Source organism: Erpetoichthys calabaricus, chromosome 10 (genome assembly GCF_900747795.2).
Source record: "Erpetoichthys calabaricus chromosome 10, fErpCal1.3, whole genome shotgun sequence".
NCBI lineage: Eukaryota > Metazoa > Chordata > Cladistia > Polypteriformes > Polypteridae > Erpetoichthys > Erpetoichthys calabaricus.
The window spans coordinates 92,147,391-92,435,748 of record NC_041403.2 but is presented as its reverse complement, the minus strand read 5'-3'; the positions used below and the strand labels follow the sequence as shown (position 1 = coordinate 92,435,748).

General features: G+C 39.6%; 4 protein-coding genes across 8 annotated transcripts; 3 read left to right on the top strand and 1 right to left on the bottom strand.

Annotated features, from left to right (window-relative positions):
- The first annotated feature begins 10,512 nt into the window (after nucleotides 1-10,512).
- On the top strand, nucleotides 10,513-50,113 carry gss (glutathione synthetase). Of its 2 annotated transcripts, XR_007936032.1 has the most exons (14): nucleotides 10,513-10,679; nucleotides 13,265-13,409; nucleotides 16,854-16,999; nucleotides 20,375-20,450; nucleotides 22,927-23,066; nucleotides 25,039-25,149; nucleotides 25,462-25,542; nucleotides 29,293-29,370; nucleotides 29,798-29,864; nucleotides 31,835-32,029; nucleotides 32,220-32,301; nucleotides 44,536-44,725; nucleotides 46,699-47,954; nucleotides 48,009-49,432. XR_007936032.1 is itself a non-coding variant. In XM_028811603.2 (13 exons), the coding sequence occupies exons 2-13, from the start codon at nucleotides 13,275-13,277 to the stop codon at nucleotides 46,820-46,822; spliced, it is 1,425 nt and encodes a 474-aa protein (XP_028667436.2). In that variant the 5' UTR covers nucleotides 10,513-10,679; nucleotides 13,265-13,274; the 3' UTR covers nucleotides 46,823-50,113. The 2 variants fall into 2 exon arrangements, 1 of the variants encoding a protein (XP_028667436.2); XM_028811603.2 differs by having other exon boundaries at nucleotides 46,699-50,113.
- Nucleotides 50,114-61,722: 11,609 nt separating this feature from the next.
- On the top strand, nucleotides 61,723-129,259 carry LOC114659238 (glutathione synthetase-like). Of its 4 annotated transcripts, none has more exons than XM_051932616.1 (13): nucleotides 61,723-61,823; nucleotides 72,864-73,006; nucleotides 95,411-95,556; nucleotides 97,227-97,302; nucleotides 97,461-97,600; nucleotides 97,795-97,905; nucleotides 102,272-102,352; nucleotides 113,873-113,950; nucleotides 114,162-114,228; nucleotides 116,183-116,377; nucleotides 116,739-116,820; nucleotides 120,210-120,399; nucleotides 127,081-129,258. In XM_051932616.1, the coding sequence occupies exons 2-13, from the start codon at nucleotides 72,872-72,874 to the stop codon at nucleotides 127,202-127,204; spliced, it is 1,425 nt and encodes a 474-aa protein (XP_051788576.1). In that variant the 5' UTR covers nucleotides 61,723-61,823; nucleotides 72,864-72,871; the 3' UTR covers nucleotides 127,205-129,258. The 4 variants fall into 4 exon arrangements, with proteins under 4 accessions (XP_051788576.1, XP_028667432.2, XP_028667433.2 ...); XM_028811599.2 differs by lacking the exon at nucleotides 61,723-61,823 and adding an exon at nucleotides 71,443-71,522 and having other exon boundaries at nucleotides 72,862-73,006; XM_028811600.2 differs by lacking the exons at nucleotides 61,723-61,823; nucleotides 102,272-102,352 and adding an exon at nucleotides 71,443-71,522 and having other exon boundaries at nucleotides 72,862-73,006; nucleotides 127,081-129,259.
- An 18,058-nt stretch (nucleotides 129,260-147,317) lies between these two features.
- Nucleotides 147,318-192,150, top strand: samhd1 (SAM domain and HD domain 1). The gene is given in 17 exon segments (XM_028811597.2): nucleotides 147,318-147,609; nucleotides 149,404-149,470; nucleotides 152,149-152,224; nucleotides 154,048-154,208; nucleotides 154,379-154,494; nucleotides 162,227-162,297; nucleotides 164,431-164,595; nucleotides 164,693-164,793; nucleotides 165,297-165,405; nucleotides 171,311-171,402; nucleotides 174,776-174,842; nucleotides 174,844-174,892; nucleotides 175,345-175,484; nucleotides 179,014-179,106; nucleotides 181,211-181,315; nucleotides 181,751-181,888; nucleotides 188,529-192,150. Coding segments are annotated over 17 exon segments (1,908 nt in total). The 5' UTR covers nucleotides 147,318-147,407; the 3' UTR covers nucleotides 188,685-192,150.
- Nucleotides 192,151-252,015: 59,865 nt separating this feature from the next.
- snai1b (snail family zinc finger 1b) lies at nucleotides 252,016-258,212 on the bottom strand. Its single transcript, XM_028811596.2, has 3 exons — nucleotides 257,758-258,212; nucleotides 253,513-253,992; nucleotides 252,016-253,262 (listed from the first exon to the last, which is right to left on the bottom strand). Exons 1-3 carry the CDS (start codon nucleotides 257,831-257,833, stop codon nucleotides 253,081-253,083), a joined length of 738 nt encoding a protein of 245 aa, XP_028667429.1. The 5' UTR covers nucleotides 257,834-258,212; the 3' UTR covers nucleotides 252,016-253,080.
- Between the last annotated feature and the right edge of the window lie 30,146 nt (nucleotides 258,213-288,358).

The following is a 288,358-nucleotide window of genomic DNA, read 5'->3' as shown; positions in this document are numbered from 1 at the left end:
TTCACATACTCCAGCAGCAGCATACTGATAAAAACAATATTAATTTAAGAGTGATAAAAATGCAGTGCAAGTTAAAAAGTGCAAGGTGGAGAGTGCGAGGCAGGTATAACAGTCAGTAACATTGTATAATGTTACTGTTTACCTAGACAGTGACAGCAGTCTGTTGCTGAAGCTGCTCCTCTGTCTGGAGATGACACTGTTTAGTGGATGCAGTGGATTCTCCATGATTGACAGGAGCCTGCTCAGCTCCCGTTGCTCTGCCACAGATGTCAAACTGTCCAGCTCCTTGCCTACAATAGAGCCTGCCTTCCTCACCAGTTTGTCCAGGCGTGAGGCATCTCTCTTCTTTATGCTGCCTCCCCAGCACACCACTTGTAGAAGAGGGGGCTCGCTACAACCATCTGATAGAACATCTGCAGCATCTTATTGCAGATTTTGAAGGACACCAGCCTTCTAAGAAAGTATAGTTGGCTCTGTCCTCTCTTGCACAGAGCATCAGTATTGGCAGTCCAGTCCAGTTTATCATCCAGCTGCACTCCCAGGTATTTATAGGTCTGTACCCTCTGCACACTGTCACCTCTGATAATCACGGGGTTCGTGAGGGGCCTGGGCCTCCTAAAATCCACCACCACCTCTTTGGTTTTGCTGGTGTTCAGTTGTAGGTGGTTTGAGACACACCATTTATCAAAGTCCTTGATTAGGTTCCTATACTCCTTCTCCTGCCCACTCCTGATGCAGCCCACGATAGCAGTGTTGTCAGCGAAACTTTGCACGTGGCAGGACTCCGAGTTGTATTGGAAGTCCAATGTATATAGGCTGAACAGGACCGGAGAAAGCACAGTTCTCTGTGGCGCTCCTGTGCCGCTGACCACAATGTCAGACCTACAGTTCCTGAGACACACATACTGAGGTCTGTCTGTAAGATAGTCAACGATCCATGCCACCAAGTATGAATCTACTCCCATCTCTGTCAGCTTGACCCTAAGGAGTAGAAGTTGGATGGTGTTGAAGGCTCTAGAGAAGTCCAGAAACATAATTCTTACTGCACCACTGCTTCTGTCCAAGTGGGAGAGGGATCGGTGTAGCATGTAGATGATGGAATCCTTCGCTCCCACCTTCTCCTGGTATGCGAACTGCAGAGGGTCGAAGGCGTGGCTGACCTGTGGCCTCAGGTGGTGAAGCAGCAGTCGCTCCATGGTCTTAATCACATGTGACGTCAGGGCGACAGGCCTGAAGTCATTCAGCTCACCAGGACGTGATACCTCTATTACGTGATTACATCCTATGCAGAAGAGTTGATCTGAAGGAGATTGAAGACTGCAAAGTGGTGGCAGGGGAAAGTGTAATTAAGCAGCATAGGATAGTGGTCTGTAAGATGACGTTGGAGATCAAGAAGAGGAAGAGAGTGAGGGCAGAGCCAAGGATCAAATGGTGGAAGTTGAAAAAGGAAGACTGCAAAGTTGAGTTTAGGGAGGAGGTGAGACAGGCACTGGGTGGCATTGAAGAGTTACCAGACAGCTGGGAAACTACAGCAGATGTAGTAAGTAAGGGTGACAGCAAGAAGGGTGCTTGGCATGACATCTGGAAAGAAGAAGGAGGAAAAGAAAACCTGGTGGTGGAATGAGGAAATACAGAAGAGTACACAGAGGAAGAGGATGGCAAAGAAGAAGTGGGATAGTCAGAGAGATGCAGAAAGTAGACAAGGGCACAAGGAGATAAGGCGCAAGGTGAAGAGAGTGGTGGCGAAGGCTAAAGAAAAAGCATATGATGAGTTGTATGAGAGGTTGAACACTAAGGAGGGAGAAAAGGACATGTACCGATAGGCTAGACAGAGGGACCAAGCTGGGAAAGATATGCAGCAGATTAGAGTGATAAAGGATAAAGATGAAAATGTACTCACAAACGAGAAGAGTGTGTTGAGCAGATGGAAAGAGTACTTTGAGGGGCTGATGAATGAAATGAACGAGAGAGAGAAGAGGTTGGCTGATGTGGACATAGTGAATCAGGAAGTGCAACGGATTAGCAACGAGGAAGTAAGGACAGCTATGAAGAGGATGAAAAATGGAAAGGCAGTTGGTCCAGATGACATACCTATGGAAGCATGGAGGTGTTTAGGAGAGATGGCAGTGGAGTTTTTAACCAGATTGTTTAATGGAATCTTGGAAAGTGAGAGGATACCTGAGGAGTGGAGAAGAAGTGTACTGGTGCAGATATTTAAGAATAAGGGGGATGTGCAGGACTGCAGTAACTACAGGGGAATAAAATTGATGAGCCACAGCATGAAGTTATGGGAAAGAGTAGTGGAAGCTAGATTAAGAAGTGAGGTCATGATTAGTGAGCAGCAGTATGGCTTCATGCCAAGAAAGAGCACCACAGATGCAATGTTTGCTCTGAGGATGTTGATGGAGAAGTTTAGAGAAGGCCAGAAGGAGTTGCATTGCGTCTTTGTGGACCTGGAGAAAGCATATGACAGGGTGCCTCGAGAGGAGCTGTGGTATTGTATGAGGAAGTCGGGAATGGCAGAGAAGTGCGTAAGAGTTGTACAGGATATGTACGAGGGAAGTGTGACAGTGGTGAGGTCTGCGGTAGGAGTGACGGATCCATTCAAGTTGGAGGAGGGATTACATCAGGGATCGGCTCTGAGCCCTTTCTTATTTCCAATGGTGATGGACAGGTTGACAGACGAGATTAGACAGGAGTCCCCATGAACTATGATGTTTGCTGATGACATTTTGATCTGTAGTGATAGTAGGGAGCAGGTTGAGGAGACCCTGGAGAGGTGGAGATATGCTCTAGAGAGGAAGGTCAGTAGAAACAAGACAGAATACATGTGTGTAAATGAGAGGGAGGTCAGTGGAATGGTGAGGATGCAAGGAGTAGAGTTGGCGAAGGTGGATGAGTTTAAATACTTGGGATTAACAGTACAGAGTAATGGGGATTGTGGAAGAGAGGTGAAAAAGAGGGTGCAGGCAGGGTGGAATGGGTGGAGAAGAGTGTCAGGAGTGATTTGTGACAGATGGGTATCAGCAAGAGTGATAGGGAAGGTCTACAGGACGGTAGTGAGACCAGCTATGTTATATGGGTTGGAGACAGTGGCACTGACCAGAAAGCAGGAGACAGAACTGGAGGTAGCAGAGTTAAAGATGCTAAGATTTGCACTGGGTGTGACGAGGATGGACAGGATTAGAAATGAGTACGTTAGAGGGTCAGCTCAAGTTGGACGGTTGGGAGACAAAGTCAGAGAGGCGAGATTGCGTTGGTTTCAATATGTGCAGAGGAGGGATGCTGGGTATATTGGGAGAAGGATGCTAAGGATAGAGCAGCCAGTGAAGAGGAAAAGAGGAAGGCCTAAGCGAAGGTTTATGGATGTGGTGAGAAAGGACATGCAGGTGATGGGCGTAACAGAATAAGATGCAGACGACAGAAAGATATGGAAGAAGATGATCCACTGTGGCAACCCCTAACGGGAGCAGCCAAAAGAAGAAGAAGTGAGGGGGAAGGTTTCATGGGAGACCAGGTTCTTTATGGGCAACTGAATGCTCAGGGTTACATAGGCACCATTATCTACTTTAGGGATTTTTCACATAGAATTTGAGTACCAAAAGTAAGGCCGTCCCTGGCCTAGGATTTCATTCTATCTATGGCTTAGACATAAGTGATTGTGGAGGACTTTTAAAGCTGCATCAAGGGACAGTGCAAATTAACTCAAGAGGTGAGATGAGAGCCTTTATGAAGACTCATATTAGGGAGGTTGACCATGGATGTATGAGAAAGGTTATGCTTTGTGGTACTGTGAAGGTTAGAGAGTTGGCCAATCCCGCGTGATAGATTGGGGTTTATAGCCCATACAGGTTGACTCACAGTGGAAACAAGATTTCTGCTTTACTTCTCTTTATTTTCTGTTTATGTTATACTTCTTTTTTGCCAACTTGGCATTTCACCTACTGTAGGTGCAAAGTGTTGCCCAGACAGTGTTGGCCCCTGTTACAATATCCATCCATCTGTTTAATTACCCTGCTTTATACATTTAAAGGTTTGAGAAGCTGATGCATCTTGTTCTAGGAAGAACTTAAAGCTGATTGATCACCAATCCATCGCTGGGCACAGTTGCATACACAGCTACACTCTTTTAAGCCAGTCAAACCTAGAATCTTGGAGCTGTGAGGCAGCAATGCTAACCACTACACCACCAAGCTGTTTTTCTATAACTAGTAAGTCAGAAAATAAAGAACTTAGAAAAGATACAACAAACAGAAAAGCCTCAGTTAAATAGGCTGATATAGTATAGTTTATATCAGGTCCATGCCACATGTGCGCACACGACATAATTTCCAAGTCATTTCAAGCTATTTACGGCCTTTGTAAACAACATACACAAATACTTAAACATTTTTTGTTTAAAGCCTCAGAATATCTTAAAGATGAGGATGCTAGTATTGGTAGATTTACAAATACACAATGAATATATCATTCCAGTGAAGAGTGCCGGGATAGGTTTAGGAAAATTCATTCTTGGTTAACTAAAGCATTCATGACAATGATCTTGTTTTTTTCGTCTTTATGAAAGAGTGCCCAGTTGATCAATCCCTTTTATTTTTATTTATCAATTTTCCTTTATTTGTAATACTGAAAAAAGAGAATGTATATGAAAGACATAAAATCTTTAAACACACAGACCCAAAGAATATTAGTTTTTTCCCTTCCAGGATTGCTATGGCTGCCTGCCACCCATTTACAGTTGTAATGTATGTGTCATTAATCTAAATGAGTTTTTCTGAATCTTTCATTGTCTCATGTAGGTCTCTTTGGGTCCCCTTGGTGAATCGAGTATGATTGTCTCACCTTTTTAGTTGAGCGCGATTGTCAGAATGGATGAGGAAATAAACACCATCGTCAGAGTAGCAAACCACTGGAGACTCGCATAAACAGCAGCAACTTGCGAAAGTGAATGGATCATGACCCAGTGGTTGAGAAACACTGATAAATTATAAAACTGGGCATAACACTGGCTAAGATTTATCTGGTCCACAGTATTACATTGTGAGGCAACTAGGAGTTTTGCAGCAAAATCACCTAGCAAGAGTAGTCTTCTGTGGAAGGGACTGAGAGATAAGGTAGAGGCAAGTTCAAAAACTTGTGTATAAACATCCCAAATGCCCAAGATAGCACAAATGACAAATAAATCTGAAGAATGTTTCATAATGAATTGTTTCTGATGTGTATGGTACAGCTTAAGGCATTGTGTGCATTGATAATTTGCATTTCTCGACAGAACTAAACATTCTTAAATGTAGGACCCCAGCAATGAGATGGTTATTGCTTTCAGAATCAATTTCACTGACCAAAGTTTGAAGATGCTCAATTTTTTATAGTGGCATTTACAAAATAACTGTACTATTGTATTGTACAAAATACAGTACAATAAGGAGACTCTCCCACCACTTCCACCCAGGGGATGAGGAGAGTTAAAAACACAAAACAAGTAATGGACAGATAACGAAGAGTTAAGAGGAGAACAACATGTTCTTAAGACAGACCACAACTAAAGAAAAAAGAAAAAGGGTGGAGGAAGAGATACTATTCAGGTGTTATTATTTTTTTTTTCCAAATGTGCAAAATTGTTAAAGTCTCCAAGAGACTGACTGAGGGCTAAGTCAAAGAGATGAATCAGGAAATAAAACCACCAAAAACAACACGCATATTTACCTTAAGCTGTGGGCTCCAAATGTGCACATCAAGATGGTGCATGTAGAATTGCTTCAGTAAGCAAATGGTATGAACATCTTTTAGAGGTAACCTGACAGGTGTAATCTGTTTACTGTAGATATATATGGCATATGCCATTAAAAAAATTGAAAACAAACAGTGCATACTATAGGCAAAAGGTATGCAAGGAGATTCATACAATAAGTGCACATATATGAATACAGTAAACCCTATCTGCTTGTTAAATGTTGACTTTTATCACCAAAACAATCTGATGCTGTAAACATAGGTTTAGTTTTAGAATGCAAAGAGCAGTACAAAAAATAATAGCAATTTATATGATATACTTCCTTTCATGAAAAGGAAGCTAAAAATTGAGGGTCATACAAATAATATTGCATGTTCAATGCACAAAATATATAGTATATAAAAAAACAGTACACAATATGACATTTAATAACTGGCCAAATGATTAAAACTGAGCAATCATAGTTTAAAGTTTCTCTTTCAGTCTTGTGCTCTTGTGCCACCTTTGGTCTGGTTTCAGTGTTGCAAGTCCAATCTAAATAGTTACCTGTTAACATATGAAGTTAATGTTGTAAATGTAGCTCCAGCACATCTCTTTTTACATACATATGTATATCTTTGCTGATTTTTGATGGCTATGGTTCTCATCGGCCTTAACATCCAGTCCTCAGAACCAGCAATATCTTTCACAAGAAAACATATGCAATTTCAAATTCAACAGTTTGGCAGAAGATACACATCATTTAAACATTTAGCAAAGGATACTATTATACAAGGATAATAACAGGAAAACACAGCAGTAGATTCTGCGGTGGACTGGCGCCCTGCCCAGGATTTGTTCCTGCCTTGTGCCCTGTGCTGGCTGGGATTGGTTCCAGCAGACCCCCGTGATCCTGTGTTGGGATATAGCGGGTTGGAAAATGACTGACTGACTGACCAAGAAGTAGTCAATCTAAGAAACTGAAATGGCTAGAAGGTTTATAGTAATTAAGTATCATCAATTGTTGCTTAAAAGAACGCAAACAGCTACGAGTGGTGCAGAGTGAGAATGCAAGCTCAGTTTAGTAACAGTTATTATATTAAGACTGGCCATTAAGTGATGGCATTTCGTATGGTCTATCATAGGATGACACTTTGTGGTGACCCCAATACTGCCCAAAAGGTGCATAAAGACATCTTTAAACACAGGGCACAGCCAGGTCATGTAGCCAAGGAATAAAGGTGATTAAAGAAATCTCTCAGAGGTAGACATTTGACAGTCCATTTTGACAGTAAAGTGTGCAATATACAATTCTGAAATTGATGTATGTATATTGTTTTGAGCTGACTTCCAATTGTGGGGTAAGGATCTATTTTTAACATGTTTCTATATAACATATTACTAAGAAAGTGGAAATATATAGTTAGGACATTTCCTTCATCATCAATGTTACTTTGTAGTAAACACTCTGCAGTCAGTAAGGGGAGGTTTAGGAAAGTGAGCTACTATATATTCCTTTTGGTAAAATCCTTGACAAGAAAAATCTATATATGTAATTCACTAAGCCAGAAGACAAGTAGCCGACCATGGAAAGCACGCCGGAAGGGGCGTGGATTCACTAAACCGCCGACAAGTAAGACGCCAATGGTGCACGCAGGAAGGAGCCACACCCACCAACTCTTAGACCATTGGATACGACGAAAAAAATCACAGTCACGCCCACCAACTCGGACGCGATGCCTCGAAAAACATGCCGTCATTTCTGTTTGTCTGTGCCACAGTCCACTTGCAGCTCTGAGCCACGTTGACTTTTCATTAGTCAACCTCAGTGGAATCTTGGTTCACACAGAGGCAGCGCCAGAGAGAGACAGAGGCACACACAGGCAGCGGCGAGAGAGAGCCGCGCGCACACACAGGCAGCGCCAGAGAGACAGAGGCATACACACACACACACACAGAGGCAACGCCAGAGAGAGACAGAGGCATACACAGGCAGCGTGAGAGAGAGACACGCACACACACAGAGGCAACGCCAGAGAGAGAGAGAGAGAGAGAGAGACAAGTGCACACACAGGCAGCGCGCGAGAGAGAGCCACACACACACACAGAGGCAGCACAAGAGAGAGCCGCGCAATCCTTTAAAACTGAGGTTAAAACACAATGAAGGAAGCAGTCTTTAAAAACCAATAAGCCCTGTGCCTCTTTTTCATTAGCGTCTCACCTGCTTCACCGCCCTTCAACAGTCGAGACGCTTTCTCAGCAGCTGACCTTCTCTATGCCTGACTCCACTACTGTCAGTCGCCTGATTAAAAATGGTGAACTCCTGCAATGTTACTATCTTGGTTGGCATTTACATAAAGTTCGGATTTGTTCAAATGTTCCTTTTTCTCCCCCTGTGCTTAAAACTCATTTAAAAAAAAGTGTTTATACAACTGCTGCAATGTTAGAGAGAGAGGGGGAGGGGGCTCCCGTGCTGCTGAGAGAGAGGGTGGGGGGGGGAGGCTCGCGTGCTGCTGAGGGAAAGCCTGCGCGTGCATCTGAGCAAAGACAATTTCCTGTTAGATTTGCCTTTGCAATGACAATTAATAAGGCACAGGGCCAAACTTTCAAAAAGATGTGAATGTATCTGCCAAAACCAGTTTTCAGTCATGGACAGTTGTATGTTGCTCTCTCCAGAGTTCCATCTTTTCATTCACTTACTGTTGTATCCTGAAACCCACCCCTTTTAGACAACTGTGTCTTCCCGAAGTGTTCAGCCATCAATAAATAATTATGCGGCGTATGCCTGCAGGAACACGTGCAGCGAGCGAGAGACACACACACAGGCGTGCGCGCGAGAGAGAGTGCGCTGGACGCATAAGAATAATAATACTTCATTACATTGATATACCGGTGTTTTCAGTATTCAAAGTGCTATCCACACAGGGAGAAACCGGGAAGCGAACCCAAAATCTACCACAGTCTCCTTACTGCAAAACAGCAGCACTACCATTGCGCTACAAGGCAGTTAAAGAATACACTGGCCTCGATTTTGTTTTCAGTTCTGTTTACAGCGATCGGATCGTAGCGTGTATTGTTGCAATGTTACTTTTCTTGGTGGTTTATTACATTACAGATGTTTCACATGTTAATTTTTTTCCCTGTGCTTTAAAGACATTAAAAAAGTGTTTCTCAACTGTGACTCCGGAACAACTCAGTACGCAAGCTACATTAAGCGTCAACAACGAAGACTCACTACGCCTTAATGAATAAGTGCTGAAACTTATCCCTACCGACGAAGTAACTTTCACCAGCGTGGCCTCCATCGTCACAGACGATCCCGCTTTCAGTCGCGGACAATTGTATGTTGCTCTCTCCAGAGGTCCATTTTTTCATTCACTCACAGTGGTATCCACAAACCCACCCCATTTGGACAACTGTGTCGTTCAGCAAGTGTTCACCCATCAATACATAATTATGCGGCGTATGTTATGCCGCGGGTTGGCTAGTAGAGTATATTTAAAATTATAGTATTAAAATATACAAGTGTATTACTGATACGTAAGAGTCTAAAGGTTGTAAATTACATTAGCAATAATAATAATTCATTCCATTTATATAGCGCATTTCTCAGTACTCAAAGCGCTATCCACACAGGGAGGAACCGTGAAGTGAACCCACAATCTTCCAGTCTCCTTACTGCAAAGCAAAAGGGGTTCATTTCAGATATTGAATGGCTAAGACAACATAAATGTACTAGAATGAAGTCTGTTCATCCACAGTACTCAAGTACACGAATGTCGTATCTTTTGGGCTATATGTGAGCAAAGTTCTTCATGTCCTTGAAAAATGAGTATTTTAACATGAGAAGTTCAGTGCCTACATGAAAACACAGTATATAAAAGTTTCAACAGCAATAACAATTTTTAGTGTCTGTGCAGAAAAGGAATTGTTACAAAAATATTCAAACGGTGTGCTGAAGGACGGTGCACAGGCCTTATGAAATTTCTGTAAGGGAACGATTATGGATTCAGAACATCACAAACTAACCATCCTGTTATCTCCGGTCACTATATACAATAAGAACTGGCCAAATAACAAACTAACCATCCTATCTCCGGTCACTATATACAATAAGAACTGGCCAAATAACACGGTCAAAAGGTGTATCAGATACTATCGTAAAAATATTTTTTTCGTTTAACTTGTCACTGTGTGAAAACTATTTTCTGAACTATATTACCTGTCAATTTCTTTCAAAGATCTGCTTCCTCTATAAGCACGCTCGCTCGTTTCTGAGTTAAGAGGAATAATTTGCTAATCAGTCCATGCAATGTTGTATTCGGATAATGGACGTATAACATTAAATATTGTTTCTGAGGTACATTTTTCGTTAAGAGGAATAATTTGCTAATCAGTCCATGCAATGTTGTATTCGGATAATGGACGTATAACATTAAATATTGTTTCTGAGGTACATTTTTCGACCTTTATGACGTCGTATTTGCAGGACTCAAGTATAAAGATGCCCATATGAACAATCCAAGTTCCGTAAAACCAACTAGTCACGATGACCTTACACTTTAAAACAAAAAGACAACCATTCCGATGACTCTGCACAATTCTCGTATGTTTCTGCCCCTATTACAATTTCCAATTGGAAAATTATTGACAGTGTGTACCGTTTAATAACCAATCGAATTTCTCTCTGCCCTTTGATTGGGTGGGACTTATGCTTCCTTTATGCAAAAGCCATTCTTTAGTGACTTAGGTTAGCATGTGACTGAAGACATCCAATTATATGTCTGCGTATGTTGGAGGTGTGGCCATATTAGTTTTAACTAGTCGACTCGGATGTCGGGGGAAGGAACTATTAAAAGGGCATTAGCTGGAATTTTCTTAATAAAGCGGACTCACATTTATTAAAGGTAACGAGGAGAACGTCTTCGTTTAAGTAAATTGTTAGGCGTCGCACAAAAACCGTAAGGTAAGTGCTATTAGTCGATCCCAGATCCGGAAGTGATTGCTTATTAAATTGAATGGATGAGACGGCTGTCTTGCCGAGTAAGAGACAGCATGGTAGCGCAGTGGTTAGCGCTTCTGATTCACAGCTAATGATCAATCGTTGCTCGAGAGGTGTTTCCACAGTACATCCACAATGACATTCAAATTAGGTTAACTGCGGCAAACGTAAATTTGTCACAATGTAAATAAATGCGTATATGGGCGCAGTGATTGGCTAGAGTGCTGTACTAAGACCAATTGCCACCTTACGGCTAGAACTCCAGGAATATAATTTTTGCGGACTTCACAACGCGTACTCCTTAACACATGTTCAGATAACTCCTACATTATAGTTTGCTTTTGCAAAAGAACATCCAGGAATGATTTCCAACGGATTAGCTGCTTTAGAAGTCAAATGAGTTTTTTGCTTTGAAAAGTTGAACAAAGAATCCAGATTTGAACAGCGCTTTTCGCAGTTTTGCAAAACGAAACTTAATCATCTCGAACCGGTTTATTGTTCAAAATATTTTTATACTCCATTTCAGTTGAAGGAAGGCTAGAAGTTTGGAGCCTCGGGCATGTTAAGAGTTTTTTCTACTTGTCTCAAAGTGTTGTTTCAGTGTTGGAAATTTCTTTTGAGTTTCTTTAGTTGGTGATCAATAGCAGGCTCCCCTATATTGGTTATGCTCAGCTCCCCATTTGTCCTTTATTTCTGATAAGAGTGTTACAGTTTATCACCACAATGAAGTAATGCACTTCATGAGTTGTAGTTTCTAATTGTTAGGGTGTACCCATTTGTTTATTAATAGAAAGAAGAACGAGTTTGAAGTTTGGCAAACCAAAATACGGATGTGTTATGGAGAGTTACACACCTTTAATGCTCAGGTGTTTTTTTTATTTATTTATTACTTTTTGAGCTGCAGCCTGCATTACAACAAATTAGGGTGCCAAAAACCTGCACCCATATCACATTTGTCATACAGTGCAAAGACCGTGTTAATAGTCTGGTTTTGGAGGAGAGACACACTGGCACTGTTTTCAGTCCTTCAATTAGAAATTGCAAAGTATTTATTTGAGGCAGCTTTATGTGATTGAATCAGAAGGCTGAAGTCCTTTAAGTGCTTTAAGTTTAATGAAGTATCGCATGGTCAAACCGCTTCATCTTTGATAGATTTTCCCCTGCTTACAAAAAAAAAACCATTAAGATCTAGAATTTATCTTCTGAGTTATATTTATGGAGCGCAAGATTATTGTAACCATGTGGTTCAACTTTAGACCTCCGGTGGCATGTCCTTACTGTTGAGACATTAAATGACCTAACTGATGAACTGTAGGAGAATTTATTTAGTCCTGGTAACTGGGTAAGGTAGCGCTATCACTGCTGTGCTCAATATTTTGTGGCAAGATTGCTGGTGGAAATGGGGTGGTGTGAACTCAAAGGCATATGATGCAGACCATTACCATTTGATCAAAGAAATGACGATCTTCAAGAAACATGCCATTTGGCCACCTGGATTATATAAGAGAATATTTAAAATTGACTTTGCCTCTACCTGTTTGGAAAAGCACATTCATTACTCTGGAAATTCAGATATCCTTATTTTGCTCTCTATTATGAGGACCATGCAATAGTTTCTTCCACTGATGTTTAGTGGTTTTCTGTTTGATTGTTTAAGCAGTACATAATGCAAAATACAGCAGCATGTGTTCTTTAGGGATCTCCTGTTCATTGAAGTTTGTGGAAAATGTTTACATGTGAAATGTTGTTTGTTATTATTAACTGGTGGCCCTATTGGACTTCAAAATTATTTTTGTACCAACATCTTCCAAATGAAGCAACTGTCTGTATCACATTAGGCTTAGAATGAGATTGTTTGTTTTATTCATTCTCTTTCTGAATCTGAATATCCCATTTTCATAAGCAGGAACAGTGACTATCTTAGTACTTTCAGGTACAAAGAAGAGACTAAATATGAAGAAGTGTCGTAGTTCAGTGTGTGCACTCACTTATACTACTACACCAGTTCTTGCTGGGATAGTTTAGTTTTGGCATTGAACCTAATATGCATGTTTATAATATGTGAAAAGAAGTCACCGTACCCAGAAAAAAATGTACAGTGCCACAGAGAACCTGCTTACTTCATTCAGGAGGTTCATGGGTCAGAATTTTAATCTAGGAGTCTAGAGCTTTGAATTAGCAACATTAGTAAGTTTGTCATTATAGTGAGAGTAGTGCCTCAAAATTGACCTGAAATGTGTGTGTGTGTGTGTGTGTGTGTGTGTGTGTGTGTGTGTGTGTGTGTGTGTGTGTGTGTGTGTGTGTGTTAAAGACTGGTGACCTGGCTAAGGTTGATTTCTTGTACCTTATGCCGTTTGAGGTAGGCTTCATTTTCCTGCATCCTGAATTTATTCAAGCCAGCTCAAGAAATGAATGAATGTATGGATGAATGGTTGAATTAACTACTTCAGGACTTGGCAAAAAAATAAGTGAAGCATCATAACATTCTCAAACCTTTTTCAAGGTCATGTGGTAGTAAGATCTGATTAAAATCTAAATTTTATTTATAGAGAACGTTTCATGGCTTGCTCATTAGGCCTGGGTGAAAAATTTACAGACGGCGCTCTTTTGGAGCAATTAGCGCTGGTGGCAAAGGATGCAGCTGCTTTACATGGTGTCATCATGAGGACGAAAGAAGATCCTAATTCATCAGAGGTATTGTGAAGCCAGTTTCTGTTTCTAAGATTCCAGTGTATTATCTTGTCCAAAACTCTGATTTATTTACTAGCAAAAATAATTCCCTATTTGTGTAATTCTATAAGTTGCAATGTTGGTGTATATTAAGGATGTGGTGTTAATGATTATACAAAACTATAGCAAAGAGTTCAATTTTGCTTTTTTTTGTTCACATTTTAAGGATCATTATATATTTTGCAAACGATAAAACCACATATTGGGTCTTTGGCTTGATATTTATTAGCAAATGTTTGACTTTGGGGCTACAATCTTGATGTCACTATACTAACCACCTAGAACCTTTGAATATAAAGCTGATGAGTGTTTTGCATATGTCATGGGACAGCTGCAAGTCCAAAATTGCACAAATATTGGATCAGGTAATGAAGATGTAGCTCATTTTAACCATTGGGCCTCTACAGGTCAGCCTGATATTCTGTAGTTACACTTTCAGAATAATTAATCAGGCATTTATATATTTAGAAAAGCTATTAATGATAAATGAGACATATTATTCGGACAGATTTATGATCACCATGTACAGGTGTTGATTTCGCTTTGTTTACAACAAAGACGCCCATAAAATGTTCAAAATAAATTAATTGCTTTTTAACTGTAGCATTTGTTTGCTTTTTATGCATATCTAGGAAGTAAAAGTTCAAAAGTCGTACTACATACTTTCGTTTAGCCATAAAATGTTAAGCATATTTACAACTTCCAAGAAAAATAATATAATATGAAAGCTTTCAGAGAAATATATTAGTTGTAATAAATGAAGGTTGAGGACTGAGTTAATATCGTGCCTATACATTAGAAATTCAGTATTTTTGAAGCCTACCTTAAGACCATGTCACACTACACAATTTCTCTAGCAATTTTTTTCTCATTTGCAGATTTATTTTACTTAATTTTAGTGTGTTGGGCGCAGTTCCAACATACTCCCATGATTCTCAGTTGTGTAATTTGGCATTCCCAGCTGCTCAGTCTAACCGGTCTGTAACTTGATTCTTTCTTAGGTTTTAGGGTTGCATGTGAGAGTTGACAACCAAAGAGCACACACCCAGCAGTAAACTTCATACAAAGCAGCCACATGGAAACAGGACATATGTCTTTTGGACCTCACAAACAGAAGAGTGGCTCTTCTATCTTATGTCTCATGTTTTACATACCACTATAGTAAGAAAGAAAAAAAAAGAAGGAAATTGGGGCTAAACTCGCTGTTGCTGCAAATGATTCGTATAGCAGTCAAGTAGCATGTTGTTGGTTGACCAAAAAAATAGTGACAAGCTTCTGATACTTTGCAAATATGAAAATGTGCTGGAAAGCTGCCACAGAGTGATTTGTTGGTAATCCTGGAATTTCTTGTCCTGCAATCAGGCATCATCCGCACAAGAAGTCATCAAGTTTAACATCCCCTCTGACTAGAAGTCCTGTAATATGAGGCTGGCTTAAGTTTGTGGTTTTTAATTTTAAAACTGTCAATGGAGTTAGCAGTTAAAGGGGGAAGACAAAGCATAAAATTACCATAAGGCACCATGCATATAACTGCATAAACTCAAAATAAAAAGCCCAATGCTGAACCTCTGAGTTCTATTTATTTTTGTTTTTCTATTTTAACATGCTTTTAAGTTGTAAATTGTCGAGTTCTCAATACATTTGAGAAAACTGTTTAGACATTTTTTTTGTTTTTCATAGGCTAAGGGTATATGAAAAGTTTGTGTTACATTTGCATGGATATTGCATCCATCCATCCATTATCCAACCCGCTATATCCTAACCACAGGGTCACGGGGGTCTCCTGGAGCCAATCCCAGCCAACACAGGGCACAAGGCAGGAAACAAACCCCGGGCAGGGCGCCAGCCCACCGCAGGATATTTCATCTAACAAAAAATTAAAAATATAATCAATGAATTTTTGTTTATAAAACGTCTTTCATAGAAGGTACTATAAACTGAAATATATATGATTGAAGTAATGGCTCTTCATTCAGCACTAGCCCACCTTTCACCAGTAACGTGTGTTAACAAATGCAGACAGATTTTCAACTCCATTACTCCAAAGAGGTTGATATTTTATCATTAAAGCTTAATATATGGTATGATTTGCAAATATCATGGCTAGAATGGATTTTATTTTTCATTCATTTTCAACTTAAGCTTTGACCACCTACAAGTGCATGCCTGTTGTATACCAATGTCTTCTTACACTTCGCATTTCCCTAAATGCAGTTGTATTTTTTTTAACCAAACCTGCATGAATGATCTGATGCTATGATTGGAATCTGAATTATTTTCCTTTGTCTTTTGTACTTAATGTGAGGGCTGATTTTTGTCTGTGTTCTTTATCACATTTTTTACAGCATGACTAATTCTGTGTTGTGGTTTATTTGCCTGAATTAAATGCATAATACACTTCCATCCATCCATTTTCCAACCCACTGAATCCAAACACAGGGTCACGGGGGTCTGCTGGAGCCAATCCCAGCCAACACAGGGCACAAGGCAGGAATCAATCCCGGGCAGGGTGCCAACCCACCGCAGGACACACACAAACACACCCACACACCAAGCACACACTAACTAGGGCCAATTTAGAATCACCAATCCACCTAACCTGCATGTCTTTGGACTGTGGGAGGAAACCGGAGTGCCCGGAGGAAACCCACACAGACACGGGGAGAACATGCAAACTCCTCGCAGGGAGGACCTGGGAAGCGAACCCAGGTCTCCTTACTGCGAGGCAGCAGCGCTACCCACTGAGCCACCGTGCCGCCCATAATACACTTTTTATTTTAAAAAACACAAGTGAATTTCACACATAGACTAAGACAATACAAAAAAAAAAAACAAGTAAACAAATGCTCTGAGATGTACAAAAATACATAAAGGGGATTTTTTGTTTACAATGGAAGCAGCTGCCATTTTTCCTTAAATGAATACATAGATTATTTTTCCTCCTATACTTTCTTCTTGCTTTTTATTAGCATATCCTATACTTGATAATAGGTGGAGCTACAGTGTCACACTTTATCACACTACTGTATATGATAATAGTAATGGTATTCCTTCTTTAGAGTCTGTGGACTGATCATTTGGGCTATATACTCAGTGCAGCATAAAGCTCCATTTTCACAAGCAATGTTTAGATTAATTTGGGGAGGGTGACTGCAGAGATCTTCTGCAGAATGATGCTGCACAGTGGAAACTAAATAGAATACTGTGATTAACCTGGTAATTTGTAGATATTGCTTACATACAGTTAATCTAAGAAATAATTGTTTTTTAGATCATCCAAAGAAAAGAGTAACTAAAATAGAATGAAGTAAAAGGCAAAAAATTGTTCTGATTCAGCTCAGAAATATCCCAGTGATTTATTGGTCTTTACATATTTTGCTACTATAAACTCTTTATTATTTTTTTCAGGTTGTAAACTATGCTCCATTTACACTTTTCCCGACCCCCATTCCTAAACCCGTATTTGAACAGGCCAGACTTGTACAGAAGGACTTTAATCTGTTGGTGGACATGGTTAGTCGGGACAGCACATTTCTGGAGCAAGCTCTTGCCAGGTATGTGCAGAAGAGTAGCATGTCATTTTGATACCTAACTTGAGTTAAAATACTGTTTTTATGGTCTTGTTAACCTTGTTGCTTCAAGCAATGTCTGGTATAGGTCATTTGAATGAAACTTGTGGTGTAGTGAAAAAGAGAAGTGACACTTCAAACCCTATTTATAGGATCTTTTAACTTAAGTACATAAGCAAAAATTTTGTAGGTCTAAAATCCTAAAGTAAGATAATATTCCTTTAACATGCCCATTATTTCATCCATTATTTAGTTCAGTCTTAAATGTCACCACTCAATCAGATAGTAAAAGAAGAACAATACCTTCTCTGCATTTGGTTTATTCATGTTTTGTTTCCTATGTGGAAAAGTCAAGTACAAGCAGTTGAGTGCTTGATGGACATGTCACAAGCAAATCACTACAAATGTTGCATGAAAATCTTTTGTACATTGTCACACATGTGCACATGGGAGGTAGCTGAAGGGCTCAAAGGAAGGTAATTCCACACCAGACCAGGGAGTGGTTGCCCCAACTCTTTTTTTTTTTTTTTTGTCACTTGTCTCATTTTTGACAACTTATATTAGTTTCAAGGAGAGAACCATACTTTGTTCAAGAAAGCCAACATGTATCAAAATCACATCTTAGACTACCACAAAAGCATGTTTAATAAACTTCATTATATCAGTATTTGAATGTGAAAGAAGTGTAGGATAGAGATATAGAATCTGTTACAGTTCAGACTTAAGTAAAATATTCAGTATGGCTTAATTTTAATGTTCTAACAATGTTTAAAAATGATATGTTTTAATATTGAGCAGTCTTAATTATGCTGCATACTTGTGAAAATATAATCTTTAACTAAAATGAAGTGAAGTGAATAAGGATGAATGTCTAAACAGACAGGAATAATGGTGTTGCTTTTCCAGTATTTTTTTATTTCTCATTTGCTAAAGAAAACATAATAGAAGTGCTGGTACTTTTGCCCTATGTGATGAAGCAGAAATGTAAGATTTGGTGTCTTGATCTAATGGATAATACTATGAAGAAAACAACTAACATTCCATTTGTATTCCAATACATCTTCCAGAAAATATTTTCAGTGATCAGTTACAGTGGTATGAAAAACTATTTGCCCCCTTCCTGATTTCTTATTCTTTTGCATGTTTGTCACACAAAATGTTTCTGATCATCAAACACATTTAACCATTAGTCAAATATAACACAAGTAAACACAAAATGCAGTTTTTAAATGATGGTTTTTATTATTTAGGGAGAAAAAAAATCCAAACCTACATGGCCCTGTGTGAAAAAGTAATTGCCCCCTTGTTAAAAAATAACCTAACTGTGGTGTATCACACCTGAGTTCAATTTCCGTAGCCACCCCCAGGCCTGATTACTGCCACACCTGTTTCAATCAAGAAATCACTTAAATAGGAGCTGCCTGACACAGAGAAGTAGACCAAAAGCACCTCAAAAGCTAGACATCATGCCAAGATCCAAAGAAATTCAGGAACAAATGAGAACAGAAGTAATTGAGATCTATCAGTCTGGTAAAGGTTATAAAGCCATTTCTAAAGCTTTGGGACTCCAGCGAACCACAGTGAGAGCCATTATCCACAAATGGCAAAAACATGGAACAGTGGTGAACCTTCCCAGGAGTGGCCGGCCGACCAAAATGACCCCAAGAGCGCAGAGACGACTCATCCGAGAGGTCACAAAAGACCCCAGGACAACGTCTAAAGAACTGCAGGCTTCACTTGCCTCAATTAAGGTCAGTGTTCACGACTCCACCATAAGAAAGAGACTGGGCAAAAACGGCCTGCATGGCAGATTTCCAAGACGCAAACCACTGTTAAGCAAAAAGAACATTAGGGTTCGTCTCAATTTTGCTAAGAAACATCTCAATGATTGCCAAGACTTTTGGGAAAATACCTTGTGGACTGATGAGTCAAAAGTTGAACTTTTTGGAAGGCAAATGTCCCGTTACATCTGGCGTAAAAGGAACACAGCATTTCAGAAAAAGAACATCATACCAACAGTAAAATATGGTGGTGGTAGTGTGATGGTCTGGGGTTGTTTTGCTGCTTCAGGACCTGGAAGGCTTGCTGTGATAGATGGAACCATGAATTCTACTGTCTACCAAAAAATCCTGAAGGAGAATGTCCGGCCATCTGTTCGTCAACTCAAGCTGAAGCGATCTTGGGTGCTGCAACAGGACAATGACCCAAAACACACCAGCAAATCCACCTCTGAATGGCTGAAGAAAAACAAAAAGAAGACTTTGGAGTGGCCTAGTCAAAGTCCTGACCTGAATCCAATTGAGATGCTATGGCATGACCTTAAAAAGGCGGTTCATGCTAGAAAACCCTCAAATAAAGCTGAATTACAACAATTTTGCAAAGATGAGTGGGCCAAAATTCCTCCAGAGCGCTGTAAAAGACTCATTGCAAGTTATCGCAAACGCTTGATTGCAGTTATTGCTGCTAAGGGTGGCCCAACCAGTTATTAGGTTCAGGGGGCAATTACTTTTTCACACAGGGCCATGTAGGTTTGGATTTTTTTTTCTCCCTAAATAATAAAAATCACCATTTACAAACTGCATTTTGTGTTTACTTGTGTTATATTTGACTAATGGTTAAATGTGTTTGATGATCAGAAACATTTTGTGTGACAAACATGCAAAAGAATAAGAAATCAGGAAGGGGGCAAATAGTTTTTCACACCACTGTATGTTATGAAAAAGACCTTAGTGCTTGTTTGAAGGTTTTAATTTTAGATTACATGGTAAAGCTATGCACCAGTCTGTATTTTTTAATTTATAACTTAATTTAATTTTATTTAATTTTTATCTCTCTGTTTATTTTTGCTCATGTCAGGGGTGCCCCTAATGATCAATTACAGCCAACAGTGTAGGTCACAAATATCATAACACAACAGAACTAGCTTTGGACTAGTTAAACAGGTTCTGGTGGGGCTGTAAGCAAAGCAATTCATTCACATTTTACATTTTAAGGGAACATTCCCCACCAACTATTCTGCAAGTAATCAATTATGAAAAGCATTGAAACCATGTCAAAATGCTGGCAAAACACCCCATAGCTGCCTTCATCTAATGATGGGAGATTTTAGGGGGGGTCAGCTTTTCTGGGGGATCTCTTGAAGCTCAGCTTCCTTACATTAATTTCAAATTGAACTGAATTAATGCAATTTAAATTGAGATTAAGATTTAAATTCTAATTAAATTTATACATGTTATCTATACATTTTTATTTTTTATTCTAGTAATATTCCAGTTGTGAGACTTCTTTGCAGAATTTAGCACATTTAATTGTGGATGTATTTATGTGTTGTTTCTCCCTTGACTTTTTAATTTGTTGCAGCACAATTATAGTGGATAATTTTACAGCAAGACTTTTTAAGATCTACAGACATGTTCTCCAGGAAGGCGCTTCTTCGGTAACATACTTTATTTATTATTACTCTTAGAGAATAAATTAGTTAAAAAAGAGTAGTCAGTTTAAGTTCATATTTTGGAGAGAAACATATATTAAATGAGTTGTATTTGACTTTTTATAGTCCTGTAAGAAATGTTATATTAAGTGTGGAATACTGTTATTTGTTAAGCTGTAAATGTCTGTTTAAACTGTTTTTTTTTTTTTTTCTGCTTTCACCAGGTTAGTAAATTGTAGATATTTTTGAAGAAACAGACAGTTATATTTGTTTTGGAATAGTGTGGAGTAATTACCTATACCATTTAATATATTCAGGCATATATGTGTATATAAAGGAACACTTTTTACGAAGAGTATAGCATCACATCAGTGAAACTTCTGGGTTATTGAGCTGGTCAGTTAAGTAGCAGAGGGTGTTTGTTAATCAGTTTCAGCTGCTTTGGTGTTAATGAAATTAACAACAGGTGCACTAGAGGGGCAACAATGAGACGACCCCTAAAACACTAGTTTTGCATTTGGCTACAGTCAGTGTCACTACTGGTAGCATGAGACGATACCTGGACCCTACAGAGGTTGCACAGGTAGTCCCACTTCTCCAAGATGGCACATCAATACGTACAATTGCCAGAAGGCTTACTGTGTCTCCTAGCACAGTCTCAAGGGCATGGAGGAGATTCCAGGAGACAGGTTGTTACTCTAGGAGAGCTGGACAGGGCTGTAGAAGGTCCTTGACCCATCAGCAGGACCGGTATCTGCTCCTTTCGGCAAGGAGGAACAGGATGAGCACTGCCAGAGCCCTATAAAATGACCTCCAGCAGGCCACTGGTGTGAATGTCTCTGACCAAACAATCAGAAACAGATTTCATGAGGGTGGCCTATGGGTCTTACGTCCTCTAGTGGGCCCTGTGCTTACTGGCTGGCACCGTGGAGCTCTATTGGCATTTTCCATAGAATACCAGAATTGACATATCCACCTCTGGCGCCCTGTGCTTATCACAAATGAGAGGAGGTTCACCCTGAGCACATGTGACAGACATGAAAGGGTCTGGAGAAGCTGTGGAGAACGATATGCTGCCTGTAACATCATTCAGCATGACCAGTTTGGTGGTGGGTCAGTGATGGTCATGGGGGGCATATCCGTGGAGGGTCGCACAGACCTCTACAGGCTAGACAACGGCACCTTGACTGCCGTTAGGTATCCCTTAGACCCATTGTCAGACACTATGCTGGTGCAATGGGTCCTGGGTTCCTAGTGGTAAATGATAATGCTCGGCCTCATGTGGCAAGAGTATGTACGCAGTTCCTGGAGGATAAAGGAATTGATACCATTGACTGGCCCCCACGCTCGCCTGACCTAAATCCAATAGGACACCTCTGGGACATTATGTTTTGGTCCATCTGACACTGCCAGGTTGCACCTCAGTCTGTCCAGGAGCTCAGTAATGCCCTGGTCCAGATCTGGGAGGAGATCCCCCAGGACACCATCCATCGTCTCATTAGGAGCATACCCCGACGTTTTTGGGGATGCATACAAGTACATGGGGGCCATACAAACTACTGAGTACGATTTTGAGTTGCTGTAATGAAATTTCACCCCTCTATAGGTTGGTAATTTTCATTTCCATCAAGCGATGTGGCATCCTTTTGTTCCTAACCATTACCCAGTCCATATCAGTATAGATATCCAGCATGATTTTTTCCCATTGAGATCTGATGTGTTTTCATAGTGTTCCTTTAATTTTTCCTGTGTTCCTTTAAAATAAAATATATATGGAAAAGTTGATGAGGTAATTTGAACTGTCTTTTCTTTGTTTGCAGAATATTGTTATGTTTAACAATATGATAATCCTGAACCCAGTTATTTAAGTTTAAGATTCACAGACAGTCCAAATCCATCCTGGCAAAAAGGAGTTGCAAGACAGCTCCCAACCCTGAGCTTGTGGCAGTGCATCTCTGTGTATAGTCAAGCGCATACCTACACTTATATGTTAATATGTGCATCTTTGGGATGTTAAGAGTGACAGAAATATTGCAAGTGCATACATATTACTTTTTTCCTACAGTACAAGCCTTGATGTCAACCAAATGAAATTAGTTTCAAAAAGAACTAACTCCTGATGACTGCAGCACTTCTTGAAACTGTGTTGTAAAGGGTTGTGATGTGGGTATTAGGTTGGTAGAATATTGAAAATGTTTATAGTGCAATCACTCTTTTAAATGTGTATTTTTGAAGTTTCTCTTACATAAAAGAAGAACTAGTTTAAAGAAAAATAACTGTTAAATAATATTCAACGAAATCATTATTCATGGCAAGCAGTTCTGTTAAACCTTTGGCTTTATTAGATTTTCTAGAGGCAGAAAGTCTTTAGTTTTAGCATATGTTTTAGCATATGGAAGTTTTGTATGATGCCAAAGAACTGCCAATGTCCAGCTAGACTTTTTATAAGCCCTTTTGTAATTTACCATGTCTTTGTTTTCAGCCCATTAATTTAGGTTTGAATCGATCAGACTACATGTTGCACTGTGGAGAAAATGGGATTACATCACTGAAGCAGATCGAAATTAACACAATTGCTGCCAGTTTTGGGGGGTTAGCATCACAATTACCTGCAGTGCACAGGTAAAATGTGAAAGAAACAATCCTCATGTGCAGTAAGATGAAATAAAGATTCTGTGCATTATTTTGTGCATTTGTAGATAGCACCCTACTTTTGGATAGGGATACAGTGGAACCTCGGTTCACGACCATAATTCGTTCCAAAACTCTGGTCGCAAACCGATTTGGTCGTGAACCGAAGCAATTTCCCCCATAGGATTGTATGGTAAATACAATTAATCCGTTCTAGACCATACGAACTGTATGTAAATATATATATTTAAGTTTTTAAGCACAAATATACTTAATTAAACCATAGAATGCACAGTGTAATAGTAAACTAAATGTAAAAACATTAAATAACACTGAGAAAACCTTGAACAACAGAGAACACTAACATTGCAAGAGTTTGCGCTATACTGTAGCCTTATGACCCGATCGCTATAAACATTTTTTTTTTTTTGAGTTTTAAGCACAGGGAAAAAAATGAACATTTGAACAAATCGGAACTTTATTTAAAACCCAACCATAAGCAACCAAGAACGTAACATTGCAGGAGTTCACGCTAATAGCCTTACAACCCGATCGCTGTAAACACTCTTTTTAAATGAGTTTTAAGCACAGGAGGGAAAAAAGGAACATTTGAACAAATCCAAACTTTATTTAAAAGCCAACCATAAGCAACCAAGAAAGTAACATTGCAGGAGTTCACACTAATAGCATTACAACCCGATCACTATGTAAACTTTTTTTAATGAGTTTTAAGCACAGGGAAAAAAATGAACATTTGAAAAAAGAGAAAAGTAACATTGCAACAATTCACGCTACGAACCGAAAAATGAACATTTGAAAAATCCGTAATACAAAACCTAACCATAAACCACCAAGAAAACTAACCCTGCATGAGTCGAGTTCTGGCATGAAGTGAGGAGGAACTGGGTGGAGAACAATCCGGTCTTGTCGCAGTTGAAGACTTGTTGCGGGATGTAGCCTTCGTCCTCCACTAATTTTGTGAAATTTTTCACAAATTCTTTCGCAGCTTCAGCGCCGGAACTAGTAGCCTCTCCATGCCTTACCACACTATGAATGCCACTTCTCTTGCGAAACTTTTCAAACCATCCTCTACTGGATTTAAATTCCTCACTTTCGCCACTCGTAGAAGGATAGTTTTGCAGCAAATCGCCATGAATCTTCCTGGCTTTCTCACATAATATCACCTCGCTTACGCTATCCCCTGCAAGCTGCTTCTCGTTCAGCCACACTAGCAACAGTTTTTCCACCTCTTCCAGCACTTGAGGCCTCTGCCTGATTAATGCTGTAACTCCTTTTGCAACATCAGCTGCTTTAATAGATTCTTTCTGCTTTAGAATGCTTGTACTCGGCGGCAAGATCAATAACACGAACGCCACGCTCCTACTTTTCAATAATTTCCTTCTTTACTTCGATTTCAATTTTCTGCAAAACTTTCTTCTCACCACTCTTCACTTGCTTAGAAGCCATGGTTAACTGCAAAAGCACACGAAATACTGTAGAGCACAAAGAGTTCACAGGTAAAGTACGCACGTCTGACTGAGAACAACGAACAGGGAGAGGTTGAACATGTGCTTAAATACAGTAATCGGCACGTACGAACCGGAAGGTAAATGAAACAGAGCACAAAGAGTTCACAGCGAAAACACACACGCACATGCAAGCACGCACGTCTGACCGAGAACAATGCAACACGTGCAGAAATCATCGGCACGCACAAACCGAAAGGGAAACTGGCTTGTTCGTATACTGAGTGTGTGGTCGTGAACCGAGGCAAAAGTTTGGCAAACTTTTTTGGTTTTAAACCGATTTGTACGTGTACCAAGACGTTTGTGAACCGATGTTCCACTGTATATTTAATCCATTCTTTTCAATTTTTTTTAATATTTTGGTAACATTGCTATACCTGGGATTTAGTGGAAATTAATAAATCTTACACTGTCATCTGGAAATTCTTTTTGATAAGGCACATTCTAAAGGTTGCTGGCATACATGATGTACATGTTATGGAGAATACAACTGTTGCAGTCTTGGCTCATGGAATTGAAAAAGCTTGGAGCATTTATGGTTCAGATAGGTAAGTTAACTGTCAGTTATATATATTTAACATACCTACAGAAATGTAGTGATCCAGAAGGCAAAATATTTGCATATATAATATGCAGAGGGAATCAGGATAATAGATTCAAGAGAGACGAATGTTGTCTTTGTGTAAATGTCTCGATTTTATTCATACATTTTAAAAAACAAGAGAAAACTGTCTAGCTTGGTGTACTTCATTTTGGATTCTGAGCTAATCTTTTTGAGTTACAGATAATTTTTAATAATGACCTTGTTATTCGTCTTCTGTCTGCAGTATAAAAATTTCTTTTCTCCTTTTTGACGTTAGGGCAGTTGTCATGTTTTTAGTTGAAGAGACCCAGATGAATATTTTTGACCAACGGCTACTGGAACATGAGCTCTGGAACCAGTAAGTCTGTCTTTTATATAAAGACTAGTCATTTAGCCCGTTACAATAACGGGCGCTAGAACACTAGTGCATAAACATTAGTAGGAACAGTCTATATTAAATGGCAAGGGACTTTGACCTCATTCTTTTTGTTGGTCGTATTTTTCTTTCTTTCAGCCTTTCTTTTGTTGATGTTTACTTGCTGAGCTGACCGTTCTTCGTGGGCTGCCGCCGTGTATTGTGTGTCTTTAATTTTCTGTGACAGTAATACTGTCTTGTACGGCTCTATTCAATAAGGGCGCGTAGATAATTTAGTTCAAATGGCTCTGGAATATGTGAGGAGCAACAGGTGCAGATCTTTATTTACGTGCGCCTTTATTCTCTGCGCCCAACTGAGGTCGTCCTTTTGAGGCTCGCCTTTTTGTGCGCGCCCTTATTGAAGGATACCGTCTTGTACGTCCGCTGGCTTGTATGTCCGTAATATACGTCCGTACATCCGTAATATACCTTTAATTTTCTCTGGCAGTAATACAGGCGTGCGCGTCGGTAATATGCCTTTAATCTCCTCTGACAGTAATACTGGCTTGTATGTTGCTGTAATATGCATCACTGTATTGTGTACCTTTAATTTCCTCTCGCAGTAATACTGGTTTGTATTTCCGCAAAACGCCTCTAACTTTCTCTGACGGTAATATCGCGCATAGCACCGTGCCCCGCACATGCGCACTTCACCAGAAGACACCCACACACGGACACCTGGACGCACATAGGGATTTTATATATATATAGATATTTGTCCAGATATATTTGTTGCACTCTGAATATGTAAGAAATACAAATAAAATAACTTTTAACATAAAGAAGAGCTAAAACGAGAGAAACAAATTCACAAAGCAAACAAATATCAAATCTCTAAGCTTCACACCATCCAATATCATACGTGTATTTATCTGCCACTTCTTTTTGCAGTATCCAGTGTATTTGTCTACTGTCAGAACATCCTGTGCCTCTTTTTTTGTTTTGTTCTAGTTATCTGCAGAAGTGTCATATTTTGTTTTTGCTAGTCAGCCTTTTCTCAGCCCTCTCATCTTTACTAAATGTCACTGTTTAACTTCTAGTTTGTAGCTCTTTAATTGCTTCAGCAAAGGCTTAAATTATTTGCTAATTTTTCAATATGTAACTAAGGCTGTTGTAAAAATTGTGTGGTTGCCATTGCAATGCTTTTTTGTTTTGTTTTTTGGTCCCCTGAATTCTAAAGTAATGGTAAAGGTTTATTATTATTAGAACTACTACAAAATGCCTCATTGTGAAATAACACACACTCTGCCTCTTCTTGATACTCCTTCACTAAGCCTGCATTCCAGTCCAGTTTTAATACTTTCAGTTACTTTTCCAGTAAGGGTCCAAATAGGAGACACTGAGCCAGCATTTCAAAGAACATTTACTAAAGTTTTATCTGTTTAAAAATTTCCATTGTGAAGAATGTGCAAACATAATTGCAGGTGTTGAAGTGTACTGTCTGTAAGCATCAACCCAGAGTTAAAGGTTTCTGGTTATTTTGATTACCCTGTTGAACAGGACTGCAACTCTGATATCAAATGGTGGAAAGCGTTTGATAAGGTGCCACATGAGAGGTTGGGCATCAAACTAAAAGAAGTGGGAGCTCAGGGTGTTTGTAGATGGATGCAAAACTGGCCCAGACACGGAAACCAGAAGGTTATGGTGTGCTATTTTTAATATATATAAATAATTTGGATAGGAATATAAGTAACAAGCTGGTTAAGTTTGCAGGTGATTCCAAGCTAGGAGGATTGGCAGATAATCTAGAATCTGTTGAATCATTCTTGAGGGATTTGGACAGCATATGGACTTGGGCAGATTTGTGGCAGATGGAAGTACACTGTTATGTTTGAATACATAATGGGTGGTCTGAAAATTGAAGGTACACTGTATGATTTTAGGATTAGGATTTAGGAATGGTAGTGAACTTGACACTATCAATTGGCAGACAGTGTTCAGAAGCCAGTAAGAGGGCTAACAGAATGTTATGTTGTATAGCGCCCTGATGTGTAGAGTCCAAATCCATGGAGGTTATGCTGAAGCTTTATAACATTTATTTATATAGCACATTATCATACACATTATGTAGCTCAAAGTGCTTTACAAGATGAAGAATCAAAATATGAATATAAGATTAGGCAATACTAAGTAACAACGAATAAAGTAAGGTCCGAAGGTCAGGAGGACAGAAAAAACAAAACAAAAAAAAAGTCCAGAGGGCTGGAGAAAAAAAAAAAACAATCTGCAGAGGCTCTGAGGCCACAAGACCTCCCAGTCCCCACTGGGCATCCTACCTAACATAAATGATCTCAATCAGTCCTCATGGTTTTCATGTTGACCTCTGGCCTTCAATCCATCAATGTAAGGACTTCATGGTGCCTTGATCAGGTGGTAGTGGCGCAGATCGCCACCACGGAAATCTGGAAAAAGAACAGCAGAGAAAGTAGTATGGATCGCGGAGCCTTGATAAAAATGACAATTAAATGCATATACAGAATATCAAGGTTACACTAAAATGAAGCTATAAGAAAGCCCTATTAAAATAATGGGTTTTTCGCTATTTTTTTAAGTGCTCCACTGTATTAGCCTGGCAAATTTCTATCGGTAAGCAATTCCAGATTTTAACTGCATAACAGCAGAAGGCTGCCTCACCACTTCTTGTAAGTTCAAACCTGGAATTCTAGGCAGACACTCATTTGAAGATCTAAGGTTACGATTTGGAGTGTAAGGCGAGAGGATGTACTGGTTAGACTTCACGTAAAGTACAGTGTACAACTTTGCTCTCCAGGCTACAAAAAGGACATAGCAGTGCTGGAAAAACTTCAGAGAAGTGTGACTAGGCTGTCCAGGGCTACGGAGGATGAATTGTGAGGAACGAATTAAAGAGCTGAGCCTTTAGAAAAGAACATCAAGAGGGGACATGATTGAAGTATTTAAAATTATGAAGGGAATTATATGTATATATTCTGGCCCTCATCATGTGTTCTGAATAATAAGTTGTCATGTTGTGTTATCCCAAAAATACTCAAATAAACTAAGCTTTTACCATACGATTACATGCAGTATGTAGGTATTCAGTGAATGTTTTATAGCTGCTTGCTTACCTTTGAAGACTGCAGAAAAAGATAAATTAACAGCACTGTATCAGAATTGAAATGAGCTCACTGGAAAGTCATTAACAAAAGTAATCTGTTTTGATAGATCTGCTGCCAGAAAACCGCTCTCATTCTAACTTCCTTCTTTCAGATTTTTAAACAGCGCTCTTAATTCTGATTTGTGCCCATTTCTGGAATCACACCCTCCACCAACAAAATCCATCACTGATAAAACCACCATGCACAAGCGTATTCTTTAAAAATGAACATGTAAGACAAACTTTGCAATAATCTTAGTTAACTGCAACAAGCAAAACCTGTTTATTTGTCCTGTTTATTAGTAACTGTATTCAGATAGATGTGAGGACTTTGCTGGATATGCAGCTAAGGTTGGCATCCTTCATGGTGAATTGGAATCTCACTTTCAGAATTCAGGTGCAGCGAGACTGATGTTGCAATTTTTTCATCTCATTTTGCTGTTAATGTGGACAATGCTCTACAGGCCTTGCAGCTCAAAGTAACTGAACTCCAGTGCAACTGTGAACTTAAAATACATTTTAACATTGTTAAAAGAAGACATTGTGAAAAGCCTTTTTTCTGTTTTTCATGGCTGCAGAAATGTTCCTGTTATTCGGAGAAAATTTGAAGATGTGACTGAAAAAGGATATTTAGATGGGGAAAAGAGACTTTTCTTGTAAGTAGTGGCAATTTGGTAAATCTTTGCTAGAATTTCTCAAATAAAGGTCCTTTGCATGGAGCAAATTAGCTATGAGCAGGTCTGTTTAAGCGCTTGTGTACATGAGTGTGACACAGATGAGCGTGAGGAAAAGCAAAACTACATCATTGCGCAAATGTCTGAACACAGGTCAAATGCTTTGTTTATTTTCTAAAAGAAAAGAAGTTAACAACCTGTGCAGGGAACTTAAAAATTACACATTTCTTCAAATTTAATGCCTAAATATTACTTTTTTGCGAAATTTAACAGACTGAAAAAAAAAAATGATCAGTTATCAAATGTAACAGTTTGGGCTTCCTTGGGCTTCCTATCGGTCAGTCATTACTTGGTAAAAACCCTTTGTAAAATATGTGTAAAATGTTAATGTATTGCATTTTATTTTTAGAGATGGGCACGAAGTTGCAGTTGTTTACTACCGGTATGGCTATATGCCTCAGCAATATACAGAGAAGGTAATATTGTTGTTGTTATTATTTTTACTTTTATGATTATCATTATTAGGTGGTTAGTGTTCAAATAAATTGTTTTCAATGCTTGTGTCACAATTTTCATCTTTCACTGTTGTGTGGGTTGTCTGGCTGACAACAGCTTTTTGAAGGCACCCCCTGAGTGGCATTGGACATGAGACACACCCACAGACTGCCTCTAGCAAAACGTGAGAAAAATTACATACTGAGAGCAGAAAAGGTCTTTGACATGGCGTTGTGGGATAATAGTGCTATGAGAGTGAAGAAGGAAGCAAGGTTTCAGGGCAACCCAGTTATTGGCAGGGCATATGACCTTGACATTGCATAGCAATTTAAAGAGTGTGGCCAAAGAGATAATAATAATAGCTGGTAACACTTAAGTTGCTACGGGGCACATTTTGGAGGCTGTGCTGCCTGTGCTGGAGGCTGTGTTTCAAGAGAAAAGAAGGGTCAACAGTGTGTGTTCTCCTGGAGCCACTAGAAGAAGTTCTAACCTGGTATCACTGAAGACAATGAAAGGTTTCTCTTGACACTGGTAGTGCTTCTGATGCTTGGCAGAAAGTGACCCCAGAATTAAGTTTAAAGCTGCCATACCAGCATAGGCTACTTGAGTACAGAGTCAGATGAACACTCAGTTCATGAAAGCAGAAATGCCAGAGTATATGGCTGGGGTCTCCACCTCCGGTCCTGGAGGGCCGCAGTGGCAGCAGGTTTCCATTCTAACCCTTTTCTTAATTAATGACCTGTTTTTGCTGCTAATTAACTTTTTGAAGTAATTTTAATTGAGTTGGTCTTGAAGACTCAGACCCCCTTTTTTCCCTTAATTAGCAGCCAAATATGAGATTTGCAGTAAGGAGACTGTGGAAGATTGTGGGTTCACTTCCCGGTTCCTCCCTGTGTGGATAGCGCTTTGAGTACTGAGAAAAGCGCTATATAAATGTAATGAATTATTATTATTATTATTATTATAATATGTATGGAGATACAAAATGAGCCAAAACATGACCATCAAACTGTGTCCATCATCATCTGAACATAAAAAAAGATGACGGCCTCAGGAATGTTGGTCTGCTCAGATCCACAAAACATTTTAATACTGCTCTTAGAAAAGAGAAAATCAACAATTTCAGAAATGTGTTTTATTGCACAATGGGAGCAGCAACAAGCCATAGAATTAAAGAACCGCTTTAATTAACAACAAGAATCAGAGCCTAATTACTTTGTTTTCTGTTGGCTCACTTCACATTTCATTTCTGTTTGGGTGCCATTTAGGAAAGAAATGAAGCAATTCAGAGGAACGATGAAGAAATTCAGAGGAACAAAGCCTAAAAAACAAGTCAATTAAAATGAAAGGAAAAGAAGTTAATTAGCAGCAAAAACTGGTCACCAATTAAGAAAAGGGTTAGAATGAAAACATGCAACTTGGAGACCCCTGGTCTAGAGAGAGACTGGAAATGGAAACTGGAAAACTGTGCCATGGTACTGTAGTGGGCCACTTCCAAGTAACTTAAAAGAATAGATAGTGATTCAGAACTCTTTTATGTTAGCCCAAAGAGGCAACAGGTTTTTCTTTCTGTTATATTTATTTTTATTTTGTGATCTAAGTCTTTTTAAAAAAGCATCATATTTTTCTTTCAGTTTATCTTCTTGGTATATTTCCATATGCAGAAGGCTGTGTAAATGTTTGTATAATTTTTTTTCCAAAATTAAGTTCAATAACTTCCCTCAAAAAATGATAGCAACTTAAGTCTTTAAGTGTAGTGTTTAATTGCTTATAAGAGCAAAGCTGTTATTTAAAAAAAAAAAAAAAGAAAAAAATCCTAAATGGACATGATCATCAGAATATAATGACCTGGTGAGCATGTGGAACATAAATGGTTTTAATAATTTCTTTCTGTACTAAAAAATAAATTTTGTATCTACTTTGTATGGCAATGATGTTTTTATTTGTCTAGAACTGGGAAGCCCGGCTGATGATGGAGCGGTCCAGAGCAGTGAAGTGTCCAGACATTGCAGGCCATTTAGCAGGAACAAAGAAGGTGCAGCAGGAGTTGTCACGGCCAGGAATTCTTGAGCGTTTCTTTCCTGATAACCCAGATGCTGTCTCCCGTATTAGGTCAACCTTTGCTGGACTCTACTCTTTGGATCAGGTAAACTGAATTTTCTTAACATAACATCTATTATGATTTATTGCTTTGTGATTAGAAAGGGGTTTTCAACTTATTTGGGTAGTCTCTTGTAAAATGACAAACTAAATTCAGTAATATTTTCAGTAATTGATTGACTGTTCTTTTTAAATGTGCTTTTAACAAGTTCTTAAATGATTCTTCTTATTTGCAGGGCGATGAAGGTGACAGGGCACTAGCCATGGCTCTTCGTGATCCAGATATGTTTGTACTGAAGCCACAGAGAGAAGGAGGAGGTGAGGAAGTGAAAAGGGAGCTTTGCTTTTGCCTATTTGTCTACAGTTTTGTGAATGCTGCCTTCATGATTTTGGTAACTATTAAGGCAACTCTCAAAAAATATATCATAAAACCATCATCCGTCCTTGCTTGACAGAATTATACACAGTATAACTCCTTATTACTGTAACTTCTGTTATTACTTAAAAACCCTCTGTCTGTCTTGAAGCAGAGTTGGAATAGACAGAAGTTGGGACACCTGTGCAAATTGTTCAACTTGCAAGACTTAATTTGCTTCAATTGCTGCAGAACATCTGTACGTTGTAACCCATTAGTTGTTCCCTGAAGAAGGCCCATTTGTAATATTCTAAAATTTCCTTTTTTTCCAAGTTTTGCCACCGTAAACATTCTCTGGTGGTTGACTGCTTACCTTTTCACCATTTTTGGTCATTCATTGAATTTCAACTGATCAAAACTAGAAAAACTGAGCTGTTCTAAAACTTTTGACCAGTAGAAAGAGTGTGTCTGTGTGTGTGTGTGTGTGTGTGTGTGTGTGTGTACTGTATATATGTATATATAGTATATTAGTAGAAGATAGCCCAGCTACAGACAGACACAGAATGTCCAGAACACACACGTTTATTTATTTTCATTGTCCTGCACACAACACCATGCTGTAATATACTCAACTCAGTTCGGTTCAACTCAATCCTTTCTTCTGCAACCTCCACTCCTCACTCGCAACCTTGTCCTCCTCCACCCAACTCTGGCCGTCTTGCTGGAGTGAGGTGGCCTCTTTTATACCGTACCCGGAAGTGCTCCAGGTACTCCTCGATCATGTTGCAGCAACACTTCCGGGTGTGGCAGAAGTGCTACAAGGGAATCCGGCTCCTCTACTGGTAGCACTTCTGGGTGTGGCAGAAGTGCTGTAGACCTTGGCTCCGGAACTGTCCAGGCACCCCCTGGTGGTGGCCAAGAGCCCATGCAAGGTGGAGCATCTATGTTTCCATCGCGTGGTCCAGACATGCCCCAGGGGGCTGCCCCCTCGTGTCCCAGGGGAGGTACTGCTGGTGATATGTCCACTCCCCCTTTCCTCAAAAGGGTGTCCTGGCCGGGCAAAGTTCCTGGCCATCTATCATGAGATATTTAATATATTAGAGCTGGCAATTGATTAAAAAAATAATCGCATAAATATCATGATTTATTGCATCTAACATGTAACTATAACCTGAATCTGAAAAAAATTAATTTGACTGATTTAAATGCTGACATTAAGATCTTCTCCATTTCTCCCCACCTTTCTTCTGTCAGTGAATTAGTCGATTACTACAACAATGGGCTCCACAACATCCTTGAGACCCATGCCCAAGTTAAATCACGAGTGGTCTCTTTTGTAAAATCTGCCCCGTGGTTTACAAGTGAGCTTCAACAGATGAAAACAGCTGGGCGAGCCCTTGAGCGGTTTTTTGTTGCAACCAGTTCAACAGTCCATAAATTAGCTTATCAGGAACACCAAAAACACTACTCCAGGGCACTGACCACTGCCAGATCAATACTATTCAAATTTAATCAACAACAGTCCTGGGAATTCCAAACAACTTTTTTCCGTGATAAACCATTTACTCAATCCTCACACCAACACCTGTAATAATTTCACAGAGGAGCAGTGCAATAATTTTATTGAATATTTCACCTCTAAAGTGGACAGCGTCCGCTCCTCATTGTCTGCATCCAGCCCTCCATCGCTGGATGTTTGTACATCAAAGCCAATGGGCTGCCTTTCCCAGTTCCTCTGTACCACAGTTAAAGAAGTTGAGGACATCACACAGAGGATGCGACCTTCAACGTGTTCATTGGACCCTTTTCCTACTCCTCTGATAAAAGCTAATATATCAGATATAAGCCCTCTTATTGCTGACATCATTAATCACTCTCTCCAGAGCGGCTTAGTCCCGCTGGCCTTGAAAACCGCAAAAATCAGATCTCATTTAAAAAAATCCTCTTTGGATCCTGAAGTGATAACAAACTGTCGTCTGATCTCCAACCTTCCATTTTTGTCTAAGGTTTTGGAAAAGGTTGTTTTGGTTCAGCTTTGGGATCACCTCAAAAAATTCAATCTGTTTGAAAAATTTCAGTCTGGTTTCCGAACTTCTCACAGCACAGAGACCGCCCTGGTCAAAGTCACCAATGACCTCCTGATGGCTGATGACCATGGCTCTCCATCACTCCTTATTCTCCTGGACCTTACAGCTGCATTTGATATGGTAGATCAGAATATTCTCCTTCATCATCTTCACTATACAATTGGACTTTCTGGCATTGCTTTCGAGTGGTTCAAGTCCTATCTTACAGACAGGACTGAGTATTTAGCCTTGGGGGATGCTAAATCTCATACCCACACTGTCACCTGTGGAGTCCTACAAGGATCAGTCCTTGGGCCGACCCTCTTTAATATCTATATACTACCCCTGGGTCACATCATCCGTAAGCATCGAGTTTCTTTCCATTGCTATGCCAATGATACGCAGCTCTATGTGAGACTTGATTCTACTTCTCTTACAACTCCATCAACTTTTTCCTCTTGCTTGGATGAGATTGAGGCCTGGATGTCGAAGAACTTCCTCAAGCTGAACAGCACCAAAACTGAAGCTCTTTTAATTGGCGCCCCCATCAACTTCGTTCCTCTGTAAATCCTGTATTTCCTTTTCTGACCGTACCATTACCCTCTACCCTTCTGTTACAAATCTGGGTGTCAAGTTAGACTCCCATCTGTCATTTGATACACATATCCATCACCTTTGTAAAATTGCATTCCTTCATCTCTGAAATATAGCCAAACTCCGTCCCTACCTCTCCCTCTGTGATGCTGTAAAGCTGGTTCATGCCTTTGTCTCATCCAGACTGGACTATTGTAATGCACTCCTCATTGGGATACCCAACAAGAGCCTTCAAAAGCTCTAACAAATTCAAAATAGTGCTGCAAGAATCCTGATGAGGGTGCGGAAATATGAACATATCTCACCAATCCTTCAGTCACTTCATAGGCCCCCTATCCATCTCCATATCGAATACAAACTCTGTTTCTTTACTCACCAGTGTATCCATGGAAATGCTCCACAATATCTTAAAGAACTCCTTATATTACAATCCACTACAAGAAGCCTCCGTTTTACAAATACCTACTGCCTTCGCCCCCCTGTGACCAAACTTCATACAATGGGTGACCAAGCCTTTACAGCCGCTGCTCCACGGCTCTGGAATGCCCTACCAGAGAGCCTGAAAACACAGCAGATTGTGGGCTGTTTGAAAAAACAGCTAAAGACTTTTCTATTTAGGAAAGCATATTAACAAGAATGCTATAATTATTGTTGTTTTATCTCTGTTTTTATCTTGCTTTGCCTTTGTTTAATCTTTTTATGTTGCACTTTGAGATTTACTGCTAATGTAAAGTGCTCCTATAAATAAAATGCATTATTATTATTATTAACTATAAAATGAGTACATAAATCATGATATAAATAAAATTTATTATTATTATTATTATGTAAATACACACTGTATCTCAAAAGTAATGTAGAATCAGCGGAGAGGAATTTTAAAAGTTAATGGCATAGTTTAAACTTAAATCCATCCATCCATCCATTTTCCAACCCGCTATATTCCTAACTACAGGGTCACGGGGGTCTGCTGGAGCCAATCCCAGCCAACACAGGGCACAAGGCAGGAACCAATCCCGGGCAGGGTGCCAACCCACCACAGTTAAACTTAAATAATGACCTCAAATCTGAACTTTTAACAAAATACTACTTGAGGAAGTAAAGCCTGAAATTCAATACCTTCCTAAAAGGCAAGTTAAAAAGACATTTTAACAATAAGAAAACAAGGCCATTGTATTAATAATAATAATTCATTTCATTTGTATGGCTCTTTTCTTTTTACTCAAAGTGCTACCACACAGGGAGGACCCGGTATTAATTCTCAAATTGGCATAGCATATGAGGCACAGACATGTCAAAGTAAAAAACAATCGAAACGACTGTTGACTTTGAACACACTGCTAAGACTGATTTAATTGAAGTAATATGGATCTCTTAAATGGATATACATTAAAACTTCCACAAATACTATCCTCAATTGTTTATCACCATCAACAACTTGATAATTACTGTATACTCTACGCAAGTGTTTTTAAACTGGTGCGCTATGGAAATAACAGTGTAGTGCCCCTGGGTCTAGATTTGAGAGAGACGTGCCGCTCAGGTGGTTGAGACCTGTCTGAGGAGGACAGGAGTACCTGGAGTAGCAGATATAAAAGCAGCTCCGTGATTGCTGTTTTGAACACACAGCTCTTAGAGAGTACTTTAGCAGCCAGGAGATGTATTGGGGGTCCAATTGCTTAGGTGCATGTTTGTTAGCTACTCTCGCAGAACCAAGGGCCAGTGGGCATACCATTTGCCTCAGACCCCAGGTTAGTGGAATGAGGCAGAGAGAGGACCACATGTATGAATGGGCAAAAGGACGAAGCAGCTGTGAAATGTGTCCAAAGTGCTCACTAAGTTCTGTGTCTGTAAACGGCAATCTCCAAACTGCTTTTTTTCTGCCCCCTATCCCGCCTCTTCGTAGAGTTTATGACGTCTAAGAGATTTAATGCTTTTTTGGTTGGTAGAATCGTACTGTGCCTTGAGTTTTTTTGGGTTACAAAAGTGTGTCACTACAGAAACAGGAGGGAAAACACTGCTCTACCTACATTTTTCCTTCTGGCACGCTAAACAGATCCCGTAGCTGCTATGTCGCTTAAAAACTAACACTGTGAATTACTTGGATGGTTATGTTGTGTTCTTTGCATAAATTATTGAAAATACTGCAAACTGGAATAATGGGTAGGATACCCATTCTATTCTATTTCATAGAATTTTGTCATTATATTAGGGCAGTCAGCACTGTATGCTACCTGACAGACCGACAAGTTAAATACAGAGGTACTAGAGCAGGGGTATTAAATTAAAATTTAAATTTTCTGTCATAGTGGCCCTTCACATTGCTAATTTTTACTAAAGCCAAGGTTTTGGAACACATGAGACAAACTAGTTTTGAACTACCCACAGGAAGAATGAACATATATTGGTTTGTCCATTCATCTTTGAAAGTTCAGTTTTCTGTGTCTACTTGCCTTTTTTCAGAACACTCCATGCTCCTTGTCTCTCTTTTGTTTCTGTTATCTCCTTCTGCAGCGTCTGCACGTTTTACCCATGCACTGTAGCTTTTCTGCCTCACTCCGCGCTGTCCGTGCAACGCAGCCACAGAGAGCTTAAACAACTCGGCACATCCACATAAAAACGACAAGGGGTGAACTTTCTTGAAGGCTTTTACTGGACGTACCCCGTTGTAAACTGAAATATATACAAAAGAAACATACAGGTATATACATGTGTACAACCAAAGACAATAAAGAATGATTTACAAAGCAATACATAGCAGAGAGTATACATTAAACAATGATGCTTTAAAAGACGCTTACAAGGCGAGTGATTTCCACGGTTGGCTCAAGACAAAGAGAAGCGCGTAGACAGAGGTTCAAATTGCTGCGTACCACAACTAACCAGACCCAGGGGTTTATATACCCAAAAGATACGCTTTGGACGTGACTGAAACAAGAGATAAAGGGATGCCTACGTGAGACAATGGGGTGTATTGTATTCAAATGATTATTAGGCGACCTACATGCTTTACGTGAGTTTCATAGACATTTATGATACCACTGTGAGTGTGGGATGTGGCTGACAGGTGTGTTAATAAATAACAAGACGAAGAGGGAGCACAGCTCAACGAATAACAGCTAACAAGATGTGGGGCAGAACAGTAGCAATCGCATTGATTCGCTCTTTGTTGAGTGACACGAATAAGATATACACACCTCAAAAATGAAAAACGATTGCTGCATGAATGTTATCAGTTGTTTTCATTAATTTATGAAAAGGCAGTTTTGTCCAAATTTTTCACTGCAATGTGGCATACTGACTAAAACTAAAACAACTTGATATTATATAAGACTATATAAATTTCAGTACTGGACAGATAATGTTTAGTAGCCTGGTAGTTTAGAAAATTAATTTTAATGTCAAACAGTAACCAGTACATAAAATTTATTTCATGAAATGGCCGGCCCATGACCAGACCAGAGTCCGCGGCCCACCGGGCATTGCCCAAATGCACTAATGGCCAGTCCACCCCTGATGGTACAAGATTACATAACAAAGCATTGCATTCAATTCTGATTCAAGCTGCCTTTCTTACAGTATGTATTATGGGGTGAAATTGTATTTATACCCAAAACTTCAGTTGTTCCAAGTAATTACCTGTTTGAATTCCAAATAATATAGTTTCCAGTAAAATCGTATTTGTCCAATGACCATCAACAAAAGCCAGTATCAGTCACTAGGAAAAGCAATTGATTGATTTGTGGCATTAATGTTTTACTCCTCAACAATTGTATATAGAATGTTCAAGAATAAGGAGTGCCAATGATCTATTAATGTTAATCCCTGATAAAAATAAATATCATATACAGAAAACTACTTGGTTAATTACAAAATACTTCTGATACATCCAATCAACCTACAGCACTATAGCTGAGGCCCATTGTCTTAGTTAATTTCCAAGGTGAAACCAGTTAATACAGCTAGTAGGTACAAAAAATAAAGCACATAGCCATGTAGTCTTTAATGTCAAGACTGATAGTAGAATTGGTTTAAAAGGATGCCACCTTTGCCATAAGTCAGTATGTGAAATCTCTACTCTGACTGATCTGCCACAGTCTGCTGTGCTGTTATTGTGAAGTGCAAGTGTCTACGGGCAACAACAGTTCACTCACAAAGTAGTAGAACACGTGGACTCCTAGAGCAGGGGCAACGAGTGCTGAAATGCACAACGTCTAAAATGACTTTCGCTCGTATAAAGGGTACTGTTAATGCTTCAGCATAGTACTAGGGTGTTGTACCGTGTTAGCCATTATGAATGTAGAGAAAAGCCAAGCAAAATGACACCTTTTATTGGCTAACTAGAAAGATTACAATATGCAAGCTTTCGAGGCAACTCAGGCCCCTTCTTCAGGCAAGATGTAATACAGAAACTGAAGTTTCCTATGTTTATATACACACTCTAGGACAAGAAACAACATTGGTAAATCTTTAAATGAGAGATTTTTGTATGTAAAAAATTAATAGATTCATTCAGGCTAGGGTTAATTTAGCAAGAGAGAAAAGAACAATGTATTGTCAAGATCTCTGGATAAGATAACTGTCCAACAAGGTCTTTTGAAGTTTGTAATGAGTTTTTCAAAACAATGTGGGTCTGTAGACAGGTTGTCTGTCATTCTGAGAGATGTAAACAATCCTCATATCTGGCCATAAAACTCTTGTCTTTATTCAATCCATGTTGTAAAGTATTAAATTTTAGCATGAGTTTAACTTCCCATTCTTTTCTCTCTTGCTGTGTTTTGAAATTGCCCATAAGCACTGTGACCTTAAAGTCCTTCTCACAGTGTCCATGGCTGTTGAAGTGGGCCGCCACAGGAACATCTGTGTTGCCATGTTTAATGTGGAACCTGTGTAAGTTCATTCTCTGGCGGAGTGTTTGTCCAGTTTCTCCCACATAGAGTGCAGTGTCAGGACATTTCATGCAGAAAATTAGGTAGACTACATTAGATGATCTGCAGGAAAATGATCCCTTGATGTGATGTTCGAGTCGGCAGTCTGGTATAACTATACGGTCTGTATCATAGATGTGGGCACATGTTTTGCATCTTTTCTGTAGGCATGGAGATGTGCCATTTTCTGTTGGTTCACTTAGGGAGCCTCGGACAATTAATTGTTGAAGGTTTGGTGGTTGTCTGTATGCCAGGAGGGGAGGTTCAGGAAATACATTTTTCAGTGTTTGGTCATTGTTTAGTATTGGCTGAAGTTCTTTTATAATTTTTCGAAGTGTTTCAAGATGTGGGTTGTAGGTGACAACAAGGGGGATGCGATCCTTGTTGTCTTTGTTTTTATATTCCAGAAGGTTGTCTCTGGGTATGGCAGTAGCTCTTCTTATTTGAGTGTCTGTTGTTTTCGGGGTGTAACCTTGTTTGATGAAATCTTGTCTGAGCTCCTGCAGTTGTTGATCCCGGTCTGTTGGGTCTGAGCAAATACGATTGTACCGTATTGCTTGGCTGAAAATAATGGAGCGCCTTATATGCTTGGGGTGGAAGCTATCATTTTTCAGGTAGGTCCGTCTGTCTGTCGGTTTGTGAAAAATAGAAGTTACAAGGGTGTTGTCTTTCAGTTGAACGGTGGTGTCAAGAAAGCTGACTTCTGTTTTTGAGTAATTCAGCTTCAGCTTTATGTTGGGGTGAAAACAATTATATTCATTATGAAAATGGAGGAGGTCCTTTTCACTGGCAGTCCAGATTATGAAGATGTCATCTATGTAACGGAGATACAACATTGGTTTTACGATGCACATTGACATGAAATCTTCCTCCAATTTTGCCATAAAAAGATTTGCATAGTGAGGTGCAAACCGACATCCCATTGCAGTCCCCATTTGTTGTAAGTAGCAATCCTGTCCAAAAGAGAATAGATTATGTGTCAGAGTGAATTTTATCATTTCTATTACTGACTTTGTGGGTAAATCATGTTGTTTGAGGTACATTTCACATGCCAATATGCCATCATCATGGGGGATGTTAGTGTAAAGTGCCTCAACATCCATTGTGGCCAGTAAGGTTCCCTCAGGTAAGGGGCCTAAAGCAGACAGTTTTTTTAAGAAGTCAGTGGTGTCCTGGATGTAGCTGGTTGTGTTACGGGTGAGGGGTTTAAGGATCTGCTCCACCCAACCTGAAACATTTTCTGTAAGGGAGCCAATTCCTGAGATTATAGGTCTTCCTGGGTTCCCTTCTTTGTGGATTTTAGGAAGCATGTAGAAGTAACCCATTTTGGGGTTCTCAGGAATTAAACTGTTTACATGATCCCTGATGTCAAGAGGAAAGCTACTTACTATTTTTTTTAGTTCCTTTTTGTAGAGATCTGTTAACAAAAAGAAAAAGCTGCATAGACTACGAGAGAAAGCTGGACACTTAATAGCAAAAAACAAAGAGCAACAGACCTGCATTGTTAATCTCTCCTCATACACACCAAATGAAGCAGAGATGTCGGTACTTACAAAGGGACTCTCATATTGTCCTGCAAAGCCCATTGACAACATCAGACTCTGCAGTGATATGGAAGAATTCTTCAGAAAACTCAGACTAAAAGAATTTTTCCACAAGAAAGAAAACAGTAACACACAGGAACCAACAACAAGCAGTTACAACAACCCCACCAATAAATCCACATGGACACCAGAAGCTGGCAGAAACTCTACCCTGGATAATTATATAGACTGCTTCCGACAGAGAGTGAAAACAGGAATCTTAAACAGGCAACAAAATCGGATAGAAAACATTACTAGGGATGAGCGGAGAGCCATACATTCACTAAGGGAAAATACAGAAATCATTATCAAACCAGCAGACAAAGGGGGTGCTTTAGTCATCATGAACACGTCAGATTACATACAGGAGGCACAAAGACAATTGTCCAATACTATGCATTATCACAAACTGCAAGAAGACCCAACAGATCTCTACAAAAAGGAACTAAAAAAAATAGTAAGTAGCTTTCCTCTTGACATCAGGGATCATGTAAACAGTTTAATTCCTGAGAACCCCAAAATGGGTTACTTCTACATGCTTCCTAAAATCCACAAAGAAGGGAACCCAGGAAGACCTATAATCTCAGGAATTGGCTCCCTTACAGAAAATGTTTCAGGTTGGGTGGAGCAGATCCTTAAACCCCTCACCCGTAACACAACCAGCTACATCCAGGACACCACTGACTTCTTAAAAAAACTGTCTGCTTTAGGCCCCTTACCTGAGGGAACCTTACTGGCCACAATGGATGTTGAGGCACTTTACACTAACATCCCCCATGATGATGGCATATTGGCATGTGAAATGTACCTCAAACAACATGATTTACCCACAAAGTCAGTAATAGAAATGATAAAATTCACTCTGACACATAATCTATTCTCTTTTGGACAGGATTGCTACTTACAACAAATGGGGACTGCAATGGGATGTCGGTTTGCACCTCACTATGCAAATCTTTTTATGGCAAAATTGGAGGAAGATTTCATGTCAATGTGCATCGTAAAACCAATGTTGTATCTCCGTTACATAGATGACATCTTCATAATCTGGACTGCCAGTGAAAAGGACCTCCTCCATTTTCATAATGAATATAATTGTTTTCACCCCAACATAAAGCTGAAGCTGAATTACTCAAAAACAGAAGTCAGCTTTCTTGACACCACCGTTCAACTGAAAGACAACACCCTTGTAACTTCTATTTTTCACAAACCGACAGACAGACGGACCTACCTGAAAAATGATAGCTTCCACCCCAAGCATATAAGGCGCTCCATTATTTTCAGCCAAGCAATACGGTACAATCGTATTTGCTCAGACCCAACAGACCGGGATCAACAACTGCAGGAGCTCAGACAAGATTTCATCAAACAAGGTTACACCCCGAAAACAACAGACACTCAAATAAGAAGAGCTACTGCCATACCCAGAGACAACCTTCTGGAATATAAAAACAAAGACAACAAGGATCGCATCCCCCTTGTTGTCACCTACAACCCACATCTTGAAACACTTCGAAAAATTATAAAAGAACTTCAGCCAATACTAAACAATGACCAAACACTGAAAAATGTATTTCCTGAACCTCCCCTCCTGGCATACAGACAACCACCAAACCTTCAACAATTAATTGTCCGAGGCTCCCTAAGTGAACCAACAGAAAATGGCACATCTCCATGCCTACAGAAAAGATGCAAAACATGTGCCCACATCTATGATACAGACCGTATAGTTATACCAGACTGCCGACTCGAACATCACATCAAGGGATCATTTTCCTGCAGATCATCTAATGTAGTCTACCTAATTTTCTGCATGAAATGTCCTGACACTGCACTCTATGTGGGAGAAACTGGACAAACACTCCGCCAGAGAATGAACTTACACAGGTTCCACATTAAACATGGCAACACAGATGTTCCTGTGGCGGCCCACTTCAACAGCCATGGACACTGTGAGAAGGACTTTAAGGTCACAGTGCTTATGGGCAATTTCAAAACACAGCAAGAGAGAAAAGAATGGGAAGTTAAACTCATGCTAAAATTTAATACTTTACAACATGGATTGAATAAAGACAAGAGTTTTATGGCCAGATATGAGGATTGTTTACATCTCTCAGAATGACAGACAACCTGTCTACAGACCCACATTGTTTTGAAAAACTCATTACAAACTTCAAAAGACCTTGTTGGACAGTTATCTTATCCAGAGATCTTGACAATACATTGTTCTTTTCTCTCTTGCTAAATTAACCCTAGCCTGAATGAATCTATTAATTTTTTACATACAAAATCTCTCATTTAAAGATTTACCAATGTTGTTTCTTGTCCTAGAGTGTGTATATAAACATAGGAAACTTCAGTTTCTGTATTACATCTTGCCTGAAGAAGGGGCCTGAGTTGCCTCGAAAGCTTGCTTCAGCATACAAATACATTTTAGAAAATTGTGGGCTTCCAACTTTGTGGCAGCAAGTTGGGGAAGACCCTTTTCTGTTCTAGCATGATTGTGTCTCTGTGCACAAAGCCAGGTTCATTAAGACATGGATTGACGAGTTTGGTATGGAGGAGATGGAGCAGCTTGCACAGAGCTCTGACTTCAACCCGACTGAATACCTTTGGAAGTAATTGTATTATTTTGAATTCAAACCAATAATGACTAGGAATAACTGGAGCAGTTGTGAGACAGATATTCTTGTCCGTCACCAGTACCTGACCTCACAATTGTTCATTTTATATTTTTAACTTTTTGGAGTTAAAGTATAAATGCAAAGTATAACACCAAGATTCCACTTTGACTCATTTCGGTGTGCTAGTAAAGAAAAGGATGGTATTGGTTATTAGTTTTCTAAAATTAATTTATTCTGAAGCAAAGTCACAAATGTGAATAGCTTCTCACTGTTTATAGATTGTGTGCTTACTTATTCAAATCTGGTTCTGTTAACGTCAGATTTATTTTGTTTTTATACACAGGAATGTAGCAGTATATATCTCGCCATTACCGTAATAAATGTGTTTGTTTCTGTATGCAGGCAACAACATTTATGGTGAAAATATTTGCCATGTGCTGAATGAAGTCAAAGACAGTCCAGAGAGAAGTGTCTACATCCTCATGGATAAAATCACACCACTGCCAATCAATAACTGCATTTTAAGGAGGGGAAGTCCTTTGAAACTACAGACCTGCCTTAGTGAACTAGGAATATTCGGAGTTTATGTGAGGTATGGTGCAAGTCGAAGTTTTAGACATGCCCCTTACATATATACTGTCCTTATTATTTTATCTGTACATGCCACTTTAAGGATATAGCATTTTCAAAAATGTAGTTTTTATGAGGTACTTTCAACAGGTCTTTAGATTTATACGAAGATTTATTGAGTCTCTGCCAATGTTACATGACACATGTTGGCTTAGAAGAGGAATTAGATCCTCTAATGAGAAAATACAATAGTTTCAGGAAAGTATGTTTTTAAATTCCAAGCAGCATGTTTATAAACCGGTTTAGAGTGTGCAGCCCTTACCAAAGATTGGAAATGTCAGGAATGCCACAATAACATATTATTCTGATACTTGGATCACCATCTGATAATATTGTCATTTTTATGTTTTGCAATATACCAAGTAAGTTTTTTTTCTCTTTTTTTATTTGACTAAAGTCATATTTTAATTTTATCTCTACAGTCACAATTTCAACCTGTTATACTTTAGCAGAGAAACCCTTGATTCATTAAATCCCACTCAGTTCTTTAAACAGTGGAAACTTATTTCAAATATCACTACATTCCCTATAGTAGAAAAGGGATATTCAGAGACTGTACATATCATGCACATTGACACATAATCTGAACTTTATGCTGGGTCAGTATTTCTGGTGATAGCAGGTTTGTCAACAAATATTGAGATTAGAACAGTTCATATTTAAAATATTGTTTGAATATTTGCAAATGTGCATTGTTGTGAGGTTTATAAACAAGCAAAACATGTTGAACACTGTTTAGTACTGAAATCCTGATGAAAGTTCCATGTTAATTTGTAAATAGGGGGAAAAGTCCTAGGGTGGTCTGCATCCACTTTTCTTAGGTAGAGATGAGCTTTGTCTAGTCAGGACCTGTAAGGGCTTATGTAGGAAGAGTGATTTTAGCTATGTTTTGGTCTGAGTGCCTAATGTGTGCAGAGCTTGCCTATATTTAATTTTTGATGAAGAGACTGCTTTTAGTTTAATCAGAACTGACACCTATAGATTGTACTGCCTCATGCGCCATTATTTTTCAATAGTTTATTACAATTATGTCCTCAGTTGCAACATTTGTCTGCTTGTCAATGTCAAAGACTGGGCAGACTTTGGTGATCTTTTTTGGGATCTCTTACCTTGACAAAATTTTGAAGCTCATCTCTTCACTGTAGCTTATGAAGGGGAACTGTTCATGGTATACATTGTGTAGGCAAGAACGTGTCTCTGAAAGTGTATTGTTGTTTAACTTTATAAAATCAGTTATAGCAAAATACTTTATGTTGCGTTTTTTTTGGCTCTGAAAAAACAACACCCTGTTTAAAGAGTAGAGTCTTGTAATTTGCATATTACAGTACACAGGAGCAGGCCATTTACAAACTTAGAACTGTAGAATACTTTTTTAAGGTGCAGGTTTAAAATAATGTGATCACTTATTAAATATTAGTCTAAATGTGTGATTGTCCTGTTAACCAACTTCTTGGACTGCAACTCTACTGCTCATTCCATTCGGATATTCACCCTAACTTTTTCCAAGTGGTCACCACCCTTATTCCCAAATACCAGCTGAACTCAAAATTATAATGCCATATACATTCTTGTAATAAATAAATAAATGGTTTAATGTGATTATATAAAATTGAGCATGCCTTTGTGGGAATTCTGCTAAAAACAACATATGCTCACACATGTTTATAGGTCCCTTTTTACAAAATTTGCTGTGTGGCAAAAAAAAAAATAGGTAAGTTTTATAAAGACTGTTTAAGTTTGCTATAACTATATTTGGCTAAACAAAATTACACTTTGGGCAAAAATTGTGATAGTCATTAATTCAAATGTGAAAAATTAAAAGAACAAGTTATACTAGTCATTAATATATTACAAAATTCTTTATGATGAGCTGTGACCTTCTTTATATAGTACACACTTGACGTTATGAATTAACTGGGTTTTTGTTTTTGCAAGGCATGGCACAGAGATGGTGCTGAATGAGTGTGCTGGACACCTTCTCCGGACCAAGAGCAGCGAATTTGCTGATGGAGGTGTGGCTGCTGGAGTGGCTGCTTTGGATAACCCCTACTTTACTTAAAAAAATAATCTTTGTAAGATCCTTTTAAGATGCCTAAATCATGTATTTGTTTTGTAACAAATCATAGACCAAAGACTTCCATGCAGTTACTTTCAGTGATGACTCTAAACTGCTCCCACACCAATATTGGTATGACATTCTGGGCATATACTTTCTAAGGATGATTTAATGATTAGTATAGTTAGTGTATGTTGCTGAAAAGATAAGCTTTGTTTTTTCAGTTGGATTAGATTGGAAAACAATCAATGAATTTGCTTTATTTATGAAATGATGATCAGGGCCCATTCTGATTTTACAGTAGCCATGTTCAAACAAATGGAAAAATAGGGAAAAATAGAAGTTCTTCTCATTAGTAGTAAAACATGTTGAATGGGTGCTAGCTGTCTATATTGGACCAAATATAACAGTTCTTACTTTAAATAATGATGAATTCAGTTTTGGAAATATACTCTGTGCTACATTTTACTACTGGGAGATTTTTCAAGTTGATTAACCAATTTATACATTTAATATTAGGACACTTGCTGCATTTAGCCACTAAATTCAAGAGAGTGTTTGAATTAGACTTTAACAACTTGGACTTCAGGGGAAAAAATCATCACATACCATTTCAGTATCCAGAAAGACCAGTAAGGTGATGGATACTGCTAATAATATACTTCTGTTAATTCGTTCTTCACATGCCTACGTTACTTTCCACACCAATGATTCTACATTCTGTGTTCTCCTGCTATGCTTTAAACCTTGATAGTACCCAAAAATACAAGAAAAATGAGATGGTTATAAACATTAATACTGTAATAAGTCTTTATTTTTAATGACAGATAGGGTTTGTAGCAGTTTCTAAAAATATACATTTTAAGTTGAGCTAATAGATTTTTGTGTATGCTTTTTTTGCATAAATTTTGTCCTTAAGAGTGCACCACAGAAAGAAGTTTAATAGTATGAATTGTACAGTTCATGATGTTTGAAATTCTATGTATTGTCCATTGCCTTCTAATCCATGATTCTGAAAATTGTTTTTAAAAATATTCACACATTAAAACTGTCAGGTTTAAGAGGAGACAGGCTTCCTTTAAAAAAGTAAAACTAAAAACTTGGCATAGATAGAGGTGTCAAATGGGAAGCCTAAGTTATGTTTAATTTAGTTTTAATTATTAAGTGCCCGCACACAGTATTAGCCTAGTCTGTTATGCAATAATTATTAGTGTAGTATAAAAAACATAAATGTAAAATATAATATGAATGCAGCATAAAATATATACAGAAAATAGATAGAACTTTATTTCTCCACAGGGGGAAATCTGGCTTGTTACAGAAGCTTGTTAAATAAATAGGTAGATATATAGGTAGAACACACACCAGAATGGCTATAAAGCAAGAAAATTAAAAAGAAAGTAAACTTCTGACTTGGCTGTCGTATTGCTGTTGGTATAAAGGATCACCAGTAGCACCAGTTTCTTGACACACTTCTGCTGAATAATTTGTTGGCTGAAAGTCCTCAGTGTTAGTGTGTCAGAGTGAGGATGTGCAGCATTGCTCATAATGACACTTGGTTTTATTTTCATTGTCTCCTTTCTTTACTACCTCCAGGGGTCCAGAATTTGTCCTATAATTGAGCCTGCCCCTTTTAATTAGCTTGTTGATTCGGTTGGCCTTTCTTGAAACGATGTTACCAGCATAATACACCACAGTGTAGAAAATCATGCTGGTTATCACAGAGTTGTAGAAGATGTGAAGGATTTCACTACTTGCATTAAACAACTAAAGAGCCTGCACTGCTCATTCTGTGTTCTGAGACCACTCCAACCTGTCATCAATGTGGATCCCCAAGTACTTGTAGGAGTGCACCACCTCTATACCCACTCTGTGAACAGTGACCAAGAATAGGGTCTGTTTGGTGCTGTGAAAATCAAAAACCAGTTCCTTGGTTTTGCTGATGTTAAGATGCAGACAGTTTTCATGGCACCAAGGAGCAAAGTTCTCTTCCTGAATCCTATACTCTGGCTCATCCCCTTTATCAATACACCCCATAAGTGCAGAATCATCTGAGAATTTCTGCAAGAGGCATGACGTGGTGTTATATTTATAGTCTGAGATGTACAGAGTGAAGTGAAAAGGAGACAGGACTGTTACTTGTGGTGCTCCACTGTTGCTCATATCCATATCAAAGACACAGTCTTTCAGTCTCACAAACTGTGGTCTGCCCAACAGATAGGCTCATCCACCTGCACACACACACACACACACACACACACACATGTACAGTGTGGTTTTAAATGTAATTGAAACATATGTACCTAAAATCCACATAGTATTTGATTTGTGTTTTTTTTAATCAAATACAGACCATTTTCATATGTGGTACTGAATTCTGATTCATTTGTATTCATGCATATCCCATTTGAGTTTAAACAGTCAGATTAAATTTTTGCTAAAGAATGTAGCTTGATTATGTCATTATTGTGTATTTTGTCATTTTTGTGTATTATGCAACAAGGAGAAGGAGGCTTAGTAAAAGACATTTGCACAGATGTTTGAACATTGTTCATCTAATTCAAACATTCTCCAGTAATTAGGAGACATTAAAGCAACCAACAATGCAGTCCACCACTCTTGGTTCCTGTTGTTTATCCAATTTTACATTGAATGGAGATAAAAAAAATCGCAGTAGAAAATGCTAAGGAATATAAATTCTATAGCTCTCTTCTGCATGTACAGTACAATATTCACCATTCATCCATCCATTCGTTCATCTTCTTAGACTGCTTATCCAGGGCAGGGCTGGGGACAAGTTCTGCTTCTAAACTGTAGAAAATTGAAGAACATTAGCAGAAAAAAAGATGACTCATGATAACACATTACCTGTGTAACACAACATGCAAGGTACGTACATTCCACATAAGCTGAGTGTGTATGTAAACGCTCAGGCCTCATTTAGACTGTGTAATTTAAACACGGCAGATATCAGACTGAACTTCTTCTTCTATCAAGACCTGGAACTGTAAATACGACTTTAGTTCTGGTTACGTTTCTTGAATTTGCATTTTGAATTAGATAGATAGATAGATAGATAGATAGATAGATAGATAGATAGATAGATAGATAGATAGACTTTATTAACTATCTATCTATCTAACAAAAAAACAGCAACCCCCCATAAACACACACACATAAGAACTTTTGGTATGGATACTGGTGAGCTGCTGCTGTCAATAACAGGCATGTACTGTTGGTGGCAGAAAAATGTAATAGTAATACAATTAATTGCACTGTGTAGTAGTGAGCAAAGGATTCAAACACTGTAGACATAAAGCATTAATTTTTGAGGACCTGCTCAGAGGATGCGTCAAATGAATGCTGGGAACACATTTCAGCCATGATGTGTGTGCATACGCGTTCTGAGCGTGAAGTATAAACCGGCCCTTACAATGATCAGTTCTGGTTGAGGGGAAAAAAAAGAATAAAGACACTCGGAAGTTTTTGGAAAGCATAGAAATATGGCAAGTGATTGTTATGTTTGTCTTCAAAGTAGCATTTCATTTTGAATGGATTCAGCTGAACAAAAATTGAAGCCTTTTAAGTTAACCGTTTAATAGCAGCTTAGTGTTCAGAATTAACACCCACTAAAAAAAACTTGTCTAAATTTAAACAGAAGTAATTATCAAGCACACATTGTTTCACTTGAACAAAGTGAGTAGTAATGTATTTGAATGAATACTATTACTCTATACTTTTGCACATATTAAAAATGATTTGATAAATATAAAGCCGATCAACTGAGAACAGTGCCTGATAGACGAACTAAATTCTCAGGTTTGTGTAGCTGAATGCCAAATCAGCACCAAATTCTCTACAAGTCGGTTTAATCATGGTGACATTCTCTGTGTTGGAGGAGATGATCACAAGTTAAAGCAGTGTCTGTGTAAATGTCAGCAAAAATCAGACTGACATTTCTCGTAAAGGTCTTTTTACAGATAAGATGTATGACTTCAGTTTTATTTAAAAACATAGAAAAAAAGATACATTGGAAGTAACAATTTATTAAATATATATTAAACTCTGCTTGAAGCTGTGACCTTGTGAACACTTAATCACTAAATGACCCAACGCATCTGCCAGATGATGCACAAAATATGTAAGGTGACACTTACTGTGTGTCTTTGTGAGTGTGAATTGACTATAGGATGCATTTTAGATGTTTAGTTATTTTAAAAGACAGTGACAGTAAATGTAACAGTAACAGGAGTAAAGAGCTATGCTGAAGATAGCAAATCAGACAACTGTATAGAGCTCCAGATATGTTTGGAATGGATATTGTTCTATGTGTGACAACAGACCGTATGGGAATGATCTATCATTATAACAGAGATGCAAACAAATAAAATAGTTACATTTGCACTGAATTAGATGGATTAGCAGATGCCCTACATCAGCCATGTCAAACTGTTTATGATAGTGGAGCTGGTGACTCTAAACATGTTAGAATCTATATATTTTTTAATGAAAATATTTGCTTGTGCAGCTTTTATCACATATGCCTGCAGCTCCTGCTGGCATACATATTCTGATACATTTAATTTAGCACTATGGAGCATTCTGTATGTGCAACTCACACATCACTAATGATAGTGGTATGGTGGAAATCTTAATATAACTAAAGAATTGCTTGATCTTCTTACCCCTCATGACTTGATGACAGGTGAAGATAATTTCAAGAAAGTTAAAGGTTCTTTTGGGAGAAGTAAATTCTTCCAAAACTGGTATGTGTGGTTACAGATGGAGCACCCACATTGATAGGAAAGACGTAATGGATTTGTGACTAGGCTACTGCCTAAGCAGAGTGAAACTACTACTGTGCTGTATTATATACCAGCAAGTGCTGGTCTCAGAAGTTGTAAAGATGAAGCATGTGCTGACATTTTATTAAAAAAACATAAAACAAAACTGAATTTCATATGTTTACATGGATGGAATCAATGGTCATTTTCTTCATTACTCCTTGAAAGGAGATGTGCTTTTGAAGGTTTTGTTGTACTGTAGAGAGGTTCTTTGGCTTTCTTCTCACAATGTTTTGAAGTGATTTTGGCTACTATGTCAAAAAATGAAAATGTTTTTAGAAGTGAAAGATACCAGATAAGCAGCTGGCTTCCGGATTTGGCATTTACAGTAGATATTATGAGCCATTTAAAGAACTTGAATTTAAAACTTCAGGGGCAAAATCAGATTGTGACAGTAATGTCTTACTGGATTAAGGCTTTCAAAGTAACCTGAAAAGTTGTAGTTTGATTTATTTTCCTACATATTAGAATAATCAACAGTCAAGCGTTTCAGCCACTATTCTTCCAATGTAGGCAAGTTACTTTTTGACTTCAGAACATGTGACGACAATTTCTCCCTATTTAACACTCCATTTTATTCTGATGTTGAAAAGGCAAACCATGACATTGAAATGGAACTTATGGAAACCCAATGTGTCACAGTACTGAAAGAAAAATTTAGTTGGCATTCCTGATTTTCACTCTTACTTGTCAAGCCATTTTACTCAAATGCTTAAGTTTGCCGCAAGAAGCTTAGCAATATTTGTTAATACAGTACATACAGTATTTCGAAACAGTTATTTTTACTTATTAAAGCAAAAGAAATTCACAAAGACCAAGATTAGTAGCTGAGCATTTGTCCTCCGTGCTGAAACTAACATACTCTTGACATTGACAGATTTATTTTATGCAAAATTGTTAAATTTCTGGCAAACAAAGTTGATTTCTATGAGTCTTTGCCAAATATTTCATATTATTGAATCATCTGTTTCTCCTGTTTAATGTACACTTAAATAATAAAGTGCAATAAAATTTATTTTACTTATAATACCTTGTATTTTATTCATATAGATATACTAGTTGTTTCATCCAGTTTCTCCCATGAAATTTCATAAGACTATGGGCCGCCGTTAAATTGCAGTTAATTAGGTGTATCAGAAGTACTAAGCAACTAAGTGGTTTGCTGTATACAATATGTGTATTTTGTTTTCCAATTGACTAATATTTTGGCAGGCAGTGTGATGAAGTGGTTAAGGCTTTGGACCTATGACTTCAAACCTAGAGGTTGTTGGCTCAAATCCTACTACTGACACTGTGTGACCATGTGGAAGTCACTTCACCTGTCTGTGCTCTTATTGGAAATACAAAAGAAATGAAACCAATTGTATCTCAAATGTTGTAAGTTGCCTTGTTTAAAGGCATCAGTCAGATAACATCATTAGGTCACTGGAGCTGCTTGCTCTTGAACGTTCTGTCCATGAGGAAAACATTCCTGGCTTCCTGCTTTTCCTAATGACTTGACTTTTGCTGATGGTCTTTGCAAAACCCACTTTTGCAGGAAACTATTCTTTTCAATTGAAATGGTTAATCATTAGGTATAAATGTGAAATCTGAGTATATATTATTATCATTATTAGATTACAATTTCTATTTTTTTACATTGCTTAATCAAGTACAGTATTTCTTTTTGATCACAGCTAATGATTACACTTTCTTTAATGCACTGTTAATTACAGAAGTACATGATTAGTGCACATTTCTCATGTCATTGCAAGTTACTGATAAGCGGACCATCGGAGTACAAATTCTGCTACACTAGATTATACTGGTTCTCTTATCAATACTTTGCAGAGAAGTAGCAATGGGGCTGGATCACAGATAAAGAGGCTTTGATTAAAATTCTTTCGAAGAGTAATAAAGGAACAAGCTAACTGTTAATAGCTACAGCAAACCAACATATAAGTCATTCAGTATGATCAATGTATCAGTCATAGCTGTCAATGGATTCGCCAATGATGCTATCCATCTATTTGTCCATCTCTGTCACTTTCCCTCCTGTGTGAACATTGGTGGTAGAGCAGCCGAATTTGGGAAAGGCAGGCCCCCCGTGGCACAATTGGCAGGGGAATTTTATACTTATTTTCCCAAAATTCCTTTCTATGTTTTGCATATCCCCCAGAATTTTATCTAATCTCAAATTTTATAGTCTTGGAAACTACCTCATGAATATTAATGATCTAATGAGGTCATTCATACCTGCCTGCAAATTCAGTTACAGAACATTTACCCATGAGCTCTGAGCCCACAAGTTAGGTTCTAGATTTGTCAATTGATCTTTACCAATAACCTCTGACCAATGCCATATCTGTCCCTTAGTTAAAGTAATAGTTTGATTCCCCTCTACCCAATAGATACTAGTTACGCTGTTTTTATAAAATGTACCTGGCCCAGTATTCTGCCTTTGATCTGACCATTCAATAGTACAGTTGGTGGCAACACAGATATCGGTCAAATTTACTTCAAAAACTTAAAATATAATTAATTTATGCTGCCAATGACAGTCTCCCATCCAACATGTGTGCCATCATGACCAGAGAAAAGGAGTCCTCATAAAATCAAAACCACTCTCCCATTCATCACACATGCTTACATCCACAGTGTCACCCTGTTGGTTTATCCAGCCATGGCCTCTGTAGGCTCCCACCATCGGTTCATTAAAAGCAAAGCTGTTACGTTTGCTGAAAAGTAGGTGTCAGTCCTCCCTTAGGAAGATGTCCACACTACTCTCATTAATGTGATACACTTACCACATGTTGGAAAGCATGTAAAATGCAAGGGCTGTACCCAACCTTTCTTGCTGAAACCTTTTCTTGCTGCCAGCTTGGATCTTCTGTGTGCATCTGGGCTTTCAAATTCAAAACTGCACTCTCAGATATTCCCTGCATAAGACACTCCATCTCTGTTGCATTCTACTACTAACTATTTAGGCTGCAAAATGCATACTAATTTTGTTCTTTGTTTTACTACCAGCAGTTGATAGTTTCAACTATTGCTGTTTATATGGCCCAAAATGCCTCCGTTCCTAAACGCACTGTTAAAAACGCTATCCCAAAACCTTTGTTTATTGTTCAGAATTAATCATTTCCCTTATATAATGTTTCACTAATCTTAAAAGGTCTGCACTATACCCTGTAAAACGTTGTATCAAAATTAGCACTTGTTTAATCCTTACACCCAATGTCCTACAATTTAAATCCTAACATTGTATCTAATCCTAATGCAAAACCCACAATATATTAATAGACATTTGTTCCATCTTTCTGCATCAATACTGTTACACAAATAAAATGTACATCCATTGTGAAAAAACAATAGTCCTCAAGCAAATGGTACATGTTGCTTGTGCCAAGAGTCTTTAGTTCAAAGCGTCTTTGGTGTTTTCAACAACAACAATAACATTTATTTATATAGCACATTTTCATACAAAAAATGTAGCTCAATGTGCTTTACATGATGAAGAAAGAGAAAAAAAAGACAAAATAAGAATTAAAATAATAGAACCCTAATTAAACTAGAATAAAAGTAAGGTCCGATGGCCAGGGAGGCAGAAAAAACAAAAAAAACTTTCAGACGGCTGGAGAAAAAATAAAATCTGCAGGGGTTCCAGGCCACGAGACCGCCCAGCCCCCTCTAGGCATTCTACCTAACATAAATGACATCAATCAGTCCTCATTGTATTCAGGGTTCTCATGGAAGGACTTGATGATGACAGTCACGTGGACTTCTGGTCTTTGATCCATCAATGTAGGGACATCATGGTGCTTTGATTAGGTGGTGGTGGCGCAGATCGCCACCACAGAAAACCGGAAAAAGAACAGAAGAGAGAGTAGGGGTTAGTATGTCCATCCATCCATCCATCCATTATCCAACCCGCTGAATCCGAACACAGGGTCACAGGGGTCTGCTGGAGCCAATCCCAGGCAACACAGGGCACAAGGCAGGAACCAATCCTGGGCAGGGTACCAGCCCACCGCAGGGGGTTAGTACAGATTTTGGATTTTCCACCTACTTCTCCTCTTGTACCACTCATTAGCTTTCGTGGTTCAAATTCTTGTTGAAAGACTGTGTTGCTGGGAAACTAAATGAAATACAGCCATATGAAAAAGTTTGGGAACCCCTCTTAATTCTTTGGATTTTTGTTTATCATTGGCTGAGCTTTCAAAGTAGCAACTTCCTTTTAATATATGACATGCCTTATGGAAACAGTAGTATTTCAGTAATGACATTAAGTTTATTGGGTTAACAGAGAATAGGCAATATGCATCATGACAAAATTTGACAGGTGCATAAATTTGGGCACCCCAATAGAGATATTACATCAATACTTAGTTGAGCCTCAATTTGCAAATATAACAGCCTCTAGACGCCTCCTATAGCCTTTGATGAGTGTCTGGATTCTGGATGGAGGTATTTTTGACCGTTCTTCCATACAAAATCTCTCCAGTTCAGTTAAATTTGATGGCTGCCGAGCATGGGCAGCCTGCTTCAAATCATCCCATAGATTTTCAATGATATTCAAGTCAGGGGACTTTGACGGCCATTCCAGAACATTGTACTTCCCCCTCTGCATGAATCCCTTTATAGATTTCAAACTGTGTTTTGGGTCATTGTCTTGTTGGAATATCCAACCTCTGCGTAACTTCAACTTTGCGACTGATGCTTGAACATTATCGTGAAGAATTTGTTGATATTGGGTTCAATTCATCCGACCCTCGACTTTAACAAGGGCCCCAGTCCCTAAACTAGCCACATAGCCCCACAGCATGATGGAACTTCCACCAAATTTGATAGTAGGTAGTAGGTATTTTTCTTGGAATGTGATGGGTTCTTCTGCCATGCAAAGTGCTTTTTGTTATGACCAAATAACTCAATTTCTGTCTCATCAGTCCAAAGCACTTTGTTCCAAAATGAATCTGGCTTGTCTAAATGAGCATTTGCATACAACAAGCGACTCTGTTTGTGGCGTGAGTCCAGAAAGGGCTTCTTTCTCATCACCCTGCCATACAGATGTTCTTTGTGCAAATTGTGCTGAATTGTAGAACGATGTACAGATACACCATCTGCAGCAAGATGTTCCTGCAGGTCTTTGGAGGTGATCTGTGGGTTGTCTGTAACCATTCTCACAATCCTGCGCATATGCCGCTCCTGTATTTTTCTTGGCCTACCAGACCTGCTGGGTTTAACAGCAACTGTGCCTGTGGCCTTCCATTTCTTGATTACATTCCATACAGTTGAAAATGACAGTTTAAACCTCTGAGATAGATTTTTGTAGCCTTCCCCTAAACCATGAGACTGAACAATCTTTGTTTTCAGATCTTTTGAGAGTTGCTTTGAGAATCCCATGCTGTCACTCTTCAGAGGAGAGTCATAGGGAAGCACAAATTGCAATTGACCACCTTAAATACCTTTTCTCATGATTGGACACGCCAGTCTATGAAGTTCAAGGCTTAACGAGCTAATCCAACCAATTTGGTGTTGTAAGTAATCAATATTGAGCAGTTACATGCATTCAAATCAGCAAAATTACAAGGAGACCCAAATTTTAGCACAGCTAGTTTTTAACATTTGATACTAAAAACTAAATACTGCTTCACTAAAAATCTTTGTTCAGAAAACACCCCAGTACTCAGATGTTCCTAGGAAATGAAAGACATACCACTGTTATCTTTTTTGTTGAAAGTAAATTATTATGCAGGCTGAGAGGGGTTCCCAAACTTTTTCATATAACTGTATCAAGTTTGTGGCAAATTCTCCGTGCATGTTCAGGCAAATTCTCTTATCTCTCATATCACTGGCTCTAAGGTTACTCTTTGGTGTAGTCTAAAAGACTTAGAAAGACAAGTGATCAGGTTCTGTCCCACTGGGAGCACTGAGCAAGAGTCTCCCAGGCCTTATGCCACACTTTCATTTTTGCCTGTTTTTTTAGGGGTGTCACAATCCAACATTTACCTCCTGGCTCAATCTGGAACTGGCTTATCTGTACTGTAAGAGCGTGAGGCCTGCCCAACATGTAGTCAAGATTTTGTCTTCCTTGTTTACTGACACGTCAGCAATTGCCCTTATCACTGGTTTCCACTTCTCTCTTTCCTCCAATCTACAGGTTTTGTGTACGTTTCTTCGTCAGTTGAGTCTGTAAAAGCAGACGCCTCCTTAAACATAGTCTCCTTCAGCAGTGGGACCCCTGACATGTCCTTGGGATTTTCAAAACACACTTCCTGTCATCTGTGAATTGCTTCGCTGTTCGCTGCTCAGCTTAGGTCTAGCTTGAAGATACCCCTTCCATTTTAGCAGTGTCTGATTCTGTGCTACACCTGTCCCGTCCTAACCTGTCTCATCTTTGACCCACCCCGGATGGGTAACTCTGTTCACAGCATTACCTGACTGTCTCCTGTAACTCTCTCTGTGATCCTGACTTTTCTGCCACAAACTCCATCTTGTTCCATTAACCTCAAGCTTAAATGGATCTCCTGGAGATACCAGTCCAAGCCCCTAATATTCTCTAATGGTTTCCTTTGCTTTCTCAAGAGCCATATGCTGTTATTGGCTCCACTGAAAGTCAGCTTTCTTTCTTGGCACACCATACACAAGCTTCAAAATTTTCCCCAAATGAGGAATGAAATTCCTCCAGTAGCCCAGCAAGTGCAGACAGGACTGTGCATCATCTTTATTGACTGGAACAGGAACTTTCAAAATGCTCTCCACAATTTTCCCAGGTATGCGCATTTCTTTGCCTACCCAACGTACTCCTAAAAACATTGCCTCTCTTGCTGGCCCTTGGACCTTGTCTTCATTCACAGCCCACCCTCTCTGTCTCATGCCACAGATCAGCTACTGCAGCTTTTCTCCCACTATGTCAGGCCTATCTTCTAATAGTATGAGGACATCAACATAATGAGAAGCTTCCACCCCTTCTAGATCTTACAATTGATGAGGTCTCTTGCTGTAGTAACATAGCATATACCTGGGTTATGTACGTACCCTTGAGGCAACACTGGTAATGTGTGCTGTCTGTCCTCCCATGTTAAACCAAACTGACCTTGGCTTTCCTGTTCGATTGGGAGAGAAAAGAAAGCATTTGTTAGGTCAATTACAGAATACCACTCTGTATTATACCTTTCACTTTAGTTATAATGTCGGGTACTGTACCCCACTCTGCCTGAAGTGTCTGTCCTTTCAAAATGACTATGCCAAGAATGTAGTCATTTATGGCAGAGGCCAGCACTGGTGCTGTGAAAGGGACTCCTGCATTTATAGAAATTTTCACTTCTATTAGATTAGCTGGGGTTTCAATCACACCATACCCTGTGATGTAAACAGTTTTTCTACGAAATGTATCTGGATCACCATATATCAGTGTTACTTTGGCACCTGTGACAAGTGGAGCTAAAGCCTTCTGTTTCCATCCTTTACCCCAAAAAAGTGTCAAAGGTATGTATGGGTGTCGGGTCCTTACCTGTACTATTTTCACCTTTGCTGTGGGCTCCACTGTTTTCCACCTTTCATTATTCTCACTTCAGTTAGGGCACAATCTACCAACTGGTTGCTTGTCCAGTGTTTGCCATACTGACTACATTTTGTCTGAACCCACTTTGTTCTGTCTTAATTTTAAATTTATTCCAGCACTTTATCAGCTCTGATGAGGGTGCACTGTCAATATCCTCACCAGCTACTCCTGCTCTTATCAAACAGTCACATTTGCTTTCTAGAAGGCCAGATCCTAACCACATCTTGCACCTCGAGTTCTTTTTGAAAGTCATATTTCTCCATCTGCTCTAGATGTGCCACTACCTGCCATACTGCCCTACTCGGTCTTCTCAGCATAGATAGCAGGAAATTCTTAGAGGTAGAAGGTACTAGCTTAATCAGTTTAGCCATTTGACTTGACCCTAGATTCTCTTCGTCTGGCCTTCCAAAGGGCCCTGTCCAGTTATTGCTATAGTTAAACACTCCAGCTAACACACCCCATTCTCTCACTGTGTTGCTTCACACAAATTCTTCCCGTGACACACTGGGTAAGGACCGAGTTGTGCAACTCCCAACTTGGGGTGTCAGTAGACGAGACCCAGCAACCAAGGAATGGAGTAACAGAGACTCACACTAAAAAAAATATTCAAAATCAAGAATCTGTTTTATTCCAGCAATGTCCATACTATTTTACAAAGAAATTACTTGCAAAAAAATATTTACAAAGTCCAATGCATGTACATTACTGTGCTTCAGCTGAATATTTTTTATTTATGTCTTCAAACATTTTTCTGTTAATTCTCAGTCCTTCTGACTCTTTCAGTCTGTACTCTGATAGTGGTTTAGCAAACTTCATGTGCTGCTTAATCATAATGTTGTGATGGTGCGGGTCGGCTCCATGCTCCCACTTGAGCCTCCTGAACCCGACACCATCGGTAAAGTAACTGGGCGAGCATAGCAGATGAGGATAAAATGCACACAAAGCAAGGGGATGGTGAAAAGGTGCTCAGTTCTTTTATTAAAATAGATCAAAACAACAGTGTCCAGAAGTCCATAATAAATAAATAATCCATAAAAACAGGTGAGATGTGGAGGTTACAATGATCAAATAAATAAAAGAATCTTAGAAAATGAGGTTAAAACAACTGGTAGGTTATGGTCTTCTGTTAAATGCCTGGTGCCTCTTCTTAAACTGACACCTCCTCTGTTTATCCTGGAAGGGACCTTGCAACAGAGGAGACGTCCTATCGGCAAGTGCAGCTGTCCACTATGAGTCCGTGTCCATACTGGTCCATGGTTCCTGTCTCAGGCTCAGCTCTTCCCTGGACCATGGCTCCAGAGAGGCTCCACATCTGAACCTTTGACTCCTGCTGCCTCGCGGTGAGTCACTACTACCGCTAGCCCTCCTGCTCCAGGAAATCAGTCAGCCAAAGCGACCCACTTCACCAACCCCGAATGCCGGCCATACGCTCAATTCCAGGGGCTCTCATCCAGGCTGCCTGCCTTCTCTATTGAGCTTGCTCACTCGTTCGTTCGTTCAACCCAGCACCAGCACCAGCTCGCTCGCTCACTCATTCATTCATGCATGCATTCATTCATTCATGCATTCATGCATTCATGCATGCCTGCCTCTCTCCGTCCTTTAATCTCCTTTCATTTTCCACTGTTCTCCTTTCCTTTTGATTCTCTCACCCTTCTTGAATGTGTGTTCCCCTTTAATATGTTGGGGACTGGTTGCAGGTGCGATTGCCTGATTGCCGCTCTGGCTGATAATGAGACAATTAGACTGTCTTCATGTGCCAGTAAGACAACTCACAGGCAGCCGACCTCCTCGCACCAACCTGAAAACAAGCCGCCTTAGCAGACAATCGCTTGCACCTGATCCACTCCCCAGCACAAGCGCATCCGATTATTTACTCTTTCTAAGGCGCAGACCCGCTATACCACAAATGTTGTATTTGATAGTGGATTGGAGTGCTAAGCAGAAATGCAGAAATGATCACCTTTGTGTGAATAAATATGGTTGGAATTGTCCAGATCATGGCCCATTGTATAATATTTTAAGTTTGACAGGTATCTCTGATGAAGACAGAATGGGGAAATACAGCACACAGACAGCAACTGCCCCTTGATGTGAACTCATTCTGCTTGTCTACTTGGCCTTTTTTCAGGATATTGCAAGACGTGCCTGTTTGATTAACTGGTGACTCTAAACTGGCCCAGTATGATCAAGTGTGAGAGTGTCCTACAGTGGACTGTGCCTCAGCCACAGATTATTTCTGCCTAGAACAGTGAGCTGATTTCAAAATTAAAAAATGTTTTACATGAAACAAACTTAATAATTATATTTCCTTAGATGTGAGATGCACTTACCATTTAGACTTTTTTCATTTAAAAATAAATGTATATCAGGAGATGTCTATATTAAGAACTTTATTAATAATAAAACTAAACATTTGAAGTTTCTATAAATTTAGAATTCAAATCTTCTGTTTCACCTAATTACGATCATCTTCATTTGTGTATTTTGTATTTTTCACATTTTTTTTTAAATCAGGGAGTTTTAGATAAAGATGTCAAGTGGGTTTGTGATCAAATATTTCTTCAGTTAGTTTTTTGGGGGATTCTTCCAGGAAACATCTTCTTTACATGTTTTGGTGGATTTTACCTTTGTATCCTGCCATAAACATTTTAGAGGAAGAGTTTAGGTATATTTTTTAAAGCAAGTAAGCTTATGATTCTTTCCTTATTTTTAAAGGGTTTATTAATTTAATCAATTTCCCACAATCCAAAGACACATGGGTTAGGTACATTTGTATTGCTCAGCTGTCCCGTGTTTGCCTTGTGATGGACTGGTGCCCTGTCCGGGTGTTGTTCCTGCCTTGCACCCAGGGCCGGATTTTCCTATAGGCTAACTAGGCTTCAGCCTAGGGCCTCAAGATCAAGAGGGGCCTACATTCAAATTGTTAGCAAAATTTTATTATCTCTCATGTAATTTACAAACTTAAAAATGGAAGGTGAAAGGGCCTCATAAGTGGAATAGCCTAGGGCCTCTTTTCATATAAATCTGGCCCTGCTTGCACCCAATGATTGCAGAGATAGGCTCCAGCTTCCCCGTGACTCTGTCCTGGATAACCAGATTAGGAAAACAGATGGATGCGTGGATAGTTATGCTGCAAATATGTTTTAGAATTATTGCGATTTCACACTCTGGTTTGAGTTCTACTAATGGTTTCTTCTCCATAGGTTTTTTTCATTGTTTTCATTGTTCTCTTTTTCTTTATTAAGCCTCTTAAGCTCTGCCTGTTTTACTAATTTAAGATTTTTTGTGATTCATAGGCCTTTAGTGCTTGTATTATCATGGGATGAGTAGAACTTACAAAGTTTGGCATTGGATTGGTCTACTCTTACACCTTACACCTAACATACTCGCACAGAGTCTTTCCACTTACTCCACTTAGGGATTCACTGTCATCACTATGAACAGTATATGGGTGTTCTTGGATAAAACCCAGTCCAAAATGCTACTTTGATCACCAAGAATGTCCTAGACATATGAAGACTGACACACCCTTTGCTTTTATGCCACTTACCAACCAATAATGTTTTACTTCTATTGCACACTTCTTGTATTGCAAACGTCTTTCCTCAGCCTGATAACCCTGTGGGAAAAGAAAAGTGGCAGTCTCCCTATACCAAGTGTCCTGTATTTACTGGATTATTTCAGTCACTCTGGACATAAAGACAAAGTGGAGAAATTTGAAAGCACCATGGTATTTGTTAAAATAAAATCCCATTTGAAGAAAAGATAGTAGAAACTATAGATAGTCTGGATGTATATAGTCTTAGAAAGCTTACTGAAAATTAGCACCAATGTCAAGAGGATGTTGTCCTGGGTGCCTTTCTGATTTAGCAGCCAGACTGATTCATGACCTGAGTTCTCTGATGTCCAGATGGGATGATATCTCATTCCTTGACGTATCTCTGTCTCTGACATCTCTCTCTGGTCTCTTGAACGGGCCACTATTTACTTCAAAAATTCACATGGGATGTTGGCAGGGCCGGATTTTCCTATAGGCTAACTAGGCTTCAGCCTAGGGCCTCAAGATCAAGAGGGGCCAACATTCAAATTGTTAGCAAAATTAAAATTACACTATTCTAAAAACAGTGAACACTAAAACACTGAACCGAAAATAAGGAAAAATTCTACGCATATGACTAATAAACAAACATAAAAATGTATTGGTTAAGATCAACGCGTTAATTTTCCACACAGGTTAGTACCAATCACAACATGTTTCATTTAACAAATTGATATATATCACAGTAATGATGTATTTTGTTATCTCTCATGTAATTTACAAACTTAAAAATGGAAGGTGAAAGGGCCTCATAAGTGGAATAGCCTAGGGCCTCTTTTCATATAAATCCGGCCCTGGATGTTGGACCTCGTGATGTTACACACATACTGGCTTGCTATCCTGGTGATGGATGGCTCTGTCTAATAGCTTTGATACTTGGACTTTATTTGTGCAATCTCTTGCTGTGTTTAGTACTTTTACTATTAGGTTGTAACTTGATTGTTTCAAACTAAGAGTGCCATAAATGACTTAGATATCAATAAAGAAAGAATTTACAAATGTAGAAAGAATGCGCACCTGCATTAGAGTCATAAATTATTGGTCATAAGAAAGAACAATGTAGTTATAATTAGTTAAATTGCCTTCAAGAGTCATTTAAAGTTCATCGTACTGAACAAAAAAGTGTCATTAAGGCAGACTGCAGCTTGTTTTTGATACAGTAGTGTTTTAAAATAGTGCCTGTAGTTCCAAAACTATGATTGTATCTCTCCGGCACAGCCCTGAGCCCTCATTCTTTGTAATGACAGATAAATGATCTGGGAATGTAGGTCTGTTAAATGTGAACAGACCAGTGTCAAAGTGCATTCCACAAGCATTTGACCCTGTTTGACTGATGCCTAAAGTTTCTAGCCTTCTAGCCTTTTTTCACATGACATAAGAATAATAGGGTTCAAAATATGTTGGAAAACTAAGTACTGTACATGGAACAATTTACTTTTGCTATGGATTGTTGTATTATTACCAAAGGTAAGCTGTGGTGGTTATTGTTAAGGTGCCTGGGACATGTCTTTAGTATTTATCAATAAAAAGCACATGATGGAAGGCAAACAGTTAGTCAAATGAATGAATGATGACCTTAAACCCTGCCCCAAATTATGAATTATTAAACATGTGTGACAATATCCATCCATCCATCCATCCATTTTCCAACCCGCTGAATCCGAACACAGGGTCACGGGGGTCTGCTGGAGCCAATCCCAGCCAACACAGGGCATAAGGCAGGAACCAATCCCGGGCAGGGTGCCAACCCACTGCAGGACACACACAAACACACCCACCACACACTAGGGCCAATTTAGAATCACCAATCCACCTCAACCTGCATGTCTTTGGACTGTGGGAGGAAACCGGAGCGCCCGGAGGAAACCCACGCAGACACGGGGAGAACATGCAAACTCCACGCAGGGAGGACCCGGGAAGCGAACCCAGGTCTCCTAACTGTGAGGCAGCAGCGCTACCCACTGCGCCACCGTGCCACCTGTGTGACAATATGATTTATGAAAATATGAAATTATATTTCTTCACATTTACACTCTGTTTTGTCTTGGTAGAGTAATATGCTGCTCTACTTTCCCCTATTGTATTATTAATAAGTAGCCTTTGTCAAAATGCCTAATCTCACAGACTTACCACTGTTTATAAGGTATTATAGTATATAACTTATCCCCACCTTCCCTTCTATATCTATAACCTCAGGCAATTAGGTGTAGTAAAAAGACAAGCAGGAGTTAAGTTACACATAAAATAATGTATTATTGATAATATTCATAAATAATAACAATATGCAAAGTACATTTGAATATTGGCAGCCATACAACCTGATTAAATGGTGATGTGTAGTTTCAGGCAGCACACAGACTTGTAGTTATTTAAAATGTTGCTAGTTAAGGCATCATTGGTGCTCAGCTTTCTTCAGAACAGGCCGCAAGCCTGTTCAAATATGGCTGCCAAGCTTTGGTCTCCATTGTTCATCAGTTTGGTCTTCATGATCAGAGGTTAGTAAGAGAGATACTTCATCATCATATGTTGGTTGGTAAGAGAGAGAGAATGTGGTTGAGCAAGCAGATTTATAGATTCTCTGTCCAACCCTTAGAGCCAATAGGACATCATGGTCCTTAAAAGCTTCTGATCCAAGCCAAACAGCCATACTTCAGACTAATGGGGGAATACAACATCTTAAAACCTGCCACCCCCCAAGACCATATGTTAAAGTAACCTGGCTTCCTTGCAGAGGTTGAAAGACTTCAGCAGAGAAACACTCACCAAACTGGTTTAAAGCAACCCCCCCAACTCTGTCGTAAAATTCAAAGAGACCCATTCCTAAAGGGGGGGGTGGGAAGTAAACACTAAATTACATTGCTTTGCCTAAATTACAAATAAAGACATACAAAATATTTATCAAGTTATATGCAAAATCTCACATCACAACACATTCCTATATTTTTTTGCCATGAACAATGGGCACCGTTCAGATTATTTTAATAAATGCTCAAAGGTGCACACTTTGCTTGGCTATGTATTACAAGCAAGAGAAGTGTAATTTTTAAATGAGACTCCTATTAGTTTTGAATCTGGTGTTTTTACAATGACGTTGTATGTCAGGACGGGGGCATAAGTATCATAATTCATAATTTGAGGGTAATGGTGTAAATTTCATAATGTATAATTTGGGGTGGGAGTAAATTTCATACATTTTTGGGATGGAACACAATTTCATGCATAATATTTCATAATTCATAAATCATGTTTCACACCTCAATTTTCATAAATCATAATTTGGGGTGGGTTTAAGGTAATTAATCATCCATTTGACAGTTACTCTATGGAGGGTAGCACTCATAACAAATAAACAAATGGGAGTCCAGAGCCAAGTTTATTGCAAACCTGATCTTCAATATATATATATATATATATATATATATATATATATATATATATATATATATATATATATATATAGGGCCGGATTAAGGTGGGTGCTATTGATGCTGCAGCATTAGGCCCATTCCTGAAATAGGCCCAGATGAAAATAGACGTGTGAGTGTCGAATGCACATGCACCAATGATGCCGAGAAAAAATACGCCTTTTTTTGCACTGCAGCATCAGGCCCAATTTTGTCTTAATCTGGCCCTGTGTATATATATATATATATATATATATATATATATATATATATATATATATAAGAACAGTCAGTTGCAATCATACATACTCTGTTGGGGCATTAATTCTCTAGTTCTGCCTTGATTTTCAGTATCCTTTCATTTATCTCTCATAACTTTGTAAAATGGTTGGTTCATTACTGGACACAGGGTCTGTACCTGTCTGTTCAGAAATAGCTCCACAGGGGCCTTTCCTGTTGTGGAGTTAGGTGTAGTATGATAAACAAACAAGAAATTAGCTATCTTTTGCTGTAATGATCTCTGATTTTTTTCCCAATTGTAATTTGAATGTTTGCACCATTCTTTGAATGTTCTGCAGCTCCATTGCTTTATGGACAATAGATTGCTGACATCTTGTGCCCTACTGCGTTTAATCTAAGGAACTCAGCAAATGCAGTAGACTTGAATTGTGGACCACTGACTGATACTATCTCTTCTGGAAGATCATCAGCAGCAAATAGCTTTCTCAAAACCTCAACCAACCTAGTGGTAGTAGTGGCATTCATCCTTTCAATCTCAACCCACAGAGAATACAAATCCACTAACAATAAAAACATCTGTCAATTTTTTTCACAACATTCAAGTGAAGCCTCTACCAGGGTCTTTCAGCCCAAGTCCAAGAAGGTGTAGGTGTTTTTCTCTGGCAGATTTCTATTTTCTTGGCAGGATCTTCACATAGCCACCATTCCCTCTATCTGCCTATCTAATCCTGGCCACCAAAAACAACTCTGGGCTATCGCTTTCATTTTTACTGTGTTCCCCATGTAACTTATCCAGTAGGGTACTTTGTAACAAATCTGGGATAACCACTCTCAGACCCCAATGTACACAATTGTTCTCTACTCTGGCCATCCACTCAGTGTATAGAAATTCATCTTCTTCACCACTGAATTGTTAGCTGTCGCTTGAGCAAAATCTGCTACTGAAACAACAACAACAACAACATTTATTTATATAGCACATTTTCATACAAAAAGTAGCTCAAAGTGCTTTACATAATGAAGAAAAGAAAAATAAAAGACAAAATAAGAAATTAGAATAAGACAACATTAGTTAACATAGAAAGGAGTAAGGTCCGATGGCCAGGGTGGACAGAAAAAACAAAAAAAAACTCCAGAAGACTGGAGAAAAAAATAAAATCTGTAGGGGTTCCAGGCCACGAGATCACCCAGTCCCCTTTGGGCATTCTACCTAACATAAATGAAATAGTCCTCTTTGTAGTTCGGGTTTTCACGGAGTCACTTGATGCTGATGGCCATACAGACTTCTGGCTTTTAATCCATCCATCATTGTTGGAACATCATGGTGCTTTGGGTAGATGGTGGTGGCGCACGCCACCACCAACAGGACACCGGAAAAGGAAACAGAAGAGAGAGTAGGGGTTAGTACAGATTTTGAATGAATAGTTATTATAATGAATTGGATATACAGAGTATCAGGATTAAATTACAGTGAAGTTATGAGAAGGCCATGTTAAAATAATGTGTTTTCAGCAGTTTTTTTAAAGTGCTCCACTGTATTAGCCTGGCGAATTCCTACTGGCAGGCTATTCCAGATTTTAGGTGCATAACAGCAGAAGGCCGCCTCACCACTTCTTTTAAGTTTTGCTCTTGGAATTCTAAGGAGACACTCAGTTGAGGATCTGAGGTTACGATTTGGAATATAAGGTGTCAGACATTCCGATATATAAGACGGGGCGAGATTATTTAAAGCTTTATAAACCATAAGCAGAATTTTAAAGTCAATTCTGAATGACACAGGTAACCAGTGTAGTGACATCAAAACTGGAGAAATGTGTTCGGATTTTCTTTTCCTGGTAAGGATTCTAGCAGCTGCATTCTGCACTAATTGCAAACGATTGATGTCTTTTTTGGGTAGTCCTGAGAGGAGTGCATTACAGTAATCTAGCCGACTGAAAACAAACGCATGAACTAATTTCTCTGCATCTTTCGATGATATAAGAGGTCTAACTTTTGCTATGTTTCTTAGGTGAAAAAATGCTGTCCTAGTGATCTGATTAATATGCGATTTAAAATTCAGATTACAATCAACGGTTACCCCTAAGCTTTTTACCTCCGATTTGACTTTTAATCCTAATGCATCCAGTTTATTTCTAATAGCCTCATTGTATCCATTATTGCCAATCACTAAGATTTCGTTTTTTTCTTTATTTAATTTGAGAAAGTTACTATTCATCCATTCTGAGATACAGGTTAGACATTGTGTTAGCGAATCAAGAGATTTGGGGTCATCAGGTGCTATTGATAAATACAGCTGTGTGTCATCAGCATAGCTGTGGTAGCTCACGTTATGTCCCGAGATAATCTGACCTAAGCATCCAAGAAAGACACTTTGTATTCTAAGCTTGAATTTAGACCAGTCTCTTTTAACAGCAATCTTGATAATACGGTTCTATTCAATAAGGGCGCGCACAAAAAGGCAAGCTTCAAAAGGGCGACCTCAATTGGGCGCAGCGAATAAAGGCAAACGCAACAAAATTATTACAGAAAATTTATTAGATAAAGGCAATGATTGAACATATAAAAAGACGAAAGCAAGAATATTAAAACATTCGCTCAATTGAGGTTGCCCTTTTGAAGCTCGCCTTTATTTACGCGCGCCTTTATTCGCCGCGCCCAATTGAGGTCGCCCTTTTGAAGCTCGCCTTTTTGTGCGCGCCCTTATTGAAGGATACCTGATAATACATCACCATTCCTGTGCTTGGCAGATTTTTTAAATCGAATCTCATATTGATAAGATGCCAAGATTAATGGCCATCTTTAAGGTCTTGCAGCAGCTAAGGTAGGCATTTTGCTGGTTTTGGACCTAACATTTTGACTAGGGGCTAGTGAAGAGCGACTAACCCAAATTTTTTGCCATATGCTGTAGATATTCATTAAATGTTAAGAGCCCAAAAACAATAGCAAGTGCCTCCTTTTCGACCTGCGAATAGTTTTGCTTGGCCTTACTGTGTGTCTGAGAAATATAAGCCTCTTTGTGCCATCTATGTACTTGTGTGCAACAAGAGCTCCCACACCATAGGGTGAAGCATCACATGTAAACAACACAAAGCACAATATTCTCTTTCTCTTTTCTCCTCCACACCTCCCAGCTTTGTCTACTACCTCCCGACTCTAGCACACTTGCTGTGTTCCTAACAGTCCTTTAAATTGTCCTTGACCCGGAAGTGCTTCGGTTCTTCCTCCCATGTGACTTCCCAGCACTTCCGGGTCAGATGGAGAACTCAATTCTTTAATCAGCCCGGAAGTACTTTGGGGCTTCCGTCCTCGTTACTTCCTAGTACTTAAGGGAAGCATGACTCCCCGGGTCCTTTCACAGCACCCCCTGGCGGCACCCAGCAGTGCTGAGAAACCGAACTCCAAGTCCCAGGATGCCCTGTGGGAATCTGGGGCACACCCACTCTCCAGGGGAGCTGCCATCTAGCTTTTTGGTGGTGGCATTGTCCAAAAGTAGCTGTCTTCCACCATCCTTTCATCTCAGGGGCATCCCAGCCAGGCTGAGCTGCCGGCCGTCTGTTACAAAGTGGAGAATAAAGTATTTTTTGTTTGTTAGGACTTTTACTATTTCTTTCTGCTATTTTTCTAAAGGACATTATTTTGGTTGCTTTACCTTTTTCTTTTTTTAGTGTCGGGACATTTCATACACAGAATTAGATAGACCACATTAGATGACCTGCAGGACAAAATGATCCTTTTATGCAATGTTTTTGGTATACCACACTGCCGACAAGAACATTGCATGAAAGGTCCTGCAGGTCATCTAATGTGGTCTACCTAATTCTGTGTATGAAATGTCCCAACACTGCACTCTATGTGGGAGAAACTGGACAAACTCTCCATCAAAGAATGAATTCCCACAGGAACATGGCAATAGGGATGTTCCTGTAGGATTTCACTTCAGCAGCCGTGGACACTGTGAGAAGGACTTTAAAGTCACAGTGCTTTTGGGAACGTCAAGACACAACAAGAGAGAAAGGAATGGGAAATTAAACTACGATTTAACACATTACAACATGGTTTGAGCAGAGACAAAAGTTTTATGACCAGATATGAGGACTATTTACTTCTCTCTGACTGACCCAGACAATTTGACTGCAAATCCACATTGTAAAGAAAAATTGTCAAAAATTTCAAAAGACCTTTTTAGAGTTTTTATATCAAAAGATCTTGAAAATACATTTTTCTTCTCTCTTGCTTGCTAAATGAATCTTAAGCTGAAGGGATCTGTTAGTTTTTTACACAGAAGACGACCCACTTAAAGGTTTTCCAATGTTGTTATTTGTCCTTGTGTGTCTATATAAGCACAGGGAACTCCAGCTTCTGTATTACATCTTGCCTGAAGAAGGGGCCTGAGCTGCCTCAAAAGCTTGAATATGATAATCTTTTTAGTTAGCCAATAAAAGGTCTCATTATGCTTGACTTCTCATTGCATCCATAATGGCTAACTCGGTACAACATTCTACTACTGCTTCAACTAACTGGCAGTAGAATTTCAAATTTTGTATTTAGAATCGCTTGCTCAATTGTTTAATAAATTAATTTTTGAGTTTAGAAAAATTCATAACATTATTAATCAATTTTATTTAAGCAGTCTACAGTGTAGACTACTGTTAATCTTTTTATTAAGACTGAAAAATCGAAATGTATTAAATTTGATCAGGCAACATTTTTTCAGCAACCATGTTTTATTTTTGTAAGGGTGAGCATTAGTTTTATATGAGATGTCCGTTAATTAAGATTTGTTTCAGAAGGTGCATGTTGCGGGACATTTTATGAATGCAGCAAAAGTCATAAAATGATGAATAAATGCTGAATACGCCGTCCTCTGATCTCTAATTGTAAACTGTTTAGTGTGTGTTTGTATTGGCATGTGTGAATAGAGCCTGCAGCGGGGTTGGGAGGTGCTGGGGTGGGAGGGTCTAACTTAACTAGTTTTATTGGTTATAAAGAGGCTTTAAACATGTCTTTGTCGTATGAAGATTTATAGGTCAGTTCTTCGAGTTTAAGAAGGCCTGTAAGGTTTCAATCTAAGGTAAAATGCTCTATATCATACTTATATGGTGTGATTACATTTGAAAAGTTAAACAAAACGTGTGTACTTTTATATTTTATTTGTTAACAAGTTTTAACAAAATGCATGTAGGGTCAGTTTTTTTTCTGTTTAACTTAATGATTTCCATGATTTCTTTTTTTATATCCAGTTAATGTACTACATTTATAAAAAGTATGAAAAGCAGACAAATAACCAACTGTAAGACTGTACTTGAATTCAGTTTATAAATACATGAGACAATACAGGTAATACTGCTTTTGCTAAATAAGGTTACAGATATTTCTGGCAGATTAACTGATTTGCTCAGACTCACAAATGACACAGCTGCCTGGGAAGAATGGAATATTATGGTTAACAGTTCAAGGATGTGGAACAGATGCAAAGTTCAACAGTAAATCACTGAAGAAGAGAAACATCTAAATTTTGATGCTGAGAAGTTGCTGCTGCCTCTGCCAAGAGTTGATTCTACAATAAAATAAAATGAAAATGAAAAGAGGAATAACCGTGGAGGTCAATTATCACCCCGAAAGCGGACAGTAGATGCCACGTAGTGCATGTGTACCAAATTTCAGGTCAATAGGTCAAATGGTTTGCGAGCTACAGGTGATTTAAAATCCTGGACAGACAAACGGACAGCCACACTAGCGTATTATATGAGAAGATTGAGTGTACATTGATGGGCAAAAAGAGCAACATTTTCCATTTCAAATTAAATGTGAAGCATAAGGTGTGCACAAAGCAAAAGAGGTCTGAATACTTTCTCAGAGCACAGGAGTATAATGAATGTCATTGTCTTGTTTGAAATATCATTAGATTTTTGTGTTTGTGGTCAAAAATTATATCAACATAATCAGGATCAGAGATGTGATTATGGAGGTGCATTTAGTCATTTGTCCATCATTATACTTTGTTTTTGCAAATCATCTATAGCAGTGGGGGTACACTTGTATGGCTTTTGATTTGTAGTCAGTAGTGGTGTTTTTAAAGGCGTTTGAAAAACTGATGCAAGCAGAAGGAAAATATGAAAACGGCAGATATTTAGTGACGTGGGTGAAAATACGTAGGTCACTGTGTGGCAACAGCATGAACGCCTTGACATCCAAAAGCAGAATATAAGAGATTCATTCGAAAACACATAAAAAAAAACTACAAAAAACTGAAGAGCAAAGTATTAATTTAAAGTACACCATGTTTTAATTAGAGAGCTGATAGCAATTATTCTGATGAATTTGTAAAAGTAAATCGAACTATTGGAATATTTAATATTATCTTCTGATCTTTTAACCTAGCTAATGCAAGTCTACCTTTGATTTCATAGAGCCCCCTTGATGGCATACCATTCAGCCCTTTGTGACATTTTGGTAGATGAAGCTCAGCTGGAGCAATTCGCACTTGTGGCAAAGGATTCGGCCTTCCGGCATGGACTCCTCATGAGAACCAAAGAAGATCCCAACTCACCAGAGGTAAAATGAAGTCAGGGTCCCATTCCAGAACTCCAGTTCTCTCTCTTCTTGATTCTTACTATGGTCAGGATAAACACCTGTGGCTATACATCACATGTGTTACAGTAACATCTTCACAATGGTTAGTACTTGCCTTGAAGTGTTAGTTTCCCAATAAATTCAGAAGCCAAATAATATGGTGATATATAATATTACTCATGCAATATACTATATTTACTGTGGATGTGATAAACAAGATGAACAACAATATCAGTGGGAGGTAATTTGGTGTAAAATTAATATGTCAGCATAACCAAGTAGTCCTTGAGCTCATTTCATGGCTCATAAAATCTTTAAATTGTTAGTTATCCCCACTCATGTCTTCACTGAAAAGGCTTCAGGAGGTCATTTGAGCCAACCTGTTGAGATGACAGACTGAAGGGGATGTGTTTCACTCAAATCATACAATGTATTAAATGTTTATAGCTGTGCAGAATCAGTAAATGTGATTGCCTACAAAATAACCAAAAAACAGTACTAATTGTGGGTTGTAATGTAACTATTATTGAATTTATTTACCCGTTTCAAATTTTTTAAGCAAATGATTTAGATAACGATGAGGGGAGTGGAAAATTCTTATTAATGCATAATAGTTCTAGGGTGTTGTACCGTGTTAGCCATTATGAATGTAATGAGAAGTCAAGTAAAATGACACGTTTTATTGCCTAACTAAAAAGATTACAATATGCAGGCTATTTTGCGTGACTATCACCTTATTAATGCATAACAAAGAGCAAACAGATTTGAATTTCCCTAATAAAATGAGTGCCTTGAGTGATAGTGTTATTGTGATTAAGCATCACACAAATGTCAAAAATGGTGTGAGGCCTCTAAAAGGTAAAATAAGCCAGGGCTCTGCCTCACCTAACCAGAGAAGACCTCACCTAACGCAGCTTAACCCCAAAGTCTACTGGCCTGCTTCAGCCAACACAAGCTTAAAAGGAGTTTTGCCTTCAAAATTGTAAAATATATTTTAATGCCTCATAATATCAAAAATGTGCTTAAAGAGAGAATGAAAATCATTAAAACCTCTGGCTTAAGGACAAGGCAAATGATAATCTTTATAAATGAAAGTCCCAATTGTAATCCAAATTATCAAAGGTCAAAACAGACGTAGTAGATTTAAAATCCAGAAACTACTGGAAACTACTTACAAGAAACTCTGTTTCAAAATCAGAGCAATTAATGAACCCCTAAAGGTTCAGCCTGATGTGGTCCCTTAGCGGTGAGAATAAGGGTGGTCCCATCTTTAGGGGTTCAACCCACAATACAAGGCACATAGATACTAAATAAGAAACAATATTAATAAAAATTGCATAAATGTGAAACATACTTAAAAATAAACAAAGAAGGCTCAAAAAATGTAACTACACATAAGCCAGGAGAAATAAACCTACTGTACCTAAAACATAGCGGCCATCCATTTGTTTCGAACCTAGTTTTGTTAAAATTGACGCATGTAATAAACGTTATCTGATTTTAATAAAATTAATAAAATGTTAATAAAAAACATAGTGGTCATGGGCCTTGACACACCAGTGGAATCTGTAATGTTCAAACAGTACCTGTGTCCTATATTATTTGAGAATGGCCTTTGCAGATGTTCCAAGGGCTCCCAGGGTCCAAAGGCACCTTAATGATTACTTTATTTCATGTGGTGTCCTCCTGCAGGTGTTTTTGCTTCTATTTTGCATTGTCTCTTCTCAACTACAAAGAAATAAATTTTTTAAGGAGCACATGTATTGTAGGAGGCCCAGTGATTGAGCCTGCCGGATCAGTAGGGTCTCGATAGATGGAGCAAGCGCATGGCAGACTGGGATGTATAGTGTGTAACACCCAAAATGGAAAAGGTTTTGATTTCACTTACCTCCTTCTGGCCATAGAGAACATCAGTTTCTTCAGGACCAGAAGCTTTTTGCTGGTTTATCTGGTATGAGTAAGGCTTACACAAATAACACTGTATTTTTCATTTATTTATGTATGTATTTTTTAATGTTATTTCTCTGACCTTATGATTTTTGCCATTTTTTCTGTTTATTTTTAACTGGTATTATCACTGTCATTGAAGTTTGTCTCATTAAATTTCTGCTTGTTGCTGGGTATTCAACACGCACGCTTTGTGACAACTTTATGTTATGACATGATAAAAAATGGCTGCACACATCTGAATTATATTAAAAAATAAGGAAAAAACTTTTTGTTTTGAACAATATTTTACTTAAAATGGCAAGAACAATATCCTGACCTTTTTACCAATTTTGGTTGCGTCTTCCTTTCTTACCATAACGTCCAGCAGTGGATTAACAAGCACGTGCTTAGGATGCCAAGGGAAGGGGGCACCACAGAAGTTTTTTTCCCCTAGCTGTTGTGCCCTTAACTCTTTCACTGACACACTCAAATTTAGTAATTTTTCTTTTGGTAATTGTCTTTGCAGCTGTGTAACAAACTGAGTGTTCGACTTTAATCTGCATGGTTAAAAAAACATTTTCTTTGTTATGGTGAGTGGCTAAAGTTTAGACTTTTGTTGAGATGGTGTCATCAGAAATCACATTTGTTTCCATCTTATGGTGTAAAGTGGGTCTGGCTAGCATTTAACTCATCAGCTCATTTGTGGAACAGAACATGAAGCGATTTATTCTATTATTTCTTTTACTAATTTTTCACATGGACAAGGTAAATTTTAATCTCTTATTTTACCATCTGTCTTAATGTCTTGTCAGTTAAGCAATGGAAGGGCCAAAGGGGCACCATTGTTGGGGGCTGTACTTATGGCATTAGTTCACCTTAATCTGGCTCTGGGGTCAGATTTATAAAGCTGTGTACGCACAAAAAGTGACTTGAAATGTGCATACGCAGCTTCCATGCAAAAGTCAGGGTTTATGAAAGAAGACTAGTTGGGAGAACTTATGTATATTTTAAGGCAACTCTGACCCATCCATATGAAACATTTTATAGAAACAGGGAAAAAGTGACACCCTTGATAAAGTAAGAAAATGCTGGCAAGCCAGCTAAATGACAACTCACGCATATACTAATTCATATTACCGAAACATTATTATAATATGTATTAATGTGACAAACATATTAAACCTCAAAAGTTATGAATGTTATTTGTATTTGCACTGAAGAACTTTTAACTTTTTTCATCAGTTTTTGTAGGCTACCTCTTGTCACTTCTAAGGTTTAGAAATCAAAGAACAGTCAAAGCAGTGACATGATTCACTCCCTGCGTACAGAAAGCTATAAATCTCATGCCCTACATCCTATTCATAGTCTAACTGTTTGACACAAACACGGCTTGTTTGACGCTGCTTGAATATTATACAAATTAATATATATGAAGGGATCTTTCAGGGACTGGTCAGATTTTTTTGACCAGCATGATAATGACTGGCTTATGAGCCAATTTAGACTTTCAAGAGCCACTCTCTTGAAACTCTGTGCTGAGTTGTTCATATGCAGGTTTTAACAATGGTTGGCGTTCTGGCAACAGGCACCTACCAGAGCTAACTGTCCAAAAGGTCAGCAAAATCTCAGCCAAGCTTCATCTTTGTCATGTCCACTGTGCGGGAGGCCATAAATGACTGACAAGGCAAGTGCAAGTTCACACCTCACAAGTTCAGTTCACACAGATTCAAATGAATAAATTCATGTTCATTTCAATTTTGAACTAGTTCATGTTCAGTTCATTTTGTATTTTTTGAGGAGTGAAAATAAATGACCCATGAATTTACTTTTTTCAGTTTTGCATGCCTTATATTAAGCTATTACAGTGTTCCTGAACAAAATGAAATGAAGACTTTTTTATTTAAATACACTTTATTGAGTTATACCCAGCAACAAACACGTATAACCATATATGCCAATATCCTCCCGGTCAAAAAAGAAATTAAATCAATGCAAGTATACATATAATTTCCAACCGTGTGACACAAATGATGACTGTGGAACCAGCGTGTAGGTGAACTAACCTATTACGCTACTGGACAAAATTTGCATCACATATTGCATGTCCAATGGGATAAAATATAAAGTGGCCTTGCGAAGTACAACGTTTTCCTAAAAGCGAAAGCAGAGCTTCACTGCGTGTTCGTGTTAGCGGTGGTGCAGCTTAAGCACAAGCAGGCAGACACAGACAGTGCCTGTTTGATTTTACGTTATTTTTTCCGAATACAAATAAATGGCAAAAAATTTGTCAGAGATGCATATTTATAAAAATCCACTATTTGTGTTTATCCGAATACCGTATTTGGATTCGGCTCCACCCCTACATTTATAGGGTAAGGCAAAATGTTTAATCTGGACCTATACCAGATCCAGAATGTCACTTAAAACTGAACTAGTTCACGTTCAAGTTCTTCACTTGCAAATACGTTACGTTCTTAGAAAAATGAGCTTTTTCAATGTACGTGCTCTTTTGAAACAGTTCATGCACAACACTAGTTTCTGTACAATGTGGTTATACAGGCCAACATAAAAATGCAATTTGCAGCAGTATCTGGTTTTCCTATTGTAATTGGGGTAATTGACCACACTCATATTACAATAAGGACACCTAGCGAGAATGAAGCTGTTTTTGTTAACTGTAAGCAGGGACATTCCATTAATGCACAAGCTATCTCTGGTGCCAAGATGAGACTGTCAGATGTTGTGACTTGGTGGCCTGGGTCATCCCAAGGTTGATTTATTTTGAGGCAAAGTAGGGTTGAGCAGATGACTTGCGAAAGTGCTGTAGGTGATGGCTGGCTTGTTTGCATGGTAAGTGACTGAACACTATGTGTTTCATATGGCCTATACTACTCATTGTAACGGCCATCATGTCATTACATGTGCCAGGTGATAGTGGATACCCGCTCAGACGCTGGTGCCCCATGCCTTTCCCTGACCCACAGAGCAGAGGCATTTAAGTGCCACACAGAGAGCACCATTGGACACCTAGATGTGTCAGGTGGGAGGCTGCTGTACCAGCCAATGAGGTTCTGCAGCATCAGGATGACATATGTACGAGGTTGACTAGCGTAGTCCATACATGATTGTTTCAGGATGAAAACTGGGCAGGGTTTGAGCCATGTTCGCATACACATTTTGTGAAGTATAAAGGGTAAATGCATAGAAATATATACACGACAAGTTGTATAAATTTTTGATTTTTTTTTTTGAAGCATGCATTTTCCTATTTTTTGGCATATGCATACTTTCATGCTCAAATCCATGCAAAGTTTTACAAATAAAACCGCTAGTAACATTCTCTGTCACTTGTTATATAAATTTAATCCTCAGAATTTTTTTTCAGCTCCTGATGGTCACAACATGGTAGCTTTTTCAACCAATGAGAAATACTGATTTTCTTTGTGCGCCTGGATTTTCACTATACTGTAGCTAGCTTTCCTAATCTGGTGTGTTTTGATTCATAATTATTTTGACAAGTGTGTTATTCACAGGTTTCTTTGCTGTATGTCGAGGTCAACATCATATCAATCAAGTGCATCTTTAAGAGCAGTGATTTTAGTCACCTCCAAAAATAAATCAATGCCATCAATGTATTGACATGAGTCGTCCACAAATACAGTGCATCCGGAAAGTATTCACAGCGCATCACTTTTTCCACATTTTGTTATGTTACAGCCTTATTCCAAAATGGATTAAATTAATTTTTTTCCTCAGAATTCTACACACAACACCCCATAATGACAACGTGAAAAAAGTTTACTTGAAGTTTTTGCAAATTTATTAAAATTTAAAAAATTGAGAAAGCACATGTACATAAGTATTCACAGCCTTTGCCATGAAGCTCAAAATTGAGCTCTGGTGCATCCTGTTTCCCCTGATCACCCTTGAGATGTTTCTGCAGCTTAATTGGAGTCCACCTGTGGTAAATTCAGTTGATTGGACATGATTTGGAAAGGCACACACCTGTCTATATAAGGTCCCACAGTTGACAGTTCATGTCAGAGCACAAACCAAGCATGAAGGCAAAGGAATTGTCTGTAGACCTCCGAGACAGGATTGTCTCAAAGCACAAATCTGGGGAAGGTTACAGAAAAATTTCTGCTGCTTTGAAGGTTCCAATGAGCACAGTGGTCTCCATCATCCGTAAGTGGAAGAATTTCAAAACTACCAGGACTCTTCCTAGAGCTGGCCGCCCATCTAAACTGAGCGATCGGGGGAGAACGACCTTAGTCAGGGAGGTGACCAAGAACCCGATGGTCACTCTATCAGAGCTCCAGAGGTCCTCTGTGGAAAGAGGAGAACCTTCCAGAAGGACAACCATCTCTGCAGCAATCCACCAATCAGGCCTGTATGGTAGAGTGGCCAGACGGAAGCCACTCCTTAGTAAAAGGCACATGACAGCCCGCCTAGAGTTTGCCAAAAGGCACCTGAAGGACTCTCAGACCATGAGAAAGAAAATTCTCTGGTCTGATGAGACAAAGATTGAACTCTTTGGTGTGAATGCCAGGCGTCACGTTTGGAGGAAACAGGCACCGCTCATCACCAGGCCAATACCATCCCTACAGTGAAGCATGGTGGTGGCAGCATCATGCTGTGGGGATGTTTTTCAGTGGAAGGGACTGGGAGACTAGTCAGCATAAAATGAAAGATGACTGCAGCAATGTACAGAGACATTCTGGATGAAAACCTGCTCCAGAGCGCTCTTGACCTCAGACTGGGGTGACGGTTCATCTTTCAGCAGGACAACGACCCTAAGCACACAGCCAAGATACCAAAGGAGTGGCTTCAGGACAACTCTGTGAATGTCCTTGAGTGGCCCAGCCAGAGCCCAGACCTGAATCCGATTGAACATCTCTGGAGAGATCTTAAAATGGCTGTGCACCGACGCTTCCCATCCAACCTGATGGAGCTTGAGAGGTGCTGCAACGAGGAATGGGCGAAACTGGCCAAGGATAGGTGTGCCAAGCTTGTGGCATCATACTCAAAAAGACTTGAGGCTGTAATTGCTGCCAAAGGTGCATCAACAAAGTTTTGAGCAAAGGCTGTGAATACTTATGTACATGTGATTTCTCAGTGTTTTTTATTTTTAATAAATTTGCAAAAACCTCAAGTAAACTTTTTTCACGTTGTCATTATGGGGTGTTGTGTGTAGAATTCTGAGGGAAAAAATGAATTTAATCCATTTTGGAATAAGGCTGTAACATAACAAAATGTGGAAAAAGTGACGCGCTGTGAATACTTTCCGGATGCACTGTATGATCCTTTTGTGTTTCAGCTGGGTGACTTTTGCTAATTTTTCATAAGAAGAAGTGCAAAAGCAGGGCCCAGAACATCACTGAAGACTTTTCTCACTCCTGCCACAGGCTTTTTGCTCTTCTTCCATCTGGCAGATGATACTGCAACATTCAGAGCAGCCTGACTAGATAGAACAGAGGCTTCAGGCTACAAGACTGCTTAACATTTACTGGTACTGACTGACTTCTAATGTGACTATCGGTATCCATCGAGCTTATTAATCCTTAAAATGGTTAATGCATCTGTTTTTTTCCCACATTTAATGTCTTGTCTGCAAGACTTCATGTGCACAATTTGTCTGCTATGTTGTAGTATGGCAATGAGCCGATTTATTGTTAAGTTGCATCTTTACCATCATGTAAGCTTGTATTGTTTCTATTGTATACTTGTGTAGTGGGAAATAAAAATAAAGCTAACCCGACTTAACCTGAAACCCGTCTCCTGTTTCATGCATTTTAAATTGGTTCATTTTTTCTTTCATTTTTTGACTGATACTTCTGTGCCTACTGCAGTAATGCCAGCTCTGTTAGTAAATTTTTTAACTTTTTATGGTGTTTATTTTTTTCCTAATTTTTAAAATGATCACACGTTGTGATTGATCAGTACAGTAATCCCTCCTCCATCGCGGGGGTTGCGTTCCAGAGCCACCCGCGAAATAAGAAAATCCGCGAAGTAGAAACCATATGTTTATATGGTTATTTTTATATTGTCATGCTTGGGTCACAGATTTGCGCAGAAACACAGGAGGTTGTAGAGAGACAGGAACGTTATTCAAACACTGCAAACAAACATTTGTCTCTTTTTCAAAAGTTTAAACTGTGCTCCATAACAAGACAGAGATGACAGTTCAGTCTCACAATTAAAAGAATGCAAACATATCTTCCTCTTCAAAGGAGCAAATAAATCAATAGGGCTGTTTGCTTTTAAGTATGCGAAGCACCGCGGCACAAAGCTGTTGAAGGCGGCAGCTCACACCCCCTCCGTCAGGAGCAGAGAGAGAGAGAGAGAGAGTTAGAGAGAGATAGAGAGAGACAGATTAAAAAATCAATACGTGCCCTTTGAGCTTTTAAGTATACGAAGCACCGTGCAGCATACTTAAAAGCTGCACACAGAAGGTAGCAAAGTGAAGATAATCTTTCAGCATTTTTAGACGAGCGTCCGTATCGTCTAGGTGTGCAAACAGCCCCCCTGCTCACACCCCCTACGTCAGGATCACAGATAGTCAGCGCAAGAGACAGAGAAAAGTAAGCTGGGTAGCTTCTCAGCCATCTGCCAATAGCATCCCTTGTATGAAATCAACTGGGCAAACCAACTGAGGAAGCATGTACCAGAAATTAAAAGACCCATTGTCCTCAAAAATCCGCGAAGCAGCGAAAAATCCGCGATATATATTTAAATATGCTTACATATAAAATCCGCGATGGAGTGAAGCCGCGAAGGGTGAAGCGCGATATAGCGAGGGATTACTGTACTCAAAATGTAAAGTTCATACATATAGCCTACAGGAACTCTCCAAGCCCCTTAATAATATAGCAGATCCAACTTATTATGCAGTAGTTTTGACACATAAAACATTTATAATTTGAGAAATAGATAATAGGAAAGATCCCATGGTTGTGTTCTAAAGCAGCAGCAGTGTGTGATGGGACTTTAACTGGTTGAAGGATCAGCATTTTTTTAATCTTTTCATGCTTATCGTAATGGTGTTGGTATTCTTTTGATAACAGTCAAATATGTAGTGTGGATGAGGGCATTTCTTGCCTGACCTGTACCAAACTGGCAAGTCGGGAAAAAACCAGTTCTACCTCATGCTGTCCAACCCTAGGTAACAAAGCACAGGGGTTGTGAGAGCTGATTTTACCCAATTAATAATTACTGATGTTATGATTCACATTTCAGTCAAAAGGACCAAAGTGGCAGTACGTATAGAATGTACCCCGGTGAATACAAACAATCAAAAGTGCATTACAGCAGACCACATCTTACAGCCAGGCATTTGGATTTCTGTGAGCGGGCACTAGTCAGTATGATTGGTATAAAATCGAATTAATTCTGGTCTCAGTTCAACAAGATAATTCAGTAATGCACTGATGTCAAAAGAATCAGTCATTGATGCTGACGGATTAATAAATCGAGCATTAGACTGAAGATATGGTTTGTATCATGCCAAGATATAAACGCCATTATGAATAGACATCCTACACTCCAGCAAATGAACTACCATCAACTTCTTCTTCAGACAAAAACAACAATAACAACATTTATTTATACATTATAGAGAATCTTCATACAAGCAATGTAGCTCAAAGTGCTTTACAAGATGCAAAAGAGGAAGTTACACACAAAAAAAGAAAAACTGATAAGATTAGGCAATAATATTAAGTAAGAAATTAAAAACAGAAATTACAAGTAGAGTATCATCCATATATACAGTGTTATGATGTACAGTAAGTCTCTAAGGATTAGTCCGGTGATATGGTAAGACGGCTGGGAGGACAGAAAAAAAAAATCTGCAGGGGTCCCAAGGCAAAAAGACCTCTCAGCCCCAAGTGGACATTCTAAATAACATACTGTACATGTTCTTAATTCATTCCTCAGATGGCAAACAAGATTTTTTCAAAGAACCGCATTAAACCTAGGCTCCCAAAACCAAAGTGGACCCAGCTCAAAATCTATTAAATGCTTGAGGATGCTGCAGACATAATACAGAGAGATTCACTCAAAAGAGGCCCCAAATATTCTGTAATACCTCTCGCTAGGACGAAGCAATCTGACCGAAACAATGTGCAGTGTACTCCTCAGTAAATGGAGCTTTGAACAAGCTGGGATGTCTGTGTTGGAGCAATGAGGTAGGCGCCGGACAGCCATCATGACATTTAACCTCCGTTTACAACTTCTGGGTGCTACCGCCAGTACCCCTTCACTCAGTCACTCGACTTCTCATCAGGACGGTAGTGTACAGTATTGAGCAGCGCATCTTCATGGTGCAAACCTATTGGGTCACCAATTCATTGCACTGAAGAACTTTTAACTTTTTTCATCAGTTTTTGTAGGCTACCTCTTGTCACTTCTAAGGATTAGAAATCAAAGAACAGTCAAAGCAGTGACATGATTCACTCCCTGCGTACAGAAAGCTATAAATCTCATGCCCTACATCCTATTCATAGTCTAACTGTTTGACACAACACGGCTTGTTTGACACTGCTTGAATATTATATAAATTAATATACAGTGGTGTGAAAAACTATTTGCCCCCTTCCTGATTTCTTATTCTTTTGCATGTTTGTCACACAAAATGTTTCTGATCATCAAACACATTTAACCATTAGTCAAATATAACACAAGTAAACACAAAATGCAGTTTTTAAATGATGGTGTTTATTATTTAGGGAGAAAAAAAATCCAAACCTACATGGCCCTGTGTGAAAAAGTAATTGCCCCCTTGTTAAAAAATAACCTAACTGTGGTGTATCACACCTGAGTTCAATTTCCGTAGCCACCCCCAGGCCTGATTACTGCCACACCTGTTTCAATCAAGAAATCACTTAAATAGGAGCTGCCTGACACAGAGAAGTAGACCAAAAGCACCTCAAAAGCTAGACATCATGCCAAGATCCAAAGAAATTCAGGAACAAATGAGAACAGAAGTAATTGAGATCTATCAGTCTGGTAAAGGTTATAAAGCCATTTCTAAAGCTTTGGGACTCCAGTGAACCACAGTGAGAGCCATTATCCACAAATGGCAAAAACACGGAACAGTGGTGAACCTTCCCAGGAGTGGCCGGCCGACCAAAATTACCCCAAGAGCGCAGAGACGACTCATCCGAGGGGTCACAAAAGACCCCAGGACAACGTCTAAAGAACTGCTGGCCTCACTTGCCTCAATTAAGGTCAGTGTTCACGACTCCACCACAAGAAAGAGACTGGGCAAAAACGGCCTGCATGGCAGATTTCCAAGACGCAAACCACTGTTAAGCAAAAAGAACATTAGGGCTCGTCTCAATTTTGCTAAGAAACATCTCAATGATTGCCAAGACTTTTGGGAAAATACCTTGTGGACTGATGAGTCAAAAGTTGAACTTTTTGGAAGGCAAATGTCCCGTTACATCTGGCGTAAAAGGAACACAGCATTTCAGAAAAAGAACATCATACCAACAGTAAAATATGGTGGTGGTAGTGTGATGGTCTGGGGTTGTTTTGCTGCTTCAGGACCTGGAAGGCTTGCTGTGATAGATGGAACCATAAATTCTACTGTCTACCAAAAAATCCTGAAGGAGAATGTCCGGCCATCTGTTCGTCAACTCAAGCTGAAGCGATCTTGGGTGCTGCAACAGGACAATGACCCAAAACACACCAGCAAATCCACCTCTGAATGGCTGAAGAAAAACAAAATGAAGACTTTGGAGTGGCCTAGTCAAAGTCCTGACCTGAATCCAATTGAGATGCTATGGCATGACCTTAAAAAGGCGGTTCATGCTAGAAAACCCTCAAATAAAGCTGAATTACAACAATTTTGCAAAGATGAGTGGGCCAAAATTCCTCCAGAGCGCTGTAAAAGACTCATTGCAAGTTATCACAAACGCTTGATTGCAGTTATTGCTGCTAAGGGTGGCCCAACCAGTTATTAGGTTCAGGGGGCAATTACTTTTTCACACAGGGCCATGTAGGTTTGGATTTTTTTTTCTCCCTAAATAATAAAAACCACCATTTACAAACTGCATTTTGTGTTTACTTGTGTTATATTTGACTAATGGTTAAATGTGTTTGATGATCAGAAACATTTTGTGTGACAAACATGCAAAAGAATAAGAAATCAGGAAGGGGGCAAATAGTTTTTCACACCACTGTATATGAAGGGATCTTTCAGGGACTGGTCAGATTTTTTTGACCAGCATGGTAATGACTGGCTTATGAGCCAATTTAGACTTTCAAGAGCCACTCTCTTGAAACTCTGTGCTGAGTTGTTCGTATGCAGATTTTAACAATGGTTGGTGTTCTGGCAACAGGCACCTACCAGAGCTAACTGTCCAAAAGGTCAGCAAAATCTCAGCCAAGCTTCAGCTTTGTCATGTCCACTGTGCGGGAGGCCATAAATGACTGACAAGGAAAGTGCAAGTTCACTTCACACAGATTCAAATGAATAAATTCATGTTCATTTCAATTTTGAACTAGTTCATGTTCAGTTCATTTTGTATTTTTTGAGGAGTGAAAATAAATGACCCATGAATTTACTTTTTTCAGTTTTGCATGCCTTATATTAGGCTATTACAGTGTTCCTGAACAAAATGAAATGAAGACTTTTTTATTTAAATACACTTTATTGAGTTATACCCAGCAACAAACACGTATAACCATATATGCCAATATCCTCCCGGTCAAAAAAGAAATTAAATCAATGCAAGTATACATATAAATTTCCAACCGTGTGACACAAATGGTGACTGTAGAACCAGCGTGCAGGTGAACTAACCTATTACGCTGCTGGACAAAATTTGCGTCACATATTGCATGTCCAATGGGGAAAAATATAAAGTGGCCTTGCGAAGTACAACGTTTTCCTAAAAGCGAAAGCAGAGCTTCACTGCGTGTTCGTGTTAGCGGTGGTGCAGCTTAAGCACAAGCAGGCAGACACAGACAGTGCCTGTTTGATTTTACGTTATTTTTTCCGAATACAAATAAATGGCAAAAAATTCGTCAGAAATGCATATTTATAAAAATCCACTATTTGTGCTTATCCGAATACTGTATTTGGATTCGGCTCCACCCCTACATTTATAGGGTAAGGCAAAACGTTTAATCTGGACCTATACCAGATCCAGAATGTCACTTAAAACTGAACTAGTTCACGTTCAAGTTCTTCACTTGCAAATACGTTACGTTCTTAGAAAAATTAGCTTTTTCAATGTACTTGCTCTTTTGAAACAGTTCATGCACAACACTGGTTTCTGTACAACCAGCAAGCCCGCGATTCTCGAAAGAATCGCAAATCCAAGAATGGCAATCACCTCATGGAGGGTGGGTGCGTCCTGGGAAATGTCATTTAATTAAATAAACATATTTGTACTAAAGCGGTTTCTTTTTGGAGCTGTGGCTCATGTGGTTGTGGTGTTTCAGAAGCGCATTGTAGGCGCCTTGTTTCCATCAGGACGTAAATGCATGACAATATCGCGGTGAAACGGAGGCTCACCGTCATCACTTTGAAACACAATTGCCACTTCATTAACGATGGGAACATTGTATCGTCTCGGATCCTGTTCTTTGTCCTTTATCAGCACTAAGGCAATTGTAGTTGGTGTCACACCGTCCGCCTCTGCTTTTGTATTGGCTTCTCTTTCAACCTCATGTAGCATTTTTATAGAGTTTGCTAATGGGTGATTGTTTATTACTTCAGCTACGTTTCCCATTATTAGCTCTGTGGTTGATATACTGCGTCATCTAGATGTAACACGTACATTTGGGCACATTTGCGGTGGTGATTTGGCTCAGGGTGCACTTTTCTAATCCGATGCAATATTTGTCAACACACGCGAAAGCAGTATGAGCCATTCCCAGGGGAGAAGCCGGTGCGTGATGAAATATGGAGGGTTGGGTGCGTCCTGCGACAGTTCATTTCAACGCGCTTCTGTTATTGTTTTTCTTCATGCAGTCTCGTTTTTGTTTTTTTATGGCTGTGTCGTCGTATATGCGGTGGTGTGGCCGGTCGCGTCCGGGCGGCTGTACAACCTGGCGTGCACGCTTTACCTCAGGTTTAGTTGGCAGGTCGTAGGCATGGTAAAGTTTCCATTTAATTCAATAACCCCATTTGAACTAAAGCGGTTTCTTTGTGTGGGCGCCTTCGTTCATTGTTTTTATCCATGTTGTTTGGGCGCCACCTACTGACTCTGGGAAGCCGCTGCGTTTGACTCTGGACTCTGGGGCGGGCGCCAAGGCCTAAGTGCATAAATTAACTGTGGTTTAGTAAGATAGATGTGGTTATACGGGCCAACATAAAAATGCAATTTGCAGCAGTATCTGGTTTTCCTATTGTAATTGGGGTAATTGACCACACTCATATTACAATAAGGACACCTAGCGAGAATGAAGCTGTTTTTGTTAACTGTAAGCAGGGACATTCCATTAATGCACAAGTTATCTCTGGTGCCAAGATGAGACTGTCAGATGTTGTGACTTGGTGGCCTGGGTCATCCCAAGGTTGATTTATTTTGAGGCAAAGTAGGGTTGAGCAGATGACTTGCAAAGGTGCTGTAGGTGATGGCTGGCTTGTTTGCATGGTAAGTGACTGAACCCTATGTGTTTCATATGGCCTATACTATTCATTGTAACGGCCATCATGTCATTACATGTGCCAGGTGATAGTGGATACCCACTCAGACGCTGGTGCCCCATGCCTTTCCCTGACCCACAGAGCAGAGGCATTTAAGTGCCACACAGAGAGCGCCATTGGACACCTAGATGTGTCAGGTGGGAGGCTGCTGTACCCAGGGCCGGCCCTAACAATTGCGGGGCCCTATGCGAAACGGATTGCGCGGGGCCCAGTCGGGTAGGGATAAGGATAATAAGTGAAAATTAAGATTTTGTATTAGAAAATAAATTCGTCTTTGCATTTTATTCATTCTTTACTAAGTACAAAATCACGATCAAATTAACTTTACTTTACGAGCCTTGCGTGTAGCGAAGTCATACAGTATATCATCAAAATTTTGTTTCCTACATAGATCACGCTCAATAGCAAGAATTGCCAAATTGTTCAATCTATCTTCGTGAATTGTTGACCTCAAGTAATTCTTGATTGGTTTGAGGCGCGAGAAGCTTCTTTCACCAGATGCCACAGTTAAAAAAATGAAAAATGAACAAAATAAAGTATTTACTGATTTATTATGTCGTTATTGCATTTGATTACGTGATTTAACGTTTGAACGACAATTTGCATTTGATTATGTCACGTTTGCATTTGATTACGAGTAAATAAAATTTTAAAAAATACCTTAAGTCTACCAATTTAGGGGAACTTGAGGTAAGATGAACCACTTTTTAAAATTCCTTGTCAAATCCACATTTTTTGCTTTTTACCAGTAATTTTCAGTCAAATTATTGTTAATGATCTGCATATGCATGCGCTTGTCGCTTAGGGATGAATCGGTACGTTTTGAGCAAGTGTTTGTGAAAAAAATTTTTTTTTATCTTACCCCTACTACGGGTAAGATGAAACAATCGTTTGGGTAGACGAATCACATTATTTTATTTTGTAAAACTATCTTAAACATTTGAAATGAGAGACTATTCATAAAACAAATTGTATAAAGATACAAGTTGACGTGCCGATGATTCTATGGCTGACTGTTAACATATGGTGGGTTATCAATGTACAGGATCTTCGAATTTTATACAACGCTTGTTTCTGAGGAACAAGCTTTACTCACCGGTGAAAAAATCTTCGTCTGGCAGAAAAGAGAAAATTTAAACCACTGCCGGTAAATTTCAAACTATTCATCCAAAAAATCGATAACATCATCTCCATAAATAGCTCCTCCTATTTGATTGGTTTCACTGAGCTGAGCCATCATAAGGTTAAGAACGGTGTCTGTTTCATCTTACCCCAAGTTCCCCTAAATGACGAGTTTAGAGATAAAGCACCCGAGCAGCTACAATTTTTTTTCAATTTTATTTACTTGTCGTAATCACTTGAAACAACGACGTAATAGATAAAAAACACTGTAAAAACAAAAACAGAATAAACACGCTGACCTATACATGATTATAAGTTATAATGGTTTAATTTAATAATTTACACCTAGAATTAGCGCAGGGCCTATGAAAGTGCGGGGCCCACTGCGGCCGCATAGGTTGCAGTGGCCTAAGACCGGCCCTGGCTGTACCAGCCAATGAGGTTCTGCAGCATCAGGATGACATATGTACGAGGTTGACTAGCGTAGTCCATACATGGTTGTTTCAGAATGAAAACTGGGCAGGGTTTGAGCCATATTTGCATACACATTTTGTGAAGTATAAAGGGTAAATGCATAGAAATGTGTACACGACAAGTTGTATAAATTTTAGATTTTTTTTTTTGAAGCATATATTTTCCTATTTTTTGGCATACGCATACTTTCATGCTGAAATCCATGCAAAGTTTTACAAATAAAACCCCTAGTAACATTCTCTGTCACTTGTTATATAAATTTAATCCTCAGAATTTTTTTCAGCTGCTGATAGTCACAACATGGTAGCTTTTTCAACCAATGAGAAATACTGATTTTCTTTGTGCGCCTGGATTTTCACTATACTGTAGCTAGCGTTCCTAATCTGGTGTGTTTTGATTCATAATTATTTTGACAAGTGTGTTATTCACAGGTGTCTTTGCTGTATGTCAAGGTCAACATCATATCAATCAAGTGCATCTTTATGAGCAGTGATTTTAGTCACCTCCATAAATAAATCAATGCCATCAATGTATTGACATGAGTCGTCCACAAATATGATCCTTTTGTGTTTCAGCTGGGTGACTTTTGCTAATTTTTCATAAGAAGAAGTGCAAAAGCAGGGCCCAGAACATCACTGAAGACTTTTCTCACTCCTGCCACAGGCTTTTTGCTCTTCTTCCATCTGGCAGATGGTACTGCAACATTCAGAGCAGCCTGACTAGATAGAACAGAGGCTTCAGGCTACAAGACTGCTTAACATTTACTGGTACTGACTGACTTCTAATGTGACTATCGGTATCCATCGAGCTTATTAATCCTTAAAATGGTTAATGCATCTGTTTTTTTCCCACATTTAATGTCTTGTCTGCAAGACTTCATGTGCACAATTTGTCTGCTATGTTGTAGTATGGCAATGAGCCGATTTATTGTTAAGTTGCATCTTTACCATCATGTAAGCTTGTATTGTTTCTATTGTATACTTGTGTAGTGGGAAATAAAAATAAAGCTAACTCGACTTAACCTGAAACCCGTCTCCTGTTTCATGCATTTTAAATTGGTTCATTTTTTCCTTCATTTTTTGACTGATACTTCTGTGCCTACCGCAAAAATGTCAGCTCTGTTAGTAAATTTTTTAACTTTTTATGGTGTTTATTTTTTCCCTAATTTTTAAAATGATCACACGTTGTGATTGATCAGTACTCAAAATGTAAAGTTCATACATATACAGGAACTCTCCAAGCCCCTTGATAATATAGCAGATCCAACTTATTATAGTTTTGACACATAAAACATTTATAATTTGAGAAATAGATAATAGGAAAGACCCCATGGTTGTGTTCTAAAGCTGCAGCAGTGTGTGATGGGACTTTAACTGGTTGAAGGATCAGCATTTTTTTAATCTTTTCATGCTTATCGTAATGGTGTTGGTATTCTTTTGATAACAGTCAAATATGTAGTGTGGATGAGGGCATTTCTTGCCTGACCTGTACCAAACTGGCAAGTCGGGAAAAAACCAGTTCTACCTCATGCTGTCCAACCCTAGGTAACAAAGCACAGGGGTTGTGAGAGCTGATTTTACCCAATCAATAATTACTGATGTTATGATTCACATTTCACTCAAAAGGACCAAAGTGGCAGTACGTATAGAATGTACTCCGGTGAATACAAACAATCAAAAGTACATTACAGCAGACCACATCTTACAGGTAGGCATTTGGATTTCTGTGAGCGGGCACTAGTCAGTATGATTGGTATAAAATCGAATTAATTCTGGTCTCAGTTCAACAAGATAATTCAGTAATGCACTGATGTCAAAAGAATCAGTCATTGATGCTGACGGATTAATAAATCGAGCATTAGACTTAAGATATGGTTTGTATCATGCCAAGATATAAACGCCATTATGAATAGACATCCTACACTCCAGCAAATGAACTACCATCAACTTCTTCTTCAGACAAAAACAACAATAACAACATTTATTTATACATTATAGAGAATCTTCATGCAAGCAATGTAGCTCAAAGTGCTTTACAAGATGTCAAAGAGAAAGTTACACACAAAAAAAGAAAAACTGATAAGATTAGGCAATAATATTAAGTAAGAAATTAAAAACAGAAATTATAAGTAGAGTATCATCCATACAGTGGGTACGGAAAGTATTCAGACCCCCTTCAATTTTTCACTCTTTGTTATATTGCAGCCATTTGCTAAAATCATTTAAATTAATTTTTTTCCTCATTAATGTACACACAGCACCCCATATTGACAGACAAAAAAAAGAATTTTTGAAATTGTTGCAGATTTATTAAAAAAGAAAAACTGAAATATCACATGGTCCTAAGTATTCAGACCCTTTGCTGTGACACTCATATATTTAACTCAGGTGCTTTCCATTTCTTCTGATCATCCTTGAGATCACCTTCATTTGATTCCAGCTGTGTTTGATTATACTGATTGGACTTGATTAGGAAAGCCACACACCTGTCTATATAAGACCTTACAGCTCACAATGCATGTTAGAGCAAATGAGAATCATGAGGTCAAAGGAACTGCCTAAAGAGCTCAGAGACAGAATTGTGGCAAGGCACAGATCTGGCCAAGGTTACAAAAAAATTTCTGCTGCACTTAAGGTTCTCAAGAGCACAGTGGCCTCCATAATCCTTAAATGGAAGACGTTTGGGACGACCAGAACCCTTCCTAGAGCTGGCTGTCCGGCCAAGCTGAGATACCGGGGGAGAAGAGCCTTGGTGAGCGAGGTAAAGAAGAACCCAAAGATCACTTTGGCTGAGCTCCAGAGATGCAGTCAGGAGATGGGAGAAAGTTGTAGAAAGTCAACCATCACGGCAGCCCTCCACCAGTCAGGGCTTTATGGCAGAGTGGCCTGTCGGAAGCCTCTCCTCAGTGCAAGACACATGACAGCCCGCATGGAGTTTGCTAAAATACACCTGAAGGACTCTGAGATGGTGAGAAATAAGATTCTCTGGTCTGATGAGACCAAGATAGAACTTTTTAGCCTTAATTCTAAGCGGTATGTGTGGAGACAACCAGGCACTGCTCATCACTTGTCCAATACAGTCCCCACAGTAAAGCATGGTGGTGGCAGCATCATGCTGTGGGGGTGTTTTTCAGCTGCAGGGACAGGACGACTGGTTGCAATTGAGGGAAAGATGAATGCGGCCAAGTACAGGGATATCCTGGACAAAAACCTTCTCCAGAGTGCTAAGGACCTCAGACTGGGCCGAAGGTTTACCTTCCAACAAGACAATGACCCTAAGCACACAGCTAAAATAACGAAAGAGTGGCTTCACAACAACTCTGTGACTGTTCTTGAATGGCCCAGCCAGAGCCCTGACTTAAACCCAATTGAGCATCTCTGGAGAGACCTAAAAATGGCTGTCCACCAACGTTTACCATCCAACCTGACAGAACTGGAGAGGATCTGCAAGGAGGAATGGCAGAGGATCCCCAAATCCAGGTGTGAAAAACTTGTTGCATCTTTCCCAAGAAGACTCATGGCTGTATTAGCTCAAAAGGGTGCTTCTACTAAATACTGAGCAAAGGGTCTGAATACTTAGGACCATGTGATATTTCAGTTTTTCTTTTTTAATAAATCTGCAACAATTTCAAAAATTCTTTTTTTTGTCTGTCAATATGGGGTGCTGTGTGTACATTAATGAGGAAAAAAATTAATTTAAATGATTTTAGCAAATGGCTGCAATATAACAAAGAGTGAAAAATTGAAGGGGGTCTGAATACTTTCCGTACCCACAAGTAGAGTATCATCCATATATACAGTGTTATGATGTACAGTAAGTCTCTAAGGATTAGTCCGGTGATATGGTAAGACGGCTGGGAGGACAGAAAAAAAAAATCTGCAGGGGTCCCAAGGCAAAAAGACCTCCCAGCCCCAAGTGGACATTCTAAGTAACATACTGTACATGTTCTTAATTCATTCCTCAGATGGCAAACAAGATTTAATCAAAGAACAGCATTAAACCTAGGCTCCCAAAACCAAATTGGACCCAGCTCAAAATCTATTAAATGCTTGAGGATGCTGCAGACATAATACAGAGAGATTCACTCAAAAGAGGCCCCGAATATTCTGTAATACCTCTCGCTAGGACGAAGCAATCTGACCGAAACAATGTGCAGTGTACTCCTCAGTAAATGGAGCTTTGAACAAGCTGGGATGTCTCTGTGTTGGAGCAATGAAGTAGGCGCCGGACAGCCATCGTGACATTTAACCTCCGTTTGCAACTTCTGTGTGCTACCGCCAGTACCCCTTCACTCAGTCACTCGACTTCTCATCAGGATGGTAGTGTACAGTATTGAGCAGCGCATCTTCATGGTGCAAACCTATTGGGTCACCAATTCATTGCACTGAAGAACTTTTAACTTTTTTCATCAGTTTTTGTAGGCTACCTCTTGTCACTTCTAAGGATTAGAAATCAAAGAACAGTCAAAGCAGTGACATATTTGATATTTGACGCTGCTTGAATATTATCCAAATTAATATATATGAAGGGATCTTTCAGGGACTGGTCAGATTTTTTTGACCAGCATGATAATGACTGGCTTATGAGCCAATTTAGACTTTCAAGAGCCACTCTCTTGAAACTCTGTGCTGAGTTGTTCGTATGCAGGTTTTAACAATGGTTGGCGTTCTGGCAATAGGATGGTAACAGGATGGCAACTTCTCATCAGGATGGTAGTGTACAGTATTGAGCAGCGCATCTTCATGGTGCAAACCTATTGGGTCACCAATTCATTTAAGTGATGTCAGAATCAACTGGATGATCATGAGTTAATGGAAAGTTACTTCCAGCAAGATGGAACAATGGCACAATGTGTCACACATCAGCAAGGAGCGTGGCAGAAACTGAGTCCTTATTCGGCAACAGAGTAATTTCAAAAGAAGCCATCAGGGTCTTTGGATCTGACACCATCAGACTTCTTCCTTTGTGGTATGCTCAAAGGAAAAGTCTATCGGAACCAGCCTCACACTGTGGAAGATTTGAAAGAAAACACCCAACATGAAATTGCTGCTCTTCCCCCCGAGACGCTTGATGATATGTTCAGGAACATGGAACACTGCGTCAAAACTTGTCTGGCAGAAAACTGAAACCACTTCCAGCATTGCATGTAATGCAATCGATTACACATACATCAAGGTATATAGCGTATTTTTCTGGTTCAGATTGCTTCATCCTAACGGGAGTAACTACAGAATATTCGGGACCTCTTTCGAGTGAATCTGCCCGTATAAGACCATATCCATCAAATGTTATATTAATCAAATACTGCAGACTATATTAATCAGACACTTAAACCCAGAATCCAGCATCACCAAGCCAGACTACACATGACATTGATTTCCACCACATTCTTATATCCATGTGGTCATTATGTGAAAATGATGCTGTTAGCTTTGTATTTATTACCGATTTACATTAATGGCTTTGGATGTACTCTGCAAAATAAATGAGAGGTAGAGTCTGCCCAATGATTTGGGGTACTAGCCCAAAAACCCCATCGATGGGTGGTATTTCAGAAGATGAAAATAAATGGACGGAAGGGTGCAAAATTACGACATCTGTCATGAGCAAAGAAAAGGTCTCAAAAGAGTAAAAAAAAAACACTTCTGAATTGGAGCGCTGTCTTCCAGGGTCCTAGAGTGGTCCTAGAGCAGTCTCCTGGAAGGAGCGTGGTTTTGTGGGTTGGAAAGGAAGTGAAGTCAGTCAACTTCTGGCAGTCGCTCCTCTGAACTGAGAGTATAGAAAAAGATTACATTAGCAACATTACCTCAACTCGGGGTGGAACTGTTCACCTGGAAGGAACCCTCAAGATGTCACCTAAATCCCCTATTTAATCTTCTTGTAAATGAATGGGTTAATTTTATGGATTAATTTGAATGGGTTAATGTTTATGCAAAACAGTATTTTCTTCTCATTAAAAAAGTAATTAATGGACAAACCTAGCAGTTTGATTGGTGGGGGACAGCTCCCTGAGGCCCACACACAATGGTGGGCCTGCAGTACAGGTTTACAACTGTATGAATTTACAATCAGTAATGAAGGGGAGCTCTGCTGAATATCTGATAAAATGGGAAAGAAGTTAGAAGTAGGCCAAAGAAGCAGTTGTTTGACTGATTTTATGCTATTATGTGACTCTAATGTCTAGTCCTCTCTCTTCCCAGGTCTTAAGCTACGCTCCATTCACACTCTTTCCATCCCCAATCCCTAAATCCATCTATGAACAGGCCAAGCTTTTACAAAGAGACTTTAATCTGTTGGTGGACAAGATTACTCAAGACAGCAAGTTTCTGGAACAAGCTCTTGCCAGGTATGCCTGAAGTGATCATTTCTTTGAGTTTTAGAGACTACTTAACAGCTCTAGATCTTCTGTTTGTGGTAACATTAATTTTCCCAGATGGAGACTAAATTTGGATTTGATCTAAGACTTGGAAAGCAAACTAAAGACAGTTTATTAAAAAAGGTGAAGTAATCATCAGATTAAACAATTCTTGTTAATCATTTTTAAATTTGTAATTGTTATCTTTCCATTTTTCTTGATGAGGTGGTAGGGTTATTAGTGCTGCTACTTCAGAGATCCAGTGTCTTTGGTTTGAATCCCATAGCTGGTTGTTGACTGTGTGGTGTTTGTACATTCTCCCTGCATCTGCATGTGTTTTTCTCTGTGTACAGTTTTTCTCCCATATTCCGAAGACTTTGTGACAAGTTGATTGCCAGTTCCATATTGTTCCCAAGTTTGAATAAAGGGATCTTGGATGGGGAGCCAGTCCATCACAAGACTAACTCCTGCTTTACAGATTCCATGGTCTGTGACCCTTTTCCTTGATGTACTACACTGGACATGGCTTTTGTTGCTACAGCTCATAGTGTACATTCAGCTGGCAGATGCATTTCTATATATTAATGTTACTTTGGGATTTGGGTTTACCAGTTTTTTTCCATTCTAAACATTGATCTAGGATGGCAGAGTGGCACAGTGGTAACAATGCTACCTTTCAGTAAGGACATCAGTGTTCATGTCCTGGCTCCTCCCTGTGTAGAGTTTGCATGCTCTCCTGATGTCTGTGTGGGTTTCCACTGGGTGCTCTGGTTTCCTCCCACTGCCCAAAGACTTAGGTTAGGTGAATAGGTGATGCTAAATTAGCCCTAGTGTATATGTGGTGTGGTTGTGTGTTCATCCTATGATGGACTGGAACCCTGTCCAGGGTTTGCTCCTGCCTTGCACCTTATTCTAGCTGGGAGAGGCTTCAGGCCCAATCACGACAAGACATTTATCCACTCATTTTCTTAACCTGTTAGGCACAATTATAGGGTGTGGGATTTCAGAGTACCTTATATTCTTGTAGCGCTGGATGTAAAGAAGAAATAATCTACAGAACAGTTGCCAGCTCAGTGCAGGCCACACTCAAGAACATAACCACATTCACTAAGATCAGTTCATATTACAAATAACAATCAAAATATCTTTGAAATGCAGGTGGAAACCAGAGTACTGGGCAAAACCATACAAACACAGAGATGAGGTGCAAACTCAATAGATACATTTAAGTAGTAAACTAGGAGTTACAACTCAAGGCATCAAGGCATCCACTTTCTGAAACTGCTTTGTTCATTATAGTGTCACAGAGGACTAGAGGATCAAACTATGGGAAGCACACCCCTCTGTCTCAGTATGCATTCTCTCACATACATAAAACCATCCTCACTCTTAACAGTCCCATTCAGAGTGTTAGGGTTGTGGTAGAGAACTGGAGCACTGAGAGAACTCATCCAAACCCAGTGGGGACAGCACCAAGAATCAAACCTCCGCTTTAGGGCAATGGTCCTAATTACTGCATTCTTTTGCCACAATCAATCTAACATTTTACTTTTAAATGCAATTTACACTGAAAGCTTTCTTTTCTGTGAACAATTTGAAATATCGGTAATTGCACCAACAGTTATTTGCTCAATCAAATTTCTCATTGTGCTTTCTTGCAGCATAATTAAAGTGGATCATTTTATAGCACGACTGTTCGAGATTTACAGAAAGACTCTCCAGAAGGGCATCTCTTCGGTAATAGAATTCTGCTTCTTTGTTAATTATCACATATTTCTTTCTATAGTCTTAAGAGTAATGAGGAAAAGAAAAAATGTTAATCACTTTTATATTTTTCATTCTGAGTGCAGCTCTATGAAACATGACTGATGAAATTTAAAAAACTGTTTCTTTAGCCAATCACTATAGGTCTGATTCGGTCAGATTACATGTTCCTATGTGGAGAAGAGGGTGTCACATCATTAAAGCAGATTGAGTTCAACACAATATCCGTTGGTGGTGGAGGGCTGGCATCTCAAGTACCAGCAGTGCACAGGTCATTGTATTTTTTATTTAGTACAAAAGTAAAACAATTTTGATCTTGGTGGTGAAGATGGGGAATTCAGGGAAGGGAAGTTGGCAGTTAATTTTTTTTTTTTTTTTTTTTTTTTTAATAGTATTTCCTAGTGAGTATTTCCTATTTTCCTGTAAATACACTTTTTTAAGATATTTTTTCCTTTTTCAAAAAAGGCACATATTGAAAGTGGCTGGCATACATAATGTAAATATCATGGACAATAACTGCATTGCCATCTTGGCAGGTGCGATTGAAAAAGCATGGAGCTTGTATGGTTCACAAGGGTGAGTGGTTTATATGATGACATATTAAATCAAATCAAATCATTTGTCAAATACAATTATATATACAGTACAGTATGTATGTGCTTAGTTATTAATATAAAATGACAAAAACAATAATGCTTGACTTTATAAATATCAATAAAAATAGTTATCAAACCAAAATGTGTGATAAATAATAAATAGTAATAAAATAAATAACTTAATAGCTTAATGTGAATGAGTGCACCATGTACCTCTAGGCGCTGTCCTTCTTGAAGATGTGGATGAACTGTGGAGAGATGCTCCTCCTCAGTCTCTCTGAACTGGACTTTAGACAGCAGTAGCTTTTACCTGAGAAAAGACACCATTATCGGGATTGCTGGTATTACTGATAATTTTCTGTTCCCTGGTCCGGCATCACTTGGTATAGATGTCCTTGAAGTTAGGGGTGCACACCCAGTGACTGCATCACTCTCTACAGAGCACTTTGGTCCAGCCGTGTGCTGTTCTCAAAGCAGGCAACAATACTTCCTTTTAGAATACTTTCAGTGGTGGATGTGTAGAAGTTCTTTAGTATCCGGTAGGGTAGCCTGAAATTCCTGAAGTGTCTAAGGTGGTAAAGACATTGCCATTCCTTCCTCAGCAAAGTGTTGATGTGCTTGGACCAGGTCAGGTCTTCTGTGATGTGGGCTCTGAGGTACCTGAAGCTGTCCACACTCTTTACCTGAGTGCTGTTAATACTGAGGGGGTGGTAGTGCCTCCATTGTTTTCTGCCAAACTCTACAATCAGCTCGTCTGTTCTGCTGACATTCTGTAGTAGAATGTTGCCCTGACACCATTGTGACAGACTGTCCACCTCATCCATGTCAGCTAACTTATTGTGCTTGGAGATCAGGTCTATCACAGTCGTGTCATCAGCAAACTTGACAATAATGTTAGAGTCATGTGCAACCATGCAGTCATATGTGTAAAAGGAGTACAGCGGAGGACTCAGAACACAGCCCTGTGGAGTACCTGTGTTTAGAGTGAGGGATGATGAAGTGTGACTACCCATATGATCCTCCTGGTGTCTGCCTTTTAGGAAGCTAAACACCCAGCTGCACAGTAATGTGTTCAGACGCAGGTCCTTGAGCTTGTTGGTGAGCTTAGAGGGGATTATTGTGTTAAATGCTAAACTATAGTCAATGAAGATCATTTGCCCATAATCCCTCTCCTGTTGTCCATGTGGGCCAGTGCTGTATGCGGTACCAAGGCGGTGGCATAATCTGTGGATCTACTTACTGGAGTGATATGCAAACTGTAGTGGATCCAGTTCTTTTGGTAGAGAAAACCATATGTAATTTTTGACTAGCCACTCGAAATACTTTATTGTTGTTGGCATTCGTGCAACAGGACAATAGTCAATCAGGCAGGTTGGGCTTGCTTTCTTAGGTACAGGGACAGTGGTGGATCTTGTAAAGCAAGAGAGAGATGCAGAGAGAAGGAGCCATAGAATTCATGGCACATTCTTCTGAAGTCGCTTAACGAGGCTCTGGAATAACAGGAGGCCTTCTTGTCAAACAAAAAGAATACACTGCTAAATGATGCCATCAACTGTCAATAGTCAGTATGTTTTTCCTTCTTGTTTTATTACTTTGAAATATGTGGACTAACTAATTATAACTATGAGCACCAAGCAAGAAAGAAATAAATAATACCCCAACCTGTTTCCATGTTAGCTTCACTTTATGCATAACAACAATACAGTGGATGTTAACTTGTATCAGTAGTCCAGTAATTAAAACACTTATTTCTAAATTTTAATTAGTGAGTTTTTCTTCTTCCTTCTTTAATACTCTATCTGGATTTTGAGGTTAGAATTTATAGCCATGCCAAATTCCTTGGCTACTTTTGGATGCAGCGGTTACCACTAAACATCAGACAATATTATATCCCAGAGGTCCCTAGAAATAGCAAACCCAACCTTTGGCTAGCACATGGACTGTAAAGAACCTGATAATTATGTTGTTATTCTGTGCTAAATTCAGCTGATGTCTAAAGTCTCGTGTTTGAACTTTCTGATTCCCACTTGTAAGAATGGAGACTAAAATAAAGTTTCCTAATTTAACAACAGTGAAGCCCAACTAATTCTAGTAACCATATACCATCCACTGTATTGATAACGCCTTCCAGGTCCCCATTATTTCTAATTATCCATAATTTAAGATGTTTTGACGCTGATTGTTTGTTTGCCTCGTTCAGGGGATGTATTGTTTCTTTTAATGTTCAGTTTGCAGTTCATACTGCAAACTTTGAAGTGAACCAGAGGGTGTGTTGTGGACTTCTTCGATTGAACAGAAGCATTTTTTCCCAGGAAGGTTGACAACAGTTGTGTTTGTTCGTATTTTCCTAAATTATTAACTGGAAGGGTTGGGAGTATGCGCAGATAGTATGTTGCCGCACCCACCACATGACGAACCACCTGGACTGGAACCCGAGTGCAGCGGGTGATATCTCAACACCACACTGCAACTGTGTGAGTTTTTTTTTTTTTTTTTTTAACGGTGGCTTGGGTGGAAGACTACTGGAAAAGTATGTGCTAAAAGACACATTTCAAGTAGTCAAGTGTCCAACAGAAAACAATATCTGTTGAAGGCATACTCTGATGTGCTTCAGGTTTATAACAGTAGACTTATCACATAATTATCTTTTAACTGTATGCTGTTGCATATTAACTTTCCAGTAGTCCCAGAATGAACATAACCATAGTTTAATTTATATTAAATCGTATGTCTACTGTCTTAACTCTTGTACATATCTTTTAATAACAATTATTTTGGAATGCTTCATTAACATTGACTAACATGTCAAAGTTAGTGTGCACGTTGAGAGGCTGTGCGACCTCCAAACGTTACTTTAGAGGTATAAGATTAGGGCGTTTAATTGACGGTCTCACGTGTCGTTTCTTGACACTTTTGCATGTATTTTGATTGGCCAGATTATTTATTTATTTTTTTAAACATGGTCAACTGCTGCCTGCTCATGTGCACAAGAGGCTATGAGAATGAATCAGGTTTTTGCTGTGGTTAGTCAAGTAATAGTGCAAGATATTTTATGCAAATTGTGTTACATTTGTACCTGTGTGCATATTTATTTGTTTTTTTTCCCCCTTAATTGTTTTCAGTACTCCATGTTAATCCTCATGTCATTATGCTATAAATTACATACCCCAATTACAGACAGCAGACTCTCAGTGTAACTGCTACAGAGTGCACAATTTCCTTTTTTCTTAATTTTATTGATTTTATTGTGATCATTCCATAAATAAAGATCAATTTTTACAAAAATAGGACTGAAAACAAATCAACCCCCACCCCTGAGAAAGAGAGCATGGCCAACAGAGTAAAACTTAAAGCTAGTAAAAAATAAGTAAATTGATGAGTTTAATAAGCGGATAAAGATAAATGGAGAAGAAAAAGGAATGGGAAGAGAATCTGCTTCCTCAGTGCTTTAAGAACTTAATCTAAAATGTTATTGATTAGATCCTGCCAGATTTTGAAAATGTTCTGCACAGATCCTCAGAGCGCACAATTTCCAAGTATATATGTATGCAGCCCGGAGCCTCCACACTGGAGTTCAAAGTAAGTGGAGTTGACTCCAATGAGAACCAGTAGAGTCTAGCTGCAGCCCTGCAGATCTCTGCCCAGTTACACTATGGTTAAAATTAGGGCCAAGTACTGTCCTGTAAGTTAACTCCACCTACTTGGAGCTCCAGGGTGGAGGCTTTAGCTGCAGAGATACCAGATTCACAAATTCACACATAATGCCTAGTGCCTCATGTAGTTTAGTTAGATCAGTTCAGTTCCAGATTACATTCATACCTCGCACCTGGGTTTGCTTGGTTCTGCACCAGGACCACTCTTTCCAAAGGGCCTTGATATGGTTGTTTTGGTCTGTACTAGAGTGTGATTGGCATGTTCATATTTACCTAAACAAATTTAGGGAAAGTTTGAAAAAAAATGGTCCAAACCAGTTAGGTATGAAAATGGCTTTATTTAATGGGCCCTAATAGCTCCTTATATCTTGAAATATTACTCTAGAGTCTGCTACCTTTCTTTAGTGTGGGAAGAATACAGTCAATGTCCTCAGTGATCACTGCACAGTGCTCTGGATCCTTCCTCCATAATGTGTCCTGAAATGCCTTTCTCACCTCTCATCCCAAAAACTGGCCAGGCCACCCCATGTCCTTTCTATTTTTATTTAACTAATTTGGTTGACAACATTTAGCTGGTCATGTTTTAAATAAAAGTCCAGCTAATCACATTTTAACTGAATTAAGGAATTGCAAAACTGGGTGTGTAAATGAAGTTCAAAAACTTATTTGTGTGCTCACCTATTGTTCTCTTAGGTCAATCATTATGTTTCTGGTAGAAGACAGCCAGATGAATATATACGACCAGCGGCTCATAGAAAATGAACTCTGGAGCAGGTTAGTCAGACTTTCACTTAAATTTAAGGATGAATGGCAAATCAAGTCTATTGGAAGTGTGTAACTTACCAGCTTGTAGTAAACTTCCTTTTTATTAAGAAGAATGGTGCAAGAATATTAGATTGTGATATAAAAGAGTATCTCTTTGTCCCTTCTGTTGTCTTTCTAGTGTACTAATTCCCTTCATAATTTTAAAACAATTCCATTATTTCTTCTCTTGCTTAAACTAAAAAGGCTCAGCTCTTTTAATCTTTCCTCATAATTCATCCTCTGTAGCCCTGAAATCAGCCTAGTCACTTTTCTCTGGACATTTTCTAGTGCTGCTATGTCCTTTTTGTAGCCTGGAGACCAAAATTGCACACAGTACTCCAGATGAGGCCTCACCAGTGCATTGTAAACCCTGAACGTAACCTCCTTGGCCTTGTACACTACACATCATGCTATATAGATTAACATTCTGTTAGCCTTCTTAATGGCTTCTGAACACTGTCTGGCAGTTGGTAGTGACAAGTCCTCGTCGACTCCTAAATCCTTCTTATATGGTTTAGTCTTGATTTTCACACCTCCCATTGTGTATTCAATATAAACATTTTAGTTCCAATATGTAATTCTTTACATTTAATTACTTTAAATTTCATCGGCCACAAATCTGCCCAAGCCTGTATGATGTCCAAGTCCCTCTGTAATGATTCAATGGATTGTAGATTATCTACCAATTCATCTAGCTTGGTATCTTCTGCAAACTTAACCAGCTTGTTATCCATCCAGCCATTTTCCAACCCGCTGAATCCAAACACAGGGTCACGGGGGTCTGCTGGAGCCAATCCCAGCCAACACAGGGCACAAGGCAGGAACCAATCCTGAGCAGGGTGCCAACCCACCACAGAGCTTGTTATTTATATTCCTATTAAGATCACTTGTGTATATTAAAAATAGCAGCAGCATTAGCATTGACCCCTGAAGGACACCACTCTTAATATCTGTCAATTCTGATAGGGTACCTCCTACCATAACCATCTGCTTGATGTGTCTGAACCAATTCTGCACTTATCTACATAACATACCCTAAACTCCCACTTCTTTTTGTTTGATTCCCAGCCTCTCATGTGGCACCTTATCAAATTCTTTCTGAAAATCCATATAAATAATATATTTTCCACTTTGGTCATATACTTTTGTTGCTTCCTCACAGAATTTCAGCATGTTGGTAAAACATGACCTCCACCTTTTGAACCCATGTTGACTGTTCAATAAAACTCCTGTTCTTGCCTCGTGTTGCTCAGTCTTTTCCTTAATAATTCCTTCCATTAATTTACCTGTGATGCACATTAAGCTTACTGGCCTATAGTTGATTGAATCTGCCCGATCAGCCTTTTTATAAAATGAGATAATATTTGCCATTTTCCAGTCCTTAGGAATTTCCCCAGTGTGCAGTGACTTCCTACAAATATGCGTTGAAGGTTTATGTATGTACTCTCTAAACTCCTTAAGAACTCGAGGATACATATTATCTGCTCCTGGTGATTTGTTTGATTTCAGCCTATTTCGAAGCAGTACTTCTTTCCCTCTACAATTTCCTAATCACTCAGTACCTTCTTAGTAGTCCTTGTTAATCCTGGGTGGTTATCCATTTTCTCACATGTGAAGACTTCAGAAAAAATCAAGTTTAGAGCATCTCCTATTTCAATATCTGTATTTTTATATTCCCCTTTACTTTTCCTGATACACTTCACCTCCTTATTGATCGTTCTTTTACTACTAAACTACTGAAAGAACTCTTTGGGTCATCTTTGGACTGGCATATGGCACAAGCAGAACTTTGGAAAAGACTACCTTGTCAGTTCTGTTGCTCAGTCTGGCACATAACTCTTTAAATGTGAATTGTAGAACTGACATACTACCCTTATCAAAATCAATTGTTCCAACGTGCACAATGACAACAGGATTCCACCCCCGCCTCCTGTGGTCAAGGGTCTATCAACACCTCCAGGGAGGTTTCTCATCTTTGCACCCAGAAAGCAAAACAATGTGCAATACATTCTGACTCTGAAGCAAACCCCTAATGTCTGAGTTCCCTAACTATCACTTCCTCTCTCTTTTGGGGTGTTTTATCTTGGTAGAGTAATATATTGCTCTACTTTCCTCTATTGTATTATTAATATGTAGCCTTTTTTAGAATGCCTCTAATCTCACAGACTTACGACTGTTTATAAGGTATTGTACCATATAACTCCTCCCCACCTTCCCTTCTGTATCTAAAACCTCAGGCAATTAGGTATAGTAAAGACAAGCAGGAGATAAGTTACACATAAAATAATGTATTATTGATAATATTCATAAATAATAACAATATGCAAAGTACATTTGAATATTGGCAACCATACAGCCTGATTAAATGATGATGTGTAGTTTCAGGCGGCACACAGACTTGTTAGTTACTTAAAAATGTCTCTAGTTAAAGCATCATTCAGCTTTCTTCAGAACAGGCTGCACTGCCTGCCTCAATATGGCTGCCGAGTTGTGCTCTCCATTGTGTTGTCTTCTTCAGTTCATGGTGTGATGGTCTTCATCAGTTTGGTAAGAGAGATGCTTCTTCATCATATATTGGTTAGTAAGAGAGAGAGAATTTGGTTGAACAAGCAGATTTATAGATTCTCTGTCCAACCCCTACAGCCAATAGGACATCATGATACTTAAAAGCTTTTGATAGAAGCCAATTCCAAACAGCCATGCTTCAGACCAATGGGGCAAAGACAATCTTAACACCAACCATCCCCCAAAATCATATGTCAAGGTAACCTGGCTCCCTTGTGGGGACTGAAAGACTTTAGCAGAGAAATACTCGGCAAACTGGTTTAAGGCACATCCCCCCCATCTCTGTCGTACAATTCAAAGAGACCCATTCCTAAAGGGGGGGGGGGGGGGGGGGGGGGTAAACACTCACTAATGTAACACTAAATTACATTGCTTTGCCTAAATTACAAACAAAGACATACAAAATATTTATCAAGTTATATGCAAAATCTTACATCACAACATGGGGATTGGTTTTGAGGTGACCAGTTAGGGCTCCCAGTGCCTGCGTAACACTTCAGAATCTTCAGAAACACCGTACAGCTCCGCAAAGACCTGAAAATGGACTGACACCTCCAATTTTGGTCTTGATGCCCATGGACATTGTGCACCCTTTGCCTTGCACCTTGTGTCTGTGACTCATCTATCTCTACCTTATTGATCTGGAATCTCCTCCTGCGCCACCTTAGGTGTGCGCACTATCTCTCTAAACTCCTGGGCCTGGACCTCCCTCTTCAGTTCAGCAGCCCTGAGCTTGAGGTTAATTCAACTAAATATGTTTTGTCAATCTCATATATCTTTTAAAATTGTCTAAAATGCAAGATTCAATCTGTGAGCGTCATTAGCATAAACAACATGGGCAAGGCCATACAAACCTGGAACAAAATAGAAGTATCCACGAAAAAGAAACAACAAGATAGCATCATAATGACGTGACTGTCATAATTATGTAATACATAGACGGGTGCATAAACATTTGATAAATCTACACAAAATGTAAAATAGTAAATGAGGATCCCAAAACTCAGTTTAGAACAGGCGTGGTACCTGTATAGGACCTGGGTAGGCCTGTGTCCCTCGAATTTGCTCATTGGTCCACCCTGTTTTTCAGCTTGCTTTTTGAATATTTTTTTTTGTACTTCTTACAAATGAAAATTAACCTATGCCACATTTTAATATATGCATTTTAATATATATCCCTTGATTAAAATATCAATTAACTTTAAATCTACTGTAAAAGAGGAAATAAACAAAGATAAATTGTTGGTCACCCCATATAATTGAAGTCTTTGAAGTTGGGTCCAGGCAGACGGAAAACAGAAGTGACGTCAGCAATGGAGTGGCTATCAGTCTTCTGTTTTACAGAGTGAAGAGAAGAGAAGGCATTAGAGTACAGCACCAACCCAGTGCTCAGTGGGTAATTACTGTCACCAAAACCCTTAAGCTGTCTCCCATGTTCATGTGTGTGATGCTGCACAGCAAAATTGTCAGTGTTACTTTGTCACTGTAAGAGTTCATTTAACTCTTAAAAAGTATTTGGAAAGCATTTTTATGGATTGAGATTTTGCTCCATAAATAACAAGGATAATAGAAAATAAAATTGACTTTAAATTTTACCAACCACTGCCACTCAAAATGAATCATTAACAGGAGGCTATCAACTAGTAACGTACTGAAATCACTAGTTATGTGGGTAGGTTCTGAATGAAAACATGAACAAAGCAAGATAAATGTGAATGATATCTCAACAAACAACTGTTGGATGTTTTATTTTGAAAAGAAAACAAGCACAACTGCAGAAAATTCCAAAGTCTGATGTCAGCACTGAAAACTTTGGTGACGCCTCAATGGCAAGTAAATCAAAACTAACTTTACTAATGTTTTTTTTTTTTTTTACCAACTTCGCTACTTAGTATGATGGAAAGTCAACAACCACACAGTCGCTAAATGTCAAAGGACTGGCAAGGTCACAGATTTTTTTGATATTTACAAGCCACCAACTTAATTGATATTCAAGTTTCCAACTTCTGTTACAGCTGGAAAGGTGCTCAGTTTTGCAGCTCATTGATATAACAAATACAGTGTAACAAGAACAACCAAGAGACATTGGGAAGGTCTGGGGCAGCCACCCATATAATATTTCCTGGCTGCAATATTGATTAAATAGAACAGACATGTTCACACGACTGAGTCCAAAACATAACTGACTGTTGTCTTAAGATGGCAGCTTTTAAATGCATGTAGAGGATGTGACGTCATCAGGACCGGAACCAGAAGTGACGTTGTTGGTGGCTCCAGAACCGGGCGGGATTTCCCGAGAATGGTCTGCAAGGAACTGAGAGAGAGAATCAGTGCATTTCGCCACCCCCTGGTCTGGTGTGGAATTACATCCATTCAGGCCCTTTACTTGTCCCCTAATCACGCGTGTGTGACAACAATATGTGGCTGGAATGCAGGACACTGAAAGGTGCAATTTTGGTGATAACTTAATTAAGGACACATTCACTCATAGATTCAGAGAATGGAAACACACACATCAGACATGCTCAAGACATGAGTCAAATAAAACTCACAGGGCAGTGCTTTGTAAATACACAAACTCAAAGGAACACCAATAACAGTCATTTGTTTGCTTTTTTTTATATTTTATTAATATCATTCCATACAAATAGATCAATTTTTATAAAAAATAGGATTGAAAACAAATCAAACCCCACCCCTAAGAAGGAGAGCATGGCCAAAGGAGTAATACTTAAAGCTTGTAAACATACCTAAATTGTTGAGTTTAATAGGGCAATAAAGATAAATGGAGAAGAAAAAGAAATGCAGAGATAATTATTTCTTTTTATTCTAAAATATTATTGATTAGATCCTGCCAGGTTTTGAAAACGTTCTGTACAGATCCTCTAACTGAGAATTTGATTTTTTCCAATTTCAAATAATATAAAACATCGGTTTCCCACTGACTTATAAGAGGAGAATTAGGATTCTTCCAATTTAACAAAATAAGTCTGCGTGTCAAAAGTGTAGTGAATGCAATCACCGTTTGCTTGTCCTTCTCCACTTCAAGTCCATCTGGAAGAACACCAAACACAGCTATTAATGGGTTACGAGGGATTGTGACACCAAGGCTGTCTGAAAGGCACTTAAAAATTCTGGTCCAAAATGATGTTAATTTGGTGCAGGCCCAAAACATGTGACCCAGTGAGGCAGGAGCTTGGTTGCAGCGTTCGCAGGTTGGATCCTGCCCTGGAAATATTTTGGACAGTTTTAAGCGAGACAGATGAGCTCAATATATAATTTTGAGTTGAATAATTATATGCTTTGCGCATATGGAGCTCAAGTAAACTCTCTGCATTGCTACCTTCCACTCCTTTTCTGATATATTAATTAAGAGATCTTTTTCCCATTGTCCTCTTGGATCTTTGTAAGGAAGGGACTCTAATAAAATTTTATATATTGCAGAAATGGTGTCTAAGTCCTTGAAAATGAGCAGTATTTTTCCAGCATGGTGGAGGGTACGAGATGAGGATAATCGGGCAGGTTCTGTTTAACAAAGTTTCTAATTTGAAGATAGTGAAAGAAATGTGTAGCTGGAAGGTTAAATTTGGAATGTAATTGTTCAAAGGATAAAAAGAGATTGTCTATATAAAGATCTCTGAGCAATTTAATCCCAAATCTTTTCCAGATATTAAAAACTAGATATGTTTGCGAGGGTTGAAAGAGGTGGTTCTCCTGCAGAAGTGCCACAGATAAAAGATTTTCCATCTTAAAATTCTTTCTAAATTGGTTCCATGTTCTGAGTGAATGAAGCACAATTAGGTTATTAGTATATTTGTGATAACTTGCATTTATTGGGGTGCAGAGCAGGGAATATAAAGAAGTACTGCAGTATTTTACTTCTATTGCGGACCAAGCCTGTGAATGTTCATCTATTTGTGACCAGGTTTTTATAGCTTGTATGTTTGCTGCCCAGTAATAAAACTGAAAATTAGGTAGAGCCATGCCTCCTTCTGCCTTAGGTCTTTGTAGGGTCGCTCTTCAGATATGTGAATGTTTTGAGTTCCAAATAAATGAGGTTATGGTTGAATCTAATTGCTTAAAAATGATTTATTGATGTATATTGGAATGTTTTGAAATAAAAAAAGAAGCTTAGGAAGGATATTCATCTTAACAACGTTAATTCTTCCAGCTAGAGTGAGATGAAGGGTTGACCATCTATGCAAGTCTTGCTTAATTTTTTCCATACAGACGGCAAAATTTTGTTGATAAAGAGCTTTATGTTTACTTGTGATATTTACCCCTAGGTATTTAAACTGATCTACTATGGTAAAAGGTAGGGTGTCCAATCTAATATTATATGCTTGAGAATTCACTGGAAAGAGTATACTTTTATTCAAATTAATTCTGAGACCAGAGTTCTTTTGAAATTCTGTAAGTGCTGTTAAAACTGCAGGCACAGTGTTTTCTGGGTCTGATATATATAAAACCATATCATCTGCATATAGAGAAATTTTCTGTTCCAGTCCTTCTCTGATAATCCCCTTTATCTGATAAGAATTTCAACAGTGTACTGCCAGTGGTTCAATGGCGATTGCAAACAGCAGTGGTGACAAGGGGCATCCTTGTCTGGTGCCATGTTCTAGTTTAAAGTAGTCTGAACAAATGTTGTTAATACAAACTGAAGCTTCTGGATTGGTATACAGTAGTTTGATCCATGCACAAATATTCGGGCCAAACCTAAATTTCTCTAATGTAGTGAAAAGGTAGTTCCATTCAATCATATCAAATGCTTTTTCTGCATCCAATGATAATAATATCTCTGGGGTGTTTGACTTTGCTGGTGAATATATAACATTAAACAGGCGTTGAAGATTGGAAGATAAGTGTCGGCCTTTAATACATCCAGTTTGATCCTGTGATATTATTGAAGGCAGCATTTTCTCCATCCTTCTAGCTATAATTTTTGAGAGTATCTTAACATCATTATTCAGAACTGAAATTGGTCTGTATGATGCACATTGTAACAAGTCCTTATTTTGTTTAGGAACAACGGTGATTAATGCTTGACGAAAGGTTTGAGGTAGAATTTGATTGTCTCTAGCTTCTTTAAATGTTGCCAATAAGAGGTGAGCTAGTTGAGTGGATAATCCATATTACTAAACGAGAATGGTAAACTGGATATGGACGCAGGGACCTGCCCGTGGACGCAGGAGACATAGTGCGCAGGCGCCACAACAAGCCCCCCCCCCCCCCACCCCACAGCAAAACGGGAGAGACTACGGTTGGATGCCGCAAGCAGGATAAAGCGAGGTCAGAAATAAAAGACAGAGTAGGAAACAAAGTAAAACGTCATAAAGAGGTTAAAGAACAGGGCCAAACACATGGAGATCAGGTTACAGATGATGAAAACTAGAATGCAACAGCTTCAAAAAAACCTAGGCACGAAACACATGCACAGCGAGGGACAGAATATAAAGGTGGAAACAACGACAGTTAAACGTCCACACCGCACAGCGGAGGCAGACCCGGAAGGTGCAGGCACCTACACCGCGTGTCGGAAGGCGTGGGAAAGTACGAAAGGCAAAGGTGCCTACACAGCATGGTGAAACCCGACATAATACGGAAGGTGCAGGCGTTGCCGCCATATTGTGAGTGGCACTAATGCGTAGTGAGGGCCCAGGCGTCACCGCCATATTGTGCGTGGCACTACTGCTGAGTGAAGTTAGGAATAATGTGCTGCTTGGTGTGCCACACAAACCCCCCCACAGACTACGGAGTCCATGGAGACTACGAATGACATAACCACACAAACAACAGGAGTCAGCGCCCAACCCCAGAGTAAAATGGGACAGAATACGGAGTCGAGAAAGGTTCACAAATCAAACCCAACATAATACGCCACCCCAGAGTAAAACGGGACAGACTACGGAGTCCAGAAAGGGTCACAAATCAATTGGAGTACGGAAAGCGCAAGATAGTACGCAAACACACTACACAGCTTGATCCACGCACCTCTAATGACCCACAAGCAAAAACACGATATAGTACAGAAACCCAACAAATACGGACTCCACAACATATTTGAATCACATTACAGTGATACAATCACACAAACAACAAGAGTCAGCGCCCCACCCCAGAGTAGAACGGGACAGAATACGGAGTTGAGAAAGGTTCACAAATCAAACCCGACATGATACGCCACCCCAGACTAAAACGGGACAGACTACGGAGTCCAGAAAGGGTCACAAATCAATTGGAGTATGGAAATCGCCAGATAGTACGCAAACACACTACACATGCATTATCCACACACCTCTAATAACCCGCAAGCAAAAACACGATATAGTACAGAAACCCCACAAATACGGACTCCACAACATATTTGAATCACATTACAGTGATTCAATATTAACAGTGCAACCACACAAGACACAGGCACAACACCTGATGAGTAATAAGAATAAACGGACACTCCGTATTAAAGGTTCGTCATCCTCACACGTGAAAACTATACAGCATAAATGAATCATCACATTACAGTCATACATTATTAACAGTTCAACCACAGAAAACGCTACGTATTAACAGTAAGTGCAATCCATTATCCGTATTACTAACGCTAAACAAGGAAGAACTAATGGAGTTGCACTCACGCCTCCAAAACAATAGACCAGATACCACTGATTCTGATAGCGTCAGAGGTTTATCCAGTTCCTCAGCACTAAAAGTATCAATTTGTGGTATTTTTAATGTATCCAGAAATGCATTAGATTGTTTGTTGTCTTCTTTAAACTCAGTAGAATATAAGGTTTTATAGTAGTCTCTAAATGTGTGCATTATATTTTTATGGTCAATAATTTAATCTCCATTCGTGTTGGTGATTACTGGGATTGCATTGCGAACTTCTTGCTTGTGGATTTGTTGAGCTAAAAGCTTATTAGCTTTCTCTCCGTGTTCATAGTAATGATGTCTTGATTTATAAATAAGTTGTTCAGTTTCTTTAGTTGTCAAGATGTTAAGTTCTGTGTGCAGAGCCTGCCTTTTCCTATGAAGAGCCTCACTTGGACGCTTGGCTTGTTCTTCATCTATTCTAGTAATTTTGCTTCTTAGCTCTGACACTTTCTTGGTTTCTAATTTATTTCTGTGGGAAATATATGAAATAATCTGTCCTCTTAAGAAGGCCTTTAGAGTTTCCCAGAGTGTTCCTGCAGAAACCTCTGAGGGTGTGTTTGTCTCTAGGAAGAAACTGATTTGTTTGGATATAAATTCTGTATAGTTCTCGTCTGCTAATAGAAGTGGGTTAAGATGCCATCTGCGAGGTGAGTCTGAGGGGCATAATGATTTTAGCTCCAAGACCAGAGGTGCATGGTCGGAGATAACAATTGTGTTGTATTTGCAAGATTAAATCATAGGCAAGAAATTATTATGTATAAAGAAATAATCAATTCTTGAGTAGCTATGATGCACTGGCAAGTATAACGAATATGTTCTTGAGTTTGGGTTTAGAAACCTCCAGGGGTCTGATAAGTTGTGGTCAGTTACAAACTGTGTAATTGTCTTTGCAGTGTTAGATGTTTTCCCCCCGTGACAGGAGTCCTATCTAAGAGTGGATTTAAAACACAATTAAAGTCCCCAGCCATTATAATTTTATGAGTGTTCACATTGGGAATGGATGCAAATTGATTTTGCATGAATTCCTTATCATCGACATTGGGTGCATAAACATTCATCAAAATCATTTTACAGTTAAATAAGTTGCCCATGACCATCACATATCTCCCTTCAGGATCCGATACTACATCTGATGCTACAAATGAGACTGTTCTATGTATGAGAATTCCCACACCTCTAGTTTTCTTTGTAAAGCTAGAATGAAACATTTGGCCAGTCCAATCAATATTATGATATATTATCTGGGCATTTGTGCTTGTAATTGTTTGGCATCTTGTATGTATAATTAAAAGGAAGTCAATCAGTGTATTTGCATAATTTGTAGGTGAATTTAAATTATTGCTAATAAAAATTAATAAAACTGGACATGCAAAAAAATGATGACTCCATTTGCATTGATATAACTGGAGTCCTAATATTTTTTTAAATGAATGTATATTTAACTATAAAAAAATTTTCGTCTTTATCATTGTGTGTAACACATGTTGCCTTAGAAAGGTTGCTGTAAAGGAAAATTGGCAATGACGTGAAGAGCAATTCTGGATGTCTTTTAAAATGCCAGAATCTCAAAAAATATTTTTTTCCCTAAAAATGACACAATACATTGTTTTATAGTATTTGTGCAATCTCATGACAATGATTAATATTCAAAAACTTTCTTGGCTTAAGAAATAGATTTATTCAGTAAGTTTTAAGGCTTTTGTTTTAAATTTAGACTCGTGTCCTTTGGACCCCATTTTAAAAACTGGTACTGTATTTTTTAAAAATTATATATATAAAAAAATAGATGCTTCACCATGGAGCACAACTTCTTGTAGCCATGTAATTTACACCCTTGACTGTAGACGAAAAACTTCAACTTGAAAAATCCCAAACTTATCCTTTAGGATTCATCAATATAGTTTTAAAATAACCACGATGGGCCCGTGATTACCCGCCTTGTCCTATTGACTGTTAGGTTGGGCTCTCTCCTCGTGTTGCTCTTTTTTGGAGAATGAGCTCTGTATTATTCTTCATTTGTTTTTTTTGGATTGATTTTGAAGCATATTGTTGGTGTCTGTTATGTTATTTTTGGCTGTTTGACAGAGCTGTGTGCTGTTGTAATGTTATTTTTGTGTGTCATATGTTTATTTATTTATTTACAAATTTTAATTTAAGGGCATATTTCGTTGAGATGTTGTAATGTTCTTTGTTAATGTTGCCCATTTTGATATACTGTAGCAATTGCTAAAATTTTTACAACATTTTCCTTTCCATCTGTGGTCACAGGAATATTCCAGTTATTCGGAGGAGGTTTGAGGACATCAGTAAGAGAGGACACTTGGATGAGGAGAAGAGGCTTTTTATGTAAGTCTATTTCTGTGTTCCCAGGAATTGAGTGACCCCTACTGGCTATTTGAAGTAATAGGCCATAGCACACACAGCCTGGTTATGAGTTTACCTGCCTGCACGCACGCTTTGAATGTCTTATACCAACAACAAGAGAAACATTTCTAAAGAATAAATTACCAGCTTTTGGTGCAGATGTAATACATTTTAATTGTTAATTTCATTACAGAGATGGGCAAGAAGTTGGACTGGTTTACTATCGTTACGGGTATTTGCCACAGCAATACATAGAGAAGGTGTGTAAGTAAATGGCCCTAGTTTCTTGCAGATTATTTTTAATATGTTTCTTTGTACTATGCAGTATATATATTTTAAAGTAAGTGAGTGTGATGGCTGCATACTGAAATATCGTGACAATAATCCCAATACTCACCAAAACAAACTTCATTGTGTGGCTCTGTTTAATTGTTAATAATGGCAAAATAATTAGCCTGTAACCAGTAGTTGTGCTACACAGTAGACATCCTAAATTATCAGAACATCAGGTACTTGTGGGTTTATGAGTTACATCCATCTTCATCAGTGGCATTTCTGAATTTTTATAACATGTCATGTTAAGCATATTTTTCAGTTTTGCTTCATATATAATAATAATAATAATAATAATAATAATAATTCATTACATTTATATAATATATTATATAACTTAATAGTTTGGAAAACATTTCTGTTTGTTGCATGCCAGGTTTTGCAAGCCTGTTGTCAGCTAAAGAACCAAATTAATTAGCCATTGCAGTGTGCTCTATACTCTTGGGTGTGTGTGGATGTGCAACCAGAATTTTTCATTTTATTAAAAAGGTTTGAAGACAAGATCCCCTTATTCTCTGCAATAAAAATGAGGACTGTATTTTTTTTCAAAACAATCATGTGTTTGCACTTCTGGCTCAAGCTTTTCCCAATCAAATTTATGGCAATGCAAGCCAGTGAGGAGATATAAAAAGTCTTGGATCATTTGGGCCATAAAGGTAGCCAGAATATTCAATACACAGAGTTCATCAAACACAAGATATTATGCTGATAGGACTGAGTGGCAGCTTTATCTTCACCCACCACCGAGGAGGACAATCTGACTTCACTAAATTTGAAAAAGCCACCATGGAAAAAGGCAGTAGAATGATGCATCATTTTTTTAGTTGCTTGCTGGCCTTGGAACTGTACATAAAACACTTGGCTGCACGGAGGTTAGTGGTGCTACCGGACAGCCAAACAGTCTCGTTCTCAAGTTCTGCAGTATGCATGTGTCTGTCCATGGTACTGTGGATTGTCTTTTTTCACCTAAAAGTCAATTAACTTTAAACCTGAGGTGTTGCTGTTTCAATTTAAGCAGTTCATACTCTATAGATTTTTCTGGGCTGCAAGTAGTTGTGAGGCTCTCCATTTAACTAAACTTTAAATCTATATTGCTTTATTTTATCAGATGATGACAATGTAAAATGGGATCACAGTGATCTGATGCCAACTGAGACAGACCAGGTATCAGCATCCATTTGTCTGATTGGTTATTATACAATGTGAATTGTGCATGAATTTGCATGTCTTACTAGTCATTAGCTAAACAAGGACAGATATTATTAGTTAGGTCAGCTAATGTTAACGTTAGAGAAGTCTGCAGACATAAAGGAAAATTCTGGTATGGCCCCACCAGAATTTTCATGTCAAAAGCACCATTGATCTTAATTATTAAGACTAGATAGAAATAAGTAAAAAGTAGTTTTAAAGCTTTTAATAAACGAAACATTACATAACATTTTCAAACCTGCTTAATCCTTTTCAGAGGCAGAAAAAACTTGTACCCTTTAATTTTAGTCTTTCTTTTTAAATAACTGGCTTTCATTTCTCTAATGTTATTGCCAAGGACATTTACATTTATGTATATTAAATTTTTGTCAGCTCAGTGATTAAGCGATAGCTACATAATCTTATTCTTGCAATGCCAAGGACACACTGAAGTTGTTTTCCGTTCCAAGCGAGTAATATGGTCAAATGGATACAAAAAGAATGACCACTGCTAAAATATCACACCCACAGAAATGTAACCGGAGGTGCATTGTAAGCTCTGAGATTTGTCTTTGCTATACTGAATGTTGATTTTGTTAAACCCTATAATACATATGATTGCCTTGTTTGTTGTGTATATTAAAATAAAGATTAAAATACATGAGTGGTTATGCTTGTGCTTTTCCTGTTTAGGACTGGGAGGCCCTGCTGATGATGGAGCAGTCCCGTGCAGTAAAGTGTCCAAATATTGGCGCTCATCTAGCAGGAATAAAGAAGGTTCAACAGGAGTTAGCACGGCCAGGAGTTCTTGAGCACTTCTTTCCTGGGGACCCAGAAGCTGTTTCTCGCATCAGATCAGTCTTTGCTGGACTCTACTCTTTGGATTTGGTGAATCAATCTGTCCTTTCAAGAAAGCTTCAATAGCATACTGATGTGGGGTACAAAGTGTTATGTGACTAATTTTTTCAGCAGACCACAAAGGGAGAAGTTGAAATTAGTTTTTTTAGTTCACCCCAATAAATGATTGATTATCTTCATTTTGAATGTGCTTTTTCCAAATATTCTATAAATTTATGCTTCCTCTGAGTTAAAATCATATACATCAGCAACTGTTTGGACAAAAAAAATGTTTTTAGTTTGATTACCCCGCCTGCTTGCTAGCTAGCCCACCAGACACAGCACTTCCCTAGTTCAAAACCCACCGGAGGCATTTATGGTAGATTATACTAACAATGTTTCTAACCTACAGGGTAATGAGGGTGACCAAGCACTAGACATGGCTTTTGCTGACCCTGATCAATTTGTGCTGAAGCCACAACGTGAAGGTGGAGGTAAGGAAATGGGAAAGCTGTCCTCACATTTTGCCTGATCTTCATGGTTTCTGCTAAAGGATTGTTAAATATCGTACAGGGCTACTACCTGGAAATGAAGCCCCATAAAATGAAAACTTACAACGTAAAGCCACAGTGGGCTTTGGTGTGTGTCATCAGCCATTATAGTGGCATGCTAAAAAAAAATACTTAAAATGCAGCAGTTGATTATGCAATGTAATTATGTACAGTACTTTCACTGTTGTCTTTGAGTGATAAGATTATTTATAATGTACTTGAAACAGTCAACCACCCACTTCCCAAAGTTATTTATCTGTTACAAGGTCTGGAGGAAAATGAGATATGTATAAAACTCAACTCTCTATTAAACTATACTTACCTATTTGCACATTCCTACAGGCCAAACCTGTGGTTTGGCAATAGCCCAGGGTGTGTCATCGTGGCAGAATCTCAAAAGCAGAGAGATGAACTATGAAGAGGGAAATTCCACTTGTACTTAGGGTATATGGACAAAATAGTAAGCTATGCTCATTTTGATACTCTTTATGAAATACAGGTAATTACTAGTTTATTCAGCAATAAGTTTAAAGTCTAAACCTCATCTGTACTGATGATAACATGCAAAGACCCCTGGAGACATGAAGTGGGTGCTTCTTTGGGGAGATCACTTAGGGTAAGCACTGTGTTGGAACTGGCCCTACATTTATATACATCTGAAACTTCCACGATTACTTTCTAAAGATGAGGTTTGCAGTTCATTCAGCACACTGCTCTGCCTCCTCCATTGGCCATGCTTTCGGACACAGAGTTGACATGGATGGAACAGCTCCTCTCCAGGTTGTAAGCTGAATTTAGTAATTAACATGTCAGATTCGTTCAATCTTCAAAATTACTTTTTCATTTAAATTACTGGTGTACCTGAGCCCTGCCTAGTTTTCACAACCTCATTTCTGCTTTATCCTCTAAAGTTCTGCACCTTATTTTTTGGTTTGGCCTTGCTTATCGTACAGTATTTTCACAGTCACATTTGCTCTGTGAGAGTCTGATAAAGTTTGTTATACCTATTTGGCAAGATATACTGTCGCTCAGTCTGCTATCATACTAATGCCATAGCTGTTATTGGTGCCAAACATTATGCTGACTCCAGAGCTCTTGGATGCTGCCAATGTTTAAACTTAAAAATGGGCAAAATCTCAAACTGCAGTGACCCATACCAAGCCAGAACCAGTGTAGCTAAAATAAATCCCTCAGATTCATCAGAAGAGCAGACACCGAGGAGAATGACACTGCATTGTCTACTTAAATTGGTCACATAGTCATTCAGACTTAACTGTGGATAGATACAGTGCACTCACTGTTTAAGGTGTGTGCCTCCCTCAGTTGGGTCAAGCTGGTGTGGAAGATCAATAAAAGATTGTTTTAAGTATTGTCACACACATGCATTTAGGAGGCAGTCAAAAAGCCAAAAGGTAAGTGAAACATCGCGAGACAAGGTGTTGTCACATGGTACTTACCTAAATCTCTCATTCTTCTCAGCAGGAAAACCGAGGAGAAATAAGAAAGCTACTTCCGGGTTCCAAAATGGCCAATGTACACGGCATGGAGGCAGTCGGAGTAGATGAACTCCTCATTATTAAGCCCAAATTTTTCTCCGGAGCAGTTGTGTTTGTACCGCTATTAATTTTCATCCAGTCTCTCCCAATTATGACTGGAAATGGGGGATCCGGTAATATTGCCATGGTTACTTTTTTCATAATATGATTTATAGTTACCATACAGTTGGCAGTCTTATAATACCAGATGTCCCCATGAATACATCTTAGGCTAGTTTTTATTTTAAGCCATTGTCAACGGTAAAACAAATCGGGAAGCAACAATGGAAATGTTACTCCCGGAATCGAACATTGCCCTTACCTTAACACCATTTATAAGAATTACACCTGTGTAAGGAAGAGACAGAGGGTTAATAACAACGGCACAGTACCTTTTTCCCTCAATCAGTGAACAGTCCATGGGTTCATTGGGGCATGCAGGTGACAGATGTCCAACCTCCCCACACTTGAAACAGTGGGGAAGGCCGAAATGTTTGTCCCTTTGACGGACGGCAGGCTCGGGAGCTCGTCGAGAGGGCTCTGGGGCTGCCCCAGGTTTGGCGAGAGGACCGTTCTGACTGCTCTGATTTACAAGCTGCCCAGTGACATTCAGCGATCTTGATCAGGGTGTGCATATTATCAAAATTTTGCTTCCGGATTTGTTGGGCGATATTCTCGGGGAGGGCATGCACAAAGGTCTCACACGCTAAAAGCTCGGTCATCTTGTGCGAGTTGTTTATATCGGGCTATAGCCAACGACACACCTTACTCCAAGCCTCAAATGCCTGGGTGCGGAGAGGCCGTTCGGGATCGAATTGCCACTCCCTTAATTCTCTCGCCTGCTGTTCCGGAGAAATGCCATAGCATTTGAACACCTGTCTTTAGTACGTCATAATCAGCGGCCTGCTCCTCAGTTAAGTCATAATAGGCCCGCTGCGCTATCCCCTTCAGTTAGGGAGCCAGTAGGTACAGCCATTCCAACTTTGGCCACGTGTTCAGCTTAGCGGTATGCTCAAAAACCAAAAAATATGACTCAATGTCATCCCCCTCAATTAAGTAAGTAAGCTGAGTGGGGAGGGGCCAAGTGACCTCCGTCTGTACCATGGCTGCAGCTCTGGCCTCAGATTCGGCAAGTTGGGTCTGAGTCTCGCCCTTTTGTACCTTCAAGGTACCTAATTCAGCCATGATAGTTGATAACACTGTATTCAGGTCTTGTTCTGCAGTCATCTGCGAACAAAAAAATACTGCCCACTATGCCAATTGTGGAAAACATTCTTCTTTATAAATAAAAAGGAGCGTCACAAAAAGAAGTTTTGGGGACCATCCCCATATATTGTCCAATGAACAAGAAACAAAACACAAAAGAAACGGTTTGGAGATCAAAAGCAAATTGTATAAAACAGTTGATAAGTTACAGTGGTAAAATGGCGTTTTTATACAGTAAAAGAAAATGAAAACAGGGAATGGTTGGCAGGATCTGACGTTGATGCGATGAGATGGAAGCGATGTCAGCTAACAAAAAACCAGAAGTGATGTCATCAGGAGTTTCCGGAAGTGACGTCCCAGCAGCCATTTTGGAACCTGGAAGTAGCTTTCTTATTTCTCCTTGGTTTTCCTGCTGAGAAGAATGTGAGATTTAGGTAAGTACCATGTGACAACCCCTTGTCTCATGATGTTTCACTCACCTTTGGGCTTTTTGACTGCCTCCTAAACGCATGTGTGTTTTAATGTTTAATACACAACTATAATAGAACATTTATCTCTCTACAATAATACATACGCTTGTTTCATACTCAGGTAACAACATCTATGGTGACGACATCTGCCATGTGCTGAGTAAAGTCGAACAGAGTTTGGAAAGAACTGCCTTCATTCTTATGGAGAAAATCCGACCACAACCAGTCAGAAACTGCATTCTGAGGAGGGGGACCCTGCTGAAAATACAGCCCTGCATCAATGAGCTGGGGATGTTTGGGGTCTATGTGAGGTATCAATCAATGTCAATATTTTATTTATAAAGCAGATTTAAACACAGCAAAGGTTAACCTAAGTGGCATACATAAACACAGAATAAAATCTAGAAATACCGTATGTTAAACGTTTAAAAATGTAATAATAAATATTAGTCATATGAAAAAGTTTGGGAACCCCTCTTATTTCTTTGGATTTTTGTTTCATTGGCTGAGCTTCCTTTTAATATATGACACGCCTTATGGAAACAGTATATTAGCAGTGACATTAAGTTTATTGGATTAACAGAAAATATGCAATATGCATCATAACAAAATTAGACAGGTGTATAAATTTGGGCACCGCAACAGTAATATTACATCAATACTTAGTTGAACCTCCTTTTGCAAATATAACAGCCTCTAGATGCCTCCTATAGCCTTTGATGAGTGTCTGGATTCTGGATGGAGGTATTTTTGACCATTCTTCCATACAAAATCTCTCCCGTTCAGTTAAATTTGATGGCTGCTGAGCATGGGCAGCCTGCTTCAAATCATCCCATAGATTTTCAATGACATTCAAGTCTGGGGACTGTGACGGCCATTCCAGAACATTGTACTTCTCCCTCTGCATGAATGCCTTTGTAGATTTCGAACTGTGTTTTGGGTCATTGTCTTGTTGGAATATCCCACCCCTGTGTAACTTCAACTTTGTGACTGATGGTTCAACATTATCCTGAAGAATTTGTTGATATTGGGTTGAATTCATCCGACCCTCAACTTGAACAAGGGCCCCAGTCCCTGAACTAGACACACAGCCCCACAGCATGATGGAACCTCCAACAAATTTGACAATAGGTAGCAGGTGTTTACCTTGGAATGTGGTGTTCTTTTTGCGCCATGCAAAGCTCTTTTTGTTATGACCAAATAACTCAATTTTTGTCTCATCAGTCCAAAGCACTTTGTTCCAAAATGAATCTGGCTTGTCTAAATGAACATTTGCATACAATAAGCGACTCTGTTTGTGGCCTGAGTGCAGAAAGGGCTTCTTTCTCATCACCCTGCCATACTGATGTTCCTTGTGCAAATTGCGCTTAATTGTAGAACGATGTACAGATACACCATCTGCAGCAAGATGTTTTTGCAGGTCTTTGGAGGTGATCTGTGGGTTGTCTGTAACCATTCTCACAATCCTGCGCATATGCCGCTCCTGTATTTTTCTTGGCCTGCCAGACCAGGGTTTAACAGCAACTGTGCCTGTGGCCTTCCATTTCCTGATTACATTCCATACAGTTGAAACTGACAGTTTAAACCTCTGAGATAGCTTTTTGTAGCCTTCCCCTAAACCATGAGACTGAACAATCTTTGTTTTCAGATCTTTTGAGAGTTGCTTTGAGGATCCCATGCTGTCACTCTTCAGAGGAGAGTCAAAGGGAAGCACAACTTGTAATTGACCACCTTAAATACCTTTTCTCATTACTGGACACACCTGTCTATGAAGTTCAAGGCTTAACGAGCTAATCCAACCAATTTGCTGTTGCAAGTAATCAGTATTAAGCAGTTACATGCATTCAAATCAGCAAAATTACAAGGAGACCCAAATTTTTGCACAGCCAGTTTTTCACATTTGATTTAATTTCATACAACTAAATACTGCTTCACTAAAAATCTTTGTTCGGAAAACACCCCAGTACTCCTAGGAAATGAAAGACATACCACTGTTATCTTTTTTGTTGAAAGTAGAGTAAATTATTTTCATATGACTGTAAACACAATCATAAATCATAACAAACCATTTAAAAGTCTATAATAAAAATATGATACTACTACCTTTAAATATCTCTGTATGCCAATGAGAAAAGAAAAGATTTTAATAGAGTTATAAAAATATTGATAGTGTTTAAAGACCGAATGTAAAAGGGTAGACTACATGTATTCTATAGAACAGGAGCAGCCACAGAAAAAGCGTGATTGCAGGATAGACAGAAGCTTTAAATCAGATGAACTCAAGAGCCTAGAAGTAGAGTAGAGGTAAAGGAGGTTTGAGATATAATTTGATCCCAAACCACTAAGTGCTTTAAAGACAAATAATTAAACTTTAAACTATATTCTGTACTAACTGGCAGCCAATGAAGCCAATATGTTCTACCATCTTTGTACTGGTCTGGAGACAAGCTGCTGCATTTTGGACCAGCTGCAAATGGGATAGGGAAAGCATATACAAAGTACAAGTCAGGGCCCAAAATGGAACCCAGAGGAACCCAACAGATGATAGGTTCTGAAGGAGAAGAGAAGCCACCAATCTTCACTAAAAAAGTCCTATCTCTTAGGTAGAAACTAAACAACTGCAGACAGATAAAACTTTATTTGTCCCCAGGATGAAATTTGGCATTTTACAGAAACTCATAAAATAAATTAATATACACACAGTATGAACTGATACACACCAGAATGACTAAAGTAGAAAAAAATTAAATACCAACCACATTCATAAGCCAATCAAAGCGGATTGGCTAATTAATGGTATCAAAGGCAGCCTTTAGGTCTAGACAAAATCAAAATGTCACAACATCTAGAACTGACCAGCCATAATAAGTCATTGCACACCTTAAGGAGGGATGATTTGGTCCTATGGTGTGCCATGAAACCCAACTGATAAACTTTAATAATGTCATACTGAATTATCAATAAGGAAAGCAGAAAAAATAATCTTTTAAGTTTTAAGTTGCCCTGAATGCTTGTTGTACTCCTACACAGCACACAGGTTATAGTCAAACTCAGCCTAGAAATACTGTAGACCTGTGTAAACAAAGTAAACAGATACTCTTCAGAGACTTTAAGAAGCACTAAGTAAATAAGCAGTTTGAACAGAAGTACTTTTAACAAACACATTCGTCCAACCATTCGTTTTACAAACCCACTTTTTATTACAGTGCCTATTCTAATAGCATCAAGGACAAGTTTTTTTCAGGATACACACAATGAAACACACTCACACTTGGTCAGTCTCAAGTCACAAAAAAAAACAAACTAATCAGTGTGTGTGTGTAATGTGGGAGGAAGAGAAGGAGAGTACTTGGAGAGAAACTCACACAGAGAACATACAAACGCTGCACAGACAGTGACTAAGTCAGAAATAGAACCCAATTGCTTATAGCACAGTTAAGGGAAAAATAAAATGACAATGAACAAACACGCAGTCTGAATCTTCCATCATCATAGATTCAAGGGGTCTCTATCCAGCAGTATTTTTTTTTTAACCGGTTAGCTATTATTACTTGAATCATCTTAATAAAGCAGTAGTGTTATTGATGCTTTAGAATGAACCTGGAAAAGAGTTTTTACTTTAAATTGAAATTTACAAATTACATAGTATTAACTCTTATCATAGTACTGGTGTGGCATCAGATAAGAACAGGGCCACATAAAAAGAGAAAGATCCATAATGGTGGTTGGGTGATATCGTAAACATTCCTGTGTGGCTAAGCATGGCAAACCTGGGAGCAGCTTGTCCTGTCATTGTGAATGTTTGACTTGAAGAAAATCCTCCAAGGGCACCAGAGAATAACAGAGATAGAGACAGAGATTCCCTGGAGCTGGATATCTACAATTGCCCCATAGAATACTAGAGGGTAGTCATCTCAGAACATTGTACAGGTGCCTGACCCTTCATCTGAGAATGAGAGAGAGAGGCCTTGAAGGACTAACAAAAAGCCAGGGCAGTTCCTCTAGGTTGGCAGGAACATGCTCTCCTTTTGTATGTGTGTACACATAAACATCAACATAAACAGAACCCATTGACACATCACTCTGAACAGTTCCTGATGCCACTCTGTGTCAAGTAGCTTTTCACAAACACCTGCTTTCTCTAAAGCAGCATTCTGAATGATTATCTCCTGCATGTCTACCAGCCATCAACCTGCCCTCTGACCATATTTCATTTATCTTAGTGATTTTTTTTCAGATTTCACATGCCAGTCGTACATCTGATTTTTGATGTTTTGACCTTTAACTAAACTGAAGGTTATCTTAAGAAGCTTCAGATCTCATATACCATGATGCTGCCAGTTACAGTCATTACAGAACCCTTTTCCCACAAAGACACATGATAATGTGCTACATGTCTGTATAATGCTTTCTGGTGTAATTAAGCTGGTGAGAGTTGGTCTCACTGGCACCCCAAAGGCAAGCAGGACATAATTTGGCATCACGAAACATATAACTAGTATGTTGCTGCACATTTAAATCCATGATATACTTCACATGCCCGTAATGCCCGGCTGACCAGCACAAACAAAAAAGTTAACAGTTCTTGAGGAGTGCTTGCATAGCTTGTTGTGAACACACCAGCTAGGTGAACTCACTGCACCAACGTCACTAGCGATTGGTTATTGATATGAATATAGAGGTAGATGGGGGTCTTACACCCAGGTACCAAATGTTTCACTTCCCATTTAATCTGCTTCACTCTGTAATGGGAAAGTCCTTTTTCAGTAGTCCTGCTGGGAGGGTTTAAAGGTACTGCTGTTTGAACGAAACACTGACAGATAGTTAAGGAGTAAGTCAAGTGCTCCAGATGGAGCCTAAAGCTCATCAGCAAAAAGAAAAAAACAACATTCACAAACCTGTATAGTCTCATTCAGAATTGTGGGACAGAAGCGTTTAGTTCATGGCAGGAACTTGTATTGGATGGGGCATGAGGTGATCACAGGCTCCCATTCATGCTGACATTTGTACTTACACTTATAGTGTGGAACAGCCTGTTAACCTAATCTTTGGGACATGGGAGGAAATCCATAAAATGTTACTATAGCAAGTACCAGTTTTAGACAAAATCAGTTAATAAAGAAACAGTACCTCCATTTTCCATGTGTCTAGAGGATAAAAACAGTGGGAGGAAGGTGAGGTGTCGAGGTTTCAAGGTAGATTGTCTTGTCCATATGGGTCTAGAAAGTAAGTATGCAAAATTTGATTCAGAATGGTCAACGGATTTAGGGCTATATAGGGAACATACAGAAAGACATGCAGACATTCTATTTTATATATATATATATATATATATATATATATATATATTATATATATATATATATATATATAGTGGATAAAGTAACATAACTGAAGTGCTGTTTTATTTTTTTTCCTTTTAGGAGTCAGGGTTGTTGTTAGCTCTGTTCTCCTGATTTTAATTAGTTCTTTTTATATATTTATTTTTATTACTGTGCACTCTTGCCACAGGTCAGTTTGGGATAATATGCAGGGACTGAATGAAAATTGAAACATTTTCTTACATTTTGGAATGTGGGGTCTTGGGGTAGGACTTTGCAATGGGGTTTAAGGCTAGAGGTTTTTTTTCTTTGTTCTTTAGCTGAACTTTATTTCATGCATGATTTGTTTAGGTGAGTTGTGTTTTTATTGAATTATAATGAGTTGTTCACTGTGTGCATTTTAAATTGCATGTATTTACTTTGGGGGTTATTAGCCCTTTGTGAATCTACTCCGGACCAGATTAGTGATTTCATGATTTGAATTAATTCATAGTCTCCAAATTGTGGCAATAAAGGATTTGCAACTTTCATTGGTGTCCATACTTAGGATATCCCCCTAACTCTGGGTTAATTTGGGGGGGGTGTAGTCATTTTATAGGGGTGCTACATGAAGGTGGAACACTGCAACCACAAAGTTAAAAATTAGTTTGTTTTTTTTTGCTCATTACAGACCAAAGACAAACTTTGAGGTCTAAGTGCTTAGCGTTATTTTTGGTACAAACTCCAAACAATTTTTCACACTAGCAAAATTATCAGGGGTCACTTTTTATCAGTAGGACTGAGTAGATCAAAAGTACAGGGCAATCTACGGACTTCAGGCTGCTAGAAAACGTTAACTAAGATGAAAATAAACTGTTTAGCAAGGCAGTGGGATGAAATAGGGAGCCAAAACCAAACTGCAGCATAGAAACAAGAAGTGGCCTTGAAAAAATTGTCAAAGCCCTAAATGTGGAAAACAATCCATAGCTGGACACAAATGTTCATCATCAGCAACCCTGTCTCAGTACAGCAGACCTACAAACAAAATAACGTGCAAACACTGCACCATGTCAGTTTATGCTGTTAGTACAAAGTGGGCCACAAAGACCCCTAACACAATAAAGTAAGAAATCTTTCAACTATGGTGATGCAGTGCTTAGCGCTGTTATCCTCCTGCAGGAACCTATGGTCAGTACCCAGCCTGACCCTTGTCTAAGTGGAGTTTTTACACTCTCACTATATTAATTTATTGTTTCTCCAGTTATGTGGATTTATACCGACACTCTAGAAATATGCATGTTTCTAGGAAAAGTTCAGAGTCTGAGAGAGAGACACGGAGTAAGTGGAGGGGAATTTTCTGGACTGTTTCTGGAGGGTCAGCCTACCTAGCAGAGTGAGATGCATAAGCAAGCTTTGTTCTTTTCCTTTTGCTTATATATGAACATTGTGTACCACATTTGTTACTTTTAATTTCATTTAATTTAATAAATAAACCCTTTTTTCGTAAATTTTGGCATCCTAGACATTATTCTTGATAGAAGGGTCACTGTAAGAGTGCCTGCTACTTGCTGCTGAATCGATTTATTATGAATTAACTAAATCTTTTATTCATTTATCAGTTTATTTTCAGCCTAAAGATTCTTTGCATTGATGTAGTAGTTTCTAATTAGATTGTTTTTTTGTATCCCACAGGCATGGCACAGAGATGACTCTAAATGAGTTTGCTGGGCACCTCCTACGAACCAAAAACAGTGAACACAACGATGGGGGTCTGATGGCTGGGGTGGCCGCATTGGATAGCCCTTACCTTGTCTAGAAAACAGCAGTTTAAAGTTCTGGAAGGAATATTTAAACTATAAACACTGACACAATATACATTTACAGGTAGCTTTTTTCCCCAAAAGCTGTTTAGAAGGAAACAAATGTTCATTGAGGAGAGAAGAAAAATTAAGAAGAGTAAGAACTTGTTATGTGTTAGACAATGGCGCTTTTAAACATCCTTATTTGTATTACAAATGAGATTTATTGATACAATATAATGAGTAAAACAAAAATAAATGCTTTTAAGCTAATATTTAATTGGAGTTTCATGAGAGTCAACCATCCAACATGCCTTTTCTTCTCTGTAACATTTGGGATATAATAAAAATAAGGAGGAGGCCTAATAAAGTTTCTTAAAAGCAACAGTCGTGTCTTCTATATTTCTGATGGCATAGGATAGTAGGTAATTGTAGCAATTGGAGACAATTCAGCTAGCAGTCTGGCAAATGAGCCTGATGGATTCTTTTTGTTTGTCCAACGTCTTATTTTATTTTTTACTGGTGAGCCTCTGTACTCTGAGGCTGAACTTTCTGGTTTAATACAGTTTACTTATATTCTGTTAACAAGCAAGACATATTCTCATACCAACTCAGTCCAAGACCTGTGTTATTGCGGATCCTTACAGCATCAAGCAAAAGGCAGGAACCAACACTAAACAAGGTACAATGCAGGGCCCACTCCCAATCTGGAGCCACCAAAGCAACCTAACTTGTGCACTGTTGGAGTTATAAGAGGAAAACCACACAGACACAGAGAGAATTTGTAAATGTAACCGGATTCTGTTCTCTCAGGCAGGCCCCCTTCAGTGCAGGCTCCCAGGACATGATTTAGGCCCAAACCCCAAATAACCGAAACACTTATTTGGAATATGAGACAAAACCAGAATGCCAGAGCAGAAACCCATGTAGACACTGAGAGAAAATGTAAAATACATACAGGTGGTTTCATGGGCTCGGATTTGAACCCAGGACTCTGGAGGTGTGAGGTGGCAACAATAGCCATTGCTCTATCTGAAGTATAATGTCTTTTTGTACAATTTGGAATCTGCACACAGTATTAGAGTGACATTGATTTTGGTTTGTTCAAACTGCATATACTTTATCCTAATATTTGTCTGGTTAATTCTTCATCACAGTCACCTTGGTGGTTCACATACCCATCTTAACATCCAAACAAAAATATCCACAAAAATGTTGATTGAATATGAACTGTGGTTTCAAAATCTGAACGTTACCCAGAAAATGTCATTTTGCAGAGTTTTTCCTTTGTTGTGAATGTGTTTCTTGGTACGTTCCCATATTCAATATTTGTCAATGCCCAGTGACTGACTGACATTCTGTCTGGAGGGGATTGCTACATTTTACTGTCACAATTCCATGTTTTCTTTTTATGTATCAGTTTACTTTTGTTTCAGGTTGCTGAATAATTGTATTGTTATGCCAGTGACATCACCATGCCACCAGTCTGGACTTTTGCTGTTTTTGCAGCTGTGGTGGTATTGTTTACTGTTGCTGGGCAGGGTTACCAGTCATGTACATCTGACGTCATGGTACTGTGCACATAAAACATGGTGGTTTGGCACCCTAGTTTTGACCCAAAAACATTTACTATTTGATTTCTTTCTTTTGAATAATAAAGGTCTTAAAGTATTAGGCCATTGTTTCCAATTTTGATATTTTTGCCTACAGTTTGTTGTTTTGCACGTTAGGTTTTGGTATTATGTTAGCTTGAGCTGCTGTCTGTCCACAACCACATCTTAACTTTTCCCTTTGTTGATTTTTCTTCTCCTGGTAATTCTTTCCGATTTTAAAAATTGTGCACCTTCAGTTCACAGGATCACAATATTTAATGCCAGGAGAGGCTCTGGGCCCTGTGACCATGGACTAGATTAGGCAGGTTCAATAATGCATGGATACATGTTACTGTTGGTACCCATCAGTTTATTTCAAAATATTTCAGCCCATTTCAAAACAGAAAACAAACTAGCATGCTGGAAAAAATGAAAGTGAATGTACATACATACTGATACTGATGCTCTGTGTAAGAAAGGACAGAGCCGACTATACTTCCTTAGAAGGCTGGCGTCCTTCAACATCTGCAATAAGATGCTGCAGATGTTCTATCAGACGGTTGTGGCGAGCGCCCTCTTCTACGCAGTGGTGTGCTGGGGAAGCAGCAAAAAGAAGAGGGACGCCTCACGCCCTGGGCAAACTAGTGAGGAAGGCAGGCTCTATTGTAGGCACGGAGCTGGACAGTTTGACATCTGTGGCGGAGCGACGGGCACTGAGCAGGCTCCTGTCAATCATGGAGAATCCACTGCATCCACTGAACAGTATCATCTCCAGACAGAGGAGCAGCTTCAGCGACAGACTGCTGTCACTGTCCTGCTCCACTGACAGACTTAGGAGATTGTTCCTCCCCCACACTATGCGACTCTTCAATTCCACCCGGGGGGGTAAACGTTAACATTATTCAAAGTTATTGTCTGTTATACCTGCATTTTTATCACTCTTTAATTTAATATTGTTTTTTATCAGTATGCTGCTGCTGGAGTATGTGAATTTCCCATTGGGATTAATAAAGTATCTATCTATCTATCTATCTATCTATCTATCTATCTATCTATCTATCTATCTATCTATCTATCTATCTATCTATCTATCTATCTATCTATCTATCTATCTATCTATCTAATTTATAATTGTAATCTGGCAAAGGTCTCATCAAAGCAGATTTCATTTTAAAACAAATATGATATGACTAGTGAAACATGTGGACCTATAATCCGAAAATAAAATGCAAATAAAAATCAAGTTGAAGATAAGGAGCTGTTTTCTAAATAGTTATTTCTTTCAGCTCCTCTGAGGTCATACTGAATTTTATTACTTCTGGTGGCTCATCTGGAGCGGTGGCAAAAACACCCTTGTTTTCAACATGAAAGAAATAAAGCTTGACTTTAATCACATCACTGATGTAAATTTGCCTGCTGTTCAATTGCTCTATATTCAGGAAAATTTCCTACTTGTCAGTGTGGTTCAGAGTCTTTTCTTTTTATTCTTGCTTGTTCCTTATCACTTAATCGCCTTCTGCAATTAGCTTGACACTCAAAAGATGTTGTTGCTCTGTTTTTTTTTTCTGCCATTATGTGATTATCACTTCGTTTTGTGATCACTTTGCTGTAGACGTGACCACAGGAAACGTTGCCATCCTATATTTAAGTTTAATAAAGTTCAATGATCAATAAAAATACAATACTTACACTTGAGTATGAAGTTTGAACATGTATGTACCATGTGCTGGGGGATGAGATGCTGGTTTGGCTATTACCAAACTTTGCGTGTGCTGATAAAGGTGTCCTGGGATGTGCTTAATGCTCAACAGATGGTCTTCTTTTTCTTTCTGCCATTATGGTGGTTATCACTTCTCAGTCACAACCATGACCACAGGTCACTCTGTCATCCTTAATGGCCACCAAGTTGCTGTCAGTCTGCCACCTTAAATTTTGATATTAAGTATTAGTTCCTGCTTGTCTATGTGCCTCAGCATCTTGTCTTCTTATTCTTCCTTACTCACCTTCTGCGATGTGCTTGATGCTCTGCAGATGTTGCTGCTGTTCTTTTTTTTTTTTTTTTGCTGTTATACTGGTCACTGCTTGTTGTCCCAATCACAATGTCATAAACATAGGACCAGGGGTTATGGCCATCAGGTTGTTGTTACCTGCATTTTTTGAATTTGCAGGACATAGCAGTTTATAAGCTTTATCCATCCCGCTATATCCTAACTACAGAGTCACGGGGGTCTGCTGGAGCCAATCCCAGCCAACACAGGGCGCCAACACAGCCAACACAGGGCGCAAGGCAGGAAACAAACCCTAGGCAGCGTGCCAGCCCACCGCAGGGCGCGCACACACACACACACACCAAGCACACACTAGGGACAATTTAGAAAACGCCAATGCACCTAACCTGCATGTCTTTGGACTGTGGGAGGAAACCGGAGCACCTAGAGGAAACCCACACAGACACAGGGAGAACATGCAAACTCCACACAGGGAGGACCCGGGAAGTGAACCCGGGTCTCCTAACTGCGAGGCAGCAGCACTACCCACTGCACCACCGTGCCTCCCAGATCAATGGACAGATTTTATAATTTTTTATAAGTAGATCACGTATGACCAGCAGGCTTGCACATGTCAGATTAAAGTTATTATTTTTAAGCCTTTAATTAGCAGGTAAAAAGTGCAGATGAATTTCCCATTAGGTGAAGCATTTGTGGGTGTTTGTACTGCTGCCTCACTACTCAAGGACCATTAGTTTATATCCTGGCCCAGCACTTAATCGAATGGAGTTTGCAGTTTCGGCCCATGCCCATGAGGGTTTCTTATGAATACTTTAGTTTTCTCCTAGATCATAAAGGTGTGTGTGTTAGGCTAATGTGTATGGAGAGACTGTGGATATTTGCCTGAGTTTGGTTTGCAATGGACTGGCATCCCAGCCAGTGCTGGTTCTCACTTTTCTCCCGGTGGTACTGGGATTGGCTCTTGTTTCCTCTGACACTCTAATAGACCTTGCAGTTTCATAACATGTAAGCCCTGAATGTTTGGAGGATTATTTAGGAAGAGAGGCAGCAGGTTAGCAAGTTGAAACAAACACAACCAGAAACTGTAAGTAACACTGAACACCCTTGTAGTTCTTTACTGTATTTGCTGCAAGCAACATTCATATACAGTAAAGGAGTATAAACCTAAAGGTAAAACAATCACTGGCTTCCCTGTTCATTTTTAACTATCTTTGTTCATTAATAGGTTATTGTGAGCAGTGGATGTTTTTGGGAGCAATGCTTCAAGACAGGGCAACTATGGATGAGATTCCAGCACAGTACGCTCACCCATGCAGTAGCACGCACTCAGATTACAATAAATTACTGTCATTGATCCACCTGGAAACCAAGGATTATCTGGGTAATGTACAACTACATGTTCTTTGCATTTTGAAAAATGGCAAGTTTTCTATGAATAGGCGACATGAGAATCGCCTTTAAATGCCAACAGTGTTTTGGAGTGAGCCCTTGAATCCTGTCCTGTCATAACAGCTCAACTTCTGCATGGTTGTAATGGTAGCAGGTGCAAACACAGCCAGTCAGCAAGTCAGAGGTTAATCCTTTTTTCTTAAAAATGGTGCAAAAGTTACTGTCTGTCTTTCTCAGCTGTCTGCTGCACTCAAACTGATGACTTTCCAAAGAACATTTCATTGTCATTTCAACCAGAGCTTGCCCGTGGTAGCCAAAGTCACTGCAGGTTTAAATTCCCACCAGTTTCTTAGTTGGAGGGTTATTTCCTTTTATAAATGAATTCACTACTTCATACGGTAATTTGTTGTCTGTATTTTACAGTTGATCTATAAATTCACTAGTAGCTCCAGTCTGTACTGAGCAGGTAAAAATAACAATTAATGATTATCTCTTTGTAAAGCTTTTCAGTCGCAACATATCAATTCATCATAGCCCTACCTCACTTTTTATAAAAGATTTAGTAAGAAGCACATCAGAGAGCTAGAATTACAGTTCTGTCAACTAAAAATTTGTGAAGAAACCTCAGGATTGTTTCTGTCTTTATTTGTCTAACTTTGTTGATGCCATGCCCACTATAACTTCATGTGCCAGTTATTAGCTGACAAAGGCCTAACCCAGTATGGTTGTCTGCTGTTGTACCTCATCTACTGCAAGGTTTAATGTTTTATGTGGCCACTGCTGTCATAAAGGGCTGTGATTTGAACATTTCTATTTGGCTTGAGTAACTCTGATCTTTCGCCTGCAACTTCTCTCATAAGTCACTTTTCCACCACATGAACTTGTCCTCTATGATGTAGGCCTTGGGCCACTTGCAGTCCCTGACCATTTTGTGTGATGTGTTCCCACCGCACAACAGGAACTGTAACCTTTATGCAAAATGCATGACATGCAAATAACAGTAATGTGGTGTGAAGTAAGTTATGTTTGGGAGTTCGTGGGGAAGATTATTGATTCGATATGGTACGTAGCGCGCCGCACCGTGGAGGCGGCTATGAAGAGTGATGCAGTGCAAAGTGTAGTGTTCCATCTTCACCGATAACTCCCCAAAGTCCAAACAACTAACAGATTTGTAAGATGGTGCTGGTGCTTATGGTCACCCAATCAACAAAATGCAACGGCCAAGCCCCAACCACAACAGTTCGAGGTTGAACAAAAGTTACTTATCTTGGAGTAGCAGCTGAAAAAACATACCAACATACTCCCCATTATTTTGCTTTATTTGAGGAAATTTCAATGCTTTGTCGACATATGCGTCGGCTATGAATAACTCATTATTATAATATCTGTCAAGCAACCTTCTGGCCTCTGTGTAGCCTGTTCTTGGTGCCATTTGGGAACAGCCCTTAACCATATCTTGAGGGGAACATCTGGTATACTGAATCCGATAGTCCAACTTATCTTGAGGGTTTTCTAACAGATCTCCTACAGCGCAATCAAAGGCTCAATAAAGTCTGCATAAGCCAGTGGGTCACCTGCGAATAATGGGACCTCTCTATGTGGCACTTCACCATGGGGTGCAGGAGTTGCAGGAACATCCTTTTGTTTATCACTTTGTTAGGCTAAAATTTTAGCAATTTGAGCAATTTTCAATTTGATTCTGCATGAGCACGTCCAATATATTATTTCTGGAACTCTGAGTGTCAGCCCTTGTGCTAGTTGTGGGTTGTCCCTGCCTTTCTACTTTAATTTTGAGCTCTTGGAGCCTTTGTAGAATTATTTTGAGTGCGGATTGTTCAACTATGTTGCAGGGGGTGACGTTGCCGCAGCGCTTAGCTGGAGAGCGAGCCACATTTACTATTAAGAACACGCTTCAACTGAGGAGCTTGCAGGACTCTGGGTTTTGTGCGATCCCAATCTTGCAGTTGCATCTCTCAAATATAATTAACTAACTGTTTGTCAGATAAGCATGCTAAAATGCTCTTCGTATCTTTCAGCCATGCCACTGTAGCGTCACTAAATTCATTCCAGATCTTATTGTCTTCTGCGAATGCTGTTTTCTGTTTTTTAATTATGTTTTCTTTATTTAGTATAGATATAACTCTTCCATTCAACTCTTCAGCCTGACTGGGCATCTCGCAAAAGGTTTTAAACAGCTGCGCTATGTCAGTGAAATTGCCAGGTCTGTCTAGGCTTTCGATCTCAGCCATAAGCTCGGAAAGTCGATCCTGCCTTTTCATTACATGTCTATTAAGTTCACTGAGCACATTCTCTGGCTTTGAATCTGTACTCATATCAGCTCAGTTTATGATCCCCTTGGCTTTCTAGCACTGACCATACTGCCAGCCAAACTTATCTTAAGAGACTTGTGCAAAGACAAACGTGGGAGGGATAAAGAAGGAGAAGTCAAACACATTTGTGCTGCTCATAAAATCAGCACAAATGTACCATTTTGCAGATGCCAATGAAGAAAGATATAGCACTGTCACATACCTTCTGTTAACTAACCAGGCAGGCAAAAAACATTGTTCTTTCCTGATGGGCAAGTCAAGAGTCGCACCATTGAAGCATGTTATGATTCCAAGATTGGAGCTGACAATAGCTGTTGTGGCAGCCATAATGGACTAAATGCTAAAAGGTGAACTTCAAATGCCCCTACAAGAATCTACATTTTGGACTGACAGCACCACGGTGCTAAAATACATTTCAAATGAAAGCACTTGGATTCAAGACCTTTGTTGCCAACAGAATCTCAGTGATTAGAGATCATTCACAACCTTCACAGTAGGGCTGCACGATAACAGAAAAAATGATTATCACGATTATTTTGCTCAAAATTTTTTATCACGATTAATAATGACGATTATTCCTTTGGTAAATGAAGTCTGTGACCAAAGCAGTGTAGCCTCGGCCAGTTATTCACAGATGCTGCCCTAATCATATTAGCTGCGTTGTCCGTTGTGATGCACACAAGTCTTTCTTCCACCAAGCCCCAAGCGGACATCGCTTCTTTGAGGCCCACTGCAATAAACTCCGCTGTATGGTCTTGTGGGAAAAACGAAGTTTGCAAAAGCTTGCTTTTCATCTCAAACTCGCTGTCAATAAAATGAACTGTCAAGCTCAAATACGGTTCCGCAGTTCTGCTTGACCATAAGTCGGTCGTGGCAGCAAAATATTCAAGGCTGAGCCTGAGAATTTCTCTTTCTATTTCTTTTCGGCATTTCGCATACAGCGAGGGCAGCGCAACATTGGAAAAATGGTTGCGTGAGGGAATGCTATATTTTTTATCAAGTATCTTTTATCAAGTGTTGCGATCATTTTGTTAAACCCCTCACTGCTCACGGTGGTTATTGGACACATATCCTTGGCTATATGGTACGCGATCGCCTCTGTTATTTCCCGGTGTCTTTGCGAGCTAGGCAGATATGGTATTGCGTTGAACAATGTCCCTGATATTGTTGTCTGTGTTATGGATGGCTGGTAATTTTTTGTTGTTGCTGTTTGTGCCTTCAGTCGTTGAAATTCTTGATAGTGTACTTTGTGGTGGCTTTTAAGGTGGTTGATGAGGTTTGTTGTGTTACCTTGGGACGTTTGGACGGAACAGGAGCAAAGTTTGCACAAGACTCGTACCTGATCAGCATCACATTCCTCGAAATCGAAATAGTTCCAGACAACTGAGTATGACCCCTTTTTAGGAACTAACGATCGCACTTCTGCACGTTGCTCCGCTATCATATGTTTATTCTGACTGACTGTTATTGCTGCTATTGACTTCTACTGCTTCAGAAAGCGCTTGCAATCTAGACGCAGTAACGTCATAGTGACGCAGTCCAATCCGTAAACTCAGCCCATAAAAAACAGTTTGGTCTTTATACTGTAAAATCGCGACGATATTTATTAACTGATCGTGGGTCATAAATATCGTTATGAGAAAAAAAAGATTAATCGTGCAGCCCTACTTCACAGTGGACGTATGCCACATCTGCCCTTAACCCAGCTGATCAAGCATCCAGAGGGCTAAGCATAGGAAGCTTTCTCAAAAGCACTACATGGTCACAGGGTCCAAGTTTCTTAAGTTTCTAGAAGTCAGTCAATCTGGAAGTAATCTAGAAGAACAAAAAAACACTCATCACAGAGCACATGAAAAAGTAAAGACTGATTTTAAAACCAAGCCCGATTTCTTCAAAAGACTTGGCTAAACTTATACGCTTTACTCATCTATAAGAATTTCCAGAAGAATTAAAGGCTTTAAGGAAAAATGCTTGTGTAAAAAAGAACAGTCAAATCCTTAACCTTGACCCAGTCATTCAAGATGGAATACTGAGAGCTGGAGGAAGACTGAAGAAAGCTGCTCTGTCAGATAAAGCTAAACATCCTGCAATTCTTCACAAGCATTCACATACTGCCTCCCATATACTGCAGCACATTCATAAAGAAATTGAACATTGTGGGCACAACTATTTGCTTGAACAGTTACTCCAGAAATATTGGATACCTCAAGCAAATTCAACTATCAGAAAAATCATTTCAAAGTACACAACATGCAGAAGATACAATGTGAAAGAAGGGAAGCAAAAAATGGCAGATTTGTCAGAAGATCGCTTAGTACATGACCAACCACCTTTCTCCAATGTGGACTTGATTATTTTGGTCCCTTCCAAGTTAAAAGAAGAAGAAATATGGTGAAAAGATATGGAGTAATTTTCCTTGTCTAACAATCCGAGCTGTGCACATAGAGAGTACACACAGCTTGGACACCGATTCACGCATCACTGCCATACGCCGATTCATTTGCAGAAGAGGACAAGTGAAAATCATGCACTCAGATAATGGAACAAACTTTATTGGAGCCAAAAGAGAGCTACAAGAAGCAATTAAAAATCTTGACCAAGAAAAAATTAGCAATGCCATGATGAAGATAGAAATCAAATGAATTTTAACCCACCATCAGCCTCTCATCAAGGTGGAGTATGGGAGAGACAAATCAGAAGCATAAGAAACATTCTAAACTCAATACTCAACCAACGAACACTCGACGATGAGAGTCTTCCAAACAGTGATGTGTGAAGTTGAATCAATCATCAATAACAGACCTCTCACAAAAACATCAAATGATCCAAATGATTTGGAGGCCTTCACACCCAATCACTTGCTGTTATTGAAGACACCACCCAACATGTCTCCTGGACTTTTTTCTAAAAATGACAAGTACACTCAAAGACGCTGGAAGCAAGTTCAATACATGGCTGATTTGTTTTGGAAAAGATGGCCTAAAGAGTATTTGCCAATACTTCAAGAACGTCACAAATGGCTAGCACCAAGAAGAAATTTTGAACCAGGAGAAATTGTTTTAATTGTAGATGATGCCAATCTCCACAATTCCTGGATAATGGGTTGAGTCATCAAGACAATTCCAGATGCCAAAGGTGCAGTCAGAAGAGTTTGTCTGCAGACCAAAACCAGCACACTGGACAGACCTGTGAATAAACTGTGCCTGCATCAAGAAACAGCCAATGTTTGAAATAAGACATTTTTAAATGTTTGTTTGCAGTGTTATTGTTAGTGTGGCGGATGGCTGGGGCCCTTGCCCAGCCAGGACGCCCAAAGTGTGGAAGGACCAGGGAAAAGAGGATTGTCGGGACAGTTTCTTCCCCGGGCCGATAGAGGGCAGCCCCCTTGGTTTTCAGTGGGGCCACGGGTTATGAGCATGGAGGCTCAACCCTGTTGGAACCCGTGGCCACCGCCAGGGAGCGCATGGGCTTTTCCAGGGCCTTATTTGGTCACACTTCCGCCACACCTGAAAGTGTGGCCGGAAGAAGCTTGTTAGGCACCTGGAGTCTATCCAGGTGCCTTATAAAAAGGAGCCGCCTCACTCCATAAGGAGCCAGAGTTGGGAGGTAGCGTGATGGAGCTTGATGAGAGAGGAGTGCAGGCAGCAGGAGAAGAAAATAATTAGGACTGAGAGTGTTTTGGGCATTGTGCTGTACTGGCTGAAGGAAAACACAATTAAAGAGTGTGTTTCGGACATAGCTGTCTTGGTGTCTGTTCGTGGTCGAGGCCGGTCTCCACACTAGTGATTTGAAAACAATAGTTAATGTAAAAATAAATTTAATTGGTTCATAGTGAAGTGTAGTAATTGTCTCTGCTCCTGCATAGCCAATTAGGGTCCAGAAATATAGAAAGTTAAAGCTTTGAGTTAAATTCATATTAGTGTTTGCTTAATTTGAATAGAACATAATTTTGTTTTATAGCCATAGACAATGGTATAGCCTTTTGCCCCCTGTAAGTTAATAAGAGATAGGACTTTCTTGCTTTAATCTGCAATACAGTGTGTTAACTGAGTCAGTTTGTGTTTGGGATTAGTCGCATGGCTAGCATGAAGTGAAAGACCCATTTTGCCGATTGTAAATGGGATAGGCATACAGTTTTCTGACCATTTAGAAATGTTTCAACTGTATTAGCAAACTTAAAGAAATGAAACAAGATTTATAAGCTTTAACAGAACTTTTCTTAAACAAGAACTTTTCTTTGCTAGATCAATTTTTTCTCCTTTTGTGCAAACTGTTTTACTTTTAATTTTTACTAAAGTTTTTAAAAACAAAAATATTTTGTCTGTGGAATCATTTCAGAGTGTCAAGCTATTGCTGAATCTCATTTGCAAACTAGAGCTGCTGAACTTTTGTAATTTTTGGTAAACGCAGCTACATCATGTTTGTTGTGGCAACAACATTCAGTAAAGTGGTGTATTTTCTCCATTTTTATTAAGTAAAAACTAAATTATATTCAGCAGATTTTGTGAAAAGACTCCTCGATATAGGTAAATAGAAGCAGCCAATAAATACCTTTACATCCATCTGCTAATTGAAGTGGAGTTTTTCTGTGTTTTTCCCACAAGGTTTGGGAGAATAAACACTGGAGTAAGAAGTACATGAGGTAAGTCAGTTTGTGTTTTCCATTAATTAAAACAAAGATCTGTTTTTTAATATACATTCTTGTTTATTATAGTGCCGGAGAGTGCCAATGTTGCATGTTGGCTGGACTTGCAGGTAGGAATTTCACTGCTTTCTGTATGTGTAACAATAATACCACTACTAGTCCTTTACTAAATGAAGTGCAGACCCTTGAAAACATAAGTCAGGAAATTAAAATAATGAGGGACATCATTTTGCCTCGAATTAGGAAACAGAATACAATGAGAACCTGTAGCCTCTGTAGCACTGGTGGACTATACAGAATACTCCTTAATTAATCATCCATCCATTCATTTCCAAATCCAATTATGTTCACTTCAGTGCCACAGAGGCCCAGAGCCTATTTAGGCAATATTAAATGTAAAGGAAGTGACAGTCTATTTCACAACACACTTACTTGCACACACACACACCACAATTTGCTCTTACTTCATCAAAATTTAGAGTCATCAGTTTGCCATCCATGCAAACAAGAGGAGAACATGAAAACTCCACACAGACAGAGGGTGATCAGGCTGGAATTCAGATCCATTCTCTTAGTTTATAACAATGACATTGTTTTTTAACATAATGAAAAAACAAGACATAACTATGGCTCAAGCCTTACGGTGAAATAAATTAAAGATGCTCACCCATATTTTCATTGGAAAGCAACAATGCTTTTCCACTATTAAGAAAAACAGGGTGAAACCTGAATCAGTCACAAAAGTAAACTGGCTTCCAAGTATTAATCTATGACATGTAAGAATGCTAAGGGTAGCAAGATGTCAAGGAAGAGTACAGGGACCGTTGGAAAAACCTTGGTGGAAATAAAACAAGTATTTGAGTTAGTCTGGTTCAGTTTTTTTCCTGGAGAAGGAGCAGTTACAAGTCTCCTAGACTACCTAGTATAGACTTCCAATATTTGTATTTGAGGCCTAACACTGAACCATTGTGGGAGAGAGCTGTGGATGCAGGGAATTGGACAGAAAGAAGGATAGAATAAGAAATGAGACATTCAGAAGTGCAACAAAGTAGGAGAGATATCTGAGAAAGTACATGAAAGTAGGCTGAAGTGTCATGGACATGGACTGAAGAAAGGCAATAAATATGTCGGCAAAGGAGTGATGGAATTTGAAATACAGGGGATGTGGAAGTGGGGGAGGCCTAAGCAGAGTTTGATGGATAAAGTAAAAGAAGATTTGAAGGAAAAGAATCTGACTGGGAGGAAGCTCAGGATCAAGCTGTATAGAGAAGACTGATCAGACACACCACCCCCACACTGAAGTGGGAAGAGATGAAGAGGGAGAAGAAAAACAAGAAACAGGCCTGACCCTTCGATATCGGCAAAATTAGGCGATTGTCTAGAGAGGCACTTTACTTTAGCAAAGGCGGTGGCGGCCAATTGTACATTTACGTTTATCAGTTGAGTGTCTCATGTTGTCACTTATGTGATTTGAAACTTTGCATGTAGAGGTTCCCAAGAACTTGGGACTTGTTTAACCATAGCTGGCAAAAAAAAACCCCCATCTACTGATATTGTGTTTGGACAGAGGAAGATGTCAGTGTATTTAAAAGGTTAGCACAAGTGTTGTGTGTACTGATTATTACTACTCAATAAAAGTTCCATATGGCCTATAACATCTGCATCACACAAGCATATTTGGTTTATTGTCAATCATAATGAGTACAGTGAAATTCTTACTTGCACGTGTACTCCAGCACCATGATTAGCGAGTAGAAATTCCTCACCTTGACAAATCTTAAATGTGTTCTGGTGAAATGAAATATTGGGTATGTAAATCACAACAAAAAATGATGAAAAATGTAACAACTTTTTTACCAAAAATGCAGTCTGAGCACTTTTGATTGTCATAGGTGTTGAAATAAACCTTGGAATACCATACATATGACACAGAATAAGTTAGAAACAAGTTCTAAACAAATGGATCATCAGATACCAACAAATAAAAAATATATTGTATTGAACTTAGAGATAAGAATAACAGAGAGAATTGCATTGCACAGTTGCTTTAGTGAACAATTTTAATGATGAGCTTTCTGATGTCAATTTTTGGCACAAATTTTTAAGCTCTGTTCATCTCAGTAGCGAAGCACAATCATCTATAACCTTTAATACATTAACAAAATATCCATCCATTTTCAGACATACTGTATTTAATACTTATAGGGTCATTGGGAGAAGAAGCCTGTACTAGCTGAAATGTATACAAGGCAGGAACCCGGCCGGGACAGATCACCAGTCCATTGTAGGGCAATTACCAAAGTGTACCTACCAGGTTAAATTTCTTGCATTATTGGTTAGGTCAGGAGCCATCACACCCAACAGGTTTATTCTACTCATGAAATGACAGAGAGTAATACCAGCGTTTGTGTTACATTATAAAAGGCCTCTTACATACAACTTGGACCCTCTTGACATGTTAAACACACACTTTTTAGAATCTGAATTCTGCCAAAGACATAGGGAGAGATGGATGAATTGTTACGTTCTCTACAGCAGATTTATTAACTTGTTGTGTTTACTTTCTTGTGAAAGACCTTTTGCACTCAGATAAGGCAACTGAATAAGTGGGATTTGACCTGTTACCCTCTTGCAGACTCAGTGTCTTCAGGATACCAAGTTATGTAACAAATCAATATGGGAGACCTAGTGATACAATGGCAGTTACCCTTTGATTGGCAGGGGGAGCAATCCAGTTGGTCAATTTTGACACAAAAACCAACAACTGTTTATTGTACATAACGCAGGCTTTCCTGATGCTGGAGGTTTGCTAATTGCATGGTATTTTTCAAATGGCAGCAAGCATTTTGTTTAAGCTGTAGTAGGTGAGAAGTGATCTTCTCTGAGGAAGAGTATTAAAATGGTGATATTGATTTGAGCTTTCATCTTGGCGAGATGTGCGTATTATCACATTTACCAGCTCTGCAGAAACAAAAATGTTGATTTGACATGATTGTTGTGTGTACTGATATGCTTATTGACAGCAGGCTTAGCTGGGCGAATTTGTTCAGCATATCATGAAAAAACATGCACTAGTAATTCCAAACACAACCAAAGAGCTCAGACAGCATGGCCAAGCATTTTCAAAAATAACAGCCCAATGTTCAGATATATACATGTCATCTTTAAAATGCTTTGAAGGACTACAATTCACCCTTCAGCAGCAAAGTAAGCTTGGTGAATGAAATAAAGGCAGTGAATTTTATGGACACCTAAAATTTAGGTTGACTTGGTAAGCAGAACAAGTAGTTATTAAATGTTATTTTATTGTAGTATTTAAAAAGTAATAATCTGCTCATTTTTGAAATATACATGCTGCTTAAAGAAAGATTAAAATTTCTAAGATAACTTCATTCCTAACCTTAATCTCTTTTTAAAAGGCAGCTGAATTATTTGTGTAGGAAAATGTACAATTATTGTTCAGTTTATAAGATTTTCATACAAGCAGCAACTGAGGGGTAGTATGTTGTTACTGGTGTGTTGGTGTGGCATATCTGAAACTCGAAAAGGGCCTTCAGTTCAAAACACTAAACCTTAACACTCTAGTAAGGACAAGACATTAAAGGTAAGCTTGGCCCAGAAAAACCTAGGCAGACTAAACCCTGTGCCTCTAAGGAAGGCCAAGCTTACAAACAATATAGTAAAGGGAGAAAGGAACATTAAACCCCATGTCACTCACTGACAAAAACAATCTTTATAATGTTAGTAATAAAACTTATTATCAACCATTCAAAAAGTAAGTGTCAAAAGCAAATCAAAAAAACAGGAAAGTGAATTCAAAAATGAACAAAAAATAAGAACACTTAAAAATCTGTGGTGAGCTGAATAATGAATGGCACAAAACTGAAACAAACAGAAGGAATATGCAGGGAGCTTTAGTGTATACCTGTAGGCCTTAATTACACAAAGGTGAGTAAAGGGACATGGACAAAATAACAAGTAATACAAAGAAGGATATTTACTAAATTTTCAAAATTTAAAACACAATACAAAACAATGATTCAGTTCTAAAAGTTATGGGTCCTGTTGAAAGTTCTTAGTTTCTATTTCTCTAAACTAATAAGTCTCATTTCTCAGAGTATTATATTAACATAACTTCATTCATTTCAGGGCTGCAGGATGCTGCAGCTACTACTAACTACTATGGTGGTAGCCACTGGTGGAGCAAGGGTTTTGAAGTGGGAGGACACGCTAGTTAGTGAACCCTTCACCCCCAATGCCAGCCATATTAATGCACACCCAGCACACAAATCCCAATTATATTGGATATGATTGATTACAGCTGTTATGACATCTGGGTGAACATCCGATTGTAGAGCTAGCTCAGATTGGTGAGTAGCATTCTTGAGTATTAGGCCTGAATGAAGGTGCTAAATTAGCTTTGTCAACAGTGGTAGATTGTGATGGATCTCTGACACTGTGGTTTTCATCAATTGCTGCACGTTCATCTCTCTCTTGTTATTATTGTTTTTACTTGCATCTGTTACACTGTTTTCTGGTTTATATTTGTGTGTCATTTTCCTCGTTGGATGATCAATCTCTCTTCGCCTTGTAGCTGTTGTTTAGATTGAAGCAAAGAAATTTGTGAACAGGATCAACGCTGAAGTAAATAGAGCTCGTTCCCACTGTTCTGCACACTCCAACTCATCTGATGTGTGCTCACTCATTTTGTAGCAGGAAAATATATATGGGAATAATCATGTAACAGTGTGGTGGGGTCACATGTGTCCTGATTAAACTTCAAAACTGCATTAAGAAAGAAAGATAAATAATCAAAAACAGCAAATAAAATTGAAAGGTAAAGAGAACAGATTAGAGTGGAGCTCTTCACTCCTTTTCCCTTTCGGCTTTACACTTGAGGCACGTCATACCATTACTGAACCATTAAGTGAGTTACATCTCACTAACACACAACTTTTTAAACACACTGTGTTAGTTCATACATTTTCTGAGCACCCTGCACAGTATTTTATTTCCACAAAACTAAAACTGTGGATTCATATAGCACACAATTTCACAAAATCAGTGAAAAATTATATTCTTTTGTATGGTACTTGTTTTGATTTAATGACTAATTATTGATGCAAGTTGTTATTTTAGCGAGACAGACGAGACTCTGGTCCTGCTATAGAAAGTAAGCAAAATATAGCTATAGGCTAATGCACACTTGGCTTTGTGCGGACTACTAAGATTACCAAACAACAGTTGGGGTCTTTTGGACTTTCTCAAACCACAAGAACAGATCAAATGTAAATAATGATTGTAAAGATTTCAAAAGCAATCTACAGTTGGCTATAACAAAGTAACAGGACTGTGATTTCTTGAATGAGAGATGAAGTTGATCATGTGTTTAAAGTCTTAACTTAAATGAAAAAGACCATACAGGGCACAGAAACAGCTTTTAATGTTTTTATTTCTGATAAACCATTTGTGAGCTAAACCCATGTGGCTTTAGAAAATCAGAATAATTTAATTAAACTGCAAGATTAGAATTTGGTGAACAAAAAGTATAAATGCCGTCATATGAAATCTTGTTTTAAACATATAACAATATGACTTGGTTTTACTTTCCCCTGCTTTAGCTAAATGTATACCTCTCACATTTTTATTAGACCTTACCTTAAATGCACATCACTTTTTGAAAGTTAGAGGCTGGCTAATAAATCTGCTTTCCTTATGTTTGTGGAGGTTTGTCTTTTGTCAGATGATCCTACCTTGAGAGACATTTGACAGAATGATACCATATATGTTTTGACTGAATTGTTGTTACATACATTGATGCTATTTGATGGGGTCCATTGACCAATTTTCAAAGTGTTTTTTTTCTAATCTTGTAAATTGCCTTGGATAAAGGGGTCTGTCAAATATAAATTGTTTTATATATTAACTATTGTTATTTATATTAAATTTACATGTATTTGCTTGGTGCAGTGGTAGTGCTGCTGCCTTGCAGTTAGGAGACCTGGGTTCATTTCACGGGTCCTCCCTGCGTGGAGTTTGCGTGTTCTCCCCATGTCTGCGTGGATTTCCTCCGGACGCTCCAGTTTCCTCCCACAGTCCAAAGACATGCAGGTTAGGTGCATTGGCGATCCTAAATTGTCCCTAGTGTGTAGTGTGTGTGTGTGTGTGTGTGTGTGTGTGTATGCCCTGCCCGGGGTTTGTTCCTGCCTTGCGCCCTGGGATTGGCTCCAGCAGATCCCCATGACTCTGTATTAGGATATAGCGGGTTGGATGATGGATGTATTTGCTTGGCAGATGATTTTATCCAAAGTGACTTTACACAAGAGGTAACAATCGAGTAACATTAGGCTAGGGAGTATGTTTGTACAGCAAGTGTAATAGAACGGGTAACAAAAGTTGATTGCCACAAGTAAAAAGATGTAATAACTCATACATTTTCAATCATAGATTACAATCACTAAAGCAATTAAACTTACGCAAATTAACGAAGAATATAATGTATCACAGAGCAAAGTTTTTTTTCATCAATTCGATAGATGTTCACAGAACAGATGGGTCTTAATTACTTCTTAAATACATTGAGGGAGTCAGCAGTTCGGATGGAGGTGAGTAGCTTCTTCCACCAACTAGAAACTACACAGGAAAAGAGTCTGGACTGAGACTTGATGCTACGTAGAGAAGTATTATTTTGCATGTTAAAAATAAGACAGTATTTTCTAATATAATTAACAATAGAAATATTTTTGGATAGCATCATGGGCTGGCACAGTATTTATATTGCTGCCTCACCGCTCTACAAGATCAGACTTGAATCCTGGCCTGTTTACTGCATGCATGGAGTCTGTGTAACTGGAGCTGCTCGACTTGGCATCTGGAAAGCAAACTCAGGTCTGGCCCTCTGCACATGGAGTGGAATGTGACCATCTCTGCCAGTCAAGCCAAACTCTCTGGCCTTTCACAGTGAGTGAGTGTCTTGTAGCAGCCACACTCCAGTTGAGCTCTGTTATACTTGCACATTCTCCCCATATCTGGGTGGATTTTTCGTTGAGTACTTTGGTTTTCATCACAAAGACAGTTTTGCTAATTTAAATGGTCCTTTAGATAGACTGTCCTGAGATAGACTGTTCCTGCTTTGTGACTGGTGCTGTCAGAATAGCATCTTGGACCCCCATGATCTTGAATTGGAGTGAGTGGGGGTCAAGAATGTATAAATGGAATAGAAACATTTTACAAAGACCAGGTATCTTGATATTTAGTTTTACTGGAATTCCTAGATTTTCTAGCACACAGAACTTATCTAGCTCCTACAATATTTCTGTGTTCAATTCATTTAACATACTTACACTCACTACTCTGACCTTGAGGAATTTGTTTTTACACATTATTTGGCAGATGCAGTTCCTAATAAACAGCAAAGGCCGGGCGTTTCGGACGTACCTGCTCGTTCTCTGCCCGTTGCCAGGGCCACTGCGCCACCAGCGGAGCCTGTCACTTCTGTGTCAGGTGTTCAGATCTTGTCACTTCTTGGTCACTTCTCTGTCTGGGTGGCCACTGATAAAAGCCATCCATCTGCTCCACCTCTTACTTACAGCTGGCTGAAGTCCTACTCGACCGAAGGGCTCGGCTCGGCTATTAAGTTGTAAATTAGACAACGAACGTGTTTTTCAGCTAAAGATAATGACTGCTGTATGAATCTTAATACCGTCTCGAATTAATTTTCGTCCTTACAACACCACAAATATAATTCGTTTAAAATTAATGTCATATAGCCATTTACTTTTCTACACTCATTCTGAGGTACAAATATCAGAAATACAATGAAACGCATAAAATATATTAAGATCACTTGGCAATGAAGAAATGACCAAATTCCGGTTTATCTGTCTCTTAACCAACTACACAGAGCCGCACCATCGGTAAACCAACAATGCCAACGTAAATGACTTCGACAAAATGCGACGAAAATCCCACCGTCTTTGTTTTTCCGATCCAGCTCTAGCATGTATATTCTCTAGGAACACTGGTTGGAATTCTAGTGTACATAAATGTGACCATGGTTTAAAAAGAGTGTGCGTTTTTTATAACGATTATACGGTAACTTTTTGCTTAGACGGTGACGTCATCGACCAGTGAAGGTTGTGCTGCTTTTTTGAGGCGGTTTTATTAAACCGAGGAAACCAGGCGGGTTTGGCATCGGAAAGGCTGCTCCTGATAATTTGGATGTATTTTTGTTTTATCATCTTTGGATTAAGTTAATGTTTATGAAACGCATAATGAGTTATTCAAAAAGTTACAAGCGTGCAAGAACTGAAGATGTGGCAAGCTCTCTTCGGACACCAGAAAAAAAAGAATCGACAGCTGTTAGTCATGCAGCGGGATGGCAGCGCTGGTCGGTGGAGGATGTGTGCAGCTTTCTGTGCCTATCGGGCATGCAGCGCTGGGAGCAGGCCTTTAGAGGTAAGCCGGCGGAGTGACAGCGCATGAGCTGGCAAGTCAACAGTTCTGATCGGCTCCCTCCTTGGAGTTACGTTACTCCGGGAAGTAAAGCGTAAGGCCTTATTATTATGAATTTCATTCAGCACTTCGTGCAGTAAGGAAGACTCCGTCTGTCTGCGCATTTTTTTTTACACATGTGCCTTCAGTTAATATGTCGCGCCTTTATAGCACAAGCCTGTATAAATGCAGTTTAATCGTTTTATACCTCTCTTGTCCTAAAAGGTCAACCCTTAAATTCAAAGCCACAATAAACCGAAATTATAATACATATTTTGAATCCGTGTAACAATGGTTATCATAATTCAGTATAGCATGCATAATATTTTATGTTCTGCACACATACACCGATGCATCAAAGTACACAGTAGAACTACTGTTATTAAAAGTAATATACAAATCAATCAGAGTTGTCGGTTAACGTACTGATAGGAATGAGGTACATATGAGTTTTAGGCATCAAACAAAATAAGGTACGTCAGTTAACATGCACTGGAAAATACCATCTGAGGTTTATCGCATGAGATCCTTAAGTGTCTTTCGTGAAACCTCAAAAAGTATGAAAGAAAGTGCCACCACCCACAATGATGACTCAAAAGAACACAATCACAGTTGGAAACACCTGTTGGAGACGAGCCAATGGAAGAAATACAGTGTCTGTTCACACCTAAACACCTTTAGAACATCTTCAGCAAATCTTAATTTGCCTTAGCAAGAAAAGTGAAAAACGAGCCAGGTTTGAAAGTGTTTAGAGGCAGTGCTGCATGCATTCAGAATTAAGTATTAATATATATATTTTTAAAATATGTACTATGTAAACGTTACTTTTATGTATAATGTAATATTGTGTAACCACAATTCAGGTTGGAGGAACCAATTTGGAGTAGTCAGTCAAACTACCATACACATCTTTAGGATGTAAAAGTAGAAAAAAGGAGTACAGTACTTAATGGAAAATCCACAAAAGAAACTAAACTGCGACACATGATACACTCAACAGTGTGACCATACATTATTCAAACCAATTGAAGAACCAGAGAGAATGTTTTCAAGCCTATAGTTATGGTAATACTCTGTGAAACTGGTAATTGGTGGGCCACATAGATAACTGTCATACTTTTTGTCTTGGCTAAACAAAAACCACACCTTTAACCCACTTCAAGTCAAATCTCTCTTTGACCAAGCAGATTAGGTAAATCATTCAAATTCAAAGTGATTACTAAAAAATATTTAGGGAAAGTTTTGTAAATAGTATTTAAGGCAACCTGCATGTTGAAGAAATGTCAGACTTGAGTTTATTGTTCCCAAGCGAACATATTTTCCCAAATGTCTGCTTTACCCTGTGACTTTAAAGGCTGTACCCTGGACATGGTAATCAATATTAAAAGCGTCACCTAAGTGACAAATTTCACGTAAAAGAGGGTATAGTCACAGATTTACAGATTGCAACACACCTAATTGAGTTTGACCAGAAAGCATTTATTTTATTTGCACATATAGTTATGTCAGATTTCTTGCGTTTTCATGAAACATTCTGGATAAACATCTTAAGTACTTTTTTTTTTTTTTTTTTTTTTAAACTGATATATTGATTAAAAGTAAAATTGGGGAGTGGAATTCATGTATGTAGGTTACTCAGGCTTAATTTGTTTAGTGTTAAATGTACAAATAAGTAGTATGTTAGATAAAAATATTTGTGAAAGATGCTTTCTAAAATGAAGTTGAGGATTTCTGTTGACTGTAATGTGTTATTTACAGAGGCAGAGATCACAGGCATTGGCCTCCCCTACATTTCTGAGGTTGCGCTGGAGAAAATTGGAATTAGGTGAGAAACTATTTTTTTATTTTCCATATCTAAAATTTGCAGGGGGTGGCAGACTGGAGTAAAGATATCTGCAAAATTATCATTGATAGTTACTAATTAAGTGGTTACCTTGTTTTATTTCTAGAGAATGAGTTCTTAAAACGAATGCAGCTTTTCTTTCAGAAATTAATATCGCATTATGTAATATTGTTCCATAATGCCAAAACTTCCTAAAATTATACTGGGTTGTGTGTCTTAAAATATGGACATACAAATGTATGAGTTGTGTTTAGCAGTTGACTGGTCATGATTACCAGCACATATACTGTAGAACCTGCCCTGAGTAGTCAACTTACAAACACAAAGACAGGCAGCGGACTATTTATTCAGGGCAGGTTCTACAGTATGTGTGCTGGTAGCCATGGAAACTGCTTACCTTTATCTGCTTGACTGTAACTGACATTTATTAACAGATGCATCTAGAGGTATGGTTTTAAGTCATCTTTGGTTTTTTTTAAGTTGCAAATTGTCTTTTCCTCTACAGTAGGCAAAATAATAAAGAAATGCTTATTGAAATAATTAACAGATTTTTTTCCATATTTGGCAATATATTTATTTCTGTTAGTACCCATTGTTCATTTCACCTTGTACATTTAGATTTGTGTGTGTACGTATTTTGTTTCATGTGCCCAAGTTAACCTCAAATTTGGAATCTAAATATGAGTAAAATTTTAATTATCAAAGTGATAAAACCAGGCCAGTCACTTTTATGGAAAGGGTAGTTGTATTAGTAGTTTTGTCTTGGGTACAAACTACAGTCAAATTCCTACTTGCTTGCCCAACCAACATAAAGCATCACATAATATGCAGAAGTCCAGATAGTGTACCTATAGTGACAGCTAAAGAAATGAATGAATTCAAAAAAATTTTTTTATTGCTAATTATTTCGAAGGACCTATTTTAAAATTTATAATGCTGTCATTATTTACTTTTATGGTTCAGAGTTCTAGGATCTTTTGTTTTTTTATTAAAGAACGTCATTATTGAACTCTCTTAAAAATGTGTGTTAAGGGGTTGAAAAAAGAAAATTTAAACCAGGGTACCAGACTTAGTACAAATTAAGAAGATATCAGTTAACTCCTGTTTTCATAGAATCTACAATACTGTAAAAGTGTATTGTTCATTTTTCTTCTGAGAAGTGATTGGGCAACTCAGTACATCCTAATAGGCTCACTCATAGGTTCATTCCTGCTTTATGTCGAATGCAGCTGGCATAGCCAAAGGCTTTCCACCACCCCATATTGCCATGCTGGAATAAGAGACTAATCAGGTTTGTAATATTAATTTATAGAATGACTAGGGGGCTTCGCTCGCCAACCCCCGTGTTTGGTTTTCCGGATACACACTTTTAAGATTTTTTTTTTTCTTTGAATTGTTGCTATTTCATTAGTTTCACTTTTATTTCAGAACTTCTGTAGAGAAAAGCCAAGCAAAATGACACCTTTTATTGGCTAACTAAAAAGATTACAATATGCAAGCTTTCGAGACAACTCAGGCCCCTTCTTCAGGCAAGATGTAAAGATGTTACAGAGATAAGAGATAAGGCTACTAAGTAGCTTAAGCAATGTTACTAGTGAGTAGCATAGCAGAGATGCATGACCTGCCCTGCTATCGGACAGGTTGTGTGCTTCTTTTAGAGAGGAAGAACGGTGCCTTGGCTAGCTGAATTAACAATCATCCCTGCTAACAGGAGCCAGGATTATATAAAGTGAAGTCAGCTTATAGTCCTGAACTTTTATAGGCTTCTTGTCAGAGTTTTTTTTATTTACAGACCAGGTGTTAGATTACTGTTACACTGATTATTTGCATGTTCAACATTTTTATATTCTTTAATGATGATCTGTTTGGTTTCTTGAGTCTTTATCTTCTTTCTTATTTTATTCTGCATTTATTGTTTTGATCAGAATTCGCTTAGTTACAGGTCAGATGTTAACTGCAGTGGTAAGTCAATGATAAATGTAAGCACAATTGCAGTCTACACCTCGGTCAGTCCTTTTTTTATTCAAATATGCGCTTGTATGTATGTATGTGCTTTCACTGTGCCCTCTTAAATAACAATACTTATAGCTGACTATAATTTTTAAGTAGTCTTTGAACTACTATTACTACTGCTAAAGCTGCCACGACTATAATCAGGAAATAAAATTTGTTGAATGGAAACTTTTGCTTTGGAAGGTTAGAACCTAGTTTTGAATAAAGAATGATTTAATGTGAGAAATGAGACAGGTAAACTATGATAGTTGTCTGATCAGTACTACAGGGTGAGTCAAAATTATGGTAACATTTGAATAGCGGAAACAATTTATTCACAAACATACTTCATACGTTCAACACATGTACCATAAGTGGCAGATAAATTGTCCACAAAAATTGTATATAAGTATATACATAGCAGTACCATTAGTGTTAACATAAATTTGACTCACCCTGTATATAATCAACTGTAGCATTGTACTGTATTAATAAAACTACTAGCAAATGGCCTCCTAATGGAGTTCACAATGGAAAATTACTTCATAATACAGGTCATGGTTTAACCACCCCTTATATTAAAAATTGAACAAAATATTGTTAGACCAGATTTTTTTAATTGTCCCCCTCCATTGTTCAATTTATTTGTTTTTTTTTTTTTTTGTCAGCCCACTTGGTCCCCGATTAGAACTTGTTCATCTCTTTCGTCAGCTACAGTGTCAGACTCTATCTGACAAAATGAAGGTAAGGCAAACATCTGATTATTTTTTCTGCTTTTAATCAATTCATAGTAATTTAAGAGAGACCTAAAGTGTAACAGTGAGTTGTGTTCTTTCATTCATTAAGAGGTTCTAGATATTCTATGTCGTTCTTTTGGAAACAGTCATTTTCCTTTTGGGCTTAGCAACTGGTTATGCCACATTTACCAGCAAAAATTATAGTATGGTGTTTCCTGTAGGAATTAATTCAATCCTAATTTTGTGCAGAAATTTTGTCCCACTTCATCTTGCAGGTATGCATCAACCTAGACTTGTTGTATTTTACACTATGAACTCCTTGGTTTAGTTCTTTCCATGACATCGTAATGAAATTTCAGTTTTTTCTTTGACTGGGTCTTTCCAAAGCCCCCCATTACCACAAATAGATCATTTGAACAGGTATCACAAAATACCAGCTGCTTTCTCTCAACATTTTTTGGGATGATTCTCTTTATTATGTGTTGTCCCAGGCTTTGTCGTCCTCAGTAGTATAGTTCCCCAACCTTTCTCTTATTGTTATCAATAACATTTTGTGTTGAAACTGATTGTAAATACATTTCTGGTTAAGTTTAGGGACAGACAATAATGGAATGTAAGTTTTCTGTATTATTTTCATTATACTAAAATGAATGGGTGAAAGCATTCCTTGTTTGTTCAGAGCTTGAAATTATCTTCTTCATGTCAAAAATATTACAGAGAGAAGCTGAAAATAATTTCACTTTCTCTACTTCAGGTTGGCAGTACTTATTGGAATCCATGATTTCATACATTTGCAGGATATATGCAGTACTCCAGAAGATAATATTACGATTAATTAAATTCGATTCCAAGTCAGCAGTGATTTCGTTTCTGTTTTGCTGTCATGTAAAATTTATGCCAGCTTTGTAAGTACAAGCAGAACAATAGAAAATCATGGAAACTTGCATTTCAGTGTTCTAAAATGTCAAAGTGCTTTTCTTTACAAAACCGGCAAAATGGAAGACCTGATTTTTTTTTTCCTAATATACCCCTAAATGTAACCACATGTTTAGACAGAAAATATGCTTTATTTACTCAGCATTAGTTAACGAATTGTTTATATAAGCATCAGTACTCTCCAGAAGATAATCATTCAAGATCTATGTATGACTGTTAATATTTTATTCGTGGTATTGAGCATGCAGTTGACATTTTCCTACAAAGGGGGAAAGAATAAAGTGGGTTTTGTTTACAGTCACTGGTTTTCTTTCATAGTTGGTGGAGGTGATTGACTGTGCCTGATCAGGGATGGTTTCCACTTTGCTGCTGGTGTTGCAAGAATAAATACCAATGCTTCACAAGTATGGGCTAGATAAAGTAAGTCAGGAAATGGGTTAATAGATATCTGTACCATGGCCAGGATGACGAAATGACTTGCAAAACATTTATCATTTAAAAGTGCAGATACTACACTGTCTTGCTCATTGTGAAGATTTTTTCTTAATTGTCCACTTTATTTTAGTAGAATATAGTGGTTACTATTTGGGCGGGGTTCAGCAATCCTCATCTCAGCATTTCCTCACAAAAATGCATATACAAGATAAAAGGAAAGGCAAACAATTCTGAAAGATCCTCATTGCTTCATTTGACCTCAAAATAGCTGCTTGACCTTTATTTTATATTAGTCTTTCATTGTATATTCATGCCATCTGCACTAGCCAGATATCAGCAAGTACTGCTTGAAGCTTTTGTCCTATTTGTGTAATAGGCAATTCATTTTGCTAATCAAAAAGTTCCTAAAATGCTGCTAGGCTGTATACTTGTCTCTGATGGTTCATCTTTGACTTGTAGGTATTCAATGATCCCATTCATGGTCACATTGAGCTGCATCCTTTATTGATCAGAATCATTGACACTCCCCAGTTTCAGCGGCTACGTTACATCAAACAGCTTGGAGGAACATACTTTGTTTTCCCGGGAGCATCCCACAACAGATTTGAGCATTCAATTGGGTAAGTATTCAAATAATATTCTTAGGCTTGGAAAGTTGCCTTATTGAGTTACATTCTCTATGTGGTGTTCTGAGTACACGTTGTTCAATGTGGAAAAGCAGAGAGTAGGCATTATCCACTAGAAATATTTTTTAACTCCTTAGAGTAATGCTTTTTTTCATCTTTTTCAGAGTTGGTCACTTGGCAGGGCGGCTCGTAGGAGTTCTTCGTGAAAGGCAGCCAGAACTGCAGATTGATGAGAGAGATGTTCTTTGTGTACAAATTGCCGGACTTTGTCATGATTTAGGTACACTTCTTTGTATAATATTTTATATGTAAGTGAAAGGCTATTTTCAGTTTAGTTGAGCACTTATAAGTGTCATGCATTTTTTTAGCAAATTCTAAGCACTGCATCAAATGTGGGACAAGAAGCTAGCAGTGATTCTCTTGCATTCTGCAGGTAGGTTAATTTAAGCCACAGGAGACTTTATGTGCTAATTATTAAGAAACATGCCAATTATTAGGTGAAATTGTACAGATTTACAAGGAGACTAAAAAGGGCTTTAAAGTAGTGTACTTAACATCTGGAATAAAATTGTAATTTAGTAAAACCTCATCTTAAGAGGAGGAAATGTATGCAAATGACATTGTCATTAGAATATATAAAGGAAGAAAATGCCAAAAATAAAATTTGCAGCTTGCATAGTGACACACTCTTTTTCTAATATGACAACAAAAGGGTCTGTCATATACTCAATGTGTCTCACTCACCTGTGCTTGAGAAAAAATGATGGGTGTGACTGTCATACTCTCACTCTTTCACACTCGCATGGTGCAAGAGGCATGGCCTCTGTACTCTTACTTACTCTCACCCACAGTGGTGCAAGAAGCAAGAAATGTTCCTTCCCATTTTCTCAGTTTTCCAAACATGCAGGAAGGGAAGAATGTGTGCATCCTGCTCTTGCACACTCACAATGGTGCAAAGAATGTCAAGACTATTGCTAAATCTCCACCAGCACAAGGAGTGAGACGTACAGGTCCCATACTATTGACCTGTCCTATTTGACACATGTATTGTCACATGTATGAAGCTTATACAATGTTTTTGAAACTACATTCTGTTTGAAATCTGGCTGTACTGAAGTTATACAAGGTGCTATGTCTGCCTCTGCCATAGACTCATGCATGTTCAGCAAATCAAAAATACTTCATATAGTTTGACTGTATTAAAGGCCTGTTGATGTACATTTGTATTTGCAGCTGTTGATATTTATGCATACTTTACATATTTGGAGGCATTGGCAAAACCAAAGCCAAGGTAATTTATTGACAATTCAAGAAGTGGGTAGGGCTATTTCACTATAGGTTTTTCCACTGATGCCTAGAAACATTTCCCTTGTCTAAGACATGGTTCTACTATGCTTTTCCAGTGTCACTAAGGCTTTCATCTCCGTAAGCCTGCTAGGACTATTTTAGTAATTAAAAATACTGATTTTAATATTAGGTATTTTTCCCTTTTTGGTTTTGTGATCCACTTCTTTTATGTAAGTGTCTTTGCAACCCACCAAGTGAATTGAGTGAGATTGTCAGAGCAGATGGAGCTTTTGATGCTCCTCTAATAAAATGAGTCTGTGATTTTTAATAATCAATATCAATGCTCAATAAATAAATCTTCTCCCTGAGCTTGAAGGGGAAAAAAAAGTCAAGTAGAAAAATATTAAAACAAAGGTTTTATATATACATAAAACTTTGAAATTATGAAAAACAAAATAATTGTAATAATAATATTATAAAGTAGCAATAAAGACAATAAAGGTAAACTGTGCACCTTAATAAAAGGATAAGTGTTTGTCTGTGTGACCGTCTGGTTGCTATGTCTCAGTTATTCCAAGAGATGGCACATCACAAACATTTTAGCAATAAAATATACAGCATTTACTAGGCGCAGTGGTGGCTCTGAGGCTAAGGATCTGCGCTGGTATCCCAAAGGTTGCCGGTTCGAATCCCCGTCACTGCCATAAAGGCCACTGCTCTGCTGGGCCCTTGAGCAAGGCCCTTAACCTGTAATTGCTCCAGGGGCGCTGTACAATGGCTGACCCTGCGCTCTGACCCCAAGGGGTATGCGAAAACTACCAAATTCCTAATACAAGAAATTGTATAAGGCGAAATAAAGAACAAAAAAAAAAAATAAATTCATCATTCCAATAGATGGCACAACACAAACATTAACACTGCTTTTACAAATCTCATACCACATGGCATATAACAGAGATGTATGAATAGCATGGTGTACTGCAAACGTTAAAACTAAGGTCTACTTTGATTATTTACATTTCAACCCATCTTAGATGGATAGCACAGCTAGGATCATTATAATTAAAATAGATTATTAATCCCAAGGGGAAATTCACATTAAATAATGAATATAAGACAATACTCAAAATTGCTAAACAATATTATATTCTTAAATTTTGTGCTGTTTAAAAAAACAATAAAACAGTAAAACTTGATTATTGTTAAGAGCAGCTAATATTAGTAACATGGTCAAACTAATACTCTCTTTCCAGTATAAGGAGGTTTTAATATAGGAAGCACTGCTTCTCTACATTTACAACATGGAGAGAGTGCTTCTTGACCTCATAAATGTTGCCCATAACACTGAGCACCTGGGGACTCATGTATAAATGGTGCGTATGCACAAAAATGTTGCATACGCCCGTTTCCATGCTCAAATTGCGATGTATAAAACCTAAACTTGGCATAAAGCCACGCACATTTTCATGGTAGCTCCAACCCTGGCGTTTGCAAGTTCTCCGCTCAGTTTTGCAAACTGGCGGCACCCAGCGTCAAAGCAGTGCTACTGTTCCATTGTGTTTCCCTTTCTTTTTTAGATCCACATCCCTGACCCGGCTTTATAAATATACTGAAATTAACCACATATTGTTTATTAGTTTAATGCATCTGATTGTAATTAACCTGTAACAATATAATGGTCCACAGAATGGCCAAACTATTCTAAATACTGTAGCTGCTTTAGAGTTGTTACTCTCACTGCACCTTCTTCTTCTTTTAGCTGCTCCCATTAGGGGTTGCCACAGCGGATCATCTTTTTCCATATTACTCTCGCTATACCACTCGGAGTATTTATATCACTGCATCTGAGTGGGGAATCACAGCTCTACAGCAGCTGATTGGAAAGAGAATTATCGGTATACAGCATCAAGGACACGCTGCCTCAAACTGCTCTCATACGGCAAACACTTCAGAGCCTTTCCTCACGGTTCAGAAACAGTTTCATCCCAAGAACTATAAATGCACTCAATCAGTCCATCAAGTGCTCCTTGTGGAACACTTTGTACTTATAAGTACAATTACCTCACTGTAAACTTGCGATACAGTTATAATATTACACAATCTGAGCCACTTTATAAAGCATGTATTTACATATGATGACAATATCATTTTTAAGATGAAATGCAGGAAAATATTATACAGATAAAATGTTAACATCATTTAAATAATCTGTATTGTTAATAATTAAACATGTGAGGACATGGTACCGCAGCGCTAGTGAGGAGCTGGTGCTCCGTTCATGGATTGTTCCTACCTCGCGTTGTATTCTTACTGGGGCTGGCGCAACACTGGAAGGATAACTGGATAGAATAGTTAAACTTGTACTATGAATATATTTCGATGTTCCTTAAACGTTTTGAAGAATTGGCGTTCTAACCTTACAGATGGCTTAACGTCTATTACAGAGCTGATTGTGTGGCATTGGGTATTTGGAGAAAGAAAAGGAAGGACAGGAATTGGGGGTTAGTACGTTTGAAAGAGACAGTACTGCTGCAATAAATTATTTCATCGAAGGTCATGCACGGCGCAGCAAGCATCTTGTGTGAGGCAGGAACAATCACTGCGCCACCGTGTTCCCATGTTTAATAACATGCTTTAACTCCTATCATCTTGAAAATTATATCAAGTATACATCTCAGTATTTTAATTATTCAGAGAGCTGTAATATCAAGAATGTAATGGATTATGTGTCCTGTGGGAGGAAGAGAAAGCCAGTTTAAGAAACACGTAGTGATTCACACACAGAGCACATAGAAGATCAAATACAAAACAAAGCATGTAACGTACTACTTTAGTTACGATGGGATTTGAGAAACTAGTAAATTAAACGATTTTAAGATGAAGTTTATGATGTTCTACTTTAATGACAAAATAAACTACGTGATTAAAGTGGAAATTTCGAGATTAAAGTTGACATTTCGTGCTTTTTTCCCCACTGTGTGCCTATTTTTTTTGTCTGTACCCTAATAAGCTTTCATATGACACTCAGACGGTGGGCTACAACTCGCCTTTTCACGGCGACTTTGATATCTGACAACTTCTTTTTTTATTTCGGGCACTGTGCGACTTTATGTACTTGAGCTTTCGAGTTTCTCAGACACTCTGTGTCGCTCGATCAACTTCCTTTTGTTGTTTATACCACTGTTTAAACCAGTGGTTTTCAAACTGTGGAACGGGCCCCCCAAGGGGGACGTGAAGTAACAAAAAGGGGGGCGCAAAGATATGAAAAAAAGAAAACAAGAATCGAAAATATGAAAAATACATGTATTGAAACCAAAACAAATTAACCTAAACTACATTCTGATACTAGAAAAATAAATATAGAGTTAGAAAAATGTCAATAAAAGTTAAGTAGGTATAATAAAATATGCATCTATGATATATCATTAATTAAAAAAGAACAAATTGGTATTAGTGGGCTCCTTTCAAAAAAATGAAAACTCGGGTTGCAAATACTTAAAGGTTGAGAAATGCTGGTTTAAACCAACAAATAGTACATTTTTCGTTGCCTCCACTTGGTATTTGCTGAAATTCTTCTATTTTCCCCCGTGCTTTTGCCATTGTCTTTTCACAAAAGGCTGAGCTTAAGGGCTATTTCTATTGATTTGCATATTCAAAGAGGCGTAATTCTGGGAGGAGTTGGCGGGACAGCAGGCGTGTGCACATGCATTACTTTTCACGCTGACTGGGATTTATGTAGCGGAAGAACGTGGAAGTTGACAAACGCACAGATTTATGCATCTGGATTTTTTTGTGCGTACGAACATTTCTGCCTTTGTCCGTATGCCATGTTATAGTGTGAATTCTACGCACGGCGTTATAAATGAGGCCCCTGGTCCCTGGGCGCTAATGATGGTGGACAAGCCAAATATTACTTTTCCTGATCAGAGTGGATCAGAAAGTCAAATAGCAGAGCAGAATGCTGGATGAGGTGCAGAGGACTACAGTAACGAGTGCTTTTAATGTGTTTAAGTAGTCAGGAGCAATTTTGTACAAGTTTCACAAGTCCATACAGGCATGTGGAGTATCGCAGGTCCATAGTTCTTTTTTATTGAGTTTCTTTCCATGCACAGAAAATCATGTTTTAGTGATGGGTGGTGTTTTTTAACTGAAGGCTGTGCAGTGCGCATGTCATTAATACTGCATTCTTTGCCAAATGCATGACAGGCAAAAAAGCAAAATTATTAGAATAATGAAACATTCAAATCCATGTTAGGTACATATGTACCTGTAGTAGCACTTAGAACTTTTAACCTATGTTTGAATAAATTTCAGTCAGTCAGTCAGCCAGTGTCCAACCTGCTATATCCTAACACAGGGTCACGGGGGTCTGCTGGAGCCAATCCCAGTCAACACAGGGCGCAAGGCAGAAAGAAATCACGGGCAGGGCACTAGCCCACCGCAGATAAATTTGAGTATTTACTTATTTTTAATATGAAAATTTGAACCATATTTTTGTAAAATTTGACAAACCTAGACAATATTGTTAATAGGGTACTTATTTATTGGTAGAAAAATACTGTTTAATGCTTCAGAGTCAAACCCTCTCCACCCACTAAGTGATGCTGTATACCTTGCGTGTTCAGAATAGCATGGTATAGTCTGTGCAGCTACCGAGTTGTTTATACTTTGGACAATTGCCTTTCAGAAGTTCATAATTATATCATTTATCTACTATGACATATTGTAAATTTGCAATGTAAACAAAATAGCAATTAAAGGTAACATGCTGTACTTGCAATATTGCTTTCAATTTTTACAAAAGCAATGAGGGCAGCCCATTCAGTTCTTTTACAAAACCTTTTGGGATACGCCAACAGAGACTGCAGCCACTGGACTACGTTCAAATGTGTCCTTTTGTTAATGCAAAAAACTCACTCAGAGGCATAGTTTAAGCATTTTATGTTTATTGTCTATGGCATAATTACTTTTGAAATGGAAGAGTAGGTTTACTGTTGTGTAAAGAAAAGACAAAGCCCTGAATGTTTGCTGGCTATGGTGAAATAGATTCTAGTTAAGCCAAGAAAACAATCTTTTGACACTGGGATTGTGTATGATGTGTTGACGATGTGTATATTATTCCCTAAAAACAAATAAGGCTTACCTACTCTATGAAATCAGGAGTTTTCTCAACTACACTTACCTCCACTTTGGGGATCACACTAATTGTGTGTCCACCAAAGCGCAATTGAAGAACTTTCTTCACTCAAAATGCTGGCACCTGATTGGTCCATGATCAGTGTCGCTTCTGCCAATGCCAATTATCGGCTGATCTGATCTTGTACGTAATTAATCAGTCGAGCTGTAGTTTCAAGAATATCTCTTTTGACTGTACGCATGTCAGTATGCAGTAGAAAATTCCACTGACTAAGTTTACTAGCATGCAAAACAAGAATATGTTATCTTGTGACACAAGGCTTGTGCAGAAATAACCACTAATTATGAGGTTAGTAGTGGTGGCAGGCAATGTGGCATAGTGGTTGAATTCCTGCTACTGACACTGTGTGACCATGAGCAAATCATTTCACCTGCCTGTGCTCCAATTGAAAACACTAAAGAGGTGTAACAGGTGTATGCAGGAAAATGCTGGCAATGTTTTATCACTCTGTGGTGGAGAGTGTGGTGTTTTTTGCAGCTGTGAGCTGGGACAGGGCGGTGAAGACAGCTGATCACAACAGGCTGAACAAGCTGATTAAAAAGGCTGGTTCTGTCCTAGGCGTCAAATTAGAGGATCTGACGGAGGTGTCCGAGAGGAGAATGCTGAAAAAGCTCCTCAGTATCGTGGACAACCCCTCTCACCACATGCACGCCTCCTTGAGCAACCATCAGAGCACACACAGCAAAAGACTCATTGCCCCCAAATGCAGAACCGAACGCCACAGGAGATCTTTTCTACCTGTGGCAATTAGGCTTTATAACTCCTCTTTGTTCTGTAGGTGATCTTTTTCAGCCTTTATGGCGGTATGTCAGACCCATCCTGTCATCACAAGCGGCTAGCTCATTTTACTTAGGCACAAGTACTAAGTCACTTTTCATAACCTAGACTAATAATCTGTATTTAATAATAATCTGTTATATTTTTGTATATTTGCACAATTGTCATATGTTTGTCATATGCCGTTATATTTTTGTACATTTGCACAACTGTCATATTTTTGTATATTTGCACAATTTTTCTTTTTTTTTCTTTTTAAATCTTCATTGTACTATCTTTATTTCTCTTGTTGCACTGAACATCCATCCATCCATCCATCCATTTTCCAACCCGCTGAATCCGAACACAGGGTCACGGGGGTCTGCTGGAGCCAATCCCAGCCGACACAGGGCACAAGGCAGGAACCAATCCTGGGCAGGGTGCCAACCCACCGCAGTGCACTGAACATGCCAATGACATAAGAATTTCCCTCGGGATGAAAAAAGTTCTTATCTTATCTTAACCAATTAAATATCAAATGTAAGTCGCCTTGGATAAAGGCATCAGCTAGATAAGTTAATGTACATTTTATTTCTGCCACCACAGCTATTGTACTGTGTGTCTTTAAAGGTGAAACATGTTTAAGTATTTACACCACAGTTTTTACTTTTCTACTGAATGGTATTAGTAATTTTTAAACAGGTACATAATGTGCATTTTATTATCAAGTATCTAACAAAGTTTTTTTTGTTGTTTTTTTTTATTGTGATAGGCCATGGTCCATTCTCTCATATGTTTGATGGAAGGTTCATTCCAAAAGCACGTCCAGACAAACGATGGAAGGTATTATTTCACTGTATTCTTAATATTGCTGTTTAAGTGTATATACAGCATTTAATTATGGTACACCAAATAATTAAGTGATGTGGATTTTTCACCTATGCACTATTATCATTCAAAAACAATAATATAAAACATGCTGCACAATACTGAAAACAAATATACATACTTAATAGCTGAGTTTACCTGTTAGGGTGGTGCTATGTTTATTGTTTTACTAGAAAAAAAACAAGTTGTGATTGGAAAATAATTTTAGGCATTTCCCTCATTGTGCAGCACTTTATTTTACGTGCAAGTAATTGTTCTAATTCATTCTCTTAATATACCATGAGAGTGTGTGTGATCAGTTTGTATGATGGATGCAAATTTTGCTCACATTTTGTCATAAGCAGTCTATTTGATCAATATTTGGGCAGAGTGGAGGCTCTGAGGCTAAGGATCTGTGCTGGTATCCAGAAGGTTGCCGGTTCGAATCCCTGTCACTGCCAAAAAGAGATCCTACTCTGCTGGGCCCTTGAGCAAGACCCTTAACCTGTAATTGCTCCAGGGGCGCTGTACAATGGCTGACCCTGCGCTCTGACCCCAAGGGGTATGCGAAAACTAATAAATTTCCTAATACAAGAAATTGTATAAAGTGAAATAAAGATCAAAAAAACCAAAAAATAAAATATTTGCTACTGATTAAATTGTGATTCCCTTCTTAATAACCCAGAAAATAATGCAAGGATAAACTCAGACAAGATGTAAGAAGAAGGGTCCTGAGTTGCCTCGAAAGCTTGCATATTGTAATCTTTTTAGTTAGCCAATAAAATGTGTCATTTTTGCTTGACTTCTCACGACATTCATAATGGCTAACACTGCTGAATTCTGATGAAATTGGGCCTTTGTACCCATCTGTGAATAATAAATTAAAAATCACTCGTTTGAAGCAGCAAACGTAAATGTATTTCCAAATTTTAACTCCTAATAGGACATATAAAAATTAAAAACAAATTGGTTCCAGCATTGAGTCCAGAGATACATTATGTCTTACTGCTGACAGGATTAAAGCTGTACTTTCATTATGTAATCTGGCAACTGTGACCTAAACAACTATAACTATTGCCGGACAATCCAGCCTGATACTCAAGGGCTTGTAATAATATGGTCATTAATATAAAAAGCTGCACTTAAATCTGAAGGTATAATAAATTTTGCATTTACTATATTGGAAGATGCCAGAATATAATATACAAAATAAATATGTATGACTTGTGACTGGTATAAAAGACAGGCTGAAAGTTTTCATAAACATTTTTTCTTTTTAGGAAAGATTTCCATCATGCAATGACAGTTTTCTGTAAAACTTTATAAAGAAGTGGTACATTTTTAAAATAGATTAACACATGCAAACAAGGGGTCAAAAGCTGATTTAGTGGTTGCTACCTTGATTTATTCATGGAAAATACCTTTTCAGCAAAAATGTTATCAGTTACTGTATGTTTAATGCTAGCTTATTTTTTGAAAACTCTTATTGGGCAAGGATAAGTTTCATTTTAGAAATAAATGAGAAAAGTTCCTGTTCATATATTACTTTTAATTTAGTAAAGTGACATGCACAGGAGATGGTGTGTACAATAGTACTAGGTCAAGAAGCTAACTGTATAATCTGAAACATTCCACTGTATATTTTTTAATTAAAGAAGTCCATGAAAACACGTGAGGTAATACTAAGTGGAGCTGTATCATTGTTTCTTAATTGTGATAACAACCATTGTTTAAAATTAGAGTCATTGATTGTTGATATTTTAATCAATTAATCTGACGATATAAATCAAGGAAAGTCTTGTTGAGACCATGTTATACTGTTTAAAATGATCAGCCCATTTAGACTAGTAACACAGTAACTTTGCTTTCCCTGAGCTTATGCTTTGATTTTTTGCAGTTTTATCAGGATGATGCGAGTGTATGAGACTGAGAGTGTATGGTTTTTTTTTTGTTTTCAATATAATTACCTTCATTTAACATTGTTTTGATAATACTGATCATTGGTCAGTTTGAATATTAGTCCTCTTTAAATCAAACCAAACTTTTTAATTTAGGTAATAACTTTTTGGAAAAAGTTTGATCTTTACTGTTATTTCTCCTTTCTAATAGCATGAAGCTGCTTCTGTTAAAATGTTTGACCATCTCATTGAAAAGAATAACCTGAAACCAGTAATGGAAGAACATGGATTGATACTACCTCATGATTTAGATTTCATCAAAGAGCAGATTGCAGGACCCAATGCTGACATGAACTCTGAGCAAAAAAAATGTTCAGTAAGTGTCTACGTGTTCAATTTTCCAAAAAGTGAATTTTATTAATTTTGTAATGTGTCAATGTATGTGTATGTTATGAATATTTGTTTTACTGCAGTGGCCTTATAAAGGCAGACCTGAAAGCAAGAGCTTCTTATATGAGATTGTAGCCAACAAGAGGAACGGCATTGATGTAGACAAATGGGATTACTTTGCGAGGTAGGTGTCCTGTCTTTCAAAGGACAGTCTTGGAAAAGATTTGTTGATAACCTAGTTATATACAAGTTGTTATTTCATTTGTTTCATTTCCTATTTCCATCAAAGACCTGAATTTCTAGTTTCATAGGCATGGTTATGCTTCCATAATCTCTGCCTAAACATTGTTTTCCTTGTTCTTTCCATCTGTTATTCTAATATTTTTAAAGGGACTTTTCACTATTTGCAATTAAATCTTTTTGTTGTTAGCACTTTTTCTTTCTCTGTGTGTGTGTTTTTAAATTTGCATTCTCATTGACTTGGTTAAAATTTGGGCTTGACGTGACTTAATTATAAGGTTGTTTGGTTAAATCTTGCCTATTCATTGTTTATTAAAAAACTGTTGTAATACAGTACTTCAGGATATGTTTCATACTGTTGTGTTACTGATGATGTTTAAATACTGTAAATGGTGTACATTTTTATATAAATGTTTTTAATTAGTACTTGCTTTCTTTTTTTCACAGAGACTGCCATCACCTAGGGATTCAGAATAATTTTGATTACAAACGTTTCCTAAAATTTGCTCGTGTTTGTAAAGTTGGTGAAACAAAGCACATTTGCACAAGAGACAAGGTATTTGGGTTAGGACCTTATGATTAAAAATGTGTAGATAAGATATTTCACATTCATCATAAAATCATTACTGTTTCCTATCTTTACCCAAGTGATATTGTCAGAGGCAGCACCATAGTGAATGAAAATACCTGATTTTTTGTTTTTTCTGTTGCCTTTAGGTAGGGCTTGCTGGTTTTCTTTGTTTTAATGTGCATTATGTTGTCTTTATTGTGTTTCTTAGCGTATGACTCATGTTTTGGGGCATCTGAGGATCTTCATATTAATGCTTCTTAAATAAGATAATTTTGAATTATTAGCCATTTTCTGAGATTAACAAAGTTACAGTTTCCCCCCAAATCTTGTTTCACTATTCTCTGCAGTCCTGAGCATTCTTTTTTATATAAATAATCTGACTCTACTTTGAACTGCAACTTCTTCAGCCACTCTCTTGGCTTCATCCCCCTACTTCCATGTTGTTTTTTTACTTCCTTTCCCGTCACATGTCCTACTCAACTCTCAATTATTTTCTACAAACAAAGATCACACCCTGCTGACTACAATTCATACCACTACATCTTTTATGCCCACACTTCTGACAGCTTGTTTATTGGATTGAGTTTCTCTCAACACCTCTGTTGCACATGACCGGTAGAAAAATTGTAATGAGAACAAGCCATTCAGGTCAAAAAGCATCTCCATCCTATTCTCTTAGATTGTCCAAAATAGCATCAAGTTGAAATTTGAAGGTCCTGAAATCCATCCTAATCTCCACCACACTGCTTGGTAATTAATTCATTTCATGTTTGTATGGTTCTTTGTATGAAGAAAAACTTTCTAACATTTGTGCAAAATCTGCCCTTAACACATTTCCAACCATGGCCCAATGTTCTTGTAGCAGAATTATTTTACGTAAATAACTGGCATCCATTGTACCAGCGCCTTTTCTACTTTTAAACACTTTAACACTGGAATCCCTGAAGCCTATGAAAATATCCGTAATGCTGGGCCACCTTAAATTCCCTCGCACCTCCTCATCAGCGTCTTTGTTTTGCAAATGTGTCGATCAGCACAAGCAGCCTGCTATCCCATCCCCCTACGAGACAGCTGAAGTCAGACGCAACATTTTCACAGCTGAAATCTCTTTATCTAGGAGTTAGGTGTCTGGAAGTGTAGAGGATAAATAATATATCATTATATGGAATACATACATTTCATACGTGTTCCATGTCTACAACGATCTGTGTAAATGTAGGATGACAGGAAATGCGAGGCAAGAAATGTTGAACAAATAACTAAAATGTTATAGTAATAATTGAGAAAATGTTGACGTGAAGTGTATAATGTGTGAAGGCTGAAATCCAAATATCAAGTGAACATTTTCACAAAAAGTATAACAAAACAAGTGTGCTTTTATTCAAGAATATAACCAAAGAATAATAAATTGTTCAGTTTACATGTTACTGTCAGTATGTAAAAACTGAAGCCCAAATATCAATCAATACGAAACAGACACGTCAGCTTGGCTGGTGCCGAGGTAAGGGCTGCTGTCTCTTAATCAAGAGGTTGAGGGTTCGATCCCTGGTCCTCCTCACATTTACCATTTTAGGTAGTGAGCTGCTATTATTATTACTATTATATAATAAAAACTTGCATTGGATTTGAGTCTGTAACAGCCGTTGTAAATTTACGGTACTTGTAAAGGGATAAAAGCAGACACACAGGTGCAGCTCAATCATTTCTTCCTGGTGTCTTGTTGAGCAAACACACTGCATTGTCTATGGTGGATGTTACTTTTCCTCGCACACGAACATTCACATCAACATGTCATTTGAACATTTTTTTTATTCAAGAATCCAAGAATAAAACAATAAAAAAATTGCTCAAATTCGGTTTCATTAAAGAATCCTAGAATAAAAATGAATAAAAAAAATTGTTCAAATGACATGTTGATGTGAATGTGCGTGTGCGAGGAAAAGTAACATATTTTACATGTACCATAAATTTACACAGGATGTCAGACTTTCATCAAATGTAAGTTTTTTTGGGATATTTGGGCACACATCCTACACTTCACATCAAAATGATGTCATTATTACTATAACATATAAAAACATTTTCTGTTTTAGCCGTGTGTTCAGTATTTCTTGCCTCGCATTTTCTCTGTCATTCTATATTTACACGGATCGCTGTAAACATGGAACACACATGAAATGTATGTATTTCAAATAACAATATTTCATTGCTTATATAATTTCTTACAAATGCATCTCCAGATAAACACTTCAACACAGATTTGAAGTGTGAGGATTACAGCAGGGAGATGACTTCATCTCACCGAATGCCGGGTAGGGGAAGTAGCAGGCTGCATTCTGCTAATACAGTGGAACCTCGGTTCACGACCATAATTCGTTCCAAACCTCTGGTCGTAAACCGATTTGGTCGTGAACCGAAGCAATTTCCCCCATAGGATTGAATGTAAATACAATTAATCCGTTCCAGACCGTACGAACTGTATGTAAATATATTTTTTGAAAGGTTTTTAAGCACAAATAGTTAATTACACCATAGAATGCACAGTGTAATAGTAAACTAATGTAAAAACATTGAATAACACTGACACAAACACCCAGGCTCCCTGCTCAGCTGCACGTGCAGGTTCTCTCTCTCTCTCTCTCTCAGCAGCAGGCGAGCCCCCCTCTCCTCTCAGCTCCACGCACAGGCTCTCTCTCTCTCAGCAGCACGAGATATCCCCCCACCCCTAACATTGCAGCAGTTCGTGCTATTGCCTTACAATCCGATCTCTGTATAAACACTTTTTAAATGAGTTTTAAGCACGGGGGGAAAAAAAAGGAACATTTGAACAAATCCGAACTTTATTTAAAAGCCAACCAAGTTCACACGAATAGCATTACAACCCGATCGCTGTAAACACTCTTTTTAAATGAGTTTTAAGCACAGGGAAAATAATGAACATTTGAAAAAAGAGAAAAGTAACATTGCAACACTTCTCATAATTAAGTCTCAATAATTCTCACCACTCTTCACTTGCTTAGAAGCCATGGTTAACTGCAAGCACACGAAATACTGTAGAGCACAAAGAGTTCACAGGTAAAGCACGCACGTCTGACTGAGATCGATGAACAGGGAGAGGCTGAACACGTGCTTAAATACAGTAATCGGCGCGTCCGAACCGGAAGGGAAATGAAATGGAGCACAAACACTTCACAGCGAAAGCACGCACGCACGGAGAACAATGCAACAGGTGCGGAAATCATCGGCGCGCACAAACCGAAAGGGAATCTGGCTTGTTCGTGTACCGAGTGTGTGGTCGTGAACCGAGGCAAAAGTTTGGCGAACTTTTTGGTCGTAAACCGAGTTGTACGTGTACCGAGACATTCGTGAACCGAGGTTCCACTGTATATACTTTTGCAAAACAAAAATGGGCTATTGGTGCAGTTTTATAGGGAGCTATGAGTTTCATGGCTTATGTCAGGAAAATTTAAGGAGGTCAGGGACAACAAACAAAATCATAAGCTTCAGGGATTCTAGAGTTAATCATTCCGCCTCCTAATCTCTGTTTGCTTAAACTGAAAAGGTTCAGCGGCTTCAGTCTCTCTGCATTAGCTCATAGTTATTAATCCGATAATTAGCCTAGGCATTCTTCTCTTGGCTTTCTATAGCGCTGCTATGTCTTTTTTTTTTTTTTTTTTTTGTAAAATGGAGATCAAACCTGTACACAGTACTACAGGTGAGGTCTCACTAGTATGTTATATAATTTTAAGCATAATCCTCCTTGACTTATACTGTACACATCATGATATATACTGTAATATTGTACTAGCCATCTTGATAGGTTCTGTACGCTTTCTGGACGTAGGTAGTGATAAATCCATTATGACTCCTAGGTGTTTTTCATATGGTTTTCTTTCCATTTTCAGACCTTCCATTGTGTATTCAAATCCTTGATTTTTTTCTTCTTTTGTGTATTACATTACATGTACTTGCATTAAATTTGCCACATATATGCCCAGGTCTGTATGCTATCCAGGTCCCTCTGTCACAGTTCAACTAATTCTATATGATCTGTCATTCCACCTAGTTTGGTGTATTCTTGTCTTTCTCATTTATGTATATTAAAAAGAGAATTGGCCCCACTACTGATTTCTGAGGGGCGCCAGTTTTAACATCACCTAATTCCGACAGTTTTTTTCATTCCTTACTTCCTGTGTTTTAGCCAATTTTGTACTTAACTAAACATTGCGTCCTGAATCCACTTCTTGTTACTACCTCTTCCATGGCACATACCACTTCAATATAATTGTTGGAGATGTTCTTTCCTTTATTTACCTTGATGCAGTTTGCATTCAAATTTCCATTTCCGTGGCTTGTTTAATTCCATAATGTGTTAGAGGTCCAATGTAAATTACTTCTCAAATGTGTCTTGTGATCACCTTGTCATTTCTCTTGTTTAAACCATTGAAGTGTAATATACAGTGATCCCCCTCTATATCGCGGTTCAGCTATCGCGCCCCCACTACATCGCAAACTTATTATTATTATTATTACTAGGGGGCTCTGCCCCCTGCTCGCTTTACTCACCCACCCCCGGGTTTGGTTTACCAGATAAACAATTTAAAGAGATTGTTATTTTCATGGGAATTGTTACATATGCATTATTTTCATTTTTACTTTAAAACTTTTGTAAAAACAACATTTGTCCTTTATTTCCTGCCCCGGGCATGGTTAAATCTCTTTTCTCGCAGGACTTATAACGCTGCTCGCATTGTGAAGGGAAGGTCTGAACGCACGCTAAAGAGATGCGATTGGTTCAGCTGCTGTCTTGCTGCTGGCCAGCTGTGTGTTCTGCTTGTCGCGCTTTGTGTCAATCATTTAAAAGCCTGTACAGCAGCTGTCCTTTTGCCACTTTGCGTCTCTGCCGCTAGTGTTCTGAATTGGGGGGGGGGGGGGGGGTGAAGGCTGAACGCATGCTAAGGAGATGCACTCGAATCATCTGCTGGCAAGCTGCGTGTTCTGCTTGTCGTTGTTTTAAGAGCTGGGAGCACCTGAAGTGTGCCTGCCAAAAGCATTCCAACAACTGCTAGGTTAGATGTCCGTGAACTTGTTTTAAATTGTTTGTAGGTAGGCAGTGACGTGCAAAAGTCACAGTCTCACGGGTTTTGCTTCCTAAGGTTGTAATGTCTAGTCTCGCGTGTCATCAAAGTGTCTCTCCAAGATGATCTGGTATCGATCATATCGCTCAACTCCCCCCCCATACCCAAGAGGTGCATTATGCTCCTGCCACTTCGCGTCTCTCCCGCTCGCTTAGTGAAGGGGGGGAGCTGAACGCATGCTAAGGAGAATTGGATGGATCAGCTACTGGCTTTGTGCTGCTTCTGCCAAGATATGTGTTCTGCTTGTCGCTATGCGCATCGATCATTGAAAAGCCTGTATAGCACCTGTTCTTCTGTCTTGCTGCCTTATCTTGCGTGACGTTAAAATGTCTTCCAAGAAGATCACGCCTCGTCTCCCTGGTCTCCCTGCCAAGATTTTGTTTATAATAGAGAGATGTTACTCAAATCCTTAGCCTGACATCCACATATCATATGTGTTTACAAAGTGTGTTTTAATAAGTTTACATGTGTTTAAAGTGTGTGGGAGGGGTATTTTAAGGCTTAAACTATACTATACTATACCTATCGCCGATGGGTCTGGAATGTAACTTCCGCGATAGGCAGGGGATCACTGTAATGGGAAGCTCTGCTCCACATAATGGAAAAAAACAGATGGTCCATAGCCATTGTGGATGTCTGAATGTTTTGGAAAAGTTAACAGTGAAAAGATCCACCGAGTCTGACTTTTTGTAATTTTATGTTTTGCAGTTATTTCTTCTGCATTCTGATCATGTTGAATTAATTTATTTTAGGAAGTTGGAAATCTATATGACATGTTCCACACACGCAACTGTCTTCATCGCCGAGCCTATCAGCATAAGGTTGGGAATATCATTGAAACAATGTGAGTAGTGCCCAGGGATGTACTGTACATATGAGATAGTTAGAACATAGTAGGTCGTTGAAGAGGAAAAAATGTTTTCTTAACTAGTGAAAATTGTTTTTAGAATTTTTCTATTGCTCTTTTAAAATATATGCATTTTACAGTTGCAAAAGGTTAAGCCATTGAGGAGTCTTATTGGAATGCTTGAAGTGTGTGTATTTTTAGAGACACGATCATCATATCATGCTAAAACAAAACATTTCTTTTGTATATCCCATTAATGATAAGGCAGAGAGGATAATTTTCGCTGAAAGAGGTATTGTTGAAATTTGAAAAAGTGGAACATCTGTGATACCCCGTGCCCTGGCACCTCTGCATACCCTTAATTACACAATCAGCCAGTCAACCTCTTAGTGGTGCATGTACGCTCACATATCTACCTGCATGTGCTCGAAGCCTGCATGCTCTGGAACTCATGATTATTTATTAAAATTGCACTTTGCCACAGACCTCTTATCACACATCTCCCTCCATATGCTGACAGTTGTACAGGAAGACTCCACACCCCAGCCCATTGCAACTAGTGGCCAAGGTCTGTGGCATTGCCCTATCACTGCACTAAAACAATAAAAACACTAAAACAAAGCCCAAGCAGCCCTTTTAAAACAGACAACGAAATCTGCAATAAAGAAATAGTCCATTTTAAGTTCATACTTGTGAAACGTCCTCTTCAGGCTTGGGTATGTACTGCATGTTCATAAAAACAGCCAGGCACCAATCTCACTTGATGTTTCTTCTCCAATCTTTGTTCTTCACTGGCACTGGCTCATCCCAATGCTGCCACCAAACTGTGACACCCTGTACACTGGCATCTCTACACACCCATAATTACACAATCAACCAAGGACCCCAATCAACCTTGGAGTGGTGTTATTAGTCATTCAAATAATATTGCTCATAGCCATTCAGGAAATACATTGCTGTGGGTTTTCTGCCATCCAAATGCAAGCAGCAAATTTGGGATGTTACTTTAGGCAGCCCCAGTCCCTATGCGCTGTTATGCCTGTATCAATGCCATGTTTGACTGTATCTTTTCTCGTGGCCATTTCTTTGCATTTCAGTACATTATCAATGATACAAACAAACTTTCACAACAGTAGCAGGTAAGACTTACCAGGCAACAAAGAGCAAAAATAATGTTTTCTGCCAGTGTTGTTTTCTTGGCATGACTGCAGCCTAAGATGCAAATAATATGTAAGTTGTTTGTTTGAAAATTTATCTGTCTTAACCTGTTTACTCATGTTTCTGATGTCACATTATTTGGCTTCTAGTCGAAGGGTATGTCATACTTAATGACTGCAGTTGCAGATGTTGTCATCTGAGTATGTCAATTTCTAAAACTAGAATTTACTGTTGGATGACCTGACTGCTTGATGACTTTCCAGCACATTTACACAGTTCTAAAGAATCCAGTGCTTGCCACTTTTATTGATAGTGAATAATGTGCTGCCTGATGGACCCAATACTGCACAAAGGGTTTTCTTATATGGCATGTTCAGCTAAAAATTGTGCCCTTTTCATCTTTTTTGCAATCTGTTGTGGAATGTAAAACATTAGATATCAGACATACAAGCCTCTCTTCTGCTTGTATGGTTCAAAACACCTGTGTTCCATGGTTCTCATCATTGTGTCTTATACATTTTACTTCCGGATGTGCACCCATTGTTTGTCATATCTCATGCACACAGGGCCCTCTCCAATAACTTAAGTCTGAATCAAACCTGTTTGACTTTCTTGGGGCAAGTCAACTAATTAGACTAAGGTGCTGAGTATGCCTCATTACATGCCTGGTGGTCATGGGAATGCCCCATGACTACTCTCGACTTGCCAAGATTATGTACTGTAAATGTCTATGACTGAAAATTGCTATGAAAGTTGTGTAATCTGACATGGTCTTTACCTTTTGCCATTTTTATTATTTTTTATTTTATTGCTGTGCTCAAAGAATGTGTAAAGCAGAGCACTGTGGCCATGCCAGTCATGGGGGTGGGATTTGGTATCACATTTGGCTTGAGGAGTCTGTTTTCTTTGGGTTGTTAAAATGGATTTCTGCTGTGATGCAGAATGTTGATATACTGCATGTGCTATATAAAGTGCTTACTTGTTGTAATCTAACATTAAGGGCAGTGCCACAGGAAATAGCATGTACTGGGCAATGCATACTCACAGCTGACTTTTTCAGTTCTATAAGGGCTTTGTTTTCCATTTTTCCATTCATTCTGTGTGTCTGTATTGTTTTTCCAATTAAAATGTAAAGCTTGTTTCCATTATTGTCTCTTTGCACACTATTTTCTCTGATATTGTCTTAAATAGTGCTTGACATGAATGGAAGGTTGGGCTTGTACTCAGAGGAAAAAAAGCACTTGATGATAGTGTAATCTGTCACTGTTTTATAGTCAGATCCAAAGATATGCAGTGGGGCGATAAAACAAAAAAAACTGGGGGTGGGGTGACATAAAGTGGGCATACACTTTTAAAGACAACATTAAAAGGTTACAATGACCTTTATCAGTTCAATAAAGGGTTTTTTTTTTTTTTTAATTCTACCTGTCTGCATTCATTTATTATAAAGAAGTGAATATTTATTTCTATTTTTTCACAATTCTATTTTACATTATTGTCAATAAAGCCTAATGTTGTTTTGCTTAATGCCTGACATTAATAAAAAGCTAAATTTGCACTGAATCAGTGGATGTAAAGAACATTAGGCTATACCTTCACTGAAAATTAGTTACTAGCAAATACTTAATCTTTCAACACAATAATCTCCCTAAACACACTGCAAGCACTATTAAGAGCTACTGGACTTGGAGTGGAGTCTACACATGGAACACTAACAAAGCCTAAAAAATCCAAAGTTATAAGAAGTGTAATGGAAAATTGTACAAGATGTCTGGAAGAACTTACTACATGGCTAATTGAAAAAAAAATTCTATAGCAGTATACCAAAGTGAATAGCGTGTTTTGCAATTGAAGACAGGCTACACACAATATTGCTTTCTTACTAAAGCATCAGAAAAATCTTGTTACTTTTTAATTATATTTGTGTTTCATTTATGTTTAGTGTTTTCCCAAGCAAATAAACATTTTCTGATAAGATAACCAGCTTTAAAATTTGCTTGAGTAGACTTTTGCACATAACAACAAGTGTTTGCATTATGGTTAAACAGAGTCTTTTGAGACTGTGTACTGCCATGGCATTGTCTTCAAAAGGGATTTAGCTTTTTTTATTTTTGTTTAATTCTTAACCAGCATTGACATATTCTTCAGTTGTAACCAAATGTTTTAAAATAGTATCACATTTTTCATTAGATTACCTACATTGTTTCTCCAGGATTACTGAAGCCTTTCTCAAAGCTGATCCATACATTCAAATTGAAGGAACTGAAGGAAAAAAAATGTACCATTTCTAATGCGATTGAAGATATGGAAGCTTACACCAAGCTAACAGGCAAATTGATTTAGAGTTTCATTTTTAAAAAAAAAAAAATTTATACTGATTTGAAGGATAAGTCTACTGTATATATCTCATACATACATTAAATTAATTGGATTAATAGAGTTTCTGTCTTATCATTTTTAAAATGTAGCTTTAGTGGTTAAAATACAATATTCTCAAATATTTTAATGTTTTTTTGCAGTTAGGTAATATTTTAAAATATGTACAGTAATAAAATTTAAGAAGGTGTGATAACATTTTAAAATATGATTTAGAATTTCCTGCAATGGATATCTTACGTTTTTATATTCTTTGGTTTCCTTTAACTTATAAATAAGATAATCCGTTATTTCTTCCTGTTTGAGCACAATGAATTTACAATGTAAACATCTGAGCATGGCACTGGGCTAATAAAATTATAAGGTGTGTTGTAGATTTCCTGATCCTAATGTCTATCTTAACAGACAACATTTTCCTGAATATCTTACATTCTTCTACTCCGGAGCTTGCAGAGGCCCGTGCAATTCTAAATAATGTTGTACAACGGAGGCTGTACAAATGCGTTGGACAAACACAGCCCAGGCCGGGTACAGTAATCAAGGAAGTGAGTATGCTGGTCAGAAACTTTTTTTTTTTGGCTAATTATCTCCTTTTTAGGAAATTTCAAAAATATTTTATTAGTACACTTTTTCATTAAGCATCCATTTTCAGAAAACACTTGATATATCATAAATAAACTTGCCAGTTGTTAAATACAATAAAATGAGAGTGCAGGTAATACAAACTTTAAACATAATTTACTTGAGTTAGGGTATCTATGGCAGAATCTAAAGCAAATCTATCTCATTTTTACTATGTATGTATAGTGAAACATGTTTAAAAAATGTTGATGTGGGTGGTGAAAAGCATATTAATAATGTAATTAGAGGGCTTAAATTAGTTTGGAAAACATTTTATAAAAACAAAGGGAAGTACATTTTATGCAAAAATCTCTTCTGGATGTGACCTGTATAAACAATGTGGATTCACATATACATGTAGGATACTGAAAAATAAATATGAAAGGTAAAAAAGTATAAGTACATTTTATGTTTGACAGTGCATAATGTTACAGTGATGTAAACCTATTATCTTGAACACTACACAAAGTAGTAGTAAGCAGTGAAGCAATCGACAGCAATATAAATAACATTGTCCTAACATCTGTTCATATCAGTCTAGCTAATATAAAGTGGTTATTTTTCTATATACACTGCAAAAGACTTAAGAGAATAAACTCTATTATGTTGGGTAGTTATTTATTACATGCTGGCCTCCCTGTTAAATCTCTCAGTAAATGTCCGTATTACCAAGCAGGCTGACTTCTCACTTAAACCAGACAATCCACAATTATTACTCCTGTTATTTTACACTTAGGGCGGCATGGTGGCGCAGTGGTAGCACTGTGGCTTTGCAGTTAGGAGACCCGGGTTCACTTCCCGGGTCCTCCCTGCTTGGAGTTTGCATGTTCTCCCTGTGTGTGCGTGGGTTTCCTCCGGGTACACCAGTTTCCTCTCCCAAAGACATGCAGGTTAGGTGCGTTGACGATTCTAAATTGTCCCTAGTGTGCGCTTGGTGTGTGGGTGTGTGTGCGCGTGCACCCTGCGGTGGGCTGACGCCCTGCCCAGGGTTTATTTCCTGCCTTGCACCCTGTGTTGGCTGGGATTGGCTCCAGCAGACTCCCGTGACCCTGTAGTTAGGATATAGTGGGTTGAGTAATGGATGGATGGATTTTACACTTACATTGGTTTCCTGTAATCATTTGTATTTAATATAAACTCCTTATACTTAAATACTGTATAAAGGACTTAATGGCCAGTCTTCTCTCTATTCCCCCCATTAAATTGTCTACAGTCTGAGCCAGGTCATTTAGTGCACTTGCTCCTGAAACTGTAAAACACTCTTCCTCAGTCTCTCAACAATTGTATATATCCTCCCTTTTTTAAGTCCAGAATCAAACTATCTATCCATCCAATATTACTAAAACAGTTTTAAATGCAGTATTTGTAGTAGTTGTTTTCTTATCTTACAGCTTTATAATTTATCTTTATAATTTATTTCTGATATTATTTTTAAGTTATTAATAATTTCTTGTGTCTGTAAAGTGACCTTGGGTTTGGGATAAGGTGCTGTTTAAATGTAACATTTATTTATTTAGTAGATTCCTTTATCCCATGTGACTTACAAAAGATGTATATAATGCATACAATGGAGTTGCATAATACATACAGTACGAGTAAAAGGACACATTTAACAAGCAACAAATAGAGAATTCAGAGTTGAGCAGATGAAATGTAGTGCTCTAGATAATCCTGACATTAGATAACTAGATAAATAACTAGAACTTGAACAATCTCAAAGCCACTTGATGCTTGATTGGATCAATACAGCTGTAAATATCTAGGGGGAGAGCAGAAGGTTGTGAAGTCTATGTTCTGTCATGATGCTTTATAAATGGGTGCTTCTTCCAGAGGTTCCATAACAATAGTAGTTCAGCTGCTCTTGGGAATCATGGTCTAATGTTAGTATGAAAGTTTAAGAGACCTGAACGCAGAAAAGAGACTGTGGATTTTATTCTGAAGGTTCAGGAATATTTTGAAGCAATATATATTTATTTTTGGGAGAGATGAAGTTGTTTTGCATACCACCCCAACCACATTCAGCCACATGTGTGTGTAGGTGTCCTTAGATCCTAGGATGCACTTGGTTGCTTTCCTCTGTATAGCTTCAAGTGCTGCAATGTCTTTCTAGTACTGTGGTGAGCAGAACTGCACACTTTACTCCATCCAGATACATTCTTAGGATTGCACTGTATAAACTATTTTGAGTACAATGTCTCTTTTCTTCAATTCAACAGTTTTTGTGATATAACCTACTATTTTATTTGCCCTTTTAATTGCTTCTCTGCATTGCTTAGTCAATGAAAATGTTGCTTCAACATATACCCTGTAATCCTTTTAGAGGTTGCTTCCTATATGGCAGTGTCTCCCATCTTGTATTTATAATTGATGTTCCTTTTGCCCATGTTTAGCACTTTGTACTTTTCTACCTTAAAGTGCATTTTCCAAGTGTTCACCCAGTTCTGAAAGTTGTCCTGGGTTTTTTTTTCTCCTCAGTGTCTGCTATCCTTCCAATTTCAGTGTCATTTGTAAATTTCACAAGTTTACTAACGATACCAGAATCAATGTCATTAAAATAATCAGAAATTGTAACTGTCCAAGGACTGACCCCTGAAGTACTTCACTGATAACCCTGCAAATGTGGAGCATTCTCCTTTTATCTGTACTTTTTGTCTCTTGCCGATTAACCAACTGCAGATCCAGTTTTATAGGTTATCTCTGATGCCTACAGCTTCTAGTTTCAGAATTCATCTTTGGTGTGGGATTGCATTAAATGCTTTTTGAAAGTTTAGGTAAAGTTTGTCGTATGCTTTGTTGTTGTCAGCTATTCCGGTTGGTTCTTCAAAAAAATCTGAAAGATGTTTTTCAGAACCTTTCCCTCATAAACCCATTTTACTGCTGTTTAGAATATTATTTTGGTCTAGGTCATTTTCTGATTTATTTATTATGGTTTCCATATAGTTTTCAATATTTGGAGATTTTTTTTCATCTTCAGTTTAATTTTTATTTATTTTTTTAAAATTCACTACCTATTCATAAGGTTTACTTTGAACTGGTGAAGTCTGAGTTTAGCAACATGGTTCTGTAACACTGTTTAGAATATGCACCATTATTTATGTTCTTTACAGTATCTGTCTTTATCTGCTTGTTCTTTTTTGTTTATTTAAATTAATGCACATGTCAGAAAAAATTATTTTATAAGCAAGCCTTAATTAAGTGTATGTTGGATCAATTTTTTATTCTGGTCACTTATTCAGTTTGCTCCAGGTGGTCTACAAGACTACCATTTTTGTATCTAAATAAAGTAAATGTAACAAATTCTGATTTGTCACGTAACCAATATTGTATCCCACCAATAGCTGCCGTGTTTTGTGAGACATTATTTCATTTACAGTTGAAATGAATAAGCCTTGTTCCTATTTTTTTACATGTGCAAATGATAATTCCTTTCTTTGATTTGTCTTCTCTCTTTAGGTTAACCTTGATGTTTACAGTAATGAAATTGCGAATGCTTTCCCACAGGGAAATAAGGGTGTGAAACTGCAAGCTGATGATTTCATTATAGATGCAAGTATCTCATTTAGTAACTGGAGATAATCCTCCTCTTAGTTTGTGCAGTCCATTTTTGGACTTGTTTGTTACTTCTAGAAATTCAGTTTAAAATTATTACCTGCTTCTGGCTGGAAGTTTAGTTTTCCTCTCTCATGTTGTCAACTGCACCTGAATAATAATGTTAATTATTAGGTTTCATTTGTGTTAATGTTAATAAGTTTGGAGTTAGTTTCTTTAATTCTGAGCTTAAATTAAAATGTATCTTTATACTTAAGCATTATGTAATTAATAATTTGTAAAGCCTGTAATTGATTTTTAATTATGAACTTCTTACAGTGATTTGAGCCTGTACTCAGTGAAGAGTGCTATACAGAAATAAGTTGAATTAAATTGAATTTTCTGTTGGTTCACATGTGTTGCTTGCTCCTACACGATTTGACTGGGAGTTTAAAGTTGTTGTATAAATGTATCTCTGCTCATGAGAAAACAAAGTAGCTTTTAGAATGCAAACCTTATTTACTAATAGTGTATGTATATGAGAGAGAGTGTTATTGTACATATGTTCAATGAAACAGTTTGAAAACATTTCTATCTGTTTGGAATATTCTGTTGTTGCTGTCCTTGTATCAGTGAGCACATAAGCCCATGTCACATTTCACAACTTTTCCAGCAATTTTCAGTCTTAGCCTTTATTTACATAATTTTAGCTAGTTGGAGGCAGTCAACGATGCATGTCCATGAAGCCAGTTGCCTAAAGTGATGTATCACATGATTCGTTTCAACTAGTCTGTGACTCGCTCCAATAAAATAAAGCAGGTTTGACTTTGCTTTTAGTTGTAGAGGTGAACTCTCCATGCCTGCGAGCTGACAACCAATGAATGCTCATCCAGAAGTACAATGCATAGAATGTAGCGGCAAGAAATAAGAAAAATGTGTGTTCTGAACCTTGCAAACAGAAGAAGCACTCATCTTTCTAATGGCGCATGTTTTACATGCTCAAGCAAAATGGAAAAAATAGAAAAATTAGACAAGAGTCTGCATCTGAACTGTACCTGTTAAGCCTTTGTACAGCAATGGTTCAGTCAGGCAGCACATTACTAACTGTCACAAAAAGGGGAGAACACGACTGTGCTCGAAGTTCAGTATGTAGTTGGTAAATATGACATGGGCAGTGATTTTTCAGTTGCTTGAATTGACAAGCTCTGGTGTCAAGATCAGTTGCTGTGGTTACCAAATCAACCAGAAGTTGCATAATGTGACATCAGCTTTAGAATAGTCCTGTTTATATAACCCAATTTGTTTAATTTTTTTAACAACCTCATCTTTAAATAGCATAATTTAAAACAATCCTGAATAATTGGTGGAAATTTTATTTGTAAAAATAGAGCAATTTTTTAAAGTATGCTTTTATTTTTGTGTCCCCAGTGCAAACTAATGTCTAATTATATGTCTAAGGCTCAACAGCATTATATACTGCTCAAAAAAAAGGGAACACTTAGTCATCCCAGTCTAACACCAAGCTAGTTAAGCTTCAGAGATCTCAATCTGTCCAGGAAGTATAAGCGATTGTGAATCAACTTCATCGGCTTTGGTGCAAATGAAAGTGACAACGGGTGCACTGGAAAGGCAACAGCAAGACAACCCCCCAAAATGGCCTGCCTCCTGGTAACTCTTCCATTCTCTTTGAGACCTTCTTGTAATGGCATGTATGGGTATGCCATCCTGGAGGAGCTGGACTATCTGTGCAACCTGAATCACTTGCAGGTACCACCACCACCACCTCATGCTACAAGAAGTGACAAGGACACTAGCAAAATGCAAAACTAGAGAAGAATTAGTCAGGAAGGTTAAGCAGAGAGCAATTGTCTGTGGCCACCACCTGTAAAACCATTCCCTTTTTTGGGGGGTTGTCTTGCTGTTGCCTCTCCAGTACATCTGTTGTCACTTTCACTAAATGGAGAAACTGATAACTCAAAGGCTTAATTGACTTGGTGTTAGACTGTGATGATTAGGTGTTCTCTTCATTTTTTGAGCAGTCTATATGGGAATATTCTAATTTAAACAAATGTATTCATTTAAATTTTTTCTTTTTTTTTTAATTGCACTGTCTTAATCCCAGATTATTCAAATGGATTATGGAATGAAAGAAAAAAATCCTGTAAATAATGTTCGTTTTTATTGTAAAAATGATCCAGAAAAGGCCATTCGAATTCGCAAAGATCAGGTAAGTTATCTTCATTACTTTTTTTAAATCAAAATATAGGTATTTTAATAATCCCAAGTGATACATTAAAACTACAATAGTACACACTCAGTTAAGTACAGTAAATCAGATAGGTAAATAAAATACAGTAAATTCCTTTTATTTAAAATTAAATGTTCAGTATTGAAATGGTAGAAAACACTTAGTCTTGACCAGAGGATACATTTTAATAGATTCTCTGCAATTATCTCCTTTTCTAATAATTTACTTTTTAATTTGTGTGGAATCTAGTTCTATATAGCACTTTGTTTCTATTCCTGGGAATGAACAGGAATATTATGTTTTTGCTGTTTTGTTTCTTCTAAACCAATTTAATAATAGAGGAGGGTTCATTAATTTATTGTATGGGATAAACCCATTTAATATTAAATGATGCCAATTGTCCCAAACTTGCAGGTGTCTCAGTTGTTGCCAGAGAAATTTGCTGAACAGCTGATCCGTGTTTTTTGTAAGAAGACAGATGATAAAAGTATTGAAGCTGCCTACAAGTGCTTTGTTAAATGGTGCATTAACAAGGACTTCACCAAGCCACAGGTAACCGTTAGTCCTACCCCTGCCATACCATTCCAGCACAGAAACTGTTTAGAGTTGATATCTTTAATTTTATTGTGAAACATATCTGTTCATCTAAATGGTGAAGCAAGAGGAACTTCTAACTGTAGTAACTGCCTGTGCTAACATGTGAGATATAATGTCATTTGATTATTGGAGCGAATATTGTCTGGTAACATTGTTAAAGCTGTCAAAAGCCGTTTTTATTCTTAAGGAATCGAGCGTGGACCATAGCTTGTATAAAAATTGTTTGACTCGTATGTTATACCCACAGTAGGTATAGGATATGTCACATATCAGCATTCCTTTGATAGCTTCAAATTTTACATTCTGCATTTCATTTGCTTACAGGTTGTATGTCATGTGACCAAAGGGCTCTAGTTCTACAATATACGTGATGTGTAAAGGTGTATTTACGCAGATTTACTGAGCTCTAAAATGTTAACTAAACTACACTATACAGTGCTGTAAAAATGTATTTGTCCTGTGCTGTGTTTTACTGCATTATTTCACCATGAGTAGTATTGGGTTTTCAGCCAAAATCTAAAATTAGTTAAAATGATCATTTCTGTCTATTCATCTGTTTTCCAACTCTCTTATGCATTTCATGTTTGTTGAGTGCTGATGCCTTTCATGACAGCTTTGAGTGCAAGGTGGTAACCAACTTTAAATGTGATGCAATACTTTTGATACTATTGTTTATTAAATACAGTTTGCACAAACATGTTTTAGAGGTAGTTATACTACCTTTTCCAGCAACTTCTTTACCTAGGTAACATAGTCTCTTACAGGTTAAGAAGCTTTGTACCACTACTCCTTCAAAAGCTAAAATTTGGGAGTTTCCTAGTATAAACGATTAGTTTCAGATCCTGCCATAGTGCTAGCTTAGACATAGATGTTGTCAAGGACAATCTAAATCTGTAAATTGTTCCTTTTTGTTTCTCTTTTTTAAATTGGTCAAAGAGGAAGCGAGTGCACTGCTCAGTAGTTAGCTAAAGACCAATTAACAGGAAGTTTCTAGTAGACAGCACTGACTGGCTGTTAAATGGTGGGAGACAGTTGCTTCAGAAAGAGATAAAAGTTTATAAAGGCCTATTGAATTATACAGTACATGTCAAGACAAGAATAAAATGCAGACTTTCACAGAGTATACTGTACTTGCGCTGAAATAGTCAAAGGAGCAAAGAGGAAACATCATGATATGAACAAAAAATATATAGCAAACCCTTGAAACGGACAATATCAAAATTAAAAAGGATAACTTGCACCTCCTTTCACTACCACACAGTATATATAGCAGAGGCTATAATTCAACAGCAATGTCCTGTCTATAAAATTTCTTATTTACTAAGATTGACTTGCTGGTATTGACATTTTCAGTATGATTCATGTTAGGACAAATTATGTTAAAAACACCAGGGCATATTCCTTAAAAATAAAGTTTCAGTAACTTGGAATAAATTCAGTAGGCAAATCATGAATGGCTACTTTTTATGTGATTCTTCTAGCATTGGTGAGTTATGTTGGACCAATGCAGATTAACTTCCAGTCTTAATGAATAGATTAAGCCATGTTGTGAGCAATGTAATTTAGCTGTTGCGGCCTCTCTAAAAGTCCTTCTAGCAAAAGTGCTTTGCATACTAAAAGTGCATTGCATTATACCAATCCCTGAATGATAAGATTATAAAAAAATAATAATATTTATAAAGAGAATGGGCAGCCAACTCTACTTTTATACCACCCTGATACCAATACATACCACAGCACACATACTGAAAGTTAGAAAATTTTGGATCTGTATATTTATATTTAAATTGAAAGAATTAAAAATAAATAACACAGTATAACAAATACCCTTCCAGCAATACATGACACATGCTGTATAAAAAGACCACAGAAGTACCATACACAATTTTAAAAAAAGTAATTTGTGAAATGAAGAAAAACAATTAGAAAAAAGTAAAATAAGTCCACAGATACCCAAAATTATTGAAAAAGTGAGTTTATGGTAAATAATGGAGTAGTCAATGCAGGTAAATGATACAGTTCCAGATAATGAAGTATAGAAAAACAGTTGGATTTATTGGTAGTGTTTTTCCAAGCTTACGAGCCTTTTACCAAGTCATCAAAACTCCTGGAGGACTTCATTTTACCCGTAGTAAGGTAGGCTGTATTTTCCTCTTTTATATCTGTTTGTGGCTATATATTATCTTTTCCACAAAATGCAAGTTTTCCTTTCTTATCATTGTTGTATTTAACACATACGTTCCTGCCTAGACTCCTTCCCTTATTGCTAATGCGTGTTTCATATTGGTCCTTTCCCATCATTATCCCCACTGCATGCATCGTACGATTTGCTCCTGTACACAGGAATGCCATCAGACATTTAGACTTGCATGTTAAAGCAACACAGACAATGAATGCAGACAAACAATGTAACTAATTATTCTAATGATCATTACTATAGCATCAATAAGGAAAAGGGAATGAATACTCTAGGGGTAAGGTTCTTTACAGCAGTATAAAAGTAGTTTAAATAGATGTGACAATAGCTGCACATAAACTGTAAGATTTAAAGCAAAAGTATTATTTTGATACAATTATTTGAATTTCCATCCATCCATCCATCCATTTTCCAACCCGCTGAATCCGAACACAGGGTCACGGGGGTCTGCTGGAGCCAATCCTATTTGAATTTCAGAATCTTGAATTAAAACAAATGATGCCAATTAAATACATCATCAGTGGGTACATATTTTTCAGGAAAAATAGATAAGGATGTGGAGGAGGAGGACAATGACAAGATGGTGTGGCATTATGTCCAAAGCAATATTCAGTTTTAAAGATTAGCAGACAAGTAGGGAAGATCCCTGCAACTTTGTGGTTTAAGATACAAAAGAAATAGTTCCTAGTTTTGAAGGTTGTAGCTTACGACAGGCTACTTAATTTCAAAGTGTAGCATCTTTAATGAAATAGTTCATAATATGCAACAAAGATTATCAATTGAAGATGGAAAATGGAATGGTGTAGTTTCAACTTGCATAGAAATGGAGATATGAAAAGTTTTCTGGGTCTGAAGTAGGTAAGCAACAGTTTATGAACAGATTTACTTGTAGTTGGTGAGTCAGTAGTTAGCTCAGTTGTTTTCAGAAATGGTTCTCATAGTTTGTTTTACTAAGTTACCTGTATGAAAGCGAAAACTTCAAATTAGAATTGCTCTGCCAAAGCCAAGGATGAAAGTGTTAGGCCTGGCCTGGTTACTACAAGACACGGTAAAATGTCATCTTCTTCTTCACAGCTATTATTTGCTTCCCACACATGAGGTGTTCCTAGGTGGTGGTTTAGCAGCAGTAAAACAGATGACAGACAACACTGATCTGGTAGAAAATTAGCTATGTGCAGCTTTTGGGAATGGTAAAAATGCATTAGCTTGTTTTCAGTTCATTGTTTTTTAGGGTTTGCTATTTTTAACTTTCCCTTCTGTGCTATTGTTTGTGTTTCAAATGCCACTTGGTGTTTTGAGTATACTGTACAGAAATGTAACATATTTATTAAGTTAAAATGTCTTACAGATGAATATATTTTTGTTCTGCCGTATGCAAACATAAATTCAAATACTGTTGACATTGCAGGAACTTATGGGCTTGACCCTAATGTGTGAAAAAACGAATTTTGTAACATTTGGGCGAATTAACCCAGGTGTTACAAGTGATAGACATTAAAACACATTTAGTATTTGTCTTAATTTTGTAGGCCTGAATCCCATGTTATCTGTGATATTGCTTTGAGCTGCTTATTTTCCATCCATACATTTTCTGTCCTGCATGTATAGTTTAGTATTGTAGGGAGCCAGTATCAGTCCTGGCCTTGTTGGGTGCAAGGTAGGAACCAACCTTTTATAAAGCACAAGTCTGTCATGCATACAAACATATGCACTTATAAGTGATTAATTAAATGTTATTTTAAAAGCAATAATTAGATTGTGGTTTAATAAAGATGTCATATAATTGTACATACGGTTGCTCTGAAAAAACAAGAAACTTCAGAGTTATAATGTGCAAGTTCATTCTGTTCATTGTATTTTCAGTAGCTAAATATGTATGTGTGGCTGACTTTTTTCCCTCCACTTTGAATTTGTATTTATAAATCAGTGTTGGACTATGGAGGCACATGGTGAATTACCAAAACCCAAGCATTATTTTATTCTGTTACTCATTATAATAAAAGAGAAGCATATTAAATTAGTTTTTTGTATCATTAATACTTTGATTGAAAATCTTAGCAGAAGGGATGGAGATTTATTCGTTGTGTGGTTAGCCAGACTTTCTATGTAAGAGCCATTTGTTAGCTAGTTAGGTTATGTTAAATTGATAAAAGTATTTTCTTAGTTATTTTAAAATGTTTACCTATATAGTGCATAGACAATGGTAGGTTCTATTATAAACCCCCACAAGCTAAATTGCAAATGGAATTTTCTGATTATTTCTTGTCATTCTGACTACAGACTAGTTCAGTTTATGGTCTGCCTTGCATTGGGTAAGGCATGGAGGGCAAGCAGCTTCAAGCTGTACTGATAAACTGAAGTCAAGCCTATAAGTTAGCCATAAAAAAGTAACAACTTTTAAGTATATAAAGTAAATGAAGTTTAGAAAGAGAAAGCTAAGATTATAATGGAACAAACAAGACACCTTTCATTATAATAATAATTTATTTTATTTATAGCGACTTTCAAGGCACACAAAGACACCTTACAGAGCACATTAATAACAACAGTCACAAGATAAAATTAATAAAATATTACACTACAATAAACCAAAATAAATACAATAATTAAATTGAATTTAAGGGCGGCACGGTGGCACAGTGGTAGCGCTGCTGCTTCGCAGTTAGGAGACCTGGGTTCACTTCCCGGGTCCTCCCTGCGTGGAGTTTGCATGTTTTCCCCATGTCTGCGTGGGTTTCCTTCCACAGTCCAAAGACATGCAGGTTAGGTGGATTGGCGATTCTAAATTGGCCCTGGTGTGTGGGTGTGTTTGTGTGTGTCCTGCGGTGGGTTGGCACCCTGCCCGGGATTGGTTCCTGCCTTGTGCCCTGTGTTGGTTGGGATTGGCTCCAGCAGACCCCTGTGATCCTGTGTTCGGATTCAGCGGGATAGAAAATGGATGGAAATTGAATTTAAATTTATCAGCTAAAATTAGCAGAGAGAAAAAGCAAGCTTAAAAAGATGTGTTTTACGGTGAGATTTAAAGGTAGGATCAGAGTCGATATTACGAATGTCTTGTGGGAGAGAGATCCAGAGGCGAGGGGCTACTCAACTGAAAGCTCTAAGCCCCATGGTAGTCAAGTGAGCAGGAGGTATAATAATATTGATAGAGGAAGAATATCTAAGGATATGAGAAGGAATGGAGATGTGAAGAAGATCAGAAAGATAAGGAGGTGCCAGATTATGAAGGGTCTTGTAAGTAATAAGCAGAATCTTAAAATCAATGTGATGTTTAATAGGGAGCCAGTGAAGCTGTTGCAGGACAGGAGTGATGTGTTCTATGGAAGGGGTTCTGGTAATAATACGATAATAATACTCCAGTTAGTTTTTTCCCTTTTTGCCTTTTATTCTGTTTGTGTAATAACATTTTTCATGAATTTTTGTGATTTGTTCCTTTATTTATTTATTTTTTTTAATTTTCATTAAACTTTTTGCACTGAGAGATTTCTTTGTTTGTGTTTGACTTATGCTGGAATCTGCTTTTCCAACTCAGTAGCTGGTCCACTTTAGGAACCTAAAAAGACACCCTGATAGTTATCATGATACATAGACAACACACAGATCGCTAAGCATGTATCCACTAATTGTGTGTGTCCCTTTTACATTATAATTTACTGTATATAATATTAATAATTAGACATTTTAACTGTTTACTTTGTATTAATGTGAATTTTGGTGCATTACACGAGGCTTTTTGTTTTATACTTAACTTTTAAAATAAATCCATAGAAAACTTCAATAATCTAGTCTTCAGTAGCACAGTATTAATCAGAGCTGTCTGTTTACTCCACAGTTGACACCTATCAACCCCCCAACCCTTCCTTTCTCAGCAGCAATCCCACACTGCCCCATGAAATGTCAGGACTAGATTTGAAGAGTTGCCAGCAAGCACCAGTCTCTCTTGGCCACGTGGAATGTCTGCCCTCAAAGCCTATTCTAGTCAGCTTGCCTTGTCATTTTACGTACTAACTAGCAGAGAACTCTTAATCCACTGCACTCTTTACATTTAGTTGCTAAGAGGTGTTATATTATCTGAAACTGAAAGAGAATGCTGTTTAATGGGATAATAGAGGAAAGGATTTGCCACATTAGACAGGAAAGCTTTGTTATCCAGAAATTGAATTTTACACAAAAAATGTGAAAAAAAAAATGAAATATTACGCCACTGTTCACTTCTGTAATTGTACAGTACACTGTAAAAACAAATGCTACCTTAATATTTATTGTACTATCACACTTTCTTCTTATCCTGCTTTTCCTGATATTCTGTTGTTTTTAATTGATAAACGTTTTTAAGAAATCATTTAAAAATGAGTGTCCTATCTCTAACATGTGACTAATTTCGATTTATTTCCTTAGGATGGAGATATCATTGCGCCAGAGCTTACACCCCTCAAAGACAGCTGGAACAACCAGGATGAAGATGATGAATTTAGTTACCATTGTACAAATGGTGGTACTGGAATTCATCGTGCAAGAAAAAGCCTTCATAAGAAATTTGATTCGGGTTGCTAGTTTATGAGAAGGAGGACTAGCTTTAGTGCTTCTAATGTCACACTTTGAAAAAAAATTTGTTTTGTGTTCTTTTGGAGTTAAAGCCAAAGACAACAAGTCTACATGGATGGAGCACTTGTGTTTTTTGATTTCCTATTTTGTTTTCTGTTCTTTTTTTTTAATTTGTAATGTGTAATGCCCTTGTTTTTATTTATTTATAGATTTGCATTTATTTGATTGTTCTGAGTCAGATATTTTTTTAAAAGCCAAAGTACTAATCATTATGCTTTTATAGTAATAGACAATGTAAAAAAACTACAAATGGCTTTAAGCCAATTTTCAGCATTTGAAATCTGTGCGATTTGGAGTTCATCCTCTAACACCTAGCCATATTCTTCTGAAGTATGTTCAAAAAATTGGTTTTACCACTATGTTGAATAGACAATTAAGAATGTACAATGTTTCACAACAACAGTTTCACTGAGCCAGGAATTAAACTGCAGATATCATTTTTCAAATCAGAAGTAGGGATGCTTTAGCCTTAAATGATTTTGTGTAATTTTGCTTAGGGGTGTGTTGTTACCGCACATGCTTATAGTTAGTGCAGTATTAAGGATGTATTCCTAAAGACGGAGTGAAACACTGTTTAATCTAATCATGAATATACAATTTCTGACCTCGGGTGTAGTCTTCCTCTTTGATAGTAATTATTGGCACTTTTATTCTTTTGAATGTTTGTTACTCCCAGTTTTCTATCTAGGTTTATTTTACACAGGATGTCATACTCAGTTTTAGAATTTAAGAAACGTTTTATTTTTAGTTAATGTGTTTTTTTTTTATGCATTTTCTTTGAGTTTTAGCAAAACAAATGTTACAGGTCATTTGGTCTGAAAGTGTCTGTTGTATAAGAAATACCTCATATTTCAGCCAAACTGCAAAAACTTGACAGTAAAGATAATAAGACCACCTTCCTTTTACATGTATACAACTTCATAGATGTTAAAGGAATTAATTTCTTTGTAATGTTGATGTACTACACTCTTTGTTGGCAATAGCCCTGTGGCCTTTTACAGTGGATGACAATTTAATTTGACTTTTTTAGACTAATCAGCCATAAGCCTTGCTCATCATGTGGGCCATCTTTGAATCCTGATTATCCTGATCCATCATGTTACACATTCGTCTAATTTCCTTAATCTGTGACTGTAGACTCTATTGCTAAACATTATAGCATAATAGTAGACAAAGTTTTGTATTTTTTGCTTTGTTTTTCCCCCCTCTCCTCATCACCAAAATTTCTCCGCTGCCCTTTGTAGCAAACTAAAGTAACATTCCAGGAAGTGAAGCGTTTTTGAGTACTGTTTGACATAAGCAATACTTTTTTTCAGATATTCATACTTACTTGTAATATATCAATATTTATAATCATTTACCCAGTTTATAAATCGTTTGTGCATTTTTAAGGAAACCTTTAAAGTGAAATGAACTGGACATTCAGTGTGGTTCATTAGATGTAAATGCACTGTGTAAAAATAGATTATTTAATATTTTACTGTTGAAAATAGAACTGGAAGTATACAGTACATGAACAATTGAGTCCTGAACTAGAATTAAACATGCATAATTGTGTCCTAAGACTTGTGCCATAACCTGAACACTCGGATTCTTTCATTTCTGTCCTTAACAATAAGGAGCTTCTATGCCAGGAGAATTTTAGAATGCATTCTGTCAAAAAGGTCATTGGGTCTTTATTGAACTTTCACACAAGGCAATAATGAAAAACAACAGACAGCATATCTATCTCTTCTAAGTCTTTCTAAATGGCATGTTTTTGTTTTTTTTATTTTGTGTGAAGCAAAGTTGATTTTAGATTTTCTGCTAAAAACTGGGAGTTTTTGCACATAAAGTGGCATAATTACCAAGTTATACCTGATTACCTCTATTAAAGATAAGGAGCTATTAAAACCACAAACACCAGTGTAAAGAAAATGGCCACCAAATTCATCACAGAGTCGCTGGCCTCTTTATAGCGTGAGTTCACCAGTGTTTCACTACTTAATTGTGCAATGTGCATCACATTGAAAGTAACTGATATACACCCTTAGTTTAGCTGTCCCTATTTTATTGAAACTAAGACTGAAAAAAGGGGAAATGTTAAGTGTTCATAGCCTTGAAACTAAATGACACTGGCTCGTATATAAGTATTGCTAGAATCAGACAAATGAAATGTATAATTGAAAAAAATGTAGTCATGGACTTGTCCAAAACTCTTTATTTTGCTATAGTGTTTTGGGGTTGAAAGAGCTGCAACTTGTTTTCAGTTTGTACTTTTATTAATATACACTTGTTTGCACTTTGTGTTGGAGTTGGGTGAGGTAAATAACAAAACAAATCTACTTGATCATTACTTTGTTTCTGTTTTTAACTTTTCCTTAGCATTGTCAGATGTAATTATTCAATTTGTGTCAGATCCACTGTATATGTAAGTTTGAAATTTCCATTTTATTAATTGGAGGATGCACAATTTTTAGTATTTTTTTCGTAATAATCACTGTGAATTGGCAAATGTATAATTGTAGTAGTAGATGTATGATGAAGTAAATGTATATTTTAAGTCACCAGGTTGACCTTCGCCCATCTACTGCTCCACTGTGGTGATTTCCGGTGGCTTTTGTATGTACGCGTGTGTTGGCACAAATGCACAGGGCAGAGTACCAGTGCCCCTCACTTTATTGTCCCTTTTTTCCCTTTTTCTTTTCAGCTTTTAGTTTTAGCTATTTTTATCTAATATAAATAATATTTAAGAAAATGTGTACTGCTGTTTTGTTTCCTGCATTGTTTGAAAAGTATTTTAAAAAATGAGCAAATATGTTTGAAATTTGTTGTGTGAAAGTTAAAAAGTATATCAGACCCTTTAATTTTGGGCACACTTTAAGTTTCTGAGATCTAATTTAATTTTCTAGAATAATTTTTATTTAAACAAGTTACTAATATATATCTTGCACACCAAATTGAAAATATCTTTAAGTAACAATTTTGAAGAATCTTTAAATTTGTCTTGGTTTAATTATTTTTTTTTATTTACCTGATGTTCTTTGTCATTTTGTCACTTTTGTAAATTCTTGACACGTTGTAGGAGATGTTTGGGTTTAATAAATGCCCCCAGAATAATAGCACAATATTCTGTTTTGTGAATAAGAGATGTTACTTATTTCCTTAAGTTTTATTTCTGGAAAACTTTTACTGAGGAAAACATTGTGCACTTTTTGTGAATGTGTTTCTTGCAGGCATGTGAGGCTGGTTGCGTCTTTAGTTGTTTGACATTGTGTTCATTTTTCCTTTTCTTTCCCTTTGACTTTGAAAGATTCATAATAACTTAATGAAAATTCAAGTGATTGTGTTACATTAATCTCAGTTGTTTGTTCTGGTTTTAAAAGAGTGCACTGTTTCTTTCATGTGAAATTAATACAAAAGATAATTAGTTATGCTTTGGCTGTTGGATTTCTTTCTTTTTCTATTTTGCATTTTATTTACTTGCAAGTACCACCAAATACAGAATGCTGGAGTTTCATTCTAGTAGGTACCCTACGTTCCATCTGGACTGCACCACTGGTTTGCAAATTTTTTTTGCCTAGTGCTTATTTAAACTTGTGGGTAAGGCCATCTTTGGTCAAAATCACGTGCATACAATTGTCAGGAATGCAACTAACCTATAGAGCAGGGGTCTCCAACACGTCGCTCGCGAGCTACTGGCAGCTCGCCACCCCTTTCCAAGTAGCTCGCCACCGGGTTAATGAATCCTACATAAATCTGAAAACTTGATTAGTCAAATTAGGGGTGGGTGATCTTTCCAAAAAATCATATCATGATCCACAATCTGAATTGCAATCTATCTTTTCAATGTGGCATACACTTAAGAGAATATCAGGACTCAGACTCATCAAGACCTAAGTAACACTTTATTTTAAATATCAAACAAAATTGAATTCAATTGTTCTCTCGTTTGCTAGCTAAGCGGAGTTAAGGAACACGCCCCGAAGCTGGCGACTGAGTGATGAAGGCCACTCCTTCAGCCCATTGCGTGGATCTCAAATTTGCGCAAATAAATCTGTACCGCAAGCAAACTATGATACATAGTGAAATGGGAGCAGTTGCAAAATCAACCCGAATGTTCAAACAAATTATAGAAAAAAAACGATCTAAATCCGTTAAGTAGTTCTCTCGTGAAAAGCGGACAGACATTGGATTTTATATATTATATATTAGTAAACCTTCAAAATAATGTGCAGTTCAAGTCTCAACAGCATTCTCAGCATTTCTGGAGCTTAGTAGAGCCCGATAACTATAAGAATCTTCACCAAGCAGCTCTGAAAATGTCTGCTTAGTTTGGGTCTCCATACCTCTGTGAGTCTGACATGAATGTCATGAAATCAAAGTTCAGAACAAGACTGACAGACGAACATTTAAAAGACTCCATAAGAGTGAACCGAAGTGGCTCCACTCCACCAGACACCTGCCTCTCTTGTTGACTCCATGCAGTGCCAGTCATCTGACTAACTAAAAAACACATCACACATGCGACTGGACTTGTGAAGTGAAACAGTGACATGGAACAAAATGACAAATGAATAAGGAATATCTGTGGATTTGGAATTGCATTGTTTTGTTTTGACAGCATTCATGTTTGAATTCAGTAGTGTGAGATACACTAAGAAATGCATACAGACATGCAAAATGCACTTGCAGGTGTACTGAATTTTTTTGTGATGTTTTAATGCAAAATGTGAGTTGTGGACACCAACATTTTATAAATGTTCAGGCAAAACAAGATTATTCAGTTTGTTTGGGTTGAAATAAGCTATGAGAATCAACATTAAAAAACGTCAGTAGCTCTCGGCCATTTTCATTTTGTAAAAGTAGCTCTCTGGGGGGAAAAAGGTTGGAGACCCCTGCTGTAGAGCTTTTAATACATCGTAACGGAAAGTAGTAGAAAATGTGGAGGACCTGAAAGATGTTTGTCGGTAAAGGCAGACCCATAAGCCCTGCTAACCCAAAAGGGTGGTTGGCACTTTGATGCACTGTATGGTCTCAAGGTTGATTTTTTACTGAGGTTTTATAGACAAAGAGTTTGAAGTTGCTTCAAAAAGCAAAGCTTCACAGGAGCTGAGGAACCTGTTGCAGCAAAAGCGAAACATTTTTGTAAAACACCGTAGTGTGGCACAAGTAAAACCATAACTCACAAAACCTATGATAAACTTGAGCAGCTCATGGGGGGATGAATATCTCTTCATTTCAAGAAAAACATTTAGAGGAGTCGGTCAGTCATTGTCCAACCCGCTATATCCTAACACAGGGTCATGGGGGTCTGCTGGAGCCAATCCCAGCCAACACAGGGCACAAGGCAGGAACAAACCCTGGGCAGGGCGCCAGCCCACCACAGGACACACACACACCAAGCACAATTTAGGATCACCAATGCACCTAACATGCATGTCTTTGGACTTTAGGAGGAAACCCACACAGACACGGGGAGAACATATAAACTCCATGCACGGAAGCAAACCCAGGTCTCCTAACTGCAAGGCAGCAGCGCTACCACTGTGCCACCATGTCACCCCATTTAGAGGAGTATTTTTCTTTATTTTAACTCCATATTGGCTTTATTATTCTAATCCTTCGGAAAATTACTTCTATTTTTTACTTCAGCATTGTTTTCTTTTGTACTATAACACCTATTCAGACTATTTAAAGTCGGGTTTCTTAGCACATTCTCTGATTCACAAGTTTTATACATAAATGTCACACCTTACAAGATGCTGGTGTCAGTGTTCTTATGTGTTTAGCATCTTATTTGTGTTAAATAAATGACTTTCACTGACGACTGCAGCAGTTCAGTTACTGAAGCAGAGGCTTTGTTGCTGTTTGCTGGTGGGTGACTGAGGTGAATGGTGGGAAACGAGTCAAGGAAGGAAAATGCACACTGTAGTTGTAATGGACTTTTAGTGTTTATATCAGTTCAACACGTATCAATTAAGAGGAAACAAACAGTAAATCAAATGATTTAAATGGTTTTAATCTAACAGTGTCATACTGATATATAAAAGCAGACAAATGAGGAGAGGAAAACCAACACCTCCAGTTAGCAGCTTTGCTAGAGAAAATGAGCTTCTGGGTGTCCACACGGTGATGCTGCACCTTTGCTGACTGGCTGCCCTTCTTCTCCCAGACCTTCAAGACAAGAGGACACGCTAACATGACTTTCCCGACACTCCCATCTGTTGTGGGTCGATTTTATGAGGATGTTTTCTCCAATCCACAATGTTGACGACAGCCTCTGGGGTACGAGCAGCAGGTTTCTTGGCTGTGGAGCATTGCTCACAGCACCAGTAGTTCACCATTTTTTCACCAGTTATGTTCACCAGAACATTCAAAATTGATATTGTCCCATGAGTCCCTCTCCTGTCACCCTGAAGAAGCCTGTATGTACATAGGCTCCACGATCAAAATGCACTCTTCCAATGAATATGCCTTAGTTTGCCCTTAGCAAGCAAACAAATAACCGAAAAACACAATTTGCATAGGGACTTCCTGCTGGGACTGTGTTTGCTGTTGCTAAAAGCGAAGAGGACCTCCTTACCATGCAGGGGACTATTTTTCATACATCACTCCACATGATTTAGTCCGTACCTGCTGACACCTACAGCTATGCAGTTGTAGTAAAGGGGGGCCTGCTGTTGTCTCCTTAACTTTTGAATCATCAGCTTCCTTATCTTTCTGATGTGTCATTCCATAGATGACAACAGGAGTCGGGCAAATTAGCCACAGCAGAACACTGACCAGAGAATAGAAAAGGTTGAACTTGCTGAGCTCTCTGAAGCCTGGAGGCCAGAATATACAGAAATAGAAATCTCATTATGGGACTAACACAGCACAAGGGATGTGAGCCCACAAAATATAAAAGTACCAGAAAAATAGACAACTGCCTCTCTGGGCCACCCTGCACAGGTCAACATCCACATAGCAGGTAGGGTCCCAGGCCGGGATTGTCCCTGTCTCTGTAATGTGGCCACTCGCCTCCCACCTCTTAAACTCAATGAAGCCACAAATGAAGCCATTGAGCTTTGTCCTCGGGTCACTGCGTTTGGAGCAGCTTTACGTCTGCAATGTGAACAACTGACTGACAACTTCTGGCGTCCTTGAACCCTTGAGCAATCAGCATCAAAAGGCCAAGACGTCAACACTGTTGTCTTGCTGCTAGACCCCTTATAGAGCAAGCAGATCCCCCCTGTGCTTACTTTACATACACTGGCAAGTTTAAGGTCTTTGAAGTTTCCAGAACTTCTCCATAACCCTCGGCTTGGCCTTCATCCTGAGGTCCATCTTATTAAAGCCCTACTGTCTCCTGGCACTGCACTTGCTTCTGTACCTTTAATAATTAATTACATGTATGTAGTGGGGTGGCGTGGAGTTTGCATGTTCTCCCCGTGTCTGTGTGGGTTTCCTCCCACGGTCCGAAGACATGCAGGTTAGGTGCACTGGCGATTCTAAATTGTCCCTAGTGTGTGCTTGGTGTGTGCCCTGCCCGGGGTTTGTATCCTGCCTTGCACCCTGTGCTGGCTAGGTTTGGTTCCAGCAGACCCCCGTGACCCTGGGCTATAGCGGGTTGGATAATGGATGGATGTAGTAGTTTTCTCACTACTCGGAGTGCTTTACACTGACAGAGGGGCACCACTTTAATTACCACCAACCTGAATGATGCAATGGCCGCCATTGTTGCACCGGTATCACACATTACAATTAGTGTGCCAGTTAGAGACAGGGGATGATTAGGCCATGCAGTGCAATTTAGCTGGGACATTGGGGTAAACTCTGCTCTTTTTTAAAGATGCCCAGGGATCTTTAATATCCACAGATACTCAGAACCTCGACTTTTACATCTCTGAAGGAAAGCACCATTTTTACAGCACAGTGTCCTCCTCACTGCATTGGGATCCACATTCAGATCACAGGGTGAGCGCCTCCTGCTGGCCTCACCAACACCAATGCCAGCTTTCCCTGGTTGGTCTCCCATCCAAGTACTGGCCGGGCCCAAACATGCTTAGCTTCAGATGGATGAGCCATTCTGAAGTGCATGTGATGTGGCTGCTGATCTCTCATTCTGCTCATGTCTGCTTCCCTTTGTTTTTTCCTTCTGCCTTCAGACCTCCTGTCCCTGGCATTGTTCATTATATGATGATAAAGATGAATTAATAAATGCTATGGTTAATAACTGTAAGAGGCATGAAAAATAGAACTCTGATGTTAGCTTAGTAACTTGTTTTGAATTCATCCCAATGAAATATTACCACATGCTTAGTCACTATACTTTTAAAGCAAATATTCTAACCAGTTATTGAATTTTCATGTTATGTTTTATGTTTGTAAAGCACTTTATAAATGTATCAAGAAAACTATTGCATGTTGAAAATAAGAAAACCTGCACCAAGCCCATCTTCAGTGCTTTATACCTGGTCTGGAGTAACACAACAGCTCCGTAAAACCATTTTATACAGATAACTGGCTAAGCACGTATAGACAGGATTAAGATTACAATAAATACAAAATGGCAAGAAATCAAGTGCACAAAGATGAAGAAATCCCTTGTGGTTGTGTGCCGAGTGCTTTAGTGCTGCCTCCCTAATTGTTGCCATTTCAATTTAAAATGTTCAATGGACACTTTTATCGTTGTTAATAAAATGACATTTTCAAAAGTTCTTGACTTAAGTCACAGTTATTGGAGGGAGCGGGCAGCCAGCTCATCGAACAAGCACTCCACGTAACAGGCCACCCCAGGGAGGACAGCCACTGGCACCACATCCATGATGCACGAGCACTGCCACTGTACCCTTATTTCATGCTCGTCATAATAAGAAATTCATTTTATATAGCGTAGGACTGATAGGGGGCACTACTGAGCCATCCCTGAGCCCAGAATTCTGTCCGATGTCAGGTTCTCTATTTTATTAATAAAGCACACAGCCATGAATGGGGTCTACGGCCCCCATACGCACATGGAGACAAATCAAATGTAACATACGAGGCACAACAAACACTACTTCATAAGTCTGTGCAGTACACTGCGTCCATTTTCTTACTTTCCAAATGAAGAGTTCTAGGAGGGAGTTGCCATTTGAAATCTTTGCAATCAAACATATTTGTTAATGAATTGTGAACTTTGCTGTGCTTTCCAAGATAACAGAAAAAATTAGAAAATGCACAGACCCCAGCATAAGTTTGCTTTCTTTCATATTATTACCTCTTGGCTCTTTCCTTTCTTAACTGGCGCAGAAAGTGGGTGCCTAGCAAGTCAGCACCCATGTGAAAACCTTTTTTTTTTTCCTGCAATGACTTTTTTTAAAATGTTATTCTTCTGTAATCCCAATGAACAGACGCAACCATTAGGAATGTTTGTCTGGAGTTTTGCGTCTAGGTTTTTGATTTGGATGCCCACCTAGGGCACCTGGGCACTCGCCTGATGTCCCATACGCTTAGGCTGTTATGATTTTGCAAGACCAAAGTTTCAAGGTAAGGTTGCTATGCTTACTGATCATGGTGACATGCTGATTGGCAAATATAAGTAAGAATTTCAATGTATACATGACAGTTATGACCCGATACCCCTACAAACCCATGCTAACATTTTGCCTCCCTGCAGATTTTCATGTTTTAGTAACAGCGGAGATGCGTTTTCAGTATTACCACTAGGTGGCAGTAGATTTGAATGCTGACATGCCCGCTTTGTGTTTATTCCTAAAGCGGCCACTAGATGGCAGTCAGGTACGAGGCTCTTCGCCTGGCTGCAGCCTCTCGCTCTTCCTTTTGCTCTTCCATTTGTTTCATGAAACTTAATAGCAAATCTGTTTTTTCATTTTGCCATATTCATGTATTGACGAGCCTCAAAAAATGAGCTGAGCCAAGACAGACCAATTGATTTAAAAGTTTTCAAGTGTGTTTAAAGCAGTCACCATTTGCTTCTTTGGATTTGCATTTGTTTTGCTCTTTTTGAAAGCTTGTGCTGCAGTCCAGTAACTTGGCTGTCTGTATTGATTACCTGATAGTAGCCATTGCACTGATTTAGCCTACTAACACCTACAGCTAAAAAAGTCTCATTCCTAATATTTCTTCAGATTAGGTGTTTTTACACTCTTTGTTTTGAGCCGATCATGAAGTTACTTTTTAAATATTTATCAGGCGGCCTTTTTCCAGGTTATGCCATGACTTCTTTTTTATTTTATTTTGTGTGTGTGTGTAACTGAATGAACATGAAAAGAAGGCCAGCTGCACACCTCCTAATGTGCCTTGGCTATAACATTTGGTACTGTTTAAAGCCGCATAAACCCCCTGCCCCCCAGGAAATAATGGCAGATCTCAAATTTGAGGCTGAGATCTCTGAACTTTCAGCCTGCCTCCAGCTTCCACCATGATGGCAGATTGCCTACTCATATTTTGGTAATCTTTATCCTTCCTGACCCCCTGCCCCCTAACTGGCGCCAGTGGTCTCTGCTTGTTTTCCCAGATAACTGAGACCAGATGCTGCAAGGTGCCTCTCCATGTCTGCACCCCCACAGCACTTGTTTCGCGGCTATTTTCTGCTTCTCTTGCGAGCAGATGTGACGGGAGGAGCAGGCCTTGTGGAACGCTGCTCTCCATTGGCCACCCGACACTCTCCCCTCCTGCCAGCCTCGTTTCGTGTCTTCTGACCCCACTGGTTGTGGGACTTCACTGGTTTCTTCTTTATTTGACTGCCATTAGTGGATTGCTCTGTCGTTTGGCTGGCAGTGCCCTTCCCATGGTGGGGTGAAGGCACCAAAGACGTGGATTCAAAACCACAAAGTGGCAGCTTCCTGTTCCACAACTGGCCCACTTTGCAGGCCTAAGCTGACTCTTTAGACTTCTTACATGTTATTGTCTGGAGGTTGGTGGTCTCCTGTGCTGAAGGGGGCTTTTCCCTCATATGGGCCCTCTGGTGAGTTGGAGTGTGCGTGTCCCGTGATGGACTTTTTCTAACCGGGGTCAGGCACAGTATAAGAGGTCTGCCATGGAATGATATTAATGGCATTCTTATACATATTCTTGGAAATTGTCTTCTGTGATGTCCGTCACTTGTGACTCTTTGGATGCTTTAATCAGTTTCATTCATTTCACGGTGGACCTCAGCAGATATCCTAGAATCCAATAACTAGAATCCTCAAAGTCTTTATTAATATTAGGAAGAAAGGTGTCTGTCCTCAGACTTTCCTTGATTTACTGAAGCATTTCCGCTCATTCTTCTCTTTGCCAATCGAGATTCTGATGCTACACTTCATCTTAGCACGCCGGGCTGGCAGGGTCTTTTTCTTTGCAAGACACAACATTGTGAGAGAGATAACTCAGCAAGTCCAAGCTGCATTCAGCCAGACTGCATTATTTGAGGTGGATTCGGAGATATCCTTGACTTTCTAGGTTACACTCTATCTCGCCCGTCTCGAAGCTGTGCCATTGTGTATTCCAAATGTTTTTGGGTTTTTTTCTGGACTTTCAAACATTGCTTTAATGAAAAAAGTAAAAAAAAAATCAGTCTTATTGGTGTTCATTTTTTAATTGTAAAGCACATCTTGTGATGCACTGGGCACATCATCACATCAGGTTGTTGCTGTAGTTGCCCACACTCTTTAAAATAAAAGTGCCTGAGTGGCTCTTCAGGGTGATGCCATATGGGAGCCATTTTTGGTTCCCAAAAAATCTCAACCACATGAAGTTGCCAGGAAAAACCTTAATTTATTTAGATTTGTGATTTCCTCCATACAGTAAATGACAGATGGTAACAGATTTGGGAAATACCAATGGGTCGTAGTTTTAGAAGGACTCTGCTGCATACAACAACACAGGCTAAATCCAGGCTTTCTTAATCTGATTTTTTTTTCTACGTGTTAAGAAAGTTTTTCAAAGAACCCTTTGAGGAGTGAAATGGTGTTTTGTCAACAATCGTTCTACCAAGGAACCATACAACTCGGTAAAGAACCATGAAATGCCATTAAAGGACCTCCAGGCTGATCACGGTTCTTTAATGGCACTTTGCTGGGTTGTGTTCTTGTAGTTTCATTGCCTGAAAAGGACAATTTCTATTCTGAGAAGAGTTCTTTGCATATGAAGGTGGTTCTCTGTGCTTTCCAAAGGTTCCTAATATGTAGAGAAAGCCAACATCTTCACCATCTAGTAGGCTACCTAGCAGTTCAGAACGGATCAGAAAAACCTGAGCTAAGCTGTTAAAGTCACAAATCCACTCTGTTTCTGCTACTCAGTGCTATTTCTGGACCCCGTTACAGATCTAAATAAATGAAAGTTCTTCCCGGAACCTTCAGGTGGACGGGTCTTATGTTTCCCCTTTGGTATCGTTCTGTACAACCACTCTGGCTCCTTTGTTTTTAGGAGTCGGTGTCCAGTAACTTCACCAGTCTGCTCCACCAGATCCTCAGCCATCACCCTTTTCAGCCGCCCCGGTGATGGTTTTAATGGCTCTTCTCTGATGTGTACCTCTGATGCCCATTAGACTGTAACCTACTTCAGTGGGAACTCATCACGCACCCCAGCAATTTTTTTTTGAAACACAGGCTCCAAGTCTCTTCCACACTTTGGTCTTCAGCTCAGCCAAACCTACCAGCCTACCTGGGTCAGACCCGGCACAATGTATGGCCTGAGGTTTAGCTGCTGCATTGGTGTTGAGAAATCTGAGCTGCCTTCTTTGGTCCACATTCAGTGGTCTATCTCTGGCTGTTTCTAGTAGCCTGGATGATGATGATGGCTGCTCAGATGAGCATGAAGGCTTGTCTGTCTGGGTGGAGACGCTTCTGCCATCTTCAAGGTCTGGTCATGGCACCGGAAATAGAGGCCTTTCTGAAAGTGATGGAGGGCATCTTCTAGAATTCCTCCTCTTTGGCACCATGGCTATGGTTTGGACTCAAATTTGCCACAACAGAAGAAGTTGGATGTGCTTGGGCACCCAGGAACTTGGTGTTGGAGCTCAGATTGTGTGATCTTCTGATTCTTAGCATCCTTCACATTCTGCTGCTGTTTTAAATTCATCTTTATTTAATATGGTATCTCTCACACTGAGTACTTCCACAAGAAACCACTCAGTGTGTGTGGATAGACATTCGAAAATGTTTGTTTACTATTTTTTATTTTCCAGAAACCTTCACAAGTACTTTTTGTATAACTCTCAAAGCATCTAATGAAGTGCAGTGTAGACCCCTTAACCTCTAGGACCCATCTCTCTTACTCATGCCAGTCATCCCTTTTCCGTTTTCGAAGGCTCCGTATTGTTCTTGTTCATGCCAGCAGATGTTGCTGCTTTAACCACAGCACAGTGGAATTCATGGCTGTGCAAACATGTCTGCAGAGGCGGGAATATCACTCTTAGGGATATAAGAGAATCAGGACAGGCAGGAACAGAAGTGTGATGATTTTATATTTCACTGCGACGCTGGATTCGTGGCCGCCGAGCATAAAAGCGTCATCACCTGCCTGTCCTCCCACTTTGAAAGCCAGTGAGCTCCCATGATCCATTGAGCAACCACTTGTCTCTGTTCTCAAATGTCAGAATATGGCAGAATATGTGCAGGCTGTCTAGTGTACTTTGTGAAATTAATATCAGCTTTAAAAATTATCACACATCAAGCACTTGGTGCTATATGTAAAAGATAATTCTCATCTTTTACAAATACAGCAGGTGCTGTGTAAAATATGGCATTAAGAGAAAGGGACAGCATCCACCACTGCCACCAGCAGACAGCATCTAAAGCCTCCGTCACCGTCACGGCATCGCCTTCATTTACACAATCTTAAAGCAATCACCGCGAGTTGTAGACCCTCGTATCACGCACACGTCACTGTATTTTGCGTTGCCCTGGTGCTCCGTGACTTGCTACGCCCTTGGACTGGTTTGATCTTTGCCATGATGAGGTGTTGATTTGTAGGGGTCTCTGTGAGAGTTAACAATCACGAGAACAAAGCATGCAATGACACAAACTGAAGAACGTTGGCGGCTCCAATGACAGAAGGAAGGCGAGTGTTTCAGGCTGAGAAGACGTTACCATGGTTGTCTGCTTGGTGTTTCATGTTTGTTGTGCCACAACAGACTAAAGAAAAACCGAGATGGTAGCTTATTGCAGTGTTCTTCACATATTTTGGCTGCCAAAATGAGGCAACATGCCAGTACATTTGTGGCGCAACACAAGTCTTGTTTGATGAAAAATTCTGAGGGGATTGTGTGATCAGTCGCCCCCTGTAGTCCTTAGTAATACGTTTACACTCTCAGAGACTGAGCAACAGCAGTCAAGCCGAGTTCTGAAGCATGATGTCAGCCTAAGACGCAGTGAGGGTGTCTGGGACACAAGGGGGCTGCTCTTTGCAGTGGGATGTTGTTAGTTAATTTAGAAAACAGTAATGGAAGTGACAAGGCCCAAATGTGTTTCAGGTTGTTCATTCTTTTTCCAAAGCCAGCCGCTCTCCAAGTGATGGATTTTATATGATTCTTTTTCCAGCCTTGGTGTTAAGTCGCAGAGTAAGCAGAGAGCAATGAAGCCTGGGAGGGGAGACAAAATAAAAGTATGGTCCTCCATGGTGCGGGTTCATTTGTATTGTTAAATGATTTCCTGGTATCATTTTTCATGTCAGGTAACTTACACATAGTCGTTTCATTTCTTTTTCTTACATTCTTAATCCAGACCAGGGTCGGGCTGCAGTCTATCCCAGCCAGCATAGGACACAAGGCACCAGTCCATCGCACACACCAAACACACACACTAGAGCCAACTTAGCATCACCAAGCCACCTAACCTGCAGGTCTTTGGACAGTGCGAGGGGAGAACATGCAGACTCCAAGCAGGGAAGACCTGGACATGAACCATGTTCTCCTAACTGCGAGGCAGCAGCACCACTGAGCTGGCCTTAGATGTTTTATATTCAACTAGAGGGAAACAGAGTTGATATATTCACTGCTGAAAACATCTACTCTTCCATTTACTTTTACAATCCTGTATTTCTTCTATCAATGAAGACCTGAACAGGCCATTCAGCCCAACTAACAGTCCTGTCCACCTCATCACGTCAAAATATGAATGTCCCTAAAGTCCCACTGTCACTGCACCACATGGCATCCTACTCGGTATGTCTGTGATTCTTTGTGTAAAGAAAATCCTTTCAGTCTGTGTGTGAAATTTAACCTTATGAAGTTCTCATTAGTGTTCAAACAGTGGCATTGTCATGTGTACGGAGTACAGTGAGGTCCTCCTTGTCTGACCAGCACGCCACATATCACCCCTCTCCAGAGCCATAATAAACAACAATGAATTAAAATTCAGCACTGTGTTTTATATAATAGTAGAGTATGATACTTCCATAACAGCTTCCACCTCCACCTCCCAGTTTGGTCCTGAGCAGGTCACTTACCCCATGTCATGAACTGAGTGAACACACGTGTCCACCAAAGAAGTGTCTGGGTGCCAGCCAGGTCCAACAAAATAGACAGGCAAGCGGTGGTGGCCATGACAAAAAACAAATAGAAGGCAATATCGGCTGGCATGGCTTATTATCAATTCAGGGATCTGTACAGCGGTCACAGGGTCAGGCTGGAGCTTTGTCCTGAAGGTCAGCTCTTCCCGAAATGAGACGACCCCTGCCGGGTTTTATAGTCCGAAGGAGCGGAGTCAGTTGCCCTCATTGGATGGTTTCTGTGGGTGGAAAGAGAGACACGACTGTCAGCAGCAGCGCCCTCTCATGTCCTGGAGTGATAGTGCTTACCTGTGATGGGTTTACGGTAAAGTCGCCCCTTCCACATTTCACCTTTCACAATTCGCCCCCTGTAAATAATGAGTAGGTTACAGAAACGTAAATAATGCACCTAATTTTTTTTTATGTCTTGTAATTTATTTTGGTCACATGTTAAAATTGCCACATGTTAAACACGCCCTTTGCAGGTGGAACATTTTTCTCAAACCCAGATTCCATGTCGTTCACCTACCGTTCTCTTTGAAAACACGTAAATGTGGTTGTCATCAAATTTTCTTTTGCCTCTTATTGACGGAACTCTTTATGCCATTCTAAGTTTTTCTAATATTATATGGCGTGTATATTGATATTGCACTGTCTGCGGCTCACTGCTCGTTCTTTGGCACCACGAGATAGTCGGGCAGTGAAAACTGCAAATGCGCGCTGCGTAATGGCCGTAGTGTGTTAAGACACATTAAATTGAGTAACAGTGCTGATGAGGAAACTCCACAATATCCAGTAACTCTACTTCTATGGAACACTACTTCAATATTTAAAATAAAGTCAAAATTTAAAAAAATAAAATAAAATACAGGTAATGATAATTTTTTAAAAAGTTTAAAGGTTCCACGTAGGTGACAGGAAAACTATCAGGGGAGAAGTGTGAAGAGCGAAATTGGGGGGCAAAACTGTATCAGGGGTGAAATCTGGGGGGCAACTTTTCCAGGTAACCCTCTGATGAGCTGTGAAGGTGACCCCCCCACCCCCCCAAGACAACACTCCAGTTGTGCAAAGAGTATGAAATAGCTGTGCTGTATCCTGATCCATGATGTCCTCAGCCTGATACTGTTCTAGCATTCAGACGCCCAGTTCATTGACTCACATTGCGTCTGTTTACTGTGTCCAGTCCCCATAATGGCGTTTCTTTGAACTGTGGGGAGAAAAAGGAGAAAGCCAGGCACGCACTTTGCACTGGAGATTGAAACTGTTACTCAGTGCAGCACCCCTGCTACCATCCAGCCTTCTGTTATTAAACTTATTTAATTTGTTTCACCTTTATAGGCAGCATTGATCAAGATGTAGGAATGGGGCTGCTGGTTCATCAATGCAGTTCAATTCAATTTTATATAGCGCCCTTCAGTGCAGGTGCAGACTGCTGTTTCCAATGGCAGGAAAACACAGTAGTTTAAAAGTGATCCAAATCAATCAATAATGTGTCCGTTAAGCGTTGTTGAGCTCTGACCAGCTGACAATCACAAATCGCACTCAGGCCCACATCCGCTCATGTCGGGCCAGTTCTGAGTAACTGAACACACAACTCTACGGGAAGTGGGAGGAAAACCCACAAAGACATGGAGAGAACTTCACCCAAACAACAAGTGGGCTCAGGTTCAAAGTTGAAGTTGTGTTATCCGCTGCGGCACTAAGCCACCCATTCCTCCATCTGCTGTACGTCAATCTTTATGTTATGTTGTGTCTTGTGTATTGAGCACAATCTCCAGTTATCATGCACGTTTTTGAAGTTGAAAGAAACAATGCAGCGAATGTAGCAGCCAGTTCTGTAGGATCAGATATAAATGGCAAAGCCGTCAGCTGCAATGGCCACCAAGACAGAAGGGGGAAAGTGGAGGACTCTGGTCGGGGACACAGACTGGAGAAGATGAAAAGGAGCAAAGTGGTGGACAGACGAGGGAGAGGAGGCACTGCAAGGCTGAACGAAGACTGTCTGAAGGTTACCAGGCCTTGAAAGAGCAGACGAGTTGCCAGCTACATACAGGCTCCCAAGTTGTGGTCATTTAGGTTTTGAAAAGCGGAGAGGAACTTCTTCAACATAATTTATAAACTGGGGGGTGGTTAAGAGGCCAAGTTGTTCTAAAAAATGTGCTTCTGAAAATGCCTGCTTCATGGCCTTGTATTGAGTTTGGCCTCTTTTATGGAGATCCACAACTGCAAAGCTCTGGACAGCAATTAGGGTGTTGGTGTGTGAGCTCCAGAGGAATGATGGATAGGAGGAAATGAAGCAGGCAGGCAGCCCCGGGGAGCTCCGGAGGGACCCTCAGTCCAGGAGCGAGTGCGGATTGCGGCAGGGGGAGGGTAGCGCTGTTTGTACAGAATCAAGCCGAGAGGTCTTCCTGAAGGAACAGGCAGCAGGGAGGTTTCCTTCCTTGTTTTCTCTCTCATTTCTCCCCCACCCACCCCATCCTGTGTCTTGAATCCCTGTTGATATTCTGGGCAGCTGAGTAATGTTGATTCAGAGGACCTTCGCAGGCGTTACAGCAATGCAGGCAGCCACTTGCTGGGGATGAAAGGAACTGGATTCCTGAAGCAGGTGGCAGAACATTTGCTGGGGTTGGTTCGAGGCAAGCAGCAGAGACATTGAGGGTGGAGGGGCCGCACGTCGTCTCTTGGTCTCTTTTCCCCCCTGAGCAGGCAAAGTTATGGTGGCTTTAGAGCATGGGCACTGGGGCTGACGCGATCGTTCCTCTCGGCAGAAAACAAAAACTTTGCATTGCTTTTGGAACAAAGTTGTGATTACATTGTGCAACAAGCCCAAACTTCTTCAAGTGAAACGTTTTGCCTCATATTTTAGAAAACACGCACACGGGATGGCAGTTGTCATACAAAGTGTCGGCAGATTTCCACACAAAGAAGATCAGCCACCTGACATCAATTATTTTTTTTTCCCCCTTACTGGCTGCAGCAAACATGATGATGAAAAGCAAGTCACTCTGCTCCTTTCATGATTCAAGGCTTTCCCAAAATAATAGTGTACAAATGAGCCAGACTGGCGTGTCTAGAGTTTCAAGTGTGGTGTGCTCCGAGCAGTGCAGACCACCCAGACTAGTCACCCGTAGCCACTTGGCTCTCGTTTTGTGTCCTTACTGCTGAGCCTTCTCAGGTTTGGGAGTAAAGAAAAGGACCAGACTGGCCATCTGGTGACCCACTCCAATAAAATAGATTTATATTCTAATAAAAAGCAACAACAACAGGATAAGTAAGTGTGGATGTGAGTTGATGGAGCAGGCTCTCCATCTGGGGTGGACTCTTGGTTTGCTGGGAGCTTGCAGCAACCCTGTATTTGGATCAAGAGGGTTAGAAGATTCATAGAAGGAATAATTCTTGCATTATTATCCTTCAGGGTGGGAGTAATGCACGTTCAACTTTGATTTTTAAGATGTTTCCCAGTCCAAACTTCAGTGTCACACACAGGATTTCCATAGTCGTCATGATATTATTAATCACCACTTGGTTGGCCTGCTGGTCTCATCTCCCTTATTCCATAAAGATCTAATCCACCTTTGACCAGAAGACATGTACTTTAGTGACATCCGGTGTTCAGCTGCACTAGAGAAATGTTAGTTGAGCAGGTTTTTGAAAGCAGGAGAAGGTTATTAATCAAATTCTTGAGCTCAGCTTAATTACAAGTTCAATAGTTACTTTAGTGAATAAAGATCAGTAGTAATGGGTGGCATGGTGGCACAGAGTTTAGTGCTGCTGCCTCACAGATCCAGTATTTGGGGCTCAGCTTCTATGCCTGGTCACTGTCCGTGTTGTCACCATGTCCTCAAACACTCACAGGTTAGATTAATGGGAGGCCTCCAATTGGCCCCATATGCTTGAGTGGGCCCAGTCGGCACTGTCAGGAGTGGCTCCAGACCTTTGGATCAAGCGAGACCTCGAGTCTGATGGTTTGTCTTTCTGAAAGCACTTCAGCTTTATATTTTAGATTTAATTAACAGGACTGTTTGCTAAAGTATCATTTTCCTCTGCTGAGCATTTTATATTAATTTAAATTTTAAACTGGCAGTCTAACCGAGCTCACTTCCTATCCTACATGCATTGTGGATCCCCACAACTCTGAACTGGACTACACTTTGATAATGGCTGGATGGCTATAACTGAGCTAGTCAAGTAACTACAATTCTAAAATGATATTAAATAAAAAAGTGAATATGTAAGATTTATAAGTTGTCTTATACAAAAAATGAATTTGTATTCAAGTGTTATATTTATTCACAAACCTTTGATAAACTCCGTGTTTTAATATTTGTTCATGTTCTTCATATTTCACTTTTTCCTGAAATATTCCCATTAATGTATTTACTAATTATTTCATGGTAAACCATTTTCTGGGAAGGCAGTGTTATTATAATTATGTATGTCTGCCATTTTTGAGCACTCCTTTAAGCCTTTTCCCTAATGGCTTTATGAGGCACGGAATACAATTTTTCAATTTATTTTTTTTAAATTTTAGAAATAGTTTTCAGTCATTAAAAGTTATTTTATGTTGTGTTCATTGCCTTTTTTCCCAGGGCACTGCCATTTCAAGTTGGCATCATCATGACATGATGCTATAAGAATTGCCATTTCAGATGTGTTGATATCTATGTTTGCGGATAAACTAAGAAAACAATCTTTGTGCATGTGTAGATAGATAGATAGATAGATAGATAGATAGATAGATAGATAGATAGATAGATAGATAGATAGATAGATAGATAGATAGATAGATAGATAGATAGATCTTGCCTGCCCATGAAATGGACTGCCATCCTGAAGGAATTCAGCTGAAGATCCTTGCCTGGTCATGGGGAAGGCCAATAGAGACTGCATGCACCTTTGGTTCATGATTTAGCAGCATTGCTGGGCTGTTGTACTCAGATCCACATTTGCAGAGCATACTGGGAGTTGTAGTCCCATAGGGCAACTTTGTTGGTTTCCATGGGTGCTGTCAGAAGGTGCTAGAGGGAATGGCCGCCCATAATTTGTAAGCAGTAGTTGCACGCATGCTGCTTGCTGACTCACTCATTTAATCCTTTCAGATTGCCTGTTCTGTCAAACGCAATATGCTTCACATAGCCTGACATGTTAAAATATCATTTGTGTTCTTTTTTTCTGTGCACTCCATTATTGTCTGTCGTTTAGGGCCATTTCAGCCATAATAATGCCCAAATTTAATTTACTGCAGTTTCAAAGTTAGTGCCACTGTTATAATTCTGAATTTGTCAGATTCTAGCTGATTAGTTTCTAGTCCTGACACAATTGTCACACAGATTATGGTGATTATTTTGACTTGTAAGTGAAGCAGCCTAATTGTTTAGAAACAGTGATATATAATACACAATGATATTTCTGAAAAGTGGGAAAATCACAAAGGATGGAAAACAAAAACATTACCCATCATCCACCCCACTGAATGTGACTCTAAGCCTTTAAAGCCATTTACCCTGCTGGTCAGAGAAGTTGGCTTCCATCTACTCACAACTCTACATGTCTTTTCCTCTCTTGTTCTTTATTCCTAATAACCCGACCACACCACTAACCTGCTAGAGCATCTTCTCCCAGCCTCACCAGCACCAAATTCAGCCTCAATTGAACAATGGAAGGGAGCAGACATTTACACCCCAAACTGTTCTGATGAGCTTCTCATCAATGTTAGCATTCCTTGGTGGCACTGCACACTATTGTTGGTGGTTTTGCCCATCTTTGTGTAGAAAAGAGGCCTAGAATATGTGAACTGGTGTTGTCTAATATTTATGGGGTCCAGTGCCCCTTGACACTTCTTTCATGGTGTCACTTATAACCCACAGGGTTATAACTCCCTGACAGACCTTCTTGCACCTTGTTGTTATCCATTGGCTATCAATTTTCCTCTTTCTCCTAATCCTCAGTGTCCACTACTTCTCACATTTGCCCCTGATGGCTAGGAAGCGCTTCGTGTTATATTTTTTTCTTTAATTTTAGGCAATATTTCCAATCATATGTTAAAGAAAAGTGCATGTTTACTATGAGGTGCTCTAAAATGAATCATGTTTCAAGGACCAGACTGCAGGTTCATTTCCCCCTCAAGAAAGCTCTCTAGAGTGGGTCAAATTACAACACCCAGTTAGCTGGACATGCAGCAGAGCTCTACTTAAAATGACAGCTGCCTCGTAGTTTCTGGTTATACTGTACAAATGTTGACAATCTCTGAAACATTTTCCCAAAGACTGCTAACTTCAGGATTTTAGATTCATTCAAAGAAGTAAAGTTGAAAAATGTACTGCACTTGCATTCAAAAACAAGACATCCCCAATAGTCTGACAGCAGTCTCTCTTCAAATTCGGTCCTCGAGGGCCGCAGTGGCTGCTGGTCTGTGATCCATCTCAATTTCACAATTCTTAGCTGATCTCAGAACTTGTTACTTAAAGTTATTGCTCATTAGGGCTTTCATTCTGCCAAGTCAAGTCATTCTTCTATTGCATACTTTCTTACCAGTAAATATCATCCAGCAGATTCGTGGACTGGAGCAGATTACTAATTGTCCGTCCTTCACGTTTTTCTTTCGCATTTCTTTTGAAATATTTTATGCAATCAGGTACCTCATGATGAGCGCACACAACTGTAAACAGGACCATGTTAGTTGGTGAACTGCTGGCTCCTTTTCATTTGTGTCTCCTCCTTGAATGGCAGCCGGTTAAGAAAACAAAGAAGAAATGAAAATAGAAAAGGCAGCTGCTTAAGGCTAAAAGAAACCATTAAGGGCTAGGAATCAAAACAAGGGAGTTAAAGAAAATAAAGCTCAAAAATGATGTTTGAGCAATAATTGGCTTCTAAGAAATTGGCTTGAATTATAAAACCCTGCAGACCCTTCGGCCCTCTAGGACTGACCTCGAGGACCCCTGCTCTAAGAAATTTAGCAAGTTAAGAAAACTGATTGATGGGTGGATAGAAATTACCAGCAGTAGTTTTGCCAATTGGATCAAGAAGCAAAGGTAAAAACTCCCAACTAATAGCAGCAAACGTCACTGAAAGTGACGTCTTCAAAAGAGCAACTGATGAAAAACACCTAAGGGTCCCAACTAGAAGATCATGATCAAGAATTTCATTTCATTCTATCATCTCCATTACATTGCCTGCCTCTGTGCATTTCTGTCCTTTAATGATGTTCAAACTCTGGTTCATTGTTTCATAATGTCTCGTATTGATTAATTTATTTCCTTCTTCATCAGCCTTCCTGCAAAATCTATACAGAGGCTACAGTACACTCAGAACTCCACAGCCAGAGTCCTGACCCACACAAAGCGTTTTGTTTACATCTCCCCTGTTGTCTCCCAACTTCACTGGTTACCGGTTCCGTCAAGGATTAAATTCAAGATTCTGCTTCTCACCTTCAAAGCCCTACATAACCTTGCCCCCCTCTACCTCACTCAGCTCCTAGCTCCATACACTCTGTCGCTCACTCAGGTCCTTGTGCAGTAATTGCCTTACTGTCCCATGCACCAAACTCTCCACCCTGGGAGGCAGGTCCTTCAGTGTTATGGCCTCTCAACCCTGGAACTCTCTTCCTCAGTCTCTCCTCCTCTTCTATCTTCTTCTATATGTAAAGCGACTTTGGGTTTCTGAAAGGCGCTCTATAAATGCAACTTAAGAAGCTCCAGATGCCATCAGTTAAACAAAAGTATGTCTACTTTGACCACCCTCCTGCAGACATCCCGCTCCTTCTTGACTTTCACAAGGCACTTACTCTACTTATTTGAAAAACGTTTGGACTTTGACTAGGCCCATCCAGAGGGCTGGCATTATTTTTGCTCCTTAGACTTTCCAGTAGGTTTCTGCTCAAATGTTTTCTGTTGTTGTCTTAATGGTATGGTGGGTGCGGCAACGCACTATCAGCGTATGGTCCCAACCTCCTCCTCTTAACACATGATGAATGTTCTCACATGCCTCTCGTGGACAATAGCAGTTTTTCTTCCTGGGTTTCAATGTACTTTGCTTCATAAGTCTTCATAATTCTGAAGCAGAGAAGCATCTCCATTGCTGGAATACACTTAATGGTATGGATGCTGCACGAGAGCCCCAAACGCAGCACTAAGTTGTGAGGCCCAGATGTTGGTTTTGCTCTCATTGGACTATCAAGTCATCTTTCTTTAAGCATCTCACATGCCTTCTAGTCAACTGTGAAGTTTTCTCAACAGAGCAGGTTTTCATTTTTCAGGGTATCTTCATTACTTTTTATATCTTTTCAATGACTGCTGCTTTTCAAAGGCCTTACCTTGGTCCTCGTGACGGAGGTTCTGTTAAGTGTTGTTCAAATAAACTATGGAACTTAACTTGGACTCACTTCAGTGACATACACAGATGGACTCCACTCAACAGTTCTGTGAAGACATTTGCAAAGACATTTCATTACCTTTCTGCACTGTGTAGTGCATTAGTCAACATCTTCAGCTGATCGTCCCTTGTTTGTTTTCCACCAGAGTCTTTATCATCATGGAACTGATGGTTTACTTGTCTTCTCAGTTGTGGATCTCTTTGATCAAATTCATATATCAGATACTACAAGACGTAAGGCTGTGCAGACAGACGAATGTTAAGAGGAGTGTTGGTGGATGTTGGTGGCAGAGGCAAACACCAAGGCTGGGACATGGAGAAAGTGCCTTTAACAACTGGAAGTCCTCCACATACATAAGAAATATGAGTGCTGCCTGAATTAAGATGATGTAGCAGCTTGTTTCTTAACAAGAAATGAAGAAACTCAATCCAAATCTCACAACTAACCACTGCCTGTATGGAGTTTGCGCCTTCTCCCATTGTGGTTCCTCCTGGTCTACTCCACTTCTCCTTCCCTATTCCAGAAACGTGGCTACTGAGTTGATTGGCAATGCCAAAGTGGTGCTGCATGCATGAGTGAGTGTGCTCTGCAATAGACTGGTGATCCGCCCAGGGTTTGTTGCTGCTGCTGCCACCTCCCTACAATCCTAAAATTGATTCACCAGCTTTGGAAGATGGATATGTTATTACCGTGGAGCATAAGAATCATTTTAAAGCCATTGCACTTTTCAGTTAGGCTGTTGCTGTAACTGATGCTGTTTTCAGATGGAGTTAAACCATTCAGTCATCCCTACATTTTCTGTACTTTGGATGAACATTCCCACATTTATTCACACCAAGCTAAATAAGTTTCAGGAAACAGGCTGGAGAAAAATAATGTGAACACAGGCAAGCAGCTCTGAGTCAACCCAATATGCAACACTTTTCATGAACATCATTACAAGTGCTATGCAAGGTACATAAGCAGGCAATGGGACACAACAAGCCATTCATAGAGCGGCCTGTCCCAAAATAAGGGACAATTGGGTAGACCGTCACTACCAGGACTCAGAGCAGCAGATCTTTCCTTCTTCTCCAAAGCAGCAAAAAGTTGAAATAATTAAATTATGTGGTAATTTACTGCAAAAGACATGTGTTAACGGCTGAGATTAAAAATGTACATGCCCACGCTAAAAGGAATCTCAGCTGCCAAGGCCTCACTGCACCTTCTGTTTCAAAAGCAAACAGATTTTGGACATATTTAGTTTCTGGTTGAAATGACAACCCCAGACTTTTGCTGACCCTCCCAGAGGATTTGAGATCCTGATTACCGCCTGGCGTGACAACCCACTCCCCCCTAAAACCCCCCCCACTAGGGCAAATCACCGTGTCCTTCTCACATAGTCACACTTTGGGAAAATGGGATGCTATATGGAACCGCAAGTGAAGAAAGTGGATGGCAGCTGCTTTACATCCTGCCTGAAAATGTCCGTATTTTATGTGATCTTCCTCCAGACGACGTTACTCATGTGGATCTTAATTAATCAGTTTTTAAAAATCACTACAGCTTATTGTTTCATTCTTGTGGTTTTCCTTCACAGTTGTGGCCAGATGGGATATGTGGGTTGAATTTTGTTTTAATCAAACCCTGAGTGTGGTGTTCTACTCCAGATTAGTTAACAAAGCGACACATCTGGACTTGAACCTCCTGATCTGGCATCTGGAGAAAGTACTTTCAAGGTAACTCATCTGAAAGGAAGAATACAATTTGAAGATTACAAAAAATGAAATGCAGCAGTTTTTGGAATATGTAAGACCGGTCACTTGGATAAAATAACTGCAGCGTATGCCAGGGTTTTCTTTGGCACGGAGCCATCACTCACGTTCATTTCATTATCCCTTTTTAATGCTATCATGTTATGCATTCTTAATCCAGATTGAACTGAAAGACACGCTTTAGTTCTTCACTTCAGGTGCTGTTGATGTCCTAGAGGGTCTCTCTGATCAGAACACGTTGCCACAGAGGAATTCTGCGGTGCCCTTTATGAGGACTGTGCTCTGAGCCAATGTGTCACTCTGCCGCTGATATGCCAGTGGCCAATGTGCCCGGAGTACAAGTGTGTTTGTGCTCTACTCTTTTTTAACATTTTGTATTCTCTTGGATCCCCTCTGTTCTTTTTTCTTTATTCTTTAATTTCTTCTCTATTCTGCATTCTTGTTGCATTTATGCCATTTGATCTCCACATGTTTACACAATCCATGCTTGCACGAAATACATAATTGCAAAATGTGTGATGTGGGCATGGACGTAATGTGACTCCATAGCTATTAAATTCCTTTTGCTCAACCCAAGGCTCCCGGAGCCAAATGAGAAATTTCCCAGCACCACCAGTTCAGCTCCAGTTGCAGAACCCATGGTGGTCACTCGTGTATTTTTTAGTGGTTGGTTATAGCCACTATTAGAGCGGGGGTCCTCAAGGTTGGACCCAAGGGACTGCAGGGGCTGACAGTTTTTGTTCCAACTCAGTTTCTTTATTACAATCCAGTAACGGCTCAAGCAGCATTTTTTGAGTTTCATTTCAGTTAACTGGCTTGCTCAGCTTTCCTACTCCTAATTGCTTCCTTTAGTCTTAAAAATCTGCATTCTCTGTTTTTATTTTCTTCTGATTTTCTCACCCAGCTGCCAGTTAACAATGAGTTGCAAATGTAAAAACAGCCAGCAGTTCACCATCTAATCTGGTCCCATTTACATTGACGGGTATTCATCATGATGTGTCTGATATCACAAAATAATTAGAAAGAAATGCTGCGGAGGGCTGGCACTCTGCCCGGGGTTTGTTTCATGCCTTGCGCCCTGTGTTGGCTGGGATTGGCTCCAGCAGACCCCGTGACCCTGTAGTTGGGATATAGCAGGTTGGATAATGAATGGATGGATGGATGGAAAGACATGAAAAGGAAAAACGTGAAGGACTGAGAATTACTAATCTGCTCCCATCCACAGATCATTTTGGTGATATTCACAACTCTGACCTGATCGACCAAGACTATCACTTTAAAATGAGTTCATCACGAACACGGGGACAAAGTTGGAAACTTATTAAGGTCAATGACACACAAACATTAGGACGTCTGAGAAACACAGAAAGATGGAATAAGTGACCAACTAGTGTGGTAGACACTAGGACTTTAGGGACCTTCAGAACTGGACTTGATGGTATTTTGGAAGAATTAGGTGGATAGGACTGTTGGGCTGAATGGCCTGTTCTCATACAGATTGTACTAATGTTCTGACTAACAAAATGGCATCATCTGCAGGGAGTTATGAAACTGAGTTAGGGCAGCAACTATAGCCCTCTGGGACAGAACTTCAGGGGCCTGTTTGATTGATTGAATTTAGAATGTCTTTATCCATCCATCAATCCATCCATTTTCAGATCTGCTTATCTGCAGGGTTGCAGGGAAGCTTTCTGAAAATGGATCCACAAGTGTACTGGACCAGGAGTGTCCAACTCCGGTCCTGGAGGACCACCATGGCTACAGGTTTTCATTCTCACCCTTTTCTTAATGAGTGACCTGTTTTTGCTGCTAATTAACTTCTTTTGAACTAATTTTAATTGACTTGCTCTTGAAGACTCGGACCCCTTAATTGTTTCTTTTTCCTTAATTAGCATCCAAACAATGAGATATAAAATGAGCCCAAACAACTGGTGTCCATCATACAATATCTGGAAATAAAGAACGATGAAGGTCTCAGGAATGCTGATCTGCTCAGGTCCCCAAAACATGTTAACAGTGCCCTTAGAAAAGAGAGAATCAACAATTTCAGAAATGGATGCTAATGCACCACAAGAGCAGCAACAAGCCACGGAATTAAAGAACGGGTTTAATTAACGACAAGAAGTGGTACCTCATTAAGCAACTGGTTGGAGTGAAACTGGTTGGAATTTGAGGCCCTGACTTAGTTGGTCTTCTGTTGGCTCACTCACTTCATACATCATTTCTGTTTGGGTGTCATTTAAGGAAAGAAATGAAGCAATTTAGAGGAACAATGAAGAAATTCAGGGGAACAAATCTTAAAAAAGAAATTCAATTAAAATTAATTCACAAGAAGTTAATTAGCAGCACAAACTGGTCACTCATTTAAAAAAAAGGGTTAGAATGAAAACCTGCAGCCACAGTGGTCCTCCAGGACTGGAATTGCCGACCCCTGTACTGGATCATAAACGAAGTGCAAATACTTACCGGCAGTGGTCTGTGCTGATCTGGCATGCAGAAGCGGACAGAAGTAAATATCCAGCAATCCTTTATGCAGAACCCACCACTAAACATATTAAGTACAATTACAAAAATCAAAATGTGGTTTATAGAAAAACTGCTATCACATTACATTAATCTTTAAGTGTTATTTAGGGAAGTACTGTATATGTATGCTAATGATCAAATTCTTGATTTTAACTGCATTTCCTCTCGATGTGTTTAATATCAGACATAGCCTCCTTATATCCCCCTAATCTAATGCTGGGTTCCCAGAGCCCATCCACACCTGGGACGCCAGTCCATCACATGCTCCACTTTTTGAGTCACCAATTTGCCTAACCTGCATATTCTTGAGGAAATGGGAATGAAATCCCCCTAAACACGGTAAGAAAGTGTAAATTCCCCATGGGTAGCAGCTGGGGGTCCGGATTGAATTCTGGGATGTTGGATCAATGAGATGAAACACTTACTCCACTGTGCCAAGTTTCTCTGTAAAATATCTTCTGGATGTTTGTGTATTAAGTGGATCGTTCTTGCAGTCCATTTGGAGGTTTTTCAAGGAGAGAAATCCGATTTTGAGGTCCGTTAATTGACTCATCACTTACTTTTGGTGTTGTGAATTAATTTTTCGCCATTTTTGCCACCATTTTGTTTTTTTTAAGGACAAAGGTTTCCATTGTTAGGCCAGTAACCCACATTGTTGGCGGTATTTTCTCAAAGGTCATGACCTCCTGATTACAACACCACAGGTTCAAAGGATTCTGAACACTTCCTCATCACAATCTGTCGGATTCAAAACCATTTTCTTTGAATACATTTACTCTCTCATTGGACTTTTTTGGTGTTGACCCTTTGCTTGCTTTTTGTTTTTTTGGTTTCTGCCTCTAATTATTACCTCTCACTTTTTGCCTTCTGACTACGTCTTATCTTCTAGTCCTACTCAGAAATATTTTTGCTAGTTCCAGTGGCCTAAGACTGGGACCATTTGTAACCCACCTAAATCTATTCCCATGATCCTCAGCTGGACATGGCAGGTTTGATATTTTAATGGATGGATGGATAGATGGACAGCTTCCATCAGCACTTAAATGGCAGCGTTTTCTCTTCCTCACACATTTCATCGCTTTGCTCTGTCATTTGTCTTTCAAGAGAACCAGTGGACACATGACAAGAGCCTTCAATCGATGGATGCTACTCTGCCAGATGTGATTTGTACTTGTACCTGGCAGAATGAGTGCAGAGATGCATTTCCTCAAAGAAGGGGCCTGAGTTGCCTCAAAAGCTTGCGTATTGTAATCTTTCTAGTTAGCCAATAAAAGGTGTCATTTTTGCCTGACTTCTCACTACACTTAAATAATAATAAGAATAATAATAATAATAATAATAATAATAATAATAATAATAGAGTAAATAGCACGGCGGTGTCCTGCGATTTGTCAGGTAAGAAGACAGGAGATTTGTCGTAAGGTAGTTCCACTCACTAATTGTGGTGCTGTGTTACTCGTTGATTAGCACACGTAAGTAAGAATTTCTCGATACTCTATACACGTGACAGTATAACCCGACCCTCTAAATCTATAAATCTCAACAATATCTTGTAATAATGTCTGGTTTGAGGATAAAAGAAAGGTGTTGGAAAGAAATGAAATACTGAACACTTCTAAAGAGATATAAAATGCAAGCGCGACTTGACACACAGAAAGTCAGTGGTGGGCTACGACGGTTTGGGGCAGTACATTGGTCACTAGCATCCTCAGCTAAGAACACTGGGATATTCTCCGGTGGGCCTGTCCTCCTGAGGATTATTCTTTACTTGTTTCTATGAGCTTGTGAATGCTTGTGAGTGTGAGTGTGTATGTGTGTGTGTGTGTGTGCAACTATAAGAAAGAAAATGCCACCCCTCACCCCACCAACTCTGAGTGACGGAAGTTGTAACATCTGGAAAGAATTGGCCAGAAGCTACAGGGCACAAGTCTTTAACTCATGAGAATGAAAATTGGAAACCTGGCCATCATGAAAAATCACAAAAGATGCTGAGGCTGTCTTGTGTGATATTTCAAATGGGGGGTCTGCATATGGTGGGGTGGCCTTTCAGAGGATCACAGTGTAACTCCGGCACATTTTGAGAACCTGGAGAGTTAAAATGCTTTGAAACCCAAGGTCAGGACAGGGAGCGCCTCGATGGAGGGGGTAGAAATATTACAATCTGTTAGTCAGCTTTAGGATACAACGGAAAAGGCGTTGCATTTGGATGGCATGAGGACAGCGTGAAGAGTGTGACCTGAGAGTCTGGCAGATGGCTCTGAATGTGCTGGAAATCCTTAAGCGCCCCTTTACTGCACTAGAAGAATCTTTACGCACCCACCATAACTGATTTTTTTATTTCTAGAAAAGAGCCACCTGCTATCTTCTCATCATGGGACAGTCAGAATGGAATGCAAGTTAAACCCGTGGGGATGTCCGAGGACACATATGAATGCTGCTGAGTATGTCTGGGAGCATCTGGACACAGTGCTATAGAAGAATGAGCCTAAAATCTCCCATTTACTTTGAGAACATCTGAGCCATGGGATCAGAACTAAGGTATAACTTTAACAGGCTGCAAGACATACAGACGAAACAGATGGACCTGAACTAGGAAAAAATAATCAAACAGCAGCCATGCCACGTGCACTTCAGAACAGGCCATCCACCTGAAGCTAAGCATGTTTGGGCCTGGTTAGTACTTGGGTGGGAGACCAACCAGAAAATGCTTGGGTCCCTGCTAGAAGAGGTGTTGGCAAGGCCATTAGGGGACACTTACCATGAAGTCTGAATGTGGACCTGAACGGCCCAGTGTAGTGATGGGGACACTGTGCTGTAAAAATGGTGGCTTCCTTCAGATCAGACGCAAAACTGAGGTCCTGACTCTCTGTGACCATTAAAAATCCCTGGGTATCCTTCATAAAGACTGGGGTGTATCCTGATGTCCAGGCTAAATTGTCCACTATGGCCCCCTAATCATCCCCTGTCTCTGATTGGCTAACTACCCCTCACCCCTTCATCACCTAACTGCTAATGTGAGAGTGTCCTGACACAAAATGGCTGCTGTCACTTCACCAAGGTGGATGCTGCACTTCTGTGGTAGTTGAAGTGGCTCTCCACTCACAGAAGAGCTTTGAGTAGCGAGAAAGGCGCTATATAAATGTAAAGAATTATTTTTATTATTAATCAATGAATCAATTAAAATTAATTGTGCAAGTGATCACTTGTAAAACAGAGTGAAATCTTTATAGTAGCCTAGTGGAGAACAAATGCATCTGAATGAAACGAAATTCAAAACTTGAAACAAATCAAATATATAGATAGAGGTGAAAGGTGCTATATAATGCATATGTACAACTGTATATACCACATTTTATACCTTCATTGTAAAAACAGAACAGATTTTGCATATTTTAAATTAAAGTAATGGAATGGTTTCAAGCAGCAAATCATTAAATACTCAAAAGATCAGAAATACTGACAACCAAAACACAAGCCAAAGCCAGACGTCTTCAATCCTTTTCTAATCACAACTGAAGAAAATCCAAATTATGTTTTTTCTGAGGTGCTGGATTGATTAAAATAAGGATTCAAAAATTATAAAAGACAAATCAGGACAACCTCTAATGAGTTCTTGACAAGCTTGAAGTAGCCCCACGATATGCGGTATACTGCATATAATTATAAAGGTAAAAACCCATTAGTAAAATATGTTGAAATTATATAGTGATAATATATCAGAGGGCAGTCCCAGTGATGCCAAGGTCAGAGACAGTGGCAAGGAGGATACATTTCAAAATACAATTTTAGAAATAAAGTTTAGAGTAATTTAAAAGTTACTAAAACTCACGTATTTATCCTATGGGTGATGAAGTGATGGAGTCATTAGTTTTTGTTTTTTCAATACCAAAGGTCAGATAAAAGAGCAAAACCAAAGGCCCCACAGCCTGTGCCTTCTTCACTTACATTAGCAACGTTACTAGACAGGCGTGAAAAGCACTTCATGATTCGCTCCGTTCGCACCCACACTAGGACGCTTTTCTTTAAAAATGTGGACGTTTGTCTGCATTTTCACCTTTTGTCAGCAATACTCCAGCATTTTTAACAAATAAAAAACAAATACTTACAGAACTGGAGACTTGTGGATAGAAGAAAGTAAAGAGTTTTGAAAACGCAGACTCCATTGTGTTTGGATTGGTTCATGCTTATTATGTGTCTCTTCTCTGATTGGATGCTGCTCATTATGATGTCCTATTCCCTGATTGGTCACCCTTCAAGGAACAAAAACATCCTCCAATATAGAAAGCAGAAAAGAGTTGCTTTCCGTGGCACTTAAATTGCATTTTGTGCAAGTTTTAGAAATTGTGGTGACTGCTCACAATGAACAATAGAGTAGCCGGTCATATATGTGTTCAAACGTTCAGTCCAATTGACATGACAGAAATTCTACTGATCGTGTGACAGCCCAATCATGAGAGGCAATCAGGCATTGCAAATCACTGCAAATCAGGCATAAAAATCACGGCAAAAATCTCAGTGTGTGCCTGGCTCAAGACATCGACCATGCTGTGTGGGTGCATGCCCAGTGTAGGCAGGTGATTACGTCATACATGTTCGCAGTCTTTTAGTATGGGTGACTCTTGTGAACAATGTGAAATGGTAGTATGGACAGTGATCACTTTGTTTTAAAAATGCTGTTTTCAAATGAAAAGATAGATAGATAGATAGATAGATAGATAGATAGATAGATAGATAGATAGATAGATAGATAGATAGATAGATAGATAGATAGATAGATAGATAGATAGATAGATAGATAGATAGATAGATAGATAGATAGATAGATAGATAGATTACTGTACACTTATACTTACATAGGCAAAGAAAAGCTAACAACAATGTAAATAAATGAATCCCTGGGAAGGAAGCAAGCTGTATGAACAAATAAGCACTATATGTAAATAAGTAAATAAACAACTAAATGAAGCAGCTATTGCTTAGGCAGGCAGATATGTAAACTGTAATTAAACAAAGGGAAGGGAAGAAAGCAAATAAAATATACGCATATGCATTCTATGTATGTAAACAAGCCAGTAAGAAAGGTAGGCACTAAACGTACCTAAGTAAATAAGATACAAAATAATAGAAACAGGCCTCAATTTAGACTTTAAACAGACAAGTTCATCTTTCAGCCTCAGCCACCTTCCGTCCTGTGTCTCTGTGTTGACGTGTGTGTGTTCAGATACCTGGGGTCTCTGAGTTGGCCTGATGAGGGGGGCTCATGGGCGTGTGCTCTGTGATGGGCTGCAAATGGTGGGTTTCTTCCTATCATTCAGTGCTACCAGGGAGAACGCAGCTCCTCAGGCCTTGTGATGAAAGGACATTTAGGCATGAATAACAAAGAAGCAAAGCTGCAGAGCAGCTTTTTTAAATCCTGCAGTCTCTCGATTCATTCCAAGTCTGTTTCTCAGTGCTGCCTGCGGCTTTTCAGTGCAGCTGAATGTTTAAATGCTGAATATTGCAGCACTTAGAGTGGACATTTAAATTGGTTTTAATTATTGATGACAAGATGCGATGTTTGTCTCTACAGAATTTCCCTGACTGCTCACATGTGTCAGGCCATTGGTGGAGATATAAAAGCACACAGTTTCTGCTCGGAGATGCAAGGTGGCACACAGATGAGCTCGGGCCTCTCGCTCAGTGCTGTCTTTATTGAGTAACAAGCCGGCTGGTAGTCTGATTCCATTTTGTGGTTCTGCAGCAGATCTGTGCAGATTAAAGATGCTGTTTTCTCTGTTGTCTGTTTCTCCTCCATGTGCCATTAACTGATGCTCTGTCTACATAACATATGGTTGGCCAACCTCATAAATATGACCATTTGTAGCACCATGTCCTGCTGCAGGAATCAGGTGTGAAAGTGCTGACCTGTAGGCCTGTAAGCTCTGTCCACAAGATCACCATCTTTCCTTTTATTCACTGCCTTATCCTGTTGCTGTAAATGAACCTTATTTAATTTGATGGCTTCTTTGTGCTCTTTGCTATCAATGACAGCAGAAATCCATCGTGTGTGTGTGCGTGTGGGAGTGATACACAGAGGCCGATTTGTTCTCCTGACCTTTCTTGTTCGGGTTTCTTTTTAAAGCTGCCCTCCTTCTTGGGATCACACAGGTGCATGCAGCGCTCCTCAGTGTGCTGTCGGCTTACCTGCCCTCATGGCCGCTCATTGTTCACTAGTAAACAGGGACGAAAGTGAAGGCCAAAAGGGTAAAAATGATGAGCTGTGCCATAAAAGCTAAAGCAGAAGGAAAAGCAAACCACTCACTGCGCTTCTGTTAACCGTAAAAAGAAAAAGGAAAAAAAAGAGTTAGGTGATTCATTAAAAAGCCAGGAGCTTTGATTAATAAAACAGCTGAAATTAAACCAGCATCCTTAGTGGTCCTCCAGGCCAGGTTTTGGTGTCCAGCTCTAGAGTTAGCAAAAGTAAGTGGAAAGGCAGACATTAAGGGGCTTCAATTTAAGATGCACATTCATTGAAGCTCCTGTTGGTCAAAATAATTAATAATCTGCAGTGGCTCCTTCTCTCTTCAGCACTTCTGTTTTAGGGTGGCCAGCATTCTGGCTCAGGTGGCTCGGTGGATAGACTGAGGCCTGATGGGTCCAGCGTTTGTATGCAGTCTGCATGTTGTCTCAGAATTGCTCATACTCTGTGTGCTCTGGTCTTCATCCATGCGTTTTAAGGTCAATGAAGATGCTGAATTGGCAATACGATGGACTGACACACTGGCCTGGGCTGATTGCTGCCATGTTGCCAAAATGGTCGTGAAGAGCCAGTTTGAGAATGCATAGCCTGGATAAAGACTCGCCTGGACTTTTGTCAAAGATGCCTGTTCTTCAGTTACATTTGCAAAGTATTCATTCTTTGTAGTTTTAAATGTAAGATTTTTTTCATTTTTTACATGGAAATAAGTTTAATAAACAGAGATTTATAAAAAATAAAAGCCATTTTAACATATAAAAATGTAAAGACACTCTCTCACAGATAGGTAAGTAGAAGGATAGAAATAAAATGAAATGCACCATGTGACAGACAATAACCAGATAGAAATGAAATACAGTATAAAACATAATATAATAAATATATTGTCAACTAAACGGCCTGAATAATGGCAATTCCACGTCCGACCAAGGGGTCATCGGGGTGCACTAACTGTCTTTCTCGATCCCTTGCAGACTATTCTCAGGAAATCCCACAGGGTTCCCGTGACTTTGATGACATCACTTCCATTTTTCTGGCACCTTTGATGACACCACTTCCCAGTCCCACCTCTGATGATGTCACTTCTGGTCCCGCTTCTGATGATGTCACTTCCATTTCCAGGCCCGATGACATCACTTTAAAGCCGCCATTTTGTCTATATAACACAGTTCTGTTTTGGACTCAGTTGTGTGAACAACTCGCTATCTTCAGAAATACCTTTTTGCAGCCAAGGAATATTATACGGATGGCTGCCCAAACCTTTATTGTTGTTCTTGTGAGACTGTATATTGTCACACGTGTGTGCATAGGAGACAGTTTAAGTGCGTTTGTAATGGTAATCGTCCACCGATCCAGGGGCTGGCGCTGTGTGACAGGAAGATTGATACCACCCCTCCCTTGATGCCCACCTGGGCCCGTCTCTTCCTGCCCGATTACATTATTACCAGAAAAACTGCCATCTTTACCACTTGTCGAAAGAGACTCTCCGATGAGAAGACTTAATTTGCATTTTACGTTTTGTTTTAAACTAGTGTCATTCAATTATACAGAGTTTGCCAAAATGTGCCCCAGCACTTCAACCTTGTTTTATCTTGTTCTTACAATATAGACATGTATCCTTTACAGAAAGAGGCATATATAGAATAAAAGTGTACTAAAATACGGATAGATGGCTAGTTAAATGAAATGCATTATATGACAGATAGATTAGAAAGACTCTAGACGATGGACACGTAGATAGTGTCACACACATGTGCATGGGACACAACCTGAAGGCTCATCGAATGGCAATTCCATCCCAAGATGAGCGTTGGCTCTCTTGTCTATCGCTACTCCTCCCTTCTCTTCAGCAGATCAGATGACCAGAAACAGGATAACTGACATCACTTCTGGGTTCTGGTCTCCTGAGCCCGCCCCCTTCTGCCTTGGCTTCCCCTTAAGAGGTTCCACCACCATCTTGAGTGGTCTGGTATGGGACTCACGTTTGGAAAGACGTTTTGTGCAAAAATCAAATTTGTTTTTGTTATTTTTTATCAAATATACAGGGCTCACCTTATGGTATTCCAGCTCTTTATCATCTCTTCTTGATCTAGATAGATAGATAGATAGATAGATAGATAGATAGATAGATAGATAGATAGATAGATAGATAGATAGATAGATAGATAGATAGATAGATAGATAGATAGATAGATAGATAGATAGATAGATAGATAGATAGATATCATCTACTGTTTATCCTGATTATGCTAGAATACTGCTAAGAGACTTCAGTTCAGCATTCAACATCTTCATCATTCAGAAGCTCATTGGGAAGTTCAATCTGCTAGACTACAACACCTCCTTATGAAACTGGATCGATGACTTTCTGTCAGAGAGACCCCAGACAGACCACATCAGAAACACCTCTCTTGCACTATCTTACTGAGTATCGGTACCCCCATGACTGCGTACTCACACCACTTCTGTTGCTGACTCACAACAGCATGGCTGCGTACAGCTCTGACACCATTATTAGAATTTCTGACAACACAACAGTGGTGGGTCTCATCAGTAATGGGGGATGAGTCAGCTTACAGAACGAAGATACAATGATTGGCAGATTGGTGCAAGATCAACAATCTGTCTCTTAATGTGGACAAGACAAAACAGATGATTGTTGACTTCAGAAAGGCCCATGCTGTCCACACTCTACTATACATCAAGGACTATATGGTGGAATTGGTCAAAAGAATAAAATTCCTTGCTGCCTACTTGGCAGCTGATCTTACTTGGTCAATTAACACCACCTCCAATGGCAAAGAAGGTGCAGCAGGGTCTCCACTTCCTTTGGTGGCTAAGGAAGGCAAGCCTATTTACCCCCCTATTCTCTCCACAAAACACCACTGAGAGCGTTCCGACCAGTGGCATCACCGTATGCTTCAGGAACTGCAGTGCCTCTAACCACAAGGTCCGACAACAGATAGTGCACAGAGCAGAAGAGATCACTGGGGCCTCTCTACCCTCTATTAAACACATTATTAATATGCATTGCATCTGCAAACCCTATAGCATTGAGGAGGACCGCTGCCACCCTTCCCACGGTCTCCTTGCCCTGCTTCCAACTAAACCAGTTCTGCCAGGTTCAGCAGTAGCTTGTGCCCCTTGGCTGCCTGCACTCTGAGCATTGTGCTGCCCCCTGCTCTCAGATCTGCTCTTAGTAGTTCATTTATATGCAGTACATTTGTTACTATTGTTGTTTTTATTATTAGTTGTTATTAATTATTTATTATTATCAGTTTCAGTTAATTACCTATTATTTATTTATCTATTATCTATATATAGTTATGTTCTTCACCTGTCTTGTTAATGTATTTGTTGCACGGTGGTCCTGGTTCATTTGTCCCACTGTATGCTGCTATACTGTGTGTGGATGGTATAGCAATGTGACTGGAAAGACAATGAGACAATGATGAGCGTATTAGAGACCAATAGAAATGAAAGACACGCAGAAAACTGTTTCCTTTTAATCTTGATGTTACCAGCACATATGCGATAAGTTGCTACCCAGCAGGTCCTGAATGTCTTTGTGGACCACCCCTTGGCTCACATTTGCCGGGAAGCAGACAAATGTCTTTTCCAGACTGACAGCTGCTGACACCTTGGTAGCATTGCTGGAGATTCCGGGTGACGGAGTCTGGCTGCTCAATCTGTGCTTGGAAGTAGCTGCCTCCCAGCCATCATTGACTCGACTGTAATCGGAGCTCTCAGTTCAGCTAAGCGGACAGGTGTCTGACCTGAGGACAGCCTGGGGGCGGACAGAAGTGAAGGATCCATGCAAACACCTGCTCTTCTCAGATCTATCTTGTGGGCTGCAGTGAAATAAAGTGTGTAGAATTTACAGCCACTTAATAATGGGGCTGACCGCTGTAGAATCTTTATGGATGACCTTACCGAGCAGAGCGTAGCTGCAATCCTGCCATCCATTTTTTAGACTGCTTGTCCAGGCCTGTAAATTGTTGTGGAATTTTTTTGTGTATTTCTAAAAGTTTTGATAGTATTCTGATTCACACTGATTTTGTGCATGAGAGTTTGTCTTCTAACATATGCTGGCAATAATCTGAGTGCCACCATTGTGAAGATCACACAGGAGTTTGGTTTGCACTAAGCTTATAAACTTCACATACACGGTGTGCCCGAAATGTATGCAAATACCCTCAAATGAAAGTCTGCACTTTAAACTTTGATCAAGTCTGAATTGTATGATTTGTAATTTTAAACTGGAGTAGAGGGGTAAGTCAAGGAAAAATGTGTCTTTATCCCAAACATTATGAAGGCACTGCATAAAGGAAGCCTCCCCATTCATTTATTCATGTATTTGTTAGCTGATCCTGCCTAAGTCAGTAGAGGACAGAGTGGCAGTGAACCGCTGGGCACACTCACCCACTCTCAGCCAACTTTGAATCACAAATCAAACTGTCATGGACATCTTAGGGGTGTGGGAGTGGACGGGGAGGGAATAAGCAGACATCAACACAGCTAGTGCCTGAAAGATGGATCTGCAATGGAAAAGCACTAACTGCCGAGCCACCATGCTACTCACATTTTAACAACTGAAAGAGTATGAGATGTGTGGCCTGATATGTAAAGCATTGGAGTTTGGGTCATGTAACTCATTTTTTAAAAATCTAGACAAGTTTGTTATCCTGCTATGCACAAATTATATAAATATGGTAAGTGTAGTGTCATGAACAAGTGAAGCATTTCGAATTGTGTTCATCTACTGTATACAAAATAAAGACTGCTGGACATTGCATGACATTCTCAAACCCTTGTAATCCAAGTCAGGGCTGCAAAGGGCTGACAGCTCCAGACAGGGTGTCAGTCCATCGCTGGGCCCACCGACACACACGCACACCCACACTCCCTCACACTAGGCCAGTTTGGAACTGCCAGTTATGTAAACCTGCACAGCTTTGGGATGAGGAAGGAAATCCAGACACGGGCCCAGGGAGAACTTAAAAAACTGCACATGGCCTCAATCAAAGATACGGCAGGGGTGGCACGGGCTCATCTATGCCACCTGCCCATCCTGACAAGAAGCAACATTTCTACTTGAGCAGGTGGAGTCCACCAAGCCAACATTTTTTATTTGATGCCCAGTCTCTGTTTCTCGCCATACTGATTTCACTATGCATGAGTGATGGCAAGGAGGAAGAGGAAGAGGAAGAGGAAGGGTGGCACAGGAGTGCTGTTCAGTCCGGCAATATCAATATATACAGGTCTGTGTTTGAGACTGTGTGAGTGTTTATTTTTTTAAAGAGATACATTAAAGGCACTGCAGCAGGTCCCTTTATCAAAACATGTTTTCTGCTTAAGTCACACCAGGTGAATGACGCAGTGATATCACCAAAAGAAGTGTGGCCCCAGGAGCCGAAATTCTTCTCCTTTGAAAACCCACCGCCTGAAGTCACTCCATTTAATGGGCGGGCCGCTGGAATGTGGGCTCTGGAGGGGTGGGGGGTGGAAACCAAGCTGATTGAATCTAACTAGATGAACAGGCCAGTGGGCAGCACCTGAGGTCAGGTACACGAACGAGCGCCGATAGACAAGAGAGCACCCCCCCCAATACCATCTAACACTCGAGCTGGCTGAATCCGCCTTCAAGTTAGCACTGTGTCTGAGCGGAATGCTCTCCCTTTACATTCAGCGTTGATAAAACTGAGCACACTCCGCACGCTTGGTCTGGAAGTGGAGGCTTTAGGGCAGCATGGTGGTACAGGGGTTAGCACTGCTGCCTGACAGAACCAAGACCCTGGGTTTGAATCCAGCGTGTGATTACAACCTGTGCCTGCGTTACTGGTTCTTCTTTCAAATCCCCAAAGACAAATATGTGTATGTATGTTGAGACAAGTGGTGATTTAGCATTGGTGACTACCATGGGCCGGCACCTCATCCCTGCATTGGATTACGCCGATATGGGAATGTGTGGCTATGACTGATCTCGACTCTGTGATTCAGGTTCACTCCTACCCAGATATTGTGGTAATAAATTTAATTGAAGTCTAATTACTACAATCTGAGAGGAAGAACCTGTACTGTTTCAGAGGTAGGCCTCATAGGGACTCTGCGGGTGGTGTAGCGGTTAAGGCTTTGGCCCTGAAGTCGTGGGTTCAAATCCTGCTGCTGACACTGTGTGACCACAAGTAGGCTGCTTCAGATGTTGAAAGAAGCCTTGGAGAAAAGTGTTAGCCAAATCAGTAAATGTAAAGACGGATGTGTTTCCTGCCTGTGGCCTGATAGTGTTCACGTGGAGGAGAGCATTTGGATATTAACAGCTTTGTGAGGTGCCCTTTCATCTATTTTGCATGGAGGGATAACCCTTTAAGACCTGGGGACCCGGGTTCGCTTCCCAGGTCCTCCCTGCGTGGAGTTTGCATGTTCTCCCCGTGTCTGCGTGGGTTTCCTCCCACAGTCCAAAGACATGCAGGTTAGGTGGATTGGCGATTCTAAATTGGCCCCTAGTGTGTGCTTGGTGTGTGGGTGTGTTTGTGTGTGTCCTGCGGTGGGTTGGCACCCTGCCCAGGATTGGTTCCTGTCTTGTGCCCTGTGTTGGCTGGGATTGGCTCCAGCAGACCCCCGTGACCCTGTGTTCGGATTCAGCGGGTTGGATAATGGATGGATGGATGGATAACCCTTTAGTTAAAGGACGTTTGTGATGCTTTACATCATTTACTGAAGATCAGTGGTCAAGATTACCTGCTTACTAGATGAATAATCAAGCATTTATTAATACTCTGCGTCCTATATTAAAGTGGACTAATAGAGGAGCATCCCTTTTGTGTTAGAAATCACTATTGTCCTGCAACACACTGCCATGATAAACAAGAATGCATTCAATTACAGAATGTTATTTAGCAGGATGTCAGCTTCTGTAACGTGCTCCTTACCCCTGCTTGGAAAAGTAAAACAAATAATAATGCAAAGTTTTAAAAGTAACTGAAAATTGGGAGACATATCAACAGCATGCTTTTCCAAATGTGCATCAGCCTGATCAAAAGTGAAAGGGACAGAGAAATAATGATAGTCACAAAAGTACACTAAAGGCAGCAAACATTCAGTCAGTCAGTCATTTTCCAACACGCTATATCCTAACGCAGGGTCATGGGTGGTCTGCTGGAGCCAATCCCAACTAGCACAAATAAGGAAAATATGGCAAACCAATATGCAGTAATTAAAAGTAAAGATAAATCATCAGGTTGCCTTTAAGTAAAGGAGGCTTGACTCATCACGCCGGCCTTTTCATTTGCTGGCTCCGAGTGCCAAAAAGGAGGTCACATGAGGTCATAGCTGGGCAGCTAGTAACACAATAAAGGCTCATATTGAAACTTGCATGAATAAAATATTAATTTACTCATTCGTTCATTTTACGAACATGATCATTCCAGTAGAGGATGGGCCTCAGCTTAGCATCGAAACTGGAATGGGGCAGCAAAGCCCACTCTCACACTCCCACCCACTGAGTGGACTCACTGACACTCTGTTAAAAACAGGACGGCTTTGGGGGGGACGCAGTGGCTAACCTCTCTTCCCTTTTTGAGCCCTCAGAAGACCTGTGGACCTCCTCACTGACAATCTGCCTTCTGATCCCGATCACATAAAAGAAGTCAGCACTTATTTTTGAAATTTCAACTGCTGGACCCCTCATTAGCCCACCAGAGCAATAACTTGGACCTGTCCATTTTGAAGTCCCTTTGTTTGCTCCATTGAGCTTGCAAGGTTTGCGGCTATTAAAAGGGGTTGTCGGAGAAGACCCAAACACTTTGTGCCGTCCCGTCTCATTCTCCTTTCACACCTTATAGATATGTAGATGATAATTCTTCTTGTACGTGCATTTGTGCCCTTTTTGGTTGTTACAGTAACCCTCAGTCTACAACCACTGCTGCACCTATCCTGCAAGTTTTGGAAGGAAAGAAGGCGTCCCCTGAGAAGACCCCCACAGACACAGGGAGGACGGGCTAAGATCTGAACCCTGACACTACGGGGTGGACAGATCATGACCTGCCTGCGCTGTGCTTCCCGAAAGCAGCCTCAGTCTGTTGGCCTTTGCTGTCTCCCATCTTCTTTGGTTTCGGTGGATTTCTCTGTCTCCACAGCATTCTTGATGTCGTGTCCCCTTCCTGCTTTTTTGTCAATACCGCATTTGTGTGCCATTGTTCAAATGGAATTCAGCTTTGTGTGTTTGCCAGTCAAACTCAGAATTGCACTCTTGTTTGCTCTGTGAAGGACCTTGTGAGCCGGCTTTCAGTTAATGGCACTATATAAAATAAAGATTTATTGATTGATTGCAATCCAGAAGAAGAAAAACAAAAAGTGGCTTACCGGAATCCTACTTAGTTTGTCTTGTCTAGTAAATGGTTTACTGGTCCCTTCTTCTCAAACTCAAGCACACACACATACTTTGACCTATGACCCCACCTCTGTTTACAGTTTAGTTTACTGGCCCCTCCACCCCACCAGCAGCAGATCTCAGGTGATTAAAGCAGGTGCTTTTGATGCTTTTGCCCACTCTGCCCCCCCCCCCCCCCCCCCCCCCCCCCCCCCCCCCCCCCCCCCAAAGATGCCACCAGGACATGCTTCCACTGGCCTGCAGGCTTGGAATGCTTCACAATAGGCAGCTAGCGATCTTACAGAGTCCTGCCCTCCTGTCCTCAGGCCTCATATGTTTCAGGTGGAGTGCGCATATCTCTTGAAACGCCCGAGCCCTTATCCTGAGGTGCAGGTTTCTGACATTCTTCTAAGTGCTGATCATGCAGGTGAACAACTGCAAAGCAGGTGCTGACAGGCCAGGTCCGACAAAGCCTTCAGGAGGCACCAGGCCATTAAAGCAGTGGCTCACCGTGCCTTTGTCATGTCTCATTCTTGCCGTGCTAACAGTAAAGCCAGCCAGTACGTGGGGGATTGTTCAGCCATAGTCTTCAAAGCGTGAAGAATTTGCAGCTCGTTTCTCATTTCTAAAAGGCCAGGATGGAAAGAGGCTCCTTCTAATGTAACATACACTGCCTTCCATGGCCGCACATCGACTAAAACTGAACTGTACAGACAAGCAGACTGGTGGGTTGCTGCCATCACTCACTGAGCGAGTATGTAACTGTCGGCCCCTTCCACTGCTGCACCCTGCTTGTCCATCCTGTGCCATCAGTTAAAGATCATGTGGACATTTTAATGAGCTCTGTGAAAGTGCTGCTCTGTCTTAAAAAAAGCCACATTGCACCTTTCTGTCTATAATGAGACTGACTTCATTTTCTTTGCCTTACATTCTTTTCCCTGATTTCTTTTACACACTTGCTTTTTTTTATGAAGCACCCACTTGGTGACACTTCCAATCTGCCCCGTGATGTGCCAAACACAAAGCCAGCAACTAACATCTTCTACTGGTGTTGCAACAACTGAAAGCTGTTTGAAGGCACCTCTGCCTTCTCACAGTTGGTGCAGATTTTACTTTTCCACACACTTCTGGTTTTAACCCTTTAGAGCCCCCGACCCCCATCTGCTCTTTGACTGCCCACCACTTCCTCTCTCTTTCCCCATATTTCCAGATGCCTGTTTCTTCTAACAAGGTCCAAATACCATACACCACCTGGAGAATTTCCAGGTCAGTCAAAACCAAACATTTCCATTAAAAAATACTTTGCCTAGTTAATGGAAAATGAGCGAAGGGCTCCAGACATTGAGGCGGAGAAATGGCATTTTTCAGCTTAGGATAGGGGAACGGAAGTGGCGGCTTTGGTCTCTGGTGCTTCAGGACAGCCAGCAGTTGAGGCGAGAGGGAGATGGAAAAATTAATTGACTCCTGCCGCTTGCATGACTTGTAAGCTGCTAGAATTCACACCTTAATCCCATAAAGCTGTTTAACATTTGATGAAGAAACACATCTCGAAGCCCCCAGTGGAGGGGAGGCTGCACTGGTATGGCTGTAGGCTTCGTCACACTCAGGCCAATAGCTTGGACTGCGCCCAAAGAGGCAGGTTCATACCTCTGGACCCGAAGATGTTGTGCAGATTGTTATCTCCGAGCCAGGCCTGCTTATACTGGCAGCGCTCACAGCTGATCCTGATTACATCGTCTGTGCTGTGAGCGGCCCTCATGTTGACACAGAGATGCAGAACTGGAGCTCCGGTAATCTGATTAGTGGAACTGACCAGCAACAGCTAACATCAAGGGGGCTCCAGCGGACTTGTCACCTGGTGAGAAGAGCTCATTCATGTCATTCCTGTAAACGCCATATCAACGAAATGTTTAATGAAGAATCCAGGTCTTCTGTTTAATCTAATCATTAGGAGCTCTTGTTTGTGCAACCTTTCTTTCCTCATCGCCTTCGTTTACTTTGCTCTCAAGCATATACATCTGTGGGAGGCAACTATCTATTCATTAGGTATTTATCTCTCTTAGCATGGTGGAGGCTCAGCAGGCAAGAGATATGCATCATCGGTAAGATCCAAAAGGCAGGAGAGCCTCGGATTGTGTAAGATGTTAATATAATACCTAAAGAGAGAGAGACAAGCTCATAAAAGTTAGGGAACTGGTATTTAAAAGGGAGCAAAGAGATCATAAGAACATTTGGATGAAACAGGACACCAAACATTCAACGAAGGAAAAAGAACAAATATTTGAGGAGCATGAAGACCAATAATAACTTTAATTAATGACATTTATACAGCACTTTTCTAACCTACTCAAAGAGCCTTACACAGACAGTGGGGAAGCACTTCAACCACAACCTATGTGTAGCAGTCACCTGGATGATGCAATGGCAGCCATTTTCACGCCAATACGTTTACCACACATTAGCTATTAGTTGATAAAGGGTTGAGAGATAGTTAGGTAATAATGGACAGGGGATGATTTCAGGCCTAAATGGGTAAGGCCATGATGGGAAATTTAGCAAGGACATTAGAAAATACCCTGCTCTTTCTGAAGAATGTCCCCGTCCCTGCACAGGGGCATTGGGAACCACACAAAGACCACAGGGTAAGTGCCCCCTGCTGGCCTCACCAACAGCAGCTTTTCTTAGATTGTCTCCCCTCCAAGTAGTGGCCAGGCCCAAACATGCTTAGCTTCAGGTCGATGCCTGTTCTGAAGTGCAGATGGTATGGCTGTATGACTAGTGGGGAACTTTTCATTCGCCAATGACATGCTTGGTCCAAGGTTTGATTCCTCTTCTTGAGAAGTTTGCAATAATATTCTTCACTTCTTCAGGGTCTTCATTTTAACTATAACATGCCCCAGAATGGCTCCCCAGTATGATCAGCATGACTATATAACTGTCTTCTTAATCCCCAGTTTACTCACAGGCTCTGAGATGACCACCGGCATTCACATCCTAACCGATATTTTCTGTCACTTCGAGTGAGGATATTCACATTGATATTCAGACGCTAGCTGCCAGTTTGGATGAGAGCAGATCTCCTTATTTCTCATTTCAACTGTGGAGTTCCAGTGTGACTCATGTTAAGTGTCACCATATCATCTAATTTCAAACTATGACCCTTTCTGTGACTCTGAGCTGGTCACCTCACGTCTTAGCCATGATACTGAGTGCATTGTGACTCTGTTGTGTTGGCTCCATGCAATACTCTGTTCACATCCCCTCTCCTCCTAATATATATTCCCATTGTGTTTATAAGGCCAGCTTGGTCAATAGCTGCTATTACAAATTCTAGCTGTTAATGCCTCCTCCATGTAGCCCCTCTCATCCACTGATTATCCTAATCAGACACTACCAGCCAGTGTCATTTTGAGCTGATCACCTCATACCCAGTTTCTTTAGTTGGTTAACCTCTGACTGCTTGCATGACTCCCAGGTGGTCTTATTTTCTCCCAGGTCAGATGCCCAGTATGTTCTTAAGGATGTCTCCAGATCATCGCCTGCCATTATGACTCTTCATATCATACCAGGAGTAATATATGTGTGCCAGAGTAACTTGGATCAGGCCTGCTCTCCCCCAAGTTTGGTCTCTAACTGCTATTGTGACTTCCAGCTGTTCACTTCACATCACAAGTCACATAGTAACTCTTTTGTGACACTGCAAAGAACCTCTCTGCTCCCAGGTCAGCCACTGGCTCCATGATAGATTCTCTACCTTGTAGTTCAGATATTTACTGCCATATTAATTGTGAGCAACAACTTCCACCCTAGCTTGTCACTTTCAGTGTGACTCTTGGATGATCTCCTTATCTCACATTTTAGACGCTTATCCTTCATTTGACTCGGGGCCATTCACTTCACTCCTGCAGACAGCCACTGAACTGGACTCTATGCTATAACCTGACACTATTGCCTCAACTTATTTCTAGCTGATACTTCACCTTTCTTAGCTGTTCACTTCACCTCTGAGCTTAGTCACTGACTCTCAGTGTCACTCCAAAGAGGACTCTTTAGCTCTTAATCCGATACGAATGCCTGGTGTCACTTAAATGATTCCCTCAGCTGTTCACATCACCTTTGAGCTTAACAGGATTGTGAACAATGCTCCATACCCCCTAATCAAACACTATCATAGGGTGTCATTTTGAGCTGATCACCTTACCTCCCTTAAGACTTTTTACTTTGTAATGTGTCACCGGTGCCCAATGTCACTTTGAGTTGCTCACTTCACAGCTCACTTAGCTGTTCACCTCTAAATTTCCCCACTGAACCCTGTGTGATCCCGATCAGGACCTCTGCACACATTAACCAGACATTAACTGTCACTCTGTGTCATTTTGAGCTGATCACTGTACCTCAACCTTCCTTAGCTGGTCAAATGACCTCTTATCTTAGTCACTTACTTTTTACTTGCCTGGTGTCACTTAAGTTGGTCAATTCACAACTCCCTTAGCTTTTCACCTTTGAGCTTTAAGTTCCTGGAACATGTTGAAGTTAATATGAAGATGCAGAAGACAGCTTCAGCCCTCAGTGGTAAAGACCATTAATTCTGTATAAGCTTCTCAAGGAGAGCAACTGAGCCTTGAACCAAACATGTCATTGACGAAGGAGAACTTCCACACTAGTCTTTCTTTCTGCTCTTTCTTTGTTGTTTTCCTTACTTTGCTGAATAGGTTTACATACCTCCTAGTCAGGCACCATTGCCCCGTGTCATTTTGAGCTCATCGCTTCATCTCCTTTAGCTGTTCACCTGACCCCTGAAACCGTTGTAGTTTTCTCTCCTCCCAGTTAATCCACCAACTCCCAATATGACACTCCCATTGCAAAGTCTGAGCAGGCCTGTTTCTGAAAGACCATTCTCCTCTTTAACATACTCTTTTTTAATGTGTTTTATTCAATCTGACAATTTATTAGCTTTTTTTCACGTTCTTCTGCCACCACCACCTCCCGATCAAGGCAACATGAGATGATGGATCGAAGGCTCTTGAGACTAACATCATCAAATCCTATCATGTGAAGCATGAAAACTAAGAGGTTTGATTTAGGAATATTTATGTCAGGTAGAATGCCTGCTGCAGGCCGGGTGAACCTTTGGCCTTGGAACCCCTGCAGAATTTGTTTTATTCTCCAGCCTAAATGGATTTTTTTCCATCCTCCTGGCCATTGGACCATACATTGTTTTGTTGTTATTTATTTCTTTAATATTATTGCTTAATCTTAATTGTTTTCTCTACTTGTAACTTTCCTTTGTCATTTCGCAATGCACTTTGAGCTACATTGTTGTATGAAAATGTGCTATATAAATAAATGCTGTTGATGTTGTATAAATGTAGTATAAATGAATAATGAATGAAAAGAGAAACGTGGCTGCTGCTGCTGTGTGAAGTCCAACAACACTTGTACACTGAAATGCCTTTTTCTGCCATCCTTACATAAATGAAACCAAACATGCTCGGAATGGCGTGACACTGTATGATTTTGAATGCTCTGTAATTAGACACATCTAGGCAATAATCAGTCTCATGCAGTTCCTATTTATGCTCCACCAAAGCCAACCCTGTCCTGTCCCTGTCTCCTAACTGGTGACTGCTTTGCTCCCATTTCAGTATATTAAGGTTTATGGCATGAAGATGTTGCCTTCTAACAGCATTTTCCAAAGTACTGAATACCTTTTTTTTTCTTCTAGAACAGAAATCATAAAAGAAAAGGATCGACAGAACAAGGTTTATTTGAAGAGATTATGAAACCTGCACTCCAAAGTCTCCCACACCTTAACTTAAACACATGGCTGCGATGGTCATGCTGTTGGGAAAAGTGAGGATGATTTGAGACAGCTGGCTAATGGTGAGCTTCAGTCCCGAGAGGAGAGGAGAGTAAACTGGAGCTTCACGTGTGTTGTGTTAGTCTGATGTCCTGACAAAGAACACCTTATCACTTGGTTCAAAGAGTATAAAAATAAATAAATGAGGAGAGCTGTTTCTGAAAAGCAATGACCACCTCACTAAAAGGAAAACATGACCTTTCAAATGACTTTAGGTCAAATTGCAAGATTTGAGAAACTTGTTCCTTCTGTGTATTTCTTGCCTTCTCATTTTGGGTGTTTTCCAATTCTTTTCCATTGGTTGTTTTTATTTCTGAGGGTGAGCTGAAGCCGTTGTACTGAGATAACATTTGGGCAATAAAACAGCAACAATGGGTGCAAAGTAAAACCAGTCACAAATTGGTGGGTGCTGGCCCTTATTGGTGGGCAGGGAATTTGAAAAGGTGCAACGTACTCCAAGTAAATAGGGACGCCATCTACTGTGTGTAGACTTACAATCCATGGACACTGCAGGAGACGGATGTGTCGCTTGGGAGATGTCCTGCCTGTCTGACTTTAAAGGAGGCTTACTGGTTCAAATGGAGCAGAACGAATGACTCACTGACTAGTACTTGGCTCACGACTAGAAGTTTATTTTACCAATTTTCTTTTAATTTCAGCTCATATATTTTTTCTGGTAAAATTCTGGAACTGGAAGCTAACAAATGTTGTTCCATTTTTTTTTAAAACAGTGACCAGGCCAGTCCTAGTAACAATAGGCCAGTATGTTTAAGGTATACTACGTGTAAATGAATTAAATTAATAAAAAAAAAAGACGGAATGGGTGTATTAATGAACAGTCAGCCTCGGGTTTAGATGGCAGAGATTGTGTTTCACAAGTATGTCAGAATTTTAAGAGGCAGTAACAAAAGCACAGAGGTCCTCTAATGACTTTTTATGCTTATATGGCAGGGAAGGCTGGTGACCAAACTGAAAGAACTTGAAGTTAATGGTGTCAACTGGTATAAACCAAGGTGATGAAAAGTTACAGTGTTAGAAACATTTTCCAGATTAGACAGTTTTAAAAGTGGGATCCCTCCGAGATCAGTGCTTGGGTTGTTGCTCTTCTTAATGGATACAAATCATTTAGATACTTGTTTAGGTCAAGAACCCCCAGAATACTGAACGATATGGTCAGGCCCCCCTAGAATATAAACCAAATGCTGTACGTAAAGTGGAGCTTGATCCTGGATCTTGGCCAGTGTGGTCATACAGCAAGATTTTGGAACAAAGTTGACCATCTACTCAAAGCAAATGCTTTACTGTAGCAGACTATCAGCCCATATGTGATCAAAACTCACATGCTATCTTTAGGCTGTAACTACCAATAGGCCTCTCTTCATGCACCAACTGAAGAACATCTTGACGTGTGTTTATTTAAAAACTGGAAGCCAATTCAAAGACCATCTTTACCTTTGGAACTGATTTTATAAAAAAAGCATTACGCCAGTTCTCACACGATCCCCCAACTCCCCCCTGAGATCCCCAGTCCACGTAATAATGTGCCCAACTAGTCAGTTAAAATGCAGATTACAGTAAAAATCTGATGGAATTCAAAGTCAGGCAGATATGTCATTGAAGAAGTTCAACATAAATAAATGTATAAAGTTAGCAAAACAAACTTATCTAGAACAGAATCAAAGAGAAGATGCTATCCCAGCAAGCATCAGGCACAAGGTAGGAGCAACGCCTAAACAGGATGAACACTCACCCCAACAAGGCCATCTTAGCATTGCCAATCCACCTAATCTGCATGTCTTTGGACTTGGAGTGCCTGGTAGAAAGCCGCAGAACATGAAGAGAACATGCAAAATCCACGCAAAGAGCTCCCAAGACTTCTGAGGCAGCAGTGATATCTCTGCACCACCATGCCGCCCAAGATTTTCACTTACAAAGTAAAACTACTATGGGACCTGAAAGTTAAAAATGCATCTCATGTGGAGGTCCTGGTAGACAGAGAGTCTGTAGAAGTGATCAAGAAGAATTTGGGGTTACATAGAAATCTGTGAGGAAGATTAAAGTAAAGGCCACTCCAAGAATACTGGGTGCCAGTTTGATTGCCATATTCCGAGAAGACACATCAGCACTTCAGAAAGGCCAAAGAGAGAGAAGCAACAAAACAGATACTGGGACTGCAGAGAATGAGGTACCAGATGAGGCTGAACATGAAAATGTTTTTATAGAAAAGCAGACAGAGATGAATGAGGTGACATGATAGAAGTGTTTGAAATTATGACGGTAGTTTGAATGAATGACTGAGCTGCCCCTTTGAAATGGGAATGTGGAGGCACAGACGGGAAATTTTGATTTAACAGTAGAAAGCATTTCTTCAGACAGGGACCGATAACAAAATGAAATATATAAAACAGAAACAGTGTGGTAGATGAGGACTTTGAGGACCTTCAGATCTCAACCTTTCCTTTTAATAGAGTGAGTTGATTAGACATTTATAAAAAAGGTTGAGCTGAATTGTCTGTTCTGATTAGAAGTTCTTAATGTCTAAGTGAAGTTAGGTTAAGGCAGCTCTAACCTGGCCTGTACCTGTCTCTGCATGCATACTGTATGTGCTCCCAGTGATGGTTACCCTGCACATTTGTGGTAGGGTCGAGATCCTCTCTATTCTGTACAAGATAAAACAAGTTTACAAAATGGATTTATGATACGACTTAAAAACAACAAAACGTTCTGAATATTCCTTCCCATTATGGTATTTGGAGGATGAAACCATTGTGTTAAGAGAAATGCTCAGACCAGTTTTAGAAATGGCCTCTTAATAACTGTGGTACATTAGGCATGCAAAGAGGCCCACTGAACGAGCAGATCCCCTTCCTACCACCGAGTGAGTCTGTAGTCCAATAGAAATGTAGAACCACTGCATGTAAAGACCAGCTCATGATGGATCTTCATTTTCTTTCTGGCACTTTTTTAGTGCAGATGCCTTTGCCAAATTGTGTGGCAATTTTAAAAGATAGATTCATATTTGTGAGGTTAGCATGTGCAGTCAAAAAAGTAAGCAGCTGATCAGCAAAACACAAATTCAAAGGAGTTGGTGCTTGCAAAAAAATCTCTGTAAATGAGGTAAAATGTAAATAGATGTAGTAATGAGGGAAATGGAAGCAAATCCTGGTAGCAATAGAACAAAGCACAGAAGGGGGAACACAAAAGACCTCGTGAATCACTACTGAAGTCAGCTCAGCAGTCTGTTTATAGCTGCAAATGAGCAAAAATGGCTTCAGGTGACTGCAAGGTAATTACAGTGATTAGGCAGCTAAGAGGCGTGTGCTGGGTGTGAGTAAGGGGGGATTATGCGTAAGACATGCCAATAAAACATTGCCCCGATGCATTTTGGATTTCTAGGTCACAGTGAACTAGAATAGTAACTACATCATGAAAATGTATACTGTAGACATATCTGGTGCATGATAGTCTTGTTCACACACAGTTTTCTCAAGTTAAAGACACCGGCAAGGCAGACCATTCTTGCATAATCAATGCTTGGAGTTTTTCAGAATTTGCGAGTTTTTGTTTTTTCTCCCACCTCTTGAGGACTGACCACAAGTTCTCAATGGGATTAAGGTCTGGGGAGTTTCCTGGCCATGGACCCGAAATTTTGATGTTTTATTCCCCGAGCCACTTAGTTATCACTTTTGCATTATGGCACAGTGCTCCATCATGCTGGAAAAGGCATTGTTCATCACCAAACTGTTCTTGGATGGTTGAGAGAAGTTGCTCTCAGAGGATGTTTTGGTACTATTCTTTATTCAAGTCTCGGGATCAGGGCACCACCAGTGCAGAAGCTTGCTCAGGAATGGCAGCAGGCAGGTGTGAGTGCATCTGCGCACACACAATGAGTCGAAGACTTTTGGAGGATGGCCTGGTATCAAGAAGAGCAGCAAAGAAGCCACTTCTCTACAAGAAAAACATCAGGGACAGACTGATGTTCTGCACAAGGTACAGGGATTAGACTGCTGAGGACTGGGATAAAGTCATTTTCTCTGATGAATCCCCTTTTCAATTGTTTGGAGCATCCAGAAATTAGATTGTCCAGAGAAGAAAAGGAGAGTGCTACCATCAGTCCTGTGTCATGCCAACAGTAAAGCATCCTCAAACCATTCATGTGTGGGGTTGCTTCTCAGCCAAGGCAGTGGGCTCACTCACAATTTTGCCTAGGAACACAACCATAAATAAAGAATGGTACCAAAACATCCTCCGAGAGCAACTTCTCCCAACTATCCAAGAACTGTCTGTTGATGAACAATGCCTTTTCCAGCATGATGTACAGTAGCATTGTGCCATAAGGCAAAAGTGATAACTAAGTGGCTTGGGAAACAAAACATTGAAATTTTGGGTCCATGGCCAGGAAACTCCCCAGACCTTAATCCCATTGAGAACTTGTGGTCAATTTAATTATGCAAGAATGGGCTGCCATCAATCAGGATTTGGCCCAGAAGTTGATTGACAGCATGTCAGGTCGAATTGCAGAGGTCTTGAAAAAGAAGGGCCAACACTGCAAATATTGACTCTTTGCATCAACTTAATGTAATTGTCAATAAAAGCCTTTGAAACTTATGAAATGCTTGTAATTATACTTCAGTATACCATAGAAACATCTGACAAAAAGATCTAAAAACACTGAAGCAGCAAACTTTGTGAAAACCAACACTTCGTCATTCTCAAAACCTTTGGCCAAGACTGTAGGCAAGCATCAAGGATTTGAACTTAATACGCACCACTACAGAGGGACAACATAGTGATCTGAAAACAGGAGTGACATGTGCCCACCTTGGCTGGTTGAACACAAGATGTGCCACTGCATTTTGACTCATCTGATACAATTTGGTGACAAACTCCAGCACTCCTTCCAACAGAGAGTTGCAGTAGTCCATGAGTGACAAGACCAAGTTGACCAAAGGTTGTGTTGAACACTCTGTCAGATATGGTCTGATCTTGCAGATGTTGTATAGAGTGAATTTGCAAGACTAAGAGACTGTAGCAGCATGGTCCTTGAAGGACAGCTTATCATTGATCACCACACCAGAGATGTGAACAGACTTGGCACGTGTTAGCAAAATTGGGCCAAGCTGAACAGAGACATGAGGTGAGATAACAAGAAGATCTGCCTAAGCCAGGTACAGCTGGAGATGGTGTTCCTTTATCAAGGTTGTCATATCAGTGAGACATGCAGAGATTCTAGCTGATACCGTGAGGTCCTCTATACCTGGGAACCACTGGGATAGCAATGATAACAAAAAATATTGGACATGATGATAGGGTCTAGTGAGGAGATGTATAGAGAGAAGAGGAGAGGGCCCTGCACTGATCCTTGGGGGACCCCCATGCTTGCCTTGACATCTCTCCTTGCCAGGACACACAGTAGGATCTGCCCGAGAGCTAGGAGTCAAAGACCCTGAAAAGACAGGAACTAAACCCAAAGTGTGCTGGCAATTGTTCTGCTCTGCCTTACTTTGCTCAGTGAAATCTGGTGGCTAAAATAAGTACTTAGTAACACAAATCATGTCTTCGTGTCATATGCTATTATATTTCCAAATGTTCTCAACCGTAAGAAACACAAACAATGAACTGAGAATTTGAGCATAGTCAATAAATGACCCTTTAGTTATGGTTCTTGTCTAAAGCAATTGCCAATCCCAAGACCTTTTCCAAGTACAGGTAATCAGTACAACTGGCTTATAACTGAGTTTTATGGTGGAGGCTGGACCATCACATCTACAATTCAGAATCGTTCTTTTGCTGTTGTGCATTACTTTGAAAAGCTGACCTGTTTCATAAAAGTATATGGAATAAAAAAAAAGTATAGGAAATCTGAGTGACCATAAATGGAGAGTATCAGCAAATCTGGATAAGAATGAAAATCAAAGCTAGTAACATCACATAACATAACTTTCGCAAGCCTGTTAGGTTCAGTTAAGTGTCATGGGGAGACAGCAGCACTAGACATAAGGCACAAAACACCCCTAGTCATTGCAGGGACCACCCATTCACACACATGCACAATCACACAGAGCCCAACATGCATATCGTCTGAGGATTCAGGAGAAAAACTTACACAGACATGGGCAGAACATGTAAACTCCACATAACACCAACTGAGATTCAGACCCAGACTGCAATATCTTTGAAGCAGGAATGTTTACCAGTGGGCTGCTCAGTCAATACCATAGAATAAGTCAAATTGTATGAAAAATCAATTTGGCGATCAACATGGCTAAGGTGCAACTCCTGCTTGTTGCTGATGATGTGACATGAAATTATTATCATAATGTAAGAGTCGAAGCCCAGGAAAAGTGGCTGTGGCTTAGCACTTAAGCGTCAATGTTCTAAGCAGTGCACCCAGCATTCCAGGGCTCAACATACTGGTCAGTTTTTCTTTCTTGGCTTAGCTAACAGGCTTGTGTGACTGTAGACAGACGAAGAAGGATATTTAAGGAATAATCATTCACTGTGTGTACTGGACATTGAGCTTCTTGTTGTTGTTTGCTGTTAGGAGAACTTTCTGGTAGGAAGCTGAGTTTGTCATTTCTCCCGCTTTGGAATTTTAGACATCTTCTTGAGGAGGCAGTGAGTGGAAACTTGATTGAGTAGCTTATTGTCTCGCGAGACAGGCTTCAAGTGATAAGACCCATTCATGGCGAAAAAAGATTCAGCATGGGACTGCTGAGAAGAAAACTCTACAAAATACCTGCTTCCTGGAAAAACAAAACAACAAATGTAACGTTCTGTTTAAAATTGGGATGTGAGTAGCTGCTTTGCATTCAGCTTTAACTCTTGAATTTCTGGGATTTATTTGTTATGTTTTTTTCCAGTACAAACATTTTAGAAGGCTGGAATTTACCCTGATAGCATTGGGCCAAGGCAGGAAGCAACCCTCAGCAATTTGGAGCAACAGGTTAACTTAAAATGCACATCATCCAGATATGGCAAAGGGAAGGGCACTGAGAAACCTAACACAGGTAGGAGGTGAACAGATAAACATCTTCTCAAAGCATCTCTGTTTCCTTTTGATGGAGATCTGTGTCATAGGCCAAGGCAAAGAGGTTCTGAGTTTTCAGTGTTTCTCAACAGTTTATGGAAAATTGGAAGTGTTTAATCAATTAAAACTGTTCACAAAAGTTACTTTAACCTCTAAGGTTAATACTGAAGATTTCTAAATTGTCAGCCTTGACTTACCTGTAAATCCTGCAATGCTGACCTATGTGACGTTGACTCATCCCTCATTCTTATCACAGACACAAGGGCCAAGGCTGGCTACCTCAGAGTTAGTATCTCAGCAATGCCCGAGGCTGGCTACCTCAGCGTTAATACCTTAGCAAGGGCCAGAGGTTGCTCCGAACAGAGATTGATGCAGAGGTAGCCAGCCTCGGCCTTTGCCTTCTGTGATAACAGATAATAGTAAGTATTGCAGGGTCTACATGTAAATCAAGGCTAATAGTTTAGGCATTTCCAGTACTTGTCCACTGATATAAAGAGACCTTTAGGAGTTAAAGAACCTTTTGTGAAGGCTTTACATAATAAAACAGCTGGTGAGAAGGATAGAGTGACTTTCTGGAATTCCCTGATAATTTTGGGGTACCTAGTGGTCAGGCAAGATGTTCAAATTGTTTAGGGAATCGTCTAAGCTTCTTTGGGGCTATTGGAGTATGCGATACAGTGTACTGCATCTAAAGTTTGAACATTATCTCACTTAAATTTGCTTTGTTTTATTGATATCATCTGCCCCAGTGTATTTGTTCAAGTGATTCATTATTTGTTTAGTTCTTTTAAAGATAGGGACCTGAAAATCAAAGGATAAAGCTGACCTGGCAGAAGAGCCTCCTGGCCACTGTTAAGTAAATTGTACAGCCCTTTCAAGGGTAATGATGAGGTAGCCAGCCTCTTGCCCCTGCTAAGGTATTAAAGCTGAGGTAGCCAGTCTTGGCAACATTGCTAATGTGTTTGATTTGTACTGCCCTGTCCAAGGCAGGTCCTGGCAGAAGAGCAGCTCTTTGCCTTTCGTAAGGTAGTGTGAAAATGTATCCCATTCAGGGGCAGTGATTTGGGTGTCCCAATAGGATTGCGGATCGTGAGTGGAGTGACTTCTGGCCCCTGCAAGGTATTGAAACTGAGTTGTCTCAGTCACAGCCATCACTATGATATTGACGCTGAGGTAGCCAGCCTTGTCCCTTGCTCACTGGGATACGAATGAGTGATGAGTGAATGTCACATAGTTAAGAATTACATGGAGTACGTGTAAATAAAGGCTAATAATTCAGGCATTTCTAGTATTAACTTGTCCACCAATCCTTAGAGATTAAAATACTATTCATGAACTCTTACACAACAAGACAAAGAATCAACTTCATACTCAAGATTGATTATATTGGTTTAATGAGCTAGGTCTTGACATTGAGGCAACATAATTTGAAAGCTTCCATCAAACATTTATTCAGTTTACACGTCATAGAATTAGGAGAATTTAAAGTGCTAATGTGACGACAGAGCCGTGTGAGAAAGAAAAGGGCTTTCTTTCACTGCCATTCCAGGGAAAAGTTTCTGTCACCTGGACGTGCAGCAGCCATGGAGTAGTAAGGAATTTGATGCTCAGTACAAGTTCCATATCCTTCAAGAGGAAGGCGATGAGACTCCTTACAGTCATGTTTTAGTCTGCGGGTTTGCTGGAAAGAGGAGACCATTTTCAGGTTCCTCTTGGGGTCATCACTAGAACTGAGAGGTGGGGAGGACAGTTCAGAGTCATTCTGGGAGTCCTAATCATAGTGCCTGTATGTGTCTTCCTCGTGGTATGTCAGCTTCCATTTCACACATCACAAAGACATGTATTTAGTTAATACGCAGCTCCAAAATTTGCCACGCTGTGATTGAAATATGCAATGGGCCAACACTTCTTTCAGAATATGTTGAATTGGATCACATAGGTTCAGAGATAAACTAAAAGACACCTGTTGAATTGGGAGGAGGAAACTCAGAACACTGGGACCTGAAATAGTGATCAGTTTCCGATTCCTCACCCTACTGCTACTCACTGCACAGAATAGCTGGATGGTTTTTTTGTTTGTTATCTGCACTGCAGGACGAGTGGCCTTGCTTCCTTCCTGTCTCCTGGGGCAGGCCAGCACAGCGTAACTGTAGGACAGATTAGACTTATATTTATAGTTCATTCAAACAATCTTTCCTGTTTTGCGAGGAGAGAGTTTAAATGACCCTTTCTGAGGCTGCATGTGAACAGCTGTAGGCTGCAGACATAACTTGTTTCATAGACAAAATGCCTTGTCCCTATGCATAGAAACAACAGAACGTTTGGCTAAACCTGCTCTTAAGACTCAAAGGCAGTGCTTTATCCATTCCTCATCACCTTGTGGAATGAAAGGCATTTCATGTGTAGGTTGGTAAGGAGGGTAGACTCCATAAATTAAATCTCAGAGGGCCAGATCTTAAAGAGCTGAAAACGATACCTTTGAAATTAAGACAGGTGACGCAAAACTGTTCAAAATTCTAGAACTGACGGATTAAGGCAAAATATGTGAAATCTAACAAGCAGAAGTGATGTGGTACAGTAAATAAAATAACAGATGGGAAACAAGGCAGCTGAAAACCAGCTTGAGTACTAACTCCCAGTGTAAAAATAACAAGGCCTCCTCAGGTCTCAATTTAGTTACTGACTCTCCTCAGTCTCTTTGATCAAGCCACCTCAACTTGCCCAGTCTGTGGCGGACTCCCCCGCATGGCCCTCGAAAGGCCTCCTCAGCACCTGGCTAAGCCACTCTCTCTCAGTGCAGTGGCAGACTTACATTTTTGGGACCCTGAACCTTAAACTATTACAGGGACCCTTTTGTGACCAGCAGTGAGGTCTGGGTAACCACTGTTACCTTCTTCAATGGGGTTATCCTACGACAGAACATCAGAAATTAACAAATAATAATAATAAACCACTACATATAGGGGTTTTAAAAACCCCTTCTCATACAGTAGACACCCAAAATGTTTAAGCAATGTGGACTAAAGTCACTTTTGGGACCCCTCTGAAATTAGAGGCCCCGAAGCTTAAGGTGCAATAGTTTCATAGTACATCTGCCCCTCTCCCAGTATGAACTCTGTAGACCTCCATACTTCCTGGATCAGGCATCAGTCTTGGTGTGAGACAATTGTGATTTCTCAACTTCCATTTCAGGATGACTCAAAATCGATCCCCTCTCTTTCTAGATTACCCGCTTACTCCCAGCATGACTCTGGGTAGGTAATCAGAAGTCCTGGTTCAGTCACAACTCTGACCTTGTCGCCAGCTGCTGACAGAATGTATAACTCTGAAGTGGTCTCCTCTTGTATAACTCTGAATAGGCTTCCTAAATCAGCCACTGACTCCCTGCGACTCTGACGAGAACTCCTCACTTCTCAGTTTTGGCACTGACCCTAATAGGGACCCTGAAATATTCTCCACACTTTCCAGTTTCCCTTCAGACTCTGAGGAGTCTCATTACCTCCTACTCGCTTCCCGGGTAAGCCACAGTTGGTCCTAAATCAATAATTTTCAGAAAGTACAGCTGCACTGCAAAACCATGCTGTGCTTCACCACTGTGTATACCTTTCACTTCGTTTGCAATAATGCACTGTAAAGGTCACATAAGACCAATTCTCCAAAAATGATTTCATTACAAAAGCTACCAGATTGATCACAAGGAGCAGATGTGTAGGTTTTGAGTGATAAATTCTCATTGAATAGCATCTTTGTTTAGCCACACCATGGCTGCGTCCGATACGTAACAAAGCGGCTTTTCAGCAGGTGCGCATCACTCACAACCTGCCCTACTCAATTATTCACCTTCATGAAATACTCTTCGGTATGCGCCAGGTCCCCACCAGGACACATTTAATTTGCAGAGGAAAAAACACACGCAAGGGGAAATTGTTCAGTGCACTTTCTTATTATTACTGTGTACGTAAGTGAATTGTTTATGTGAGCTGTTATTCCACCAGAGGAAAATATCGCCTTTTCCTAATGTTTGTCCTTTGATATTTGTTTTTTGTGCTGACGACATCCAAGAACGCAATTGTTTAAAGTAAAAAAGGTCATTCAGCTCATCATGGTGTACTCGTTTCCTTTAGGCTGATTTCAAGGGTGCTCTTAGCAATAGTTTTCTTTGTTTTCCTTTTTCCTAAAAGGATCCCAAGTTTAAACAATGAGTCTGGGAGTTTGTTTTTTTAATTTAAATAAATAATAAATACTTAGGCTAAAAATAATTTTATTAGCAATCCATCATAATTATAAAATGTTTTTACTTATTATAAGAGCTTCAGATTCCAGCCAGAGGTGGTCCGTGAACATATGGCAATGCAGCAAAGGCCCTGCCCCCAAGAATAATACAGCGCTGGGTCCCCTCTGAAAATAAACATTACTTTCACAACAGATCACTTGACATGAGTGACATCCAAAAGATCAGCTATGGTGGGCTGTGGCTGCCCTTCATCTTGATGTAGTTTTCTGCTACAAGTGCCCTGCCAACACCTTGTCTCCGCAGTGAGCCTGATTTTACACTTTCCTCTGCCAACACACCTTAGTCAGGGCCGGCTTCAAATCTTTAATGAACATAGAGTGTTCATTTTTAAATTGAGGAACCTACAATAATTATGTGTTCAGTTTGTATATCTTGCACTTCAGATATATTGACCCAAATCTGCATGACCAGACATTATGCACAGAAACATTTTTATCTGGTTAATCAGCTGAAAACATTAAAGCACATTTGTGTACCACAGCATGTGTCATCAGTCCTTACTAGACTCTTTCAGACTCTCTGCCTCTCCATCCTGTCTCATGTCTTGCCTCAGACCCCCCACTTTCCTTTTCATTTCTTAGGGACAAGGCCTGGTTATTCTTCATATTCTGGCATGCAGAGTTTAATTTATTAGCTCAATTCACCCCCCACCCCAAGGGCTCGGACTTAGAAACGCTGTAGTGAAAGACAAAGACTTCAGTGTCCATTCCCTTCAACAAGCACTCCATAGGCTGCACATGTGCAGAAAATTACTGCAGGAGGCAGATGAATATGTTTTTCCATTTCTGACATGAACCACATGTCCTCCCCCACCACAAAAAAGAAGCCTGGACCTTGCGTAGGATGTAACCCCACTCATACACAGTATAGACAAATACATTGGAATGAGGAAAGCAAGCAAGATTAGCTCCAACTAAAGTGGCAGTTTACATTGAAAATATTTGTTAAATCAGGGTTGGAGGAGAAGAATTCTTTATTTAGATTTGACTGAAGTATCAACTGAAAACATCACTGGGATAGTGGGGCTCAAATTTCAGTGAATGTGGCAATGTGCTTTCTGAGTAAACATGGCCTGGACGATGAACAAGTACACTCTGACTTTCAACTGCTCTCCATGTTAAACACGCTAAAGTTAACACCAACATGTGTTGTCCTTATCGGCTCCTCAACCTAGTTTTGTTTGTTACCTTTTCATGCCACATACGTCTGTCCTTTACCACACAAATACCACACTTGGCTTCACCCCCCCAATGACTTATATAATTGAAAGTGACCTGCATTTATAAGTAAATCCACATAAGTTGAACTTTGTAAGGAACTTGGAACCATTACTGCTAGAAAAAGTCTATAGTGTTTTACATATCTAAACACAGTATACTGTATTACACATACACACTCTCTATAAATGGGTGCTCAATGGTTAACAGTGCAATTTAGCAGCTCAAATGACCACGGTTCAAAATCTAGGCTGGTCAAGGTCTGTATAAAGTTCACATGTTCTCACCGTGTTTTGGAACCAGGTTACTCCATTTCCATCTTCTTTGGTCATCCTAAACACACGCATGTTAAGTTAATTGCTGACTTGAAATGGTCCATTATAAACAAGGAAAGTGAACTGACCTCATTCCAGGCTTTGTGCCTGCCTTGTACTCAATGTCACCATAGACATTTGGGGTTTACCAGACCCTTCACTAGATTATTGTTTTGAAAATTAATTATATTCCATCCTACGTGAGAAAAGACAACAATAACTCTGAGGCCATTCCCACAGTCTTTAATAATATCGGGCCTGTCCAAAAACCAGCACTTGTAGCATACCAACAGCCTTGCTCTACCCCAACAGGGTAGGTGTGTGTGTGTGTGTGAGAGATTTTTATATTATATATACACAGTAATATATATATATATATATTTATTACACACACACACATACATATAAAAATGACACAGCATGGGAAATACTCTACCCCAATTGAGGCGGTCAATACTGCCACCCAAAACACTATCCTTACCATAACCAGCTCTACACACGAACAACTTCAGCCTAACAGAAGCCATAATAGGGGTAGCCTGAAGTGGAAAAAAAAATGGACGGAGAAGGGGATAAAGCCAAGAGGAAAGATTTCGAAGTGGGGCAGACAGTGCACAAGCGACTCCTAAAGTGGGGGGTGTCAAATTTCTACCAATATAAAAACCCAAAGTTCCTTAGTGAAAGGCTTTTTACCCAATTAAACATAGCAAGGAGTTCAAATCAGAGCAAAAGTGAAAATGGCCATTTTGAGTAACCTACGCATTTGTGGACTAGAGTGGGGAAGACCAAGTGATATTGAGCACATGTTGTTCACCACAAGTATTTTCTTGGCAGAGTGTGCCCTTTTATTAGTTGGGCGGGAAATCATAGGCAGAAAAGGAAAAAATTAAAATTTTGTATATTTTTACATACAAAAACACTTACTGGTCAAATAACAGGATTTAATGGCTGTAAAAATTAGCTATTTGCCTAATAAAGTCAAGAACCATGGATGTCAATTCACTCTGATGGGTAGTTATAACTCATCATGGAGTACATGACGGACATTTTAAATGTCATTAATGAACCATTAATCATCTTTGAAAAGACTGGATCTCTTTGATGGAGGCCACACATGCAGGGTTCTGAACATGTAAAACCCAACATTGCCTGCCTTTGATTGGCAAACTTAATTTTTATGCAACTAGCCATCCCATATTTGTACTTGCTAACACTTTTAAGGGTTAAAAGCAAACCTGCTTGCCTTTAAGGAAATGTAGCTTTCATGTCTATTTTCTGCAACTGGAGCCCTGCGTAACAACTTTATTTCAAAACTAAGTTATACACACATACAACAATTATCCTATCATGAGGTCCCATGGCATGAGGTAACTGGAACCACTGGGCACAAGACAGAAAAATATCCTTGACAAGGGAGAACAGGGAAGCTGCACATGGACAATAACTGGGCATAGCACTCAAACTCAGTATATTGGATCCATAATATGGCAGCACTACCTGCTGCACCTTCCTTCATATCAAAAGTGGGGCCGCTCTGCACATAGATTTAGGAGATTTTAAAACCAGGATACCAAGTACCACACACCATAATGTGAAAAGGAGCACATGCAGCAGTAGCTGTTCCAATATGACCTCCAAAGAGGAATCCTATGTTCTTCAATGTGATGGCAGCCTCTCTCTAATATTTGAGACACACATTATCAGTAACTCCAAGTATGGGGAAGCCTCCTAGAAGACAAATGGTTTATTAATAAAAGGTCATTTAGTTCTTTCCACTGGGACAAGTAAGCACCTTTCACACACTCATTAAAAAAAACTGCTTTATTGAAAAGTCTGAAAACCTAAATGAAAAAAGTTCAATTACAGATGGCAGTAATTTAAAAAAAAAAAAATAATAAAAATAAAATAAAATTGTGAGCCCATCATTTGACATAAGAAAGCCAAGTCTAAAATGTAAATAGTTCTCAAAAGACTTCTGGTCAGCAACAGAAACCCAAGGCCAAAATACAGTAAATCTCCAGATGCAGGACGCAGACATCCAGTACGGTCAGCAAAGAACAAACTAATGACATTTGCTCAAGGCTCTTCTCAAAAATAAACAAACAAACTGATGAAATGGAGAGGCAAGAAATGTTCAACTCTCCCATACAAGGATTTTACTGCAGGTCTACAGACATTTGTACGAGGAGGACGATGATCCTGGGCTATTCATCATTTTTGGCATATCTGGGGAAAGCTTCCCCAGTTAAAAGGTTATGCAGAACTAGCCATTACAAATGAGGTGACACTTGAGGAAAAGCACACTATTGAACCCATCCGCATTGAAGCACGTCAGTTTACTTTTTGCCACAGCACCCTGCAGGAACACAACTGTCAACAGCCTTGTGTTAAGACTAGTATCTGCACCTGTCAACACCCAGGCCGAGAAACTAACGCTCTCAGCTGTTCCAACACGGCCGCTGCTTCGGCCTGACACCTGTTTCTTTGTTGGACCACTCTGTCTGTGTATGTGTGTGTGTGCGCGCATATGCATGTTTGTGATGTACAGTATATGGCTTGAAACAAATCCCTTAAAAATTAAAACCTGAATGAACAGACTTGTCTCTTTTACTCTGCAGTTCAGCATCCAGTGAAGGCAAAGGGTAGATCACTCTCCTAGTGAGCAGGGCTTGTACAGATGGTCAACAGGAACAGGCCAAGGGCAATCATTGTCCTTCTTGGAGAGCTCTGAGAAAATGAAATAAGTTGCCACCAGGACAGAGTACCACTGTCCATCACAATGGACATGCAAACAGGTGACTCCCAAGCTTTGGAAACAAGCAAGGCAGAGACAACTTAAAAGTGTTGATGACCTTGACTCAATGCGCATGTGTCCCACTGTCACAGCCCCCTTACTTCCCCACCCCCAAGTCCGAAAAGGAGTTGACAAATTAGCATCTCAGGAGGAGCCACAGCTGCCCATCTCTGTGTGCTTGTGCAAAAGGGACATGCGGCTGAAGGTTCGGGAGCACTTTGTACACTGGTACTTTTTGATGTCCGAGTGAGTCTGCAAGTGAGCCCGCAGGTTAGATCGGTCAGCAAATGCCCGGCTACAGTGTTGGCAGGAAAAGGGCCTCTCTCCTGAAATGCAAAGAGGAAAATAAATAAATGCCCCGGTTTGCAGTAAAAATTGGGAATGTGGGGTGGGGGGGGGGGGAGAAAATAAAAATGGGCACAGTAAATCAGCATCCACTATCCTTAATGTTTCTGTGTACAGCTTTTTGCACATAACTTTATATTAATCTTAATATACTGATCAACATTGCATGCAATTCAAATCCACTTGTGCCTCTAAAAACCCTATTCACATAGATGCTTTCCAACGACTCACCAGTGTGTGTTCGGATGTGTCCCTGAAGCAGCCAGGGCCGAGAGAAGGCCTTCCCACAAGTTGGACAGACACAGGGCAGGGTGTGGGACCGTATGTGCATCTTCAAGGCTCCCAGACTGCCATACTCCTTGGGACAGTGCTTGCAGCGGAAGGCTCGGCCCACCAGCCTAGAGGAAGCACCGCGGCAGTGCGACACCTGATGGCGAGATAACCCAGCAGGGCTGCTGTAAGATTTATGGCATTCAAGGCACTGAAAGAGGTCCGCTTCAGCAGGACTAGGTGGATCAGAGGTCCGACACTCATCTTCCTCACTGCTGGATAAGGAACTCAGATCAAGTGGGGTGGGACTCTCCAAAGACGGACTTGCTTCAGCATTGTAGAGAGCTGGGAGTACCCCTACGTCCCACACAATAACTGGTGGGCAACCAGCTGTAATCTCTGTCTCTTTGAGAGCTGACGGCTGTAGTGGGGATAGGACAACTGCAGGGAAAAAGGGAAAAAAAAAAAAACTATTAAATTGATTTTACTCATCAATGAGTGCACAGGGTTCACCAGATTAAATGTAATCAATAAGCAATGTCTTTGCTCAAAGCCATCTTGGCTCCTATTAATTCCTCTGGTGCCACCAAAGCTCATCAGTCCAAATGCCTGTAGATCATTAACTTTCAGAGACTACGTTTCAATAAATCTTTAAGTTTACTTTGTTCACAAAAGCAAGATAGACCCTTAACACAATTTCAGTATACCAAGGTGGAGGAGACCACAGAACACAAACCAGAAGGGTGCAGGTGTAAAGGGTATTACATTTGGAAAGGAGCCACATTTCAAGCAAAAAAGGCGCTATATAAATAAAAGGTATTATCAACGCATGCACACTGCCCCACATCGGCCACTTGGCGTGGAGGAGCACACTAAGCCTCCTGTCACAGTGTTAGGGAACATGATGAGAGTATCCTGCGCAAGAAGAGATTATGATGGGCTTTGAACAACCTGATCAGACTGGCAGACTATTTCAATGAGAAGTAGTGCCGTATGGGAGTGTTGCTGATCTTCTCGTTCAGCGTCCATTGGTTCATCAACTTTTTTAGGGGTAAAATACAAGAATGAACAAAAGTCTTTTTGAAATAGATGACTGGGCAACTGAAGGACATCCTTCCTAATGTGGCTTGAACACTGTTTCAGTTTGCTTGCTTCCATTCTTGATGGTATACATTTCACATTTATACTAACAAAAACTTGCATTAAATAAGTCGAAAGATGTGGAACCAAGAGCACCCCCACTTTGCTGGTCTTCCACAAGGAATGGAGCAGATAGTAATTCCACCTACAGCAGTGGCTGATCAAAATCAAAGCTAACTGGCATACTCTTAGCTGCTTATTAACGTCCATCGGTTTTATGAACTCCAGTTTTTTCTATTACTTGATCACAGAGAGGTAAAGAATATACAAACTGACAGAAACACATGTAAATATCTCAGACTCAAGCACACCCACACACTAACCTCCAGGGGGTCATTGCAAACCTTGCCAGTTATAACATGCATGTCCTTGGGTCATTGAAGAACAAAGAAAACCAAGTGGACCAACAGAGGATGCAAAAACTCCACACAATAACAGCAGGGAACGGAGCCTGAGATTTTTGGGACTTTGAGGCAACAACGGCAATCAATAGTATTACCATATTTTAAAATCTATACGCTCTTTGATCCTCTCAAACTAATTCAGGTAAACTGTAAGGAACAGCACTCAAACAAGGCAAGAAACAGCCTCACACTGGCTTCAGTCTGAATCAGCGCCCACTCACACACAGACTATGGGCAAATTTAGAATTACTAATCAACCTGCCAAGCAAATCTTTGGATATGTGGGAGGAAGACCAATAAAGAAATGTGGAGAACATGCAAACTCTGCACAGAGAATGACTAGATGCCAGATTTGAACCCATTATGTAGTCACCACTGTGCCACCAACGTTTAATAATAGTGAGGTCACAATAATGGACATCTGGCACAACCACTCTCCAGAAATGAGGACAGGTCATATATTAAACGAGCAAATCAAGAATCACTTTGCACCCTTGATCTTGTAAGGGAAATACAGTCTGTCCTAGACCTCTCATTATTATTTGGCTGACGCCTTTATTCAAGGTGACTTGCAATACTTGAGATACAATTGCTTACATTTCTTTTTTGTTGTTCCAATTGGAGTACGGGCAGGTGATGCAACTTGCTCATGGCCTCACAGGATTAGAGGCATGATTTGAACCTATAATCGCAAGATCTGAAGCCCAAGGCCTTAACCACTACATCACACAATCTGCCTTTTGATACTGTATTACATTTTCCTATTATACAATATTTTGCCTAACAAGGATGATGAAGCTGTTTCAATGAAACTAGCCACTTGTGCCATCTTAAAGCCAATGCACGAGTTTTGCCACGTGGCACAGCTGGCACCTATATGTTTACATAATGCCAAAATCTCCTGCTATGCTGGCGAGTCTGTCATTGAATTTTTTTTTTTTTTTTTTTTTAAATAATGTCTGGAAAATGATTTGAAAAAATGGTGCTGAAATCCCTAATGCCAACTATGGGCAGGAAATGTCCCTTATCCTCCCTTCCAAACCACAGTCATGCTGCCTTAATTAAATGGACTTTATTTTGCAGTGTTACAAATGTGGCTATGCATTACTCTGAATTAACATTAAACTAAGTGCATACCATAACGTGCCCTAGTCACAGAAACAGTACAACAGTAGATAAGACCACCAAACAAGCTGTAATATTCAAAACCTGACGTGTGTGGCCAATTAAGCCTCACTAACCATATTGCAAAGCTAACAATTACAAAAATATTTTGCATCTTGCAATGTTGCGAGATACTCCCTATTTCTAGTAAAACGCCAGGTTTTCCACCACACTTCTGAGCAGTTTTGTTCATCTATTAAAAAGCTTATCACTGAAATTAGTCTGCAAATTCCAAATACCTTATTCACATTTGCTTGTCTAATACACTTGGCAAGAAGGTGCTAATTTATCCCACGGAAAAAAAAAAAATTTGACATTATCTACTTGCATAAAACAAACAGCAGTGCCCGGTGCCGAGCTGGACAGGCTTGAAGACAGCGCTCGCAGGTTTCCATTTGCTCACTCGCAAGTAGGCGCAGCTACTTTAATCTGAAAGCAGGCCACTTATGAAAATGTGGGCCAGGAGACTGCGTCCAGTTACAGACTCAACGAAAAGCGGGCTCCTTTGACAAAAAAAAATACTTTACATGAAAGTAGTCAGGGGCTTCCCCTACTCGCGCGCTTGTCTCAATTGGGGGAGCGAGTTCCCGATGCTTAAAGCAATGATTCCCGACCTCGACCCCGCATGATTTAATGCCAAATTATGTCTTAATCCAAGAACAATCACGCCTTTAAATTAAAGCTGGTGGATGCCCTGCTTCCAATGTCACTACAGAAATGGAGACGGGATTCGCTTCCAGTTCCCCTGGGGAAGGACAACTGCGAAGCTCCTTCCAAGAATCACATCTTGGCCACTTTTTTTTTTTTTGTTGTTAATTATTACTAGCGGGATACAACTAAGGCGCACATTAAACCTGAAAACTGACTAGATGAAGACGAAACGATTATAGGGACCACCCTGCGATTTGTGAGATAGTGCGCGTGCACGCGACGAGTGGCCGCCCGGTGAATCAGTGCACCTGCGGGTCTACCTGTGGAAGGAGCCCTTAAACGAGCACAGCAACAAGATCATTTAGAATTAAAGGAGAATTAGGAAACGTTTGGTTAAGCAACTACCTTTAAAACTCGCCTCCCCGGGCACCTGGACAGCTGCTTTTTAAAGAGCTCACGAGTTCAACATGCGCCATGAAAATGTAATATTGAGACCTTTGACCTGCCGTTCCAGCTATGAAGTTTAGGGAGAAATAAACAACAAAAAGGCTTGCAGGCCGGCTAACAAAGGCAGGCATTTATTCTAACATTCCACCTTCTTTGTTTTAACAGAAGCAATTTTGAGGGGTTGCCTTCCACGGACTCCATTTCACTCAACTGGCGCCGACTTTTCTAAGGCGCTACATAAAAAGCGGTGCGGGCTCCGTAAGGGGTTAAAGAAGCCCCCGGAGTGTCTCTACGTGATTTACACATTGCTACTAAAACTGTCACAACATTTGTCGGAAGCAATAAAAAAAACGCACAAAACACAAACTAATAGCGGAAATCTGCCTGTGCTTAAACTCACCTGCTTGGCTTTCCAGTTCGCTGTAATTCGGTTTTTTCGTGGCGAAGTACTTCTTCACGAGGAAAGACCGGGGCATCTTGGCGGGAGTAACACCTCGAAGAAAACCGAAGAAGCCTTGTGGCCCGCTAACCCCCCAACGTGGCAACACAAGTGCCGACTCCAGAACAGGTACGAACCGCAGCGTCCAGTCGCAGAGGTCTGCTTTATATATCCCCGTCCTGTAGAGTTCGACAGACAATCCTCAGTGTCAGCGGTCAGCTCGGCTTTAACAGTCCAGCGTATCTGCGCCTCCGCTACATACCTGTCGCACCCACTCAGGACAAACTTTTTTTTTTTTTTTTTAGGGTGGGAGTTCAAGAAGTGCTGCCCCCTTTGCTCGTGCACGATTCCTCTAAACTCACATAGTCCTGCAACGTTGCAGTCTGCCACCAAGCACAGTCTCTCAGCCAAGAGGAGGAGTAGGAGGAGCGGGCACTGATAGTCTCCGCCCCAGAGGCGGGGCTTCACCGGACACGGGCTGTAAGTAGCAGGAGGGGTCCAGTGTCCACTTAGTGATGGAGCCGGCAGCGTTAAATGCGCTGTCTTGTGTGTAATTAGTTATACACATGAAATTTAAGTATGGAAATAACGTGTATTAAATGAATAAAAAGGTGTAGTGTTAGTGTTAGACTCTAGAGCTTGATTTGTTATGGCCAATGACCAAAACGATCTGCCCAAGTAAAACGCTGATCTAATCAGAAAGTTCTGGAGAAAGTGAGAGGCGACACCTTGTTACCACATAACATTTGTAAACCAGCTTAATCCAATTTGAGTGGGGTAATAATAATAATACATTTTATTTATATAGCACTTTTCCAATGCTCAAAGTGATTCACAGAAATTCAAAATGAAAAACAGAGCATATACAATATTGGAGACTAATAATATTTGCATAAAACACTAACTACAGATGAATACAGGAAACAAAAAGCTTTAAATGAGACTAACAGACAAGAGACTAGAAAATACAAAATATTAAAAAATGCTATAAGAAAACCCTGTACAAATAACGGGGCCAATGTGGAATCAGCAGTTGACCTAACCTGCTCATTTTTGGAGATGAAGTAGCACAACTGGAGCTCCCAGAGGAAAACCCACCCGGACTCAGGGAGAATGTGTAGATTCGGCAACTGGATCCAGTTTCCAACCCAGTACGATGGATCTATGAGGTGGAAGCAGAACCAGCTGAGCCACAACACTGTCTGTTGTCTTCTGCTTAATAATCAACTGTTTCATCAAATTCTGTAATGAGGGTTGTATTCTAACATGCTATATGACAGGCACTTAACCAAACGCCGAGCACACATCTCTTGTACTAGACGGTGCTGGATTACTTCAAGTTTGTGTAGCATACTGGGAGGGAGACCTGCGTTCTAAATGACTAAGATGGTTATAAACTCTGAAGTTTTCAGAATGTGCCGCCCCATTGAACCATATTCAAACTATCAAAGCATGCTTAGTCTGCATGTCGAGGATTTCAGTTGTCTCCATGAGTCAAGCGACAGCAAAAGGTTAATTCCTCCCTATATATAGAGGCAGACAGACAGAGCCTTGAGGGTCATGTTTAACTTTTCTTTTTGTGACCTCCATTGCTAAATCCTGAAGGAATTTTCCTATCAAAGATGACTGAAACTGGAGAGGCTGTTCTATTATCTTTTTCAGCACCACATAAGAAGTTCCAAGAAGCAGCTGGGGCCTGTCTATGAAACCTCGGCATATGCTGGATATACAGTAAATCCTGCTTATAATATTATGGAAATTTAGTGCAGCTAGTTTCTGATAATTGGTACATTTGATATCTAATTATTATTTACCTATAAGTAAAAATATTATTATTATTCCTTGAATCTAACCAGGACAAAGTTGGCACAAAAATGTATTGAGGGATTGTAAAGAGGTGCATGGCTGCCAGGGGATTTCCAGTGATAATCAGTACTGCCAATGCGGCACATAAGAGGGTGCAAACCTATAGAAAAATTTCAGGGAGACTGAGAGACCACCCCATAGCCTCATACCCCACGTGGAAGAATCCAATGTCCTCCTAAGAAACTAAGGCAGATAACCCATTAAGACAAAGCAATGGCCAAAAGGAGTTTGAGGAGATTTCTGCAGGACAGGCAGTAGACAGAGCAAAGCAATGGAGATACGGGATGTCCTGACCAAAAGGTGGCAGCAAAATGTCCCTAGCAAGGGCCGAGTTGACTATTTGATGACAAGGTGCATGCTTGGTAGGTGACTGGTGTGTACTTTCCCAATCTTTATTAGTCTGTACTTTATCCATGTTTATGGGATTATTCAAGTTATTAGCAAGCCAGCTCTTTAAAAGGCACTGAGATCTGAGGAGCACAGGAGCACCAGGAGGCATTAGAGGGAGCTCTAGCATGGTGTCCCCGCAGAAAAGGAGACTCACCCATGACCCCAGAAGTGATTTCAGGCCTTGCATGCTTTATTTTTAGTAGAGGCACCATTTTTTATTTCAAATATTAAAGCATTATTCTCTTTATGAAGAGACACCTTCATGGTATCCCCTGTATGTATATATCAGACACCACCATAGTTGCTTTATTCATCCATTTTCCATTATAGACCTTGCAGGACGACAGAGCCTAGTCCAGTAACAGCAGGGACAAAGCAGAAAGCAGCAGGATGCCAATCCATTGAAGAAGTTGGCAAAATCCACATGCAGGTGTTGAACCCAAGGCCCTAGAACGATCAGGCAGCATCACCCTAGCCTTGTTTATTTGTCAGTTAAGAATGAACATTGTAGCTCTTTGTTCCATGTTGTAAATTAAGTAAATCAAGATGGGAGATCAAAGGGTCAAGTTATTTGTCCAGAGGACCACGCACTGTCGATATAGCCGAGATTAACACTATTTGTTATAATATTTGTGTCTAGTTCTGTCATTACATCATGGCTTTACACCTGTCCATTATGCAGGTAGATGGCACAGTGGTACAACTGAAAGAGTTTTAATTTCATAGCTCCAGAGTGGTCAGTCCAAATCGTGACCTGGGCATTATGTGCTGAATAACAGAACACACCATTCTCAAACCCATTTAATTCAGTTGAGGGTGGCAGGGGCCCAGGGTCTGTTCTGTCAGCACTGGGCACAAGGCAGGAGAAGTCCAGATCAGGATGTCAGTCCATCGCAGGGCCCACTCACACTCACACTCCCTCACTCAGCCAACTTGGATTTGAACATGTTTGAAGATGTAGAAGGAAATCTTACCCAGACATGAGGAGAACATATAACTTCCACATGGACAATGATCAGTTACAGGAGAGTGTTGATTCTAAATTAGCCCCATGGGTGTGTGTGTGTGTGTGTGTCCTGTAATGGACTGGCATCCTTTGCGGGGTCATTTGCTGCCACGTACCCAATTGCACTGGTAGAAGGTCGCTGCAGCCCCATCAATGAAACAAGCTGGATCACAAAATCAATAAATGAGGGTTACACTTGCCTTTTAATTCCAGCTGCTGAGAACATCTTGATGTATTTTATTCAGGGTCAGTTTCTAAGTTAATTGCATGCTCATGTGGGTATGGCAGCAATCTGCACTCGTTTCCTTTCCTGTAACTGTATTTACAAGCGTAAAAAGATTTGCTGATAACAACAGAAGTCTTCACTTGGCGCCTGTAAAACATCTCTCGCCAATTTGAAGTCTGATATGCACATCTAGTTATAATTATTACATTTTCCCTCTACAAAATGTACTAAATATATTTTAAATTGAGAGACAGTGAACATGTTCCTGTTACATCTTACACTAGGGGTGTCTAACTCTGAACCCTGAAGGCCTCAGCATCTGCAGGTTTTCATTCTAACACTTTTCTTAATCAGTAGCCAGTTTTTGCTGCTCATGAACTTCTTTTGCCTTCATTTCTAATTGACTTGCCATTTAAGACTCGGCCCCTTAAAGCATTTCTTAATTCCTTAATTAGAATCAAACAATAATGAGATACAAAATGAGGCGACACATGACCAGCTAACCTGTGTCCATCATACATACGAATCTGAAAATAAAGAAAGGTGAAGTTCTCAGTAACTTTGATCTGCTCAGTTCCACAAAACATTTTGAAAATCAACAGATTTGGAAATGTCTGCAGTGGCAGAATCACACCTCCAACAAGCCATGGAATTAAATAGCGAGTTTAATTGACAACAAAAATCAGCTTCCAATTAAGAAACTGGTTGGAGTGAAATTGGTAGGAGTTTGAAGCCCCGACTGAGCTGATCTGTTGGCTCAATTCACATCTCATTTATGTTTGGCTGCAATTTAAGGAGGAAGTGGAAAAAGTCATTTTACAGATGAAATCGGTCACTGATGAAGAAAATGAAGACAAACCGGCCGCCGACACGACCCTCCATGATCAGAGTTAAGACACCCTGGGCAGTTTGTAAATGCCAGGCCACAACTATGGCTAAATGTCGCCATCTGTTGTTGAAGTATGTTCTCTACATCCTAAAAAATAAAAGTGCAAAGTGTTTTTTCTGGGTGATAATATAGGCACGAACGTCCTAGAAAGGACCTTTATTTATTTTATTTTCTGTAACACTTTTGAAGAGATGATCCATTCATCCATTATCCAACCCACTATATCCTAACACAGGGTCCTGGGGGTCTGCTGGAGCCAATCCCAGCCAACAAAGGGCGCAACGCAGGAACAAATCCCGGGCAGGGCGCCAGCCAACCACAGGACATACACACACACACACACACACACACACACACACACACACACACACACACACACACACACCAAGAGATGATGACAGATTATAAATACCAAAGGGTTACTGTTTTCAAACATACTCTTCCTAAAGACAATAGCACATATTATGTTCAGGTTTTCCAGATCTGTTGTATCCTGCTAGGTAGCCTTCCATGCACTGAAGATTTCTGTTTTCTCCATATTGTAAAGGTGCTGACAAGTGACATAGGCCAGGAATGAGTCACCCAAGTATGAGATGGCACATCAGCAGTGGCAGGGGCGCCATATAAATGGTAAGCCTGCAAAGTCGCATGCCTTTTCAAATAGTGCGACAAAAGGCAAGCAGTCCTTTAAAGGATAATGGGCCACCTCAAAGTGCCATGTAAAGAGCAGAGCCAGCGATATGAGAGGACAGCATCTTGAGCCAGCCAAAATCAAGTCATTAAAAATAAAGCTACACTTTAATGGCACTTTACTGGGTTTAGTGGTTCCTCCTTCACAAAACCATTTTGTTCTTTTTTTGCACATGACATTGGTTCTTTGGGCTTTGAAAAGGTTCCTTATATATTGTAGCATTAGTGCCAAGTGCAGCAATGGATGGACCAGCAGTTTGGAGAAAGAAGTTTATAGATCAGCATAAATCAAATTGATTGACATGCTAACTACACTAAATCCGAACTTAAACATCACTAACCCTAACCCTAACCATTTATAGTACACGTTAACCATGCCGACCCCTAACCTTAACTTCCATCCTGAAACTGTTGGTCTAGATCTGCGGTGACGTACAGTGCTGCGGCTCTGCATTTGGATATTATTAGTTATTGAAAACTTTTACATAAGAATACTTACTGTAAGTTATACAACGTTTCAAGCATGCACAAGTCCTAGGCACTCTTTTTTGGTTTTGGCATTGTCAGGACGGTAAAGTGAACAGAAGATCTCGTCTCATTTTGGGCTTCACCGATGCACAGGGGTCGATCTGTTATAAAGCTAATGAAGCTTAAGCTTTAGGGCCTCTAATCTCGGAGGGTCCCCGGAAATTACTTTAGTGCACATTGTTTAAAACTTTGGGTGTCTACTGTATGAGAAGGGGTTTCTAAAAATAATATTAACAATATAGTGTAATTATAGTTAAAATAAAAATTAAAGTATCATGTAGGCTAGCCATAAACACATAAACATTCAAATTGAAAAATTCTATTGATTGTAGTGTTTATTGTTTTATTTCATCATTCTATGATGCATCATGCATGCATATAACATTCCCCTAATTTTCATCACCCCATAACTCAATAAATATAAGGTATAGGGATTTGTGATTCTCACCAATGACCTTGACATTTGAGATAATCCAGTACAACAATTTTAATCAAAACCTGCTATGTACTGGCTGAATTTGTTAAACATTTGTGGTGATCTGTCATGGAACAACCACATTGAAGAAGACCACAGTGGTTACCCAGAATTCGTTGCAGGTTGCGATGGAGACTCCATGGCATTTCAAACATTTGGGCCCCAAAATTGTTGGTCCGCTACTGACGATATGTTAGCCATTACAGTGCTCTGCCTTCTGTCCTTCATTTTTCAGAAGAGTTCAAAATAAGAAAGATCAAAGAGACACCATCCAAAATGGAGAAATGAAAACTTCCTGCCCATCCGTCCTTGACCTTTGTCTGGCTTTCCTGGGGTCTCATGTATGAAGAATTCATACTCCATGAAAAGTGCCTATACCATTTCTTACACAGAGTCAGGATTCACAATACTTTTGCTTATGAAAACTTGCTTTAACTTGGCAGCCATTTTAGAGCATTAGCAAGTCCCAGTGGCAGGACAGTAAAGTGCACTGGTCGGAGAGATTTCAGCAGTATAATTTTACATTACTGTTCACTCCTGTCCTATGAAAATGTGGTGGCAGATTTGCAGGCCAAGCAGTAAATCCTAAGGGTCTTGTACCCAGTGCCTGATGTTGACATCATGGCTGTGAGTGCCTGATGGTCAGTGCATAACGTCAATGAATGCCCATAAAGAAACATGTGCCACCATACTCGAGTTTCACCCTTGCTCACAGAGTACTTTTGTTCATCTGGATGTAGTGCCAAGGAGTGAAGGCAATTGGTCGTTTAGTACCATTTTGTAGCTGGGACAGCACTTCTCCTAACACTACACCATCATATGTAACAAAGAAAGGACTAGAGATATCAAAGTGACCTAGGACAGGTTAAGATGTGAGTTGTACCTACAAACAGCTTCAGAGCAGGCGGGAGTCCAGGACCAAGGAGCGTTCTTCCTCAGTATGTGACATAGTGGGGCTATGGTACAGTGGAAGAAATCTGAGATAGCAGGTGGTCATTCCAGGAAATAAAGCCACCCGGGCTGTGTTTGTGGGCTCAGGGATATGTTGGATTGCTTCCACATGAGGCTGGAGGTGAGAGAGGCCATCGACAGTCACAAACTCAATGGAAGGCACTGTGAAAACACATTTATTGTCATTCAGTGTGAGGTGATGAGTAGCTTATACTTTGGACACTCTGTGGCAGCATTCATCATGGGCAGCCGGGTTTAGGCCATGCACAACAATGTTATCCAGATAGATGACCACCCCAGGAATCCCAGCAAAGACAGTAGATATCACCTTCTGATAACAGCTGTGGGCAGAGCTGAGGCCAAACGGTGTCTTAGGATAACAAAGTACCCTATTGTGGGTGACAAAAGCGGTGAAATTTCTGCTTTCATGGTAGAGAGGAATCTGCAGGTACACCTGGTGAAGGTCCAGTTTGGAAAACACCTTAGAGCCATGGAACTGGGTGAGCTCCTTGGTGATTGGCAGTGGGGATTTACCTGGTATTATTGCTTTGTTCATAGCCCTGAGATCAATGCAGAATTGCAAACCCCCTGTCTTTTTTAATTTTTTCTATCACTAGGTTTGAGACCCACGACAAGGTATTAACCGGTTTAGTGATACCCTCCTGGAGGGCCAGGGGAACTCGACAGTGGTTTAATGACAGTGCACACGGACACATCCAGCAGTGGCTGGTAGTTAGAAGCTGAGAGAAAACCCAAACCTGTGAAAAGAGCGGGCCGCTACTGAAGCCATGAGGAGCTGACAGTGAGAACAGCTGATCCATTAGTGTCTAGGAGTGCAATTCCAAGAACTTTAAATAAGTCCAAGAAAAAATGTTCTATTGATAATTATAAAATACAGAGGAGATAATCCCTCACAAAAAACAAAATACTACAAGTTGTGGTATGTGTGTGTGTCAGGTTGGTTGTTTTTTGAAATTATAGATGTTTTTTATATATAAATTAGAGACTAGAATATTAAGTATATATGTCTATATATATAAAAGTTTAATACCACTTACTCACTCATCACAAAATCTCCCGAACCATGAGGACTTGGGACTTGAAATTTGGAATGTAGGTTACCCTTGGCCCATAGGTGCTCACTAAGAAACGGTTTTAAAAATTTTGTGGTCCAAGCGCAAAATTTCTTATAGTTTTTTTGATCCATTTGTATGTTTGTCCACTTTTCACGAGAGAACTACTTAATGGATTTAGATCTGGTTTTATTCTATAATTTGCTTGAACGTTCTGTTGATTTTGCGACTTTCTCATTGTGCTAAGAATCATAGTTTGCTTGCGGTACAGATTTATTAGCGCAAATCTGAGAGACTCATTGGGCTGCGGGGCCCTCCTCACTCACGTGTCTGCCTCAGGGCGTAACCTTAACTCCGCTTAGTTAGCGAACGAGAGAACTACTTAACAGATTTAGATCTTTTTTTTTCTAGAATTTACTTGAACATTCCGGTTTATTTTGCCACTGCTCTCATTGTGCTAAGAATCATAGTTCGCTTGCAGGAGCGATATATTCGCGCTAATCCGACACAGAGGCTGTGGGCCGAGCAGAGGGGGAAGAGTGATGTCAGGAGTAGGCAGCTGGGCTGGGCCCTCCTCATTGTCCTATTTCACTAATACGCGGGTGAAGCCATGGGGGATGGCTAGTATACAGTATATATATATATATATATATATATATATATATATATATGCAGTCGACCCTTGATATACGACCGGCCTGACATGTGAACAACTTGATTTATGACCAAAATTTTTGTTTTGATTTACAACCAACGTCTTGCGTTACGACCCGAATGCGGTCACGTGTATCTGCTTGTGTGATTGTAAACCAACAGCCGAGAGCCCAAATACATGTGTTTGTGGACGTAATTTCGGTCAGTGCAGTGATTTATATAATTTATTTCGATAATTGCTAAGGAAGGAAGAGAAGGTAACGAAGGTAAAGAAAGTGATCACAATCAAAACGAAGAAGGAAATTATGCGGAAATATGAGAGTGGTGTTCGTGTGACCGATCTCGCTAATATGTACAGCATGTCGAAATCCACCATCTCGACAATTTTACAAAGAAAAGATTTGTATAAGGAGACTCCTTCCAAACAGTAACCACCTTCCATTTCATTCTCCTCCTCCTTCCTTCCTGCAACCCAAAGATGTCAAATTAAATGGTGAGTAGAGTATGAAATTGTTGTTTCTGGTAGGCTAGGCAGTTTTTATAACTTTTTGGTTAGTACATTAGAAAAATTATTGGTGTTTTGGTAAATTATGCACATTATACAACCCTTTTTTATTATGAAAAGGTTAAGTAAGTGTTGCTGTGGGAGGTTCGGAACGTATTATGGGTATTTCCATTATTTCTTATGAGAAAAATAGTCTTGACTTACAACCAACTTGAGTTACAACCAGCCCTCGCGAACGAATTGAGTTCGTAAGTCAAGGGTCCACTGTATATACATATACACAGTTAGGTCCATAAATATTTGGACAGAGACAACTTTTTTCTAATTTTGGTTCTGTACATTACCACAATGAATTTTAAATGAAACAACTCAGATGCAGCTGAAGTGCAGACTTTCAGCTTTAATTCAGTGGGAAGAACAAAACGACTGCATAAAAATGTGGGCAACTAAAGCATTTTTTTAACACAATCCCTTCATTTCAGGGGCTCAAAAGTAATTGGACAATTGACTCAAAGGCTATTTCATGGGCAGGTGTGGGCAAGTCCGTCGTTATGTCATTATCAATTAAGCAGATAAAAGGCCTGGAGTTGATTTGAGGTGTGCATGTGGAAGATTTTGCTGTGAACAGACAACATGCGATCAAAGGAGCTCTCCATGCAGGTGAAAGAAGCCATCCTTAAGCTGCGAAAACAGAAAAAACCCATCCGAGAAATTGCTACAATATTACGAGTGGCAAAATCTACAGTTTGGTACATCCTGAGAAAGAAAGCAAGCGCTGGTGAACTCAGCAACGCAAAAAGACCTGGATGTCCACGGAAGACAACAGTGGTGGATGATCGCAGAATCATTTCTATGGTGAAGAGAAACCCCTTCACAACAGCCAACCAAGTGAACAACACTCTCCACGGGGTAGACGTATCGATATTCAAGTCTACCATAAAGAGAAGACTGCATGAAAGTAAATACAGAGGGTGCACTGCAAGGTGCAAGCCACTCATAAGCCTCAAGAATAGAAAGGCTAGATTGGACTTTGCTAAAGAACATCTAAAAAAGCCAGCACAGTTCTGGAAAAACATTCTTTGAACAGATGAAACCAAGATCAACCTCTACCAGAATGATGGCAAGAAAAAAGTATGGAGAAGGCGTGGAACAGCTAATTATCCAAAGCATACCACATCATCTGTAAAACACGGTGGAGGCAGAGTGATGGCTTGGGCGTGCATGGCTGCCAGTGGCACTGGGAACACTAGTGTTTATTGATGATGTGACACAGGACAGAAGCAGCCGAATGAATTCTGAGGTGTTCAGAGACATACTGTCTGCTCAAATCCAGCTAAATGCAGTCAAATTGTTTCATGATACAGATGGACAATGACCCAAAACATACAGCCAAAGCAACCCAGGAGTTTATTAAAGCAAAGAAGTGGAAAATTCTTGAATGGCCAAGTCAGTCACCTGATCTTAACCCAATTGAGCATGCATTTCACTTGTGGAAGACTAAACTTCAGACAGAAAGGCCCACAAACAAACAGCAACTGAAAGCCACTGCAGTAAAGGCCTGGCACAGCATTAAAAAGGAGGAAACCCAGCATCTGGTGATGTCCATGAGTTCAAGACTTCAGGCTGTCATTGCCAGAAAAGGGTTTTCAACCAAGTATTAGAAATGAACATTTTATTTCCAGTTATTTAATTTGTCCAATTACTTTTGAGACCCTGAAATGAAGGGATTGTGTTAAAAAAATGCTTTAATTTTTATGCAATCGTTTTGCTCACCCCACTGAATTAAAGCTGAAAGTCTGCACTTCAACTGCATCTGAGTTGTTTCATTTAAAATTCATGGTGGTAATGTACAGAACCAAAATTAGAAAAAAGTTGTCTCTGTCCAAATATTTATGGACCTAACTGTATATATATGCATATCCAACCCGTTATATCCTAACTACAGGGTCACGGGGGTCTGCTGGAGCCAATCCCAGCCAACACAGGGCGCAATGCAGGAACAAACTCCAGGCAGGGCGCCAGCCCACCGCAGGGCACACAAACACATTCCCACACACCAAGCACACACTAGGGACAATTTAGAATCGCCAATGCACCTGACCTGCATGTCTTTGGACTGTGGGAGGAAACCTGTGCACCCGGAGGAAATGCACGCAGACATGGGGAGAACATGCAAACTCCACGCAGGGAGGACCCGGAAAGCAAACCTGTATGTATATATATGTGTATATATATAAATAAGTTGTTGGGTTGTTTGGCAAAAGGTTTAACATGTTTTAAAAAACTAGAATGGACAGGTGCTATGGTGGTGCAGTGAATAGCACAAGTGTTTTCCAATAAGAAAGTGAAGGATTAAGAGTTTGCATGTTCTCTCCGTGCCTGTGTGTGTTACTTGCGGGTGCTGGATTGACTGTGGGGTGTGTGCTCAACTCATAATGGGCTGGCATCCTGTCCAGGTATTGTTCCATGCTGAGATATGCTTTAGCACCAAGGCAAGTGTATAAATAATACAAGAAGATAGGTTTAACCAACAGAACGGTACACTGTGCCTTTTCTACAGAGCCAACACTCTGATAAATGTATGGAAAATATCAAGACTTTAGCAGGAATTTATGAGTGGAAAAATCAATGTTGTTAAGTATAGATAATTTTATACTTTATCCATTAGACCATTTTCTTATAATTAGAATAAAAGTAATAATCAGCAGACAAAAAGGAGAGTTTCAATATGCTATAGTGTGAAGCAAACGCAAACAGAGTGAATAATAAGGCATTTATTACGTGAGATATACTGATTTCTGCTCCCATCCATTCGTTGTGATGTAAGAAATTTGTATATTTTAAAAGTGAACCAGAGTGACCTTTATGTATTTAAATGATATGGCTAGCTGCTTAAAATAAAGTAGAATATTACTGTTTAATTGACCACATAGCTGATGGAAGATTTAGTTTTATTTCCAATAATTTGATGTTCTAATGAAATATTTTGGACACTTTGTTAAAATTCTAAAGCCTAATGTAGAAATGTATGCGTTCATTTAATTAACATTACATATCTTAAAGAAACTTAAGATATATATAAAGAAACTGTTTTAGCTTTAAGATAACATTTAAAAGATGTGCTTAATAGATGTAAAGATAATTTCTGCTTTTGAAATAATGAAATAAACAACTTTATGTAGGAAAGGATAAAATATATTTTGTATGAATGTTAGCCTTAGATACAGTAAAATATCCAGGAAGAGGAGGAGGAGGTTGGGAGCATGTCCTGATTACCGCATGTTGCCGCTCCCACCACACAATTTATCACCCGGATTGGGACCCGAGTGCAGCCATGCGACAGGTGACACCTCAGCACCACACTCGAACAGTGGGAGGTTTTTTTACAGAGGATGGAGTGCCAATCCTGCCACCAACCCCAAGTTTCCCTTGTAAGTTGGAGGACCTGCTTGCAGGGCTGAATGCAGATTAATGTCATACCCAGGGCCGAGCAATTGCAGGTTAAGGGCCTTGCTCAAGGGCCCAACTATTGCTCTAGTAAATAATTTTAAAACCTAAGACTAAAATATAAAGAGAAAAAAGTGGACATACCTGAACAATATTCTGTAATTAGAAACAGGGAAACAACTGTTTCTGCTTATTTGGATCTTTCTTCTAAAATTAATATGGACTTTACCAGTCTAGGTTGTCCATTTCTTTACTGAATTCCACTTACTAAGCTGACTGACAGACACTGGTGCTGCATTGCCTTCCATTATCTCCTGGCTACCTTGCCTGTATGCACTGACTACTACAATGAATATTGTAGATGCCACATGGGCTGGACAGGCATCCTGGCCAGGAGACGGAGCAGACCTAGAAGGAAGGACCAGAAAGGGTGGATGGACAGCCCATTAAAAAGAAAAGATATCGCTGAGTTTTTTTTATTCCCCCAGCACACTACATTATCAGCACCCAGTGGGAAGTCAGCAGGGCATGCCAGGAAATGTAGTCTAGCAGGGCAGCCTTGCTGGGATCACGGGGTGCCACAAGAGGGCGCTGCAGGGAAGCAATCTCCCTACTGTGATGGACTTCCGTGTGACCCGGCACCAGAAGTCCTCCTGGGTCTGTAATAAAAGGGACCGCACTCCCTTATCCAGGCAAGTCAGAGCTGGGAGGTAGAGAGGCAACACTTGACTGGAGGAGGGCAGTGCGGTGGCGAGAGAATTATTGTAAGGAGAAAAAAAAGGTGTTTATTATGCTTATTGTGATATATTTGAGAGGAGTTGGTTAATAAATCAACCTTTATTTGAACCCAGGGCTGTGCTTGTGTGTTCGTGTTGTGGTTTGGGCTTGCTGACCCCCGGCTTTCCTTCACAATATAAAGAAAAGAAATGTATACTTTAGAATAATAGATTACTGCGGTGGGCTGGCACCCTGCCTGGGGTTTGTTCCTGCCTTGCGCCCTGTGTTGGCTGGGATTGGCTCCAGCAGACCCCTGTGACCCTGTGTTAGGATATAGTGGGTTGGATAATGGATGGATGGATAACAGATTAGATTTTTTGTAACTTATACAGGAACCTCCATAGAACATGACTCTTTGACTAGTAGGAGTAGCAAAAATCTATTGACAAAGACCAAAACAAGAGGCAAATCTCTTGAAAAAAATACTGGTGAAAAGTCCTGTCTTCCTATATGGGCTAAAATGTCCAAAGAACAAAGCCTAAAGACGCACAAAGATAAAGGGACATAAGGGCTAACATATCTGATGAGCAGAAATTCCTAAAAGCATGGCATTTCACTGGGCTAGTTTATTCATATACAGTACTTGGACATCTTAAATACTATCAGTGTGACAATATGATGGGCCACAACATCATCAGTCACGTGATAGGAAACAGCATTGCAAGTGCCAATAATATACCCAAAGCCATTAACATCTTCAAATGAAATAGTAGCACTCGATTTGGAAATTTAAATTAAAATGGAAACAGAAAGATGTTGACTGTCACAATGATAAAATAAAACAAAAGTAACAGTGCATGCATAGCAAAAAAAATTGAAATTTACTAACTGACTATAAAAATTGTTAATCTACCGTAGGACAAGTTGGGCAGTGCCCATTCTGCTAGGTGTTTATAGCACACCAGGCATCAGTCTGCACAAAAACCACATACATTGCAGCCTAAGTGACTGAACGCCAGCTTGTACCGCTATCTGCCTGGACTTCACCTGATAACAAAGATGTAAGTCAGAGTGGCACTGACATCTGTCCAGAGGCCCATCTGAAGACCTCTCAAACCAGAATGCATTAAATGGACTCAGCCAAGGACAAAGGCCTGTAATTCAAGGAATGACAACTAAGATGGGCAGAACACCTCACCTATTACAAGGCACTGATTTTGTACCTGGAAGTGACTTTAATCCAATCAGGAGGAGGGTCAAACTTCCTTTAAAACCACATGCACCTCATGAATACCATCAGGACACGCCTATGGCAATGTGGGCAGTGGTCCTAACAACAGGACTCAAACCAGGTACATGCCAATGTCAAGCCTGTTTGGGCCGAGGCTCACCCACTTTCCAAAATTTGCTCACCTTGTAGCTTAAGTTTTTCATTTTTTTTTCATCTAATGAAAATTAACCAATACAGCATACATGCATTTTAGTACATACAGTATAATAAAAATATCAATTGATTATAAACTTACATAGCTGTGATGTATTAAAAAACAATCAGCCAGCTTCTTTATTATATCCAACCAGGGAAAGCACTTCTCCTCTTCTTCCAGTTAACATATGCACACCCGTGGAATATTCTACTTAGGGAAAGCACCTCAATAATAATAATTCTTGACAGTTATATCTCACTACATGGCTTCCACCACCACTAATATGCAGCATTCATGTGGATGATGCGATGGCAGCCATTTTGTGCCAGTATGCTCACCACACATGAGCTGTTAGGTAATGAAGGGGTGAGTGATGGTTAGCCAGTTAGTACAATATTCACATGACCAGACGTCATAATAAAATTCCATTAAAGAATACACTACAACAACAAAATTATCAGTGTTAACTTTATCTTTAGAAAAGTTTGCGTAACTCTTAAAAAATTATCTGGAATGCGCATACTGTATATGGATGGCAATTATACAGCGTACGTCTGCATAACAAGGTTTAGAAAATAAGTTTGCTTTAAAATGTTGTCACTCAAAACAAGTGATGTTAACAGGAGGCTATCAGCTAGTAACTTACTGAAGTCACTTAGAACTCCCATTGAGCGCCACTAAATCGATTTGTATAGTTCACTGAAAAAAATTGTTTTGCGAATCGCCCATGACTACTCTTGTGCTACATCTTGTTGGAGGGAAACGTGAACAATGTTTCGACAAACAGCCGTTTTAGGTTTTATTAGCGAAAGGAAACAAACCGAAGTTCAGAGTCTGATGTCGGCCCTAAAAAGTTCGGTAATCTCCCAACGGCCAGTGAAAACTTGGCCACTAGCTGTGTTCATTCTAGTAACGGGTGCTTCTAACTCTGTTACTGAGCGTGCTGGAAAATCTACAGCCACCCAGTCGACAAATGCCGAAGGATCGGCCAGGTAACCGATTTGTCTGATATCCATGAGCCACCAACTCAATCCGTGTTAAAGTTTCTAAATTCTGCTATAATCAGTATGGCGTGAAGCAGTGTGGCTCATTGATACAACAGATAAAAGTGTCTGGATTTAATATGGGATATCAAAAGATGCAGTTTTGTCAGTCAGTCAGTCATTATTCTAACACAAGGTCACGGGGGTCAGCTGGAGCCAATCCTAGCCAGCACAGGGTGAAAGGCAGGATCCAATCCCAGGCACCCACACACACCCACCAAGCACATACTAGGGAGAATTTTTTAGGATCGCCAATGCACCAAACCTGCATGTCTCTGGACTGTGGGAGGAAACTGCAGCACCTGGAGGAAACCCACAAAAATTCATGAAAAATATTATAACACAAACAGAATAAAAGGCAAAAAGGGAAAAAACTAACTGGAGTATTATTATCGTATTATTACCAGAACCCCTTCCATAGAACACATTACTCCTGTCCTGCAACAGTTTCACTGGCTCCCTATTAAACATCACATTGATTTTAAGATTCTGCTTATTACTTACAAGACCCTTCATAATCTGGCACCTCCTTATCTTTCTGATCTTCTTCACATCTCCATTCCTTCTCATATCCTTAGATATTCTTCCTCTATCAATATTATTATACCTCCTGCTCACTTGACTACCATGGGGTTTAGAGCTTTCAGTTGAGTAGCCCCTCGCCTCTGGATCTCTCTCCCACAAGACATTCGTAATATCGACTCTGATCCTACCTTTAAATCTCACCGTAAAACACATCTTTTTAAGCTTGCTTTTTCTCTCTGCTAATTTTAGCTGATAAATTTAAATTCAATTTCCATCCATTTTCCAACCCGCTGAATCCAAACACAGGGTCACGGGGGTCTTCTGGAGCCAATCCCAACCAACACAGGGCAGGAACCAATCCCGGGCAGGGTGCCAACCCACCACAGGACACACATAAACACACCCAGGCCAATTTAGAATCGCCAATCCACCTAACCTGCATGTCTTTGGACTGTGGAAGGAACCCACGCAGACACAGGGAGAACATGCAAACTCCACGCAGGGAGGACCCGGGAAGCGAACCCGGGTCTTCTAACTGTGAGGCAGCAGCGCTACCACTGCGCCACCGTGCTGCCCTGCAGTTTTGTTCTTTTTGTAATATTCTAGTTGAGGACAGATTTACTTGTGCATTCGGAGGCTGAAAACACACATATCAGCAATGCATCCACAGACTGGAAATAATGACCTAACGGTAAAAAGAGTGTCTGCTATTAAATAATGCTATACTGGTCAAAATTATAACCAATATTATTTAGCCATATGTGCCTTGAGATGGGCCAGTCTGTCTTATAAATCAACAAAACGTAGGCAGTAAATTAATCTTTACCATTTGTACAATAAATGGATTCAAATTAGTATTAAAAAAACTTATAAAACTAGACATGCAAAAAGAAAATGCCATTTGCATTAGTATGACTGCATTTCAATTTTTTTAATGAAATGTAATAAAGACAACATTAAGCCCAGCCATGACAAATTTAGGCCCACCTAAATGTGAAATCCTAGTGCCACAATGGACTCAAACCTAGCAGCCACCATTGTGAAAACAAAAAGGCAACTGAAACAGCACAACTAGTTAAACAACTAATAAAGTACACAAAAAAAAACGAAAAATAAATGCTAGAATAAAATTCAGGTCCTCAGAAATAAAAAAAACGTTCTTGCTTATTAAAAATGTTTGAGGAAAACACGTACAATAAATACTTAAGGGTCTCAAATCATAGCAGGTGCTCCCTGCAGCGAGCACAGCTCACAACTCTCATTCAGTAGTCAGTGGCTGTCACACAACAGCACCTTCTGGCAGAAGCGGCTGTTATTCCACTATTTCAGGCCCACATCCCCTGCCCTGGCCAACTAACCAAGCTGACACCTCAGCAATCAGCACACTTAGTAACATCACACAATGTAGAATGCTCTCAGATCTTGCCAATTTGAAGTCACTGATTAATATCATATGCACATCTTCAGATTACAAGGAAAAAATACGCAGAAATGGAAAATAGTCAGACAAATTCAGCAGAGACAGAAATAGGGATGAAGATCAAACCCAGGATCACAGAGCCCACCACATCACTGTGCTGCACTGTATCTAATAAGGAGCTGATTTTAAGTGTGAATTAACAAAATAATGACATCCTCAGACAGACAAAATCCCATTCATATTCAAGGGTCAGAGCTGGAAACCCCCCCATCAGGGCCCACTCACGCTCTCACCCATACTGTCCTTGGTAAGGTGGGACTAAAATGGCAGTGCCCAGAAGAAAACCACGGTGACGACATGCAAACAGCACAAAGACAATGGCGGGGTGAAGGACTTGAACTTGGGATTCTGGGTACATGGACAGCAGTGCCCTCTCTGTGTCGCCACATGTGGACCATTTCAGCCAATGCAGTACCTCTGACCTGCAAACAGTTTCCAGCTCACACATCTGAAATGCTTGCTGCTTTAAATATTAAATATTAAAAAGGTAAAAATATATTTAAAGAAGGTGGAAGGTTATACAACCCTATTCCCAAAAAAGTTGGAATGCTGTGTAAAATTTAAATAAAAACAGAATACAATGATTTGCAAATCCTGTAAACCTTATATTTAATTGAAAATGGCACAAAACAACATATCAAATGTGGAAACTGATAAATTGTATTTTTTTTTTAAGAATGTATGCGCAATTTGAATTTGATGCCAGCAAAACGTTTCAAAAGTGTTGAGAGAGAGAGGCAGGCAGGTTTACTGCTGTGTTGTAACAACGTTTGGGAGCTGAGGAGACCAGTGGCTGTTGTTCTGAAAGTGAGCTGTTGTCCCGTTCTTGCCTGATATAGGATTTCAGCACTTCGGGGGTCTCCTTTGTTATATTTTTTGTTTCATGATGCGTCAAATGTTTTCAAAGGGTGACAGGTCTGCAATGCCGGCAGGCCAGTTTAGCACTACAGTGTCACGCTATTATAATATGTGTAGGCCTTCCCACAAAAAGACGTCATCTGGTTGGAAGCATGTGGTTCTCTAAAAGCTTTATGTATTGTCCAGGATTAATGGTACCTTCCAAGATGTGCAAGCCACCCATTTCATGTGTACTCATGCACCCCTATGCCGTCACTGATGCTGGCTTTGAACTGTTCACTGATAACAATCTGGAAGGTTTCTCTTCTCTGTAGCCTGCAGGATGTGGTGTCCATGATTTCCAAAAAGAATTTCAGATTTTGATTTGTCAAACCACAGGACAGTTTTCCACTTCACCTCAATTATATGAGTTTAGGCCCAGAGAAGGTGGTGGTGTTTCTGGATCACGTTTATATATGGTTTCTTCTTTTAACGGTAGTGTTCTTCTTCCATCTTAAAAATGTTGTTTCTAAATAAACAGGATTCTGAGAAATTAATTCATGCATTTATTTCTAGTAGGATTGACTACTGCAATGCGGTATTCACTGTTGTGGCGTAGCTACAATGGGGCAAGGGGTGCAATGCACTCGGGCTCATGAGGCCTCTTTTTTTTTTTTTTTTGCGAGCGCACGAAGCGCGCAGGTTTGGGGGCCCATTCAATGATGATTGCACCCGGGCCCCTGTGAACCTTGCTACGCCATTAATTCACTGGATGTTCAAACTGTTCTCTATACAGCCTCCAGTTAATTCAAAATGCTGCTGCAAGAATTATTACAAGAACAAGAAAATACAAACACATAACTCCAGTTCTTAAATCCTTACACTGGCTCCCGGTTAAGTTTAGGGCAGATTTCAAAATCCTCCTTTTAACATATAAAGCATTAAATGGCAAAGGTCCGGCTTACTTGTCAGAACTTATCATGACTTACAAACCTGAGCGCTATACTGTAAGAGATGCCCCTTCGGTCTCAGCTTTTAAATCCCAGCTGAAGACTCACTACTTCAGTTTAGCATATCCTGACTAGAGCTGCTGATTAACTGTACATACTGCATCTCTGTTGTTAGTCATTAGCACTAAAACATAAGTAACATGATAGTTATAATTTGTTACTAACCCTCACCTATTCTGTTTCTCTTCTCGGTACTCAAATGTGGCACTTTGTGCCACGGCCCACCTGCCATGTTGTTTTGCCTGCCTAAGGTAAAGTCATCCTTGATAGAAGATCACAGGAATCGTGGGGTAGAGGGGTCCTTTCATCGGATTGGCTGGCCCAGCACTGACTCAGCTGTGGAATGGCCAATAGGGGGAAGCAGCTTCACGGCTGAGGTCTCCAGGACTCTAAACAAATCCAAATCATATTATGTGATATCATCTACTGTTAAATTCTGCTCCGTACTTGTAATATTTTTATTTTACTATTATATTGTTTTGAGGATTTGTTCTGTTCTGTGTATTGTATTGTATTGTATTATTTTGACCCCCTTCTTTTTGACACCGACTGCATGCCCCAACCCACCTTGAAAGGGGTCTCTCTTTGAACTGCCTTTCCCAGGTTTCTTCCATTTTTTCCCTACCAAGGTTTTTTTGGGAGTTTTTCCTTGTCTCCTTAGAGAGTCAAGGCTGGGGGTCTGTCAAGAGGCAGGGCCTGTTAAAGCCCATTGCGGCACTTCTTGTGTGATTTTGGGCTATACAAAAATAAATTGTATTGTATCGTATTGTATTGTATTGAAGTGTTCCATGCAGTGATTCTGCAGTGGTCTGTTTTTAATGCACAGCTGCCTGATTGCCTGAAGACCCTCTAATGCTGGTTTTTGGCCTTGTCTCTTGAGTACTGAATTTTTTTAATTGGTTTTCTGTACCGTAAATGCAATTTTGTGGTTAGGAATGTTATTCTTAAATTCTTACAGTATTTGCCTGCACAGTCTTTCACAAAATGGTGAACCCTCCTTATCTTTACTTCTTCCTCTCTGAGATGCTCCTTTTATAGCCAATCGTGTTACTGACCTGTTACCGATTAGCTAATTTTTTTTTTTTTTCATTACACATTACGCATTTCCAGTCTTTTGTTGCCCCATCCCAACTTTTTTGAAACAGGTTGCTGGCATCAAAGTCAATAAAAGGGTATATTTTTCAAAAATCAATAACATGTATCAATTTCAACATTTGATATGTTGTCTTCTATTCTAATTAAATTTCATTTAAGTATGGGTTTAAATGATTTGCAAATCATTGTATTCTGTTTTTATTTACATTTTACACAGCGGCCCGACTGTTTTTTGGAATCTCACCATCCAAACGTCTTGCGCATGGGCTCTAAATATTCATGCAATTTCAAGAGGTGTCCAGGAGATGGCGCCTATGCACTGTTTCCTCTTCTGAGGTCTCAAAGCCTGCTCACTTTTTCATGCAGAGGTTTTCATTGGATTGTCTTTGCCACAATCTTTAACTTACCTGAGATGGAAATCAGCCTTGGAGCCTTCAGCCTCACCACTTCAAGGGTCTACAACCATCCTCACTCACTGCTCATATTTATAGAATTTACTGTGCCGTCATGAAGTATTCAGACCCCTTCGATTTAGTCAGATTTTGCTATGTTGCAGCCTTATGCTAAGATCATTTCAATGAATCTTTCCCCATATCACACAACACTCAATTCCCCAGAATGACAAATTGAAAACAGTATTTTAGGAATTTTTGCAAATTTATTAAAAATAAAACCTGAAATATCACATTAAGTATTTGCCACGACATTTGAAATTTGGCTCAGGTGCTTCCCATTCTATTGATCATCAATGAGACGTTTCTTCATCTTGTTTGGTGTCCATCTGTGGTCAATTTAATTGATTGGACATGATCAGGAAAGGCTCACACCTGTCTATTGAAGGTCCCACAGATGACAACGTGTATCCAAGTTAAAACTGGGGTCAAAGAAACTGCCTGACAACCTTAGAGATGGGATTGTGGCATCAGTCTGGGGAAGGCTACAAAAACCCTGCAGCACTGAAGGTTTCCAAGAGCACAGTGGCAACCATAATTCTTGAATGGAGTTGGTGATCTGGCTTACTGAGCATTCGGGGGACAAGGGCTATTATAAGAGAAATGACAAAGAACCCAATGATCACTCCGGCTGAGCTCACAAGAACCTGTGTCAAGATGATAGAAATTTCCAGAAGGATAACCATAACTGCAACACTCCAATAATCTGGACTGTATGACAGAGTGGCCAGATGACAAATGAAGGCCACCATGAAGTGTGCAAAAAGGCACCTAAAAGACTCTCAGACTATGAGATTTATGATTCTCTGGTCTGATGAAACGAAGATCAGCATCATGTCTGAAGGACACCAGGCACCATGTTTCATCATGCAGTACCACTCCTATAGTGAAGCATGGTGGTGGTGGTGGCATCATACTGTGAGATTGTGTTTTAGTGGTAGGGACTGGGAGACTAGACAGGGTTGAGGGAAAGCTGAACACAGCAAAGTACAGAGACATCCTTAATGGAAACTTTCTCCAGAGCACTCTGGACCTGAGATTGGGCCAAAAGTCCACCTTCCAACAGGACAATGACCCTAAGCACCAAGTAAAGACAACACAGGAGCGGCTTAGGGAGAACTCAGTGAATGCTATTAAGTTGCCCCACCAGAACCCGGACTTGAACACAATCAAGTGACTCTGGAGTGGCCTGAAAACAGCAGTCCAACAACGGTCTCCATCCAGTCTGACGGAGCTTCAAGGATTTGCAGAGAAGAATGGAAGAAAATCCCTAAATCCAGGTGTGCAAAGGTTGTCATGTCATCCCCAAGAAGACTTCAGTCTGGCCAAAGGCGCTTCAACTAAGAACTGAATAAAGGGTCTGAATACTTGTGTCAATGTGGATATTTCAGTTTTTTATTTAAAAAAATTTGGAAATATTTCTAAAATCCTGTATTTGCTTTGTCATTCTGGGGTACTGAGTGTTGCTTGACGTGGGGTAAAATGAAAGATTTTAGCACTTCAAAAAGTGGAGGGGCCTGACTATTTTCTGAAGGCACAGTAGCCCAGCCAGCTAAGTCGCCTGGGTGCCTTGTCTGTGTTAACATTCAGTTCTAGCTGAGGAATAAATATGACCCGAAAAGAAACGTGAATGCAATTTCAGTTATGCTTTGTACATTTAAAAAATATGGAAAAACAAATTGGAAAGAATACAGAACTAGTGAAACAAATTTTAATTTTGTACCTGGCATCCTTGTATTTGTGTGACATAATGAGGTATACTGTATATACTCTATATTAGAATGTCCGTGGTCCAGACCTGGGAGGGATGTGTTTCTCAGGACTGTCATAAGGGTCAGGGCTACCTGGAGGAGCTGGCCATAAAAGCAACCCCTCAGAGCTTTAGGGGAGATAGACAACTTAAGAGAACCATGAGCAGAAGGCCGCTCCTCAGCTGCTATAGCCCATCAGCCTGGGTACACAACTGCTGGCAGGGCTCAGAGAGGATCCTGGATTTGGGTTTGGATTGGCACATGGGAAACATGTCGTAGATGGTGTTGCCACTGACCCCAGATAAACTGGACTAAGGCCAAGCCAGTGGCATGTAAGGACAGGTGCAGGATGAGGCAGTCGGGAGTGTGTGGAGTAGCAATGCAGGACAGTCAACGAAGGAGACTGCGGGTTTTGTCGCAAAGCAACCAGTGGTCCTTTAAAGGGTCAACTACCACTAAAGTCAGAGTACTAATCCCATTCCTCCATGTCTCACACCTTTGGGTCATTACAATATTTGTACTCAGTCTGCTTCAAGAGGAGCGTCCATGTAGGTAGAAACTTATGCTTGAGGTTGTCCTCCCATGGTGTGATATATTTTTGCAATTTTAAATATACACAAAGACAAAGTCAGAGAAGATAATGGCAATACTTAAAGAAAGAATGAAAAAAAACAATTCTGATTGGTTTTTTTAAAGTATTCTTATGAAGTCTCTAGAAAATTCCACATCCGTGGGGCTCCAGCCTTTTGGGATGTTGCTAATGCTGTTACGAGTGGAATTTGTGCTCCGTACTGTACACACAACATGGATGCCTCTGGCTTAGCTCTCAATTGTTTCTTTCTTCCATATGGCTTTAAAAAAAGAATTTATGTGAATAGAAGCCCCCCCGCCAGCAACATTCCAAACGCATTTTCTCATTCATGGCTCATTTTCCATTGGCATGGGGGGACGGCATAGATCCGAACAACTGTAGGCTTTAAAGCTTCGGTTTCTCGCTCCAGCGGCAGAACAAAGGGGGCGAGGCACGGCATCACACAGGTGATTAAATGTTTTATAAGAGCACTTGGCAGGCAGGACTACAGGGTGGGACTGACAAAAGCAGTGCCCGCAGGCAGAGTTCACTAAACTGAACCTGAACGTCCAACGTGAGCTCGACAGGAGTGCAATAACACAAAACAGGTGTTTGAAACAGACTGGCCTGATTGTGAAGAGGAGATCAAAGGTCCTATCACATCACTAAAGGTCCAAGAAGTGACCAGTGTGCCCAGTGGCTCTTCATTCGGCTGTCATGGTTGGTGAAACTTTTGGTTTGAAATAGAGCTTTTCTTTCACTTGCCTCTACTGGTAACTGGTTTAAATGTGTCACCTGTGGAATTATTGAAGCAGAAGTGAAGAACTTTATATGTACTCATCTACCAATGTCCAGATAGAATGGAAAGATTGATTTTTATGTAGAGCATATGTACACTTTGAAATTCAGTTTAATTTTCTATTTTCTGTTTCTCTCTGTCATATTTTATTAAACTGAATTCCTTTCTCATACACTCATCCTTCCATCCACTTACTTTTTCAATCCTTTTGACTGATTGAAGGGTCACACGACCAGGGGCCATCCCAGCAGCACTGGACGTAAGACAGGAACCAACTCTGAAACAGGGCGACTGTCTGCTGCAGAGCGCAGGGTCTCAACACTTCCATTACTCCACCTAACACAACACATGATTTGCAACAGGTGCGGCTGAAGCAGGCTCTCCTTTTAAGGATAATGAATTACATTATAAAAGAACGATGTGAAGATCGAGAATCTGTTGGGTCACTGCTGGTGAGCACAGCACCGTGCTACAATTTGAGACAAGTCTGGTACCTTCCTCTCAGCCGGTTGTCCCTGTAAAACCTCCACATTGAGAAGGCATTTATATCAGATGCCCAGACCACCTCAGTTTGGCTCCTCTCAATGCAGAGAATCAACGCCCCTGATCCTAAACTCTCCTAGATGTCTCCCTGTCTATAAGAGACAGCCCAGCCACTCTGCGGAGAAAGATCAATTTGGCCGCTTGTATCCCATGATCTCATTCTTTCGGTCATTACCCAAAGCTCATGACCATAAGTGAAGGTAGGGATGCACTGTAGATTGATGGGTGCATCAAGAGCTTTGCCTTCTGACTCAACTCCTTCTTCACAAATACAGATCAGAATGAGAACTGCATAACTGCGCTTGCTGCCCCAATCTGACTTGACTAACATTAGCAGCCTGGAGCAACAAGTACTGGTCCTGAGGTCTACATGTCGGTAATAAATAATCCACAACCACATGTCAGATAATATCTGTTGAACACTCAACATCAAAACTATTACACATAATGCTACTCCATTGTTACTCCAGTAAACCGCGCACTATAGTGCAGAGTCAAATGATAAAACACTGGCTAGCTTATTGGAATTTGGACCAATTTAGATTTTTAAATACGCCTACAAGTGCTGCATGAGTTGCTTCTCATGCTTTCATTTTTTCCTTTTCTGTGCTCCTGACTGATGTTGTCTTGAAGCCATCTCTCTGATCATTAATGGAAAATTATTATGACTGTCAATGACATTAATTTGATGATTCATGAAAGAGCAATAACGAATCGATTCTAGTTGTGGACATCCAGAGCTCCACCTCACTGAGGAGGTTGTTGCTGTACATTATACAGTATGATATGCCCAGTTACATTGTGGTTAAGATTAGGGTGGTGGGAGGAGTTATCTGATTCAAGTCAAGTAAACCAAATGATAAAAACTTGCAATCCAGTTGGCTGTTCTGCATAGTTCCTGAATTGTGGCGCTGCAGAGGTCCATGGGAAGAATCGGTCTTTCAATCATGGGCCCCACATTCCATGCATGACGTGTGTACAGGAAAGGGCAGGCCTGCTCTTTTGTGCTCTCTATCTGGTCTGCTGTCCTCCTAACCAGCCTGTCTTACTCCCTTAGTGTTCCTTTTCCAGTGATTTGTCTGGGCTCAAAAATCTAAAACCTGTCTCTCATCACCCAAACTTTCTTCTGTAGGGGGAAGAAATGCTCGTGCTTCTAAAATCTGTCCTTGTCTCGGATATTTGGAGTTGATATAACTGAATATAAGGTTCTGATGACACAAAAAGAACATCAAACCAGTCACTTGTACTCCACGTCAGAGATAGCAGAGTCCCGTTCAGTGAAGGTGGGGGTCACAGTGAAGCACTCCTATGACACCAACAACAAGCAGATCTCAGAATGCCTCCAGCCCCCAACCATAAACTGCATACCCCAGAGCAGCACTTAACCGAAGGTCTAATCAGTTATAGCATTCCAAAAACCTGGCCATTGGAGGCCTGGGGGGGTAGATGGGGGGGGGAGTGTTTGGGTTATACCAGAATTGCTTGGAACCTCATAAAACACAGCTGTTCTTACCATGGGAATGTGCCTTCATAAAAACTCTGCATTTACAATGCCCTTTGTTACACTTTCACTTAGGATATCATATATACTCACTGTCTGAGAGCAGTTTCCTTCTTTAAAACATGCAGTTCAAGCTCACCATCTTATTTAACATTTAAATTACAGGACAAGTGATACAATTAATCAATCGATTGAAAAATAAATAAATGCATATTTGTGCAGAAATAGCAAACTAAAGAGTGCAAGTATTTAATAGAGGATGTTGGGAGGAAGCACTGAATTGCCTAATAGCAGCAAGCAGAAAAGACCCCCAGAGGCTCTTCTTAGCTCACCATGGTCTGGGTGCTCCAAGAGAGTGCCTCCTGGAGGGGATGAAGGGCTTTTCATGATGGCATCTAATTTTGCCACCATCCTGTTTTCTACAACACCTTCTAGCATGTCCAGAGTTAGCCTTGTGATGGAGCAGGCTTTCCTGATAAGTTTGATGAGGCTCTGTGCATCTTTAGAAGTTACTTCTGCAGGATACAAGTGGAGAACAGTGCACTGGCTACTACAGACTGGTAAAACATCACCATGAGTCTGTTACACACTTCAAAAGACCTGAGTCTCCTTAGGAAGTACAGTCTGCTCTTGTCCATCTTGTACAGGACCACGGTGATATCAGACCAGTCCAGTTTGCTTAGGATATCATATATATCCTAGTTGTGTATGCAAACTCCCAAGTACTTATAGCTCTGCACCACTTCCACGTCCTTGCCCTGGATGGTGATTGGTCTCAGAGGTTCTCAGGTATTCTGAAAATCCACCACCAACTTGTTTGGCTTGCTGATGTTGAACCACAGGTTGTTCTCCTTGCCACAACAAGACAAAGTCCTCAACAGGCCTCCAATACTTTGGCTCGTCTCCATTATTAATGCAGCCTATAATGAAGGACATATCTGAGACTGGTGCTGGTATTGTAGTGGATTGAGTGACACTCATATTGTACTGGATGTCTGGTGTGTAGGGGGTAAACAAGAAGGGAGACAAGACAGTTCCCTGAGGTTCTCCAGTATACCACGGAGCACACTGCCTTTTTTTTTCTATGTATTGTACCTACGTGGCCACACAGTAATACCCAAACTATTCCAAAGCAACATTTGCACTGATTTGTGTTTTTTGTATCTCATACCCTCATACACCTTTATCGTAAGAGCATCCCTTATCTACGATGGAGCATTTGATCAGAAGAAAATATGAAGCTGGTAGTACATTAAAAGTCATTGAAGTGGCAAAAGAAATTGGTAACTGTTGTGCTGCAACAAAATTTGGTGTGTCTGAGAAACTGGTGCGAGATTGGAGGAGGCAAGAAGATGTAAAAAAAAAAAAAAACAAAAATTAAGTGTTGCATCTTTGAACGGGCGTATAAGTCGGGGTCTGATTTTATGATTAATTTTTCAGGTTTCAAGAGCCGACTTATACACAAGTATATACGGCATTAATAATGAATAACACTTAATTATAGATACAGTATATTGTGTGTCTACAGCACAAACATAGCAAAAGAAAGTGCAGGCCACAAAATACACAAAAAAGCCAGACCGGGACCTCACTAGTCTGCCCAAAAATAGGTCTCACCTCAGGCAGCCAGACCCATAACTCAAGAGGCAGGCTTTAAGGCCTTCTGGGCCAGGCAGAAAATGCGACAGTGGCTTTAAATGTGCAAAAATACTTCTAAATGTCCCAAATACATAAAAATGTGTTTCAAAGTAGAGGAAAGTGTAAAAACCTCTGGCTTAATAGGATGAAGGCAATTGAAGAATCTTTATACAGTAAATAAAGAACGTATTCATTACAAATCAAAAAAGAAAGAAAAACAACGAGAAGGTAAAAAATAGGCACAAATAAGGTAAAAAATAAACAAAAATGGTATGCTTAAAATGGCAGAGAAGTATAAAAATAATAATCCAAAGACAAAATCCAATAACTCATAAAAAGCCAAGCACTACTTACAAAAGATGGCACTCTGCAGCTCTCAGTGACGCTCTGCTGGAATCCTTCACTCCACCCCAATATAAAGGCTGACAGTGGTCCCAAAGTAATGATGTCATGGTGGCTGCTCCTCTTGGCCTCTCCCATAAAACACAATGTCGCGTAGATGAAGCAATACACAATACACAAGGATTAAACAATATTTTCAAATGCTACATTAAACAAAAACAAAAAAAAAATCCTTAAAAAACTATTTAAAAACAACAAAAACAGTGATAAAAAGGAAAATACAGCTAAGCCAGAAATCAAAACATAACGTATATAAGGTCAGTATTTTGACCCGTGCGGAGTTCTTATGTGCATGTGCAAATCAGAACGTAACTAAACACCCCGATTAATGTCTCAAAGTGTTTTACCTCCTCTCCTGGGAGATCTCAGAGCTCATTAGTCATAACATAGCACCAAGAAACTATAAACCAAATGTGGTAATACATTTTATTAAATGTTATATTATTATATTTAGTAATTAAACTGCAAGTCCCCACTAAACCTTTCAGGCTGGTTTCTAGATTAAATTTGGATCATAAATTTATTCCCAAAATCCTCATCCTAAAGATGCACCTTGGTTGCCTCTGCCAGCTTACATGTGATATGCAGCCTCATACAAAAAATGAGCCAAAGTCAGTCACAGACTGAGGGGCTTCATAAATCCCATTCCTGCCAAAGACCTCTCCATTTTCCAGTAGGCCCCTGTTATATGAATATTAATGGACGTATATAATAATAATAATAATAATGATAATAATAATAAATTTTATTTGTATTGCACTTTATATTTTAGCAATCTCAAAGTGCTACAGAGTCAAAACAAAAAAAAAATCTAGAAAATACTTTAACAAAAAGTCTTTCTGAAAAGTTTTTAGGTTTCGTTTAAAAGCATCAGTCGACTGTGGGGCTCTCAGGTAATCAGGGAGGGCGTTCCACAGCCTCGGCGCCACAGATGAAAAAGCCTTATCACCCATGCTGCTGAGCTTAGTTCTGGGGACTTGGAGGGTGTTAGTGTGTACAGAGCGGAGGGTATGTGAGGAGGTATGAGGGGTGAGAAGTTCCTGTAAGAAAAGGGGGGCATGTCCATAAATTTGATCATGATTTCGCACCCCCTCAGGATCCTGGCAGCACTGTTCTGAATATACTGAAGTCTCTGGATACTCTTGCCAGGAATCCCGATGAGGAGCGCATTACAGTAATCCAGCCAGGAGGAGACAAAGGCATGGACGAGCTTCTCTGCGTCTACCAGGGTGAGTGTTGGGTGGAGTTAGGCGATGTTCTTCAGGTGATAGAAAGAAGACTTACAGAGGTGTTTGATGTGGGTGTCAAAGGTGAGCTGTGAGTCCATTCTAACACCCAAATTGGTGACAGATGTGGAAAGGGGGATGTTTTGACCAGAGAAAGTGATACTGGTGATGGTAGAAGAGCGGAGATGGTGTGGTGTGTATATGTCATGGCAAGGTAGTGTTTGCTTAAATATTAGTACATGACTCATCCATCCTTCTATGAACTGACCAGCTTATCCCATTTCGGTTGCAGGGTACCAGTGCCAGGCAGTAACCAGCACATGAATATGGTGCCAGTCTATGCACACATCCATACTCACCCCACGCAGCTTCGATTTAAAGAATCAGTTAATTTTGATTTATTGTTAGTGCCATTAACAGCATGCAGTGTCAAATGTTGTTGCAGCAAAGCAGACAGGGTGACAACATGATAGCAGACAAACACACAGAAACTGGACAGAATTTGTCCAATAGGCCCTGGGACCCCTACACCCCGACTGCAAGGTGGTACTTTAATACTGGTGACTAAATAAAGGGTGACTGCTGTCAAGTTACATCACAGTGAGTTAAAGCGCCTAATCGTGACTCAGCCCAAAGAGTCAACACTAGCACTGGATTTTCATATTCCTCCTCGGCCAGGGGTGTGACCCTCTGAGACACGAGCCGGAAGTGACTCATCCAGGACAAGGAGAGGATATCTGGTGTCAGATGGTGATGACATCACGTGGCAGACATATAACTCACACTGATAAAAAAAAGACCAGCATGACGAGGCCCTCTCACAGCGTCTTACAAATCCAGAAACA

Coding starts and splice junctions, on each gene's coding strand:
- LOC114659238 (XM_051932616.1), top strand. CDS start 72,872: ATGGCATACCATTCAGCCCTTTGTGACATTTTGGTAGATGAAGCTCAG. Junction 97,601..97,794: donor CAAGTACCAGCAGTGCACAG/GTCATTGTATTT, acceptor TTTTCAAAAAAG/GCACATATTGAAAGTGGCTG. Junction 102,353..113,872: donor GAAAATGAACTCTGGAGCAG/GTTAGTCAGACT, acceptor CTGTGGTCACAG/GAATATTCCAGTTATTCGGA.
- gss (XM_028811603.2), top strand. CDS start 13,275: ATGGCTTGCTCATTAGGCCTGGGTGAAAAATTTACAGACGGCGCTCTT. Junction 29,371..29,797: donor GGGGAAAAGAGACTTTTCTT/GTAAGTAGTGGC, acceptor TTTTATTTTTAG/AGATGGGCACGAAGTTGCAG. Junction 32,302..44,535: donor GCCACAGAGAGAAGGAGGAG/GTGAGGAAGTGA, acceptor TTCTGTATGCAG/GCAACAACATTTATGGTGAA.
- snai1b (XM_028811596.2), bottom strand. CDS start 257,833: ATGCCCCGGTCTTTCCTCGTGAAGAAGTACTTCGCCACGAAAAAACCG. Junction 253,993..257,757: donor CGAACTGGAAAGCCAAGCAG/GTGAGTTTAAGC, acceptor TTTTCCCTGCAG/TTGTCCTATCCCCACTACAG. Junction 253,263..253,512: donor ACACATCCGAACACACACTG/GTGAGTCGTTGG, acceptor TTTGCATTTCAG/GAGAGAGGCCCTTTTCCTGC.